We start from the raw sequence: 288358 nt of genomic DNA, 5'->3' as shown, positions 1-288358 counted from the left end.
CTGGCGAGAAAGGCAGAAAGCAAAGGGTAGTCAAAAATCAAGCTATTGGGAGGATCCATCTCCCAATAGCTTCCAATAGTTCAAGCACACATTTTCTCTCTCTTGTTGAGGATGAAAGAATGAAACAGTGCTCCAATGAAAAAATAATTAAACAATCCTCACTATTACAAACTATTTAAATTAAATACATTACAACTGCGAAGGCCAAGACCTGAGAGTACAGAGCAACTGAACAGTGAGCAGGCTCCTCTACAGACAGAGGGAAGCTTTGAAAGACTGCCCTCCTGTGTCAGACACACAAATACATGTTGCACAACAGACCGTTTCTCTCTCTGTCTTTTCACTTACTGAAGTCGGCCCCCTTTAAGAGACGTAGCTTTTGTGCTGGGAGACAGAGGCCAGTCATAACACAGAACACACCGTCGCTGAGGTTACTGGGTCTGGATGTATGTTGAAGTTAAACATTAGCGTATGAAAGGAGAACGTTTGGCTTAATTTGTGTACACTATGTAATTATACAATACCCGCATGTGTGTCAAGGAAGAAATCCTTTCTATTTACTGTATGGACATGAGAGAGCGAAAGAAACAAATGCTGAATTTTAACAGGTTGTCATCCTCCACTTTTTCTAAAAAGGGAGCCGGCTGCCAAATCCCTGAGCATGCTTAACAATTCCATTACCGCCGTGCAGAACACCCACACTACTCGTTTGAAGCCAGTGCATTTTAGAGGAGAAGAGTTTATTGACTTCAAATTGTTACCACTTGGGCCTTCTCCTCTCATTATTAAAAAAACAAAAAAACAAAAACAATAAACCTGCATGTCAGAGTGCTGCGTGTGTAGCTCTGAGGTGAATTTGAAGTGATGTTTGTTCAGATGAGGTCGGAGAGAAGGAGTGTAGAGTGACAGCTGCTCAGCGAGATGCCAGCATGCAAACGTTAGCCCGCACACTAATGCTGATTGCTCATCATTGGAAGGATTTTATTCGGCAGTGTGGTTCCTGTTAACATCCAATGACTTGTTTTACAAGAACGAGTGCATCTGTGGACCAAATGTGTCACACAGTGAGATGGGAAAGATTCAGTCTTTCTGCTTGTGCTAATAAAGTGTGACAGATGATTGGATTCGCGATCCGCCTTGTCCTTGCTTGCCATTTTCATAAGCCCATATATGTCATATATGTCAGATATACTGTGACATTTGCCATATGGTAAAACTGGACAACTTGCCACTCTATTTTGGGTTGTTCCCCCCCCCCCCCCCCACTGTCAAAGTCACACATATGCTGAAAATAATGTTTTGTTGTAACCCATGCAGTGTAACCTTTGAAGTTGTCAGTTGGTAAAGGCTACTGTGGGACACTTATAGCCTGTCAGCTGCTAGGACTTCAGTGTGTGGAAGACTGGGCTTACAGACACCTGTAGGCCTGGGGTCATGGCGGCACCTCACAACTTTCCCAGTCCTGTGGGATGGTCTCCGTGTGTGTGTGTTGTGTGTGTTGTGTGTGTGTGTGTGTCCTGTAACTCTAAACTAAACTGCAGGGAATAACCTACGTGTACGTAAAGAAAACTCTGAACTAAACTCCAGAATCTCTCTACAATAACATGGTTTTCATTTGAAACGTAATGGTCACTGTTACCATCTGGACTCTGTTGCCATACGAGCTTCTACTTAACTTAAGGTTACTGCGATGTAAAATGGAGTTTTACCATTCTACCATGTCCACCACAGTGTTCACACCATCACTCACCCCACATCACTGTGTTGGGATTTCAATAACTGATCTACAATAACTGGTTTGCTAGTGTTGTCCCCCTGTGCGATGTCGTCTAACAGCTCCGCTCCCAGTCAACTTTCCAGTGCCAGAGAGGAGGAAATGAAGTGACCATGGTTACCACCAGCTGACGTCTTTGTGGTACTAAAAAATAAATGGATTTCTGGTTTCTGGTTGCCTCCAACAACAATTCCTGATCGTCCAAAACCCGGCTGCTCTTTTACTGTCGTGTAGAGAGTCAAACCAAAGCCCAATTACAGTGATTTTTTTCATCATCATTCGTCTTGGTAAACAAGATATTTTGTCAATTGCAGCAACACATAAAAAAAACATAATAACAAAAAAAGTATTTGTCAGTGCGTCTGTGGCAGCATGTTTGTGGGATGGAAGAGACGGGGAAGAGTTTGTTTGCAAAATGCTCTAAGTCCATTTTGGAAAGAAGGATTACCTTTAGTTTATCATTCGGTATCTCTGGAATAAAGATGACTTAGAGTCTAATTATGTAGACATGTTTTTTCCTTTATTTTGGAAGCTTGAATGGAAAAAAATAAACTAAAAACAGAATCACATGCAGAGAAATCAAAGCAAATTGAAAAGAAAATGCATTTGTTCTTTGTTGCATGTACATGGCCATGTCTCACTCACACAAACACACACACACACACACACACACACACACACACACACACACACACGCACGCACATCTTGAGAGATGGATGTCTATGAAGCGGCATCAGTCATCACTCACATAGCAAAATACCGCTGCGCTTGTGGCCAGGCCGGCTGATCTGTCTCCTCACATTCCCAATCGGCTGCTGTCCAGCAGCTCAGTGCCGTACTGCCTAGCCTAGCTGCCTGGCTGGCTGCCTGCACTGGGAAACTCAGGACCTTCATCTACAGTATACAAACTGAAAAGCAGCAATCAGAGAAAAGGTGGAAAATCACACTTGTCTTTGTTCCATTATGCACTGATCATTAGATTGAGACCGGAGAGATGGGGAAGGGAGCAGGGGAGGCATGCAATATATGAATAAGTGTGCATGTGTGTGTACGTATGGAGGAGGGGGGGGGGTTCTCTGCCACTGGGTGAGCTTATCCAGGGGATCTGTTCTGCTTCAAGAGGAGAGAGAGGTCTGATAGGAACAGAGTGTGCCACACACTTGCACCGAGACACACACACACACACACACACACACACACACACACACACACACACACACACACACACACAAGCCAGGACTTTGTCAGCCTTACCTACCGCTGAGTGTACGAGCACTCCTATGTCCAAAATCAGAGCTCCAATAACAAACTCTGCTGACTCTTCTGATTGGTCGTGACAAATGCTCTCTGCTCACCAGACCCGGGTAATGTCTGCCACAAGGGGTTTGACGGCCTGTCACCGTTATTTCATGCGAGTCTGTGACTGTGTGTGATTATGTGTGTACATTAAGACCTTTATTGTTTTCATGTCATAGTGCGTGGACATGTGGATATGCATAAGGAAGTAACATTTGTTTGAAGCATGTAAACTGAATAAAAGTAACAGGAAGAGCATGAGGAAACTATACCAAAGTATGAAAAGTCAAAAGAATGAAACTTTCAGAATTTAAGGTCCATCTATTTACTCGAGCTGTTTTGCCTTAGCGTTAACTAAAATGGCTTTTATCAGAAAGTGGGCAGGGGGGGTGAGGTGGACTTGTTCTTTATTTTGTCCACCACTTTTTTCAGGGAGGAAAGCCAGTAGGTGCCAGCAAACAGCAAAACAGCAAAGTCTGCCAGGTCATTTATTTGAGTGCCAAAACGACGGGAGAGGAAAAGGCAGCAGAAAGCCGGTCATTAAAATTCCTACCACCTTGTTGACTGCATCTCCCCAACCAGCTTTCATTTACCTCTCAGGACACAAGGGATGGCGAGCAGCTTGGCTAAAGACAAGAGAGACGAACCTTAAAAAGGATGTCCTGGAAAACAGCTCTAGACACTGAAACTTATCTTAAGAGTAAAACAAGGCTGAGCTCAGATCTGTGGGAGTCTGTGAGTCAGAGGATGGACAAACCTACTGACGAGACAGACGAGTGTGTTACATCCTCATTTTTTTTTCAGTTTCTCCATTCACAGAAGAAAGATCCAGCCAAAAGTTCCTTATCTAAATTGCACCCGAGTCTCTGCTATAGATACAGGATAGATGACCGCCAGCAAAAAAGGCAAATCATCTCAGACAGAGATGTCAGCTCTCTTTACCGTTTCCTCCTTTGGAGGAGGACCACACAGAGAGCTGAGGGGAGATAGTCGTTGTGTATTAAGGGGCCAGTTGGCGCGGAAAGGGATTTGTGCAGTGGACCTTGGAGGCTCCCGGGGGTCTGGTGGTGGCCCTCCGTATTGGTGACAGTGTCTGGGCCACTAGCTACTGAGGAGAAAGGCCATGTGCCTCCATGGTTCACTAAGGTTTGGATTTACAGTAGACAGGGGTGTTGTGACATGGAATTTAAAGAAGATACATAATTGTATTAACCTATTAGCAACGATTTAATGACATGAAGGTAAAAACATGCTGAAAAGTTTCTTTTCAGTTATATATGACAGTTATTAAAAAATACTGACTTTATACCAATGTGTAGTTAGGACCCACTTCAAATTTAATGCATTGTATGCATGTATCATTGTTTAGTGGTGTATTGTCGATCAGTGTTTTACAATCAGTCAGACAATGCAAGACTCACTATTCAGACATAATTATTAGTAGTATTCTGATGTCACAAGAAACATCTACTATTTACAACTTTTTGTACAAATTTGTAAAAATTAAACAGAAAATCAAAGTGAAAACATTCTCACATTTTCAAAGTAACATAACAAAAAAATATATATAAATAATCAGAGTACTGATGGATAAACTTGAAAACACATATTAAACAAGAGAGGTGGCCCAGACACACAAAAGTTTGTACGCGTGTATGTGTGTGTGTGTGTGTGTGTGTGTGTGTGTGTGTGTGTGTGTGTGTGTGTGTGTGTGTGTGGGTGTGTAGACCCCCTCTGGTCTAAATTACCTGCTGACGGACAGGCCGACGGCTGTCAGTGAGGATGTGCTGATGGGCAACCAGTCCAGCACTTCTCCCCCTGTTGCCACCAATCCCATCTCATCCGTCGCTATGTCCTCCTCCTCCTCCTCCTCCTCCTTGCTTCAGCCTTCCTCTGTGCCCCGTGATGCGCTGCGGTAGGTCAGGTAGGTATAGACTGTGAGCAAAAAAAGAGAGCAGAGAGAGGCACACGGGGTGAAAGGGGAGACTTTTATTATCACGATTGTTTCAAGCTCACTGATCCCCCCCCCCCCCCCCCCCCACCCACCCATCGCTGACTGCTCAAATGTCCTGTCTTTTCAACACACCTGAGCTCTCCCTCACCCCTCCGTCCCCACCCCTACCCTCCTCTTTCTCTCTCTCTCTCTCTAGAGAGACTCAGTCTTGCAAGTCCCTCCTCACCCCCACACAACTCCTCTGCTCCCCATTTGCTCCTCTCCTGTTTCTACCTTCCCTCTCAATGGGTTCACACTGCATTTGGAGAAAGGGAGAGAAAAAGAGGGGGAGAGGAGGTAGAGAAGAGAGAGAGAGAGAGAGAGAGAGAGAGAGAGAGAGAGAGAGAGAGAGAGAGAGAGAAGGAGGGAGAGCAGCAGGCCTCTGGCTGTAAGGGAGAGTGCACCTGGATGGGCAGGCTTCCTGGACACGCTGTGAGGGGCTATTGTCCTGCATGTCAGCAGCCCCTCTCTTTTAATGGGGCCCGTATATCATCGTTCTGATTATGGCAGATGACTGGGACTCGGGGGAGGAGGGGTGGAGATGGTAGATCTGGGAAAGACATAAATGTGTGTGTGAAAGAGCGAAAGACACAGAGTGTGTATTGGGGAGGGAGGTGGGATGAAGGCGAGGTTTGGGGACAGAGGCTTAGAAACGCAGGGACCCCCAAATCCCCCATCGACTGAAATCCTAGCACTTAACCCCAGCTATGGCATTGTGTGCTGCCGTGGGGATTTTTTTCCTCTCTTTTTTTTTGTGGCCGTCATTCTTTTTAATGGACTCTCCCGCTCCATCTACCCCTCCCTCTCTCCATTCACCCGGTGGATTCTTTTGCTGAGAAAGTTTTTTTTTTTCTTTTGGTTTATGATTTGTTTTCTTTTCAGAGGTAGGAGGAAGGGAGGTGAAGGCCGGTCACCTGTCCTCTCCGACCCGAACACCCTCTCTGACCAGAAACAGATTCTACAAAGGAAAAACACATGGAGACCACTGCAAGGAACCATCATGTTCAACTCTATTATATTTTTTTGTCACTAGGTTTATGATGGTATACCAATATCACGATATACCACGGTATTAAAATTGATGGTTACCATACTGTGTACATTTATTTATCGACGGTATCAAAAAAAACTGGCGTAAGCGAGTCTGTGTGTGAGTTAAACATACAGAGAGGAGCAGTCTGGCTACTCTGTTACACCTACAGTATATGTTAATTGTTTATAATGGAAGGACATATTTTTCATAACTCACAGCTAATATTTTAAAATTTAGTAGTTAATCTAACATGCTTCAGTTATATAACATGGTAATGTTTTTCATCAGGTTTATAGTTCTGTTTATTATTATAATTCCATTTTCATTCATTGTAACTAATAATAATAATAATTCTAATTATTATAACACTGTATACCATGGTATAATGGACAGATACGTGGAAAATTCATACCATTACAACCCCATTCACAACCATGTAAATGTCAGAGTGACATGTATCAGGAGTCACATTTACCTTTTATATTATCATGTACGGAGCACAGTTTGTACAACTAAGCCATTCAAATAACATGTACACTCTTTTCCCACTGCACTGCACTGCCATCTGACTGTTGAGTGTTTCAGTACTTCACTGGTGGAAGATTTGATCTAACTCAACAGCAGATCAAAGACTTAAGTGTTCATGTTTTGGGTGACTGAGGAGAGAGCGAGTCATTCATTTCAAGGGGACAAATGGCAGCTAATTGAGTAGGTGTTGCAAGAGCTTGTCTGGATACCTTTCAAATGAGTAAAGGGTCATTTCCCCCATAATTACCTTCGTAAGTTGGATTTTGTGCGGGCCGGTGTGAGTCTGTGTGAGTAGCGGGATGTTAAGGTTGTTTATATTCGGAAACATAATGTGTGTGAAACACAAGTTTAATTTAAAAAAAATTATTTTCTATCTTTGACAGCAATACTCCTCCAGCAAATGCAGATAAATGTTAACAGCTTCATCTTTTAATCTTTTTCATTTTATGAAACAGATATGACAACGGAACATTTCTGATAATTTTTACTGACCACAGATTTAAATAAACTATCTAACATGTTTGTTTATTGAGCCATTACAACAACTAGTTTGTGTCTCTAAATGCGTTCCTGTGCATGTGAGCTCATTTCCCAGAGCTGATTAGGTGACAGCGGCCATACATCACACTGTGACCTGTGGTGCTGAATCTGGACAAATATTTACACAATTACAACTCGCAGACTAAAGAAACAACCCCCTTGCTTTCATCATTTTAAAAAATCTATTTCATTCTTGCATCTGAGTATTAAACTATTAGAAAGCCAATTGATTATTATTTTAGATGTTTTGAGAGCATGACAATATTATACTGAGAGCTGGGAAAAGTTATGCGCTTCTTTGAAGATGCAAACAGTATGAAATTTCAGGAGGTATGTTTTGTTTAAGAAGAATTTGAGGTTCATTACTTTTTTGCAGAAATACTCAATTTCTGTACATACAATTAAAAAAAACACCCGATGGAGACCTATAGTAGATTATATATTCCTTTTTATTTAAAAAAAAAAAAAAACATGACGTAGAGGATTTACAGAGTGTGAGTGCATGTCAGAGTACTTCCTATTTGGATGGAGGCAGCATGTAGAGGGCAGAAAGAATCCTATAATCCCTCTATGAGGCTTGAATGGAGTCATTCTGAAAACAGGGAGTCAGTGTCCGCTCGTTGCTTGGTGCGTCAGATGAGAAGCAGTTAATGTGTCAGTAATTGGACAAGCAGTATTTTTTGGGGAAAGCCCTTTATAAAAATATCCACCCACAGACTCAGGGAGTGTGTGTGTGTGTGTGTGTGTGTGTGTGTGTGTGTGTGTGTGTGTGTGTGTGTGTGTGTGTATGTGTGGTGCACAGGCAGCAGTCTTTTACAGCCTGAAAAATAAACAAACAAACAAAAACAGAGATGGGGAGCAGTGAAGAAAGGAGGTAGAAATAGCAGCTGTATTCTTCTGGTGTGTCTGGCTGGCAGCTCTCGGGGGAAGATTGGCGGGATTAAGTGAGTGCTGCGGATGACATCACGGGTAAGGACGGCCGCTTGACTCGTAAAGTGCCCTTCGGTTTGTGCATCTACAGGCCGGGTGCCAGAGCCAGGGTGTGGGCGAGGGGGGTGAGGGGGATCATTAGTGAGGTTTTATTGGAGCGCTGGGGAGGAACCGCTGGTACATGGGTGCAGACGCACAGGAAAACAGGATTCAAACAGGCTATGTAGTGCAGTTATTTGATTGCTCCCAGACCCTCACTGCAGTGTGTGTGTGTGTGTGTGTGTGTGTGTGTGTGCGTTTACGTGTGTATAAGAGGGAGAGAGACAGAGAGAGAAAGGATTGTGTGTTTATTGTGAGATTGATACACATTTAGTGGAAGTTAATGTGTGAGTGTGAGTTTTTACTTGTACTTGTGTTTGAGGCTGATATATACATATTAGCAAACCTGTGTGTGTGTGTGTGTGTGTGTGTGTGTGTGTGTGTGTGTGTGTGTGTGTGTTTGTGTGTGTGTGTGTGTGTGTGCTTGCGTGCGTTTGCAAGGATTTGATCGTACAATAATTGTCTTTTTATGCATGCTCATGCACGCGCCCTTCCTCGTGATGGAAACCAGAGATATCCAATAGCCGTGGGGGCCTGATCTGCAAGTGGGTTGTCCAATGACGTTTGCTCCGAGCTCTCATAAAATGCGCCGGGCTAAAGCCAGAATTCCTTTTCAGAGCAACACCGCCCCCCTTTTGCACTCCCTCCTCCTTTGCCTCTTTGTCCTCAAGAACGTATAAAAGACGACAGCGAGGATATCCAGTGCTGGCTGATACAAATCCCACTCAGTCACCTCCAGATGGGATGGCTGCCTTTTACATTGAGAGCTCAGCAGTAGCCTGTCCTGACTCATTGTTACACTCCATATAAAATTAAATCAACCACATCTTCTAACGGGGTGGCTAAATACGAGCTACCTTTTCCAGTTACACTGGAGCAGATCCCTTTGAGTGATGTGCAACTGTGTCTTCTGCGTTCTGTCGCACAGAAACGGTCCATAATGACCCATGTGGTGTTCAGTACATGAAGCAGGGCTAGCAGACAGTGGATTGACACACTCTTTAAGATTTGCGCCGTCTGTGTGTCTCGTCACTGACAGCCTGGAGGAAAGGCTAGAGGAACTGTATCCTCTCCATCGTGCCACGGCTAGGAAATGAGCCATTCATTCTGACCGCTGCTGTCGAGCCGTCTGACCTCTCAGGGCTGAAAGGCCCACTGTGGTCTCATAAAAAATGCCAGTCATAAAACAGCCGTGGGGGTAAGTCACTCTTGAGCTATTAGCTGGTGATACTGGATGAGATTTCAGTAGGTGTCGGGGTGTAAGATTGGATGAGGCTAGGTGGTAGGCTTGTGTCTCAGAAATGCTGATCATGGTGAAAACGTCAGATCATGCAGATGTAATCTGAAGTTATTAACTCGATCATTATAGTGCCTTTGATTTACAATATCAGTGGCACAGCCCATTTAACACAAAAATGGTGGCAACTTCTGTCCAAAAAGAACAAAGTTTGCCTTAAAATTAACCCTAATAGTACCATTTGTTAACTTTCTCAAAGTTTGCAGTGAAGCTAATCACTACTCACACACGGTCTCAAAGCCTTTAATACACTTGTTATCAATTGGGGGAAAGGCATTATTACCTATTAGCTGTTTTAATGGTGCAAACAGGGGCACACAAAGTAAATGTTGAGGTTTATGACTTCCCCTACTCGAGAACAGCATATGTTTGATTGTGGCTGCTAATGTTAAACTAATTAGGGGGTTCTGTGCTGGAAATACAGTGCAGAACATTCATTTTCACTCATTTGTGACTAAACACCGGTTAACTGTGCGCATCCATGCTTAACAATGGCCTAAAAATAACACAAAATCATAAGATTTTGTATTCATTCGTTATGGTTAAATGCAATTAATCAGCCATTATGAGGAGGTAGGTTTTTAGTTGTTTTTTTAAATATTGTTTTCTGTATTGTGGATAAATGTGTTTTGCAAAGAAAGTTACTTAAAGAAGTATCTAAAGTACGATATCTGAGGGACGATTCCAGCCACTCATTTTCCTATAGAGATAAAGAAATAACATTACATTTATTAAGCCATTAGTTGCCACCTGTTTTTTGAGCATTACCTCTTCTGCATAGCAACAAAAAAACATTGATACTACTGACATTTTATTCTATTTGTAAAAATCATACAAAATAGTGTCAGAAGACAAGGAAATTTAAACAGTGACAGTACATTTAAAATCTCATAAAATGATGATATATTATGTTTTATTTTTTTAATAACTAAGTGATAAACCAAGACAATCATCATATACAGCTAATACAGTGTGGTAACAAAATAAGTATGGACTCGAGTCTGATAATCATGAGGCAAATTCATACAACTTTCACAAATAATGTTTAGTACTTGCATAAGGGCAATGACTTGACTAAAAAAATAAAAATATAAATTTTATATTCAACTAAAGTTGTCTATGTTAGTGATGAAAGGTTTATATTTTGTGTGGATGAAAATACTGATGTACAGTTTAGGTGTTTTCACACCCCTTTTGACTGTAAATCATGTATTTTTGCTCATAAAAGGACTGCCGAGAATGTTTCCATATACAGATACAGTATTCTAACATAAACAAGTGCTCATACTTGGGTCTCATGTTATCAAATATGGAAACATTCTTTTCTAACATGGCAATGCTCTTAGGTCAGGTTGAAAAACTGGCGTTATCTTGAAACGCTGTGGAGAGTCAATTCCTCAACTGGGCTGGAGTGTCTCAAGGAGAGTGTATGCTGATGAAAGAGACAGAGCAGTGACGTCAGATATAGGACTAGTGATGCTCATCAAATAAAATCCATCCTTCTATTTTATATTGGTCTCTGACAATGACATATTCCCCATGCATCTCTGCAATGACACCACATGGGAAAAGCAGGACTTTACTGGGGACTGAGAGTGTGTGTGTGTGTGTGTGTGTGTGTGTGTGTGTGTGTGTGTGTGTGTGTGTGTGTCTATACGGTGTTTAGTATTAGCCTAGCGCCCTGGAGGAGCGATAGAGAAACAGTGCTGGCATTTATTCATAGACTAGTTTCCTCCAACAAGGAAAGAAAATGAGAAAAAAAGACTCAACACCATTTTCAAAGCACTCAGCAGAAAAACTGCCTCTGTAGTATATTAGCTGACCCCATCAAACTCTAGCACACACACATACACACACACACACACACACACACACACACACACACACACACACACACACACACATCTAATTCATTCTTGACCCCCCACCATCCTCTTAATCCTGTAAATGTTTTTACAACTCGGTCCGTCAATGAGAGCGCTGGACACTGAGGTGTTTACATTAGGCTAGCCATGCTAGCTAGCGGCACTGAACGCTGCGTGGTCGTCTATCAAAATGAAAGTGCTCTCATAAACATACTAATTAGGCTGTGCTTTATTGTTATTTAGTCCACAGATCGTTAAGTTAGTGTAAACCAACATATTAAAGTCTGATTAGCTTGGCTGTGCTAATACTGTGCTATCACTGCATCCCATTTATCAGAGCACTGGACATTTATCAAGGTCAGTCACCTGTAGCAGTAATGAACTGTTCATCAACATTGTTATTATCCCAAATATTACACTTTGGATGCATTATGGTGGAATAGCAGCTCAAAACGTTAGGTTTATTATTTCTTAAACCTTCGGATGAAGCTCATAATGTAAAAACAGGAATGCTTTTTTAAGCATGTATACATAAACATATGTCAGTTACATGAATCCACTTGTGACTTGCCTTTCATACATCTGTCTTTAGGAGCCACCAAACTGCAATGTTGTCAAACACACCTTAAACAGTATGTATAATACACATAGACAGGACACTGAGTGAGGAAAGAGACGTAGAGACTAGACAATATTAAAAGAATGGAAATGAATGACAGGCCATGAGTTGGACAACAAGCTTGTGGTAATGTTTAGAATCCTTCTTTAAAACAGGAGACATGACAACATTACTGAATCCTGTGAGCTGACAACATACATGTAGGTTTATGGGGAACTACTAAATCATTAATGTATTCGAGGCAAGATCAGTTATCTCTCTAAATGCTGAAGGTATGACTTTTTACTTTACTTGTTCCAGGGAAGGCAATTGAAAAAAACAAAACAGTAAAATCAAAGAAATGTATGTATTTTAGCTTTGAAGACACCAAACTTGTTTACATGATACGGAACATAGAAAATGCATTTTAATGTAATCCTCATAACAAATCAGATGATACATGATGGTAAGATTTTAACAAACAAAAGGAAAAACAGTATCTGTCTGAGTTGGGGATTGTTTTAAGGGGAAAATATGCTGTTTGGGACCTAGCCCTGAAATGAAAGCTTGTGTGAACATAGAAGTCTGGATCTAATATATCAAAGACTTTTGAAAGTTAGATTTCCACGGCAAGAAGTGAAACTGAGTGAGAAATCAAACATAGTGCTACCATTACTGTTATTTTGCATTTAGGAGACTTTAATCGGGAAATCAAACCTTTTTTTTGTGGAAAAGAATCTGTTTTGTCCTCAATTTGCTCACAATTTATGCAGACAATATGGAGCTTAGAAGTCAACTCAGTGCTAATGACATTTTATTGATAAGGGGAGAGCAGTCTGCTGTTTAGCATCAAGCAACAGGAAAACTTAGTCTGTAAATTGCAAATATTAAGGAGTAAAATGTGTTGGCTGCCTTTCATTCAATTTCTGGAAACATCATCACGCAGATGTTCATCATCTGTTGCTGCCAAAGGCCAATAGATGATCTGGTTCTATGAAAGGCCTTTTGAAGAACATCACTTCATTGTCACAGCAAGTCCTCTGTTGCCCTCTTTCGCTTTCTGCCTCAAACATACACATCACAAAATACAGGGACACAAACCACAAATGTAAGCTTTGTAATAGTATTCATTAATGGGTTGTGTTTGATTCATTTGGTGCTCAGAGTTAAATACCCGAAAAATCTGCACATAAAGTTACTTTTGGCTACTTTGGAATAATGTGTACGAGAGGGCCTTCCATACATTATTCTAATTGCCCTAATTGCCCAGACTGTTAAAATGTTCTCTTGAACATGTTAACTGCACCATCAAATGTGACACGGCTACAGTAGTTACTTCCACTGCTGCAACCACAGCCATGTGCATTTGTTGTTATGAGTCATTTCAAGCTTTTTTTGCATTGGTGGCTTCATTTGCATATAGAAGAAATGCCGCTACTAACCTAGCCTCTGGACTTCAATCAGAAAGCCATAAAAAATACGGACAATTTATGACATTTATTTGATATTTTTTGTAGATTCAAATGCTTTGCACAACACATTTCACTAGTCCAAATATTATATAATGAAGTGTTTGGAGCAAATGTAGTATTAACGCAGTGCCTGGATGGATCAGCACATTGTCTACTTTGTGGGAAACAGCCTCCCCTCAGTGTTGCTAAGCACTTTGGCTACAGGCCAGTGGAGTCCTCATGCATGTTTCATCATTTATCTCATCTAATTAAAAAAATCTAACACATTGTGGTGTGTTCACATGCTATTTTATGAGCTCACACATTTGAGACTCGAGACCTTTTTAATAGTTACCACATTCACATTATCCTTTTACAACATCTACCTTTGCTTACGGTTTGTCTTTAATTTCTGTCTGCTATGCAGCGCAGCGCAGCACAACGCAACACCAACGCTACATACATACAGAACATGGTGTATACTTTTGGTCTTTTGTTTTCCACCCTGACTCAGACCGTATGCGTGACTACTCAGACTTGGCTCCCAGATTCTGAATTGATCCCAACTTGGCTCGGGGATCATCATGCCCACAGTGTATGCAGAGGGCATCACCACTTTAAACACTTTATTTTGCTTTGTACACATGTGCTTAGTGAACTAAACCAAAATTAGTGACTTTGCTGTCCAGATCGTAATTTGTGAGTCAGGAGGTGTAGCAGAGCAGAGAAGGTGCTGATCAAACACGGGCACACATAGATGCTAAAACTAAACAAGACAGCCCTGATAAACATTTGAGAACACCAGGTTTATATGCATAGTATTGTTGCATCAAATGTGGCAATCTTTTCTTGTGTAAATGTTCCCCTGCTCCGCTCTCGCCTTCAGCAAAACCTTCATCAAGCCTCGTCGTGATTCCACGTACTCGTCTGGTTCCTTCTACTGGTCATGTCTGCGAGCAAGTGTCAGTGTGCTATGCTTCCAACATTGTTAGTGTTGTTTGGCTACCTGCGCCGCTACTGATTCTGAACTGAATCGGTTAGCCTGATTAATGTCTGACCGACTGGCTAGAGGTTACAGTGCCAGTTATTAAACAGCCAAACTATATTTACAGTAAAAGTGAGAGATAAAGGAATGCTTAAAACTGATAGCATTAAGTATGCATCCAATTCTTAAATGCAAATGGTGCCAGCGGACCACAAAATAATTACTAGTCTTAACGAGGAGGGTTCTGGCACAAACTAAACCCTGATGCCATCTCTGTGCCATCCTCAAGTCTACAAGGGTTTTAGTCGGGGTCAATGTCTGCTTGATGACTTCCAGGGTCTGAACAGTCACAACATAAACAGAAGGCAATTTTCTTGACTCTGTGATTATGTGCACAATGCTGGATAAAATTGCATTTCAATCGAGTTCTCATGGTTTACGTGGGCCATTATCAAGTTCACGTCTTCCTTCCTCTAAACAATAAAATCCCAAAATATATAGACAGATTATGCTTAATCCAGAGGACGGTTTGGTGATTACAGTAACGACTTGAAAAAGCACATAATGACAGACGCTGTGGAACAACATGCAGCAGGAAAAAGGCTTGAGGGAAGAAACCTTTTCGGGGGACAATTATTGCTGACATCACACCACTAATGCTTTTTATGGACATCTTCATTATCCGTCACTGGCATTAATTTATAGAGGGATCAGTGGGGAATAATCCCGGTGGGTGAAAGGCCTTCAATTTCATCTTTGACTGCGGTTTATGATTTTATCAGATTTTAATGATATGTGCAGGCAGGTGTGCATGCTTACGTGAGGATGTACATGCACAGGTACACAGGATCAGGGCATATACTTCTCTTCTTATATGACAATCAAAAAACTTAGTTAGGAAAGAAGGTTTGTGGTACAGCTAGGGAGTTTAATGTAATGGAGGAAAGAGGAAGGCATTCTTCTGTCTGTAGCCTTCATATAGATTTAGATTGAGTCATCGCTCTATTCTCTAAAATACTGTAGCTCAGTGTAAATGTGTGTGTGTGTGTGTGTGTGTGTGTGTGTGTGTGTGTGTGTGTGTGTGTGTGTGTGCATGAGGAGGCAGACTCTGAGGCTGAGTGGATCTTTGCGTGAGTGTCTATAATTGGCGACAGAGGGAGAATCTGTGAGCTGACATCTGCAGTTGATTTTTTGGTGATAATAAATCAGGTTTCTTTCTCCGCTGGTGTGCTTCCCCACAGCTCTCACTCCCGCCTGTGTTTCTCTATGCATCTCACACACACACACACACACACACTCTTTCTCTCTTCCTCTTCTCCTTCTCATTTCCTCAAGCCGGTGGAAACCCAAGGACTAGCTGAACAGAGTTCCTGCAAAACTTTGGACTCAGCCTCACTTTTTGGGTGGCCACACAAGTTGAGTTGTGAAAGCTCCTTCCTGGCCAAAGCTGTCATGGGAGAAAAGAGAAGGAGCGTTTAAAAAGGAGAGACCTGCTGAGCGAGTGGAGGTGGATGGAGACAACGAGGTGCGAACAGGCCCGACTGAGGGGAGCAGTCTGGTAAAACTTCAACTGCTTGTGTGGAGCCTAATTTTTGCTGACTGCACCTATCTCTACCATACATGACGGAGTTAATAGTAAAGGTTTGCCACTGAGCCATTTCTCTCCACATCAATTCCCTGTCCAGCCACAGCCTCGACACCAGATTCAGGGCTGAATGACGGATGTTACGTTAAACGTGATCCAAAGTCAGACTGAGTGAAAAAATGAGGGAAAATCCTTTTGGAGCACAGTCGGTTGGTTAAGATTTATTTCGATACATATTCCACTGACTATTGCAGAATTCATGCTTCGAAACATAAACTGTATTCAAAAACATTACCGAGTTAAATATTGTAAACGTTTTTGATTACTGTGTTTTTCTAAATAAAACAATTCAAGGTTATGTTTACTTAACATGCTTGTCATATTCAACTGCATTTTGTGCAGATGTGGCAAAACGTATCATGTTTGTTTTGGGGGAAAAAGCCCATGTGATCCTGAATATCCCTCTGCTTTAATCGATGTGGAACAGCATGCCTCATTCAATGGCTAAATAAAAGTTGTATCACAGTTTGTTTTTGTGTGTGTTTTTTTTGGGTTGTTATACAAATGGCATTGCAGATATCTTGACAAAGGTTTTGACATATAGAACAGCACACAGACAGTGGCTCCATGACAGTATACATTAAGTTATCATTTGTTTATATTTACACATGAAGGAAAGACAGAAGTGGTGAATACTTCATGCTAGGGGTGCAACGGATCACAAAACTCACGGTTCGGATCGTATCAGGTTTTTTGAGTCACGGATCGGATCATTTTTTAGATCAGCAAAGAAAAGGAGAGGAGACAATTATAACTTTGCTTTGCATTTATTAATTAAAGAACTTCAAGAACACAAGAACTTATGGTTGTAGTCTTACATGAAAACCACAATATTTAAGACAATTTCTTTTTCAAAAAGATCTACATTGTCTGGGGAAAGGGTAGTGGGCGCTGCAACTCTGCATAGAAATTTAGAGACGTATTACCTGAAAACTTAATTTCACACTATGATGATTAAACTGTAAAAAAAAAAAAATTAAATCCGCAGTTCACATGTGTGCCGAACCGTGAGGGGTGATCCGTTACACCACTACTTCATGCTGACTATTTCTCACTTCCTCCCTGGTTTATCTGTGACATTGGGGAAGATCTAATGCTCATCATCTCTATAGAATAATTACTGTAGGAATGAGTATGAATGTAGATATCTGTGTAACATCTGTGGATGTGTGTTTGCATATATTCAGTGTGCGTGTGTGAATATAAAAACAGTGCAGAACCTCGGGGATGGACAGACAGGGCTTGAGTAAATTTCTCAAGCATGGCAATGTTGGAAAACAGGAATTGATCAATAATGCAGCATTCCTGCAGCACACTGAGGGTGCTCTCACACCTCTAGTTCGGTTCATTTGGTTCCAGACTAAGGGAAGAAATTATACATTGTTGCTTGCATCTAGTCCAGTTTCTGTTCACACTGCCTTTATACAAAGGAGGAGATTCCAGCCTCGTTCTCTATGTCACTCACTACTTAATGATTTAAAGAAGCGTTATTCATGTGTTCGTACTGGGAAGTGGATTTACCTAAAAAAAATAATGATCCACTGAGTTACAAACATCTCATTCCCAGTGTAAGTCTATGGGAAAAAGTATTTGTGTGCATCACGTGACGGACGCGGAATATGAAATTCCACCATTAGTACATTAAATCAAATTTGCTTCAAAGCCCAGCGCTCTTCCTGGAGGCTTGAGTTATACAGACTGTCAGGGAACTCATTGATTGGGCAATTTTGATGATTGTCATCCTGCATCATCAGCGCATCACCACAACACACATGGGGAGCGCACAGACACGGGCACGAGGCGTATCACACATTTAAAAATGTTTTAATATATGTAAGAATTTTACTAGAAAGTGCAATAAGAGGTACATTACCTGATTGAAGATCACTAATCAACTGAACACTAACTAATAGAGAGTAGATTAAGTCCCCAATCAGTGTCTATGCAATGTGCCTAATTGATTTCCTCAATTGAGGGTCTATCGGGTTATTGTTGTTTTTGTTCATCCAATCATCTTTTCTTCGCAACCAAAAAGCAGCAAAACCCTCAGGCAACCGTAAACATCGGGCCTCAGCCTGTCGACGCCGTTGTGTGTTTAGACATCTGCTTCAACCGCAACATCGCACTGATCGTCAGTATCATGTGGCTGTAGCCTGCAGTTACTTCCGCACTCCCAAATACTGTACATGTTGTCTATTACCACATTTGGATCTAATTCCAAGGAGTGTTTAGCGGTTGCAGTGGTGAAAGACCTATCCTCTCTTGTTGTTATGAAATTTGTAAGAGATTGTTAGCATCCGAGCATGTATGTGGTGCAGTGTTACTGAATTAGTCATGTGTGCTCTCAGGGGTATAAATTGAACTAACAATACACATAATTCATCAACTATACACTGCAGTCGTAAATGGTCTGTCAGTAATGTTATGTTATGTTGAACACACATTTAGCACTGACAAAATTACAAGAAGTTGCTGTGAATTCCAGTGGAGAAGATTCCTTTTTAAAAAGTGATGTGTACGTATTTAGTTAAAAAAATTATTTCCAATAAATTTTACAATCCAATTTAATCCAAATTGTAAAAGTGGGTTTAAAGGCTTTAAGGCCGTTTTCAGAAAATATCGCAGTGTCATTTATCAATAAAGGACATAATTTCAGTACTTCAGGGAACAGAGCAATGACACAACCTCAGCATGTAAATGACCACAAACAGAAAAATGCTTCCTCTTTCCTCCATTACTGGGGTTGGTACTCATTAACATACATACGATACATCAAACACAGTAGCTGTGCCACAAATCTCATCCCCTACCTTAGCTTTTTGAATCTCACATAAGAAGAGAAATATATGACCTGGTCCAGTGTACCATTAAAGTATATGGAGCATTACCCATACTGCACATAGGGGCCATGCCACAGTTTTATTGCAGGTTTACTGCTTGCTGGTGGAATAACAGCGGCTTGTTTCCTTAGGTGGAAGATGGGAAAATAGAGAGGAGTGGAGCACACGTGTGTCTGTGTGTGTGTGTGTGTGTGTGTGCCTATTAGGACCAGGTGTATTGTTTGGGGCTCAACAGAATACCAGGTAGCTACAAGTAGCACTCTATCATCCATCATTTGTCAAGATGATGTAGAAATGTCACAAAGGACTCTGTATGTGCGCAGTGTCAAGTGTGCTATATTTGCTAATGTTCTTGCAAACTTCCACAAATCCAAAACAGTATATTCTTGCTTAATACATAGCATGAGGCACCCTACTTTGTTGAGGCAGATGTTTGTCAACTATCTATGGACAAAAAAGACATTTGAAGACTTCATCTTGATCTTTGGGAAACACTGGTTGACATTTTTCACCATTTTCTGACATTTTATAGACGAAACAACTAATCGATTAATCAAGAAATGAATCAACAGATTAATCGACAATGACATGAATTGTTCTGCGTGTGTGAAACAGTTCATTTAACACCAGAATAAATACCAACTGATGTTCTCACTAATAGTAGGAAGGGAAGTCATTTTCATGCACACTGGCAAAGATTAGCAACTTTTTAAAAGAGTGTGACAACTGATAAATTAAGTAAACACTAACTACAACTGTTAAGTAGACTTGGTATGTTCATCCTGTTATTGTATTTGAGCATTGTTAAAGGATGCATTGTTGTGCGGATGTGTAAATAAGATCAACCAGTTACCACAATAATGGAAAACGCCAGACGGACAGATTCTAGGGTCAGACATGTGAAAATGGACCCTGTGTATTGCTCAAGAGTGAATTTCACTGGTCATACAGAATGCAATCACATCAATCTTTCTAATGGCGATAGATCTCAAATAACCTGAGTGACTTGGAAAACAATACCTGTTAAAAGCCTTTTTATATCTATCCAATGCGGGACTTGCAGCTTAATCGCATGATTGAGGCTGATAATCTATATAGAACTAAATCAATACTGGTGGGTAGTGTGGGGGATCAATTCCCTGAGAGGGAGGTTTGCCATTGAACACGACACCAAGGGACGAGCGTGCCTAATCCATGTTTGAACTTTAAGTGAGCGTGGGCCTCACTCTTCTAAACATGACCACTCCATTCCAACCGACCCCTCCAAAGCTGGCTAGAAGACATGGTTACTCAACGATCAAGAGTCAGTGCCCATGTGTGGACCGGGACCAGCCACGATATCCAGTTCAATATCCACCCGTTCGCCTAAACGACCACCAGCTCCCTGAGAAAAGCAAAAATGTCCTCGCGCTCCCATAGTTCCAGGTGTTTTGGTCATTAGGGCCTCCGGCTATTAGAAGTGCTGCGGTGCTTGCTTAACGGTTATAAGGCCAGCCGTCGTGCTCGGATCACACCTCCACAGCTGTAAAGCGCGGCGGGGAGGGGTGGCAGCCGGGGAGGCATGCGCAAGGGTGGACCGAGCCAAAACGCCTGCTTTGTTCTCCAGGGGCTCGGGTTACCCCCTGCTCTCCCCACAGTCTGCGTGACATTCAATACTGCAACTGTAAATTTTACATTAAGCGTGTGAAATCACAGATGCACATGTCACAGCAGTGTCATAAAGTGAATTTACTTAGCTCGCCTTCAGCACGCACCTTAACTCCTTAAGTCTCTGTAGGGGGCGGTTGGGGGTGGGGATGGTGGACAAAATTACAGCAATTAATTCTCAAAAATGGCTCCCCAAAAAGTGCACTAAATATGTTGCTGTGTTCAGGGTGCACACCTGGTCCCATTCACCTTATTAACAATAGCCCGCCACTTTATATTTTCTTTGGTACTGCATATTAAGGAATAATTGATATTCAGGCTTGGCTTACAGCTTGTTAAAGGTTTAATTGTCTGTGAATAATAACTATGGGTGAAAACTAAGAGAGTGAGAATGACCTTTGCAGTGCACACAAATAGCACAGTAGGAGTGCAATGTGTAAACACGCAAACAGAGTACAATCCAGGAACTGGATACAAGACTGAAATATGTAATAGACCGCCGAAGTTTATGTGCGGCAGTCAAAAATGTCGGACTATCAAATCCCAACACTTTATTTCAGTCTAATAGCATTTTAAACATTCACAGACAACTGAGCTGCAAATCTGTGTGCTTACTGGTGACAGAGCCCTGAGTCCACCTGTTCACTCTCAGATCATCCCTCCACTAAAAATACAAAGAGAGGAATCCAGACAAGTCTCAGTCGTAAACAGCGACCAAGGGAGAGCCATACATAATGTGCCTCTATACTGCGTTAAGCAGCCATGACTTTGCAACTGCCAGAACTATGCTTTGATTATGTCCCCCGTTTACAGAATTTGGTCACTTTTATCTAAAATGTTCATGAATACAGTTTTAAGTCAGCAGCATCCAACATGTGGTCCGCTACATTGTGTGTGACTCTACACAGAGACTCGAGATGAAAAAAAACACAAAAAAACGTATGAGGGTCAATCACTCAACTCTTCCACTTCCTATGCATAAAATGCTGAATATGACTAATTCAAGTATTACCTTAACCTCCCCGGTTCATTTGGCAATGACTCAATAAATTCACAAAAGTAACCCATGCTGCCTGCCCTGTAAGAGTATTCCCCTGCTCAAAGGGTAAGGGAACATTAAGACTGGTGGCTTGTAAAGTGAGCTGGGAAGTTTAATTGATCTAAAAGAATTTAATGTGGCGTAGTGAATTGGGGCAGACAGCATGGATTTATATCGCAACCCTGCAGGAACGAACATAATATTGCCAGGGTTTTACAGCAGAAGGGGGATTTTTTTTAATTGTGGCCACAAAAATGATTTACTTTGTGTTGAGTAAAACTGCAGTTCAATAGAAATAATAATAGACCTAAATACCCATTTTAATTCCCACTCTTGCATAGAAAGTTGAGCTAAGTGTAAGACAATGTGATTTACTCCAGACCTAAACAATTTAGTTTTAGAAAGTTAGATATGAGGAGTATTCATTCAAAAAATATATTTGTCACATACAAATACAAGTATGTAAAATAAAAATAGATTGAAGCCATCCCACTTATAGAAGACTATTTTTTGGCCCTGACCCATTTCACACATCACAAAGCAATATTCACGCCTGAGCTGTATCATTTCAAACTAAGCTCTCGCTCTCTCAAGTGTTAAGTCCATCCTGCATGGACGCTTATGAAAGCACAGATAACTCTGCAATGTGTTAGAGATTTTGAATGTAAAACCAAGATTACCACACAGCCACAGGGAAAGTGATTCAGCACAATCCCCACAGGATGTGTAGCGGCCAAGTCCAACAAGAGCGCAGATATTTACCAATATGTTCTGGAGCCCGAGGACACGCGGATATAAAGATGCACACAACAAAAAACAGATGGATGTTAAATAATGTTATTCATTTTGTTCCTACTATAAATATGCAGTATGTCCTGTAATGCATGGGGTCTTAGTTTAATCCACAGTGCCTCTCAGAGTAATGAATGTATACATTTTAGATTTTCCATGCTCTACTCAGTAAGCCGTATAGAACCATGAAATGTAGCAGAACATCAGGTGAACAGGTGAGCATGACTTTCACTGGTTGGATCTACACTGCCGTTGTGCATCAACAAGATGGGTATAAAACCTACAGTATGTGTACAGAACACAGAGGATGAGTAGACTTAAGTTACTGCTTCATTAACTACTTTTTAAATTATTTGACTAACTTGTCCACAAGTACTGATCTTTTTTTGTGTTGGTTAGACAGTAAGTGATCAAGAATCAACTACTGAAAAACAAATAAAGAAATCATCCAAAAAGAAAGAAGGATCACTTGTGAAGAAGCTGTAAGAGAGACAAAAGTAAAGAACAGTGCTACTAAGGTTCCACAAGCAACTGGGGATCAAGATCTACAACAAACAAATGACAAGATATATGTGGACTAAAGAGCTCTATGACATTCATTGCAGGAGTGATTAACAGTTCAGCAGAAGTGAATTTAAAAAATGATGAAAACCAGCTGGTTGTCAAAGGGTTAGGTCTCACTGGTAAATGATTTTAAGATAGTTTTGACAATGAAGTATAAAAGCATTGATCTCAACTGCACTGCTTTGTGTTTTCATTAACCTCATCAAACTCAAGTGCTTTCTTTAAGATTCCACCTGACTCAATAGGTGGTAAGTGGATTGATACTGGAATTGAAATTCATCTATTATCTATTTTTCCTATTTCTTTTGCTTCATGGTATTCATTAAAAGCATGCTAACAAAACGACATTTATTTGTTGATTTGTACTGGACTTCACAAAGACTTCTACAGGCTACAGAGGAACAAATTCCTATGCTATTCAAATGTTTGTAGTTTGAAACGTAATCGATTTAGACTATTTTCTTATAGTACTGAGAACTTTTGTTTTTGTTTACATAATGATGATTACTTTTGTTTTTTGTTTACATAATGATGATCATTATGACGACTTCCTTAGTTGGTGAAGTCATTTTAACGCAGACTTGTACTGACTGGACCTAGTTTAAAGCCCAAAATGAATAGGACTAAAAAGTGGCTGATGTGTGAAATTTTCGCATGTAACTAAGCATAATCTGATGCTTGACTAATACTCTTGTTGATTTTGCTTAGCCATCCTATCGGGGAGGGGGAAAAAACAGAAAGACCACAGCTCAGCAAAACGTATTTACATTATGGTGGGGAGCACCGGATGAGAAAGATTGAGTCAGGGAAAATGTACTTTGTATCATAAAAAATGTGATTCATCTCCAAGGAAAAAAAAATGTTCCACTGTGACTTCCCGTTGGAATGATTTTCAGACAGACACAAGCTCAAGGGAGGAAACCAAGCACTCGTTAAACCTACCAGACCTGGCTCAGACCACACCTAGACCTGGCCATCCATCAGACCGACTGGACAGAATTTACAGTGTGACCTGATCGGTCATCATTTATTACTTTTACTGGTCCTAAGTGGAGGCAATCACCGGCTGGTGTTTGTGTAAGAGGAGACCTCCACCTGCCAGGGTCTCCCATTAACACAAACCTAACTTGGGGGGAGATATGTCATCTGTCGGCGTTAGCTTGGACTGGGCTCTGACAGGATTTTTTTTTCTCCCTAAATGAGTCGCCGTGTATCTTTAATCAAAAACGATGATTGACTAATCTGGTTATGTACTACTGCCCTCAAACAGCTCCTCAGAATCATGACTTTTCTCGTGCAGGAACTGCTTTTAAACCAGTCATCTGGAACACTATTAAAGATGTGCAACCTAATTACCATATCTTAGCATTCAAACAGCACACAAAGAATAAAAAGGCAGGAACTGCAGAACAGAAAATCACACGTGTGCAAGACACTAGCTCTCAACCAGATCTTGCTACAGTCTTATCTTCTATAATCAGTTAAAGATCTAAGGGAGAGGTCGACCTGAAAAACCACAGACTGGATGATAGTGGAACAACTGAAGCCAGTAGCACAGCTACCCTGAAGCTACCGTCACCACAGGAGGTGTAGGTAGCCTGTAGCTTTGAAGTGCCGCTGACTTTGGCTTCTGTTCAACCTCATGACATGTCCTTTGGACGCTCCGTTGAACTTGATCAGTCCCTCAGCAAATAAATGTACAACCAAAGTGAGGGACAAAGGAGGAAGCAACCGTGAAACAACAATACATGGGTGGCACGCACCATGAAAAAGTTCACAGAAGGCCATGACCTGCTGCGTGCCTCCACAGAGTTCATGTTGAACACAGCTCACGAGTGGGTCAGGGAGCTAATGTTCCAAATAGGGGAAAGAAAGGAAGAGAGACCCAGTGCCAGGGCATCTGCACCACATCCCAGTTTTGGATGCTCATCAATTAGCCAAATGTGATCAGATGCCACAGGGGAAGAGTTCCAGTGTGTGCACACCGTCGACTTCACAACGTGGGGATTATTCTGCATAATGGGCCTCGAGGGGATGTGTGAGGGGCCATAGCGGGTTAACCAATCAGGGCCGGAGGGAAAGGGAGTAATACAAAAAGAGAATAACAGACAGAGTCCACCTGAGGCTCACCTTCACTTCCCTGTCTAATCACTAACACATGCTGATGAGAGGCACATGGGAAGTCCCTTCCAAAAAATACATTCTTTCTCATTCACCTCACTTCCAAGGTTTTGAAGGGTTTGGGATTTCCTAAAAATATTTTTATTTCATTAAGTTACTTGGTGTATGCGTATAAAATCGGAGTTGTAGCTGCAGTTGTGGCTAACGTCTCATTTCAAAAGCTAATAATAACCAAATCATTTAATACATGAGAGAATTCAGAACTGGGAATTGTAATGTCGACATGGTATTGCTAATGACTGAATGGGAAGTAAATTCCTTTGACTACATGGTTTCCCGTGTAGGTTAAAACCACTCAAAAGGGAAGAAAAGTATCTCTTCCTGGCTGAGGCATTTAAAAAAGCCTCACCAAAGGCAACCGTAACTGTCCAAGGGAAGGTGTGGAACCCCAAACCACAGCCTGACATTACATAGCTGACAAATAAATAGCACGCCCTCCCTCAACTCTCATCTAATTACAGGTATGGTTTACCAGCTACGGCTTATTAGTGTTTCCTCAGCAAACTATAAAAACTAATGACACCATTTTGTTGCTTTGGTTTTCTTGCACGAATGTTCTTGGACAGCGCAGATTATTTTTAGCTCTAGCCGGTGAGAGTTAAACACACGCAGCCAAAGCTAACGTCTGTTTTCTTCCTGGGTCAGCATTCAACATCCTGTATGAGTATCGCTTTGAGTTTTAAGACACTGCGGCTGCTTTGACTGAAAACTACACAGAGCATATTTGTAATAAAATAATACCTGTGCGTCTGCTATGGCAGTGTCTTGTACATTTATGGACAAGGATTACATGGATAGTGAAATGATGATACAGTTAGAACTGATTTTACACATATATATTTAAATGAATTCACCACAGTTACCTCTCACCACAAGCAGTCTTCTGTACTGAGAACTTCTAATAGACTTGCTCCCCCTAGTGCCAGGGGCTTTAACTTCAGTCAGAGCTGTTTTTAATCTGCAATGCTGTTACAGCACGTTTCTTTTTGACACAAGCCTGATTCTGTAAAACGGGCGTGCAGGTCATTGTTTACGATTATATATGTCAATACAGATTTTAGGCAAAGCACCCCACTTTTTTTAGACATTTGGCAGGCCATCCTACTTCCTAAATTTGGACTTTAGAACACTGAGCCACAACTGTAGAGTGCCAAATGTATTTAAAATACTGAGGTACTTCGGCCAAACATGAAGCCAAGGACACCATGTGAGTGATCCGAGAGCAGAGGCTTGTACTCAGTTTCAGTGCCACAGGTCATACTTGAGCTGTGTGTGAGTATCAGGGTGTCCGGACACTAAAACAGGCTTGAATGATTTTAGTGCTGTCCTCGGGGCAGCCGGAGTGCTTTGACCTTCCTGAACACGTCACAGACAGTGCTGCTGAATGCTCTGCGGGCATGTTCATTAAAGTTCCGTTGTGCTTGGTTAGGGATGGACACAACACAATGGTAGAAAATAAGACTAAAGGTCATCATAAATTGGAGTTAAACTCGAAGTATAAATAGTAAGTAAGTAAAACTTTGTCTATGTGGCACCTTTTTAACACAATTTTTTTTTTTTTATATAGTTTTATACTAACATCAGGAGAGGAAACACAAATACCAAGCCCAAAGCACATTCAAGACATAATCAAAACTACATACAAAAAGTTATACATATTAGAAATAATGTGTTTTAGCATCATTTGTGTATGCCTTGAAAAGAAGGAAACACATAAATTTCTCATGCAATGTTCACAGATGAGCAAGCCTTCCTGTGTGAGCACTGAAAAACGGGTTCAAAAACACATTAATATCAGTGAAACATCACTAAAAAACACAGGCCAGCAAAACTGTCACAGTCCTTTTGTCTAGAAAAGCGTGTGCAGGTAGTCTTGAATCCATTGTCAAACATTCACCACCATCCATTAAAACATCTTGTTTGCTTGTTTGTTTACTTGTCTTTCTGGAAGCCAACGGGTTGTCACCAACTCGTGTACATTCCAGCCATTCAGTGGTGTTTCAATATTCACAATGATGTAAAACATGCCCATCTAATATATTATTTAGTCATATTCCCCGGTAATAAAACACATTTTTGATTCTCTCTGGCGTGATCCCGACATTGTATTTCCATTATTTTCTCTTTAAACATTAACCACGGCGTTGTTGGGGATGCATTCCATCTCTTCTTCTGCTTAAAGATTCAAACGGCATGCTGCTCAGGACAGGCGGGCCATAATGTTTAAACAGAGTTGACAGAGGAAGCAGAAGAAGTAATGTTTCGCCTAAAATCTGCTGAAAATTCACTTTTTCCAGGTCTCTTTCTCCCTCCCATTACAGCACAGTGCTACGACTGCAGTTTGAGGCTTGCTAGGTGCTGAGTGGAGACTTCTTCTCCTTTCAGGCTGATAATAACCTCACATAACACACACACACACACACACACACACACACACACACACACACACACACACACGCACACAGAATATATTGTATGTTTATTGATCTTTATTGGAAATGAGCATCTAACGTGGTTTAAAAGTAGAAGTATGTTCATTATATTTGATGTTAATGTATTCATATATAACATTGAGAAGTAAAAAATAGCATACTGTACAATATGGAGACAATTAGTAAACGTGGTTGCCAAACAGACATTTTAACCATGCAAGCTTGTAATTGACCAGTGAGATGTATTAAAAAAAACATTACAGCCATTGCTCTTTCTAAAGTATTGCTTTTTTGCAGAAGCCTGGATATTACATATTTCTAAAAATTATATGTATTAATATAATATATATAAGTCTGACCATTTAAAGCCACATACTACTGATCGCTTACGTTACAGTAAAACAATTGAATAATTATGAATGTGACTGCCTTCATGAATTGTGTGTTTTTTTTTCCAAAATTTCAACAGTAGTGGAAAAACTGACAACGTGAAACAGATAACTGTTACGTTAATAACAATGTTGATGATGGTTTATTCTCCCCTGCATGGCATACATGCTCATAAGTCAAATGGTTCTTTTAACTTTAGAAATTGAATTGTATAGAGTAGTATTGTCATACTGTTGAATCCGTACTCAAGTCATTAAACATCTTTTAATTTAGTTTGGATATTTGAAAGAAAATCGAAAGTCATTTCAAAAGATGTGTTTTTTTTAATTGCTACACTTAATCTACAGGGACATCACATCAACATGGATGAATGAGACTACAATTGCTTTATATTTATTTATATTAAACATATTTGGGAGGCAAATTAGTGGTTAACTGTGACTAACTGGCATATTTTGGTAAACGGTATTGATACTGTACGAGCAAAGGGTGATTTCAAGATATTTTTATGGTATAACACCTTGTGGCGTCACCAAATTCAGAATTTTACAGTCAAAAATATTCCATGCACTGTAAAACTATGTTATTTCCTGAATCACTTGACTGAGGGAGACCTTGAAAGTGTCAAGACCACACTGCAGGTGGAAGAAAAGAGCCTTGTTATCCACAAAAGTTCCCATTCGGTTTCAGTGATTATAGAAGCCATGGGTCTCCTCCAGAAGTGCTGGATGTCCCCTCTTCCTGCTAGTTGGCTGATTGGCAAGCTGCTCAAAGCCTTTCTCACATAGTGTCCAGACCGAATCTGAATCAGACTCTGATTAGATCAAATTGCAGAGAGAAACCTGTGTACCCCTGTGTGCCCACCTTTGTGTCGCCTCAGTGCCAGCAGTTAAATTGGACTTCTGGAGACCAGGTAGTCTGTGATTCTGTGATCATACGTCGACATATAGGATATCGAAATCTACGGGGTTTTTGCATCTGCCTGTCATGAAAAGAGGAGCTTAGATTTTAGGTGTCAAAGCTTGTTTCCTGCTGGCTCGCCACCAATTTATTCCCAGCTGGCAACAGAGAACAGTGCAGAAAGATAAAATGCAGCCACAAAAAACTGGAAACTGAAAATGTTACACAATGTCTTGTTAGTCTTTCTCTAGGCCTCAACCTTTGCTTAATGACAAATCAGTGGCCGCACACAAGACAGGAGGCTAATTAATGACACAAGTAGACGTCCTCTCATAGCTGATGAAGCAGAGACAGAGAGCAGATTACAATTCTTCTGGGTCTTCAATTGTATTCCAACCACAATGTACTGCAAAACTGCAAGTACAAAGCAGTTGTATCGTCAACTAATACAACTGTTGGTCATCTGTGTGCATATTTGCATGTTGTGCGGGTGTATCAAAATGTGTGTGTGCCTGTGAAGGCAAAAAAAAAAAATGAGCCACAGGGAAAAACTGAAAAAAAAAACAGACAGGAGTGGAGGAAAAAAGATGATGATCATTAGCTTGTGATGGATTTAATGACCGGGTGGATTTATGTAAAGCGGACCTGGATAATGGGAAAGAGGCGAGAGGAAAGAGAAAATCATTTGGATGAAGAGAGGAGGAGGGGGGGAGTATATCAATGGCATGCTGAGGGGCTAACGACAACAAGCTGAGAGGCATCATGAGCAAAGATATAGATCAATAACTCCTCCATTATGTTATGAAGAACAGGGAGATGAGAAGAGGAGGGGTGGCGACGGAGGAACAATTTGCTTGATAAACACACAAGGGAGCAGAGTGTGTATATGTAGCGGGGTACTGACAGGGTCACATAAACAAGTGGCAGCATCTCTCCCCAGAGGACCGGCAGTGATGATGAGGAGAGGAGGCGCCGCCACGGTCTAGAGGGGTGAACGGCGGGACGCGCTCCAGCAGCATCTCTCTCTTGGCAGGTAAAAATAAAAGTCAACGGGAAAGGGCTGGCGCGCGGGTGCTGCCGTGATAGCCGCCATCCGTTACGGGTAAATTGAACTGTCAACCCCTCGGTGTCATTTCCTTGGCTGGATGAGAGGCAGAGGCAGAGGCAGAGAGAATTATGGGGGTATTCACTAGGTGATCACAGTGTGCAGCGGGAATGTTCCGGCAAATTAACTCCCGACAAAGAGGGGGGGGATGATGTTAGGGCTGTCAGAGAGATAGAAGGATGGAAGGATAAACAGGCAGAGAGGAGGGGTGAAAAAATTGTGCGGCATTGTGTTTTGAAAAGGGAGCTACACTGTTTTCTTTCCTCTAGTTACGATGTTAAAACACATTTTGTCAGTGGATGCATTTGGTTCATGTTAGCACCCTGCATGAAGCACAAAAGCTGGCCGTTGTTTATATTATACTACTATGAACGCCAAAGCTGGGCTTGCCGTGTTTACAGAAAGCGTTGTACCTCCAAAGTTGATTGCCTGCGATTTGGTATACACTACGTGCAAACGTAAAAACATTTAATCAGTTTCAGTTAAAGTTGGCCATGTGCTGTCACTTTTGACACGCACATGTGCACATCTATTATGGATTAGCCTTCACGGGCCCATACACACAGACATACTCTTATGGGCGCAAAAACACATTCAAAAGTTATTAGCATAAAGCAGACTATACAAAAATGTGGACCTACTTCTGCCTTGTTTTTTTTCACCGTCAATCTGCATGAGTGTGCATATGCACCAGTGTTACTTTGTGCACTCACTAGCATGCGCAGCTCCTCTGACTTTTTGCCCCCACCTCTCTCACTTAAATATTTATAAAGATTTCTATTATTGTATTAACTATTTATTGATTTATAATTTAAAAGATTTATACTGGACCCCTAGAACTGCAGGGGAGTGTTTGCTTTCCCGATAAGAGGTAGACACCCAGAACCGTTTTTTGTCTTTTAATGCTAAACCTGTGCATGTCTGCCTCTTGGCATTCAGAAACAGAAACAAATACACTCACAGAGAGACGGACACAAAGGGAGAAAGACAGAGGCCGAGAAAATGAACAGGAAGGACAATCCAGCTCAATGGTGGTCCTGGTTAGATGTTGGGGAGCAGGTCACACGCTGGCAGTCCAGACAGAGCCTCAACAATGAAAATGTATGGCCTCTCTCCATGTCTTATTGGTTCTCTTCGGATGTAAAATGCTTTTCTATGGTGCTTTACCTCTGGTGTCAGTGGACAGGAATATAGACCGAGGGCAAAGAGTACCAGCAACCTACTGGCATTTGGGGGGAAATTGATCTAAAGATCAGGGGGGAAAAGCATGAGGATAAAAGGCGTATTAAATGACAGCAGTCACACCGAATCATCATCATTTGACAGGATGATTCTGTCAAATTTGACTCCAAGAATGAATAAGTGTTTCAGCTCTGATTTACCACCCCTATTGTTTTGAATTTGTGGCTTTCAAATTCAAATTCTCGTTAAATGTTTTCTCGTCAAATGTTTTCTTGTTAGGGGAGGAGCGGGAGAACTTCCTCAACCAGACAAGGGGCAGACTCATCATAATTCAATTGCTCAATCAAAAGACAAGGGATGAGGGGGGGAGGGAATAAATGAAGAGGAAGGATGCTTGGGTCTAGGAGTGGTGGGCTAGGGTAGGAGGGATGGTGCAGAGAAAGAAAGGTGTTGGGAGTGAAAAGCAGAGCGTGCTTTTATGCAATGCCCGGTGAGTGACAAGGAAACCATTAACGGAGCAGCACTGGCCAAAGGGATTAAGTCCACACATGCATGGCTATTATTCAAGCTAATTAAGGGCTTTTTCGGGGAGGCCAGGTTTACCACTACAACAAAGCCAGCAGAGAAAGAAGCAGGAAACAGCTCAGGCGATTTGAGCCGGCATTTATTCTTAGCCAGCAAATCTTTAGCATACGTTGATCTAGTGGGGACAATGATTTGAACAACTTGGAGGACCGCGTCTGTACTATTGTAGAAATCGAATAAATGACTAGCAGTTTTAAAAGGGCCGCTACAAAGAGCTGATCGTTTTCTCTTTCATTCAATCTATTCTCATACAATATGCTCAGAACGCTGAGGTTTTCTTACCTCACTCCATCAAAGGGTATGTAATCAACTGTAACATCTCTCTTGCTCTGCTGGACGATTTAAAGTGAATTAAAAAAAATAAGTAACTGGTTTTGCGCAAAACAGCATAGTGATGTGATGACCAAAGGTCTGCGAATTAATTAATATATTTCAATTAATATATTATACAGCACAGTTCATAAACATATTGCAAGAAGCATACAATACCCTACATGTCTTGGTCACAACAAATTTAAGGAATCCGTATCAAAAATGTGTGGTGGGTTTATGTAAAGAACAACAATTAAAGGAAGATATTACCAATATATTTTAATGGCAATTTTTTCAACACTCAAACGTCAATATTGTTACCAGCTTAAAAAAATCCAAGCACAGGTCAGGCTCCAGTTTTTACTATGAGGCATTCGTTCGAGCTTAAGTTGAGTACTACCTGAACAGGTTGAATGGCAGGGCCTATAGTCTCCCATGAGACTCTATAACAGGACCCATGGTCTTGCTCATACGTTGGTTGGTTGCTGGCATCGGCACAAGGAGCTGGAGGCAGCATGCTACAGGTGCAGCTAATTGAGTTAATAAAGAGCATGTTAATGAGTAACTGGCCTTTTGTATGCTTGAGGAAGAAGTAGTTTTAGGCTTAGGTTTTAGGTTTGATTGGATAGTGTGATCCAGGAAAGGCTTTCCCCCTTGCATTTTAAACTGATGGGAAAATAGAGGGAAGCAGGACAATAGATATATATGGGGCTGGGATATGAACGGAGAGCAGCCAAGTGTAACACAGAAGGTATGATAAATAAAGAATGAGCAGATTCCCATTGTATATTAAAGTGAAATTGTGTTGAGAGACCGATATTAAGAACAGCAACGATAGTGCTATTAATGAGAAGTAGCATTATTAAAGAGGCATTCCATTGATTTTACATGTTTATTTACTTATCAGGGGTTCTACTCTGAGTTCTACTACTTTTTTATCTGTCTGTCAAGTCTACAAACTTTATAGAAGTGCAATACTAAACTTGATTAAGTCTATAAAAGAGGCTTTGGTGTCTTTTAAAAAAATCTATTTATCTTAACTATTTTTGTCTGGATCATTTTATTTATAAAATATTGTGAATGTATTGTATTGTACAGTGCAATCAGTATCATATAACGTATTGGGTTTTGATGGTATGAGACAGTGGTGGTACAACAGTGTGATCAGGAGAGGTTCTGTCCCTGGTGGCTTTAAATGGCTGCCAAGTATCTTTGCTGGGAGGATTTCACCCTAACAGCTCCTTGGAGACCGCTGAGGGCCTGCTGGCCTCTCAACAAGCAGGAGCTTTACTGATGCAGACAGCTCCGGGTACAGAGGAGGGATGCGGGAGAGAGGGAGGAGGCGAGCGAGCGAGCGGGGGACATCACTTTTCTGGTTTTACACCCACACACACGCCACGGCGGATCAGTCAGTCGGGATTGCACCTGACACTTGACATGCAGCCAACAATGCAGACAAGCATGGAGGGATGACAGAGAGAGAGAGCAGGAGAAGGGCAAAGACAGAGAGAGAGAGAGGATGTTAGAGTGCCGTGAATGACAAACAGCAAGCTGATGGGAAGAGGCGGGTGTAATGGGGTGTGAAGTGGAAGACTTCGGGAGACAACGAGAGAGACCGTCTGCCTGTCAGCACAGACTCTCGTCTTCCCCTCAGTCTCTCTCCATCTTCTACTGTCTTCATCACACAGTCAGAGAGAGAGAGCAAGAGAGAGAGAGAGAGAGACATACACATGCGCGCACACACACACACATCTAAAGGTCAAGAGAGATAAATCAACAGGAGAATCCCTGTTCATCTCCTTAACTAGCGAACACTTGTTGGAAATAGGCTGCCAGTCACTATATTGAAACAACTGAGCAGTAGCAAGATGCAAGATGAGTGATAGGAGTACTAGTTCTGACTTGATTTAAGGAAATTACAAGAGAAATTCTTACGCCACGTTATCCATAAAACAAATTATCAACTTGTCGGGCTTCCAGCATTACATTATGTGCACAGCTGGTCAGTCTTTCCTCATCTTGGCATATACGTTCTTTCGGTATTCCATGGACTAATTGTAATGATAATTGATGCTGTAATTAATTGGTTCGCATCACTGCATCACATAAGGCACTGTAGAATACAGGCCTTTCCCACTAGCTGCTAGAAATGTCACATTTATCCGTGCTCAATTTTAGATTTCAGGAATCAATTAATTGTCTATTTTAGAGTGGATGAACCTATAGTGTTAAAGGTTTGAAGACTGGCATTTGTGCTCATCAAATAGTGCCGATGTATTTGTAGCAATATCTGTAAAGAGTAAGGTGTTTTGGATAGTTATGGAGGTCAGCTTCAAAGGAATCAATTTCTTAAACTCCCTGTTGTCTTGACAATGTAAATAAATGGTAAATGGACTGTACTTGTATAGCGCTTTTCTAGTCTTTCCGACCACTCAAAGCGCTTTCACAGTACTTGTCATCATTCACCCCATTCATACACTGATGATAGGGGCTACCATGGTGCCACCTGCCCATCAGGATCTACCTATGTAACATTCTCCTACCATAGGCACATCTACGGGAGCAATTCTGGGGTTAAGTGTCTTACCCAAGGACACATCAACATGCAACTAGCGGAGCCGGGAATCAAACCACCGATCTTCCTTCTGCTCTCCTGAGCCACAGTCGCCCGCAAATACAGTACATAGGTAACTAACCCATGTAAACAAATGACTCATGCTGACACAAAAACACATTTTTCCATCCTATAGAGAACGGTTGAATGTTGTTTTTTGGTAAAGATCATTTTGTAATTTGCAAACTGTAATTTATGTAACCAAGTCATTTTTTTCAACTATGAATTTTGTTTTATCGATAGAAATAAGCCACAAGAAAATAAGCAATCTACAGGTTTACTGGAGAATTACCAACTGTATGGCTTACAAAAGGGCATTCTCTGCTATGTATTGTACTATATGTAAGGCATACAAGTGGTTACATGTAAAACAAAAATGATTCAGAGTTTAATAAATGGTTCTCTTCAATTAACACACATCAGCAGGTGAGTATGTAAATATGATATGACATATGCGATTGCGATGACTTTTCCTGAAAACAAGTTCCATGTGCCAAAAAATACAGTATCATTACTGATTGCTATATTCTATTTATGCTGTATAGTAATACAATATGTTATTAAAACATAAAAAGTGGCGCATAAAATGAAATGGTACAACAATTATTATCTGATCTAATATCACAATATGCATTTGACTGAAACATCATCATAAATACTGTCCTAATGACAAATAAATAAACATTAAGTTATGTCCTGGAGACAACATTTCTTGTTGGTGTAAGAACAGTTGTTTACTGCTGAGCCTGATGCCCACATATAGAGGGGAGTCATGCAATAGTTCCCTCATCTGACCTGTTCAACCATCCGTCCATCCATGCCTTCTTCTGAGGAGTCTGTTTTTGTTGCCTAATTACCTCTCCCTACCTTCTGTTTGGTCTCTTCATCTGTCTATCGGCTGACTCTCTCTGTCTCTCTGGCCGTGATAAAAAACAGTAACACGGGAGGGGAACCAAACTGCTTCTTAATTTTCCCTGACAGCCTCCCTTAAACACACGGGCCCAAATCCACACTCTAATTGAAAGCACATTCCTATTCCAAACAAATTAAGCACAATTAAGGCCCCTGAGTTATGAGTATCTATCACTGTGCAATGTTTTTGTAAAAATCACTGCGCTCTAGATCAAAGTCTCTCGACCCCTCAACTTAATTGCCTCATTAAGAGCTCCCTTCTTTGTGCTACGGGCTTCATAAATACAGGGTCTGCTCGTTTCATTTGGGAATTACACTAAAAGACGCCCCTTAAACTAATCGCTTCCACGTTTTCAATAAAAGTTCATCTGTTTTTAGGTACAGAACAGAATGGGATTTTCTTTCATTTATAGAGCATAATTTGCAAGGCCCTTTTAGCTCAGAGTGTGATATATCATTTAATTGTGTCAGTGACAAGGCACAAACCTGTATCCATGTTTAGCTACTTTATAACACGTGTTAAAAAAGGCTTCCATAACATTTCAAGAGTATGGTTAAACTACAAAAAAAACAAAAAAAATGCAAAAGCTCATAACCCTGGATAGATTAGCTTTAGGGTCTTAGGTGTGGCATTTGACACATCATAGCAGGTGACAGGAAGAAGGTGTCACCACCAGGAACCAGCAAATCACATGACAGGAAGATGATTGTGTGCAGCTGAAACAGTTCTCCCACTCCCATAACCTCCCTCCTTCTCCTCATCATCGCAAAATGCCATCCGAGCATGGCTGGCTTTTAATTTAATCTTATAAATGAGGTGCGCACTCCTAGACAACATGCTGTTCCAATTTGAAATGGCTGCTTTATTGGGGGACAGCGACACAGGGGAGAGAGAGGGGGAAAGCGAGAGATAGAGCGAGATGGGGGAATTAGAGAGAGAAAAAAAAAAAAAAAGCCAGGGGAAAGACGGTGGTATGGAACATTTGTTAGTAATCCAATTCCACATACCATATGGCTTCATTACCATTATGCGGGAGAGAAGACTTCAGTCAGTCTGAAAATAAAGACCTACTTAGCTCCCATCCAAACTGACCCCAAATGAGACATGTTTGTCTCCGTGTGACAGTGTTAGTGTTATTGCCCTGCTCTTGCATTCTTTGTGGTCGGTTTAGATTGAGCCTGCAGCTGTGCATGGTTTCAATACGTGTGTATGTGAGTGCACACATGTCCGCCTGGGTCTGGGTGTATGTAAGATAGGGATCGGGCGGTTTCCCAGTGACTGATTATTTCGGGAAGAGAGTCCTTAGTCATTACCGCAGAAAGAGAGATAGAGAGAGAGAGAGAGAGAGAGAGAGAGAGAGAGAGAGAGAGAGAGAGAGAGAGAGAGAGAGAGAGAGAGAGAGAGAGAAAAAAAAAGAAGGTCCATAAGCTAGCTCCATTCAGATGTGAAGATGACTGATAATGCAGGAGCAGCAGGACCCCTCGCTGGGTTCATTGGCCCCTAAGTGCTCCTTTGCTGAATGTGTCCCTTATCTTGCCCTGACAGCAGTAATAGAATATGCATAGCTCTATTAGCATACAGGGTAATGGCACCCTTGAGGGAGGGCACTGACATAAAACTTTAAGTAGAAATCAAAACATTGGTGAAGGCAGAGGCAGAATAAAAGGGGTTATTGTCACCCAGTGCAAACACTGCCCGAGGCCTTGACTGTGGCTGATCGCAAGGTATGCTCCTTTTACGCTTCCATGCACATCTGTCAGTACACACACACACACACACACACACACACTCCCTCACACACGGATACACAGAGCATTTAATAAGATTGGTATACCCATTCATACGAATGTGTGTCATTTGATCATACACAAAAAACACATTACATATTATGTACGTATGTTGCGCATAGGCATGCATAAACACATTTTGAATCATCCTCCTCCGGGGCATGTAAGCACATTAAAGGAAATGGGGTGCAAAAAATGGCACCGTCCCATCTTGCCTCAAAGTCCTCAAATAAAGGGGAATAACATAAGAAAAACATTTGCTGTTTTCATTAACATTCACACAGCATTACAGACATAAACCTCAAAATCTCTGCTGAAGTGAAAAAAAGGCATTTAGAAGAAATAAAACAGCCCTCGAAGAAGTCCGCAGAGAAATTTGGCTGACACGAGAGGCTGACAAGAGGTCAGGTGGGGAGGTGATGGGTATGGTAAGGTGATGAGAGGGTTTGCACACACATTATCTGACTGTAGTTTCCACCAAACCCCAGCCAACAGCTATGACATTTTGAATCAAAGCAGGTCAGACAAACAACACAAGGCCGTCTGCACAACGAACATTCGGCATAAGAAAGCAATTTGCTGCTCCTCACACGTCACCCAAAAAAATTATACAGAGAGGGACCGGGTCCAGCGAGAAGTCTAATTTAGTCTGGTGGGGCAGGCCAGGCAAGTGTTAGCTTTTCCACATATTAGCTTTTATTAAAGATATTAACCTTGAGGAAGAGGCCAAGGAAGCTGTGTCAGTGGAGGTTATGAATTAACACCACCAGGGCAAGCAGTTAGAGAAGTATTACACACACAATCTCTTCCTTTTCTCTTTCCTTTGTTCAGCTTTGGTAAGTGTGCAAAACAAAATCAACACTAATGTGGCAATAATATCAGTAATTGCATCCTCAATTGTAATTATGGTGATTATGCAGTCTTCTTTGATACGCAGTTCTGCTCCAATGTCGATATGAGCCATATGTGAACATGGGACAATTATGCTAATCATTCCACATCCAAGCATGTAATTCTAAAGTGAAAAAAAAGAAGAAAAGTTCACCACCTTGAGAAGGAAAGCCCAGTGAGCAATGCCTCCCTATGTTGAAGCTTGGACCATTAAGAAATAAAAATTGGGGTATGGTCAGTCCTCAGCGTAGGTCTTTGAAGGAGGAAATTCAAGTGTGACTGAGCAGTTATTGACTGTTTAATGTTAATTACCATAAAGACGTGGGCGAAATATCAACTTTAGAGCAATGTTGACGCATTCCAAAATATTTAGTATGATAAGACTAGCACATAATTAGACTTGGCCCAATTTTTATGGGCCATTTTGGCCCCTGCTAATGGCTCTGTGCTCGGACCCAAACAGGCCAATAAAGCATAGTCTAGTGTTGTAGACTGGGCATTATTAAAAAGAGGCAGACACTATTAACAGCCATCAAATCCATCTCAAAACTGGGCAGCACAATTTCTTTGCTAAAACAAAAAGACAGCTTTTTCTAATCTGTGGTTTATTTAATGTGTTTATTACATGGGTGGCCAGTTTAATGAGCGGTCTCCGGGCTACATCTCTTCAAGAATATAATAGACATCCGCCTACTGAGCAAATACAGCACAACAACTGCGTAATGTTAAAAATATTTTGTCTCCATAGTAACCCCACAGCAATTCATATCTGCAGTTAATGTTTGCTGAAAGTGGCTCTTTCATTGTTGGGGATTTCAACATTCAGTTGAGGCTGTGGGGTCCCGCTGGTTGGTCGGTTTAGTTAAAGATGGATGAAAGTAATGAAAGTAGAGCAAATACTGGTCTGACTTCCCCCTCTGGTCTATACAGATGGTTTGGCAGGGTGACAAGGCAAACTGGGACTGGCATCAAAGCCTAACCTCTATTTCATGGAGGCTTAGCACTTTCCCTCTCACCAGATTACACTTGCTGTGTTACTTACGAGGGTCCAGCCCCGCAGACTGATTTACCAATCCAATGACCAATCCATTTTGCCAGGTATTATTGTGGAGAGCTCGCGAAAGGGGGAGCAATTCAGAACGGATCGTAGACGCCACAGTCCCAAGTCAATCCACAGCTTTCTTTATTCGACGCAACTGCGATTCATTTTGAAGGTGTGGCGTTAATGTCTGGAATGATCTGTTGATTAGATCCTCAACTGCTACATGAGTGAGAGCTCGACTCAGAGAGCGTAAGCTGTGTAATGTGATACACGCTGCGCAAATGACTTGTTTGAGCATGAGCTTCTCTCTACATGGACTTTCCTCCAGGCCCAGGCTAAAAGGCCACTCACACATAAGGTGCACAGTACACGCTAGACATGCAGAAAACACATCTTTTCAAGAACTGGGACCAGAGCCTAGGATTTCCTGGATTTCTCTGCGGGCCTCTTTCTCCACCGCACATACACATGCATGAGCGGCCGCACAAACCACATGCGAACACACACGCGCACATAGACAGATTCAATCAGGAGGGACAGGAATGAGGTCATACTGGTCTATTAACTGTAGTGGGAGAAATGTGACGGTGCCGCAGTTTCACACTGACCACAAACTAACCGTGGAGGTCAAAAATGAGACACTGGCATTTTTAAGCACCGTACTTGAGAGCATGGGAGTGACAACCTCTCTACATGTGTCTGCTGAGATGCCAATGAACACTTCATTTTATTAAAGAAACTTTATTGCTGTCATGCTACAGAGGGACAGAGGACAATTTCTTCGTTAGGTCCAGCACTTGAGCTGTCCTCGACCAAAGAAAGTTTGAGTCGACTAACACTCAAATAATTTTGCCAGCTGTGTAAAACTGAGTTTCTCACAAAAGTTTCACACAAAAGCACAACTTTAAATCTTGTGTTTGCCAGAGATGTGTTCATATGTTTCTTGGAAATAAGTCATTCAGCAGTAAAAAAAAAAAAAGAGACTAAAAATGACTAAACGAAGAAATAAATCTTAGTCGATCCAAGACCAAAATGACAGATCAGTCATCTAGTCGACTAAGAGGGGACAGCCCTATCCAGCACAATTTCTTTATAGGGACATGTGAGCCACTGAAGGATTAGGCCTGGTTGCCATTTTTGGCTACAGTTGAATGACATCAATACTGGACAGTGGTCAATTGATGTGTCATCACAATGTAATTTTTTTTGCCAGACTAGTTCTCCTCAAATCAAATGGCTCTTTACTAAAAGCAGAAGCTGCATATTTAGTTACACTGGAAAAATAAAGACTTCCCTAGTTGTAAAAGAGAATAAACAAGAAGTTTCATCGACAAAACAAGAGAGAGAAATAGGACAACTGGAGAAACACAAGCACTGACCTTTAAATCATCTTAGTAAAATCTTCGACAACTCTGTGATTTACACTCTCAGAGTGCCTACAGTACATTACATATATTGTGCAATGTCTGTTTTGATGAGCAGATATGAGCATTAGTGTTTAATAACAATATCTCAGATAATCCATTTTATATACTCGAGGTGACCGTGGTTAAGTGGAAAGCAGGGCCGCCTTACAATCAGAAGGTCGGTGGTTCGATCTCCTGCTCTCATGTCAATGTGTCCTTGAGCAAGACACTTAACCCCAAAATTGCTCCCGTAGCTGCGTCTACGGTGTGTAGATAGATACTGATTTGTAAGTTGCTTTGGATAAAAGCAGTAATGTAATAAACTGCCATAACAGAAGTTTGATCTTGGATCCTTGCGATGGCAACCAAACAGAGGATCATCTGCACTTCGTCAATTGTATGGCATAGTGTTGGGGCCAAAGTCTGTATTTTCCGTTGAAATTTTTGTGAGTTTCTGTGTTTTTGAGCACATTTTGTCATTACATAAAGTGCCTAATCATGTGGTGGATGAATAAAATTTTAACACTTCATAAGAAAATATTCAATGAGTACCAATGAATTTCATGTCATGAATTTGAAACACAACATTTCACTATTTATTTGTATCAAATAAAGTGATTCAATATAGTTATAAAAAGAAACAGTCCATCTTTTTGTAAAATCGAGGAGTTTTAAATGTAGCCGTTAGTCATCTAAAAAACGGAGGAAAATGGACGCTAACAGGTGACCCTTCCCCTCAAGTTTCCTCTTTAACACGTGTCCTGCGCTCTCATTGGCTGCAGCCCCCGTACAGGTCAGATACTTAGCCTGCTAGGTGATGTATGTTTGAAGAGCAAGCGCCAACGTCAATTTGGCAAGTAGAAAATCAGGGTTAAAGTTGTGTGGTGTGGACTACGCTAGTCATCTCAGAGGGCCTCTTGGATATGAGAGTGTGAGTGTGTGTGTGTGTGTGTGTGTGTGTGTGTGTGTGTGTGTGTGTGTGTGTGTGTGTGTGTGTGTGTGTGCGTGCATGCGTGCGTGCGTGCGTGTGTGTGCAGGAGCTGAGCCTCGCCCGGGACAAGAGCAGAGGAGAAAAGCAGCATGCCCGTAAAAAGAAACCACAACATAATGGCATTTTTTTTTCTGTTCATGTGGCTGCAGTTGCTATTGACGGTAGCTTGGCTATTTCAGGGTTTGTACAGGATGTCCCAGTTAGTTAAGATTTTCACTGACCAATCAGTGGTCTGGAGTGTTTTGACTCCACCTTCTAGTGCCGGCTCTGCTACACTTTGTAACCTTGACCCAAAGAGGTATCATAAAAAGTATCGGGTACTACCCACAACTTTTTGCGAATGGAAAACCAAAAAAAGGCCGTATCATGCGGTGGAAATGTGGCGTACGATAAAACGAGCAAGGTACCAACCATCGACGCCTCTTTAACTTTTGTCTGCCCCTCTCATAATCTCTCTACCGCTTTTCTAATGTATTCATCAAAACCACCAGGTGTCCAAAGGGGATTCTACCCGCGCACAGCTATGGCTCACTTAACCATGAGATTGAGTGGAGCATGAATACACACAGAAGGTACCATTTTGATTACTTATTACTTAACCTGTAATGAATTCTGCCCCCTTTTGTCTGCATGTCCTGCCCCCCCCCCCCCCCCCCCCCCCTAAATAAATGGAAAAATATTCACTGCCCTGGGCTACTGCTGAACTTCTCACTCTCTGCATCCAATTTGGAGCTGCTGTGATGTCACCGGAGCGTCCAAACAGAGAGAAAGAGGAGAGGGGAGGATGCAAGGAGGGAGGGAAGGAGAGAGGAGAGCTGGCAACCTTCAGACCTCCAAGGTCACACTTCTTAACCCCACTGCTAAAAATCCAATAACACTTTATGAATGTTTTAGTTAGAAGTCGTTAATGCAGCCGAGCATCTGTTTCGAAAAGAATACAAATGAGGTGCTGTCTTACTCTGCACTTTCCCAGCTTCCCTCACACTCACACTCACACACACACACACACACACACACACACACACACACACACACAAACGCTGTGTGCCTCTGGGCACAACATCCTGATGTTCAGGGAAAAAGTGGCCCCTAGGACCTGGACTCCACAGTGCTAAGCCAGAACCATCTCTTTGGATTTGACTGGCCGCATATTTAAAATCACTAGTCAGGTTAAACATCTGGCCCTTCAAATTCAAAGTTATGCAGCAACTCTGTTACAAACCAACTTGCTGGCTCGCATTACCTCTTACTGAAGTTGTGGTTCAAGAACAAAAGGGCCTGCCATGTATTGACTGTTTAAACAGCAAATGTTAAAATGACACAGGTTCAGACTTTGCCATTCGTACCGAGCGCGAGCCAGGTAGCAGAGAGTGAAAGAAACTTGGCCTCAATGTCAAGATCAGCTGAAATATTCGTTGGTGAAATCGTCCCAGAGGTTTACGTGGCACAGGCTTTCAGCAGAGGTCTGACTGCTGCAGACCTCAGGGTGGATTAAGTGGTAGACCTATATTTCCAGATAGAACAGTCTCTCAAGCATGACTCAATACCAAACACTCCCCGACACACTTGGCAAGCTACATGCTCAATTCAATTGGCAAAAATAAATTCAATACAACACTATAAGAAAGCCCGCATTATTGGAGGGAGTTGGTGTTTGTCCGTCTGTGTGTGTATTGTGCACATGAGTGTCTCTGCAGCACTGAAGTGAGCAAGAGAGCTCAGCAGTTTAAATAAGCCAACAGGGTTGTGCAGCCTCCTATTTACCTGCGTGGGAGCTTGTGGTCACAGGAGAAAAGGCCATGGGGAAGGAGGGAATAGAGGTGTCGCAGTGGCCATGATGATGATGGAGTGTCTACAAATATGACTCCAAACAGGGTCATTTTGATTTGGCGGCAATACGTAAAGGCTGGCCCGTTAACTCCTGACCTTTTGAGTGTGACCTGTGGGGGAGGGGTCCATCCACCAGGAGAGGACAGAAAGAAAGGGAGAGAGAGAGCGAGAGCAAGAGCGAAAGAGAGAGAGAGAGAGAGAGAGAGAGAGAGAGGGGCTGTGCAGTGTCAGGCCCATTATGACCCGCTAAAAACTCGGGCCGCTCTCCAGCGAGGAGCCATCCATCATCCGGGCCTCTCTAATCAGCATGTTTGTCACTGTAACTAAACAGTGGGCTGAGCCACATCGCCACGCTATTGGCCCTGACAGGGAGAAATAAATCTGCTGCCGGCCAATGGGCTGCAGGCAGCCGAGCGTGACAGGAAAGGTGACAGACTCCTGAGGTCTCAACTAGTGCGAGATTAAGGGGAACTAGCCCAGACTCTGGGGCGGAGGAAACATTTGAACAGTTTTACTGGTCTTTAGGCAGCAGTCGGGGCTGGGGCAGCGCTGGCGTGGGTGTTGAAAGTGAGAATGCCTTTGTCCCCCTCGCCGTGAGACAGGTCCATTTGTTCAGTTAGAGGGAACTCTGGTTCTCTTTGTAAAAGGTAACAGATAGGTGTTCTGTTCGCTTTCCCAACAACAACTCAGTAGTGAAAATCTTTTTCTGTGGGGGTCACACAGGATTAAAGCTGGCATATTCTTCAGGGAAAAAAGTGCTTCTCTGAACAGCAAGGTGGGTTATAGTACAGTGCATATGACAGTACCACAAATTTATAATCATCAAATCTTTACTTCCATAACATTTGAGACTACTGTAAGCCTGTGGAAATACAGACCATATATATTCAACAGATAATAGGAGGGGGGCATCCCATCTTTCTTTTTTAACAACAACAAAGGGCCCTCTGGTAATATCACTTTTGGAACCAAAAATTGCCTTTACTCGGCCTCAGCAAAGGCAATCCAGTCCGTTGAGCCTGCTTACTGTTGTTTTGTTTGGGTTTCTCTGGCCCCTTGCTTACATCGCAGCGGGCGGGCTGTACACAGAAGCTGAAAAAGCTGCAGTTATTTGATCAGCTTTTTTCCACTCACAACAGCATACAGCCCAAAAGAAGGGGGGAAAACAAAATTTTCCTGACGATGCAATGCAGTTTACCTCCAGCAGTTTTAAAAAAAAAAAATCATGGGAAATCTCAGGAAATCACAACTGGCACTGTTATTTTGAAGGTTTGATGGCTTACATCATAACATTGTACTTCTTGCCTTCTCCTCAGGACTTCAGCAAACTTGGCTGGTGGCTGTACTGTACTCTACGGGTCCTGGATTCCTCCCAAACACATTTTACTTACAGCTTTCTGCTTACAGGCTGAGAACACTAATGCACATCACTCCGTTCACAGTCTGTCACAGCCTTGTAGTTGCAGCTTTTCTACTGCAAAAATACTGCATGGAGAAGGCTAACCGTTTCTGAAACATAAGTTTGGCAATAGCTGCACAGCTTATGTGCTGTGAATTCATAGTGTAGTAAATATGAATTTGAAAGGACGGACTTAAATAAAATAAAACCTGAGCCCTAGGTCTTAATGACGTCAGACAAAAAAAACCTCTACATGTAGAGAACAGAACACAGACACCGTCTAAAAAACAGTGGGATTTATGTGCGAAGATTTATGTTTGAAGGAAAAAAAGAACAAATGACTAATTTATCTAATCGTATTCTCTTTGATATTTTTTTATTAATCACCATAGACCTGAATATTAAAAACTCCAAGGGTAAAAAACCCCAAGGGTAATATGCCCCTTTATGCAGTCTTTGAAAGACATAATGTATAATACATAAGACACAATTCTCAGAGTGAAAAAAATATCCATGATTTTCTATTGGTAGAAGATAATCGTTTAATAAGATGTGTGTTCTTTGTTAACAACACTGGTAATAACCTGGATCATATTTCACACTCCGTGGGTTACAGTGGTGGCGGTGGCGGGTTGCAGAAAGGGGGAGAACACGCATATATCTACTCATTTCTGCAAAGTAAAATGACACTATATCAAATCAAGCATTTCCATATGTGGACTGTTGCTGCTGTTGCGGGTCTGGCAGCGTAGGGGGCAGGGCAACACACCAATAGATGGGCTGTGCTCTTCGTTTTACATGAGCGCGACAGGCGCATTCTGTGATCTCTAGAGCCTCCTACTGAGCAAAAATAGGTACTGCCTCTCACCACAACACTGAGCTGTCCCAAAACTAATGTGTGTCAGGTTTAAAGCAACCATCCATCTCAGGTCCTCTAGTCTACAGGCTGAAGACTTGAGGAATATTGACTAATATAGAAACACTCTTGATGGATCACAAAACATCAGCGACAGAATACAGTTATGAAATAACTTTCGGCCCAAATCCCCTGCCCCGTAGAGCCGCTATAGCCATTGCTAATCAGGCAGTTAGGCTAAGCGTGTGCAGACACAAAAAACGAAGGGGAACATGGGTGCATGGGTATGAGAGACAGGCTTACTTTGAAAAGTTAATAACTTCTACTTTACCATTAGATGTGGGAATTTGGGCCATAAATCTCAAGGGCACTCCAGACTTGTCTGGAGGCCAGCTAAGATAATTGGACAGTGTTCTGCAGCATTGGCCTTTCTACTATAAGAGGATGTGTTTTCTGTATAAGGGAGCAACATGTTGTCAGCCGTTGCAGATCCGCGGCAAAGGTCAGCATGACCCTCTTGATCACTCTCATCACAAGTTGTCTGCAAAGGAAAAAAAAACACATCCAGGAGAACATCTGTGTAGCCCCAAATTTTCCAAGATGGCAGATTTTTTTCTTTTCTTTTCGTGGTAATAGAGACATTACCGCTTCCTCCTCCCATCTAAAAGAAATTAAATTAGCCACTTTGCCCCAGTGTAGGTCAGTGGCTTAGGCAGTGGCCTTTTACTGGAAGCTCCCTTTTGCCAAGCTTGTCTTTACAGATATAAATTAGGCCAGGAGTGCTTGGCTAAAACATGTCAGGGGCTAAACAAAGATTGAGTGATGAGGTCGAACAGGGGAGACTGAGGACCAGGAGGACTGGCGGAATGGAGAAACTCTTGTCCTTCACCCCCCCATCCTTCTCAACCACCAAAATAAAAGGAGGTTGGAGGGAACCTCCAGTTCCTCAGTGCATGAGTTGGCACAAGTTAGAGCTCAGGAAGTCCAGGAGACGCCTCTGCCTGCCCTGAGAGTGAAACCTAAAACCAGTGACATAGCCAATGCATGTCATATTCTTTCAGTCAAGAATGGTTTATTTTTCAAGGAATTTCAACCTAAAACCTGTTCTTCATAATTATCGTGATTTGTTTGAAAAACCAAGGTGGATAGGTCTGGCCCAATTGCCAACAAGAGCCCACTGTTATGTTTGGTTTTTTAAAAAAATATATACCTTTCAACAAGACATTATTTTTTTTTACCTTTTCCAAAAATAATGACAAAAGGTCTTGTTCTGCAGTGGAAGCAGTAAATATCTTCTCAGCTGTTGTCTTTACCGAGTTTAGCAAATCTGTTCAAAAAGACTGAATACTGAGGAATCAACATGGATGTAGCAAAGGCAGCCAGAGTCACATACATTCAGTCCGAGTGCCTTCGGGTGCTTGGAGCAACTCCAGGTGCTATTCTCCATCTAAATAACCCAAGTCATTGAAAAAAGCCAGGGAGAGTCCGATCCAACTGCTCCCTGCTTTTGGCGGAATCTCGCTACAGGACTCAAGGAGACGTTTTTATGTAAAGGAACAACAAGAATTACTGGATATTCTCCCAGAGCTGTGTTGAAACAGATTGTAGGAAACACATTTAAACGTGTGCAACTTAAGGGTTTAAATTGTCTATAAAATCTGATTCTTCTCATTTACAATAACAAACACACCGAACTTCATCTACCAATGAACTGCTGCTTTGTCATGCTACAAATATGTACTTCCTATGGTTTAATTGAAATGTATAAGCACAGTAATGTCAAAATGCAATTCCTCTGACCAGCTTGCCTCAAACGTTATGGATGGACGTACAATCAGTATGGCTTAGTAGAAACTTTGCATACTTTTTCCATTTTAATTTTTATCAGCAATAAACTGGCAGGGTGTAATTATACTATCAAATAATTACAAAGCATACCTATATGACAGCAAGACAGGAGATAATCTTATCATACATTCTGTATATTATGTTATTCGGTGTCTAGTTAAGGTTCAAGAGAGCGTACAGTGTCTCCATCCATTTTTTAACTAAGTAATTGTGTTTCATCATTTCAACCACCATAAGGTAAAGGGAAATTTAACTTGTCCAGCAGGGCAAGTTAAACAGGAGATGAGACAACATCTCCAGTTTTATCATTATCCAAACAACATATTTGGGAAGGAAAACCAAAGTGAATGTAATAATATTCCTCAAACTTACTTTTGTGAACGTATATTTTGTTATAGTTGTTATTGAACTGTTTTGTGCTTCTACATTATGGAACTTTTGTTTTCATTTTGTTTTGTTTTTTGTTTGTCCATTCTGGGCTACTGTAGAAACATGGGGGCGAATAATGGCAGACTCCATGAAAAGGACATAACGATTCTTAGTTTCAGTTGATTATACACTAATGAAAACATAGTTATGAATACTGTATTCCATTTCTGTCAATAATTACCTCCAATATCCTATACACTGGTCCTTAAAGAGCTACAAAATAATTGATAATGGATATAAATGTGAAAATATGATTTTTTTTTTTAAAAATATAAAAAAAAATACAAAAAAATACAAAATAAAATACAAAATACGTTTCACATGTTTTACAAGCTCAAACATCAGGATCTAAACTTTTATTCAAAGAATCTAAATTAACATGAATAATGTAAAAAGCTAAATAAAACGAGTATTAAAATGGCATTGTTTAAAATCTGTGAAAAAAATGACGCCTGTGCCTTTAAAAGTTCTCCTTCCACTATTAACACCAAGTTGGTGAGGCTTGGCGTGGAATGGGTGGGGGCTGGAGGGGCTCCGCTCTTCTGTTTAAAAACCCTGAGGTATTAGGGTGGACTAATCTTTAAAAGGTTAATTTATTCATAGAGATTTTGACAGAGATGTATGGCCGTACCAACATCTCAGGCACCTCTTCCCAGAGGGAGACGACTTGTGCAAAGAACAGAGAGGGAGAAAGGGAGAGGAGGGAGGAGGAGGTGGGGGAGTTAGTCAGAAAGATGGAGTGCAGAGGAGAGACAGAGTGGGAAGTCAACATGCTATAAACACAAACACATAATTACTTTATAGGGACTGACAATGACTCTGGCCTTTAACCCAGTACACAGTTTGTCCTTTTAGCTCAGGAAGAGAAATGTAAACTCAGCGTAATCTATACTCTGCACATGATGATTAAATAATAAAAACAGACCACATGTTTGGAGGGTGTCACAAATTGGTTCTTCGCGGAATTTTACAATGATTATGTACAATGATTCAAGTATGCCTTTGTGTGCGCAAAGATTTTTTTATTTTTCTCAAAGCAAGACAGACACTTTTAAACTGATAAATGAATGTTTCCCCACTTTTCTACATGCACCTAATGAAACACAAAAGAGACCCATTCATCCCTGTTCTCAACTGCAGTGTCACACAACAAAGACAAAATTGACAAGATAAAAGAAAACATGCCGAAATACTGTGATTTTTACAGCGTCCTTCCATTAACAGAAACCAAGGGCTTAAAAGGCAGGGACACTGCAGGAAAATGCTCATTGACCAATCAATCCTGAAATCAAAATTAGGTGAGTCCGACAGGAGCCAGAGACCCCGTCACAACAACACTGGACTACCTAAAATTTCTCCGAGAGGTCAGGGGAGGCCAGGAAACCCCTTAATTATCAAAGTAGAATTTTGATCTTAATAGACTAAAATTATCTATCGATAGTTGTATTTTAAAATGTGCTCCTTTCTGGACTTCTTGCACTACTCTATTACACCACAACTATACACTGTAAATCTTGTTATCATTAAATCAAATTAAAATACAAAAAAGGACTCTGGTGGCCAGCTCCGGTTCTGAAAAGTGAAGCCAATGCAAAAGTGCCTTAGGTTGTATTTTTTCTAATGACCATCAGCAGGCAATTCCTCTGGTTGCAAAAATAAGCCCTATGGTATAGAATTCTATGAGAAAATGACCCTACGTCCCTAGTTTATTGTCTCAATCGTTAGTCTCAAGTCTTCTTCAATACAGCATGACGTTCATTTAGTAAATTATGGTCCATTTAGAGTGAAATAGAGGATAAAGAAGGGTATGCTTTAGGGCGGGGCTACCTTGTTATTGACAGGTCACGACCACAGCATTGTCCTAACTGGGAGTTGTTTTCGTCGTTAATCCTTTTACAGTCTGTTTCAGTTCATGCAAGTTATGTGTAACATGTTGGTCTCCTAAACATCTCTTATTCTGCGTCCAATTGTACTTAGCCCCACCCTGTCGTGTCACTTCTGGTTGTGAAAAAAACAAGATGACGATGTCCAAAGAGGAAGATAGCGACGGCCAAAATGACTCAATGCTTAAAAAACATAGTATTACTTATGATAAGCTGCTGTGTTTTTGTAAACTACTTAGCTAAAAGGGATGGAGAAGTGAAAATCTGGAGTTTTTGGTGAAAGCCAACTGCATAAATTCACCATTGCAACAGCAAGTGAATGAGAAACAATGATATGACATGGTTATGAAAAAGAATGAGCTTCTTGAAATGATTCAAAAACATACACACACCATCTCTTTCTCATTTTACTCACCTTGTGGCTTAACTTTTGATAAAATAACCTGCAATGCCTGTAGGTATAAATATTGCAATTGCTGATGTGGCTATATTGCTTAATTGTCTGGCTATATTTAGCCATTTGAGTTTTCTTATACAAAGGTGCTGTGCCATTAGGTGCTGTCTGTACATGTGAGCACCATGGAAAGGGCCCACCAACGCTTGAAATACATTTTACATTTGTTGGTAGTCATAGTCATGTACTTGGTCTAGTTTGAGTAATGACTGTCAGAATGTCTGGTTACTTAATAGATTATTTTCATTATTGCTTGGTGTTTGGACCCAGCTGTAGAATGAGAAATTAGCTTTAATAAGTAACATGCTGAAGACTACTGTGTTTTGAATGCAAGGTATAAGGTAGGGTGTGCGTTTTTAGAAAAGACCCGACAGACTTTAGCATGTATTGTTCTGTGAAAAATGAGAGAGGGAATTTTAGAAATGAGAGAGTTGCTCAAATTTAAGGGTGCAGCCTTAGATTTAAGGTAAAGTCATCCAAGTATCCAAGTAAAAGCAAAAACACTCAGCTCAATAAATAACACAAAAGAAATGCAGCTGTCACCAACATCTTCTAAAGCAGTGACTTTTATTTAATATTGGTGGTTAAATATCCAAGCCTCTTAATGTAGCAACACTTTGTCAGGCCTAGTGAGAGTTTATGGCCTTTGGAAAATGATATACAAATGCCCCATAGGAGTCAGCTATTTAAAGTAGACTGGAGCAGACTGCAGGAGTGAAAGTACATGCATATAAACCCATTCAGTTTGAGTTAAATGATGCTGAAAGCATAACATAAAGATTTTGGACTGTCAGTCTTTTACGGTGAAGGGTTTTCTCTAAAACATTTAGGGACTGTGAAAATAAACAGCAAATTCTAAACAATCAGGGCTTCTGGATGGCTGCGCCGACTAAAACCTAAACACAGGAGAGGCTGATGTGGCATTTCATACAAAAAGGCCAGCACTCTGGATCAGCAAGACGGGGAATGAAGTGATGCCTTGTAAGACTCCATGTACAACATCTGTGGGGGGGGTTCAAACTCATCAGCTAAATTTAGAGTGCTTATAATAAGTGATTTCAAATGAATTTCTGCTGATGTACATCATTACAGTTGCAACATTCAGCTATGTAATTATATTTGCAAAGTCTGAAAGAACATTTCAGCAGGGGGTACCTAGTTCAATAAAACCTAAGAAAATCGAAACCAAAAGCGATCACCCTCGTTAGATAAAAACACCTGCGAGTCACTCACCATTCAATGAGACATCATTTATATGGTGAGAACTGTTTCCACATCACAGCTCGTGGTCACATTTTCAGCTTTCCTGTTCTCTGCTAAAATTATCTTGTGTTGTGAACCGCCGAAACGTTCCAACTGCCTTAAATATATAACGTTTCAGATGGTTATAAAGACTCATTTCTTTCACATTTTCCTGTATGACCTTTTTAATTTGATCTTCTCCGTTTGGTAATACACAGTGAAACTAACTAAATACATAAAAAGGCCTGTGTTCTGTTTGTAAAAGAGTCAGCAGGGGAATTGGGCAAACCACAGACAGAAAAGAAATGTACTTTTGTACCGTTGACAACCCATCAATACTGATGTGTGACAGCTATGATGCTGAGAGGGCCGGCTCATGGTCATCAGGCAGACATATTATGGCTGCAGGACACACTGAAGTTAATCCCTCCGTGTGTGTGCAGTGGGCAGCAGGCCCGTGGGTTTTCATATGCACGAGTGTCATGGCTTAAGAGTTACATCTGTGCTGCTTTAGGTGTTCTCACTGGAAGGGATGCACTCAAGACTGGCATTGCAAACCTGGTGCAGTGTGAATGTGGCATCTCTGATTGGGGCTGATGACACTGTGACACATACAAAGGGCATTGAAAGCCGTTGCAATTTAGCGTGACAGTTGCTCTGGTTTGAAGCTTTTAGCGCGCCACCCTTTCTGATCACGCCCTTAATCTACTACCCCTTGATGAACGCAGGTAAATAAATAAAAAGAAGGAAGTAGTGATGCTATCATTATGTGTCAGCCCTTATGACATGGATAGGCTGTAGTGCGACACACAGACACGACAGGGACAGCCCAAACTTTGGCGCTGACATGCAGGAAGAGGACGACCCTAACTTCTCTTTCACCTTTTCCTCCCTCCTTAGAACAGACGTTTTTTTGGCCACGCTGGTCTCTCACCCTCCCTGTCTCCTCAGTACCCTTGCTCTGGGCGCATCTAATTGAAAGCGATCTCTGGGCTGAGAGAGTTCCGTTTCTTCTCTAATCCCTCCACTGGGGGAGGCTCACATGGTCTCAATTACCCCCACCCCACCCCAGAACACTGGGTCCCCTCTCTCTATCCGTCTCACCGGCCTGCTCCTCTGCCAACGCACCGGCCCAGTCCCTTTTTCAGCAGTTTATGTTATTAAGCACACACTGCAGAGTTCCTGTCCTTCACAGGGGCCTGGAGATGTTATCTCCCCCGCCTCTGTATACGGTTACCTCCAAAATATTCCATAAATTAAATTGGGATTGGCAATTCAGAATATAGAGGTTGGAGGCTGAGGTGGTCAGGGATTGGCTGGGTATGGGAGGGTGTGGGAGCGGTGGCGGGGGTGAGGATCAGGGAAGTGCGGTCTAAGTAATAGCGTAGGAGGATCTCCTTGTGTTTATATTGGATGGAGAACCACTGGGAGGTATGTCACATGTCAAAGTGAAGGTGAACAGAAGAGAAGTGGAGGGTGCTTAAGGGCTTTGGGATAAGGAGGAGAAGAGACCCAAATCCAGTTCATATTTGGATAAAGATTCTTTTGGAGGTGGGGTTGATGAACATCTAGTCTGAAACAGGTTAGACTGGGCATTTATTGGGCTTGGAAGGGTTGTGAGCAGTGATACGCATGCATCCCCCTCCTCTAATTAAACAAGGCTGTATTTGGACAACTGACTTTTCAGGCCATGAACAGCTCTTTGAGTCCCCAGAGCATGGAGACAGGTCCAGAGCCAGGACATCCATGGCCAATTAGATTAGGAGGAACCTGTGAGGTCTCCAAACAATGGGCTCTCAGAGGATCTGCAATAACACAAACATGGCCCTTGACACACAGCTCCAGCACTTCAAAAGAAACCATTACCAGTCTTAGCTGAAGCAGTTAAAGACACAGATTAACAATCACAAATCCATTACACTGGCCCAGTAACTGCAACAGTTTAAGGTCGTTTTGACTCCAAAAATAATTTATAGTCTACTTAAGAGCTTGTCTTACAGACAATAGCTGAATTCATTATTATTGGTTGGTTATTAACCATTAAACTGCAAACACAGTTGTGGAAGTATATCTGTCTTTCGGTTACTACCCACCTCATGGCCTTCATCTAACACAAATGAGACACTGACACAGCAACCCGGCCCAATGAGAAAAGACAAAGAAAAACTAACAGGGAGAGAGACAGAGCAACAAAATGAGACACTGCTTGGTCCTTGCTTGGGTATAAGTGTGCAAGCATTCAGCAAAGCCAAGTAAAGAAGGTATGAGGGACATGGGGGCACTGGGTTTGGGTCAAGGGTTCAGTCTTAACCTTGGGGGTTGACTGATCCAAATTCTGTTACCGGCTTGTCTCCATGCATGGCTAATGTGGTACACTGTCCCTTTAATTAGGGCTGACCTCCTAGGGAGGCAGCAGTAGTTTAAAGCATTTCAAGATAGAGCGCCTAATGATCTGAGAAGGGTGGGAAATCAATTGAAAATGAACTCCTACCTACTAGTTAATTACCACGGTGCATATTCGGTAAGAGCTCTGTGAGGGAATTGTAAAATATTGGACTGGGAGAAGAATGGAAACGCCACTGAACAACAGAAGTGAATCAGCAGCTCAAGCCTGCACACATCAGTTTTATGAAGGAAAACACCACAGCTGACAAGTTTTCCAATAATTTAAGCAGCCACCATTAAGCAAACCCAGTAGCGCTGCTAACAGTCATCCACTTAGGTCATTGAGAGAATAAAATAAAACTCTAAAGATGCAAAGAGGCTATGGAAAAACATTTTGGAAGGGTTGTTTTTTATTAAATGTAATTATACTCACTGCCAATATATATAAATCTAAGCACACAGTACACACTGTATAAACTGTCATATCCATCTACCTTATACAGCAACCAGTTACATTAATCATCCCATTTTTATTCCAGCACTTTTACTTTTACTGTTATATATATTTATATCTGTACATAGTAGTCAAATGTTTATGTTTACCTTGTTCAAATTTGTTGGCCTTGTTTTAAGCTGTATGTCTATTTCTCGTACGTAACATTAAAAGCAACAACAAAAAAACAGGCCAATAAAGCTGATTCTGATTTCGCCTTGACTATGTTTTGCTTTTTCCCCCCTTTGCTTGGAACTACCATCAACAACTTTACTAAGAGGACTGATTTAACATAATAACTATCTACCTGCTCACTTGATCTTGTTCCAGCCACAATATGCAATTTCTAGAAAAGTCTGTATCGTGCAGTCTTGCATGAAAAGAGCTATATATTTCAATTTGATTTGCAATGAACCTTCTGACTTAAAGTGGTGTTAAGGTTAATCCTTAAATATTAAATTCACTTAAGGAGAGTTGATATGGCATGATGTAAATTTAAATGTTTTTGCCCACATATGCTAATATTTTTCCTCATAGTGGCTCAACAATGGTGCAGATGCAGTTGTTCGATGGATGATTGGCAGATATTTTTGGCATGTTCTGTAAGTGTCTGTGAGCCTCAAGCTATTGGCAAGGAGACGTAGTTTAACATCTACATGTGCAACTGTATACTGGTTGATAATCAGATGTCATTTATTTCTTTAAACATATGATAAAGAAATGGAAAAAATTAATTTAAAAAGTAAAAAAATCAGCAGCAAATTACATGTTCGGTTGTACTTAAAATGTGACAAACCAAAAATGTTCCTTTGTTCTTTTTCCTCAAACACCTATCTGCATCATCCAACAGATTTTTTTTTTTTGCCAGGGACAATCTGTTCTTGATTTGAGTTTCCTGTAACGTATAAAATGCACAGCGTTGAACGAGGGTGTTGCATTGGAGTCAAAAAGGAGCCCCTCAGCCCCTGATGATAGGGCACCAACTCCTGATGTGGAGCTGCAGAGGCTGCCTGTGTTTGTCCGTCCTCCACTCTGGAACATGTGGTTTTACTTACAGAATGTTTTACTGCTCAACAATGTTTCTGCCTTGGAGCTCGGCACACTGCATAAAGACTACTTTGTCCCCTGATGCCCACACGGGAAGAGAGTGTCTCATTGTACACACACGCACACACACACACACACACACACACACACACACACACACACACACACACACACACACACACACACACACACACACACACACACACACACACAGGGTGATGATGACATCAGCGAGGCCACTGAGCCCATGTCGATAAAGGTACTATTTTCCCCCTAGACGGCAACACTTTAGTATTGCATTGCCCCACTGTGCTCTTGTTAAACAGCACAACTAAAAGTCAAAACTAATATTTTCAATACTGTCTATTTCCACTGCACCGATATTAAATTTTGATTCTCTGCCTGTGTGTCTGCAATCCGCTGCGGCACCAGTGCATACTACAACAGTACATGGCTCTACCAAATCCCAGGCCTGTGACAGACGGATCTTTGAATAAAAGCAAAAACAGACCAAGCCATGTGTGCAGTGCTGAAACTAATAAAGATCAGACGAACAGAGTAGTGTATTTAATAATAATAATAACAATGGAACAAAAACTCCATTACACATGAGCACATGAAAGCAAATAAAACTTACAATATTGAACAATAAATTACTGAATTGCAACAACGGGACCTAATCAGCCAATAATCTTGTTTGGAAAAGTCAAGGAGGTGACAAGAGAACACATTTAATGTCACTAACACAGCATCACACCTGCAGCTCTTTTCATTCACAGTAGTCTCTTACAACAAGAAAATGTGGCTGTGATCTCATGGCCCCATTTGAAGCCGATTAGCACACCCAGGAGTGCGAAGTGAAAGGCTATGGGCGAGTTGGAGGACGTCTGGCATGAGGTCACTGCGGTTGTCACTTGGCACACTTAAAATTGTGTTCTTCACAACCAAACTGGTGCTAAACCTGGTCACATGCATCGACAGGGCTGGTGCAGCGGGGACATTTAACAGCTTCGGCCCTGTGCTATATTTAAACTCCACTTCCCAGCAGCAAACCCAGCCCGGCCAACGAGCCCTGACTAATACTGGGTTGAGAAGCACTTAATACATGAGACTGTGTTGTTTTTTGTTCTTTTCTTTTATAAAGTGCTGAACTTAGACTCCTGTCACTTTATATAGAAACAGTTATTCAACCAGGAACTGATCATTCAAATATGCAAGTAATTTTTGAAAGTGCAGCCTGCGCAAGCTGGCTCAGATAGATTGAATATGCAGTTTGTTCAACTGTGCTTGAACTTGAAAAGGTCCACACATTGTCCAAATGTCTTCCCTCAGTGCTCATCACAGCGTCCATCTCACACCCCAAACATCTTGCCCACAACCCTGAGGCCGAGAGTATGCGTAGCCTTTATAGCCTCCTGACCCTGGACATGGGAACAGATGGGCGAGGGTCAGAGCGGAGTTAGAGAGAGCCATCCAGGAATTTTACAGAGTGCCAGAAACATCTCATCACAGCACATGAGAGGCAGAAAGGTTACATTTGTTCAACATTACTGCTGTTGGGTTCAGCGCATGGACTGGAAACCTCACACCTGCTGGTGTCCGAGGCTCAGGCAGACACGGGCTGATTCATGTCAGAGTAAATCTGTTTAACAATGCATACGTAAAATATAGCTATTTTCTGATAAATCTATTTACATGTACCCACTGACGGCATCAAATGCCCACACACACTGCCTCTGATTGAGGTAAATCAGAAATGAATGTCATGAAAAAGGAGTTGTGTAGCTGTTTCTGTGACCCTTTGTAGATATCCAACAATATAGATATAAGAGTATACCACAGTGACAGCAAATACTGTGGGAAATGTTACAGTAGGTCACCTGTACAACCAGTGACATGGATTCATTTTTTTTGTTTTTTTTATCAAAGCCTTGTTAACAAATACGAAAGACATCACAGCTGATTGACTGACTTTAGCTAAAACGAAAAGAAAGTAACTCCAGTTCTAACATAAAAAACAAAAAAATACCAATCAGGGGCATTTTACATAATACTACTCAAAATGATTCAACATCATAATAGAGACAATTTGGTTATAGAATAAATATTCTCCACCATCCACCTGCTCCATAGCTTAAGACCTACTGTAACATACAATATGTGTGGTTTATTGTCTGTGTTTTAGCTTTACCCCACAGTCACAGTGACTCGTTAAGTGATCTTCATTAACGAGTCGGGTTTCTTCATCAATAATATGATTGTCGTGGGTTAATATATTGCATTTAAAATTGTTTTAATCTAAATATAAGTATTATAATTTTAAGTGATGCGTAGTGGTCAACAATATGCAGTCTGAAATATTAATTCATGTGTTATGCATCATTCTGTTAAGTCTAACACAAATGGATGAAGTACCTCTTATTAAGTCAACACAATAGTGAAGTAGCCTTTCCTCTGTGTGAAACGGCTTCTAAACAGTAAGCTGTCGCCATCTTGTGGCAAAAGAAAACATTTTTAGACACAGTTCGACTTACCACTGAACTCCTGCATTTTGTCAGTAAACGGACTCATTTCAGGTGCCACGGTGTCATTATTGATTTTCGTCATGTTATGGAACGAGACATGCAAATATTGACTGAGGAATAGCCTATGTAGAATAAATTATATAGAATTTATCCTCAGTGAAATGTTAAAAACAAGTGAATCAAAGTTGTATCTGCATGTCTTGCAACCATGTCAACAACCAAAGTGAAATCTTGTGATCTCAAGTAAAACTACGAAGAAAGCCGTCTGAAAATATTGGAGGAGAAATTAAAGATAAGGTATATGACTTGTTTTCCTGTGTTGCTAATGATAATTAACATGCAAATGAGCCCTGGGAGCTAAATAGAGGTTAATAATTACTGTGGAACATCATGGTTATAAATGAGATCTGTCCATGTAGAAGACAGGACAGTAATTGGGGTTGTGACTAAAGAACCTGTAACACAGAAAGTGGGTATAATAATGGTTTTGCTTCATTTTTTGTGCGTCAGTTCCCAGTAGTGGGTATATAAAATGATCATGATTACAAATAAGTTTTGTTCTGAAGTAGTACCCTTCTACTCATCCCTGGCCTGCATTTTAAAAAAAAAAACTTGTCCTCCTTGACTTGTTTTTAGTCACCAGTATTCACTCTGCTCTTCTATTTTAAAAACAAATGCAGACAAATAGATTTTAGGAGGTTTATCCAACACTAATGAGCATGATGGTGCTATTAATAAAACAAGTGCATATGCTAAATCATCTTCAGAATATGAGCTTTAAACTCATTTTTTATTTAAAATAGGGAACCTTTAAAGAACAAAAACTTGCTAAAGGTGAGCCTTGGGATTTTGTACCACACTTACATTATTTATTTTTTTGCTGAACACCTAAAACACAACCTTCCATTGTATCCTCTTTCTTATTTCTGTGATGACATCATGCAAACAAGCAGTATCTGCATATGGCCTGTAGCTGGTTGATCGTCACTTCTTAGGTATAAATACAGTACAGATTATCGGAGGTAATCCATTCTAATAGGCTTTTTTTTACTTACCAAATGAAATGTGTTTTTGGACCTCATCTTGTCTGGATGCTGCAGCGGGAGATCACTGGCTCTGCAGGTAAATGGAGCAGACACAAATTGAAAGAAGAAAATACCTCTAATGTTAGCTTGCCTACACAACCGTGCAATTCAGACATGTAACTTACAAATCACCGTTGTTTTAACGGTATGTCAATGACTATTTCAACTATAAGCATGTCTTCCTTGACACACATTGGACAAATCTAATAAGAGAAATGCCAATATAGTGTTTTTGAGGGAACTGCCGAGATGCCGCGTAAATTGTACTTCCAGCTGGGCTTGTTTACTTCCGCCTAACGTCACTTTTCAAGATTCATGTGGTACCATTAGGCTTTAAGAGAAGTTTGTCTTTCTGACAGAAATCTCCTTAAATTGAGGCAACAAACCTATTTCCTTAGTTAGGTGAAGGGAAAGATCGTAGTTTGGGTTCAAATAAATCCTTTCTGGCAGAAAGCCCTGAAGGCACCATTTAGCATATTACAAAATTACTGAAAGCTTAAAAAACAAATGCACCATAATTTTGAAAATTAAATCTATAAATGCAACTGTTTTAAAAGTCATGAAAGACAACGTCCCTGTCGGCTCCCTAAATAGATAGCACCCTTCCCAAGCTAACGCTAGCTAACTAGAACTGTCACTGTGTTAGCATTCAAAGTTACAACTTTTAATATCAAGCTTTCCGGGTAGCAATTCAAAATAATATTTATTACAAACAGTAGGTGATGATGAGGTCATTAACGGACGAACAATAAATAAACGAACCTACCGGAAGTGAGGTAAACTTCTCCACGATACTTGTGAGATGTGTCTGGAGGACATGTGTGTACAACAACACACTTTACTCTTAAAGAGCGCAGTTGATTTCCATCCAACCAATGCGTAATCCAATATGGTGACCTGGTTTCCTCGCACACCGCAGAACTACGTTCGGAACAATGATAGGCTCCGCAGCGATGTTGACACAGTGGACATTATCGAAATTGCAAGTCGTTTATCTCCACAAACACTTTTACACAAACACAGAGCGCAAAACTAAAGGAAAACCAAAACAGACCACACATTCACAGATTAGACTTTGAGTTAACACCACTTGAGTGAATGAATGAATGGAGCGTCATAGTCTCTATTCTCGGCTGTGGGCTACATCTACGATCTGCAGAATTTCACCTTTTGACTTTTAAAACTCTTCTATTTATTTAAGGCTACTTGAATATTCCAAAATAAAGGAATACATCATTTCAAGGTGGCCTTATACAGTACATTTGAGGACTATGATGTTTTTTTAAAGTCTGCATTCTTAAATTGGATTTTTATTTTTAAGACACAACAATAGCGGAGTTATGTTCTGGCTTTGTAAAGGTGGGTTGCTGGATGAATTGGAATTATGACTTCTGTACTTTTCAAATCCTATTGTGGCCTCATGGTGAAAGTTAGATCACATGTAAATAAAAATATTTAGAGGTCCCTCACAAAAAAAACACAAGCGGGACAAACTACCTTATGGAGGCTGTATCATTGGCCATTATCGTATTAACACTCCTATGAAATGCATCTTATTTACATTACTTGGCTGGATTGGAGTTAATATCTACTTATGTCAACCTATTTGGCTGAAACAATTCCCATATTAGGTTTGCTGAGAAGTACAATGGGTTTCTGGTCAAAATGTTCCTGACTATGACCAAAAACAATTTGAAGTCGTTTCACTGCATTACTGTACAGGGAAAGACAGCTTAAATGACACTGAAAAACATTAAAAAATGTCCTTATTTTGAATCTCTCATAAATAAATAAAAAATATGTTTTTGCCTTCAGAGGTTTGCTGAAATTCTCTATGCAATCTTGTTCAGGATGACCCTATGACCATGTAAAGGTTTACATATTGTACTGATTTTTTTTAAATTATAAAGAAACATAAGCTCAATTTACATTATATCACATTAACAATTTCCCCGTATTTGTCATATTTTCTTTCCTTCAGAGGTTTGCTGAAATTGTCAGTGGAGTCCTCTTCAGAATGACTCCGCCCATGTAAAATTAAAGATTTTTTTTTTTGGAAAATTTTCGTCATGTTTAAACTCTTATAACATGTTTTCCTTCCTATCTCACTCCAAAGTAAAGTAAAAACTTGTCAGCCCTGATTTAGAAAGGTGGCTAACGCTCTTGTTTTACCATCCAAACTCTGTGATATTACAGCCTCGCCTTCTACAGCGACATCTGGTGGACACATGTGGGCAAGGCAATCCCAGTTGTGTTAAATGCAAAATTTATGCATTGTAATTTGTTTTGTTTGCTTGTTTTTGTTAATACATGGATAAGCACATATGGCACTATGTCAATATACAGGCCAATAGCGTGTAAAACATGTACCACTCCATCATAGAGGTAGGACAGGAATGGGGATTTCTGAGTACACATTATGATAAAGGGAGTAAACTGTATCTTTAAAAACAACTTTACAAGATAGTAATAATAGTTTAACTATTACTTTATAGTCAGTATTAATTTGGCAGGCTTTCACAAACAGCAGATGGCGGTATGTGCATTTAAAGTTAGTTGCTGTCCTTCCGTAAACTCAATGAGGGAAAAAAGGGCAGAAGTAGACGAAGAACACGAAAGTTGCGCACGCAGATCTGGGGCACTAAACAGAAACAATTTACCAGTTTCTTTGGATAATCCACAGTGCTACATTGGACATTATATCTGGGAAGTTGAGTACCTTTTTATTTTGTGTGTCATTTTTCAATTATGTTAGCACAACAAATGAAATTCACTGCACTCCCATTATGCAGAGGTGGAGGCAGAAATCCCAAAAGCAGGTATCTTTGAACACATGAAATCAAATTTGTCTGTCTTGCTATTCCTGGCTGATACTATGAGAGGTATGTGAGGAAATAGCGGTTTTATTTTGTCATTTGGTTGAACTGTGCTCTTGACATAATTATTTCCAGAATCTACACATTAAATAGCATTTAGAATGGTCCAATGTATGCTGGGAAAAAGACTATTTATTTGCCACATTCCCCCTATGGTGCAATACACACAGATATTGTTCAGTATATGTTATCATAATGCCCACCTCTACATTTTTGTATTCCTGATCTTTGTTGCCATGCTAGGTTTATTAAAAACAGCAGTGCTTTCTGACTGTGACAGCTCAAATTTTGTACGAGGCTCTGCTTTCACTCACAATCACATTTATACATTTTTGGGTCGGGGAGCCTTATCAATTACCAAAGTGAGAACTTTTGCATAACAGGCCTTTGATGATTATGACTAAACATATGACTAGCTGAAAATCATCCAAAATGTCGGGTTAGTGTAGGCTTACAGTTGTTGAACAAACACATCAATACCATTTTGAAGACACTGCATCATTTATTTAATGAAGTGCAACAACCAACAACATCTTAGTTCTTGGTCATCACCTGGAAGAAAAAGAAAGCATAAAGAGAATATTTTAAAATGCTCCACTAGATGGCAGTAGAGCACCTGTGAGTAGCTACTGAGTAACTTGAGTTCAACTTGAGATAATTACTATATTTTGTAATATATATATATATATATATATATATATATATATACAGAAATTAAAAATGCACAAATAGGTTTTTGCTCCTTTTAAATAAAACAATTTTCCAGATGTTTTGTCAAATATTAAAAGCCATGTAATAAGCAGAAACAAAGGTTTGTCCATTAGTAGTTCTTTCTGCTTTTTGATTTTATCATAAAGCCAGTAAAAATAAAAACAAATGTATCTAGTGTATCGTGAGCTCTTTTGCACAAGTATTCCACTATCCAATGCATTTTCACTCACGTTGTTGATCCAGGGGATGTAGGCGCTGACCCGAGTGAAGACGGAGGGCTTCTTGGCGTAGTTGCAGCCCATGCTGGAGCCGAAGCTCACCACGCCGTGGACGTCCCAGGAGCCATCAGGGTTCTGACAGTTCAGGGGACCGCCGGAGTCTCCCTGAAGGGGAACAGAGACGAAAAAGCACAGAAGATGGAAAACGCTTTCTTTTGTAGAATTAAATGTAGAGATACGTTTGAGTGTAAGGCTGGGATTTAGTTTTACAGCGACTGTTAATAAACATGACATGAGCTTGTAAAATAAAGGGAATAGGACTCACGTTGCAGCTGGCCAGCTGTCCGTCTCCTCCAGCACAGACCATGTTGCTGGTGACCAGGCTGCCCCACCAGTCAGACCTGGTGCAGGTGGAGTGGCCGACCACAGGGAGGAGGGCCTGCTGCAGGATGTCGGCAATAGGACCTCCAGCTTTGGGGGAGAACGGAGCATTCAGATTCAGGGCTGCAGTCAAGACCAAGTCTATTCCAAATCTAGGTTCACTAGGTCCAGTTTCCACTCAAAAGTGGGTGAAAACCAAGTTTCTTAAAGATCCGAAAGTTTTCTAGGATTTGGATCATCTTGTATAAAATGTTTCTCACTAATTTCATTAATGACTTCTTCAATGGCGAATTTGTAAGAATGAGGTGTAATTCCTCAAAATCTCTGTGTTACCAGATGTTACATTTATTTATTTTTTGATTAGTGGAATAAAAAACAGGACTCAACCACCACAGCCCTGTTCAAATTCAAGCCCAGTGTTACTCAAATGTATCTTAAAACTGAGAGGAAAAGGTTAAATAAGTTGCCATGACAACTTTGACAAGGACGTTGATATAACGTGAAAGATATAAGAGGACATTAATGCTGCCAGCCTTTGGTGACAATTTCTTTCTTTTGTATAAGTTGATAGGACTTACTCCAGAGACGACCCCAGCCAGTGACGTAGCAGGGAGCCTCGTGGGGCAGGATTTCACCAGAGTTGGGAAGACAGGCAGCCATGACGGCGTTAGAGAAAGTGACAGGAGTTGCCAGCTTGATAAGGGCGATGTCGTTACTAAAGCATGAATGCAAACACACCACATTTAAAAGAAAAGGTATGCGCATTAATAGCAGAACACTTAGGAGCACAGAATAGTCACGGCGGCATAATATATAGAGTAAAAGGTGGAGAGAGATGACGGAACCCACCGGATTCTGTAAGAGTCCCAGTTCTCGTGGACGACGATCTTGGCGGGGCTGATGGCGATGGAACCAGCCTCATTGTTGGTCTTCAGGTTGTGTTTTCCCAGGAAGACTCTGTAGGTGCGACTGCTGCTTGGTCAGAACAAAAACACAGAAACAAGGGTCAGCGTTGCTTCGATCTGGGATCTACTCAAGAACAATTTATTAGAACACCAAACTAACTTACACATACCAACACAATTACCTCTACTGTCAATATAGTACTATGTTAATTTAACTCAAAGTGTTTAAATTAATACTTTTACCAGTGCTAACAAAAGTGGAATTACAGATTAATAATGATCGGATTTCTATAAAATGTATTTTTCTTAAATTATTTCATGTATCAGTGACCAAAGCTCATCAAGGCCTTCTTCTATTTAAATACTGAACTACATCGTTACACCTACTGTGTATCTTACATATCAGACTACTAGAGTAAAGTATACAAACTTATTTTTACTTCTGTTCTGCCTCTGTGGCCCTGTCTACCATGGGCCTGTATCTCTGTGTCTCGTACACCTTATACTTTTTAAACACACCCGATGCAGTGAGCAGCAGTGAGGACCCACTGGTTGGAGATCAGGGTGCCACCACATGTGTGGTAGAAGCTGCTTCCACTCTTGTACTGCAGAGACACCTGAGGAGAAGAAAATGGTGACGGTGTTTTATGTCTTGGACAGAAATGGACAGAAGACACAGAATTTAGAGAAGTCTTAAATTGGCGAACCTGCCAGGGCCAGCTGTTCTCACGGACATCATCTCCACCAACCACCCTGGTGATGGTGGGCTGGTAGGTGGGCAGGCCACACCCGTAGGCTAAGAAACAACAGTACAGAGTATGGTGATTTATGATGGTGTCTTAACATCAGCAGTAACATAAAATGTTATTCTTTAAAAATGTTTCAAATAAGAATTTTAGCATAAGTATAAAACGTAAATCTGTTAAACACATTGCTTCTTATCAAACGTATCTGGACCACTTCATGTAAAAAAGAATGTGGACAGTTGTATAAAGCAACACATTCAATTGCCTGGTCAGAAGAGTATCAGAGCTTACCACCAGCGACAAACAAAGCCAAGATCACAAACTTCATTATGACTGTTCAGTTGAAGCTAAGGGAGACATGCTCCTCCTTATATAGCGTGTGAACAGACCTGTTGCTTAACATTTGCCTTTAGAGCAGCCAGGAAAAGTTAGTGGGGAAAAATAAATCAACCTTGGAGATAAGTAATCACAGATATCCCCAAATACACCTTATCTCCTCACCTCAACATCTGTGTGAACCTCACAGGTGTTTCACTGTGACATGAGTTGGTCACATCTTTTAACTTTGAATAAGAGGTGATGTTCACGCTCTATGAAAATGGTAAGTCTGTCTGTATTGGTTTATCAAAGACATTAAAAGTGCTGCCCTATTTTCATACATGAATGTACACAGTGTCTGAAATTAAAATGTAAGTTGCCAGGCTCAGAGGTCAGTTTATGGTATATATAATAATATTAACAATCTCAAAAACTGCAATAAAACGGACATGTGAGTTTTTCAATGTGATTATAAAAGGTTAGGACACATAAAACACTTCAGCTGCAAATAATAAAACATGATTGTTTTGGAGATGACATTACTAAAATTAAGTATAAATCATCTGGTGTATGATGAAGTTGCATTTTACCGTAATATGTTGTAAACATTACAAGCAGATATTGCAATCAAACCATATACATATATCCTTTTTATAGATGTATGCAAGTTTTACACATACTAATAAATACCAGTATGGCCACTGTAAACATTCAGTCCTTTTATGAGCAAGAAAAACTTCAGCTACAAGAGGAGATCAGAGGGAGGGCTACATTTCATATGGAGTAAGGCTTTTTGCATCAACTACAGCTCTAAGATGATAAAAGCTAAAAAATATTCATTCCACAGTCTTTTTCAACAACCAAGTTCAAAATTATACATAATTCCAGAACACTTTGGTCTAGTAATCCTGTCAATTCTGGCTCTTTTGATGTCCACTTAGCTCCACCCCAGTATTAAAATCTGTCAGGAACATTTCCAGGAATTTGATCCAGTTTCGTAGGTTGCATAACATCATGGAAGGTATAAATATGTCAAATGTCTCTCTGCAAATAGTGGCGATATAGACATGATGAAGTTTGTTGTTTTTGCTCTCTTTGTTGTTGGTGGTAAGGCTCTTTCACACACAATACTGTTACAGCCATCTGTCTTCAGCCATTTTCTCTCATGCAGCTTTCTTTACAACCTGAATGCAGATTAACAGTTGTGTTTGAAAAGTGTCCGTTTGCCGTTTCAGCCTACGGGTGCGGCCTGCCCACCTTCCCCCCTGTGGTGACCAGGGTGGTTGGAGGAGAGGATGTCAGGGCTCACAGCTGGCCCTGGCAGGTAAAACTAGCACATCAACTGTTTGAAAAAGACTTATTCTAGAATGCAGACAGCATGAGGGAGAGGTAAAGTATAGGCTGATAGTTATACAGTTCAGAATGTGACAAGGAGACTAAAACTCTTTTAATGTCAAACAATGTTGAATTTTGAACGAGGCAAGGTAAGCTTATTTATAGCATCTTTCAAACACAGAGGCAATTTAAAGTGCTTTACACAGGGCCGGGAAATGCATTAGAACAATGACAATAAAAAGGAATCTAAATAAATTCAAATTTAATAAATGAAATTAATAAAATATAATTAGACAAATGGAAATAAAATTAAAAAGTGGCTAAAGTCAGGATGGATTCAATATTGAAAAAAACAAACAGCTGCATGTGTGCCTGTAAACAGTAAGTCTTAAAATAAAATTGTAACAGTTGATTGTGTTCATATGTATGTTTTAGATTTCCCTGCAGTACAACAGGCAGGGCGAATGGAGACACACCTGTGGAGGTACTCTGATCTCTAACCAGTGGGTCCTCACTGCTGCTCACTGTATCAGGTATGAAATAGTGGAGCCCAAAACAATTCATGTCGATAGGTTATCATGATTTAATGCAGCACTGATGTCTATATTAGCAATCAGTGACATAGATCATGCTGTATGAAATCATAACATATGTCAACTGTGATGTGATTTAATCTGCTTTCAAGACATGTTTACTTAAATCAAGAAACTCCGATAATCATATTCATTATTCTTCTCTCTGTCGACTTGCAGCAGTGGCAGGGAGTACAGAGTGGCCATGGGAAAGCACAACCTGATTGAGACAGAGGGAGGTGTTGCGTTCATGGGCACCGCTAACATTGTCGTGCATGAGAAGTGGAACCCCTTGTTCATCCGGTAAAAAAAAATGACTTGTCACTAAGGCTATGAATTGTGAGACTGAAAATCCAAAAGATTATGTCAGTGAACTTTTGCAGGTCTTTAGATGAATCTAATCGTGTGTTTCCTCTCCAGTAATGACATTGCCCTGATCAAGCTGGAGTCCCCTGTCACCTTCTCCGACAGCATCATGGCTGCTTGTCTCCCTTCTGCTGGCTTCCTCCTCCCCCATAACGAGCCCTGCTACGTCACTGGATGGGGCCGCATCTACAGTGAGTACACCCCCGCCCCCCCCACAAAAAAAAAAAATATTTTGTTTTTTTTCAATTTGATATAAAGAACAATATATTTAATTGTGCTTTCTTTGTTAGCTAGGTTAGTGACGACATAGGTCAGCACACCGATTCTATTAAGACGTGCACTTGTGTAGGCTATTCACTCTTGCAAGTCTGTAACAGATAGGCCCATTTTACTCTATAGTAATTCTACTGTAGCCTATACTAATATTTGTTCTCTGTTTGAGCTGTTATTTTTTTCTGTTTGAATACATTTCCCTCAAAAGAAGAGCTCACCTCACGTGTTTCCGTTACGGTACTGCTCGTTAAGGTTGTGTTGCTCACCAGTAGTCTTTCACCTGACCTGAAGTTGAGCCAGTACGCATCTCTCCTCCACACAGCTGGAGGTCCCATTGCTGACATCCTGCAGCAGGCCCTCCTGCCCGTGGTGGACCACGCCACTTGCACTAAGCGTGACTGGTGGGGTACTCAGGTGAAGGATACCATGGTCTGTGCCGGTGGAGACGGAGTTGTGTCTGGCTGCAACGTGAGTCTAAAATGACACAAAACGACACATTGCATTGCAGCACCAATTGTTTCTGAGATCGGTAAACTGGAGACTCATGTTTCCTCAACCTGTTTGTTTTATCTTTTTTGTATATTCCTTAAATATTTACTGATTCCAGCCTCTTAAATGTGATTTTATTTTGTCTTCTATGATATTCAAAAGACAACATATTTAGTTTAATGTGTCGTCTTTGCAACAAATTATGGTCCAAACAATTAATTGATTAACAGAGGAAATCTACAGACTGATCAATAATGACAATAACTGTTACAAACAGTAAGTGTTCTGTCCCTTTACGTTTCAGTCTTTTAAATGAGATTATTCCACTGATACTGTATGTTACTACCCCCAAAACTATCTCTACTAAAATGCCTTTTTGTGAATAACATTCAGTATTTCAGAGGAAGGGTGTCAGTTAAAAAGGTCTTCAAAATATAAAGAGATGCTATTCTCACATGACTCAGGGTGACTCTGGCGGCCCTCTGAACTGCCAGAAGACTGATGGTGCCTGGGAGGTTCACGGCATCGTCAGCTTTGGCTCCGGGCTCAGCTGCAATTTCCCCAAGAAGCCCACTGTCTTCACCCAAGTCAGCTCCTACATCGACTGGATCAGCTCTGTAAGCTCCTGAACCTCTTATTACATCACTGCTGATTTATTTGGGCTTATTTCCTTCAGATTTAACAGTCAAAAATCCGTAACAATAAGAATAAATATCCCGTGTGTTACTGCTGAAAACATGATGTTGCACTAAATATAACTAGTTTCTATCATCTCTTCCACAGAAAATGGTGGCCTATTGAGTGATCAGGCTCATGGGATCAATGCACATATAAAATAAATAAAATGTGGAACTGCAAATGAAAAATAAAAATTCAAGTTTTGTGTTTTATTTTGATAAATATATCATTTATTTAGTTTGGTTAATGATACTTGACTAGCAGAAAAGGATCAAAAGTATTGATGGGAAAATCCTGTCCCCAACCACATGCTGTGTTCTCAGTTTGACTTTCCAAATGTGCAGCCAGCTTTTCCAGGACAGTCCATGCACTGGTTAACAGTAGCAGTATAAATACGAGCCTGTTGCTAACACAAGGTTTAGACTCGCACTACATACTCTACAGTCATGAGAACGCTAGTGGTTCTTGCTTTTCTGGTAGCTAGCGGTAAGACAGTTTAAATCTTCTCACATAACTTACTTAATGCTCATTAGTGTAGTCCAGGTGAATAGTCACTTATTTTGTCTTACAAAGAGTATTAATTATCACATTATATTTGAAAAATCATTAATTGTTCAAGGTTCACTGAACTTTTTTGTTTAGTCTGGTGCAAAAATCACAATATACATTACTAACTAACCTTATCCCAGCCTACGGATGTGGCCTTCCCACCTTCCCTCCCGTGCTGAGCAGGGTGGTGGCAGGAGAGGACGTCCGGCCTCACAGCTGGCCCTGGCAGGTGAGGTCTGGTCTAAATGTGTAAAAACATGTTCCCTCTGACGACCACAGATCAGATTGAACACTACATTTTTATTTTGCCACGATAGACAGAAAAAATGGCACCTACTTTAATTAACACATTTACTCTCTGAATCGTCTATATTTTGGTGATGTTGAATTTCTGATGATGGATTCATAGAGGGATGACAGTTGAAATTGATTAGAGAGGAATTTTAAGGTGCAGTAATGCACTCTGTCCTCTCTCAGGTCTCGCTCCAGTCGGACAGCAGTGGGCGCTGGAGGCACGTCTGTGGAGGCACCCTCATTTCTTCTGACTGGGTCCTCACTGCTGCACACTGCATCAAGTATGTTAAAGTCATTATATTCACAACCACAACGCAGCATATTCTATTTGTAAAGGCTCAACAACCTGGGGGGGGTTCCTTATGTATCATGAAGGGATACGTTGATCCATGACAGAGTTATGTAACTAAGAACTTTTGCGAGTCTTGTTTATCAACTTGCACTCAGTAGTGATTCAAAATGCCCAGCTCATGAAAGTATATGTATTTACTATGCCAAACCGAAGGTCTTTGCCAGGAAATACTTCTCTACCCAACAGGAAATTATGTGCTTTGCTTTTTATGTGACTGTAAGACCCAATTTTAATCCAGCCCCTACACTCCCTCTCTTCCTACTCTCACTCAGTGTGCGCGTTCACGTGGATGGATATTTAGTGTCATCTCAAACCAATTAGCGGGGAGGGGAACAGCAAGTCTGCATCAACGCCGACTTAACCAGCTGCCCTTACTGACCACGTGCAATTTTGTCTTTGTCATGGAAGTTGCTACGGACAAATGTAAGCTGCATACAACTACAGGTAGAAACATTTACTCATAAACTGCTCAAACTAAGATAGACATTCAATATTGTCATAGAGACGTTACACACGTTAAGGTTACATTGTATTCAGGATCAAATATACCCATATGTAGTCTATAAAATGGAACACATGTTCATTTTGGTTGTAAAGTTTAGTATGTCAACACAGACGGTTTCAAAAACCAAGTAGCTCATAAACATCAGGAGTTAAAAACAAGTTCTGACAGTTCCTGTTCCTGCCAGCGGAAGGGGAGTTTGTCCCAAAGCTTGAAGCTGTGTTCTCACAATACACCTCAGCCACGTTCACACCACACAACTTGCTGTCTTGTAATCAGAAGTTTTGAGGTCAACGTGGTTTTCACACTACATGACTGACCGGAAAGATCCTTCACACCTCAACGCGTCTTTATTAACTCCCTTATGTAGATCAGTCACTTTGTTATGTGTTGCGTTTATTCATGCAAAAATCCAACACTCTAGGTGTGAGAAAAATCAGGACTAAAGTCGTGAACTACACTCCGTCATGGAGTGGGAGGGTGTTGGGGCCGGACTGGAATTGGGCTTAAGAGTTGTTGGTTTTGGAAATGAACAGGGTTGTTCCTCAAGAATTAGCCGCAATGGTCGTCATGCCTGAACAGGGAAAGAAAAGTGTGACATGTAGAGAAGTTGAAGAAGTTTTTCTTCCCGGTAAAAACATTTTGTAATCAGAAAATAAATTGCTTAAAAAAAAATAGATCTCAAATGTTACCACTAAAAGCAGCTTGGTCTCCTAAGCTAACATGCATTACCTCAACAGGAGCATCTGCAATGTCCTCCATCAGCTTGATCACAGTTTTGTACACACAGGCAGAAAAGTCAATACTACTGTCTGAACCCCGGCTCATCTGACATCCCACAGCGACCGCTACAACTACAGAGTGGAGCTGGGTAAACACAGCCTGGAGACGAGCGAGGAGGGCTCGACAGCCCGTATGGCAGCCACAATCATCCCTCATGAGGACTACAACATCATTCTGAGCCGGTAACAGCCGCTAAGCGAAGAGCATAATCAGCAGGCCGCCATAAAGCAGCCATCGATCAGTTAGCTGGTAGTAGTTTTTAAATGGAGGAAGTTGATGCAGCAAAACATTAATCCAGCATAAACCCTATTTAGTTTGTCATTACTTTTTAAATGTGGGTGTATTGTTTCGTCTTTTGCAGTAACGACATCGCCCTGATCAAGCTGTCCTTCCCGGTCACCTTCTCTGACACACTCAGGCCTGCCTGCGTACCAGACCGGGGAGTCGTCCTGCCCCACGGGGCTCCCTGCTACGTCACCGGCTGGGGTCGACTCTCCAGTGAGTGAGCACCTCTCAGCACAATGCATCCCTGTGAATCACCCTGGACTTAGTGAATGATCACTTAGCCGTGTCTAGTTCAGTGTCTGTGCACCTGTTCTTACTTGACTGAGGTGTTTTGACCTTCACAACCAGGATAAATTCTATTTTTTTTTTTTATTTAAAAAAGAAACGAACCATGCTGTTTTTATTAGGTTTAATATTACGCTGAAACTGACTTGACTTACTGTCATGTAGTAAGATCTGATAGAAAGCACGGTTTGCAGCACTCTCATCAGTCCATCATATAGACATATGAGACGTGTGGGCTTCCTGTATATTACTAGAATATGAGGGCATAACCACTCTTGCACTTTTGGACTGTGTTTAAGCTCAGTTTGAAGTTGCAACAGAAAGGAGAGTTTGATAAAGCGACCTGTGAAGTTGTGCTATACAGTACACAACTATAAATGGTAGAAATGAGTATAATCCGGCATAATCAAGGTAGCACTCTTGCAGCTAAATGGCTCAAGAGGCATCCCATCTACAGCACCTGGGACGCCATTAGTTTCCAAGTCTCTAAACCTGGACAAACATGATCTCCTTACAGCACTGCACCTGTACCTTGAGTGAACCTCCCTCAACACATAATGTTGTTTCCTACCCAAGTTAAGCCCATTTCTTCCCTGCAGCCAGCGGCCCTCTGGCTAACATCTTGCAGCAGGCTCTCCTGCCGGTGGTTGACCACGATACCTGCTCAGAGCCCGACTGGTGGAGTGTCCTGGCAACAGACAAGATGGTCTGTGCCGGAGGTGACGGCATCACTGCAGGCTGTAATGTGAGTTCATACAAGGAAGGGTACAGTAATTTAGTGGTCAATTAAAGCAGTTATGTAATCTGTAGACTTTCCATCCAGCATAAAAGACTCAAGGAAAGGGAGATTCAAGAATAGGACTTTTACTTTGAAACAGTCTAAAAGGAAAATTCAGCCTGACGAAGTGATCACCGGTAGTCATACCTCCTTAGTGTCTGAGTATAAGCTGCAAGCCCACAGTGTGTGTGTGCTGACCTGCAGGGAGACTCTGGTGGCCCCCTGAATTGCCAGAACCCCGATGGCTCCTGGGACGTCCACGGCGTGGTGAGCTTCGGTTCTGGTCAGGGCTGCAACGTCCTCCAGAAGCCCACCGTCTTCACACAAGTCAGCTCCTACATCGACTGGATCAACAACATGAGGAACCTTTTCATTTTGTGACTACCGTGCCAGCATAAACAATGGAACCTGAAGCTAAGAGCTAACTTCCTGCTTTCAAAAACAGGAAATGTATTCAAATTGTGTTTTTTATTGTTTACTCCGCAGGCCATGACCAACTACTGAAGAAGAAGCCGTTCAAGTGCTTCTGTCAGCAATAAGAAGAACTATGATTTATAATTGATATATATGATATATTCTTTCTTCCTTTTTTTTTTGAGCAAAGTAAAAGTAAATGCTGTTTACCAACGCAAACAAATGGAATGCATTGTCATTGGTGTTAACTTAAAGCTAAAGTACTGATCATGTCCAGGACACTTAAAAACAAGAAGCCCTTTTTAAACCATGCAGATCAACATGTAATTAATTCTGCACACAACTTTTCGGTAATCACAGCTCTTTAACACTGGGTTAGTTAACAAATACTTACTTTAATTTCTCAAAAATATTCATGAGATAAATTGGTTTTTACTTAAAATAACACATTTTCCACAAACAAATTAGAATGATCATAGAAAAGCAAAAATTTCACAGTACAAGAAATACAGACTTGAGTAATAAAAAAAGCAATAATAAATGAACAAACAGCATGTGTTTCGGACACTCCTCAAAGTAAAACAGAAAGCGACCGCTAAATCAATCATTTCATCAACGTAAAACATTTTGACTACAAATGTAATAAAATCAATCATGTAATTAACTGGTCCTTTGCAAATGAGGTACAATGACAATGTCTGCAGTACTGAACATGACAAAACATAAAGAATTAATACAATATAAAAACAAGACAGAGGAATGGAGACATTGAAACGTTGAATTTCAATGACAAACCTGAAGTGACTCAATGACCGTGTTGCCTTTCGCTGAGTAGCTTCATTTGCATTAACTGCAATGAGTTTTACCAAAACACAGTGTTGACATCACTCATGAAAAGTGCCACAAAACAAATGAGGGAAAATATTTTACTTATGCAACTTCATAAAATGTGTAACATTTAACAGAATGACCGGTAAATCCTTTCATTTGGCTTCAGCTGTTCACATGGAAACAAGTCTAACGTGAAGAAGACAAGCGAGTTTGCTGATGAAATAGTGCTAGAGCTCAAACCAGTTCCCTAAAACAGCTGTCTTTCTTCTTGGTTCTGCTCATTCTCCTCATACTCATTCTAAGTTAAAACCGGGCTGCAAGTCAAGCTGTGGTTGCAGGAATGGTGATGAGCAAGCGAGTGAGCAATAGTTGCCGTTGTTATGGCGCAGCTGCACCGTCAAAGAGTCTTTCTGTTGGTCATCTCGAGCCCGGAGAGAAACAGAGACAACACTGCACAGCTCAGTGTTCTTGGTGGCTTTCAACTATTCACAAGCTCCTTCCATTATGCTCTCGCGTACTTCATTCTTCGCTCGCAAGAGTGAAAGCAGCACTGCATCGGAGGAGCAACATTACAGCTCAGGCTCAGTCGTACAATGTCTTTTGAAGAGCAGCAGTGTTGTTATGAACGCGAAGGCACTTAACTGTACTTTAGCGTCTACAGCTGGAGGGCAAACTCAGTTTGCTGCAGTCAGTTAACATTAGCACTCTTTAAATATTCCATGAAATTAGACCTTCAACTTCCTAGAAAGTCATTTCTCTTAAATAAAAAAGGCAAAGTAAACAGGTCAATAGTGAGCTGAAGGAGCAGCTGAGTTTCTAAAAAGCAAGCAAAATTTGGACTTTCATTGACCAGTTAGCTGGAAACACGACTCCAATGGCATGCTAATCTTATTGTGCAGTTAAGACAGCTGTTTGCTAGCTCGTTATCCATGACAAATCGATAAGATAATGGCATCTCAGAACTGTGTCTCTGGGAGTTTGTTTTAGGGTCTTTGTGCCTTTATTAGGTCAAAGTTCCTCAATACAGCTATAAGGAAGTAATGATACCGTGTCATGGCGTATTCAATGAAACAACTGACACTAAATGCAGCCATTTAGGGATTTTGGAGCACGTCCTGCTCAGTAAAGAAATACCCACAATGCTGAAGTCCCACCCCATTTTCAAACTAGCCTCCAGTCCATTTCACCACTGTGTACTGTACAGGGTTTAGTCTTTCTCAGGAGAAACATAAAACTTGGGTTTTCTCTTAAATATACTTTACTATACTGGACAGTAACGTTTGAGTGCCTTGATATTCTAAGTAAACAAGTGATATTTTGTTAGCATTCAACAACTACAAGTCCCATTAGGTTTTGGTACAGTGCCTATGGCTAAGAGTCACGGGAGCTGTAGCTGATAAATGCTAACAAAGCTTTGTTTTATCTTGGTCATAAGTAGAACTCTGCTGTCCCATCTTAGAATATGTAAAGAAAACCCCAGAGTTTCAAAAAGACAGTGCATAAAACCTCAGCAGACTCTCTCCAACACCAGTCAACATATCAAAAGAACCGGGAGAGACAATATTGTCGACAGTGAGGAAGAGTTCCTGTGACATCAGCTCCTGCCAGCCGAGTACGTTCAATGCTCAGTCACTCACCGTGGAGCCTACGTTTAGCAAACCGCTGGCAGTAGTAACCCAAACCCTCCCAGGGTGAAACACTGTCCAAACAGCAGCCACTTCACTAAATGAGGGCCCTGCACATATCTATTTAAGTGCTCACACAAATCCTACCTATGACCGCTCTATGATGTCCTATGATCTCGTTCACCGTCACCTCTCCTGTACGGTCAGTGCACAGTGAAACGCATAAAGATGACGCATGAACAGAAAATGACTTCGACATAAAGGAGAACTGCTTTTAATCCAATCTGTCAGCTTTCAGTTCCAGCAACTACATCCATGACTATCTGTCTGTATCTGGTTTCAGAGATCCAAAATTGTGAAAACAATAATGATGTCTCTGTTCATTGCTTTGGAGTGATGCGGCATGAATTATGTATCAGAACAAATACTGTACTTCATTCTTTTAAAAATGTGCCACTGAGAATTTCCTGCAAGGAGTGCCATCTTCAAGTCTCAGTATAAAAAACACAGATCCAGATCCCACAAAAAAGTGATCATGGAAGAGTCCAGGAATTTTCAGTAGATTGTTTTGAACACGATCGGCTTGATCTTAAAGTGGAGGCACTTTGTCCTCATACTGCGGCGGTGGGGTCAGTGGTTCTATACTGAATCCAGTAGCTGGCAGAGAGTTGTCAATGTTTTTCATGTGCAGCTTCTCTGATTTAATCCTGCGGATCTTGATAGGGAGGAGCTTGCGGCTATTTTTCCCAGGTCTGCGATTTGATGTGGAAGCAGCAGCAGCAGCGGCGGTGACGGGGGGGGCAGTTGGAGCCGGAGCGGGCTGTGATTCGGTAGTTGTGACCTCCGACCCCTCGTATTCATATTGCACACCGTCAACTTGGACGAGGTCATCGTAGGACGGTAGCTGGGAGGTGCTGGGACGAAGGTTGCTCTGACGAACGGGGTACTGGCCGCTGCCCACTGCCTCTTCATAGCTGGGTACAGCGTAACGGTGGGCTTGTTCCTCAGCACTGCAGACATTTATTCGAAAAAATAGATATTACAGACATGATTGATGCACGTGAATCACTTTGTGTTCTTTGTCGAGTCCTGCTCTGGAGCTAAAATATGAATCAATTGCATTATTATTCTCAAATGTTGTAAAACGCAGAGTGTATCGCCTGTTTAACCACAAATCACGTGTGCTGCCATCCAACAGCACGGACTTGACTACTAGTACTGTCAGTAAATAAAAAAGTAAGCAAACGTGGATGTCACTAAATGGATAATGTGAATTTGTTAGCTCTTGAATTAAAAAGGCTGCTATTCAGCAGAACTTCAAAGAGGCATATGACCTCATGATGTGACTAAAAAGAAGAGAACCAGACATGGTTTTCAGTACCATGGATTATCCATCTAATCACCGACTTTCATAATACTCTGAAAACAATGTTTGGTTATTGTGTCCCACACGGTGAAAACTGTTATCTGTCAACAACATTTTACAAAACTGCTCACAGACATAACAACAACAAACAGTAGTCATATTGGAAAGCATACTATTCATTCCTACGGTCCAAATGTTGTTCAGCTAGAACGCTGTGATCGGACTTACGTTTGTCTCTCCTGCTGCTCTCTCGCTGCCACTCCTCCGCGGTTCTGGGCCTCCTGAAGCCTCTGCTGCTCCCGCTGTTTGTTCCTCATTCCCAGACACAAAGACAGCAGCAGCATGACCACCCCAGACCCCACCAGGACAAAGGCCACGGAAGACGCCTTGTGTTTCCTGCCACTTGTAACACCATCTCCTCCCGAACCGCTGCTGCTGCTGTTGTTGTTGTTGTTGTTGCCGGCCGCGTCTGCAGGTACCACACTCCACACAATCATCACGATACCGAGGGCAACAAGCCCCACCCCCAGGGCACATAGTGCATACTGGGAACCTGAGTTTCCACTGTTTTCATTGCTGGTGTTGTTATTGTTGTTGTTGTTGTTGCCAGTGCCTTCTCTGCCAATGGGGCTTACTGGAACATCCACACTGGAACGCATCTTGTCGCTCCCCAACCTTCAGTGAGACCAGCTCCAGTGAGGTCAGAAACTGTAGAGAGAAAGGCATGTGAGGTCAGACACAAACTGAGAAACTTTCACAGAATGAATAACAGAAACCAAAATCTAAATGTTTAACATAGTTCCTGGCCTGTCTGTGAAATAATACTCATACTTAACAGACACAATATATGGCCCAGCACTCTTATGAGCTGGTATCTGGGGTGGCCTCACAAGTCAGAGCTATCCCGTTAAAAAACTGAAAATGTTACTGTTAACATATTTGTTCTTTATGAAAGAACAAACACAGTTTTCCGTGAAAATGACAGGACACAAACGTCACTGAGGTAAAACTACCTTTGTAGAGGCTTCTAAGAATGGGTGTGTTGCGTGGTAAAGATTTACAGCAGACTTTCAATGTCACTAGTTACCCAACACAAACACATTACAAGGGTAGATAAGGACAGCTGTGGTCACTGCAAAAATATATCTTGGCTTTAATATGAATACAACAGTTTGCTATGTTACTCTCTTTTCCTATATTGGTATTTATTGTATTGATCATTATGTGCTTCCATCTAAATCCAAAACCAAACCTTCAAGGAAACATTATTAGTTTAGCATTAATCAAGCCGTTGCACAGAGTAACGTGGTTCTCTGAAATGCAACGAGTGTGACCATCATCTACCCCATACTTGTGAGATGCCATCAGTCACAAGGCCACCCTGCAGTGTAACTATTCTATATTTGCTAGATCAGATGAGGGCTGCTGGGAACTGTATTTATGTATTTAATTTTACCTTTATTTAACCAGATAAATCAATTGAGAACCAGTTCTCATTTAAAATGACGACTTGGGCAAAAATGCAGCGACAGGAGGCAAGTTGCTACAAACAAACAATCTTGTACAAGAATTACAATATCATAAGTACAATATTTAAAAAACAAACAGTGATCAGAGACTATTGTTTGTAATGAGTTACTGAAGGAGGGCAACAGAATGAGGGTGTGAAGTAAATAAACTCAGACAAAAAGTCCAAGGAATTAACTATCTGTATATTATATTACCTCTGAGACAATTTGATGCGCCCACAAATTATGTCAGCGTGTACTCTTGCAAACATGCTCAGACCTGCTGGGAGTGGGGGAGTGTGTGTGTGTTGGGGGGGTCTACCCCAAATTCAATTTGGGAATAGCCTCTCACTAAAGAATGTATGGCATGACACTAAAGTATGCTCATCATGGCAGCAGGACACAGAAACTGGCCCGTTAGCATCCATCCCTCCCTCCACACACACACACACACACACACACACACACACACACACACACACACACACACCACTAACAAGCTTGTGGTGTAATCCAGAGGAACATTTACGTGAAGATATATTACACATTATAGACATGTGTGTGGGACGTGTTACAGTCCAACTTTATAAAGTTATATTTCACCACATGACAGGTTTTACAGTAAAGTAAGTAATACATTGACATGCAAGCTCATAAAAACAGTCTTTAAAAAAAATAAGCCATTTCAGCCCGTAGTTAGTGTTGTGTGTGATCGTGTGCGTGTCTTCCACCAGTCGGAAATACGTGTCTGAGCAAAACTATTTACCTCTAAAATGACTCTTTTTACTCTGAGTTTATTCAACAGTGTAGCTTGCGTCAAATGTTACAACTCTACGCGATGATATTAGGACGTCCAGGTGTTACGGGTCGGTCGTGTTTGAGCATTACGTTTCCAAAATGAAACGTTGTCTCGCTAACAGACACCGTGCAGTCAGCGTCCGTTAACACTGGGCGGGTTGCTCACTACCGTCTATGGTTGTTAACGTTGACCAACGCGGGATCCGTAGCCTAAAGCCGCGCAACTAAAACTTTCCACAACCTTCTAAAACTTTTGGCTACTGAGTAACTTTTAGTAACATTTCAACGATACAAAATAAAAATAAAAACTCAGCGAACGAGTACACCGGCTTTACACTCACCCGTGCATCGTTTTGGCGATACTCTTCCTTTTCCTCTTCTTCTTCTTCTCAAAGCTGGGAGGTGTGGCGTTTATTTCCACGCTCTGCCGACACAGACACCAGTGTGCGTGTTTGTGGCGTAATTTGGGGACAAACAGCGTTTAAGAGTGAGGAACTTTCCCTGAGACGGATGGGCCCAGACGGAGAGGGAGAGCAAGAGGAAGGAGGGGGCTCACTGATGCACTTCCAGTTTCAAAGTTAACTCTTTCGCTCTCGGGCTGGGTGATGTATGGAAGAGAAAGTATATTTGGGAGGAGGAAATACGTTTGGATTTTGTGCAAAAATTGTCTTCAGTCTTCTGCATCTGCAGACGGAAACATAAGCTAGTATCAACCTTTGAACGCGCTAGATGATTTGCAGTTGAGTTTAACTTTCTTTTAAAAAAATAATATCCTAGGGACTTTCCTGTAAATAACTATGTAATTTGGCACTAATTGCATGCAAACTAGAGTTAGTATTCAGTACATTTCTAATTAAATGCTAAGCTAGTGTACCCTAGAGAGAGGCTTTATTCAGAGCAGTCAGCTGAACGTGCAGAAACAAAAATGTACCATTTGTCTGCTGCAGGGAGAAAACAAGTCAACATAGGAAGAAAAAGGGGTTTTAATAATAAATGAATAATAGATGAATATTAACTTTCAATGAAAATCAACAACTGCTTTTAAACTCCACATATTTAACAACAATGTCGACACGCACACCACCACCATAGTGCTTTTCACTGCAGACTTTTTGGCTCCTTGTTTTGCTGGCAGACAATGATGGAAGAAGTAGTCAGCTCTTTCATTTTAGTAAAATTAGCAATACTTTACAGTCTGGTACAAGTGAAAGTCCTGCATTCAAAATATTACTCATTTTAAAGCATCAATATATACTTAAAGTATAAAGTAAAAGTACTCATTATGCAGAATGGCCCATTTCAGAATAATATATATTATATTACTGGATCAGATTAATGTGTGTTTCACTTTAATATTGCAGTTGGTAAAGGTGGGCTTTATTTTAATCTCTTTATATACTTCTGGGTAACTTAACCTACAATAATTCATAAATTGTTAGTTGGTTTATATTTTGCATTAATAATCCAAATCTGCAAAGTATTAACTGCAGCTGAAATAAATTTAGTGGAGTAAAAAGTAGAGTGAAAAAGTAGGATGAGTTTCCTCATCCCAGTTGGACAGATTTGCATAAATCTCTTCAGAGTTGAATCTCACCACAAAATGGAGATAAAGATTTTTGATGTCCATTAAAATATGTGACATTCTGTCTCACACCATGAATGACAACATATAAAAGAGACTGAACACCACTGATTCACTGTGTAATCAATACTCCCCCTTGCCGTAAACACTGACAAGTCCACGAGTTTCATATCAGGCTTACGCTACATGACTAGATTTTTTACTTCCTCTTTGTAAATTTACAAGCTTACTCGCTGTCGCTCCTTTCATGCCCTTCGGAAAGAACCGACCGTGAGTAAGACCCATCACTCACTCACGCAGTACAGACCTCAGTGGTTTTCTACTTGTGTCTATCTAGTTTACATGTTGCCAGAGAGTTACACAAAACAGTAAAACTTGGCCCCACTTTCTTGTCCCGGTGTCCTCCTCTGTATCGGCCTGCTATAACTGGACTATTTCATAATAATGACAAAACCAGTCCCAACCCTGGCCACTCATTGTATTGCTTCTTCTGAGTAAGGTAATCCTGTTGTTCTGGACTCTGGGGAGGTCTTCTTCCTCCTAAGCTTTTGTCTGGATCCTCTGTTGAACCTCACACACAAACACTCACAGTGAACAAGCCTTGATTACATGGAAATGCTATCGCTGTCAGCCTTTAAACAAATTAAGTGATGTGTTGGTAGCTAGTATGTTACAGTAGGACATAGATAAGCTTGATTTAATGGCTTTATGACCTTGAGTGTAGCACATTTCTCAGGTGGAACTTTGCCTGGCGCACCTTTCCTCGTCATACCGCTCATATCTCAGAGTACGTAGATGGACATCACGTAATGAATTGCCAGATTTTTCCCAACCATGAGTGCATTGCAGACGGGAAGCTGAATACCTCGTTGCTGTGTCATCGTTAGCTTGCCACAATGTTGCGAGTCACTGTGAGAGGAGGAAGTTGCACCACGTTGTCTTGCCCGGAGGTCTAAACAGAGACTTTAGTTAACTCGTTCAACAGGGAGCAGAGAGAGAGAAGAGATTACCGGAGTGACTCACCAAAATACTGTGGAGAAATTAGTCAAGAGTCAGTATTAACACAAAAATGTAATTACTGAGTTTAGTGTGGGCCCCTCATTTACATTACATTGGCGGCAATGAAGCACACACTCTCTCATGCAAATTAGTTCAATAAGGAGGCTCGTTTCTCTCACATTTCTCTCACTCTTTAATTCTTCTAACAGCCATGCCCTGTTTTCCTCCTTTATTCATACATTTCCAGCATTTATATCATTTCCTCTGTATCACACAGTCAAAGGTCCTCTCATTCGTACATTTCATACACCACCACTCGTGTGGGGTTTTATGTCGTTGTTTTATGGCCACTAAGGGACAGAAAAAGTCCAAAACCGCCTGACAGACATACAAATCTTATAAATTATTGTTTCTGCGTGCTCCAGCATAGGCAGTGCACCATTCGTTTTTATGTGGTGTTGTGTTTCTGGCCGTCTGATGAGTTTAAGCCAATTTTTTACTCTCTTTCTAGCTCTTGTTTGGCCTCCATCAACTCTTGAGATTTTTTTTTTTTTTAAAGCTACTCTTTATGTGTGATTTTCTTTACCTGCTAGTTGCAAACTTTGTTGTTTGGTTCTGTACATGCAGCTTAGTGTACTGAAACTTTAAAAAAAAGGTTGTTGAGATCTGTAACACTGGCTAGTACAGTAAATATGTATCTATGTACACAGAGCTGTATAGTTCACTGATAACTCTCTGTAAGTTTGTAATTGTTAGAAACCCTCTTCACATTACATATTGTAATTTTTTTCATTGTTTTTGTGAACTTTCTGCTGAAGATGGATGCACAGGACTATACAATTTAAGATGTCATCTTTATTTCATTAAAAGGAACTTTATCAATTTTACATATGCATCCTCACATCTTTCAGCCCTGAGGCTTCTATGGACATACAGCTCTGCAGTCATCTTTTGTTGCCATTGTTCAAATATTTTTTCCACATTTACTTCACAGTATAAAACATCAGAAGAGGGTGCTACATCTGTTTAGACACGACTGTGTAAATGTGCAAGATGAAAAAATGGCTATCAAACATAAACTCCAGAATTTAAAATTCAATTCAAGTCTTTTTTTTTCCTCCACTGTCCTCAGCTACACTGACAAGGCATCACAAACAGCAGAACTGAATGAAACAAGAACAATTTACATTGATATTAAACTTTTTTTCATTTTGTACCCTGTATTATACAAAAAAAAATCTAATTTCCCTCAGAGAAACAGTCACTAGCAACCAGTCAACAAAATCAAATTGCCAAGTCAAATCCTGATTCACAAAGAACCATTTAGAAACAAAAAAATATAAAAATAATCATTTAACTTGCATCTCTTGATTCAGGCGAGAGAAATCCCTGCCCTCTGAAAACATCAAAATACCACCTGCACACAATGAAAACTTTCTTAAACCAGGAGACTTGACAAAAAGAATCCTGTCTTGTTTTAAAAAGTGCAATCTGTCGTGTAAGTTCTCATCTCTGGAGAAAATAACCATCTCATGTTCAAGTACACATGACAAACGTCCATGGTGTAGATTTAGCTGTGATGAAGTGGGCAACCGGTGTTTGGTTACACTGTGAGGACCTCAAACGTTGGTGACCTCGATGCTGGTGTAGCCGTGGATCGGGCTTCCCTCAGCTCTGGGCGGAGTCTGGTCTCGAACCTCCCGAGGCAGGGAGCCGTAGCTGCTATGACAACTCAGGTCTCGCCCATTGCGAGCTTTGGGGCTGAACCCTGTTGGAGGCTGAAACACACATTCTTTTTTTTTACCACAAATACACTCAGACAAGGCCCTGTTTACTTGGTGCTTCTGTTGAACTATTCTCAGTAATTAAAGCACCTTTTCCCACTCCATCAGCCTAGATGTAGTTTGTATTATGTATTCTTTCATGTATTCTTTCATGTATTCATTCATGTATTCCTGCTGCCACACAGATTGTCTTGTCTGCACCAATCTCATTAATGTTTTTACGCCTGCTGTGTCAAATCTCTTATTTCTTCAATCAAATGTCTTCTTATGTGTTAGAATTAAGCTCCATGTCTTAAGCAACCGAGCCTGATTGTCATTCTTCCTTAAAAACAACTATGAAAGGTTCAAGTATTCTCCCCCCCCCACACACACACACACACACACACACACACACACACACACACACACACACACACACACACACACACACACACACACCTTGACAGCCCTCCTCCTCAGCGAGCCTTCGTCATCTGTGTGTCGGCCGGTGGAGCTGGGCGGTCTGCCCAGGGAGTTCTGGCGAAGGAGGGTCGGTGGTGTTCCCAGGCCGAGGTGCTCGTAGTCCTGCTTGGCATCCGTCCTGAAAGGGAACATGGGTTGGGGCAGAGTGTTGGGGACAGCGGCCTCAAATAGCATTTAAAAGACACCAGAACAAGCAAATACGGCATCAGCGATTGTCCCCTTCAGGTTAAGCATCTCTTATCTAATCTTTTTATATTTATAGCCTTAGTGGGATCTGTCTTGGTGAATGTCTCCTCTCACCTGGCTGGGCCAATCAAGGTTTTCATCTCCTCAACAAGGTGTCGGCGAACCATGTGCTTGTTGCTTGGGATCCCCAATGCTGTTGCCATGGCGTCAGTGTTGAAAGTGGGGTCAAGCACCATGACAGCGCCATGAACTCCACTGCTGAGAAGACTTTCTGCAAACTCCTGGACAGGTGGAGGGAAAGAAGGCCAAAGAGTGACTGATTTTCATTTCTAAGATGGAATGTAAACTCTTCTGATGTAATAACGTGCACACTGCTGGCTAAAGGAGAAGGCATTGATATCAACAGGCTCACAAAAATGATGCCAAATTGGCTCCTAGACAAAGGACATATTGATTAATTTGTTAATGTCAGCATGAATTCACACTCCCTGAGGATATTAACAGGATGTCAGTCCAGACGGCCTTATCTTTACACACCCTGAATGTGGTGCTACCTCATAATGTTAACATGTTGCCCCATGTCAAGACAATGTTGACTTGGGATATCGATATTGTAACATCACCATAAAGGCGGTATTCTGAAAGGCTCTGTAAACAACTAGGAACAGCATAGAAATATATTAACAAAGACCTTCTATCACTCTGCGGAGATAGGGAGTGCTGAGTAAACACAAGAGCCTCAGTTACCCACAATACCATGTGAGAGTGTTCTTATAATACTCAATACATTACTATTCTTGGTTATTAGTATTTAATCAAAATATTTGCTTTGTTACAACCACTGTAGCTTCAATATAATAATAATATATGTTATATAGGAGTTGTTTATGAGTGTTTTACATGTGTTCAGTCTTAAAGGTGTATTCTCTCTCTCTCCTCACCTTCAGGTCAATTTCCTTGATCCATTTCATGACCCGGTGAGAAGTCCATACCAACGGGTCCACGTTCTGGTGCTCACACTGTATCCGACGAGCCTGCAGTGCCTGGAAACAATTTCAACAGACTCCTTCTACTCAACTGTTTTCACGTACCGCTAGAGCACAGCGGAGTACATTCACGGTTGTGAACACGGTGCAGAAACTCACTTACCTCCTTGTCGAAATTGAGTAAGTGCAGCAGTTCGATGCCCAGCAGCAAGCTGACCTGGTGGAACTTCTTGGTGATGTTGAGGTGGCGTTCAAGATCACGACGTGTCAGGGAGTTCAGCAGACGCCCGTCTACCAAGTGGTTGTGAAAGGCCTGGGAGTACTGAGGCAGGCCCACGTCGCTTAACCAGGCCTTGGCCACCCAGTGGTGGTCCATGTCTGCTGCCTTGGACAGCCTGCAGACAATTTATATAATAACGTTTGTGGAAGGGTCACTTCACCTAAATCACAAAGAAATCCATGAAGATGTACCAGTGGCTTTATTGTCTGTTGTTTGATCCATTACCTTGGTCCAGACTTAAATATCTCAACAGCTATTGGATGGCTGACATTAATGGTTCCCAGAGGAGTAATCATGCAGACTTTGGTGATGCCGTGACCTTTGTTCAAACACCACAATGAGACTGACATTTGTGGTTTTCAGTGGAATGTCTTGACATTTGGATGGATTCCCCCAAATCCTTTAGGGCTGATCAATTTAGAAAAATCTGATGGAAATTAAATTGGTATTGCAAATGCAATAGGATTTGCAATGTTAGAGGGAATGATACTTTTTATATTATCTCATTTTTCACAAGAGTTTTATGTTTTTTTTGTAGTCTTCTATAACAGTAAGATGAGTGTTAGACTGTTGGTCAAAGAAAACAAACTGTCTGAACATTTCAACCTGGGACTATCCAGAGTAACAGGGGCACTAATTTCTTTTTTTTTTATGCTATTGAGGCTGCATATCTCAAAAACCACACTAGCAGCAGCTGCATGGGGTACACACAAGCCAGTGAGAAAATGTTTTTATGTGTGTGTGAGATTAAGGTAAATTGACCCTTGAACCTGTTTAATATAGCTGATCATAAAGACAGGGAAAAGCTCTGGACAGATCACTATCTTAATGCTGCGCTAATGAACACACTCTTATGGAGAGTTTACAGTTTAACTGACCTGCATGTCATTAATCTGAATGTAAAAGGAGGAAACTTTCAAAACTGGCATTACAGTGAGACTGTTGCGTTTATTGGAGCTTTATGTTTAAATACTTATCTCTCTATTTAAAGTCAATATTGTAATTTGTAAATGGTGTGACTATAAATCACCAACAGATGGCCCTCTTACATTACCACGTCATGTACAAGTTTCTACAAGAATTCTCCGTGTCCCTTCCTCACCCTCTACCATTCTCAGCATCTCTGTAATCCTCAATGGCCAGGCGGAGTTTCCGGCGATGCATTAAACTGCTGACACCTAAACCCAGCTCCAGGTCTTCATCTGTTAGTCCAAGTAAAACCTGCAAAATGTGATACTGTTTAGCAACTAAAGCCACAAAGTGTCTTCTAAACAAGGTGGATTGAAAGATAACACGTTACATAACTGGTAATGTATGCATTTGGAACAGTGAACAATAATTTAAAAAAAATGCAAAGTGAGTCCACCTGGCTCATCTCAGTGGTTTCATCCTACCTTTCCACTCTTGACATTTTCTGAGCAGGTGCGGATGTACATCGGCATCGCCATGACAACCTCTAGCCAGGCCTGCACGGTGCCGGCCCTCCACTGGGACATGGGCGTCATCCTGGCCAGCTCCACCTGCTGGAGGCGGTCCAGCTGGTCCTCCGACCCGTCGGACAGGCTGAGGCTGTGGCGGGTGGGGCTGGAGAGGCAGTCTGAGTCTAAGTGGGAAGGTGGAGGGGGGGGTGGGGGTGATGTAGTTGAGGGTGTGAGTGAAGGCAGATGTGGTAGTGGGTATAGTGAGCAGTGAGAAAGCAAAAAGTTAATCCCAACACACAGCAGCGATTTTAAAATCAGTTTAACATAAAATCTGCTTGTGTGGGGGTGAAGGGAACTAGACATGAATAATTTCTTAAAAACAAACACACTTTAAACAACATCATAAGCTTTTGGCTGCATGACAACAAGCCAAACTGTTTGCAAGGGACGCTGTAAACAAAGTTGCAGCTTTTATAAACAAGCTCATCGCTTAAGTCCATTAAACAGGCAGCTGTTTGAGCTGTTGAATTAACACGACCGTCTAATCTGTCTAAATTAGCCTGCAGCAACAGCTCCATGAAAACAAAAAAGCCTACGATTTAGAAAACAAAGTTCCATTTTGCTGCATTATGAAATCTGACTCACAAATGAACTACAGGGTAAATTGTGCCTTGAAATTGTAATGTGTCCTTTAAACGCCCCTTAAATTATTCCCTATAGTCTTGGAATGCTTGACTGTTATGTTACAAAATCCAACCAAATGTTTCCTGTTTACTTTTTACTCAAGATTTCAATATTGGCCAACAACTCAGTTCAATTTGTTTAACTGAGAGACATTTCTCTGTCTTTACCAGCAGGTGGCATCCTAGTAGCAGTTTTGGGCTCAGCAGTTGCTATAACACAATGTATTACTTTTAATATTGGACATATAATCTTTTCTCTGACAGCTCATGACATGTGCATGTGTGGAGTACGCTCCTCCACTTGAGGTGTGAGGTGTTGTTTAGGGAGAAAGTAAAACTAGTTCTGCCTGTGCAGCGTCACTTAATAGTTTTCTATTTGATAACAAAAGGGAAATTCATAAAATGCACCTGTCTCAAACCTCTATATCAGCACAAACACTGGCCTGGTCTTGATGCAGTCCTCAGTGACTGCACACAGGGGCTTTAGCCACCAAGGCCTGAAACAAAAGCATCCACCTGAGATTTCAGTCATAAAGGACGGCCTCAGAATCTTGACCCGCCAAAACCTCCACTTTGTTTCAGTGGAAAAATAGAAATGTGAGATGGAATGACGCTTGCTATGTGACTCATTCAGTTTCAAGTGTTGCCTGGAGCCTTCAACCTTAAAACAGACCCCAACTAAAATGTTCTCTTTGTTTCCAAATAAAAAACCCTCCTCTATGGCAAGCTTTACAGCACCAATGTGTGCTAGTCCAAAAAGAGATTCACCGTTAAATGATGGCAGGTTTGTGTGAAACTCAACGTTAGTAATTCATCTCAAGCTGGATGCTTTTATGTTCCCTCTTAAGAGCTATATGTAAACTGAAGGTGCACTTCTAAGTGGCCTTCTGAGAGCAATTCATATTAAGCAGAATAAATCTGCTTTTTGGACAGAAAAGCACTTTTGTCCAGATAAAAGGTCTGTTTTTCAGTTCTTACCGAGGCACGTCACATAAAACAACCTCACTGTCTGACACGCAGTTGAAGGCCAAACTTTTGGAGACTGGACTGAGCTGAGAGTCGGTTCCTCCTGTGGGGCTGACCTTCTTATGCCTTTTTAAAAACAACAACACTGAAAGCGGAGATAATGGTCAAAAAGACATCCTACAGCGCTGTGGCTGCACTACTGTGAAGAGTTTTCATCCTTTATCTGAGGCCATGAGTGTTAGGTGCCTTTGTAAACAGTGATGGATCGCAAGGGCTTTTGTGTGGAGAGAACTGCAGTGTTTACACTTCACGTAAGATGCAGGAAATGGTTTTGTTCAAGCAATCAGTCCTCAAACGTGCCCTTCAATAGCTGGTGTAATGGATGTCATTGCTACAACACGGCAGCGTTTCTGATGTGATGTCACACTCGGGATGAGAAATGAAGGAGCAGGTAGTGTCGTGTACCAAAATGCATGTGATACATTTGTTGGATATTTGAAATTTTTCAGAGTTTGCTATGAAAAATGTTTTACAGTTGAAAGGACCAAGAGTCCAGATGGACATTTAAGATGAATTATTACATCCATGATGAGTAGAGAGCCTTAAATGAACACATCTATATGTTGGGAAATGTGCTTATCCGCTGTCTTTGGACTGCTGGCTGTAGCTGGAGTTTGAGTTTTCGGGAGAACACGTTCTCTTTCTTGCTGAGAGTTAGATGAGAAGATTGATACCAGGCAGTAAATATGAAGCTACAGCCAGCCTGTGTCAAATCTATGCTAAGCTAACCGGCTGCTGGCCTTAGCTTCATACCTTACAGACATGAATGTAGAATCAACTCTTCACAAGAAAGCAAAGAAGTGTCGGTGTTCAACTAATATTAGTATGTCATAGAGGAAGAGACTTCAATGCAAGAGGATGCTGTTCTGTTATCATCTGTTGCTCCCGACAGCACATCACATACGACAGCGCTCAACTGTTTTTGGATGGTTTGCATGCGAATTAGATTGAACTTGAAGAAGTGCTCAGTTCCAAGGTCATTCTGTGATGTTGTTTGAGAGTTAGCAGGCATCTGCAAACACAGCTTGCAACCCAACAGCACAGCTCATTTTCAAAGCAATTGGAACTTGTGTACCTTGGTCTTACTGAGTCTGATTGATTACTTCGTGGGTCGCTTCACTGTGTTGAGAGTCCGGTGGAGGTCAGGCAAGAAAGGGGGGGTCAGTGTTAAGAGGTCAGGGGTCAAATCAAAGCAGAACGTTATTGACACCATGTGCTGACACGTATGAGTCCTGTTCCAACAATCTCACATGGCTTCCTTTCCAATCTCCTCTGTTTTACGATCATTGATTTCAATATCGAAGAGGAAGAAGTAATGCTTTTCTTTTCTTTATAAGGAATTAGAATTGGGAAAGAGAGGAAAGGAGGCCATTTGGAAGCTTTTGGGGATGCAGTCCTCTCACAGACGGACTTGCAGGGCTGAGGGAGGCTAACGCACGTGTTAAAAATGGCAGCCCCTCCAGCATAAAGGGACGAATCAGGATTAGAAGAGGCACACCAAGACAAATGAACATGTGAACACACAGACGTTAACACAGGGAAAGAGAGGACAGCCACATGGAAGTTCAACGTTATTTATTTTATTTTAAAATAATCTTATTCTTATTTCTTTTAAGCGTAATTTTGTTGCCATGCCTTTAAAAGTTTGCTACTATATCCACTTCTAAACATCTCAGGACCTCACAATAGAAGTCCTCCAATGAGGCCTACATCTTTAACTTTAAATAAAAACTCTTTAATAATAATAATAATAATATTAATTTTATTTCTGTAATTTACAAAAAGTAAAATATTTGTGGAAAATAAAAAACAAACAAAGAGACCGTGGCTCAAAACATAAAAATCATACAATGTTTTTCATTTGATATGTTTTTTCCCCCCCTCAGCAGAGGTTAGTTAAAAAATAGCCTAGACTTCAATACATCTCATTAAATGCTTAATGAAATAAAGTAGTTGAGCTGTTGTTCTTATACATACAATTAAATACATGGTGACTTATCTATGAATTACCTTCGGGATTCACCTCTAAATCCAATATCTGCGAGCCCAAATGCAGCTTGAGCTAAATGATAATCTTTGACAAGCAGTGTGTGTGGAACACAGCTCCATTGTAATCTGTGACTCTATAGTGTTTCAGATGAGACTGACAAATACCCAGTGTTAGTTTAATATCAGGGAGAGAAAAGATTTCCTGGGGGTGGCAGTGCAGACTCCGGCTCCATCCAATGAAAGGAGGAAAATAATCCAACGTCTCTAGTCATTCTTGTGCTTGAAGAAACGCTATTAACCTTTGGCACAAAGTTAATTGCTTTTTTGATTTTTTCAGATGGTGGCTTGAACTCTGCATCAGAATTTAGGGATCGTGGGAGAAGGTATGCATTTGCTTCAGTTTGATTAGCCTGCTTAAATCTGATTTTTAAGCTCCTGGGTTGGCACTCGTTATTGTTATAACAGTTAATTTAATGTCTGCTCCACGCGCAGGCCTCTAAATTGAAGTTCAGATTTTCTGGTAAAGTGACCTAATTCCTGAGGTTCCTTGACCATCAGTATAATACCTACAATATCCTACTTATGCTATGATAATAGCATTCTTTCTTTAGACTAACTTTCCCCTGAACAATTTTACTCCTAACAGCCTTTTAAGCATTAATAAAACGATAACGTTACAAGCTACTGTAAGATCCTACAGTAAGAAAATGGTACAAAGCCTCATGAATAAGTGGAATAATTACTTAAGCATTCACAGTGTAGTGCTGGGTTTTCTTTGTGACTGTTGACTTTGCTGACCTTTAATATATTTTAAATGTAAGTTTGTATAAAGAGCCTTGTAGGTGCAGATTAAAACGTTCTATGTTTAGTTTGGGATGTTAAGCTCTTGATCAGAACGTTTTTCTGAATAACAAATCTAATAACATCATGAATAAACATGAAATTAGTAACTGACCTCTCTTTTTTTAAACCCGTCCTCGACAACATACCCAGAGAAAGACATCTCTGTTCAGCAGGGTTTTGTTCAACATGCATTTGGGGACTGGGACTATGTGCATGCATGTCACACATGTACCTTAGGCATGTACCTTCTATCTTGACAGATAGAAAACACATTTCTTACATTTCCTGTTTGGCTTCATGTTGATGTGGAACAAACTGTTCTGCATAGAAAGTTTATTCCTCGCTTAGCAGCGTCTTTGAAGTCTCATTTGAGCGAACATCAAGGAGTGCAGTTTTCTTGGCGGCTGAGGGATGTGTTGTACGACCGAATTAGAGGCGGATTTGAGGAGTCTGCATGTTTGCCGACAGGAAACTGTTCTCATCATGGCAGTGTGGAAGGAGGGGGATGGACCAAGCAGGACAATAAACAGGGAGGAGTTCAAGTTAAAAGGTAGTGAGGGGATGGGAGTACATGTCAAAAATAACCAAAAGGCATTCAGGACAAGGAGACATTTACACGCACAAAGTGCACATCAACTGTTGTTATTTACAAGTACAGCAGTCCTTCAAGTTTCCAGTTGAGTGAAAACAAAAAGTAAAAATGTAAAGAACAATTCAAAGATCCAGTAACACAGTCGTTTTGGAGGGGCAGATACAATAGAACATATCCACATGGTCGCTGTGTCACAATGTCCACTCTATTTACAGGACTGTACATACATACAGGTGCATTTTGCTTGTTAAGGTTTACACTTCAGCGAAGCAAGACACGACTCCGGCTCCTCATATGGCCTCTGATCATGGACGGCACACGCATGCAAACACTCTCACACACATGGAAGTATGGATGTGTGTGAGACTGCGCAGGCACACACACATTATTTTAGTTGTATACACTGATCGAACACACACCCATCCTCTCTCTCACACACACACACACACACACACACACACACACACACACAACACAATGCTGTCTTCTGATCACCGCCACAAAAGGCTCTCCAGCTAGTTCGCTCGGACATGTGTGCTTTACCAGTCTGCATCTTCCTCTATGTAATAATCAGGCGTTGAAGTACCATCAAACAAACCAGGGTCGAGGGACTTGCGCTGCTTCCCCCGGGCGAAGACACGCGACAGAGAGCCCAGCCCCATCTTCTCTTTCTTCTTCTTACGCTTCGCCTCCTCCAGATCTTCTAGGGACTGAAGGAAGAAAGAGAAAGAGACAGCAGAGGGAAGGAGAAGATGAAGACATGGGTAGAAGGAACAGAGAGTTACAAGAGAGGAGAAGGCCGGCAGAAGTGGTGCAGAGTGGGCGATAAAGACTGGGAAAGATAGAGATCACAACACAAAGGGGAAGTCCCTTGACATGCTGCCAGGCATGCACTTATGCAACAACCACAAACTGGTTTTCACATTAATTCAAGTCACGGCTGCAGAGTACACGACAACGCTGCGTGGGGCAAACATGAATTCAGCCAGAATGACGACGAAAGGAAACGACAGCGGCGAGGGAGCAGTACAGTCTGCAGTTACTACAGAGGAGGTGATTACTTGGGAGGGAGAGGTGGTGGGCAGCTCTTACATTGCAGAGGGAGTGAGTCCGATGGCGTGGTGAGTTGATGTCGCTTGGTGTGGATGACCGGTCTCCCTCCAACGCAGAGGCATCAGAGATGATGGAGGGCTGACGCGAGTGGCACGGGCTCACTCGCACAGCAGCCACTAAACAGATAAGAGGGAAAACAGATAAGACTTGTTTTCTTTTTGGGGATTGTTAGTGGGCACCAAAAGTAGTGAACAGGGCACATGAACAATGCCACTACATCCTAAAACAAAAATATAATAAAAAAGCCCCGGACCAATAGCCTGAAATTATTCGCAATTATCCGTAGTTGCTAAGCAACAGTGAAAACAGCTTCACGGAGGTTGAGCGAGTGTGTTTGTGTGTGTGTGTACCAGTGAAAATGATATACATATAGTACAACCAATTGCATAGCAATTTGGGGGTTCGCGACTGTTCACGTTTTCTCTCTTTAAGTGTCTTTGTCTGCTTCTTCCTCCAGATGTCCCCAACAAGCCGCTTGAGCCCGTTAGAACAATCTCCAGGACTGAGACGGACGTCTACTCTGGTGGAAGCAAGGCTAGTTTGTGTAGAACTTTCTTTTTAGGCTGAGATGGTGCCGGTTAGTCTTATATTTTTTTAAGTTTTGGTGTGGTTGGCCTTTGACGACACTTTACTATGAATTCTGAGGGGGAAGATTATTTAACCATAGCTTTTCAGAATAACAATTTAAAAATCTTAATTTACCACGTACTGACTCCCCTGTGCAGACGTTTGATGCTGAAAAGCCCTGTAAAACGCTTTTTTAAATTGCACTTGAACTTTGAAAACAGGCCCTGATTATATATCAGGATGGGTCACGATTAGCTAGCTGCACTGCAACAAAGAAAACAAAAGGACATGGTTCTATTTGCCAGCCACAAGGAGTGACGAAAGTCATCAAAGTGAGTGGCTGAGCTAGGCAAGGGAAAGCTGCCTATTAACTGTGTTTTGAATTTCAAATGAGAGTCGATGACTATTCATTTGGTTTGCAGTTTGCGATGCACTTTAGCTGCAAATGTGTGCCTGTAGGGTGAGCCATGGTTCACTAAAGGAGTGACAGATAATGTTTTTTCACAAGTCTGTCGCCACAAAATGGCGAAGCTGCAGGAGCAAGTGTTGTGAGGGGCCTGAAAAGTAGAAATAGGGGCCAAAAAAAGCTAAATATAAATTGAAGTTTTCCTTACAAGTTGGGTCAATTTATTGCAACATCTAAGACAAAACATATGAAGTCAATGTACTTCTAATTGTTGGTGAATATACATTTAACCAGACAGGAACAATACTTAACACCCAACTGATCCTCAGCTGCCACTATTTGTCAAATACAAGGAAATATTTGTGTGCGGCAAAGACAAATGGAAGCTGTAAAGCCAAAAATATGTTCACTGTAACTGTTACATAAAGCGCATGAAATGGAGCGACCAGAGCATCATCATCGGTGGCCATCGATCTGGTCGTACTGAGCAGGAGTCGGGAGTAAATGCGTGTGAAGCAGGTTCACGAGAGCATGCAGAGGCCAGAGGGCGGTAAAACCAGCAGGTCCCGTTTGTGCCTACCTTGTCTGTCAGTGGGATGGCCCGTGTGGACGTACAGGGTCTGCTGACTCTGTCTGATGGCAGCGGTCAGGGGAAGGTCAGCCTGCATCACCCACTCCTGGTTGTTGCCGTTGACAACCGTTTCCGTGGGCATGGCCAGAGAGTGACGTTTGGGCACATCCTTAGTCAGGGTTGCTAGTGACTGTTTGGCCTTGAGAAGGTAGACAGACGGATGCAATCAGTCAGAAAGAAGAGCAAGAAAAGGTTTCTGGGTTGTTTTGAGTGAATTGGTGTTTTTTCTCTCTCTCTGTTTTTGTTGTCTTTATTTATGTGTCATATGTGTGCACATGTACATGTCGAGTTATGTATTCAGAATCCTACGAAGTCTCTGAGTGCATGCAGGCAAGTGAGTTCTCCCCTGGGCTCCTCATGTGGTTGTTGCCTCATGAAAAATGCAGCTGTATTCATGTTCGTCTTTTGTTGTGTGAAATCTCTCCTTACCACTCCAGAAAGCCGGGGAGAAGAAAAATGCAGGAGAAAAATATCTGTAGGAGGTTTTTGCTGTTTGCTTCCTTTCGGGAACAAAGTCAGGGGATGGTGCGGTGTAAAAAAATGGAGAAACTGGAAATTATGAAGCTTTTCTTGAAGTTTAATGAAAACATTTTCTCAGCAGAGCCTCGACACAAAGTACAAATCACCATCTTTTAGCATGAACCACAGTGAGCTGCTGGAGCCTTGGGAGATGTGTTTTTGCAAGTGTATTTTGTGTCTGTCAAAAATTTGGTTTCTTTGTGAGTGTGTTTTCTGATTAGCCTCGACTTGTTGCCGTTTCACAAATGCTTCAATTGTTGTTATTGTGCAAACCTTATCATCATGCCAAGCAACAACAGGCTGCAAATCAACACTGAAGCGATCAGCTTCGTTGCAATCATCTCTACCTACCAGCGGTCTAACGATTATCAATCATAGCCCTTGACATGCAAAACAGAACACAATCACAAACCTCTAGACTAATCATTAGTTGTCAGAATATTTTCCCCCAAGCATTTCTTCGGTCAATTAAAACCACATTCAGATCAATCATAGCGGGAACCCGTGGGATCACTGATGTTAGGATCACTGGGATCGATCAGGGTCGGATGAGGGTTAGTCAAAAAAAACGTGCAGCTGAGGGGCTTTCCTAAACGACAATTAGGTCACAAGTAGGAGAGATTTCCAGGGAGCGGGAGGGTCAACAAAGGTACAATTTGAAAACTGGGGGACCATCTTACCGCCATGACCCTAGGAGAGTAGTCCCTGTCCGCAACCCGCTCAAACACCCGGATCTCCATTTTCTGATTGACACAGTTACTCATCTGGGGGTTGGAGACATGACGGATGGCTATGCTGTACATTTAAAGGCGTTCTTTGTTTGACTATATGCAGTATAGACAGACAGACGTACTACCTTTACAACAGTGATGAATCTTATCATTTGGGCTTTCTTATTTGTATCCTTATATATGGCTATTATTTGTTGTGAATATGATCTTTTCCCTGATCTTGTCAATAGTTTTAACTTGTGTTGAGCCTTGTTAACTGTACTGGTTGTGTTCAGTATGCATTAAGTGTACTTTATTCTTACCTATATTGTGGCTCTTTTTTTACACACATAAAAAATACAAAGTATAAACAAAAATACACTAAATCTGGAGAAAATCTAATTTAACAATGTCAAAGAAAGAGATAAATGTTTTTTAAAAGCATTAAAGGGAGTCTGTCTCTCCGCCTGCTTTTCTGTCAGTCTAGTTACACCCCCCCCCCCCCCCCCCCCCCGTCTGTCTGTCTGTCTGTCTGTCTCACCATGGCCAGTTCAGCCTCCAGCTCCTTGATGCGGTTCTCCTTGAGGTCGAGCTGGGAGCGCAGCATCCCCGTATGCTCCGTGGCTTCCTTGGTCTGCCGCCGCAGGTCCCACTTCTCTCGCTCCAGCAGGTCCTTCTCTTTGGCCAGTGCCTTCACCGCATCCTCGCTCTCCTAGTAGACACAGAGATCCTGATGGATTGTTTCACATACCAAGCATGCCCTCGAAAAATAAACATAATGAGTCAAACCTGGTAAATAATGGCATTGAACCAAAGTCAAGAAGACGACAAGGGTCTAAATTGCTAATTTCACTGCTTCCTGTGTTGTCTTGTCAGTGATTTTCAACCTAACCTGCTGTATTTGTTAAGTTACAGATACAGAAATGACAACATATAATGCACCAGCAATACACATATCTGAACATCTAACCCTAAAGCCAAAACAAACTAAATTTGTAGTCATGTAAACATCCTCACAGTCACTTAAGTTAAATATGCAGAGAGCTTAACAATTTGGTAATTTCTCTTTACACTTGACTAGAATGTGCACACATCCATAACATATTCCTATCCAGAGCATGCACACACATTTCTGAGGAACAACACATGTGTCGACTTATTTATAAAACCACTCGTTGTTGTTGCTTGGACAGGCCTTTTTTTGCGCCAATGTGCATCCAACCAACACAGCTACGCAAGAAGAGACAAGAAATGGGTGCCATACTTTTCTGTGCTGCTCATAGTTGCGTATGAAGTCGCGGAGCTGCTCCTCCCGGCTCTCCAGTGTGGCATAAAGCTGCTGCATCTGGTTCACCAGGTCTGCTTTCTCCACCTTCAGGCGCTTACGGTCCGACTTCATGGCTGTAAGGAAGATATGAGAGAGAGAGAGAGAGAGATTGGTGGTGAGTTAAATCACATAAATTGTCAGAAAAAAAATAGTTCCCTCATGTTTCGAGTTGTGTACACCGTGATTGGAAGAAAGAAAACATGTTGTAGATGTCTATTCCCACAGAGCAAATAAACAAACATAAATGCTGCCTTTCCAGATTACTGAGGAGTGATTTTAGTGAGCAAAATTATCTTTTAAAATTGGCTAGGCCTTTTAAAATGACAGTCTTTGTTTTGGTTTTGGTCAAAACAGTTGCACATTCAGACATATTAACTGCAGAAATGTGATTCATGTGCAACATTTCTTTTTTTTAACTCATGTCCAGATTGTAGCATATAGAGTGGCTTTCAGATATGAAGCGTTTTAGGTAAAAACATGAAATACCCATGCTGGTCTCATGTAGCGTGACTGCGTGTGTTGATAAAGGGGTGAATCACACATGAACCATCCTGTCAATCTCCTCTCTGCTGATGGATTCTTTAGAAGCTGAGTCTCTCTCTTCATCTATCTCTCTGCCACACTCTCTCTCTAATCCTCTGGCACCTCACCCATGCATCATGATAAAGAATATGGTTCAGTGTAGTTATTCACAGAAGCTCTAATTTCCTCAAAGACAACATATTCTTTTTTCTCTCCTCTGCATCTCCTGCTTTCTCTCGATTCTCCCTCTTCATGCAAGGCTGTTTTCCAGACATCTGCTTAAAGCCGACTTCCCCTCCGGCCATCTTCCCAAACTGACAACATAGGGTTTATTTACATTTTATGTATTCTCACTGTGTCTGTCCACCTTTGTCTTCTTCACTTTGACATCTATTTCCTCACAGCACAGCAGCGCTGACTCCTGGATGTTTCATAACAACACACGGTTCTCTGTTTCCCTCTTGATGCTCGTCATGTGTTCACCTTTCTTTTTCTTCCCTCTGTTATCCCCCTCCGAGCCAGCTGTGTGTCATTAATTAACTTATATCACAGCCTGGTTAATTGCATGACATTCACAAGTTGTTGTCTGGGGAGCACGCTCAGGCGAGTGCAATGGAAGTACACTTTTACAAGGACAGATTCACCCTCTCCTTTTCTTCTCCCCCATTTTCTCCTGCCCCCCCTTTCCTATCTCTCCCTGACACCCGTTGGTCAGAAGTGGAATTCCCGAGTGAAAGCAATATTCAAGCCAAACTAGCCGGCGAATGGAAACAAGAAACATCTCTCATTGGCCAAGAGAAACAGGAAACCTCCTAGCACCTGCCTCAGGAAGTGAAATCAAAGCCGTCTTTGAGATGAGCCAAAGACACTGTTGCTGCCTCACATCCTGCACCTGTGACCGTTTGGCAACATCGACCCTTCCTGGTGTCGGATACAAGAAAGCACTCACTGTGACTCGGTAAAAGGGTCCATTCACATTCACATCTCACGTTAGTACTGTTACTTACCATTTATAACCGACATATGAGAACTTTTATTGAACAAAGACGGTCCTGGGCTCATCGCAGTTACCTTACACTAAACTTAATATATTATAAAGCGATTACATAGGCTATTACACAGGAAAGCACTTTAAGCATTACCACTATGTGTGAATGAATACAAACATCACCGTAACCTTATAATGGTTCATTAAGGATATTATTGGAGTGGTATAGGCCTACTATAGAAGATGCAAAGCCCAAGGAAAATAAATATGACAATAACATCACAACTAATTATGACTGACACAGTAGAATAATAACATGCTTAAAGAAAGAATAAATAAATAGGAATAAGTAGAGAGATAGGCAGATACACTTTGGTTGGTTAGATTGTGTGTGCATAACAAAAAAAAGGATAATAATTGCAGCTTTTGCAATAGCGTTCAGCCCGACTAGTTATTAACTTGTATTAAACAGTCCCGCTCAGAGGCCGATTCATTTTATTCTCTCAGCCTGACTGAGAGGCAATTATGGGTCCTCAGCATATAAAAAAATATAAAGAGATGTTACAGTGATAAATAATGAACCCTTTTTTGGAGAAAAGCCCATTTTGGTGTTACTAGACATCTCTGAAGGGGTGTAGCGGACCCCAGGTAACTATGTTGTAGCAGAACAAAAATACATGGAATAGCCCTTTTCGCACATGACAGGAAAAGAAGGTGGGGAAAGAGAGGCTATAAATTAAACACACCTGTGAGCTGGGGGAAGGGGAAAACCAATCAACTAACCAAAGCTGCATGGAGGAGAACAAAGAGAGGAGTGAGAGTGGCTAATGAAGCTATTATTCAGTTTCTGGAACTGTTATGCAAACTAAGAAATAGTTGAAGTGGACTAAACTAAATCCGAGTAGCAAGTATCCATGAACCAGCTGGCTACACGGAGCTTTCTTGGAGGACAAGGCTTACTGGAGGTGTGCTAATCCCGGGAGCAGGTGGTGGAAAAGGAATCGTGTTCCGCTACAGCTTGGACCAGCTTGGGCCTCCTTAACTTCGGCCATTCATCAAGATAAGTCCTCTTTAAATGCAACTCTCCAGGCTTCTCCTTCTTTTCTCCCTAAAACACCTACACACCCTGAAATAAACTGAACGGGGCTGAAATGAACTGACTTCCTCCATACTACAACCAGTGAACTACCATATATTCCTTTAACTTTGGAACGGACCTACAACCCCCCCCCCCCCCCACACACACACACACACACACACACACACACACACACACACACACGCCACACGCACCTTATCATTTGCATATAAACAATTGACATTTCATTTTAGATCACCCAATGGACATTTGATTTGTATATCTGGACTCGGTCATGTGGTTTATTTGATTTAATGACCCTTTTTGAGTTTAATTCTGTATAAAAAAAGAAACTATTCGTTTTGATTGATTTATGATGTTTGCGTAAAATACAATTGACTTCAATGAAACACATTAATGGTTGGGGTTTTGCTTACGTTGTATTTTGTATTTTAGCAGGCTAGTTGGGTTAACTCCAACTGTTCGAAGTGAAATATTTTTAGTAAATTGACAGGGTACAATTTCTATTATTCTCCCGTCTGGAGCCCAACTGGTACTTTGAATAATTGTGAGCAAAACCTACGCTACAATGTAGCTATTCACAGTCTGCTGAAAAAAATATAATGTACAATGGCAGAAATGTGATCAGGTATTTAACTAAATTAAGAAACCCATGGACATTGATGGTGGGCCTCTGTCAGAGATGGAGGTGGATCACGGTGTGAGGAGCTTTGGCTCTGGTTGCTTCACGGCCGCTGCAGGGGCCGTTGTCTTCTCATAACCAAATATCACTGGTCCCTCCATTTATTTGTGTTCATGAACTGCCAGTTTTTTGATGTATTGTTGTATTGTTATTATTATATCATATTGTATGATATAACGTATCATAATGTATAATAATTAAGTGCATCATGTGCTATATTATATTACATTATGTTATATTATATTTCATTGTATTATATATCCTATCATATTATTATATCATATATTGTAAATAAATATCAATTGTTGATATAAACTAAAGTGCCGTGTGTGTGTGTGTGTGTGTGTGTGTGTGTGTGTGTGTGTGTGTGTGTGTGTGTGGGGGGGGGGGTGTTGTAGGTCCGTTCCAAAATTAAAGGAATATATGGTAGTTCACTGGTTGTAGTATGGAGGAAGTCAGTTCATTTCAGCCCCGTTCAGTTTATTTCAGGGTGTGTAGGTGTTTTAGGGAGAAAAGAAGGAGAAGCCTGGAAAGTTGCATTTAAAGGGGACTTATCTTGTGAAGTAGATCGGATGAACAGTTCCTTGCCTAACGGCATCAAATTTGTCATGGTCACTCACACATCATATCTACATCCAACAACTGTGGTGCAATAGCACAAAGCGGTCCGGAGGTGCCAGCTTTGGTAAAACTGTATTGAACAATCGTATTGACCAATAATAGGACAAAAAATGTGTGTTCTGTGTGACATTTAGTTACAATTGCTAAAACAATTGTAGGAGTAGTAGTACTTCTTTAAAACCAATCTGGCCCGAGCACCCCCACCGGCGGGGGCGACGCATGCATCCAAAAATGAATCCACTCATAACGTGCACTCATCAGTAACAAATATAATGATGCCTCATACCTGCTCAAACTGCAGCTCCTGCGCTACAAAGTCATCTCAGCTGTTTGTACACACTCCAAACACAACATATGACAAAGCTACGTATAATACCAAGTAACACAGTCGATATAGCGCCCCCTAGGCAGTCCCACTCGCCACATTTATGCCAATAAAGTTTTGAAAAATGAATTCAATGCTAACACCCCTTAGCTCCGGAGATCGCTAGCGACCAGACAGCCATTTTTTCACATTCCGCTACGACACAGCCTCGCAGTTTGACTTACAAAACAAAGCCATCATCATAATCCGCATAATCGATCACATCATAAACCAGCTCCTTACTTTGAGGTGTTCTGCAGCAAAAAAAATAAATTAATCCGTTGAAGTTTACTGTCCATCTGTTCAGCTCACCATCCTCTGTTTGAATTCAAAGCTGGCGCTGCCATCGTGTGCCTTGTGTGCCTGCTAGCGGAAAGGGGCAGAGATATACGTCTCAGCAAATCGGATTTGAGAAATTTGACACTCGGGTAGTTTTTATTTTCTGATTGGCAGATTCTGTCAATCAAAGTCACGTTAGGTTGTTTCAACAGAGCAGGCTGTGAAGCATCTATGGAACGTTCATTGGGTCAAATCGGCCCTTCACACAGGCTGAAAGGCCCTGGAGGATAAAAAAAACCTGGAATTCAGACGATAAAATCCCATGGATGACAAACATTAACAGTCTCAGAGAGGATCCAGGCTCTCAAAATGATGCCAAACTGCTGCATATGGATAGATTGAACACTATTAGTGATACAAGAAGTGAAATATATAATTATATAGTATATAAAATTACAATGAAACAGCTGGAACAAAATTACATTTTGGTTGACCTTGTTTGACCTCTCCGTACTAGATCAAGATGTACTAGATAAAGCTTCACTTTATCAAAGTAAAAAATAGAGACCCTCAACATATAGTTCTATGATCTGGGGGAGCTGGAAAGCTTGGACCTACATGATTTCTAATAAAGAAATATTCTGAAATTGCTTTTTTTTCATTCGAAAATTACAATTTTCAATTTGTGCTTTGTGCCATCTTAATCTACTCTTAACCAGTAACATATATACTGATATTTACACATATCAACACATCTCACAAGTGTTAAGGTTATTTTAATACCAAAAGTATTAAAATAGCTCTTACAGTTGCAACGCTACACTCATTATCGTATGGGTATGCTATTTTCGAGCTGAGGGCCTAAAAATCGGTCTAGGGTCCAAAAGGTATAACTTATTAAAGCTTATTTCTCTTTTAATTTTATCAATTGACAACACACACACACACACACACACACACACACACACACACACACACACACACACACACACACACACTTACTTCTATCTTCACTTCTGTAACAGGTTTTAATAGTAACCAAAGGTCAGAGGTCACCTGTCAAATTTGAAGGTGTAGCTAGAGGTGCTATGAAATGTGTAAGCTTTTGTGTGAGGGGAGGTGTGATTAGGGGGAAGTAGGAAAATATGGAAACAATATAAAAGTAGTAGGATTTGAGGTGCATAGTGGGTTTTCTGTATTCAAAGCTGTGATTGAAAAAGCTTGTTTTGCGTTTTTTCCAAACAAAGCTTGGACACAATTTAACACCAGTGCACTTCCAGTTTTGTATTAGTGCAGAATGCCAAAATGTGATGTAATATTGTGGAATTGGTGCGTAGTTGTTGGTAACCAGACATGTACAGCTAGAAACAAGCGCATCACTGTTAATTGTTAGTATGTTGCATTCAATCCGTTTCTCATCTGTTGTCTTCCCATAACCAAATGAGCATAGAATTTACAGCATTGATGGCACAGGCATTTGTTTCGTATTGTGTGAAAATAATTCAACATCAGTTTGGCCTGCAGGCGTGATGTTTATGCCAGCAAAACTTCAGAAGTTTGTGGTTTGAATGTCTCTAAGAATGTAGGTGAGAGAGGGAAGCTGTAGCATGTTTCCTCCTGCTGACAGTCATATTAATGACTAATATACTCTGTGGCTTGGTCCAAGCCTCCATGAATTATTACCAAATGAAACTAGAGGGGACCACCAGGGAACCATACAGAGCTGAAACTAAAGTGTGTGGAGCTGGAGGAGGAGGCAGACACGGAGAGGAATCATTTGGAGAGGCTTCAATTTAATAGTCTGTATATGGAGGAATGATATCCATGCCAGCACCTTTCTTCTGTCTTGTCATGCATTGCAAGAATATAGGTTGTGTGTTTGGGTACTTTTTCAATCATATCTGGTTTTGCTCTATTTCTAAAATGCACATCAATGGTTGTCTTTGTACAACATTGTGTGTGCCTGCATTCAAATCCAGATACTAAAAGCAGAAGATGAGCAGATCAGGACAATCACTGACCATCAAAAGTCTAAGCCACTTTTCCCACTGCTAAATGCTAAAAACAAACACACCTGCCTGTATCATGCGCCCCTGATATTCTATAAAAATCTGCATAAGTGTTTTTGAGCTCACCACATGAAGGGTCTCCAGCTAACCAAAGCCCTTGTGCTATAAAGTAGTTTAATGTGTGCATCTACTACTGCAGTGGGCTAAAAGCCTGCTGGGCTCTTCTATGACACTTTGCTACTGCAGGGCTTACATTACCTGCACCGAGTGGGCCGACTCACTGGCTACTACACAGGACACTTTGGTATTCAAAACAGCTTAAAGGATTAGTTCAACATTTTGGGAAATATGCTCATTGGTTTTCTTTCTGAGAGTTAGATGAGAAGATTGACGTCACTTTCATGTCCGATAAATTTGAATCTAAAACCAGCAGCTTGTTATTAGCATCTGGCAACTTCAGGGTGATGACACGCCTCAAGGAAGTTATTGCGGCCGGCCAAGAAACTCACATAACCCCATGAAACTAGTTTTCTAATGGATTAAACAAACATGTTCATTATTGAGCTTCACAGGTGCTACAGATGGAGCCGGGCTAGCCGTTTCCATCTGCCTCCACACTTTATGCTAAACTAAGCCAACAAGCGGCTGGCTCCAGATTCATATTTAGTGTACAGACAGGAGAGTTGTATCAATCTTCTGATCTAACTCCCAGCAAGAAAGCGAATAAGTGTATTTTGCAAAATGTCGAACTATTCCTTTAAATAAATAAATGTATAGATAAATACATAGGTTGAATAGAGAGAGACATACATGTATAGTGTATATAAAGTAGATATAGACAAACAATGACTGGATGTATGGTGGTCAGGATAGCAAAAGGCTACAAGGGAAGTTGAGGAGCTGCTTACTAATTGAGCAGTTGTACTCTCCATTAGTCATATTTGTGTTGAGTATTTGTTTTGTTTCTTTTATTTTAATTACATTTTTTGTTTGGTCGATGTTGAGACGGTATAATTTGCCGCTTTGCTTCCTCTTAGTGAAGTCACACTGCAGGAGGAGACATGTCTTGTATGTGTAAACATGTCACAACAGGAACTCCTTTTGTGAGTGACATGAATTGAAGCTGACCAGAGCTGCTGCTGGTGTTTGTGAAGAAGCAAACTACAAACTGTTTACAACCAGCTGCTTTTCAAGCCTACAGGGAGGCTCGGTGAACTATCGCTTCAAAACACATTACATGTTATAAGGCCTGATACTCTGTGGGTAATTCCTGAGATAATCAAATATCAAACATTATTCAGTGCCAGGAAAAAGACTTTCGGATGCTTGATTGTAAAGAAACAAAATCAAACTCAGCCATCTCGTTCATTGCGGCTCCTACCCATCACTGTGCTTTGTATTTCACACCCCGCTCACTGCTTCTCTATGGTTTAATAACAACCCTCATTATCTGGTGTGCCCCATCTATTATGGTGCAAATATAACAAGATCCCAGCCGTGATTTCCGCTGAATAACATTTCCTGCCTTTCTGTTTTCAACTTGCGCTAACAATCAAGTTTTCCTCTTTGGTCTCTGACTGAGGAAGATGGATAAATAAAGAACAAGAGTGTGTGCCAACAATGCAGGGGTCCGTAGCATATGCAATGTTTACGCATTTCAATTAACTAAATCTCGTGTTTTAGCAAAGGCCACTATCCAGGTTCAGTTCCCATACAACGACAGGGTCACAAAGGTAGACCCACTTATCACACTCCCCCAGAAAATTATGTTCTTCACATCAGTGAATGAAACCACTCCACACGGATGCTACTCCATATAACTTCAGCCCTAAAGAGAAGGGACAGGCTTTTAGTCAGCTCTTAACATAATTATTTGGAGGAGAGAACAAAAGAGACATCGGCTCATTGGAGGGAGTCCATGGTTCACGGTTTGGGATTTTAAATCTGCCAACTGAATAATGAAGTCAGAGCCTCAGTGCTCACCTCCTCACTTCCTCAGCAAAAACAAACTCATTGTTTGCATAAGGTTGATATCTGCAATGGTGCGATTTAACAGCCCTTACTGTAGAGAAGTATCGGACTTCTTTGCTGTTATGGCGATATAACAGGTTCATTAAAATGAATGTTTTAATCTACAAACCTCAGCGATGACATTTGACCTTCGTTATAAGTTTATGCACAAACTAGAAGGTAGCCATTAAAAAAAAGATCAGATGTGACACACCAATATGTGATCTGTGTGTGCACAAGCTATTTAAGCAGCAGAACTGACACATCAGGGAATCAAGGGGAAAAATCACACTTTGATCCTGTAACAGCACCACATTACTCACCTCTCTGTCTTCACTGGATTCCAAAACAACATTTACTGGCACTGCAATCTTTAAAAAGGGGCAGAGCCTAATTTTTCAGGTTCAAGCTATATGAGTAAGCTACGTCGTAGATTTTGATTCATCGGTGCTGGCACAATGTCCCTTTGTCTAACTGAGGTGCACTGGATTACCACTAGGGGGCCACTGCGACCCAAACCGTATTCCAGGTCCTTCCAATTTGAATAGATTGAGGTGCAAATTCAACAGCGAAACCATCCTCATTACCTGCTATCATGAAGCTGCTGCCAGCAATGAGAAATAATTCATGAAAGACTTGCAAAAACACAGTTCACTAAGCTGAGAATGATTTTTTTCTGACTTTCAAAATTAAAATGTAGTCTTTTTTCTCTTTTTAAATAAAAACTCTTAATTTGTTTAAAAATAAAAGACACCACTAAAACTGCCGCAATTACTTTAATGTCATTATGTAATGAAGCCTGATGAGATTTTGCTGCACTGAGTCTGTGTCTCTGTGTATTGGTGTTTCAATGCCTAGTGAAGGAAGAGGCCTTGAAGTCAAGGACAGAGCTGCTTTCTGAGTACGGTGTAGCGTGAAATGACACTAAACAGAGCAGGCAGACTGTGCTGTGATGATACCTTGCTGTCTGCTGCTTTTTATTTGAGCTATGGACTGAATGGGAGTCCCTCAGTGATAGTAATTAGCCAAAGCAGAAATAGCTAATTAAAAACAGCAGAGAGGGCCAGCTATACTTATAAAACTCATTGAACACAACTTTGATGAGAAAGTCCAAGTAAGAGTCGAGTAAACACTTTTCAGGAACAGTCCAACTGCATTAGCCTTCACTTTAGGCTTTCAAGATCACCAAGACAGTTTCAGTTCATCATCATTTGTGTACTTTAACGTTGGTGAAGATGAAATGACTTCAAGCGGCCGCTCTTGGGTTGGACCGAGTGCCCACAGGCATCGTAACAAAACCTGCAATTGAGAGAGGTTGGCAATTACCCACGATTACAATTATAGTGCTCACAGGCTCATGTCTGGCACACAATGGGAGTGAGCTCAGGCCTTAACATTAAAACGGTGTGGGCATCACACCAAACAAAGGCAGAGAGGGAGATGGCGAGGGACAAAATGAAGAATAAAAGACTGAATAGTAGTGTTCCTCTCTGCGTTCTTCATTTTGTATTCATAGGCACCAGAAAATCTGCACGTAATTTAACCGCAAACCGAGTGAACCATTCCCAAAGTAAACAGGTATTATCTCGAGAGGCAGAAAGTAGAGAAGGGGATGATGCTTTTCATTCACTCCAGCCTTTTGCTTTTTTCAGCCAAAGCAGAACCACAGGAAAATAAATACATGAAAACTAAATAAAACACCAAGCTAGTCTGCTTCACAATAATTGTTGGTAGCACTTCAATGAAAAACACCCAGGGCGCTTAAGTTCTGCAAACATTGCTCTGATTCTTTGAGGAAAACTCTTTGCCAGAGCATCTGGTGGGATGTTCACAATATGCCGGCCTTGTGAAAAATGGGGGATATCAAATAGAGTCGACATCTCGCCTCCAATCAATTGGCAGCACACGGAAATTGCTGCAGTTAATGAGGTATTCACAAGAACATTAGGCCTGTGTTTTTGTAGCCACTGTAAAACACAACTATTTCCAACTAATGAGTCTTTTTTTTTACTGTATTATTAAGAAATCAGCAGACAAAGACTGTTGAGCACTTCAGGATTATTAGAAATATACATAACCAGGTTCTGTTCCTCTGGAAGTGATCCAGTGTAAACAAGACTCTGACTTGGATACGTCGTGATTTATTGCAAAGACATACTGAATTTTACGTCTGAAGTATCTTAAGTAACACTGCAATAGTAATGAAATGTGCATTTAAATGTGTGCAATAAAACCAAAATGTGATTTCAAAAGTAAATGAGATACACTAAATGAGTCACGAAGTCCTTGTCGGACTGTTAACCAGCATCTGAAACACTTTCTGTGACTTTGCTGAACAGACAATATCAACCATCACAAACATTTTAATCAGCAATTAGCCAAGTGTGATAAGTGTACCAAGTAATGCAATGATTAAACTTTTCTTTCAAGCACTCTCTTATTATCAACACAACTGCTTCCATCAGTTGTGTACAACAACAGTCAACACCATGAAGCCTTTGAGGAGAGGGTGTGCTGTAATCCCTCTTTGTAAAATCCATTGCATCTCGTCTTTTGGTGTAATGGCGAGGTTTTCGCTCTGCCCTTGACTGGCCGGATGTGGATGACCTGTTTTTCAGGCACAGATGGGACTCTTTCTGTCCCAGAAACTTGCTAAAAACGGTCTCAAATGACTTTGTACAGCTTTTTTTTATCATGATACCTACTGTACGATAAACAAAGGAATTGCTAGTTTTTTGTTTCAGCACATTCACCATGAATGTCTTTAATTGCTGATTTTCTTTTCCTTTTACAAAATAATATCACTATTTTTTTCATTTTCTCCTCACTGTCTCAGTTTCCTTCTGCATGCTGTCAGTTATCACCAGTATTGTCGAGTACCATGGCCAGCTGTGAATGCATTTGGTGATAGAAGCTGGAAAAGCAGCAACAGACAAGAAAATGAGATGACAGAAATGTTTCTACTTTCTGCTTGGAAACAACTGTAAATGCTGTGGACAGAGGCAAAATTCACTGGCTGCTACCCACCACATGCAAACAAAAATGCAAAAAAAAAAAGAATCCTTGGAGTCTGAGTGAGCCCCAGTGTCAGTGTATGAAGATGGAGTGTGACAACCGTGGACTAACAAAACAGCTAGGAACCAGCTCCTGCTGCACAGACCAGGTTATGTGGAAAATAACAATGAAGAATATTAATAATTCAGAAATCCTGCTGCTTTCCCCACCAAATGCAAATGTATATTCTTTTTGATCTGGCCAACATCTCTACTTGAACATCAACTTCTGCACTGTTGCTTGTATAAAAAAAGCCGTAAGAGCGAAAACAACTAAAGGCATAGCAATAAGAATGCTTTCTCACTCAAGTTCAGAGTCAAGTTGCCTCTCTGGACCTACTCCAACAGAACCAAAGTTAAATATGACAACAGACAATTTCCTGTTGTCCTCCCACATACCCCATCCTAATTGCAGACCAGATCCACCCTGCTTAACATTTCTGGATCTCGTAAGCCAACCCAAGTCCTCCTTTATAAAGCTTTCATTAGCCACTGATTGCCGTCAGTGCCTGCTGGACTCTGTAGGCTTTGGCCTTCATTAACAGGCCTGAGTCATACAATTGACTGTATGCGCTTGTGTGCAGTCTGTTCACACAGTCAAACATCACAAGAAGAGATACGTATTTATTTGATGTGTTGCTCTTTTCTACTCTGCCCCAGTCTGTTTTGTTTTTGTTCAATTCTTTCGAAAAAAGCGTAGGCTGCAAGTGTCAAGTGAAATGTCGCAGCAACAAAATCCCCTGACAGCATTTTCTGCGTTTGTCTGATACCAAATGGCGGTTTTGTGCTCATTCCATGGGCGATTATTCTTTGAAAAGAATGATTCACTGCCACGCTGATGACATCTTTGCTTGATGCCCTGCAATCGACTGTGCACTGCTTAGCAGCACTTGTTCATTACTTTAGCCTGTGCAAATATGAAGGCACTATGTAAGTGTAGTCCCATTGTGCATACACTCATGCAATTAACAGACACAGAGCACTGCTGGTTGTTAGTCATTCACAGTGAGAAATCTGTACTAGGGGTGGGTCATCTGGCTAAAATCGTTTTTCCCAATATAGGTCATTTCATATCTCCATAACGATATAAATCACAATAATGTATGTTTTGTGGTGATTCAAAAAATAAATAGTCTATAAGAAATAACAACACGGCAAAGCCTATTTTTGTATATACAAATGAAAAGTAGTGAGTATTAACTTAAATGCAAAATGAGCATAACTGTTTTAAGTGAAATCATCAAGAAACATTTTTTCTCAGTGAACTGAGTGGTAATGTAAAGTGTGATGCATAAACTGAATTTAAATGTTCAAATGGTATTCCCTGAAAACATTTCACATTCAATTTTCAGAGAATTTTGAGTTAGTATGTGCTTGTTTTTATCAATTTAAATTGTGTATCGGGAAATCTCGATATGTGATTTCATCACAATATGATTTCTTGAATGACAATAAATTATCATATTGAATTATTGCCCAGCCTAATCTGTATTACACATTGGTACTTCATCAGATAAACCAGGGTGCTCTCTTTTCATAATTAAGTGTTTGTGTAACCTCAATCACTCATTTTCAACTTGAAATATAAAAATACATCACTAATTCACAGAGCTTGTTATTATTATGGGACAAGACAGTAGAAAGTCTTCATCAGAATATTACAAGAAATTGAAATTTCACAAGGTGCAATTCTGACATCTACCTGAGGACAACAGATGAAAATTTATTTTCTAAGCTCATTTTTTGATTTCCTTTTTTAAGAATTGTCCCAGACAAAATAATATAAACATTTACTACGTTAGATAACTTTAATAGACTAGATTTTATTTCAAAAGTAGTAAATGTTTCCACACCGTCTCAAGTTAAATTAAAGCAAATGGCTTCCACAGGTTGGTAAAATCATGTAAATATTCACAGAAATATTAAGGAGAAAGAGTATATTGGAAATTGGCTTTTTTTATTCACTATGGTTGAAATGCAACAAAATTCCCTAAACAGCCAGAATCAAATCAGGGACATTGCAGTAGCTAACCCTAACCCTTGAACGGTTTATCACTTCAAAAATACGGTAAGATTAATAAAATGAATTATCAATTATTTTACCATTCAGGTACCACTGAAAACTGATAACATTATCCATTAATACTCTTGGTCTTCAATCTCTTGCAGCGTCATTATCCATATTTAATAATAATAAAACTGTTAACACACTCAGCTTCTTGTTCACTAGGGAGGACCTTACCTTGCAGAGCCTCCTTGGCTCGGTCCAGCTCCTGCTCCTTCTGGGCCAGCTGCACGCGGAGCTCGGTGGCAGAGAGCACGTCGGCCGAGCAGCCTCCCTGGGTCTCCTCCAGGTCCTTACTCAACATGTCCTTCATCTGCCGCAGCAGGTGCACCTCCTCCTGGAGCTGGGCCACCTCCTCACGCAGCAGGACTGCAACACACAGAGACAAAACAGAGCTTTAGTAAGCTGACATCAAAACATGGCCCCAATATATTTGTAGTGTAAGTTGATTTTGCCAGACAACCTTAGCAGACAAATCAGTTTTCAAGCCAAAGTAACAATTTAATTCCAGTTGCTAGAGAAGGCTCATATGCAGAATCCAATCTCAATCTTACAGAGGTGCGTTAGCTTTGGATAGCTACACCACCGCAGAGATCATTATGTGTGAAAATCGATTTAACATCTCCATAGGAGGTCATGGTTTCATTTGTAATTGAGATAACTACATCACATTGCCAAATTACTGTGGGTAAGCATCACATGGGTAGAGTGGGGTCCAGTAGATGAGTAGAGACAAGTCTTTGATATAATAATTAAGTTTATCTTTGCTGCTGCCTGTTGATATGAAGTATAAATAAACAAAAGAGGCTCGTTTCACATTCAGTGACTGGTGCTTTAAAGAGCTCCTCCCCTGCATTGTCACAAAGACGCAAACGACAAAATTAAAACTGCAGCGGAGAGAAATAGATTTTTCCTCGCAATTTGACTTACTGGAAATGTTTCAAAGTGCTTTCAAAGAATCAGCATCAGAGAGAGGACTTCACTTGGGTTTAAAACAAGCCACAACAGACAAATGTCACACTTCAAGTTGTCAACCCTCAAAAAATAAATATTTAACTAAAAATATGACATTTTTGCTCATTGAATGTGCTTGTCTAGGTGGAGCATATGGGGAGTAATTCATATAAGGATGAGTGGAGCCATTCTACTCAATTTCATGCACCCTCAGGGCAGGGGGTTGGAGGGGCGGGGTGAGGGAAACTGCTCAGCCCCATCTCGCATGGCTCCACTATCAAGTGCCTCGCATAAATTACACTTCACACTCTCACATTCCAGGCGCAATATTACTGTTGGAAAAAATTAAATCCATCAGAGATGAAAGAGAGAACTGAGAATAGGAGACTAAATATGCCAAAGCACAGTAAGAGGAACAGACAAATTCAAAACAGAATACAGACTGCACTTTAGCTTTTTAGTAAAGTTAGTCAATTCATCTGCTTTGCATTCTGTGGCGCATCAGTGGATATAATCCTATAAATTTGCCCTTATTGCCCAGTTAATACTGCGTGGTGTCTTTCAATATTGTTACACTATCAGTGAAATTAAGAAATCTGTAAATGACCTTTTAGAAAAGTTTAAGCAGCTTACATTAACATCAAACAATGCCTGGCTATTACAGTCCAATGTTCTTAAAATGAACTATAATTGAGACACATTTTGTAAAGTTTTGTTATTTCATATCCCAGAGAGGACAGTAAACTAAGAGTGTCTTAGAATGTATAGTGCAGCTAATTATTTGTGTATATGACCATTCAGGTTTGAATCTTGAATCTTTTAAATGCAGACTGGAGTACGTACAGTAGTAGTGTCACAACATTGGACGGGTCACACTAGAAACAATCTGTACAGTAACTCTGAACAGTAAAACAAAAAAGCTGAGGAGCGCATTGCATTTGCCCACAGCAAGGATTTCTGATTTGTGGTCATGTTTTAAGTGTAAGTGTGTCCGAACCACAGATGGATTATTATTTATAAAAGAAAAGGCTTTTGTCTGTCATCTACAGGGAGTGTTTCTCTATCACAAACAAGGACTTAAAATATTGCACCTGAAGTAAAAAAGATCAGCTTCACAAAGGCAGGACTTCTGTTTTTCTGTGTATTCCCTGAATGCGTCAACTTTGACACATTTATTGTTTTTGAATGTCATTGACTGTCACCTATGGGAGTGAAACATGTATCTTTAATCCTGAGTTTCGGCCATGACACTAACAGTTCATTCCTCACTCCTCTAACAGCAGACCTGCTGTTACACTCCCATCTTTCCCTCCTGCACACCACATGGATCACCTTAGCTCTCGCCTTTCCTAAACTAAAACTAACCCCAGTTCCCTGCTTGTACGATGTTCACCTGCCTACCAGGGCTTTTGAGTCCTTTAATTTATGTTCACTGACTAAATGTAAGTGGCTGAGGATAAGAGCTGCCCGCTAAATAACGAAAATGAAATGTAAAAAGGGTTATTAGGAGAGGGGTCGAGAGAAAAACGTCTGCGAGTGGAGTGTCATTACACAGAGGTATACTTAATGGACCCGGTAATAGAACCACATTTTACGGAGCAACTCAAGCAGCAACACCCTTATTGGCAAAACCAAGAGCTGGCCCTTTCTGAAAACCACCAACCACAAGGTACAGTTCATTGGTGTTTAAAAATCCTATAATGGTCACAGACTTTAATTGATTACTTATTCGTTTAGTTTGCATGTATTGATTGTGCAATGGCAGCAAAACAGGGAGTCATAAATAAAGAGCAAGGACACTGAAAATGTGTGTTTAATCTTCTATAGTAAGCCATAAATACTGGCTAACATTTATGGTTTATATGACACTCACTCCCTTATAGAAAGAAGTTGCTTCTTTGATAAATAGGGCTACATGTTTACAAAAAATTGCAAATAAAGTCACCAGTACAAATTGAATGTAAAGTATAAAGACGTTGATTTTAAACTTCCCTTCCTTCTGCTTATCACAGTGGGGCATCAAAGAAGTGTAAATAAATACCATTTCAACAAAGTCACAGACAAGGAACATGGTAAAATAACCGTTCAAGGTCCAAACTAAACAAAGAAAAATAGCATGTTGCTATCATGCAACTGTCTTCTTTAAGCCCCCCTCGCGAAAAGCCCAGTCTGCTCTGAATGGCGTTCGAGAAAAATATGGTGCACCTTTGCCTAGACAGGGCTTGATAAACTGACTGGGTTGTCTTATTTCACAGTTTGCAGGTTAGTAAGCACTCCAAATACCCAAATGTATGTGCACAAGCACTGAAAAAGTCTGTTTTTATTTTCCCCTCAAAGCTTTCATCATCATCCATCTTTCACTTCCACCTGAACTACCTTCTATTTGAATGTGTTATGGCATTGTATTTAGTACTTTGAATTGCGTGTATTAAATAGCATGTTATAAATCAATACACCCACCTTACTGAATTTTATGCCTGTCAATGGCCAATTGACTTTTCTATTACATTAGTTTGTCAGACGTTTGTCCAAAGCGATCGCATTCAACCTCTACGGGAGAGCATAAGAAGGTGTCCTCATATTATATGTTCATCCCTATGAACAAACAACTAAGAGCATGATCAATCCTACGGCACTTATAGGACTAGACTGAGGTGTCGACGTGTACGTAATACAATGACATATATGTTAACCCAGGAAGTGTAATAACACCACAAAACTATCAGGAAAAACATATTATTTATACTATTTTACATACAAACTGTGCATACTGTACAGGGTGTGAGAGGTAGAGAATACGCTGCAGACAAATATACCAATTCTCACCGTTTCCCAAAAGATTCACAAGGAGACAGATGCTTCATGATAAAAAATAAACCAATGGAAAATATGGAGAAGAATTTAATTTAACATCCTCACACTGATTTCAATGAAACACTGAGTGATTCACTTCGTGAAGACAACCAGGTGGTCTACAGGGAAAACAGTTTGCAGCCTGACGGTTAAATTTGTTCACTTTGCCAGCAAGAGGATCCGCAACATCTATGATAGGAAATGCAAGATGAACTGTCATTAGTTGGGAGGGTGAAGGGGGAACAGATATGTTATTGTCTCCTCCAGCTTTGTGCAGGCGAGGACAGTGCTGGAGCTCTCTCGATAAGACAGTCTGAGGGGTGGGGGGGAGGGCGGGGTGGAGGGGGCTGAAGACAGCCACCTATTTTTCAACGTCCGCATCGACTCCAGGTTAGTGAGAAGCATACATAGCAGCTCCGCATTACAAATGACAGTCAGAGTGGGAGCCTCCTGATAAGTGCAATCTCCCCTGCAGGAGCTCATTCCCACAGAGAGTCCTCCCTGCAACGTCTGCCATCGTTTGTGAGCATGCTTATGTACTGTATATGCAAATTAACAGAATAATCGTATTACTTGTCTAAGGTAGTACATTTTGTCTCATGCACACACACACGCACGCACACACACTGTATATAGTGTAAATAAACACATGTTCTTGCTAATTGTCTCTAGTAGGGGCTGCTAGAGTTTTATTGTTTTGGACGTTGTGTTTCGTCAACAACTGAACTACCTGTACACACACTGCTGCCACATCCAGACGGCAACCTCCGGTTCTGATGAGTGAAGCCAATGCGGAAGTGTCTTAAACGTGCATTATCTCTGCTGGCCAGCAGGGGGCGACTCCTCTGGTTGCAAAAAGAAGTATGAATGTATGGAAGTAAATGAGAAAATAAACCTAATTCTCACTTGATTTATCACCTCAGTAAACATTGTAAATATGAGTTTATGGTCTCAACCGTTAGTTTCAAGTCTACCTAAATACAGCATAATGTTTATTTAGTACATTATGTCCGCTTCTTGTATACAGTCAATGGTTACATCACCACCACAATACAACGACTTCTAGCCAACTGCCTGCATACATAGCTGATTGTTTTTGAGTTTGAATGAAGTGTGTTTTATTAAGCCTTACAGCCCGTTAGTGTCTACAACAAGGGTTAACCAATTGTAGGTTGTATTCATTCCATCACACAATCCAGCAGTGGTCGTTTTAGACACACCTTTCTAGGTGTTTATGATACTGGACATCCATCAAGTGTTTTTCCTTCGGTTTTAAGTCCATAAAACGAAGTGTGTAACACATCCGGTGGAGAGATTTCCATTGGAAAACTTCTCAAAGCACATGTAATGAAAATCATATGTTTTCAACTATTAACACAACCCTTCTGACTGTAACAACTTCTCTTTCAAAACAGAAAAAAAGACAAATATAAAAAGAGATGTTTCTGTCAGTGTGTAGGACACACAACATTTGACAACACAGGGTTGTATTTTAGTTTTCAGTGGTGTGACTCTGTTGCCATCACAACCTCTGTACTGGCAGGTATGAGAGGATGCATCAGGGTTGGATGTTTGCCGACTCTCTGCTGTAAGCTCAGCCTTCAACACCACCTGTTCCCCACTGGTTGACAGCACGTTTTCTGCTCCCAAATGACAGCTTCGCATATGTCTGACAGCATACAGTTTAAGATTGAATTTATAGGCCACATCCAGTATTACAGTTTGAGCTATATTTTTGTAGCCCTCTTTTTGGGGAATTTCTTGCCATAATGTCTATCGATTATAATAAGGTTATATATAGTCACCGAAGTGATTGCTGAGATCTGGGAACACGGTAAAAACTAAAACAAAGTCACACAGGACAAAGCAGTCAAACGGTCATACAGGCTAAGCAAGCCAAGAGTTTAACTGATGATCTAAATCGGTTCATCTGGAGAAGAGCCCCTTATTGCACACTAACACTTTGAGGACAAACTACTACAGTAAAGGAGGTTGAAGTTGAATCAGGATGTCACGCTGTAACCTGTAATGAGTGTTTAAAACTGCAATTTCACTACAAGTTGTGAAGTTATCACCACCTTTGAAGTTGATATTGCAAACTTTAGCAAACAGTTGCTTATTTACACATCAAACAGTTATGGGGCAACATAATCATACTTTTGAAGTTGTGTTTTTGGGCATCTGGCATTTGCAGGCCCAATATTCACTCTCTTTTAGCTCTGTTTTGGTCCCAACCAACTCCTGAGGGAAAAACCTGGCTCTACGGATGTTTACCAGTTAGCTACTAACCATGTCTTTCTGTCATTTTGTGCTGAGCGGGTAGAGTACAGTGAGGTTTTTTGAGTTTTTTTGCTGAAAATAGCTGCCTCCTGTCACCGAAGACGACAGTATGAGAGCAGCGAGCCAAAACAGTAGTTACCGGCAGCTAAACAGTTAGCTAAAACTCACTGTAAAGCTCTGTGTAGCCGAAGGGAGCTGCAGAGTCAGGTGAAAGGTTCATCACAACGAGCAAAATAAAGCTGTTTACAATAAAATGAAGCAAATACACCATGATGAGATAAAGAGACAATCAATAAAGAGAAGAAATACATCAAAAAAGCATTCACTGAAATAAAACTGGTGTTCGCATTTTCTGTTCCTAACATCCAGAAATACACAAAATTGTGAACAGGGACCTTTTCTTTAAATAGTACAGGCTTAATGTGTTTCTCCAACTGAAGTCTTATGCAACTGTGAAGTGCCACAGGGACTAAACTGAGGCTAATGACGACTGATCTTTGTCTCTGACTCGATTGGCAAAAAGATATGTGCATTCATTGACTCTCCCTCCATTTCTGCCTCCGTTCCGTTCTAATTCCCTAAATGGGATCGCCAGTTATTATGATTCATCGAAACAGTAAATAAAATCTCCATCCCCAGCCACTGATGTAAATGACAGCTTAAATGTGTGCATTTGCATAATAGCGGCCATGCATCAGCTGACATGCAGTTGGTACAATGAAATATGAATCTGATCAGTGTCATTTCCTATTTGTATGATTTAAGCAAAATGGCTGAACTGTCTTCCTAAATAATCCTGCAGCCTTTGTGTAACTGCTTCGGTATGTTAGAGACCAGTCATAAAAACGTTCCAAAATATCAGCACTATTCTGGTTACCCCAAATCTGTCATCTCCTGGACTTAATGGTGGAAAAAACTGATTAAACATTTGAGGAGAAAACGTGCCTGTTTCTCAAATTTGGACTTCTTGCTACTGTGTGTGAACTTATTGACTCTACAAATCTACTATTTCTCTTCAAATGTGCTATTATCCTATTATTCAGACATTGTAATCTGTATATCTCTTACCACAGTAACACTTCATGGGCTCTCTCTGTCTGTCTTTGTCTATATGTCACTCTCAGCAGACGCACAATAACAAATGTGAATTATTTCCATTTCCATTAACTGTTTTGGAGTAAATAAACTCGGCTACAGCATAGTTTGGTCAGAAGTGGGCGCTATAGGCTTGATGGCTCCTCCAGTAAACAGAGTAGAAGAAGTAGAGGTAGTGAACGGGAAACAAAACAACTCATTCTACCTCATCTACATGAAAAACATGGAGAGAGGTCTTCAGCAATTTGTTTCAATTAGGCAGGGTTTAATCAGGTCGGGCTTTAATCAGGCTTTCATTTCAGCTATTTTTGGCATCGCTTCATGCTGTCCCGAGACAAAGACAAGCATTCACACGTCTTTGGAATATCCAAGAAGATGCTGACAACAGAAACAGCCTTCCCTCATGCGAGTTAATTGTTCGCTACATCAGAGTATATTCCACAAAGGCGTTTCCTTAATCCATTAAGCACATCAACAAAGGCAAAATGCACCTCAAGTTAGAGTAAAAACCTTTTTTCCCCCGTAATTGCAAAAGTCTTTATGCATTTTACAGGTTTTTATAATGCCATACTTCAAAATTTGCATAGAAATATGTGAATGGAAACATGGCTAATGTCTCCCTAAAACTTGTCCTGTACAGTTCTTCCCTCTTCCAGCTCCTCCTTTCTCACTTCTACAGCGACAGCAGGGCTCAGAAACCAAAGTTTCAAAAGGTCTAGCAATGTGTCTGAGAGTCCAGTGGCCACGCGGCAGCTGAAATTGGACTTGGCTGAATCGGGATTGGAGCTTGAAATTTGTTAGGGAATGACAGTAAGTGTCTAGAGGGGGGACATTTTTAGATTGGTTCTCCATCTTCAGAGTGAGTGGGAGGGAAAGACGGGGTAGGGTTAAATTTTTGCCTGTTACTGGAGACAAAATCAATTAATGGGCCTATTGTTCCCACACAATTCTTATTCAGCCAGCTTGCAGAGGGAGAACATACATAGAGAGGCCACAGTATAGAGCAGATAATGGCTGCTACTATATGATGGGTGCATATACTGTATGCAGGCTTCTTAACAATGTATAAATAATAGAGCAGACACACATTATGTGTTGTTATACTGCTTCAAACTACAATATAATAAACCGTCTGACAAAATCAACACATCATGACACAGAAGACAAAGTCCAGCTACAGTGCAACACAATCAATTCCTTCACATTCCTTCAATCCTCATGAAGAATGTTGTTTTTAATGACAGGGCAATGCTGTAAAGAAGTGCAGCACTAGTTGGTTTACACATTATTTGTTGAAAGAGTCTATGTGCAGAAAAACCTTAAACACATGTTGGATGCAGAGCATTTTGTACCACGGATGTTCAGGACAAAGGAGCAACCCAAATCAGGAATGTGTTAAATAAAAAAGGGAATGAAAGAGCAGTCGGGGTCAAGAATTTGAGCAGCAAGTGCTTTCATGACGGGAGGATACAGCCCACATCCTCTTGTTTGTTTTGGACTTGGCAACTAAGCCATGGCCCTGTGTGAATAATTACATTCAAACTGATTCTCTTTTAAACCCACTGGAGATGCCACATTGTGTTAAAAGCTTAACCTTTGCCGGCACTCCTTTTTAATATATTTACGAATAAATACATCTTTTGATTTGAGAACGCTCCAGTACAGAAGCCCTCAGATGCAAGTGAGAAAAACATTTCTAGTGATCCATTTTCTAAATCTAATCTAAAATGGTTGTTCTCTCCAGTGTTTATGACTTAAGAACAGGTGAAAAAAAAGTTTTGCCTGGATAATCTTCTCTAAGTTACCTCTTGTTCTCATCTTTGAAACGGGTGGAGGAAAAAAAAAAAAAAAAAGAGTATGGCCAGGTGTTTGTTGTTGTAATATCCATTTCAGTCACAAGAGGCTAAAGTGCACCACTACCCCATGTTCTGAATAAGACTAAAAGCATTCATGTTTTACAGCTGAGTTTTGCACTCCAACCACAAGGCATATTGTGTGTTAGCAAGTTATGTAAATTTAAACTCACCTGGATGAAAACGTGATTGCTTTTAGTCCTATTTAGAACACAGGGTAGTGGTGCACATTCAGCCACTTGTGGCCAAAATTAGTATTACAACAACAACCACTAACTTTAACCACTAAAAATGATCCTTACATCAACAAAACAATGACAACACTTTTGTCATCTGTTTTCATGGATGAAAGAGAAAGAAAGTCAGTAACTAAGAAAATCATCCTGGAAAAACTATTATTTTCCTCAGTTTCACCAAATGAAAACAAATTACATAGAAAAATGACACATTAAACCCAGGAGAGAAAACAATTCAGATCAGAAAATGGATCACATTATAACATTATTTGTTCTATCTTAATAGCCTATCAGGGCTTCTCATGCTAATGTGATTATGATTTTTCCGCAGTTTTATGGAAACATTCCTTTGTCACCAAATAATGTCAACAAAGGCAAACAGATGAGGATAGTGATGAGACAAAGTATGCACTCAGAGGGCAGCAGTGGAGCTCACTGAACCCTTTTAATAACTCAATTCAAAACCTGTACAATGTTACCTATTTACAAGTGCTTCATTACAGTGGTGAAATAAATAAAAAAAGCACTGTAATATTGTACTGAATAATTATATCAATTTTATTTATCTGTAAAAGAATATTCTCTTTTCGCTACCTGCATGCACATGCTTATCTACGACACATCTCAAGCCGGGGTCTTCAAGTTCAGTCAGCATTTTGACTCTCTATTCTTTCTGTTGCCTCTGCTATGTGTGACAGAGCAAAGTGCAACAGAGCCAGCACTACCAGCTAGACTCCTATAAAATGACAATCCATAAGAATCAGCTGTGTTACTCAATAGGAAACTACATGCAAGACAGCCTCCAGGCTAATGCACCCGCTCCGACACGGTTCTATTTCCATGTAATGATTAAATCCCAGGAAGCACATGAATTTCATGGATTTATCCACAATCTTTAATGTTAGAAAACTGACCCAGAGAGGTATTCGAAATGGTATGCACTGGTGTTGTGGGCTTTTACAGACGTACGTTATATTTCAAGAGCATTACCTTTCAATCTTGAGACTTATTCAATTTTCTTTCTTATTTAAACTCAGCAGACATATTTTTTCATTCATGTGAAACATTCTGCAATACACACACACACACACACACACACACACACACACACACACACACACACACACACACACACATATATATACACACACACACACACACACACACACACACACACACACACACACATATATATACACACACACACACACACACACACACACACACACACACACACACGGATAGGTATGTGCACACCCCCACACATTACTGAATGCATGATGGGATACTGATTAATGTTTGCCCTTTGCAGACATGTATGCAAACAGCAGCCATTATCTGACCTTTATATTCCTAAGGGAATCTGTTTGTGTCCTGAGGACAAACAAAAAAAAACTCACTGGACAAACTGAATTGCAAATGATGATGCACTTTTCAACTTCTCTGCTTTGGCTGTAACTTGAACTGTCTGGAGACCACACCAGTGATTTGAACACATTATGTATACTTTACAACATACTTTTCAACATTACTTATGATTGTCACCATCATTTAGCAAATGATGGTGCTGTGTTTGACTGCATCTTTTTAGTTTCACTGATTTCCATAACAGCAAATATGTTTGTCAAGTTATTTCAGGTAATGCACAGAAAGGTAATGCAGTGTCAACATTTCCAAATCAATCAGCACTTAGACTGCATTACCACACAACTGGGGGTGACCGCTAAGTGGAGAGCAGGGCCGCCTTTCAATCAGAGGTTTGGTGGTTCGATCCCCGGCTCCTGCTCTGCTAGTCTCATGTCAATTGTGTCCTTGAGCAAGATGCTTAACCCCAAAATTGCTCCCGTAGCTGCGTCTACGGTATAGATACTGAAATGTAAGTCGCTTTGGATAAAAGCGTCTGCTAAATTACTGTAATCTAACTGTAACACTTGCAAAGATAAATGCAGACAGATGAATTACACAACTCAAGCTAGTTTCAAGGAATCTGCTTATTGATTTTTATACAGTACAGAAATGTATGGAAACCAAGGCTTCCCTGGATTGGTGTTCCCCAAAAAACTCTCTAGAATGCATTTGAAAATGGTCGGCATAAAGAAATATACATGATGAGTAGATGACATGCAAACACACTGATGTGGTTCTTTTAATTGGGTTGCAACTGGCTGCCTCTGATTTGAGCTGTTTAATATTATTCTAGTGTTAAACACAGAGTGGGAGTGATCGACGACAAGGGTACAAATGAGGTGTTAAACAAAATCAGCCAGAGGGGCAGCAATTGTGAAATGCATCTCTTTCATATGCAGATCCTTGCAAAAGTGAAAGCACGTGTGCCCACTTTCACATCAGATCCTGAACGCCTCATTCAGGGCAGATTGCCAAAACGTATTTCATAGAGTCTTTCATCTTGGATGAGATGCAGTAGTCATTAATAAAAGTCAGTGTGTCTGTCTCTGTCTCGCACACACGCGCACACTCATCTTTATGGACCATTGATAGCAAATTCATCAGTGGCTCATGACGGTAGTAACGCCTAAGCGCTGACTGATGAAGGCAGGCGGCAGTGTCTGCTCTGTCTGGGAGTGCTTTGCTCTGGATTAGCTAGTCAATTCTCATGAGCAGAACAATCTCCCTGTGTCGCCTGAGGAGATGACAGGGTCACGCCTGATGAAAACGGGGAAAAAAAGGAAAAAAACACACCTTGCCTTGGGGCACTCCATCACAGAAATCCCACTCTAATATTCTGTATTAACGGAGACAGTGATGAAGAGATATTGGTATTCAGGATAACACATACAGGGATGGATTGCTGATTTATTGATGAGCACACCAGTGTGAAGGCAAGCATGTCACTGAAGCTCTTAACATGCCAGCGAATGTTTGGGATGAAAATGTAAGAAAATTACCCTAGGAGCTTCCATGACTGAAAGCTCAAATTGTTTGTTTGGTCCGACATGGCATCCAAAACTAAATATTCAATTAACGATCATATAAAACAAATCGGGAACCTGGTACCAGCGAATCATTTTTTATACAAAATACAACTTGAATTCCACAGAACTTGAGGCCGTCGGCGTTAATTCAGATCAAAGACATTTAAATGACGATGTCACTCCCTGCATGACTCCCTCCCTTCCAGCCAGTCAGTGTCCATCAAGTAGTCGATGCTCTAACATCACAGAATCTGACATCCACATGCTGGCAATCCTATTTCATGCCTCAGGTCCTTGGAGTAATGGGGGCTGCACTTGTGCTAGAGTGGGGTTAGAACAGAGCTCGGCAGTGAGCGAAAGAACTTATCAGAGAGAAAGATAAGACTGTAAACTCAGATGCATTCACCACGATCTGTGTCCGTTGTCTTAAAACCCTCTAGTGTGTCTAAGGATAGTATCAGCCACACTGGCCGGAACCTACATTGCTGTTCACAGAATGACAAACCTGTAAACAGAGTTCCGGTATGTATAAGTATACTTGATTATAATAATTATAATAATATGATTGACAGTAATCCGTCAAAACAATGTGTTTGTTTTAAAGTCCTTTTCCCATCTATGACGTGAAAACCATAAATGGTGAGATTACTGTCGTTCTTAGGCTTCAGATGGACCGATACTCTGGACAGGATTTTGAATTTCTTTCACAGAGATTAGCAGTAGAGTTTCCATGAAACTGGAGGACGTGCTGTTCAGGTCATGAGGGACAGACGGTTGAATATAGGATAAGATAGCTGATACAATGATGGATGGATAAAGCCATTAAAACACAACTGCGGGAGTCAGAGACTGCAAATGAGCCAAAAATTGCAGCCCTTCTACAGAAGTGATAATGAGGCTGCAGGCTGGAAACTATTCTCCTTCGTGATCTTCTTATTAGGTCCATGCGATTTATCACCCTCCAGTATTTTGTATTAGCAGGCATTCAGGTGGCAAATAAAAGCTGCGAAAATACACACACAGCCAATTCTAGGATACTGTAATTGCAGAAATATACACCATTTGCCTATTTAGGGGGGAATAACTAATTATGTGTGCATTGCTCTCTGAGTTGGTACGCTAATAAATTGGTGCTTTACTTTGGTTCATCCTCCATATAGAAGGTACAAATTGTGCTTTTCTTCTGGACAGCTTTACACCAAACATGATGAGAATGTTAATTGGTTGCATCAGGCCAGGCAATAATTGCTGCTGGTTATGCTTGATGAGCTGTGCGGGTAAGAACATGTCATTCATTCAGCCATGATACGAAATAGCATCTTTGTGAATACACAAGCTGTCAACATTTAGCTTGTTTTGTAACATCTATTTTCCCCGGCATTTTCTTGTGCTTCCAGTTTATTGTTACACGTTGTTAACATCGTGCTATTATGTTTATCTCATTTCCCCCGGGTCTTGCTATTAAACATATTGCAAACAAATGAACACTTATTTTCATAGATTAGTCTTGTTGTGCATGAGTGGGAGTCAAGTAGACAACAAAGCAACAATATCTGATGCATTTGGAACAACAAACAAGTTCTGTTTTGGGGAGAGTTCTCTGCGAGAAGACCAGGGCTCTATGCCAATCGCTACACAGAAACCTTATTCAGATTAAACTGCATTATCTTATGGAGGAGGATGAACGGATTAGCTGAAACAGGTAGCTGAGAGGTGTTTGGATGTGTGTGTGCACGTGTGTGACAAAGCAGGCGTGTGTGTGTATCTGCGTTTGTGTGCATATAGTAGTTGAGAAATGAGCTTTGGTGCCGAAGGCTAACAGTGCTGTTATTTATAGTCTGGGCCAAATGGGAGGGCAGACACCGTGTCACCATGGATACTTCATCAAACCGTGGAGTCCCCACCTACAGAGTCTGTGTACCTGAATGAGGTGGCTCCTACCGCTGTGACTGAGACCCAGTACTCCGTCAAATCAACCAAACAAACCCATCAGCAAAACCTGCTCTACTGCCAAAAATAGATAAAACAACCCCGGTTGCCTCGTGAGATAGCTAATAAGATTCTGGGACTGAAATTTTGTAACTAATGGTTATGGAGTTACATTTGTTCCCAGTATTTTTCAGAAATGAGCGGGGATCTGTTGACAGCTTCAGTAAATAAAGCTGCAAGACTGAAAAGTCTGTCACTGCAAATGTGAGCTACCTTTTCAGAGCAAGTTCTGTCATCCACCCATGTGTATTGGATGAGCTGATGTGCAATGTGCAGTGTTTGAAAACAGCAGCCGACAGTGGGATGAATCTGATTTGTGATAGTGACAAAGCAACCAAATTAATCTTTAGAGTAAATGTGATAACCCGCCAGGGTGTTCAAACAGAGAGAGATAGATGGAACATAATAAAGACTCCAATCAGTCCATCCTTACTATAACACAAAATGACTCTACGCTCTTAGAAAGTATTCCCAAATCGTACTTAGCATGCCTCACGATTATTACAGTTGCTTCACCATTATCCCTGACTTGATTGTGACAGGCGGCTGATCTTCTTCAACTCGTTCCAAATTGTCTTCTGTGTCTGCCAGGACATGAAGAAACTAGCTAGCACCCGAGGGGAGCCGCTTGCTGCATTCACCTGCAGCACAGTCAGTGAAAGAAGGCAATCACCCAGCTCGGACCAAACTCATCTGCTCAAGCAATTATGTTGTCAAAAGCGATCCACATGCACATCGTGTATCCGTGCGTCGAACGACGTACATGCGCGGACGGACGTGAGCATGCATTTGGTTCACACCCACAGCCCTCACATGATACTGAGTGGGTGTCAGGTCAGTCTGACAGGTCAGTAACAAGCTGCCCAGTGGAAACCAACAACAGCTTCTGCTTTATAGTCTGGTTCACAGAAGGTGTTAATCCACAGTGTTAAACCCAGTCTGACATCATATCACTCATCTGGAAACACTACTCTCTCTCTGAGTGACAGCCATGAGACATAAAGGAGCAATGTAATGTGACATGATGTGGGGTGTCTGCTGGACAGCCAGGCCTGGCAGAGCAGAGGAACTGATGTTTGATGTGAATTTAACACAGAGAAGATCAGAACCACATTTCTCCGTTATTCTGCTTGGAGGACATTAACAGCAGGTATGATTACACATAATCTGCTGCTATGGTTACAAGCAATAATGGCTGCATGACTAATGTTTTACAATTTCAGTTTGCAAAGATGGACTGCAAATTACCTAAACGGTAATCACAGAGGCTGCCACAGAAATGTGAGATGGGAAGGTGAGTAACTGAGCACAATTGCAAATACATAACCACACCTGGGATAGTAAGGGTTAGGCAAAGACAGCCATCCATAGCCTCCAGGTGTTTGTTTCGCTTTGAAAGCACTAATTGTGTCACAACCACACCTCGGGGTTAAGCCTGATGGATTTATAGGACGTGCTTGAAAAACATACAACAGTTTAACCAGTTTTATGCCACATTTCTGGGTTGCTAGCGCATGACATTTCTGGAAAACGTAGCAGGTAGAAAACACAGGGTTTATCTGCCTAATGTGAACTTTTACCTCTGTATTTGGGCTATACTTAGTCCAAGGTTGAAGGTGAAGCACCAGTATATAGATAAAATGCAGGTATTTGGAAGCTAAACAGCAGAACAGTTGTTCTCAGAATTGCAACACTTCTCAGATGTTGTAATTCAATACTTTTCATTTAAAATAGTCTGAAAAACTGTAGTCAACAACCCCAGACCACAGTATTTACAATAGAAACAAAACACAATGCCTCTTTACATGGCCATGAAAACACTGTTGTTTGGAGAGAAACTTAACAAAAACCAAGACTGTGATCTAGTCATTGACGGTTGGCAAACCTCCCTCACAACCTCTGTACCTGAGAAAAGTGTGAATCACTGCAATATTTTCCAATCTTTGGATTTTATAGGTCAGAGGTCAGATACCCATATTAACAGGCACATGGCTCTGCATCTCTACCAGCTCATTCCTTGTATGTAAGTTGGGAAAAGAGTCTCAGCTCACATTAAAGACAACTGGCAGCAGAAAAGCCAGGTAATGGTGGAGTCTCTACTCAACAACTACTCTGAGGTCACTCAGTGCAGGTTAAAGTCTCCCAACGGCTCAGCACTGAAACAGGTGACTCCACTATCAGACATGACTCTCGCCAACACGTGAACATGTTACCCTTTATGCTAAATAGCAAAACATGTCTCCTCTTCTAGGATCTTTAGTCCAGATTGACACTGAATAAGCCACTTTTGCCATGTCACTATTTGAAAGTGCAGGACTGAAACTCACCTCATACTATCGTCTAATAAAGCATCTGCACTTGTCTTTTCCACTCACTCACTCACCAGACTTTCCCTGCTCCCCATCTGACTTCATCTCCTCCTCCGAGGGGAGTTTTCCAGAGGATTCCAGGATTCCAGGATCTGTCAGGTGTTTGCTAGAAACTTTCAGGACAGACATAAAGACTCCAAACTCCCCAAATCCTTTCTCAAGTGGTTTTCACTCAAAGCACATCCATTTCTTAAAACTATTTTCCCAACTAAAATCAAGCTGACACCAGGAAATACATCCAGGAGCTGCCGCTGTGTCTTTCCCTCAGTGTACCTGTTCAAGGCGACTCCCACGGCTTCAATGATACAGTACACTGGTCCCCTCCCCCTCAACTCAAATGGTTTACTAGGTAAGGAGGAGGAGCCCAGTGGGGCTGTCACAATGATTTTCCCACATTACTCAAACATACACACAGACATGCGCACACACACTGATGAAGGGAGGAGCCCAGCCTGGGTGCGGGCTTGCAGGCAGGTGAGCGTCAATGTGTGTGTAGTCTAACACCGGCAGGCAGCACAGCAACAGGTCTGCCAGCTGTTGACTTGCCTAAGGGTCTCAGTAACCTAATACCATAACAACACCTGTGGTATCATGAACAGTTTGAGCACCATTAAAATGACCACTGCAGCTCGAAACACTTGCCGAAGAAAGATACTGTGATGTTCGTTCTTATCTTGATCTGCATTTATGATCAGCCAGTGAAAAACGTTATCGTTTTTTTCTTGACGCATCGACCCAAATTCTTTGAGTAACTTGAACAAACTACAGTAAGGTGGAGTCATAAAGAGTAAAGTAAGCCAAAGCTCCACTATAATGGGTGGATTAAGAACTACAACCAGGGGATACACACAGGATATTGTCATTATTCAGTGGATTAAGATATAGCTCACATGTAAATTGTAATAAAGTGGATATGTTTACACTGCTTTTTAAAACGTATCTTTTAAAGCCTTCTTCATTTTAGTTTAATTAAATCTTTATATCTCTGAATGGCATGGAAAGTAAGCAAAAAGACCTTCACTATTAGTGCAGGCACAGGTGCTCTCAATTTCTGTATGCTTGCTTTATTCAACCAGCCCTGCAGTGATAGTAGATTGAGGCAGGCAGCTGAATGAGGGCTTGGTGATGTGTGAGTAGTCATACAGAAGAAGATCTGATTTTAAACAAAGGTGATAAGCCTACACGTTTATTCAACTTTATTAATCTGCCTGCAAGGACAAAGATAAAACCTCTTTAAATAAAAAGAATGATGAGTTAGACTATAAATCTTATCCCTACAAGTAAAGTGCATAAAAGGAATTAGTCATAAAAAGGGCAAAACAGTATTATAAAAGACTCATCAAACACAGATTGAATTGTATCTTGATTTTGTTTCACTTTCATGCTTTTAATAATTTTAGAATAAAGCATTGTTCTCTGCACAGCCTTTGTGTGCAAACAAATGTTCAGAAACAAATATTATCAGAGAATATTATTATAGATAATTCCTACTTTATCAGGTGAGGTCACATTCAAATGAAACAATTTATTATCTTTCACATTTCACACTTCCATATGTGAATTCCTCTATATTTACATTAAATACATTGGCCACACTACCGGTGTGCTGGTGGATAAAATACAATGAGTCCACCCACAGGGAATAACAGGAGCTTTCACTGGACGCCTGGTGGCTGAGTCCAAATTCTCTCAAGCTCTAATAATCAATGAGGCCACATTAGACTCAACCTAGTCTCAATATTCCTTTAGAACCTGCCTCCATAAAAGTGTGGCAAAACAATGCAGGATGGGGATGTACATTGAATTATGTATGTATTAATTCATCAACAATAATGAACTACGGAACTATGCTTAATTACATGGTTCATTGGAGCCACCATAACTCCCCACTGACCAGAAAAGCATGTTCCAGACTCAACAATGGCAAATATCACAAACTCGGCAACAAACTCAAATTGATCAAGTTGTTATTGTTGTAAATCTAGCTGATGTTGGTATCAAGAGGCCATGTGCACACTTCAGTACAATGCACCTACATCACAAAAGTGTCAATCAATTGCTCAGCCAAAAACCTTGATTGGGTTCTCTGCAGAGTTGATAATCATTCAATGTACCACCCCTCACTCTGAGACAATAAAGCAGCTAAGGAAAATAATCTATTGTCGCCATGCATAATGGACAACGTGAGGAAATTGAATACTGCCTATTCAAAGGAGTGTTTGTGGCCCATGCAGGCCTGAAGCTTAACTGATATGCAGCAGATTAAAAGCTGAAGGTACAGGCACAAGATGACAGGGAGAGGCTTAGTGTTGTGAACATGTGAGTGCATGTGGATATATGATGATTTCACATCATGATAACACCCAAAGGATGCCCAGCAGAAAGCAGGGAGAGAGCTGCTGAGCTATATTGTACTACACAAATGGAATCCAATCATTGATTTTGGTTGGACCTTATTTCCCTCTTACAGTCACAAGGCCTTTTCTTGAAATTGTTACAAATGCCCTTTAATGCCAGTGAAGAGGAAGGCTGCAGTAGTTATACTGCTAAAAATGAAAATCATGTGCCTCTGCCTAGTACCGCTTGGTTTAAGATTACAAATCCAAGAATGAGACTTGACTCAGCAATTTCTCCATTCTGGAGAACAGACACTCAGAAAGAGAATAGAAATATAATAGTGCCATTTATCCATGTGAAGCTGTGGGTTGTAAAGTTGTTTAAAGAATCGTGCTGGTCAAATTGTCTGCTGCAGTGCATGCTAAATGAATGCATGGCAGTTCCCTAAAAGCTAGATGCTCGGGAACGAGGACATTTTATGACAAAAGTGATTTACCATCTAAGACGAGGTCATGCTATAGTAGCAAGATGTCCATATGAACATTATTGTGGGCTACCATGCTCCCATCTGTGCAAAAGTTTTTATATTTGACATTTACAGTAACTCACAAGCAATGTACATGGGCCACTTTACCACACTATGCTTGCTTGCTCAGTAGATGGCAGACTACAGTATATTAATTGTGCTACTCTTGCTCCGGACCTGTTGGGACATGCTAGCTACAGTGTAAGGTAACTAGGAAGTGGCCCAGCTGCGGCTCAGGCTCAGACACTTATGAAGATGAAGTGCTAATCAGTGGGTCTGTTGGGTTTCCTAATTAAAAGAATGTACTTGGCACGCGCTGGCTATGTACACTACATTAAGACAGCATCAAATTACACTACAGGGACGCATGGCTTGGAAAGCACGATGAGGTTGTAAAAAAATAAATAATAATTAGGTTATTTAAGGTAAAAGGCAATTTTGCTGAAATTGCGGACACTCACCTTGTATGATGCAACATCACACACAAGTGCACACACACACACACACACACACACACACACACACACACACACGTTTCTAATTTCTGGGATGCCTGGCAGTGATGAGCTGAGAGCACTATCCCTTAAATGAAAATCAATGGAAGTAAGCAATCTCTCTCTCTCTCTGCACTCAGTTTACACAACACCTCAAAGGACAGAAGCACCACCGCACACTGCCAAGAAGACGTCAAGCTTTCACTGTTTATGTGAGAGAGGAGTGAGAGTAAAACAGAGACTATGAGAGAAACATTTTAAATGAATTGAATGCATGTTGCTCTTCTAGCCACAAGCCAATGTGTTCAGCCGTGAAAGGCAAGCACAGTTTTCTGCTCTATAAGATTCAGTGTGGATTTGCATTTGAACACAGATATCATCAACATTGTGTCTATTGTGGAATCAGGCCGCTAAGAACACAAATAGCACTGAGTACAAAAAACAACAACAAAGGAGTCACATTGGTGCAGATGTTTATGGACGCCGTTAGAGGCAAGGAAGAACTACAGAGTGCTACTTCAGTTTCGGTAGCTGTTGAGTGCAAGCTGCTCAAAAACGTCCTTATTTTTGTTACGTTTCCAACAGCGAAAATGGCATTCCAAAATATGTGCAGAGTATGTTATAAATAAGGAGTCTTTACAGTGTAGATTTGACAGTGTTTTGGCAGACTCTGATATTCAGCCGTCTTCTCCTGGAAAGAGGCCGCTCGAGGCTGAAGCTGCAGCAGGAAGGACGCGGCCGGCGGTGACCATCCAGATTCTGAGCTGCCGAGAGCAAACACCGACTGGTGGTGCCTTCGCTCAAATTGCCCTCCGATGCCAATAGAAACTGAATCATTCTGCTGTAATGAATGTCAGCGTGGGCAGTTTTTGTTGGCTGCCAGAGAGAGAGAGAGAGACGTGTGTTGCTTTACAATGTATGAAAAGTTTTCATCCTCACTCAGACACAGGTGTGCTGCAGACCTTCCTCAGAGACACACTTGAGGAAAACGGCATTTTAGGAAGACTTTTACTTGTAATGGATTCTTTTTTTTCTTGCTACTTTTACTCAAGTGAAAAATCTGAGTAGCCTACCTCTTCCACCTCTGGAGAAAATGTAATACAAATGAGGAAGCTATAGTTAGAGTCACACATTCATGAGTTTGGTGGCTTATCAGGTGTCAAACACTGCAGAGCAATTTATAATACTCTAGAAAGTAGTCAGACCATAAATCATGACATCCTCCCTCGACAGTTGCAAGGTTTCAAGGCATTCTACCGGGAATGTGTACTAGCACACAATTGTGCTGCTAGACAAAGTTGCATTAGGTTGCTGCAAAAGTAGACCCAAATTTCTGCTTATGACGAGTCAGTACATACATTACCTAAGTGGGTCACCTGTGGATAGCTGCAGTGGTAAAACAAGGAATGTTGGGGTCCTGGATATACTAAGACCTTCAAGAGGATGTCCCATAACCCCCCCCTGTTCACATACATGGGGGGGGTGTCAATGTTAAAATGTCAACTTGAAGTCTTTTGTTCTAAATGAGACCTAAGGGTGTGCAACCATATATTGTTGATCTACTGCAAGTCCTAAAAGTATCCTTTCTGCACTTCAACTTCTGCACTTAGACTCTTTTGCTTACTCGCCTGGATTTCCATACTTCTACTACTATACTTCTACGCTCATCACTGCTACTACTGTGCATCCTATATTCATACCTCAGACCGGCTCCTCCAAGCCTTCGTCTCTTCAGCCAGTTAGTTCATTTCCTCTCTATTCTCCCACCTTCCAACCTTCTTGTTCCTTAATCAGTGAAAAGGAACAGGCAGCCACCAGGTGCCACTCAGCTCCCTTCCTGATCTGGCAGCTCCGACAGCCAACGTCCCTCTCCACCATCGTCTCCGCTGCCAATTCAGTTCTGCCAGACGCCAGAACAGATTAGCTGCCCGTGGGCCTTTTAACAGCCATTTGAAGGGCAGGCAGACGGTATTACAACCAGTGACCGGTGGTACCAGTTGGCGGTTTGCCTCGTGTCAAGATTCCAAAGTGGAATTCACAAATACACCTCTAGTAGCACCTTGGCGCAGTGCTGCGCGTGGGTGTAAATTCAAAACCTAACGAGGTGTAAGTGAAAAGTTTGGAACAGTTTCTTAAACACAATACATAATGACATAATTCTGTTTCCTCCAGAGTGCTTTTAGCAAAGTGCATTACTGTAAAACATGGATTTGATAAGTTTGATTAAAAGGAACAGCAGCAAAGCAGCACTAGATCTATTCTGGATGTCTGATCTCCTCAGGGTGAGGACAGACACCATGTTAAGCTCATTTATTTCTGCTTGGATCCACAATCTTAACTTCTTGGTCACTTTCAGTTCATTATACTGATACTTTAACTTATCCACTGGTGCCCAACAATAAGTTCTTGGGGTTAGGTTGGGTTTTACGGATCAATAAGGGGCTTAAAATAAGAGGTTTAAATTTCAAGATAACATGAATGATACTTGAAGTCTATTTTAAACAGTGTTGTACTACTGTACCATGTATTTGAGTTTATACATCTTTTGAAAAACACATCTTAAAGACAGTACACTAGGTATAGCCAAAGTGGTATACTTTTATGCAATACTATTAAATGCATAAAATGTACACTCACAAGGTATTATATTTTAAGAAAGTACACATAAAGATATATATATATATATATATATATATATATATATATATATATATATATATATATATATATATATATAGTCATTTACTTTTGACAGCCCTTTCTCAAAACACAATTTTTAATGAATTGATATTACACATCACACACATTCAGCTTTGAAGTGGGCACATTGCTTAGCAACTTTCACTGCAATAAGATGAATCAAGACACGTAGTGTGCTGCGCTGACCTGTGCTTCAACTTCTATTCTTCTGCAGTCTTATGAAACTTAGTATATGAAAAAAGCCTTCATTGATTAATTGAACAGCACAGCTCCAGATCTAAATTTAGACCACGATGTAGTATGTGGCAAAGCTAAATGTGACACTTTGATGAAAATGTATTTATATATACCTCTGTGGTGCAACCTGCCTCCGAAAGGATTCCAAAAGAATAAGAGAGAAGAAGAAAACAGCAAGAACATTTAGAAAAAGGTTCGGGGGAGATAACTTGTCTGATGTTTTAGTGCAACTAAATGTTGCACACAGAGACACACTCACATGTGCTATACCCGCACACTTTCAAGGAACAAGTAATGTCTCATTTGATGACTGTTCAAATTAAATATTAAATCCACACTTCTTGAAATTCACTTTTTGACTTTTCGACCTTCACGTTCCGCTTGTCAGCAGCCTCCTTTAATGAAGCAGTTTGAGAGTGACAGACGGCAGATAATCAGACCGCTGCACTGCTCCCTTTGTCAATATCAACCTCTCAGTGGTCTTTAATGGAAAAGCCAGAAGACAGAGGCAAGCAAGCACACAGGGAACCCCTTTGTCTGTGAACATTGCCACACATTTAATGATTCAAATCTGATCTTTAAGACGACAACATAAACAATATCCAGTTCTTGCATAGTTAAATAATACGAGCCACATAAAAAAAGAGCCAAGTCTAACTAGCAACGAACAGCCGTCGTGTCTGAGCATTTCTGAGTGGCTATTTGTGAAGTGTGTAAATTACAGTGGAGAGGCCTGGATATCGTCGCTGGAGGCAGTTTGAGTGCCATTCTCCCCCTGGCTATAAGAGGACTTTGGTGGGGGCAGCGCATGAGAAAAATGGAAGTGCTCAGCGGAGACCACTTCACACATGCACCCGCACCCACACATACACCATCACATGCTCTCTTACCTAATTGTTCTTTTGTTAATTTCTGTCTCTTTGTCCTCCCCCCTTCACAATATGATTTTCTCTCATTAATCAAAATACATTCGCAGGCAAAAATATGTCCCTTCCTCCCCCTCACGGTGCTATTCACTCCCCCCCCCCCCCCTCCTTCTGTCTCTCTTTCCCTCCTAAGCCTATTTTTTCTGGGTGTCCAGTTTGACTTCTTTGCACTGACCCTCCTATTTGAACCAGCCCACATGCCAAGCTTCATCCAGCTAGTAATATCATTGGCAGTTAATGTGCAGAAGCAGCACCTGTCTCTATAATGATACAGTGCTCGCTGCTAACGTTTGTTTCCCCTCTCCTTCCCTGTCTCTCTCTTACTGCAGACCTGAGATGAATTTGCTGATAACACAACCGCTCAGTTCCCTGTTCTCATTTTGGATGAAACTTGTGGTGGTATCCAGTACGTGGCCTTGTCTACTGCAGGGGTTGTTGGTGTGTGTGCATGCGTTTTTCCTGAGTCTGCACATTTTCAGCGCCCAGGAAAAAAAATAACAGATCTAATGCAGCACCTGGTTCGGCTGATGGAGAGCGTGTGTGTGTGTGTGTGTGTGTGTGTGTGTGTGTGTGTGTGTGTGTGTGTCCATGTTCAGACATGTTCATTTTTAAAATTTGCATAAAACTAACCTCATCAAGTACAGCATCTGCCCTCTTGACTTCCTAATTACCCCCAAACACCAAAACTCTTTCAGCATGTTCTGTGATTTCATCAGCTGGATAGAAAAAAGCTGACTCAGCAGTGGTGGTAGTAGTACTGACATCTTGTACTTACGTAAAAGTAATAATACCACAATGAAACGAAAACACAAACCATTACAACTATTTGACAAGAAAATGTCAAGTAAAATGTACTTCAAATATAAAGAGCTCATTATGCAAATGGCCCCATTCACATTATTGGAATATTACCGATTCATTGACGTGTAATTATAACAACATTATACAGCGTTGGGTAATCTATTGGTTTGATCTATTACAACGCAAAATATATAAACTGATCATATGTTTTACATATAACATGTCAAACTGAAAAGTAAGTAGTAACTATTGCTGTAGAGTAAAGAGAGTACAATATTTCACACTGAAATGTAGTGTATAAATTAATGAAAATAATAAAAGAAAATACAACTACCTCAAATTGTACTTGAGTAGAGTACTTGAGTACTGACTTCAAACCTGTTATCATAGATATGCGGAAGATTACCGATCTGCAAAAAGTCTGCAACACTGTTCCCTCTTTTTCAAACGACTTGTGAGAACATTCAGTATCACCGCGACATCGACAGACGCTAACAGGAGAGAGGAGAGATCTGGCAGCCAAACAGATCCCTAAGCATGGCACTCTAATGAGGAAAGAGCCCCTGGGGCTCCTTGGGTGACACTAGAGATCCATACTGGAGCTGGCAGCCTTACAGGATCCGCAGTCCAAGAGATGTGTTTGTACTGGTGCCATCAATAGCTACTTTGATCCTCTCTACAAGACTCTAACTCCTTCAAAGTAGCTTTTGTCATGAAAAGGCTGGAACATGGAAACAGACTGGAGATGAACGACTGTAACTGTGTTTGTTTGGAGAGCTGATGACGCCTACGTGAGACCCGTCTGACCACCCAGTCAGACAGAGTCTGGCTTAAAAGTGAATAGGCTGCTTTCTGGGGATGGTTCATGTGAGTGAACATAAACAGCAGAATTGTTAACACTGATGACTGTGAAACTTGATAATATTCACTGTTGACGGAGACATATTGTTGCATCATTTCACAGGAGGACTGGAAGGCATGAATGCATTAAAAGAAAAAAAACAACAACAATTTAGATTGTCCTCATGAAAACCATGAGAATGTCTCCACTAGCTGCAAGCTAATAACTACACAGGTCAGCTCACTGAATTTAAGTATTTGTCCAATGTATGTCATGCAAAATGTGGGTGCAAATTGACCAGTCAAACAAATTTCAGAGTTATGAAACACACGGAGGGAACTTTTACTGGAAACTATGTTAGACAGCTTTGAATTGTGGTTGTTTCTTAGGTTAGGTTATCTGTTATATAAATGTGTATTCACTAATCATAGGATAAAGTTTAAACTTCTTAACTATCTTAATTGGTTAAAATTTCTGCCATGCTGGTCCATCCAAGCATGCAACAAGAGGCCAAAACCGCAAGAATACAAACTGCACAGAGACATAAACAAACAGTTGTCAGTGATTGCTGTGTCCTTGGTTTAAATGTGCAAACAGACTGAATAAAGAAGCAGCTTTGGTCTGATTAGTTGAAAAGCTGTTTGTGATATTTTTTAAACACGAAACTCGCTGGGTTCATTAGCAGCCATTTGCAACCTGGATCGCAGGCAGTCCTCATTAGCTAGAATAACACGTGTGCTGGAAGCCCATTGTAACAACAACAACAACAACAACAACAGGTACAAGCAGCAAATGCTGAGAAGGGAGAGGAATTGATGCAAAGGTGCTACTGCTAGCTCTTCTTGTGCTCATGTATTACGTCTTTGCATAAATTTAAACTACTCTAGTACAAGTAAAGGCCCTGAGTTCAAAATATTACTTAACTAAGTAAAAGTACAGTACAGTAGTAGTAGCAACATTTACTTAAAGTATCAAAAGTACTGTTTAAGCAGAATGGGTCATTTCACAATGTTCTATTATTATAGATTGTAGTGCATTTTAATGTTGTAGTCCATCAAAGTGGAGTAAATCAGATGTTTTGTACTACTAGGTAGATTAGTAGAATAGTACTGCATCATGTCATATCAGCATCACATATTTTAAGGTAAAAAGTGTCAAACTCAAATTTTGTGGAGTAAAACATGCTATATTTGCCTCTTAAATGTAGTGGATTAGAGTATAAAGTAGCATAAAATGGAAATACTAAAGCAAAGTACAACCAAGTCACAATTGTACTTAGTACAGTACTTGAGTACATTCCACCACTGGTATGTACTGTAAAATTGCATGGACATTCTTCAATGCATATATATAAATATATATATATATATATATATATATACAGTTGTGGTCAAAAGTTTACATACACTTGTAAAGAACATAATGTCATGGCTCTCTTGAGTTTCCAGTTATTTCTACAACTCTGATTTTTCTCTGATAGAGTGATTGGAACAGATACTTCTTTGTCACAAAAAACATTCATGAAGTTTGGTTCTTTCATGACTTTATTATGGGTTAACAGAAAAAGTGACAAAATCTGCTGGGTCAAAAATATACATACAGCAACATGAATTAGCAATTTTGGTGACTTAGAAAGTTGTGTCAATGAAATGAGCTTCATAGCATGGCCTCTTAACTTCTTGTGAGTGATTATGAGTGACTACAGCTGGTGACTTCTCTGAGGCCATTTAAATAGGGCTCATTGGATACAAATGCCCACAAACGCTACAATGGGAAAGTCAAAGGAGCTCAGCATGGATCTGAAAAAGCAAATCATTGACTTGAACAAGTCAGGAAAGTCACTTGGAGCCATTTCAAAGCAGCTGCAGGTCCCAAGAGCAACAGTGCAAACAATTGTTTGTAAGTATAAAGTGCATGGCACTGTTTTGTCACTGCCACGATCAGAAAGAAAACGCAAGCTATCACCTGCTGCTGAGAGAAAATTGGTCAGGAGGGTGAAGAGTCAACCGAGAACCACCAAAAAGCAGATCTGCCAAGAATTAGAAGCTGCTGGAACACAGGTGTCAGTCTCCACAGTCAAGCGTGTTTTGCATCTCCATGGACTGAGAGGCTGCCGTGCAAGAAGGAAGCCCTTGCTCCAAAAGCAGCACCTTAAGGCTCGACTGAAGTTTGCTGCTGATCACATGGACAAAGATAAGACCTTCTGGAGGAAAGTTCTGTGGTCAGACAAAACAAAAATCGAGCTGTTTGGCCACAATGCCCAGCAATATGTTTGGAGGAGAAAAGGTGAGGCCTTTAACCCCAAGAACACCATGCCTACCGTCAAGCACGGTGGTGGTAGTATTATGCTGTGGGGCTGTTTTGCTGCCAATGGAACTGGTGCTTTACAGAGAGTAAATGGGATAATGAAGAAGGAGGATTACCTTCAAATTCTTCAAGATAACCTAAAATCATCAGCCCAAAGGTTGGGTCTTGGGCGCAGTTGGGTGTTCCAACAGGACAATGACCCCAAACACACATCAAAAGTGGTAATGGAATGGCTAAATCAGGCTAGAATTAGGGTTTTAGAATGGCCTTCCCAAAGTCCTGACTTAAATCCCATTGAGAACATGTGGACAATGCTGAAGAAACAAGTCCATGTCAGAAAGCCATCAAATTTAACTGAACTGCACCAATTCTGTCAAGAGGAGTGGTCAAAGATTCAACGAGAAGCTTGCCAGAAGCTTGTGGATGGCTACCAAAAGCGCCTAATTGAAGTGAAAATGGCCAAGGGACATGTAACCAAATATTAGCACTGCTGTATGTATATTTTTGACCCAGCAGATTTGATCACTTTTTCTGTTAACCCATAATAAAGTCATGAAAGAACCAAACTTCATGAATGTTTTTTGTGACAAAGAAGTATCTGTTCCAATCACTCTATCAGAGAAAAATCAGAGTTGTAGAAATAACGGGGAAACTCAAGAGAGCCATGACATTATGTTCTTTATAAGTGTATGTAAACTTTTGACCACAACTGTATACTGTATATGCCCCAACATCCTCCCATAGTGACACTGCAGGAAAACACCTTAAAATGGACCAGCTCTGGTTCAACAGAACAGTCCAGGTCTTACCTTTGTCCAGCGAAGCGTCCGGAGAGTTGAAGTCCATTAGACTGCTGATTTCAGTTTTGTAGCAGAGGTCAGTGGCCGACGGCTTCTGCCTCGGGTGGGAAGAGGGATCTGTGAGAAAAACAAATGACAAACTAGGTTAACTTAACAGACAACATATGGAGGAATTTAGAAGGATAACCAAGAGTCCAAGCGTGTGTAGCAAGATCATGTGAAAATACTAAATCATTTCAATAAGTACAAAGACAAAGACATTCTTGAATATATCGCTCCCAGATAACCGTTGTTGGGATCTGGCAGGAGCGTGTTTGGTTATTAGCAAGTGTAAAGTCCCAATGCTGTTAATTTGTGTTTCTGTGTGTGGATTATGTTTGTTGACGCATGAAGAAGTGCAACTGGAGCTTTAAAATGTGTTTCTAACAATAATTGGAAATCACTATGGAGACAGCAATAGCAAAAAGGGAAAGAGCACAAAGCCCCATGTACATCAAACTGCATAATAAAGTCGTCATGAGAGTAAGTTTACCTCTCTGCACAGAATGCATTCAGAAACAAAATGATTAATGCAGCACAACATACATCCCTTTCAATACACACCCAGAATGAATTACTCCTCACTCCTTAACAAGCACTAACTCCACAGTGGCTGACCATTCATCGACACAGCTCCTGTCTCTGAGGAGAGTGTGAACAGCCCGCTGTAGCAAAAGCATACAAGCCGAAACACATGCGGGCGCACAAACACAGTCGCTACTTTAAGAGACTGATGCGTATAAATATTAGCATTTTTATGACCAAAGTGTGATTTGATTTCGGGTGAGGTTCAGTGGTTTCTAATGTGGTTCTGGCCAGCCTCACCAGTGGCCCGTAGCGAATGCATATTGAATGCATTGCTCCAGGTCAACTCACATAAAAAGTTTATGCTAAAATTATTTTGTCACTTCAACATTTGCACTCAGTTTCTGCCGTCCTGCCATCCCAGCCCTGCCCACAGATGCTTTTTTTCCCCAAAGTAAAATTCACAAAAGGTCACAAGTGTCACTTCTTGAATAAAAGTAGTCACTGGCTGGCAAAAAATAAATTTAAATTGCAATTCAAATATTGCTTTGCTCAAACAGTTAAATTCACATTCCAGCAAACTACATCTGTTCAACTTCACTTTTCAACCTCTGCTCCTCTCCTTCTCCTCATCCTCTTCCCGCTCATTCTGCCATCAGTGTACCACTCAAGAACTACTACGACGCTGTTACTGGGTGAATTATTTGCATTTATGGAGCTCAAAATGCGTCTGGGTGAAGAGCACTAAGGCCTCGGGGGGGGAATCATTATGGCGAGATTGATCTTCTTGTCGAGACAGACTTCATAGGGCTACTAATAACAGCCTGGCAGTCTGTCCACACCTAAAGTGATTTTAAGAGCGCATGAGGGCTGTTTTAAAAAATAAAATAAAAAAATGTACATAACATTTTGACACCCAACTGCAAATCTATAATTTTTCAAGCTTGCCCATGGTGCAGCCTTTGGCACCAGGAACACAGTTTTTGAATAATGTTGACATTCACAGTGCATACTTATCTGCTAGCTTCAAGCTGCCGCTGCCCAATAGCCTCATGAAAATGTTTTATCTTCCCTGTATCCTACCCTTGACAGGTCCTCAGCAACACTTAGAAACTTATTGAGGGAATAAGGGGGATGAGTGCGGTGGAATAAATGCAAAGGGAAAAGTAAGCCATGATGGTTGCTTTTTGGGGGTGGAGAGGTAAAACAGATATGGAGGCGAGCAGGGGAATATGCTGCAGAGTGAGCTCGGGTATGACTTGACATATTGTTTATCATATGATTAAGTAATGGTACTTTGTGTATGTGTGTAGTGTCATTGTATCAATGTGACAAAAAAAGGAATATTGCAACTGATACAGTAACTTTTTTGCAAGCAATCATTGCCCGATATGAAGAATGTGGATATATAATAATGTGGATACATTAAGGAAACATTTATGGAGTCACCATTATGGAGAGATGGATGTTAAATAATTTTTACACAGAAATCTTAAGACTGAGAATAAAAAGCAAGACATCATTATCACTTACAAGACTTACAGAGAGATGTTAGAGGTCAGGCTGCTGTTCTTTTTTATTGTTTCAGCTTCTACACCTTGTATTGTGCATTGATTCATATTCATTAGGGCACAGCAATTAAATGACTTTTTTTGTTTTGCTACATTGAGTTATCAAGCAGGTAATTGTTATGTTTTCTGGGTCGCTGTCCAAAGCCTCTGGATCAATGTCCTTTTCAACACACTGAATATTCAGGTCTGATAAGGTCCAATAGCCTCATATTGATTGCTTAGTCTTTATTTCTACTCACTCAAGTCAAAGAAACACTGCAGACAGTGACACACAGCATAGACAGACAGACAGTGGGTGGGATAAAATGACCGGATGAGATATCAGAGTCTGGTAATATAGAGGAATTGTAGAAACAATGAAAAACAATATCTTGTGTTGCGTTGGCTCTCTGCATTGACTACACTGCACCTTGAATGACAGTGAAGCTTTCTATAAACCCTGTCGTATAAATCATGTTTGGGGTGACTGATTAAGGATTTGAGATAAGAGCATCATTTCCTCTTTCTGCTTCCATCCTCTCTCGGTTCTTTTCTCTTTTCCACACATGCCGGCAGGAATATTATCTGACAAAGACACATGCTCACCTATCATCTCACTGCAAGTGTGGATGTCTGCCACACAATTTCAGTTTGGCATACAATTACAGGATAACCTAAAACGATGCATACATTATACATGGTAATTAAAACAAGAGATGGAAAGACCGTCTTTTTACTAATTTCATTCAAATTCCTGAAAACTGAAGATCAAATTCAAGCAATCTGAAAATCTCTTTTAAGCTGTAACAACAACAGAAGGCTTGTGCAGAATAATTTGATGTTCACATCTCTTCTATCAGCTCTGTCCTTACTGTTTTCTCGCATTAACTTGTATTTGGTATTTTGTTTAATATACACAAAAGCAGTGAAGGCATGGGTTGTAATAATCTTGCAAGATATATAGTGTTTTTTAAACACTGATGAGAATGTATCACATTTCATGGCTTGGTTCCATTTTCCTCACAATCAAACTTCTTCAAGTCACTTCATCAATAATAACTTGTTTAACCAGCCGAGCACACAACTGATGGAACAGGTATTTCTGCTGTGATGAAATAAATAATGATTTGGCCCAGAGACTAAAACAACTGTTTTACCGCATCTGGCTTTATAGTGATGTGATTATCTGGATCCCCACCAAACAAGGTCTACTTGCACTGGAATAAATCTGTAAGATAGTTGCTCAAGACTAAAAACAGCTTCTTTCCTTAGTGAGGACCACCAATGAGAGAGGAGGAGGGTATGATGGCAGTTTTTTTCGCCCCACCCTGGAGTGTGGCCATTCTGAGCCACTTTTGGCTTTAAATGTTGTCGGACAACACAACATATGACCTGTTTTGGCCTGAACTCGGAACCCATCGGACAAATTATTGGGGACCTTTATAGAACTTTATAACTGATGAACATAAAGCAAAAGATGAAAAAGAGAACTGGACATTAATCTCTTCGGGGATATGGTCCCCAATAATACTATAAGCTCACGAAGTTGGAGAGACATTTACTGGAAGAACTGTGTGAGGTTTTTCACACAACTTTTCTGGACTGATGTTCAAGCCCCCACATGGAGTATATTAGGATTGGATATTAAGTTCACTTCTCTCTCTCTCTCTGCTTAGAAAACATATCATAGGAACTGGATATCAGAGACAAATATTTACACAAAATCTAATGGTAGCAAGCAAGAAGCCAATGACAAGACGCCAGCTTCTTAGAGAGACTCAACCAATAGACATATACTGCATAATGCAGTATGGAACATATGATATTCACTTTAAGATTACAGAAAGAAAGGGGCGAAGAGAACTGGACTAAATGGGATACATACTTAAAAAAACGAAGAGTCTGGCAACTGAAACTATAGAAAATGCAATTGTGAAAACAACTCCTCATGTTTGTGTAAAATTAAAACAATCTCTTGTGTTGCCTTGCCTATGAGGCCCTTAGTCTGAGGAGTATGTCGGAAGCACATACAGAGATGATGTCAATCTTGGTTAGAGCTAGACCATCACATCAGACAATATTAGCATATTGCAAATATATGAGGATCTATGCAAGTGCATGGCAATAAGTTATTAGAACAAATCCTAAATTGCAGTAAAGAAATGCTAAACACATTTTTGAAGTGTTGAAATTAGTCTCTTTTTTTTCACTGTGGATTATTATGGTCGTCCGATGCTAACCTTTACAATGTTAAACTAAAAGTTACATGGAGGACTCAGCCTGTGTCAACAAGGGCCTCCTGTTGTTCCTCTTCTCAGCGTGGATGCAGCACGAGATGCATCTCCCAAAATAAACTACTCAAAATAGAGGGAGACAAGCTCACAGAGTCTAAAGGAAAGATTTAGCTCAAACTACAGACTTCATTGTGCATTTTTTGAACAACTCAGACACTTGCTTGAGGGGATCTATATATTCGGTTAAAAGGTAATCCGTGAAGCCGAGGGAAATATTCAGGCGCACAAGGCTTCACCACTCTTCCTCAGTTTGATTGTTATTGCTGTTACTGTGAAAAAATAGGCTCATTACCATTTCTGTTTCCATTCATCTACATAGGCTCATATGTCGGTCTCTACAGGATGAACTGACAGCAGTTTATATGTCAGTGTATAGCTCAGTAATTGGCCAATGAACACTGCAATGATCAGTGTTGTAGCCGTTATCAAAGCCAGCTAGCTGTTATGGTAGTTCGCTGTTGACACAAACGCATGCAAAACATTCCTCTTCTCTTTTTCTCTCTGAAAGGCTCCGACAAGACCAACCACTCAGGAAGACTTTACTATCGATTAACCAGGCACAAATAATAACAGACTTCACCTTATGGAGGCTTTGATTCCTTTGCATAGCAGAAAGAGGACCCCCTGCTCGATTAAGAGGTAGAATGATGAATAAAAACACCAATGTACATCAAGTTACTGCACTAGAACGCAGTACTAGTACTACAAGTTCACGAGTTAGTAGATATTATTGTAGGGGTAATTCATGCAGTCACAGCTGTAACGAGAGGAACTGTGTATGATTATGATATAACACTTCCCATATTGTACTGCTCTTTCTGGTTGAATGTTGCAGCAGTCCTAAATTTAAGATCCAGATGAATTACTAGTCTTCATGGTCGGACAGTTCCTTCCATCCCTGTCACCACCCCTCTCCCTTGAGTCCTCTCTTGTTCCTCTGTTGACTGACTCCACCACTCCAACGCCACCTCTCCTTTTCCCTCCTCATTTTCTATCCCTTCACTGTCGCCATTTAATGGGGTCCTCCAAGCTCCTCACTCTTCTGAGCCTGCCATATTTTATCTGCTGGCACAGTGCAGGAAAAGACGATGGCTGGAACAAAAGAAGGCCCTAATGAGTAGTGGAGGTGATTAAGGAATGAATAGGCGCCGTTGCTGGAACCTTCACCGAGCCGACCATGTTCCCCGACTCGGTCTGCAATCTGTAGATAGGCGCTGACTCTCTTTTCTTACAACTGCCACCCGCCTTTAATTGCACTGACATTCTCTGGTCCCGAGGCTGCTGGACTTGTGATAAAGCTTGGGTATTCATGCATTAATCACCAGCAGCCAGGACAGCCCCCCCCCCCCCCGCATCACCTGCCTCAAGACCCCAATTCAAGGTGCCCTATAAATACCCTGCAGATAAATGGAGCTAATGGAGCAGGGGTGTGATAGTGGGGAGCTAGCGCTTAACGTGTAGCCGCACATGCTGACCATCGCCGATCTCAAGACGACTCGTTGTCAATTCATATTGTAATGAAAGGCTGCCGAATGTACGCAGCAGGCCATTCAAAAGAAGTGTGTAAGCTGGGGATGTTATTAGTTGGTGTAAGGACAACTCGGGAGAAAATGAGCTGCAGCCCGAGAGACTAAACCGAGGAGAAACGGGCTTTTGTTAACGCGTGAATGTCATTTTCACAGCGGCCATCAGAGGAATGTGCACATCACCACTATATAAAGAGAAAAATGGCCCATTTGCTGTGCTCCATGACGGACCAGGGACAGGTGCCTGTTAGCACTACAGTTTTAAAATGGCCTGAGTAAGGCCACTTCAACACCATATTCATCCCTGGATTCAAAGCACTTTGGGAGACTGAGAGCTGTGTGACAGCTCCTATCAGGAAACTGAATGGTGATAAAACTTGTGTCCTCTGACAACATGCCGCATTTATATCTCATTTGATTGGCTTTAAATAATATGTGAATTGTTCCACCTCAAGTTTATTCTTATCTCTGCTGACACTCTTCAACAGCCTGCTGTAGCTGTGAGGATGTTGGCATTATGTATACAGAGATAATGAGGGATTATAAGTGGCTATGTTAATGACATGTAACGTTAACTGTCAGAAGCTTTGACAGCTGTTGTTATTTCACCTGCCAGCCTTCATGTGTGAAGATCCACTGTGCAGTAAGATGGTGTAAAGTCGTTGTGGGGATACATTAGAATGCATTTTGTCAATTTTATAGATCAAACATAATCACAAGATAGTTTATTGTTGGAAATGCTGAAGTCAAGTTTTTGGAACAAATTGTTGTGAAGGACTAATTCAACATTTTGGGAAATACACTTTTTAGCAGAGAGTTAGATGACAAGATCAATACCATTCTCATATCTGTTCGTTAATCCAATGAGCGTATTTCCCAAAAGTATTCCTTTAAATCTAGAATAGTCATTTTGACAAACCATAACACTGCATTAATATTCTGACAATATTAGCAAAAGGCACTCTGGGACTTGGCATTACACCACATTAAATAGAAAACAGAGGAACTGCGGATACTTAAACTAATTCAAAATGTGACTTGAGAATAAAGATATTTGAATAATTATCTCAATGCTATTGCCATATGCTAAAAACCTAGAAGGTAAAATTGAAAATAAATCCTCTACAGCACCACCCAGTTATCCAGAATCAATTTAATTAATTCAATCTATACCAAATGTGTTTTATGAGCAGCTTTTAACACCAATTATGACTCATAGGCTGAGCAAAATTATTCAAGTGTAGTATTCTCCAAAGGACCCTGGGCAGCTGTTTTTCTTTAATTTCCCCTTGCCTTGGCAAAGCACGCCAGTGTTATGTCCATTGTTTGCAGCTTATTCTATGTGCTGTTGAGTGTAATGTTTTATAATATGATAATCTACAAGCATTTCATAACATTTCCTTGTAAAAGCCACTTAACATGTTTGGCGTGAAAATGTAATATTCTACTTTTGTCACTTTAATGTGTTTCTAATTGAGCATCTTGCTTTGGGATACAGGTTTCAGAGCAAAGTTTAAGCCAAAGAGAACAAAGTAATTACTCAATATTCTTATGACTTATTGTGTGCTGAAGTTCATGATCAAGTCCAGATTAAATAGAAGGTGTTAATGAATACAAGACTGATTTCTGTCTGAAATCAGTCCTTTGTCATTATTTGACGTTATCATTTTGATTTCTTTATGCACGCATGTTGCAGTGAACATTAATATCAATGTAAATGTGTCAGGGTTTGTTCAGCAGCTAATGTCTACACTCTAAATTATTTCAGCGTAATTTAACGGTAACTTACTGGCAGCAGGGGCGCCAGTAATTTACAGGGTTTTTTTACGATGCCCTACCGTAATTTATTTTGACGGTATCTTACCATAAACTCGTTTGCATTTAATTCACAACAAATAAAACAACAATAGACATTCAATACATAATTGTTGCAGTTTATTACATGTTCTCAAATAATAAAGGGACATTTGTATTACATCACAAAACTCACAATGTACTGCATATTTAGAAGAAAACTAATAAACTTGTTAATGAACAGCTTCAACTAAACTCATTAGCATCAACAGTGTTACATTGAATTAAAATAGCATCAACAGTGTAACACTGAATTAAAGTAGTATTAAGAACAGTGTAATAGAACTGCATCACAGTCTAGCTTGTGTGAGGAATTTAAAGTTTAAAAGCATTCCTAGTATGCACCCCTAGTGGTGGATATTTTAAGTCAATGTTTTCTCAAGTTTTAAACCAAAGGTATAAATATTATATAATATGTCATAACATGTTTATTTGTAGAAGTGTTAAACCATAAAAGGATAATCATTGAATGTATTAAACTAAAAGTATAGTTTTGAGCCATAAGGGAGAGAGAGGGACCTTTGAGACAGGCTTTTCAGATTCGAAAACGACCATATGGTGATAACATGAGTTTGGAGAGAGGCAGCAACAGGAATGTGAGGAAGTGTGCCAGCGGTGGATGGAAGCCTGCTGGCCAAAGGAAGATGACCCACAGGACAAAGGGGTCAAAAGCCAGGAAAGGCTTATCGGATTTCGGCCAATCACTAAGCTGATACTGGACTTTCAAACAATAAGACATTGTTCCTGAGGAGAATCTTCAGACCTAATGTGACCTCTGGACAGCTAACTAGCTTGACTGGACTGTGTGGAGGGTTTCATTGGGTCTCTGAACCATGGATCATATTTCTATTGATAGTGTAATTTAGTTTGTAACTGTTTAGGCTTCTGTTAATTAATAAATACTTTTTGATCATAACTCGAACCAGTGGGTTATTTCGATTCTGCTCTGTTGACGAAAGACGGCACATGGGAACAAGTGGCCTTCCTTTGTCTGCGAGAGTTGAGACCCCTGACACTTGTTAACAAGTCTTTATAGTTAATTTGAAGTTCTTTATAGAACTGCATGGACTCACACATGAATGAAAACAATAAGGAGAGAGAACACCTTGAAAGAGGACTTGACTGCGGCTGGAATCCTCAATCTCTGATGAAGAGTGACTGTAAAACAAACAAAATAAAAAAATTAGAAACACAAGGTTCTGAACTTTGAAGTCTTTGCAAAAAGCTAATACAACAATACCATACATTTTAAATCAATAGACTTGTCTATGTGATGAGCTGATTACGTTAGGTGAAGTAATGAAGCTAAGACAATGGACTAATGTTTAACAATAAAATTTGTTTGATCTGGTGTTAATGTTGCTCCTGGGATAACACACACACGTAACGTTACTGTTAGCGTTACCTCAACTGTTCATCATCTTGAACACGTCGGTGATTTCTGGTCCTCTCCATTTTGATAATCGTCCCGTTTGCGGTCCTACAGTCGGTTGAATAATAGCACAAGAAAACACAAGTTAGGTTACTAATGTTACATCTTAACACTGTAATTGGTGATTAACTTTATTTATGTTAACTTAACTTGCTATGCTATTAGCTAGCTAACCTTTCTAAGGCTAATTGAGCTTGAAGTAGCTAACGTTACAGAGCTAATATTAGCAACCTAATGTAACGAAACAGACCAAGTGAAACATTATCTGAGATTTTAACAGTTCCAATAATCATGAAGACAAAACAATACTGGAGACTTTGAATTTCAGATGATAAGCGTAACGTTACCTCAGCTCCTCGGTTGATCTCCACATGGCTCAGAAGGATGAACTGAAGCTGTTGGGTCCAAAGTCACGTTCAGGAGCAGTATGTCACATTTTTGCACTCAAAAATGACTTTTAGGCAACGAACAATTTGAATAATAAAAATATTCTATCGTCATTACAGACACATTAACCTACAATAGACAGTATGATGTAGATGGATTGGGATTCACTGAACTTGTGTAGAGAAGCGTGTATCCACCTCTTCACAAAAAATACTGTATCATGCTGTTAAATTACGGTAGTCTGCTGTTATTGTTAATTGACGGCATTAACTGTTAAGTTACGGCATTAACTGTTAATTTACAAGCAAAGGGATGAACATTTAACTGTATGTTACAGTTATTATGAAATACTGTAAGATACCGTTGAAAATCCATCGTAAATTTACAGTAATTCGTTAAAACCCTAACATTACTGAATACGGACAAAACTGGTAAAAACATTGCTCACAATAAAGTAAATTTAAAAGGTGCACAGGTCTGTCCTTTTCCTGAATACGTGACAATGGGCGCAGACCCATAGTGTATCAATAAATTTAAGAATTCCCTTAGAATTTGATTTTGATCTGGACCAACTGACACTGGCACCTTGAGCTAAGATGCTAGCATGCTAAAAAGGTCTAGATGGTAACCCACAATTCACCAGAACTTGCTTAAACTTTTGCAAAACTCTCACAAGAGTATCGTAAATTTACGATACCATTTTCAAGACCTGTTAAAAACACTAAGATTAATTTTGCTAGTTGTCATTTATCACTGACTAAAACTCAAACAGTCCAATGTGTGTTGAGAGTGAGTGGAGCTAAACACTGGACTTTTACCAATCCAAGCTGAATGCTAATGTGCTAACGGCGGCATTTTACTATGCCATGTTAATATGCCTCCACTGTGTATGGTGACAGTATTTTAGCAAGTTAAAAGTTCTCATTTAGCATTCCATGCTAGCATTAATCTCAAAGTGAAGTAAAGATTGCAGGAATTCTGTCAGTTGTTTTTGTGGAATACTGAAGTTTTGGATGGTAAAACCTGCGTGTAGCAATCCAAATTTTGAGCATGTAACATTCAGTGTTTTGTATGGACTGCACTGTGTATGATTACAGAACATTTTACCGAGTTAGAATTCTAACGTTAGCATGCCATGCCCAAAGTACAGGAAAGATCACAGGGATATTGTCATTTGTTCTCGAAGTTTTGGCTAAGAAAACCTGGAGCTCTGAGAAAGCAGCGATGCAGAAGGAGATAAACAACCTGAAAGACCAGCTGAACCAAGCTCATGTTGAACACGTGGCTGATCGTAACCAGTGGGAGGAGAAGAAAGAATCTGTGCTGACGGCGAGAACAAAGTTCTTCATGGGTCAAATTAAAAATGAGAAGATGGAGAATGAAAAGCTCCACAAACTGAACGTAACCAGCAGCAGCAGTTGAGGACTGAACATTCTCAGTGGGAGCAGGAGAAAGCCTCCCTGCTGAAGGAAACCAGAGCTTCCTGTGTTGCTGAACTTGAAGAGCAGAAGATGGAGAACGAAAAGCTTCAGACTGCTCCGATGGCGATCGAGCTGAAGCTGAACACTGAACATGTTCAGTGGGAGGAGAACAAAGAATCTGTGCTGACAGCGAGAAGAAAGTTATTCATGGGTCAAATTAAAAAGGAGAAGATAGAGAATTAAAAGCTCCAGACAGCTCTGATGGCGACCCAGAAGCAGCTGAAGACTGAGCGTGACCAGTGGGAGCAGGAGAAAGCCTCTCTGCTGGTGTTGCTCAGAACCTTATGTGTGGCTCGGCTCAAGGAGCAGAAAGAGGAGGTTGACAACTTCGCGGCTGCAATGACGAAGGCCGAGCAGCATTTTGAGGGTTTTTGAGAGTGGCAGAACAAAAAGTCATCTCTCCTTCTGGCCGTGGAAGAGCTCAAGCAGACACTGAAGGAAAAGAGCAGGAGTCAGAGAGCAAGGAGGCCCTCCTACAGGACAACTACCTTCGAGCCGCATCGGATTCCAGTTCCAGCCGCGGGCTCCAGTTCCCCGTGTCCAGTCAGCGATTGAATTGAAATTGAAATTTTCAATTCCAAGGTATTTAAAGTGTTTAACAATGGGAATATCAGAAGGTAGGGATCTCTGTATCAAATGCTGATTAAATGGTAAAAAAGCTGATTTAGTCCAGTTTATTTTATAACCTGACAAGAAACTATAGTCTGTAAAGGTGCTTAAAATGTGAGGGATAGAGTTAGGGGCTTTCTCAACATATAATAAAATGTCGTCACCATATAAAGAAATTACATGACTTGTGTCATTGAAAGTTATTGGAAAAATAAATGGGTGTTCTCTTAGAGTTTGTGCCAGTGGTTCAAGTGACAAAGCAAACGCCATTAGTTGACACAGGAAATACCGTTTAACTCGTGCACCCAGTGAGTGATGGTCACAGAAATGCATGGCCGTATCAACCAGAGTCCTGCCAGTACCCTCGACATGCGTGAACGTGTGAGGGCCCGATCAATGCTGCTTGCAGCTTTAATAATATAATTATTTTTCATAAATACACAACATGTATTCTAAATATTTTGTCCCCAGTAGTTTATTATCTCATTGCATAGCTACTGTCTTCCTCAATTGAGCATTCTTCCAGCACAGCATGTTTTAAGTAGAGCTTTTATCCAATCAGATTTCGCCCCTATGCCATAAAAAAATCTGCCTGGAGGCCTTCAGAATTACAAGTGAATCCCTTTGCAGTTTAAGTAAATGGGAACGATATTGTCGATGGTCATAGTCACGTCTTTAGTTTGACATGTTGGGTGTTGGGCGTTTTCTTTGACATGCCAGAGCCTTCTAGCTGGCCTACAAGTACGTCAGCATTAACGTGCGGCTTGATTGGTCAGTGGGCTAGCGTGACTGTTGTGAAGCTAGCTAGCCAAACTTTTTAGTAGTAAGAGTTAAAGTTTAAAGATATGTAAGACGTTTTTACGTGACATTAGATTTTTAGCGCTTTGGCATGTTTGGTGGTGACAATCCTCATATCTACTGCCTCTGTCGAGCGGACTTTTTCAGCCCTCAAACGCATTAAAACGTATTCAACAAATACAACTGGGGAAGCTCGACTGGCATGAATGACTCATCACTGGCATGAATCGAGAAGGACCTCTTGCTGGAACTGAACCGCACCGATGTACTGTACAACCGTGTCATTAAACTCTTTGTAGTCAAAGTAAGGAGAATGGACTTTGTCTTTAAATAGTGAACAGCAGCTTTGGTAAGTGAACTGCTTTTGTTTTTTTACATCTGCAGTAGCCTTACTACTGTGTTCATTTTTATATTGTGTTGTTTTTATTATATGGTTAATATTGTTCCCTCTGATGTGAATAATTGAATGGCCCGTGCCCTGGAGTGTGTGGCGGAATGCGTGTTTTAGCGCCGCAATTTTGCTGGAATGTGCAGAGGCCTGTTGAATCGTGTTATTTTATAGTTTTGCGCGTATTTGTGTATCTGCACTCTGCAGTTAGTGTATTTGTAGCTCTCAGAGGTGTTGAGCTTCATGTAACATTTTATTTCACTTGTCAAATGTTGCAGTGTTATGTGAAAATGAGGTTTTTACACGAAAAGAACAATAACCCGTAGCTGTGTCATAATGAGGTTATTAGGAGGTGGTTCAAATGTAGTAAGACAGCAATGAAGGCCCAGGTAATACACGGCCCACCACAGTGATTGACAGTCAGCTCAATCCACCATCTTCCCAGCTAACTGACATATTTCCCTTGGCGCCCTTATCATATTTTGGCTGTTTGCTCTGAAAAGGAGCCACTAACAAAAAATAAATGCTGGAATAAAGATGATTATTATGATATTAGATTGGACTGCCTCCTCGTAGTCGGTTTGTTAACTAATCAGTCGTTTTGGTTTCCGTCATTTCAGTCCGTTTCTTATACTGTTTTCATGCTGAATTACTTATTTTAAAGGAATTTATGAACATATCTCTGGTAAGTATAAGTGGTAAAAAGTATAAAGCAACTATTTTGCTTTAGAAATAATTAACAACTACGAAAATGTTTTTCTTTGTCCACCATGGTTAGAGATTGTTGTAAATTTACCATTACTGATGACACCAAATAAATTTTCATGGGAACTTGTGAAGTATAATACAAAATGCTTAGTTAACAAAAGCCTAATATTCCACAAAGAAGACAAGGGTACAGAATAATCAATGTCCTCTCTGAATATATTGTCAAACTGGTGTTAAATGCTGGGGCAAAAAATAAATAATGAAGAAGATCTGAATAAAAATAAAAGCATGGGAACAATTCACAAAACTAAAACATGATTGAAACCTTATATTTTCAAGGTGTTCTTGCGCAAAATCTTAAACAAGAAAATGATGCATGCATGTATCTCCGTGCATATTAAAAACGTACTGGTTATCCCAAACAGCTGTACTGTAGACTGTCAGTGTCAGATGCTTCAACAAGTCTACACACTAATTTAATTGCCCCTGTTGTTTAGGTTTGCTTTCCTAAACTGATCAGAACAAGCAGAACATAGTAGTAATTTTGCTGCGTCAACACTCTAATCGCATTTAAAATCTTACAATATCTCTTATATGCGTATCTGTTCTTAAATAAGCTCTTATCAGTGCCACCCTGTCACAAAATGTGATCCTACGTCAGCCTCTCTCCTTCAGTTTGGTGAAGAGTGTGGCACGTGGAGAAGGGCAGCAGGAATCTGCTCTGGGGCTTAGAGTGCCAGCGAGAGGAAGGGGACAGTCAGAAGGAAGGGAACAAAAGGACGAGATTAAATGAGAGCAGATATGTCAAGTGAGACTGTGAGAGACGGGGAAAAGGAGCGAAGAAGGAGAAAAGGAAACACAGGGCGTAATGACCAAGTAGGGGGAATGTTAAGAGGGAGAGATGTCAGGAAATAAACACAGTATGATTAAGTTTCCATCCCCTCAATCAAGGAATAATATAATTACATAGTGGGTGGGAATGATGGAAATGGCTCAGCTGCTGAAATGGAAAGAAAATAAAGAAAAGACAGATCACAAAAAAAAGAGAAAAATAAAAACTCATATCTGAATATGCTGCAGGGGAAAGTGAGCGGGATTCCCTTTGAACATGTTTGTTCCGTAGATATTCACGTATCTATCTTGAATGCAGAGAAAACCAGACCTTTATTTGAAATAGGTATAATATTAGTAACATGCCTTTACTTCTTTATTTTAGAAAATGTTTCTTTTCCTAACAGAACTACTCTGTAATCTATATGCTATTTCAAATTGATTCTATATTACCGTTTCTTGTCTCTGTGTTGTGCTGTTGTCAATGAAACTCAATACTTCCTGCTGTTTCACATTCCAAGCCTTCCAGCAGCTCTAATAGCCTTATCCTTCCCCTTTTCTGACAGTTTTCTACCGTGAAAGGTGTGTAGGACGTGTTGGGTTCAGTAAGAAGCAGTACAGCTGATTGGAATTAATTAGTGAATAAGAAAAGTATTTATTTAAGAATTTACAGGATGTACACAGTATGCCTGAGTGTGCATGTATGTGAGAGCTGATACAAGGAAATATGTTTCCTCTAGCAGCAAAAATACGTATCCAGCAGCTCAATAGCTCTCAATTCAGCAGCTGGGGGGGAAAAAAAGGCACACACACGAGCCTCCCATTATGACAAAAAGCACCCACTCCTCCTCCACTCATTCCAGGCAGTAACAACTCTCCTATCCCTCTCTGATGAGAGGCTATCAGCTGAGGCTCTTCTCCGCTCCACTGTCTCTCTTCTCTCTGAAACTCACTAACACCTGACAAATACTCACCTCTGTTTCCTCACCATCTCTTTCATCCGCTGACTGACTCACCCCCTCCTGCTCTCCAAAGGATCTTCGCTCGGCTCGTTCCCTTACTCCTTGTCCGTCTCTTCCTCCTCTTTCAACCAATTTTTCTCGCCCTCATTCTCCCTCTGTCTGTTCGCTCACTTTTTAAAATGTGAGCTACCATAATGGGAAAAATTTGAGCAGATTGCAGGAGGCCATTCCCCTTTTGTTTTGTTTTTTCTGCCTCTGACACACAAACAGACACACACACAAAATGTGTTTCTGTCTGTTTATCTACAACATTTAACACTCCCTCTGTCTCAGGCAATTTTTAGGGAATGAGGCCAGCATCAAAAGCCAACATTGAGTGTTGACAGTTAACTACCATCCAGGCCCAATAACAACACAATATGTGAACAAGACAAGAGCAAGAAAGTTGGCAAATTGCTGGATTCTGGAACGTGAGTGCCTTTTGTTCATGATGTTCACAGTTAGCTGCAGAGGGATGGCACATTGTGGGAACTGTGAAACAATGCAGAACCGGGGAATCTTCTGTGGCTCTTGAGACTGTTGCTACTGACAACCACATCTGTGTTTCTGCTTGTGCCTCTCCAGCATGCAACACAGTGTCCATTAGTGGCCCTTATCTCTGAATTGACTGTGGCGCTTGGAGAAAACACATCAGAGGAAATGTAAGTGGCAGCAAAGTCGGTCTGAACATTGTTTTCAGGAATTGGCAAACTACAGTTCAACTTCAAAACCTGTCCATACCTTACTCTTGTTTGCATTGTTTTTTTCTAATCTAAATTACTAAAATCAATGTGAGGGCCCCAGGGCCTCTGCCGGGACTTGTGTGTGTTGTGTTGCTGTGTCTGTCTTTCAGTGTCCCTGGTTCCTGGTTGGTTGGAGTGTGAGGCCATCAAGCAAATTGGAGACAGCTGGCCACTGCCTTCAGCCTATAAGATCCGCCCCATCCTGGGGGAGTGGGGGACTTCTTCCCTCTGACACACCTGGCGCTACGCTGGATGTTTGGTTTAATATTACCTCGAACTGGCAGCATGTTTGCCTGCCAGCATTCTTTATTAGAATGCTCATTTTTGTTACATTTTGTTAAATAAAAGTTTTTGTTTAGTTAATTCCTTGCCTGATCTTCCATCATTTGCTGTGGTTTTAAAGCCAGACCATGACATCAAAAGGTCTGAAAATTAACTAACTTGCAAAACATCATGTCCGTGTGTTGACTTTGGTCGTGCCTGCTCAGAGCACTATATTTGGACTGTTGGTTTCAGAAATCAGGTTAACCCTCAATGAGGGAAACTCTGAGTTTTCAGTTTCAGAAAGAGAGGTAATATAAACTATGGCTCTGTTACCATGGTACTCGCTGGTAGGTTTTCTTAAGCAAACCCATTCGCTCAGACCGTTTCAAAGCGCGTATCGCAGCGCATTAATCAGCGGAGGTTTACTGTCTGTAGGATGTAAGTCCTCCTGGTCGGATATTAGTTTGTTACTCAGGAAAATCTGAATCGTGTTTTTTTTTTTTTCCTCACGTTCAAATATTACAGTTAAGTCACCCCGATGTCCTCATTTTTGCGAGTGGGAGTTTTCTTTTTTTTTTTAATAAATATATAATGATGTGACACACAGTTGTCAGCTGTCAGTGATGGAACATAATTCCTATAATACTGGAGATTATATGTTAATATTTCTGAGTGAGCAGGACTGTGGTGCAGCTGTAGAATGTGGTTTGAAAGTGAGTTTTATAGGCTGCGTATAGTTAACGTGTTTTTTTTTCCTCCAGGCAAAGCATGCAGTTTAAGTTTAAACCGATAGATCTAATGAGGAGTTTTAAATTGGGCTAAACACTGCATTTGTTTGAATGTTGGTTTACCATGTTTTTGTTTCTTTTCAATAGTATTTGTTTCATAATATTTGAGCAGTGCATGAAGATATTTAGCTTATTAGTAGTTCAGAGGTCACAGAGCAGTTTCACTGTAGTCAGTTGGGGTTTACTTGTTTTGTGAATTAAATCAGTTTGATAATTATATCTGCTTATGTTCCTGCAAAAAGAAAAGAGCCGAATTGAATGAAACTACAATAAAAAAAAATTAAGTATCAAACAGCTGGAACAAGAAAAAGACTTGGGCTCAGAATGAGAACTGATCAAGAGGGATTTGGGTGAATCCATTATTGCTGTGAGTAATGCATTTTGCCTCAACAAAAAACAGCGGTACGCACTCGTGAATTTTCTTCCCAATTAAGGCAGCAGAAGTCCACACAGGAAGAGTCTCCCGTTCAGGGATCATTATACCTGAGTGTCTGTGTTGATGTTTCTGGCACGCACATCGTTTGATAGATGTTCCACAGTGTTGCCCGGAAGCAGCTACAAATGGTCCCAATTATAAGACAATGTGAGAAAACTGACAAGCAGTGGATGAAAGGAAGAGAGAGATAGAGTGAGGATATAGGTAGCATAAGAAGTGTGTGTATTTATGTCATGTTACTGTATGTGAATCTCTATAGGCTTTACTTTGATTCAGTGTGTATTTTAGGTGTAATTTCTAAATATTTATACTATTCTGGTCACCAGAGAAACCACACTGTGCAACAGAGTGATGATGCTGTGTTTATACTGCATGTGGTATTGTAGTGAAGAGGGATGGGGCTTAATAGGAGGGATATGGCTGCATCAATTACAAACAGCTGGGCCAAGCTAACGCTATGTTTATGCATAAGAGCTGACGCCTAAAAATGCAACAGCACCATGTTCTCAGAACAGAGTTGATGTCAAGTCACAGAAACATCTCGGTCCTCTGCTACTCCATGCGCCTGTTGTTGAGAAAATATCAGACAACTCCAGATCCACTCGAGTTGGAAAACTTGCCAAAGATGTAAGCAATGTAAAGATCTACGGTCTACGGGTGACCGTGGCTAAGTGGAGAGCAGGGCCGCCTTTCAATCAGAGGGTCAGCGGTTTGATCGCCGCTAGTCTCATGTCAATGTGTCCTTGAGCAAGACACTTAACCCCAAATTTGCTCCCGTAGCTGCGTCTACGGTAGATAGATACTGAATTGTAAGTCGCTTTGGATAAAACCGTCTGCTAAATGACCGTAATGTAATCTATCACAAATGTTTGTCTCCACTCATTAACAACTCTGCATGGACTAAATCAATGAGTGAAACCATTTTGTATAAATACAGCAGCAAGGCATAATCACAACAATGGTCTACTTTAAGATGAAGTGGAATCGGCTGTGTTACTTTTTCCTATACATGTATCTGAGTTCACTTTCACCTCGTTCTTTTTTGTAACCAATAGCAGAAATATGGTGAAAGCAAAATCCAACGTTTTTCAGTAACGTTTCACACTGCAGAGCACCAAAGCATTCTGAATCTGAATCGTTTCTGCTTAAAAAGTGATCTGGGGAACATAAATGGATTCAATGTCAAGATGCACATCAAGTTGGTCTCAGAAGGAAGGACGCACACTCCTCCGGAGAGAACAGAGCCGTGAAGATACAACAAATCAAACATGTTACCAAAGTTCCACGCGTCTCGCGGAGCATGACAGCACCCAGTGCTACGCTACTTATTCAACGCCTCAGACTGCAAAACAAATTGCCAGTAAAGCATCGCTTACCCCCCCACTTCAAGGCCAACCAACTGTCAGACAGAAACTTCGGTGGGCTCTGAGGCATGTTACACATCAAGCAAAAATCGTTTCACAACTCAGCACTTCAGTCATTGACTGGGGAAAATCCTGCATCATGAATACCAAATGATGATCGTGGTATTCCCTCAGAGTTCTGGAGGACATAAGATATGGAAAGTAGAACAACCTATTCTAGTTTCCATCTCTCGCTAGTTATGTTGTACATTTTCATACAGTTTGTGTAAAAATAAGTGCAGCCGTAAACATTCAAAGTGGTTTATACTATTTGTTGTATAACTGCTTTGGTCTCTAAATGGTGAACCGAAAAGTTAACCACAACAAACTAGATGCTCGAAGAGACCATATTAATAAGCACAACATTCATTTGTGCACGAATTGCAGATGATGCCGATTAATTCATGAATAATAACTTGGAATTACATCTCACCATATGTGAAGTCTTTAAATGTTGTATAATCAAAGAAATACTGGCTGGTGATGACAATGTTTTTCATTGTCAATATGTATTAGTGTGAAAATCATTCTATATCTCCCACGTCACATTGCTAAACACGTCTCATTGAGTGTCTCTAACAAGAGACAGGTGCATAAGAGGAGCCCAGGTTGGGCTGGGAAATGCTCAAACACACTCCTACCTGAGTGTCTGTTTTTAATTTGAGCTTCTTTATTGACATAGCCGGGCCGGCCGTGCATGCTTTTAATGCATGTTAGTGCACGTGAGCGTGGCCCACTGGCTAGCTCACGGCCGCTGCTCTGCAGTGCTCCCATACAGCGGTTACGGCTGATAATGCAGTCCCTTTGGTTCCTCCTCAGATTAACACTTTTAGCTCAATCAACACTTTCGCCGTAGTTTGCACTGTTAGCACCGTTCGCTATGAGCTGCCGGCTCACTGTCGAGATGTTGAAAGCCATTGAGAGGCAAATTAAATGCTCTCAATCTCTGATCTTATGCCTTTTAAAGAGGTTTTTTAAAAAAACAACATAACATACAGTAACACGTCCCTTTGACCTCGCTCAGCTGTGTGATTCCATGCAGTGAGATGAAATATCCAGAAATATAGAAAAACTGCCGCCAGGCCCACATGGTGGCAGCTGAGACGAGGGCAGGTCAAGGGTTTCAGATCCCAGACCGGTTTGGGAAATGTGCACGAGGAAAGCAAACGAGTTCCTCCTCCATCAACAGCTACAGCTGATGTTGTGTTCAACAAGCCACTTAACCCCTCGCTGCTCCAGCGGAGTGGTTTAACATCCAAAAGCTGATAGCTGAGAAAGCATTAGACAACTCCCAGATGCTTGTAGGGGTGGGTAAAGCTGATTCTGATTCTAAGTGTGTGAGTGGGAAGCAGGGGGAGGCTAGGAAAGAACAAGAGTGCTTAACAACTTTATATGGATCAAATACATTTGAATAGAGACCTGCATAATAAATCAGGTCATGCAACTTTTATTTATCCATATCTAAAGTTAGTGTGAGGAACTTCTCACTGGTTATGAAACCATTTTAATTGAATACTGATGCCTCTATATGACATAAGTAAACGAGATTGGCTGTTTCTATATATAGTAATTCTAAATGCTCATCATTGGTGCCACCAGGTCGGATGCCACGCAAAACCAGATAAAATCATGCAGGTTCACCAGAAACTCCTTCAGCTCACACTCCAGCAGGGGCCTTTGGCAGCAACCAGCCTAGCGCAGGCCGACCCAGACCGGCTTCTGGGTCGGCCTGGGTCGCTGCCGCCTTTGACCTGCAGTTGGAGCTCTGGTGGGAGGTGGAGGGCTCCTCGACCGGCAGCAGCGCCTTCTCCTCCCGCCAGACCCAGGCCATATTGCTGGGCCCGCTGGAGGGAAGGGACGCACGGCAGAACCAGAACCAACATGAGGCACAGGCAGACTGTCAGACCCTGCTGAAGTAAAATGAGAGGTTTTCTATGTAAAGGGAATCTGACTCTCTGAAATACTATCGCTTTTGTCCCCAGCGACTGCCAAAATCAACAAATTAAAAATCCCTCCTAGCATGTAATTGATTTTATATAAATGTATTTATATATTTTAGTTGTCAATACAATTTTCCCATATTTTTGATTCATCTTATGGGGGTAAAGAACACATTAAACGCAAAAATAGTATTCCCACTGAATCCTTTTATTTCCATCAACAAGCCCCAAAGGCACGGACACAAAAAGATAATATGTCCCATAAGCCCTGTGTATGTTATCCATGTGGACTGAATTGACATAAAACATTTGAGAAAGATGAATATTATGAATGATTTTGTTGGAATCAAACAATGAGTAATTTGGCAGCCTAAATCTGCTTACACACACACACACACACACACACACACACACACACACACACACACACACACACACACACACACACACACAAAATGACTCCAGCCTGCTCAAAAGTTTGGCCATAACCACACAGCATCTCCAGATGCTCCTGTAACGGCTATTAGGTTCTATAAAGCCCAACAAACCCTCTTCATCATTCCACCAAAGCACTCAGCAGTAGCATTAAGGCGGCAACCATTCAGGTGTGCTTTAGAGCGTTATCGATTGGCTAATGGGGAAAGGAAAGGACTGGAGGGGGGACTCAGCAGGGGACAGCGGGCTGCGTTGAGCAACAGTCAGCACCAATCAGCAACTGAGGTTCAGAGCGTTCTTGTGCATGAGGGATCAATCTACAGTGTGCTGATGGAGTCAGATCAGTCTCAATATGAGTGTTTGCACACAGAAATACTCAAAAAAGTCTCATCTCATCTCATCTTCAACCGCTTATCCGGGATCGGGTCGCGGGGGCAACAGCTCCAGCAGGGGACCCCAAACTTCCCTTTCCCGGGCCACATCAGCCAGCTCTGACTGGTGGATCCCGAGGCGCTCCAAGGCCAGTTTGGAGATATTGTCCCTCCACCTGGTCCTGGGCCTCCCTCAGGGTCTCCTCCCAGCTGATCGTGCCTGGAACACCTCCCTAGGCGCCCAGGTGGCATCCTTACCAGATGCCCGAACCACCTCAACTGGCTCCTTTCCACGCAAAGGAGCAGCGACTCTACTCCAAGTCCCTCACGGATGACCGAACTTCTCACCCTATCTCTAAGGGAGATGCCAGCCACCCTCCTGAGGAAACCCATTTTGGCCGCTTGTACCCGCAATCTAATTCTTTCGGTCATGACCAAGTCCACATGACCATAGGTCAGGGTAGGAACGAAGATTGCCCGGTAGATAGAGAGCTTTGCCTTGCGGCTCAGCTCTCTTTTCGTCACAACGGTGCGGTAGAGCGACTGCAATACTGCCCCAGCTGCTCCGATTCTCCGGCCAATCTCACGTTCCATTGTTCCCTCACTCTCGAACAAGACCCCGAGGTACTTGAACTCCTTCACTTGGGGTAAGGACTCATTCTCTACCCGGAATGGGCAATCCACCGGTTTCCTGCTGAGAACCATGGCCTCAGATTTAGAGGTGCTGATCATCATCCCAACCGCTTCACACTCGGCTGGAACCGATCCAGTGAGTGCTGGAGGCAGGCACGTGCACAGACATTTTGGGGGGCAGGTGCTCAAACCAAAAAAAAGGGTACCCATCGCCAAAATTATTTATGAAATTAAAAATTATAATAATAAATAAATAAATAAAAAACACAGTAGGATATTTTCCAAAAGAAAACCAATGCTTTTGGAATGACCGCCCTTCAGCATTTTTGGGGAAAAAAAATTCTGGTTGACAGGGCCCTACACTGCAGCACATAGCAATGTAGCTCTCATTGCACCTGATGTGAAACATGGGACGGATCTGTAGGATATGGCATGGTGGCTATTTTTGAAATTGCATCCTCACTTTCATCAACAGCTCTTTCCTCCACATGCCCTTGCTGTGATGTAAAGGGAGCTGCTGTCACTTCACCCTCTTCTTGACTCATCTCCTCAGGCAACATTGTTTCTGTTGCTGCCCCTGAACATAACTCAGTCCTACACTCTGTCTGTCCTTCCTCATCTGTGATGGGCTCCTCTGGACCAGGTAGGGTTACTGATTCTCCCTCATTTGTTTTACTAGTTGATGGCCTGATCCAAGATAAAAGAGAGCTGCTACCCTGAGCTGTTTGCTGCAGTTCCCTGTCCTTCTGCTTTTGGAGTCTTTTCTTGGCATTATGCTGCAAATTTTGTAAATGAGATAAATCAATGTTGTGTATAATAATCAAGAGTGACTTACATAATCTCTATAAAGCTGACAACACAGTACACACATTTTTTACTGTTTTCTGACTAGACAGCTAGCTAGATTAGACAGCTAGCTTACATTTTCCTTATGAATAAAGATGATTGGCTACATACTACATACTGATCAACATACTTTCATACATAAGCGTGCGGCGGGGGCTTGTGAGCGCCGCGGAGCATGTCGGGGCGAAATTCTCACAAGAACTCAAATAAATGCCCCGTCATATATCAAAACACATTTGGGGGGAATTGATGACAGAAAGAGTAATTTTTATTCTTAAATACTGATGAATGAAGAAAAAATTGGGCTCCAGTAGAAGGGGCACTTTTCTCATTCAGGGCAAAAGGGCAGGTACTTGAGCACCACTAGGGGTCTATCTGTGCACGTGCCTGGCTGGAGGTCACAGCCCGATGAAGACATCAGGACCGCATCATCTGCAAACAGCAGCGATGCAATCCTCAGCCCACCGAACTGTAAACACTCCTCCCCACTACTACGCCTCGATATCCTGTCCTTGAATACCACAAACAGGATTGGTGACAAAGCGCAGCCCTGGCGGAGGCCAACCCTCACCGGAAACGAGTCCGACTTACTGCCGAGGACCCGGACACAGCTCTCGCTTTGGGCGTACAGGGATTGGATGGCCCCCAGAAGTGGCCCCCTCACCCCATACTCTCGCAGCACCTCCCACAGTATCTCCTGGGGGACCCGGTCATACGCCTTCTCCAGGTCCACAAAACACATGTAGACCGGATGGGCGTATTCCCAAGCCCCCTCCAGGATCCTTGCGAGAGTGAAGAGCTGGTCCGTTGTTCCACGGCCAGGACGGAATCCGCATTGTTCCTCTTCAATCTGAGGTTCGACTATCAGCCGAACCCTCCTTTCCAGCACCTTGGAGTAGACTTTACCAGGGAGGCTGAGTAGTGTGATACCGCTGTAATTGGCACACACCCTCTGGTTACCCTTTTTGAACAGGGGAACCACCACCCCGGTCTGCCACTCCCTAGGCACCATCCCAGACCTCCACACAATGTTAAAGAGACGTGTCATCCAAGACAGCCCCTCCACACCCAGTGCCTTCAGCATTTCTGGACGGATCTCATCAATCCCTGGGGCTTTGCCACTGTGGAGTTGTTTGACTACCTCAGTGACTTCCACCAGGGAAATTGATGATGCTCCCCCGTCAGCCTCCAGCTCTGCCTCTACAATAGAGGGCATATTAGTCGGATTCAGGATTTCCTCAAAGTGCTCCTTCCACCGCTCGATTACCCCCTCAGTTGAAGTCAACAGAGTCCCATCCTTACTGTATACAGCTTGGATGTTTCCCCGTTTCCCCCTCCTGAGGTTCCGGATGGTTTTCCAGAAACACCTTGGTGCCGACCAAAAGTCCTTCTCCATGGCTATTCCGAACTCCTCCCACACCCGCTGCTTTGCCTCCTTCACGGCAGCAGCTGTAGCCCTTCGGGTCTGTCGGTACCTTGCAACTGCCTCAGGAGTCCTCCGGGATAACATATCCCGGAAGGCCTCTTTCTTTAGTCGGACGGCTTCCCTGACCACCGGTGTCCTACCACGGTGTTTGAGGGTTACCGCCCCTTGAGGCACCTAAGACCTTGAGACCACAGCTCACCACCGTAGCTTTGGCAATAGAAGCTTTGAACATCGTCCATTCCTGTTCGATGCCCCCAACCTCCACAGGGATGCTAGAAAAGTGTGAGTTGAAGATCTCCCAGACAGGGGCCTCCTCCAGACGTTCCCAGTTTGCCCGCACTACCCGTTTGGGCTTACCAGGTCTGTCCAGAGTTTTCCCCCACTCTCTGACCCAACTCACAACCAGATGGTGATCAGTTGACAGCTTCGCCCCTCTCTTCACCCGAGTGTCCAAAACATACGGCCTCAGATCCGATGATACGATAACAAAATCGATCATCGACCTTCGGCCTAGGGCGCTCTGGTACCACGTACACTTATGAACATCCTTATGCTCGAACATGGTGTTCGTTATGGACAATCCATGACTAGCACAGAAGTCCAATAGCAAACGACCGCTCGGATTTAGATCAGGGAGGCCGTTCCTCCCAATCACGCCTCTCCAGGTATCCCCATCATTGCCCACGTGCTCGTTGAAATCCCCCAGCAGAACTATGGAGTCCCCCACTGGAGCCCCATACAGGACTCCAGTCAGGGTCTCTAAGAAGGCCGAATACTCTGAACTGTTGTTCGGTGCATATGCACAGACAACAGTCAGAGTTTCCCCCCCCATAACCCGCAGGCGTAGGGAGGCGACCCTCTCGTCTACCGGGGTAAACTCCGACGCAGCGGCACTCAGCCGGGGATTTGTGAGTATCCCCACACCCGCCTGGCGCCTCACACCCTGGGCAACTCCAGAGAAGAAAAGAGTCCAACCCCTATCCAGGAGTACGGTTCCAGAACCGATGCAGTGCGTAGAGGTAAGCCCCACCAGATCTAACTGGTAGCGCTCCACCTCCCGCACAAGCTCCAGCTCCTTCCCCCACAGAGAGGTGACTCAAAAAAGTATCAATTATAATAATTAATATATAATATATATAAATGATTCTCCATAAAAAAGTTTTTCAAAACAAACAAAAAATTTTTTTTGTTTCCAAAGGTAAAAATAATCCACATATGTCATGTCGCTCAAATCCCAAATTAATTCTTACAGGGAATTATCTGTAGCCAATCAGATGTCTCCTTCCTTTTTTGTCAATCACATGAGTGTGCTCTCACAAGGATATGATGCACAGGAAAGAAATCTCTCAGAAACGACTTGTGGATTTAACCTTCCACCCAGTTGCTGCATCCCTTTGTCGTTATTATTTATTACCTGCTCACATTTTTTTTTTTTGCTGGGGTCCACAAGTCAAATGTTGGACCTCTTCACCAAAGCTAGCTGCCTAACTTTCCAGGAGAATCTGTTCCAGCTCGTTCCTTACCCGAGTGTGGCGCATTAGTACACCCTCATGTGGAAATGTAGTGAAATGAAGGTGACGTCTGATCTGATCGGCTAGATAATTCCCTGTTGAAAAACAAAATGCATTGAATGGAGCGAGCTCAAGGGAGTCTCAAAAAACCCACACACAAATGCAGAAGGTCACACATGACAAGCAGATTGTAAATGCAGGTAGACCGATTATATATAAATGTAACAACGTTTTTAATTAAAATCGCAAAAACTGATTAAAAACATTCATTCGTGGATTTGTATTGCCTTATTTAAAACATGAAATGTTTGTGTGTGCATCAACAATATACTTGAGAATCTTATTTATCTGTGGATTTTTTCATTAAAATATGATAACTATTTTTGTTGGCATTGAAAACCATTTGTGGAGACAAAACACATTTGAGAATCCTTCTGTATGCATTCATTAATATTGAGACTGATCTGAAATATATCTGTATTATCTATTTATATTTGGAAACGATCAAATATAAATGTTTCTTTTCATACAACTAACTGCAAGGTTTTCATTGAAAGGTTTCTACTGTGAGACAGAAATAGATATTTCTGACTATTCATTTTTCCAGAAACTATTTTAAGTCTCTATCAAAACAAACACTTACTGTTTACCTCCATCAATTGCCACATTATTTATTTGTGTATGTGCAAAAGCAACCAAGAGGTCAGCGGGTGGTCACCTCAACTTGAGTTCTCACATCTAGAAAAGGCAGTTAGGAAAAAAAAAAAGAAAATCAGTTACTCTTTCAGCTTTAAAAGGGAACAGGCGCAGGCGTCTGGGTCACTGCAGGTCCATGGCTAACAAGCTCCTGAGAGACATATTGGTTGAGGGTTGGCACTGGAGCGGTCACATTAGTCAATGTGCCATGAGAGAACGGAGTGGAAAACTCAGTGGCTGTAAAACGTTTCCTTCCAGCAAGACGAATGTACAACAAGAGCGGGCATTAACCATAAACTCTGGAACATCCACCGTCCCCATATAACCTAAACAGCACTACGCTTATATCTTTGTACTAGCGTTGACAGAGCAATGGCATCCAGAGGGGATATACATTTATACAGTAGCCTTTTATGCATGCAACTATCCCGATTTATCTTTGTAGGAACTGACGATGGCTGTAGGACTCGGGCCTTTTGTTGAAGAGATCCCAACCTCAACAGGACAGAAATATCTGACATTTTCGACTCAAATCAAGCGAGCTTCTTATCTACATCTGTGGTTTTAAAAAGGCAAGCAGTGATTCATGCCACGACGCACAAAGCAGATTATCTTGTTCACGCAACATTTCAGAGGTGACATCACCACAACCAGTTTAAAAGGCGAATGTAGCAGTCTGAGGGAGACTGATGAAACAGTCTGAACCATGAAAAGGGGTTTGATCACAGTGCAAACACTTGACATTTACTGTCACAACAGTCAGCAGCTGTGCGATTAGTGCAAACATTTTAAGAATTGAAATCAACACAGAGTTGTAATAGATACTAGGGCTGGGGGATGATTGAATATTATCTCGTCAACAGTCAGTGGAATCATGTCGTTCTGATATATTCATATTATTGTTTTATATTCTGTCCAAATTAACTATTTGAAGCAAATTGTAATTACAGCCTCATATTAGCCTGCAAAGTTGTTCAGTTTTGTCTGATTTCTGTCAAAACAAGAAAATCATATGTGACTCTGTAATGTATATCTATAATCACGTGCAGGACCATATTGAGAGGAACTGCAAAAAGATTACATTAGCGTGTGTTCCTCTGCGCTAACACTGATACTAAACATGCCATACAACGTACTACAGTCCTCTACTGTAATGCAATAGCCACATAGATTCCAGATTGCAGATTTGATATCACCGCACCGGGATACAACCATGTATCATTGAATAGCTGTGCACCCTGTGTGCTTGATGTCTCTGTGTGTCTGCTACTTCGTGGGTATGCCTGTTAAACTGCCATACCTAATACAGTGAAATTGACATCATTCATGCCATCCGGGAGTCTTGGAAAATGGGGGAAAGAAAGCAGGTGGTTCATACTGCTATCTGAACCAGAACACTCTTATTTTGAAATTTTAGAAAGGGAATCATAATTATGGAAAATTAGATAATGACTGAGAATAAAATACATATTCACCGCTAAGTAAATATCACAATCCTTGTGTACATTTCATTGTGATAGGTGAATTTACAGTGAAAAGGAACAGATGTAGAGCCTTAAGAGGGATAATTAGGCTCCTTGTTGCCTCACTTATGAAATAAATGGCACATAGCTCCATTCCTATAATAAATACATGTCTCTAAAAAACACATGTTACCGATGGTCATGAAAGTTGTCATTTAAGAGAGACAAAGACTGTGAATGTATGACCGCTGCATGGAAGTGAATAAATCACAGCACTTATTGTATTCATATTAGTTTCTTGCACTTATTGTATTCGTATTAGTTTGTTTCTGCACCGTACTTTTGCTCTGGTTTATGCTCTTAGATGCTTGTTTAAAAAAGGAGATGCACTTCTGGTAACTAGTAGTTCTCTTGAATACCTATGTTGAATACACTTATTGTAAGTCGCTTTGGATAAAAGGTGTCTGCTAAATGACTAATGTAAATCAGATTGTTAAATGACTGGCATGAAGGCTCACATCACATAATGACATCATGCAGGTTGGCTTGGTGTATGTGTAGCCATTACACACACTAAAAGATAATTATACTACAGATATAACTTAACCATTCACTTACAATTCACGTCAGGGTTCCCGCTGACAAAAAAAATATCACAGAATGGTCTTAAGTGTTTTCAGCTTCTTGTCACTTTTTCTTATTCCACGCTTTGCCTTTTGACATTTACAGATAGGTGCTGAGAGGCTTGTAGCAGAGGAAGCGTGGTGATGTAAGCTGTCACTGCAATGTGTTGCTAGGCAAAAGAAGTGGGGAGAGTTTCTAAGTGTTGCGGATGCTGGGCGTTGACATTTCTGTCTGCCTGCCACCGGCGAGAAGTGCTGTGTGAGTAAACACTGCCAACAACAGCAGGAGATAGACCTGGCAGAGGCTGGTGCTCTTTGAACCTTGACACTGCCAGGCTTTTGACCCTGCCAAGTTGCTCTACTGCTATATTTGCCCCCACGCTATTCTGCAACTGTCCTTGTCAAGCTGCTGCCTTGTCCTGCCAATTATTTGTCTCATTTCCACCACGGCGGACATGTAACTGACAGAGAGGCTCGTGGCCGTCTCACTAGTAACCACCAGTGGCTTGTCTGTTTCACTCGGAATCTCCTGCTACTGATGAAGTATAACATGAGCTTTGAATGACAGTGGATTTGTACTGAATAGATTGGTCAGTAATAATATTTTTCACAATTTGACATTTTATTGACTACATAATCAATTCATTCATTCATTCAATCAATGATGGTTTGGATTAATTGACAATCGTTATAACCATTCAATAATTTTCTGATTGTTAAACATTGGTTGAAAATGTACAGTCAAGACGACAGGCCTTGCTTTTTGACTGATTGGTATAAAACCTCACATTTTATATTAGCTGGAACATTTGAGATTTTAAATATAGTTGTAGTTTGAAGTTTACTTTTGCTGAGTAAGCTGGGAACTAAGAAAAGAAAACCTCCAAATAACAACAACGGATCCATCCTTTGAAAATGAAATACACCATACTGTACTTACAATATATAACCCTCATTCATTTTGGGGATATTTTAAACAGAAACAGCAAACAACTGTCTGCAGAGTGAGAAGTACGACATAAGGGAATGGAAGCTGACTGAGTGGAGTTAATGGTGTCTCATATTCAGAATAGCACAGTGGAGCGGCCGATCCTGCAGTCCGGTCACAGGTCACCTACAGTAGCGTCTCAGCTAAATTAAGGGGTCCCGCTCAGTTAAAAACAGCTTCTTGTAATGGATACCACACTGCTGCATTGCCGAAGAGGCCGGTCTTACTTTCACAGACTACGTGGTGGACAGTGTGTTTGGTATTGTTATGAATGAAAAGGCCTCTTGTGTTGAGTACAGCATGCTCCAAGTTCTGACTAAGACGAAAGAGTTCACCCTCACTGCAACCTCGAGATGCTGACTAGGACATGTTTGGTCAAGGTGACACAACAGGCATATCACTTCCTCAGCACCAGCGAGCGCTGTGGTCCTCATTTCGTAACAAAAGTCTGTTTCTACCCGAGCTACAGGTGTGTCCTAGTTAGTGACCCTAAATATGTCCAGTGAATAAGGTAGAGCCGGTTTGCCTCAATAGCAACAGGAGACCCCATCATCTCTCTACAGTCCATCTCTCCTCTCCAACCTTCACATTGAACAGAAACAAAACGTCCCGTCTTTTCATCGCACGCTCACTGTATTTAACACTCCCTCAGCTCCGCCCCTGTAGTTGCATTTTGGGTACTGTAGTTGCAGGGTTTATTTCGTGCCCTGGCATGGCCTGAAAGGCACGGCATGGCAAAGGCAGGCCGCAAAAGTGGAAACAGCTGTGTGTCGCTTTGTAAAGAAGCCGAGGGTTTGACCTGGCATCATTACTCCCTCTGCAGTAGGTTTGCAGGTCCTGAGGCACTCCCTTTTTAGGTCTGTCATACTCTCCGTTGCTCTGTCACTTTGCCTCTCTTCCTCTTTAGATCTCGATCTCTTTCACCGTGCCTCTCGCTGTCTTGCTACCTTTCTCGCTTTAGATCTCCCATGTGAGTCGCTCTGTGTCACTCGGGGCTCTCCTTCACTTCAAGGATACTCATCCAACAAGTCAGCATTTTGCAGCAGACAAGGGTTCCTTGTCTGTTTTTTTCCTGTCAGTTTACCTTGCCAGTGGAGAAGTTGTCATTGTCTGTCCCTCTAACTTTCCTTGCATGTTCTCGGCACTTCAGTAGAGAAGGAGCAGACATTGATGGAGTTCAGATACATTTTCTTGACATTTATGTCTATTTATAGTGTCTACATAAGGTGTTCGTGAGCAGTTTTTCTTGTCGTATATTGTTGGAGAGAGACTAGGGTGGGAATAATAGGTGAGCTCTCCAACTTGCTATGCGTCTTGTACTTGATTGCTTTCTTGTCTTATGTTTTCTGTGTGATATACTGCTTAATTTTATCCTATGACTGATTGTAAATTAGTTTGATCTGGATACACTACTCTCTATTATATGTCAAGTCATTTCAGACACATTTGCGATGACCAGGTATTTAAATAAATTAACTGGAACTTATGCTGCAAACTATTACGCTGACAATGAACTTCCTCCATTTTCCACAATTGTAAATGGAGTAATGCTAATGTTCAATATGTGCCGCTCCTTAGAGGCAAGACGGCAGCGTTTACTTTAGAGTTGTGGATTAATGAAGGGCTTTCATACCAGTTCAATAGGTGATTCAGAGCAGGCGAAGCTCAGATGAGCTCATCACCTTCATACACCCTATCAGTAGAGCTATTGTGCTGCCTTCATGCTGAATTTTGCAGACCTGTACCTGACTGCATTAGCCTTTATCTTGCAGCAACAATACTAGTTAAAGCAACGGAAAAGAAAACAAGTGTGTCCAGGCAAACCATAGATGAACAACAATAAACACAAGCTGCAATGCATTCTGGACTAGTGAGGCTACTGTCAGGGGACATTTTGGTCTACTTCAGTGAATGTTTCACAAAGAGAAATTGCCAAATTAAAAATGATTACTAGATGTTTCACTGTTTTACGTAATTCCTTTCTTGACATGATGTCAACTCATGTAAGGCTGCAACTATTGATGATGTTCATAATCGATTAATCAGATGACTATTTGCTCAATAAATTGTTTAGTTTGTAAAACTTCAAAGAGTAACAATTTCAAAGAGACCAACAAATATTAAGTTTACTGTAATGTAGGACAAGGAAAAACAGCTAATTCTGACATGCTGGAACTACGAGGTTTACTGGATATTTCACCACTAATTTTCTGACGATGAACCAATCAACTAATTGTGAGGCTCTGATCTTGTGGGTGTATATTTGGCCTGAATATGTACAAATAAATGACAAAAATAACCCAGAAATGCAAAGCGCATCACCTACAGTGTGGCTGTTAAAGCCGTTTGGGATGTATTACATCTTCAAATAACTTCCTTTTGCAGCAATAATTTCATTCCTCTTGTCTGTCCGTCTGACTTCCATCTTGACTTCTCCTCATGTCTCTAATCCTTCCTCTGACTCTGTTTCAATTGATCGTCCCCTGTCCCTTCTGTCCACCAGTCTCCTATTACTGCTATGTCCTCACTCTCTAAACAAGAACAGGCTGTCCTCATCCGGTCTGTGCATGTTCGTGTCAGGCAGGTTACCATATAAATTAGAGAATGATAGCTTCTCCTCTCACTTCTTACCTAAAAAGCCGTGCAAAAACTGTAATTAGCTCAAATCAAATGAATGAATGCAGCCAAATGAAAAATATCGGCAGACCAGACTACTTCCACAGTAGCTGCCAAAGGATGACAGCGTGCATAACAACACTTAAATCACTGATCTACATCGACACAATCATGTGCCAGCTAATGATTATTCTACTAACTCTGTCAATAACATGAGCGCATCTGATCGGGGCGATATAAGTGCCCCGGCTTTGAATTCATGAGTGTGGGAGATTTACCGACAAAATTGACTTTTTAGATCCAAAGCATCACCATTTCATCGTTTAGACAAGTGTATGAAAGACTACTCCTTTTGTGAAGCTTTAAAGACTTAACATGAGAGCCTGACTGAGCCTGTCGAAAGTCAATCTGACGCCTTGTGAGTAGATTCTAATTACATTGGTGCCAGCTGACACCTTTTCAGAAAAAGAGGGAGACAGAGGGTGTATGGGGACAGATGATTTGATGAATGAAGCTCTATACACTGTGTATCGGCTTTAAAGTTGGTGTATCATAGGAGCAAATAAGGGCCTCTTATCTTTTAAGCCTCAAGATCCAACATCACAGGCCAAATGACGAATTTTGTCTCCAGCAATAAAATCTGAAAGGCAACAATGAAATCCCATTCTAGAAACAAGTGGTTACAAAAAGTCGTTCATCCTAAATTGGGGCCAAGCAGTTGCAAAAAAAAAAAAAGACTAATTCCAGCAAAAAGACCTCTGATCATTCTCTTTACAAAATAAAACTGTAAGAATTATGGCACTACAATTAAACCAGTTTATCTTGACACTGATCAGTTGTAGGATTTGGGATGGTAGAAATACAGAGTGCTGACTAGTACAAAGGAGGACACAAAGGCATGTCGTTCTGTGACAATAACAAGGACATAAGGGTGACGATTGTTCACGTGCATGCAAACAAGATTAAGAGTCTACAGCTACGACTACAGCTCTGTGAAACACAGCAGTGCTTTGTGCTAAATGCTAACGTCTGCATGCTAATATGGTCACAATGACAAAGCTAAAAGGCTGATGTTTAGCAGGTATCAGGGATGCAACCAATACCAATATGGGCCTTTCACTGTACTCATGTACTTGTAATCCTCCAATACAACCTCACCCAATACCACTGAATACATTGATGTGGTGGAGAAAGTGGCTACATCCAGGACAATTAATGAAGCTGCGAGTTTGTCAGCTGTGTGTCTGCCTGGCAGTGTAATGCAATCAGTAACGTTATAGCTGTGAACGTAGCAGTGCAGTGTGTGTACAGTTTATTCGTAAATGCTACAACTCCTCAAGACCCAAGTCAAGCTCCCGTGTCTGAAGCTAGTGACAACAACGGCCCAGGCTCACATAAGGTGGGCTGACCTTTAATGTAAACCAGCTATTCTCATTTTAGTGATGGGCCACTCCTCTGAGTTTTGCTCAGCTTTTTATTTTTAGTTTACTGATGGCATTAATAGGTCAATGTTGGTATTGTCAGTTATATGGTAAACATTAGCTCTGTAATAGTATTATTAAGTACTCATACCAGCACTCTGTATCCGCAAGTACCCACAGTCTGAGAAAAAGTGGTACCTACTAATATAGGTGATTATGTTTTACCATAACAAACACATTCCGCACTCTCTGTTCACAATCCAAGATTCAATCCAAGATTTTGCCATACCAAGCATCAGCAGGTAACCAGGATATGTGGAGTCTGTGAGTTTAGTGCCCAGCTTTGTTGTGACAGCCCGCCATTTTAGTCAATCACTTATCAGAGCGTGACTAAAGGCTAAGACTCTGAGGTGAAATCAAGCTGGCTTAGCCAAGCGAGTGTGCCGTTTTCTGGATAAGAAGCAAAGAGGCGTAGAGGTCAAAGCTCCATGGTTGACCTGGAACAATCCTGTCACCTCCTCAGCGGCCACAAATTGCAGAGTTGGGGGAGAGGGCAAGTCCGGGAGAAGCAGAGTAAGACTCACAGAGTGATAAAAAGAAACTGTGTCAACTAATGCTGCCACATTCTGAAGGAGAATGTCACAGGATCTTGTTAGATACACCAAAGCTCAACTAACATACTACTCAGAAGCATGTGTCTGAGATGAAAGAAAAATACATCCGTCCACCCACACTGACTAACCTTTAAACAAATCACAGAGAAAAAGGATTGAACAGAAAGGCCGTAAACAAGCTGAAGAGTGAGGAGTAACACAAACAGGATTGTTAATTAAAAGAATGCAGAAAACACAAAAGCATGAGCAGAAAAGAAACACCTGAAGTTGACATACAGAGAGAGGGAAGAAGAGAATTCAAACCACATCAGATTCAGACAACAATCCCTAAGGGAAAAGAGGGAGGATGAAGGAGAGAAGGAAAATGAAATGGAGAAGAGGACCAGAAAAGTCACTCCAAACCTTCCATTTTCTTTAAATAGGAAGTAAAGCTGAATCTTCCTCTATATATCTAGACACAGATTGACTACATAAAAGGTCCAGTATTCAATTTTAGCAGCACAATTTGGAACTGCGTAACATTTTTGAAAAACACAGAGGGCCAAGAAAAAAAAAAAACACACTGCAATGGCAAGGAAGGCTATAATGTCTGACTTTGCCAGAGATGTTTAAAATACAGGAAATTTCCATTGCACCGAAGTTAGACTGACTTACAAAGCCTGAGGATGCCACACTATTTCCCTTATTTGACAGAACATTGTTTTGCTGGTGTGTTGCTATTAATCACATTATGTAACTATGTTACGGAGCAAACATACGACTAACCAAAGCTTCATGTAACTACATATTTGATTTGTTGTATATCAGCGATCTGTTCGACACAGAGAGATCACATTCGGGTAATCAAACAGTAATTTGAAACATTACTCTGTTTGCATTTCATTTCAAAATTTATCGGACAGCAAATATGTTCAACAAATTGCTTTTGGCAACATCAACAAAGATTGTCACTGTGGATCACACCTCCTAGACTGATAGACAGAGAAGAAACACACTTTCCGTCTTATATTACCTGCAGAACAGTTTGTATGTTGGCACTGGTTTGAGCATCAGTACCAAGGTTTACTCAAGACTGCCTTTGTTTGCTGCAATTTGCTTGTTTAGAGAATGTCACCGCAGACAGTGGTCATGGCAGCTATAATCATATTATACATGCATGGTGTTGGAATCTGACCATGTGGCCTCGCCATGTGCCTTGAGACAAAGAGATCTGCCGGTTCTGCCTTGTTTCCATAAAACAGTTTCTCCCTCTCTGCTCCTTGCTTATCCCCGACCTCGGTCGTAAAGGAAGCACATGCAACGTCCTTAACAGAAAATGCTAGGTTAAACAGTTTTATATTCGCTGGACGAAGCTACTGGACTGTTTATTTGTTTGTTTTTGTTCGCATCCTGGACGAGGAAGCGAACACTTTTCCTGCAGAAATGAAGAAACGGACTTCTTCAGAGAGAGAGAAACACATTTCTCCTCTCCACCCAAGTCGACTTTGTTCCAGCCGTAAGGACGGAAATTCCCATACTAATCCGAAGAAATTCTCTGCTGAATTTATTTGCGCTGCACGGAGCCGTGCTGCCGGAGTCCCACCGACAACTCAGAAGAAACGCATCAATCGCCATGATTGCGACTGACAGTAAGGCGAATAGAGTCTGGGCAGAGATTTAGTCTATTGTGTTTATTATTTTATTTTGTGTTGCTTAAATTACTGTCATTTTTATAATGTGGTGTATGCTCAACAATCGCCGAGATTGTTAATTCTGTGTATTTCAATACTGCCGCAATTCGTGTTAAGATGGTTCACCGCTCACGGAGGCAGAAGTTGTTTCTCATCAGTTCAGAGGTCAGAACCGCGGCTGTGACAAAGAGTTGCCGGCTGTATTTCTGTAGCTGAGAGAGCAATCTGCCGTACTCCACCGTGGCTGAAGCCCCCCTAAAATGTTCTTCAGCCCCCCCAAATAATTTTGGCATTATTGGCTGTAAAAAAATATATATTTTGGTCATGCCATTAAATTAAACTATTGTTTCTCACATGGACAAGTTATTTATAACTTTAACATGCTACATATGTGCGTGCATTCTGGTTTATATGTTTTCTCTTCAAAGTACAATTCAACAGCCTATCATCAATCATCATACTGAACTATTAATCCCAGGCACTAGGACCTTGGGGAGGCTGCTGCGCTGGCTTTCTCACTCTGCCAAGTAACGTCTCTTGTCAATGACAGCCAGGATTATAGCCAAAGAGTTTAGCTCAAAGTAAATGATGCACGGAGTGAAATTGTAATGATTGTTACCTGCTTACATTTAGGTTTACTTGAGGCAAATGAAAGGAAATATTGTAGTGGGCTATGTTAACACTAAGCTAGCTAGCTAGCTAGCTAGCTATTTTGTTAGAAACTGTCTCCAGTGAGCAAGAGTGAACGAGCAAATTCAAAATACAAGAAATAACTATCGACATCTCTCTATTCTTTGCATTAATATATCGCTCTAGTATTTCGAAATCAGTTAATGGCATATTTGACACTGAACTAGTTCATCTTTATCTTAGTGATAGTGTCCAAATGAGCATAAAATATCACTGTATGTAAAAACTACACGGACCACAAAATAGATGTAAATGTTGATCAAAATCTTATTCCCTTCTGCTCATAATAAAACAAGTAAACAACTCAAAAGTTGACACTGTCAGGTCCATTCTCCATCCATTGTGTGCGGTCCCTTTAAGAATTCGGATTTGGGAGTGACGCAGATATGAAAGCTAGTTTATCCGTCTTTCCTTTACAAGCAGGAAAATTATTTCTCTCTCTTTATTTGAGAAAAGTTCATATTTGTGTTGTCAAATTTCACTATGACCCTGAAATTCTGTCTCTTGTGTTATCATATACTGAATGCAAGCAAAACTACAGAGCAAAATCACTCTTTCTGATTTCGCTCTGAAACAATGGATATCCGCGGCCCCAAAAAAAATTGCCGCACGCTGTGCGCGCAAACATGCCCCTCTCCTTGGGGCTAAGCCCCCCCTTTCTTTGAATCCTAAAAACGCCCCTGCCACACACACATATAGCTTTAAGCTAATGTAGCTCCGGGGTGCGCTAACGGCTGCAGACATGTGTAGATAACAAGGGCTCTATTGTCTACCGCCATCTTGTGGTCTGGTGAGAGACGACACCATATTTCAGATTGCGTCATACATTGTCTGGGCGGTTCTCTCGCCCCTCACACACACACACACACACACACACACATGCAGAGAATTACATGCGTCAACTTCAGGGGTCTGGAGAGCTTAGCATCCGTTTTGCAATGATGATCAATATCAAAACAGTCACCAAGGCTACGCATGGTATGGTGTATATGACAGTGAACTTGTGGCTTTTTGGCTCAATGTGCTACCAATGCAGTGTCTTGGTTCCCTCTGCACTAAATATTAGAGGCTGTGTTGACTGCTGAGAGAATAAGAGAGTTGCAATGCTTTATGGGATACATTATGCACTTACACAGAAATGAAACAAACGGAACATGCTCGCTCCCAATCACAAAAGGTAATAAATACGGTTTAGAGGCCAAAAGTGAAATTACTGTTCAACAGGACAAGTGTGAGTAGCTAAAAACTGCAAGTTGGCTACGAAACAAGAACTGTCAACAGTGTTTGTATTGTACTGTATGTCAAATAATTTAACGTTCGGACAACCTCAGATATTTCTTTGTCTTATGGATAATGTCTACTACACTCACATATGAATCTATGTGATCAAGAGATGAAGAAGAAAGAGAGGAAGAAGATGATGACTGATGATGGCCCTGATCAAAACAGGTCAAACTGCTAAACTTTAGATGATGGATCATCATCAAATGGTAATTGACAGCTAATGCTATTATATATCTACCATGTGTCCATGTCAGATTTTGATGCATGGCTTTCTCCTCTCATGTGCACCTTACAGCTGTTAATGTGAACCATCATTTATTTCAATAAGGCAGCCGGGATCTCCTGTGGTGTGCGAGATAATGTTTGTAGAGAAGACCCAGCTGCAGGCCAAATCAGAGCCATTGATTTGGCCCTCAGCTTTACGGGACAGTTTGGCTCCCACAGGAGACGGCATGAGGGCAACGGCAGGCCTCAGCTGGCCTCCTGGCCCCCTGCATTAGTAATTATTCCAATTAGAAATAAAGTGTCCAGATGCTCATCTGGTTACATAATGTCTCTTCCCTACATTTAACTTGACTGACAAGCACCTGGATTTTCAGATGCTGCATATTTTGAAGACACCATTCAGGGTGGTCTCCCTCTAATGGTCCGTCTATATTCCTATTTCTTTTTTTTTGTCCATTTGGACTCCACATGTATTAATTAATTCAGCACCTCCATCTGACAGTTTACTTAAAGATAAATAATTGTATTACTTGCTGCCTCCAACTTGTTTCACATTGTGGGAGGGAGCATACAAACACAAATCGCACAAAATCAGGTTTAACTCATACATGTCTAAATTTGTAAATTTGAATTAGTTAAAAGCCTTAAAAACAAAGTAAAGGTACTGTAACTTATATCAATTGGAATAGGTACTGTATGTTGTAGTACTAGAATAAATACTTATTCAGTGTAGTACACTTATCTGTATAGAGTACTTGATAATGTACTTTAGATGTCATCTTGACTGAGTATAAACTACTCAGAATTACTATTCCACAAAGGAAATCAAGTGCATAAACTAGATCTACCTACATAACAAGTACAGCTAGATCTTAGAGAATGTGAAATAGGGATGTTTATGACTGTGCCTGCAGAGGGTAAGGTCCCTTTCTGACTTCAGACGCATTTTTTGCAGTAGGATTCTTCTTGTGTTGTGAGGCCTGTTCAGTATCCAGCAGAGATGGTGACAGTGTATTTTACATTTTCCATATATCTATCTCTGTGCTTTCTTCTCACAGGACATCACATCAAAAGCACTTCACAGCCAAAACAACTGCTTTCAGGTTTCAGAAGAGCAGAAAAAATGTCTGATATTATAGTGCTACCGAGTACCAGAACAACAGCAGGATTACGGATCTGTCTGGCAGCATGTTAAATTAGTGAATTGTACGCAAGAACATCTGTGTTTCAGGCCTGTTTTTTCATTACTTTCCATGCATGTCTCAGCTTAATATTGGTGCTACTGGTACTGGTACTGGTGGAGTGAAAGCCAGAGATCATTGTGTACAGGACAAAGTGTAATCTTCAATCATCTGCTCACTGTTGTGCTCCCTACTTATACATCCTCCTAAGAACACCTCCATGCTGTTCACAGTAGCTCCAGCTCTTAGTAGCCTCCACAAGACAAAGGAGATAAATACACCATGATCCATCTGCACATACTTTCACTCAGGAGGAAACTCTTTGCCTAAATTCACAATGTGCTTAAAAATTGTAGGCCTGACAGATAACTTAAAATTTCAAGAGAGGCTATTATTAGTGTTGAAAATAATTAGTTCATCATCAAACTTCAGAATCAGAAACTAGTTATTGCCAAGTATGTTACACATACAAGGAATTTGGCTATGTGAATGGTGCATGACAATAAACAGTGCAATAGTACAAGACATAGTAAAATAATAGAAAGTATGAAAATTTACAAGAAAATAAGGTAAACAAACAAATAAGAGTACGTTAAAACAGGTATGTTATTAAAGTGTCAAGTGTATATTCGATCGCTTTGCTGCTTTTCTGTTATTGGAAATTGAATATTTTAGAATTTCGAAATGTTGGTCAGAAAGCAATTCATCAATTAAACAGACATATATATGTTATTTCCTGCCCTATTATGTGGAAAACACAAATTATAGTATGAATATGTAAAAGTGGTTCAACATGTTAAGTAGCCCTCTGCAGCTTGTGTCTGCGTGTCTGAACCAGTTTCAGCGGCTCCCCGTTATGGCACTTTGGTTAATATGATTTGGGTTTTGATACCGATGAATGTGCGGCTGAATTTCTCCAGCCTGATCCCAGCATTAGCCTTGCAATCGTCTGATGTCTGCAGCCTTTTCAATGTAAGCTCTGATTAAGCCATTCGTTACGCTCGGGCCACAATTTGCACAGCACTTCCCTCAAGTGCAATTTGCACCTACTTTTAAACACTGAAACATGATGGATAGATCAAAAACAGCACACTTGTTTAGTGAAGGGAAAGATGCAGCCAGAAATATCTGTGTACATCTTTGATGTGAGGTGTTTTTTCCTTTTCCCAATAAAAACATGGAAACTGCACTTCAGGCCAAGTTAATGCTTTATAAATTCCGGTCTCTGTATTTTCACTTCAAAACCGAAGAGTGATGAAAGGCCCATTTTCATTAGCGGCAGCTGATTCTCTGTCGGCCTATCGGATGATGTTTGTTATCTTGTAGAAGACAGCTGGAGGATCAGATCGGCTGTCTGTCAACTGATATGCAGATTGTCTTATTTGGCTCATCCGACTGATGTCATTAAGTCTCTGCCTGACTACCAAGATAATGATATTTTCCCCCACTAAACTAATCATACATATCAAAAGTTTTGAAAGCTAAAAAGCAATGTGATGGCTCCACTTTGGGTTCTGCTCTTAAAAAGGGTCCGCGCAGTTTGCCCGGGGGATTCACCTCAGTGAGTGAGGGACGGCCACTTGGTATCAGAGGATTCCCTTGTTGGACCTCTCCCTCCCTGCCTCCCTCAGCTCTAGGCTGGCTTGGACAGGCCTGGGGTGAAAGTGGCTCGTAGGTACGGCTGTGAGCTTAACAGCACCCCTCACCTGGACCTCACCGTTGCCCCGGGCCCGTTCCATCACCATTCATATCTATACAACTAATGTGTTTATGATTAAGTTGTTTACAAGAGCACAAAGCTCTTCATAGATCTAGCTTCTCAAAAAAAAACGACAGCTCAGATTAAAGAGTTTCAAGTCGACTGAGGGGTCACCTACGGATGATTTGACTCATCGACTATCAGGAGGCCGCCCTAGATTGGATTGACTCCACACTTCCAGAGCTTTGAAAAAAAATCCCTTCAGCTCAAAACCAACATCAAGGCGAGTAAAAAAATGTACCGTTTGTTTGAAAACACCATCAAACGCAAGGAATTGTTTCCACACTGCTTTCCAGAGAAGCAGCAAAAAAAAGGCCTATTCAGATATATTTGGCTTCATAATCATCTCACCACCTCTCATCCTTCATATGTGGCAGCAATTCATGTGAAGCGTCTTTTGACAGCTTGTGCATGAAACCCAAGCATTTGGCTGTATGCTAAGCATTATGAAAAACAGCCTCTTTTCAGCGTTTAACTTATTTTCGTGGAAATTACCACAGGGACCCAAAAAGAGTTAAGACCGACAGCACCAGTGGCACATCTCTGGTGAATGGCATCATTAACGCTTGGCTGGCAGATTGGCAGCTGGGTATTGATGGTCCATTTCAGCATGTAACTGGGGACTTGGGGTGAAGGGACAGGGAGGTGGGGGGGGGGCTGTGCTAATGTGATTCAAACACGCCCTTTGTATAATAGGGCTTGTCCCTGTGCCAGGGGAAGCGGGTGGCATAAACTAGTGGGTGATTACGTTAAACAAATGACTGCCTCATTAGTTAGAACCCCCAGAGTGTCTCGTGCATATATACAAACACAAACACACACACACACACACACACACACACACACACACACACACACACACACACACACACTCGCACTGTCCTATGATTTCTCTCCTTCTCACACACGTACACACACACATTCAGACATTCACACTGACATAAGCATTAGGTTGGCTTTGTACACAGAAAAGGGCAGCGCACAAAGGCAATACTCAGGAGGGTACAAGCTCCATCCAATAGACTAATTAACATCTCCCAATTACACCAGCCAGCACTCTATGGTGCTCCAGTTAGCTTTGGATGATACTACACAATACAACAGAATGTGTCTCTACCAACGTGTCCATGTCCAAACACCTGAGCCGCTCCCCCCAAAAGCCACGCTAATGACTGCAATTAGCATCATTAAATTCCACACTGGGCCTCAGCTGGTGTAAAGTTGGACAGACATTTCATGTTTTTTCCGAGAGATGCACAAATACAGATACTGTAACAGATACTGTAACGAACATCTGTCTGAAAAAGTCGGATCGGTGCATCTCTTGTTTTTGCCACATACTGTAGCTCTATGTATGAAATGTAGGAACATATTATTTAGCTTGTTTATACAACACAACAGCATAATGAGAAAAGCTAGATTGATATCTCAGGTCCGTAATTACTTGACCTGATTTGTCCTGAACCATTTAGCGTTACCTGTTATTGCCTCAGTGGTGTAATCGCAGCACAGTTGAAAAACGTAATCATTTCAACACAAAACACTTGACTCTGTACATGTAATGCACAGTTTCACATCACCTTCATCTTTGTGAATACACAGGGGGTTGAGATGGGTCCATCATTGGAAAGAGACATGTCAATATTAACAGCAGTAAAAATCAACTGTATGCTTTGACCTGCCATTAATTATACCTATATAAAGTAATGTTTTAATATGGAGCCAAAATGATGTTGAGCACACAGCTGGCTTTATCTTGGAATGGAAAGTGTGAATCTCTGAACTGCTTTGGCGTCCTGCTGCTACTCGTCTGATTTGTTTTTTTGATCATGTAAATGTGGTGGGTATTTCTGCACTGAGCGTGGATGTTAGCCCTTAAAGCTGTGGGTGGCTGCAAGCTTTCAAACATAAGCCCCTGGGATGCCACATTAACTACTGGGAGGATACCCAGAAACACCACAGTGAGCTCACTGACCGGCGGAGGGGAACATCACTGATGTTATTCGGGGGGGGCTTCGTCCACTGGGACGTCTCAGCGCAAACACTCCAGCATCTGCCACCTGACCATTAGCTCAATAATGCATGGAGTTTGTGGGAAGCCTGTCACAACCAGCCTCATACTCATTACTGCTGCTGAGTGGTGTTAAAAGTCAAGTCAAGAAAACGTGCCGGAGGAGGACCGACACGGCAATGCATGCAAACATGCACAAAACCACACAAACACACATGCAAAGTGTGGCTTCCCAGAGCTCTCTACCAAAAAATGTGACCAAAGTTTAGGGCGTGAGCAGTTCCTCGGTCAATCTTCACAGCAGGGACAAGATTAAACAGCATGTGTATGAAAATAAGAAAGTGAGTGGATGTTTGCGTGCGGATTTATCTTTGTTCGTTTGAGTCTCACAGCTAAAGCAGGCGTTTGTACATTAAACAGCAGGATAGACTTGCAGTATATCCGCATCTCTGCTGGCCCAAAAGTCACTCTTTCCGTTCAGGAGCATTTCCCATCAGAAGTCCGACACCGCAAAGGCCATTTTACTCCCAGAATAGCAAATCTGGGGAAATGTAATCTTGGAAGCCTCAGCTAAAATAGCCCGACAAAGTCATTTTCGGGCAGAGCAACAGAAAGAAAGCTTCGACACTGGAGCTAACTTTCAAACATTATTTGTTCTTGGTCTGACATTACGGTTATATTGGTTGACCTAAAGCCTATTGCTTGTTGAGTACATGGAAGTCTCAAATTTCCAAGTCATGAGAGCAGTTGCTTTGGTAAGCACAGATGCCGGGCAAGTTTTTCTATTGATTATTTTTGCCATTAATGGATTCATAGTTTAATCTTTAAAATGGCAAAAATGTGAAAATGCTTTTGACCTGCAAACAGTCCAAAACCCATTTGATTTATATTGATAAAAGCAGAATACACACATTTGTAAAGCTGGTACGAGCTGCACATACCCACAACTGTTTAAAGCAGCACTCTATACCGCAATACTCGATCAAAGCGCCCCTATCCCCCTGCCGCTCTCATATTGCCAATTGCTTTCATCAGCTCCCTCATGCTTTGGATAATTAACAATCACGTACGGCCTAATCATATGGACATGGGAATTGATTTGATGTAACCTTGGTTTAACTGGAAAAACCTTCCGAGACACTGGCAGGAGGTGCACACATCGGACATGAATGGTAAACAGACTGACAGAAAAGCAGTGGGAATTTGATAAGCACCATCAGCTGCTCCCCCAATCTGGTGAAGCGACTGCACGGAACAACACGACTGCTGCCGCCACAGGAAGAGGACGCAGGGTTGTCTGGTGTTACTACATAGACACATGTACACTTATACATGCGTACACACACTAGAGGACACGTGTATTAAGTGAACAGGTATGGATGGTCATTGGTCCCCAACAAATTCAGCTTCATTTGATCTGCACCACATTAACAAAACCATCTGTTCAGGACTTTTGAGTTTGTCCATATGTTGTGGTCCTCTTTTGCATAATATCCATATCCATAATTTACACAAATGTAAATTCTAGGCAGCTCTTCAGTCAGAACAGAAAAAGACCATCCAACTAGTTTACATAACACTGTACTTTAGAGGAACAGTGCACAGGTTGTGAATGTCAAAGGCTCTTCCTTTAAACAAGATGAAAGAATGCTACTACTCTTTGGCTGAACCTACATGACAAGATAACAAAGGGAGAAATGAGATTTCAGTGAGTTTCAGGAGGATGCAGACCGGCTTTGCTAATATATAAATAATGAATAACTAAACCTTGAACTAAACTATAAACTACAAATAGCTCACAGCAGACTACAACTGACCCACTAAACCCATTGAGCCAGTGTGCTGCAATAGCAGTAGTCAAAAGACTGGATGACAACATAACACCAGCAGCTACCAACAACAAAACATTTCAAAACACAGTTCAAAAGGTTGCACAGACTTCCCAAGCGTCTCCTAATAGACTGTGTATATGCACTGTGTCTTCATACTCCAGGAGGAGCAGTTGACAAGGCCTTTTCTGAAACCAAAACAACTGTTTTTGGACATCAATTTTTTTTAGACATGAAAGTGAACAACTGCAGAGAGAACCAGACCAAACAAAACCCTTTACATGTCAAAAGTTAAGTAAGGAGAAGTGAACATGATATCTCTAGACGTTCAAGTCGATATTCTTTTAGAGGCATCTGATCTTTTGAGCAGATATTTCTTTTGGCCTGTGCAGTTTTTGCACGGCATGTTCAGCGACAACAAGTCCGCCCTAGAAATGTCAATGTGCCAAAATGAGACGGTGGGATCACAGTTAATTTTTCACTTGGTAATTCGTAAAGCCTGTGGCGACACTAAAAGAAGGTTTCAGTGTGAGTAAATTGAGTTGGGCAAACAAAATGGGTCGAGAGGATGACAACCTCTGAAAGCCTCGAGACAACAGTGAATTTTAAGTGTCACGATTCAATTTGCAACCTAAATTGCACTGAGCCTTACCTATCAGTTTAGACTTGTCTGTGTGGTTAGATGATAGATAGGTCACTGTGTTTTTGAATAAAGGGTTTCCGAAACAAGCAGCCCTCCCTAGAAGTCAGAAATGCACATCTTTCCTTGCAAGTGCTTTGTTTTCTCCAGCAAAAGAACAAAACAAATTGGTGGTGGCATCAAGGCTTAGAGGTCAGCCGTCTCAACAAGCTTTTAAGGACTAACTGGACAGTGCGGAGAAAGTGGAGAGAGAAAGACGAAGGACAAATCAAAGCCATCTTTGATAGCACTTCTTCATTTCAGAGAGATGGATGAGGGTGAAGATCAAAGCCTGGGAGTTGTACATCATCCGACTCGAGGGCCTAGCCATAGAGGATTTTGTTTGCTGTACAGATTGTGAAGCACCCTGAGGAACATTTTCGGTGTTATATAGCGACATATACGGTAAATCAAATTGATTTGACCTTGTTGAACTTTCTTATTATTGTTTGGCGGTGTGTTTATTAGTATTTAATAAAATACGTTCTCTACACTGGCTACCTGTAAGAGCTCGCATCCAGTTTAAGACTCTGGTGCTAGCTTACAGGGCAGTGAAAGGAACAGCTCCTTCCTATCTCCAGGCCATGGTCAAGCCTTACACCCCCACCCGACCACTTCGCTCTGCTGCCTCGGGGCGATTGGTTGCCCCGTCGCTCAGAGGTCCTGGCGGCCGATCGACCCGGTCATGGCTGTTTTCTGTCCTGGCCCCACAGTGGTGGAATGAACTTCCCACTGACGTCAGGACAGCGGAGTCGCTGCCCATCTTTCGGCGCAGGCTGAAAACCCATCTCTTCAGGAAGTGCTACCCTGAGCCTTCCACTTAGCACTTATTGTTTTCATACTAGCTTGTTGCACTTGTTGTATTCGTATTAATTATAGCACTAACTGTTTTTCTTGTTTCTGCACTGTACTTTGGCTCTGAGTTATGCTCTGCTTCATGCTCTTAGATGCTTGTTTGGAAAAGGAAATGTACTTATGACTTCTGGTGACTAGTAGTTCTTTTGATTACCTATGTTGAATGCACTTATTGTAAGTCATTTGGATAAAAGCGTCTGCTAAATGACTGTAATGTAATGTAATGTAATGTAATGTAATGTAATATTTGAGATCATTGAGAGAAACAAAAAACAGAGTGAAATTCCTTGTGGGTTTACGAGCTCAGCCAATAAAGCTGCTTCTGATAGAACACAAAGTTGTAGCCATGACGGTAGACAATGATTCAAATATGGATTTTGCTGAAAAGACAATACAAATTGTAAAATGTTGATGCTTCACACATATCTTCAACCTGGCAGCACAGAAGATCCATACAATCGCCACAGTTTCAAAGTGGGCACCTACGAAGAGTGCCACCAATTCAGTATCCGACCAAATGTGAAATATGGTAACAATCTCCTCTTCTGGTTCCTGAGTCACCGTATGGCATTGAATAATGGCCAATATGTCGTCACAGTGAAGTTGACCCTTGACTTTTTGGATATAAAATATCATCACTTCATCCTAGTAGATATTGTGATCAGTTCATCCTTGAGTCCAAATGGACGTTTGTCCAAAATTTGAAGAAATTCCCCCAAGGCGTTTCTGAGTTATTGTGTTCACAAGAATGAGATGGATGAACAACTCAAAAACATAATACAAATAATTCCTTCAATATTCAATAATTCAAGATTCACACTCTTGCATTCAGGCATTTACAAACCCAGAGTCTAAACCCACAACTGCAAAAAAGTTGGCATCAAGCAGCAACCAAGCCAATTAGGTTAACTGTTTTCCCCATTCATCTGGAAAAAGTAGAAGAGGATTAATGTGGCAGATCACTGTTATCTATCCTAATGGCACCGGTTTCAATGGTTCATAACTGACTATCAGAATCAGGCCATCTGGCCTCATAATGTACTGTACAACAAGGGTGCATGCCCCGACATAATACCTCTGCTTCTGCTTCATCTAAAACATGACTCACTTCACCGCTGTGCCACAAAAGGAGCCCTGCAAATCATTTCGAACAGGCGTTCTTGTGTAAAAAATGTGTAGGATTATCTTTGATTAAGAACAAAATCTTCCTGATCATTCTTCTCATTTTAAAGACACTTAACTTCTATAGCATCACTTGTTTTATTCTAAGTTCAATTGCTGTCAGCCTCTGAAGAGGAAAAATAAAAAAGATTGATTGACATTGAATAGACCAGCAAAGTCACTATGAAAAAAAGATATTTCACAGGCGTCCCAACAATGTATTTCTTTGAGGGCACAGTGAGCTAGTTTGGCCCCACTATTCCCATTGCAGTTTGCCCCAGCAAATACTAAACAATACACATTGGCAGCTAAGTATAGTTTATGTGTGTCTGCTAGCCATTACCTCCACTGGTACCCATTCTTCCAGGTTCAGGGCTGATGCATATCCAACGTGGCAGCCGGTCGCCAACACTGCGCCGGGATGAATAGTTCGTCATCCCCGTTTCCCTCTCTCCCTCTCCACTCTGCTCTCTGCCTCTTGCCAGTGCTGTTTGCTCAGCTGTTCCCCTCACTGACCGCATTTATCCCAGATGAGCGGCACAGCTTACCCTGCTAATCCGTGTGTGAGTGAGTCTGTGCCCTGAGAGTGTGTGTGTATATGTGCGTCTCCATTCCAGGCATCCTCTCATTGGCCCCCTGATGAACATCTGAAGACACGCCCTGATCAAGGGACACACACACACACACACACACACACACACACACACACACACGTGAGACAAACGCAGCACTCACAGGGACAGGCATTGTGCTTTAAGTGGAGGTCAGTTGGAGCATATGTGGAGATGTCACAACACACAAAAGTTCTAATGAATCCTCAAGTCAGTGATGTTGACTCCACCCCTACCCCACATGTAGAGTAGGGGTGTATGTATGTATGTGTGTGTGTGTGTGTGTGTGTGTGTGTGTGTGTGTGTGTGTGTGTGTGTGTGTGTGTGTGTGCGTGCGTGCGTGCGTGCGTGCGTGCGTGCGTGCGTGCGTGCGTGCGTGCGTGTGTGTATGTGTGTTGGTGCTTGATTAAAAGGTTGACAACCACCTGAGATTGGCGTAATGGTAGCATCATAATGTACTTCCTAACCTTTGCCATTTAACAATCATTCATTCGAAACACTCACTCTTCAAATTATTGTATGTTTACATAGTGACCGGAGGAGGAATGGGGCTGGCTGACAACAAAGAAAGTGACAAAATGGCTTAGTGCAATGTCAAGAAATGTGTTATATATATATATATATATATATATATATATATATATATATATATATATATATATATATATATGAGCAGCAAGTAAACGTTGTCAATTAGCTCCAAAACGGGGATTCTGGGCAGAGTGAAATATATTCATTCAAATAAGTTAGGATAACAGCACATTTTTAAATGTTTTTTTGTTTTTGCTGTTTTTTCAGCTTCTGTTGATACACTTTTACCTCAATTCCTGCCCACAAATCTATATCTGTTCACCTCCTTTTGCACGTTTTCATTTACTTTGCATGTATGCTGTATCTTCACACAGTGTTTAATGCAGCTGAAAAGCAGCATCCAAAAGAGTCTCTGCTGAAATTGGGCTGCATGCCCACTTCAAGATGTTAGTCAAACCAAGTTTAGACATTTTTCCAGTATCTGGAGGGAGGGAGCTCATTGTGACCTTATGTCCCATGGGGAACAAAGAGGATTAAGAGAGACGTAAGCATCATAATGACAACATTTTAAATTTAGATTTTTTTTTTTTTAGTGTTATTTAAATAAGGATATGTTTATAAAACAAGCTAAATGTATTTTGTACTAGGCTTTGCATGTCACATCAACATCTATAAGGCAAACTATAGAAAACACAAAACATTACATTTAGCCATATTCTTGTTTTCAATCAAACTTAAATAACTATATCATTTGTGTGTCGTACCTTGAGCTGAATGCACCCCTAGTACTACATCCATTCACAACTAATTGCAACATACACCATTCACATCCCCTCATGCCCATTTTGAGTAATGTACAAGAACTTTTTCTGTGTGTCTGGTATAAACACAGCATGTGCTTTCAGACTCTGCCAATAAAGTGTGTCTTCTGTGTCAATCCACAGACTGCATGGTTGGCTGCTGGCTAACATGGCAGTAGCCAGACATGAGCAGCTGTTGTTGTGGTTAAACCAATCCCCAGCTCCCTATTTTTCTGCCAATGTGAGTGTGTGTGTGTGTGTGTGTGTGTGTGTGTGTGTGTGTGTGTGTGTGTGTGTGTGTGTGTGTGACACAGTGAGTGAGCGAGTGACTGAGAGTGAGAGAAAGAGTCAGAGAGAGAGAGAGTCAGTGAGAGAGAGTGAGAGAGAAAGAGAGTGAGTGAGTGAGTGAGTGAGTGAGTGAGTGAGTGAGAAAGACAGAAAGTGAGTGAGTGACAGAGTGAGTGAGAGAGAGCGAGAGAAATTCATGCATCTGATTGGAGGTATCCTACCAAAAGTTTTGCACATGCTCACACAACTCTACTATTGTACAGGACAGAATAATCATTCTACAGGCTATATACATTATATGTGTGTTTAACTGTAAAGAAAAGTACACCCACACATCATCTAAGTAGGCATACACACTCATGAAACCTGCCAGTTTAACAAAATTCAAATTATGGCACAAAAAAAATCCCACATCACCATCCATATCTGTTCATCCTTTGTTCTGTCCTAGCTTTTTCATCAGGCTCTAAAACCTTCACTAAAGACAAGGTGAAATCTCCACCACCCACCCACAACGGACTCCCCATAAAGTGAAACAAATAACCTTTCTCATCCCTCTTTTAGAGGAAGCACTCTGTATGCCTTGACTGAGATTTATGTCACGGACGGCAGAAAAGAACAGTGGGCAGCTCGGAGCTTAAATGCTGGCTTTGTTTTTCTCGACACTGGCTTTTTTGTGATCCATCATGTTTGCGAGGGAGAAAAACTCCACGGCCTACTCTTCCTGCTCAGTCAGAAGTGAGAAAGGTGCTGCTGTGAGCCGTACAATTTCATGAAATGTAATTATTTGACACATATACACAAAAAAAAGTACGGAAATAATATAACACCTACATTTAAATATTTTCCGGATGAGAGGAAAATTGATAATGAAACCAACAAAGGAAATGAAACAGAAATGAAGTGTATTCACCAATATCACCCTGTAACCTAAAAGCTAATAGAACATAAGATATTGATTATTTCCCTAAAAATAGCTCTAAACAGGTCGAGATATTCTCAAGAAAATGTAAATGGTCATCTACTTTTATACCTGGAGTTATGGGTCTAGAGAGGCATACAATGATGTGCTGTACGTAGCTGTAGTAGAAAACCTAATGCTATTAAGATATTAATAGTGACGTCATAAGATATTCATTCCCAATACTACCTTTATACAGCCCTTGTATACATGGGTTAAAATATATATTTTACACATGTTACATCTCCTTACATTTTAGCCTTCCAAAGCAATCCAAATTAATCAAAAGTGATTCAAGACAGCAATAAACCATTATGGTCATGATCAGATTGTTTCAACTATTAGCTCTACTGAAATCATATGTCCATACCCCTATATAGAGACGCAACAAGCCGCTGTCGAATTCTTCCAATAAGGAATAAGAAAACATGACACAATCAAAATGCTGTCAAAAAGACTGCAGCAGAATCTAAATGGAGCACTGGATAAACCAGTGGTTCACAGACTTCTCTCAAATATGGCACTCCTTCATAGGGATCGTTTTTCTCTCACAGCACCCGTCCACCACACAGTGGTGTTTTGTCTCAACATGTCTCTTGAGCTTACTCTGGACCATTGCCGCATTTAATAGCTTTTCCCAGCAGAAAGATCATTCACAGACAATCTCCTTCAAATTGTACCATATACTCTACAGCATTGCGCAATTTCGCTGGTTTGTGGTATACTTTGACATTATGGCTTCAGCTCCTGAGTGCAACAACAATGGAATTCACACAAAAGTGTGGAGCCTGGGGAAATGGCGAAAAGAGGAAAAAAAAAAAAAAAGGCGGTCAAATAGAAAGGCATTCATCATCTTCGCCGTCTACGGTGAAAGATACAATGGAAAGAAGACAACCGTGTATGACAAACTGAGATGCATTAGTGGGATGTTGTTCAGGCTGCATATGTAAGTCACGGGGGACATTATTATTTTGTTTCATCAGAAAAGTCCTTTCTGAAAACAGTTTGGGAGGTAAAAAAGAAGTGTGACTGTGGTGAAAGTGAGTGATTTGGGAGGTTGTATCTTGCATCCTGAGAGTCTTATTTCGCGTGTGTAAATTATAAATGCTGTGACGCAAAATAGTGTGCCACTGAGAGATCCTGGTGATTTAGAGAGTTAGATAATATATGAGATAAATAAATGTGAGTGCCTGAAGTTTTGACTCAAATACCCATTTGTCATTAAAATCAGATATGCAGGTTTTGTAAACGCTGGAAAACCTGCTAAAAAATAGGCAATATTCTCTTTTCCCATTGCCAGTTGACGAGAATGCGTTTCTGTTTTTTGTGTGTCACTGTCGGTTTCATGAACGCGCCAGAGAGCAGGGTTAATAAACGGGAGAAAGAAGCAGCCAGTTGTGGTAGATACTTGTTTTGTTTTTTTATATCCGTTGTAATGGTTGTAATGTGAAGCTGTCAGAAAGTTAAAATCTATAAGGTCAACTATTATAGATAAAATATAAAAGTTGTGCAGAGTTTTTGGTCCTTACAATAAACAAATTATATAGATGTCCTACTAATTATGGCGACATACCGCAAAATCAACAAGTTTGTCCTGGAATCTGATGACTGTAGGGGCAGCAGTATTTAGAAAGTCTGGAATTGAAACATTACTTCATGGCTAACAAAAACACACACAGAACAAAAGAGATAGCATTACAATACATTCTACTTATTCAGTTTCTCTTTCAAACTCTCAAACCAGAATTGTTTCTGTCGAGTTTGAATGAAGTGTGATTTTTCTCAGCGAGGTAAAATTGTGGTTTCTGTCAATGGAGTATGTGTCTTTAAGGAGACCATATTAATGGTATGTTTTGTAAGTTAATAAATTATAATAATTGTCCAAATGCCTGTTGATTTTGTTGATTATATGTACACAGTTCAGCAATGCACCGGAAAAGAGGCAAAAATTAGCGTGTCCACCCGGAAATCATATTTCCATCACTACCAATCAAAGCTGGATCCTATAAATAAATAGTCGTTTTTTCCAAAAATTAACGCCAATTGTAACCTTTCCACTAAAAAACAAAAGCCAGATGTTAGTGGGGGGTTTTTTTGGTCTCGTGGGAAAGGAGCTACAGTATAATCAGTTTATGGGAACTTAGAGTTCCAGTATCTCCAGCTGCCGTTTGTAAAGTTACAATCGACTCATCAGTACAATTAAACAGTCACATTAATCATGGTTGACGATCATTCAGAAAGTTTACAGTGGAGTAGCTGTTCATTTTCTCCATGACACTGAGGCTTCTTGTCTGGATTAGTATGCAGAGCGCTCCATCCTCCTGAGAAACCCCGCTGCTATGAATGCTATATTGAGATGCAATGGCCAGCTCTCAGTTTTAATGGTGACTGATGGAGGGCGCAGATGCATTATTGCTCGCCATTCATCAAGTTAACTTTGCACATTAGGAAGTTGAATGAGTTTCCAGGAGATTCTATCAGTGTTAATTACAGGATGAGCGAGGATTTAAAGTGTGTGTGGGGGGGGGATTTCGAGTGAGTTAACCCTTTATCCTGACTGGGGTGTCCATACCTGGCATGTTGTATGTGAAATCATATGGTCTGGACTGGCTTTTTAAACCACATAAATACATTTAATCCATCACCACTAAATGAGGCGTGCATTCCAAGTTCACCAGATTTCCAAGCAATCAATAAAAGGTGATCATGGAGGAGGATCAAAGCGCAATCACATATGACCAAATGGAGCTAATCAGAGGTCTGAGGACTTAACATGCTCTTCCTGTGTCTGTGTATGGTTTGTGTCACATATTTTCCCCCTGCTTCCTCCTCTCTGTGCATCCCTGCCTTCAATCTCCTCACTGAATGTTTGTCACTTTCTTTCTCAGCCCCTCTCTCAGCGTTCCATCTTCCCAATTTCTCTTTTCCAATTTCCGGTCGTCTCTCCTCTCCTGCCTTAGCTGCACTGCAGATTGCAGTAAACCCAGAAAATCCTCTTCATCACACAGTGCAAATACCATCTGTATTGGGTTTGCCCTCAGCCCCAATTAACGGCTAGAGATATGCCTTGTAGCATCTGGGACGGCAGCGGACACCCTGACGTGTGAGCTGCACAATTTAAACACAAACACGGCATCACAGGGCAGAATGTCAAATACCTACACGGATACAAGCCTGAAGGGCTGCATATGCTGCTAAACGCTGGAGTTACACAGCTTGTGAACAATTCTGTGAATGTAGATGTTCTGTCTCATCACACTCGTTTAAATTTGGTTATCAGGAAATGAGGAAAAATATTTTTTTGCCTGACCTTTAGAAAATGGATGTGCAAGTGATGTGTACCAATTTATCAGAATTTGGTACCTCATAATTATTATTTTTCTCTGACCATATAGTTTATGATGTCGGTAAAATGTTGATTGAGTAGGCTTGTGGATTTAGCTTTCCATTATTTCTCCAGAGATAGCGTCAACCCGACCAGCAGCAACCATGTTTGGTGATTTGCAGGTTTGAAGATATATAGGCATCTATTAAAAATTTATTAAAATGGGATGAATTTTGCTAAGATGTTTATCCGACATCTGTAATACATATTATCTTTGTTTAAACTTCAGCGGTCCATTTGTTGTTTAGCACAACATTTGCAGAGAGGGGGGTCATGGTTGATGGTGGGCATTCAGAACTGCAGGACTTAGACATTGAAGACCAGGCTTCGCATCCTGAGTCCTGCATGTGGTTATGTTACAGTGTTATTGTGCAGGTCTACAGGTGACAAGTAACGTGGCTTGGCCTTTTCTCTTTACTGTACACTGTAGTGGAAATACACTGGTTGCAACTAAGCTACAATGACATTTCCAACACAAAACTTTGCACACACACCAGTTCAAGACATGACCTAAAGTTTACACTGAGCTCACAGTGCAAGAGAGGCAGCCTCGATAATGAAATGTGACTAAACCACCCATCTGTGCTTTGTGTGTGGGCAGGTGCCTCTGAATGTAATTAGCCAAGTAGTAATGACTTTGCTATATTGTGACTCTGCAGCAGCAACTGTGGTAGCAAGAGAGTGAATGACTCAGAGCTCAAAGGCATAAATAAACGACATAGCAGCTTTGTTCCCTTGTCTAGAATTAAGAACATTAATAATTAAATTGAACAATAAATTAAGGTGGCCCAAGGGTGGGGGTTGGTGGGTAACGGAGAGGAGAGAACAGCAGGCTGCAGAAGGACAAAGAGGGCATTCAATAGCACAAAAAAACAACACAGTGCTCAAAAAAATATGACTAAATAGGAACCTCAAAGCTACATCCAACAAAGGAACACACAAACAAGTTCACATTAAATATGCTGGGCTGAGGCTGCATGGAGATATTATTGGAGAGCTAGTCATTTGTGCCTTGGATGTAAAAGAGGTTTATAGAAAAAGTGGAAAAGAAAACACATGGATGGCAAGTTAGAGGTCTGCACTGAAAAACCCAGTGAGTTGGGTGGTAAGTCACGGTGAGGGTGGTCCAGTGAGTCTAATGAAGGGGTACCAGATAAAAAAAATTAAAATTAAGACAAAAAGCAAGCTCCCACGATCATGTACTCAAAGACTGCGTATCTGTCTTTGTGGTCGCAGATGCTGAAACAGACCCAGAGGAGCAGTGACCTTGGCATTGTTTATTCTAGCAGAGGCCTTCAAAGACACCGGGCGCAGCCAGTGCCAGCAACTTTACCTCAGTCTCCATGGAGATGGTGTACTCTTGACTGGGAACTTTCCAGGATCATTCATTACCAGATGAGGTAGTGGGTTCTACCTCGCTGCCTCGCTCTATTTGCTTCCATTCCACTCATGGATCCGCAGAAGTACAAGAGAGAGAGAGAGAGAGAGACACAAACAGAACAAGAGAGGGGAGTGTAAAGAGGGTGAGACAAAAAAGAATGAAAAAAATAGCTTAAATGAAACTGCAAGTCACAGAAGGAGACCGGAGGAATGGACTGCAAATGAGAGAGAGAGAGAGAGAGAGAGAGAGAGAGAGAGAGAGAGAGAGAGAGAGAGAGAGAGAGGTGAGAATATAGAGGGAGGAAACCAGGGAGAGAGAAAGGTTAACCGACAAAAGGATGAAGATGAGGAATGACTAAAGGGGATGTTTCTTAAATGTCGTCCATCCACAGAGCTCCATGGCGGTAATGGTCTGTTTGGAGAGAAGGAGAGGACAGCAGAGGGATGGAGTGGGACGGTGAACTGAGGGTCAAGAAGCTATACTTATCTTATTTGGATTTTGGATGCCCAGCTCATACTAAAATCATTAAAACATAATGACAGAAAATTAATTTTGCTTTTGTGTTTCGAGTGTTCAAAGAATCCAGCTTATAACATCTGCTAATGACTTCTCATATCTTTCACACTTCTCTAAAATCAAACTCTTCACAAACACACCAGAAACTGAAATGCACACCAACTCTACAAAGAATACTGCACAGTCGAGATGTGCGGCTCACCAAATGAAAGGCTGAGGAGTGAGAGGCCTTGAAAAACAGAAGGGAAGACGATGAAGGCGAGAGGCCGGACAGAGACTTGGCCGCTGACACAGACCAACAGCATTAAGTGAGTCAGACTAATGGAGCAGAAAATAGAAGAATCATGAGCCTCTTATCTCTCCACTAATCACAGCAAAACTAAAAGGGAGATAACGGGGAGGAAAAGAGATGGAGTGAAAGAAAAGGGAGAGCATAGAAGAGCTTGAGGGTTTCTATAATCTTCATCCTTTCCCAATCACAACCAAGACCCCTTCTTACTGTTATCAGCATTCCTAAGTACTTCCCATCATTAGCAAGCTAGCTCCTTTTGCTATGCTATCATTCTCCTGGGCAACTCTCTATCTGCAATCTAGTCAGACAGCTCTGTTTAGCGTGTCCAGCCTTACAGGGCCAACATTCCTTCCCCTCCTCATGCCCACCAGTACCCTGGACTCCAGTTTGGTTTTGATCTATTTTTGGCCCCTCCGCTGCCTCTCCTCTCATCAGTTCTTCTCATCTCATCGTTGCTCGGCGGCCTCTGCAGAATCCTAATGAGCAGAGAAAACTTGTAATTCTTCTCTCAGTGCCCCCAGCAAGCATGCTCTCTTATCTTAAATCTACATCGCCACTGAGCTTCAGCATACGTGGAACCATCAGGCACACCTACAGCGAGCAGCTCTTCATTTTGTGGAGCTGTTAACATCTTAAAAAGGGCCGGCGCAGACTTGTGCTGGGGTGTGGGCATATCGTGATCATGTGGCTGTGATAACTGTGGGGCAGGATTGGAGGCAAATGCTTAGAAAATGACTTTAATCCTTAAAGCAAGGCTCTGATCTAGGGCAGCGAGGCAAAGCCCTCGCCAGCCTAGAAAGAGTGTAAAGCTTTGAGCAGAGAGTTTAGAGAGTCTACAAGGTTGTGCCATTATGGGGTTATTTCATGTGGTGATCTGTCTAGTAACATTATACTTACAATCAAAACATATCGTAGATAATCTATATCTAAATCTAATAGGAGGGGGTGGCTTCAAGAACCTACAGTAGGTTTCAGAAAAACATTTCATTGAACATTTATATATTCAAAAAATATTTAAACAACATAAACTATTAAACAATGATAAAGCTAACAGAATAAAAAAAAAATGAGCATCAGCAGCACTAAACTGTAGTTGTAAAACCATCCTCCAGTGTTATAACATGACATGAGAGAAGCAGCAGGAATAACAAACACAAAGGTTTATTTCTTGTCACAGCTTCGAGAAAGGAAAATTGGACATCTTGCCTGTGCTGTTTGCACTGCATGATCACCATTCAATTTTCTCTTTAATAGCCATGGGGCCATTTCTCATAACTACACCATATTTACCGTCCATCCAATGAACAGCTCCATATCTCTAAATTTACCAGCAGGGGCAACACTCAAAAGCATTGACATTTAAAGTGGACAATGCATTAGATTTATTCAAACTCTCTCATGTTTCATCTTTTCTTGAGGCAGACTTTTATTACAATGATGCTTCAATTTGTCAGAATTGTCAATATAGAAAAAGGATTGTATTGAGATAGCTCCATCTGAATCCTACACATTGAGTCACACTAGGAAGCCCAAATTTTGGTGAACATACCAAAACTATTTATCATTTAACAAAAAGTACTGAGGTTTGATACCAAGCCTCAGTGATGCACAACAAACTGAATTCACTCCAACCTAGAAACACTCGGACAAAACTTCAAAGATCATCTTGTGTCAGGTCAACATGTATCAAAACAATAAATGCAGGACAACCACATTTAAAATCGGTTCGTCACTTAACATGTGTGTAGTCTTTTTGTGTGAGCGGAACATTTTTCTGTTCTGACCAGGTCTAGAAATAGGAGAATCTATTGCCCAAGGGGGTAACTTAACATTGATTTATCCTGCAATACCCGCTTTTGAAATTGATTCTTGATGCAATAATTCAACTATCTATAAAAATACTTTGATTTAGAATTTTCTTCAGAAACTCCAAACCACATTGACAATGGCACTGTGTGTGCAGCAGATGTACTAAACAGCAAGAACTCTAAGAGGCAGACAATCAATGAATCAATGACACACTTTGGCATCACGGTGTGGGGCATAAGCCTGAGAATAGTTCTCTGACACCCTGAGAAGCAGAGCAATATCTGAGAGCTAAGCCTAATGTAAGTCAATTGTGTGTGTGGGGAGACAGACACTGCAAAGGCTCGCACATCACTCCTGACAAAGATCGATCGTCTGTGAGGCAATAGACTTTATTCCTCCTCACAAACCGTTTCACCCGTCACGGAGAGCCGCCTATCCATCCGTCCTCTCAGGTCGGATATGCAAAGGGGAAAACATTGATCGCATTACAAACTGCAGAATTATAGGATATTATAAAGTTGAGGGTTTTGGCGATCCATCAGTGGATTTTGGAGCATCCAAAGTTTGTGTCAATAGTCTGATTACGAATTGTGGAATGAGAGCCAAGATGTTGTTTGGTGATCTAAAAAGATTTAAACTCTAATATAAGCAGCTTAGTGTGTTGGATCCAGATAGGCGCAGACATCAATCTCTGGGATATTCTTGCAATAACAAGACATAATAGGAGGGAACATAGAGACAGGCACATACCTTCAACATGTTACTATGCAGTCTAAAGCTACTCTTTTATTATAACAACAGGACAATTTTTTACTGTGATTAAGAATGCAGTGGTAGTTTTGGGATGAAAACATCCCTCAAGGCATTAGGACTTCTCTACAGCAGTTAACTACTCATGAACTGATGGGTACATTTATGGTCTGACAGCTATGAACTCATCAACTCCTTTCAGTTTCAATTGGGAAGGTAAAGATAACTATCTCTAGGCATCTCCATCAGAACTAGATATGACAAGATTATCGTTCAACGTGGTAATGGTTGGCCAGGTTAATGGCCATACATGTACAACCCCTGTTTGTTAGCTTTCCAGTGGTCAGAAAGCCATACTGATATGTTTACTTTTGAGGGAGATAAATGTATCTTTAGGTGGGATGGTGTCCAATATGAGTCCAACTTTGAGGCCCCCTGTCTCCTGAATGTTTGTCATTCTGTTAATCAAGCCACTATCTATTATAGATACTCATGTAGGTTAAGATGTAGGGAAAGTTTCACTCAAATCAAAAGAGGTGAGGTCAGAAAGTGATGAATATTCCCCAGCTGTCAAACCAAACACTTCTCTTGCCAGAGGAGTAAGACCCAGAAGGTTAGGAGTAACTGACACAGGGGGAAGCATCTCGCTCTCCCTCTCAACTTCATTTTGAACTCTGGCTGAACTCTCCTTGTTTGGATGGGAAATACATACAAAGCCTCTTCGCTCGAGAGAGATGGAGTGCCATGAGTACTTCTAGACTGACAGCAGCTGGCGGTACCTGTCTCTTTGTTATGTCTCAGATAAGAAGCAACTTCTAAAATACAAATACGATTTGCCACAACATTTTAGAGGCTTCTTCCTGTAGTAAGAGACTTTTTCATGGCTTGATGTTTAAGCAAGTAATGTTCCGCTTTATGAATGTGTCTCTGCAACCAGGGAAATGCAACATTAGGTCAAGTATAGTCTCGCAAAGCAAGGTCTAGGCCATCTCCACAGTGCTGTGTCAGCGCTCAAGCAAGGTCTGGCTCCACGCATTGTAATTCTGGTATTACAGTGCAATTTCTCTCAGGGAGAGAAAAAAAAAAGCTCTGGCTTGTTTGTATTTCTTTAAACCAATTATAATCTTCTTAGGTGGCACAAAGCACAGGATGCAGCAAACGGTGCCCTTGCAAAATAGATGAGAATGCCACCTGAGATATGCCGCCAATGGAAGACAACAGGTGAGTCCAAAAACCTAGAAAAGTCAATTGTTATTATTCATTTTCATATAAATACAGGTACATACAGGATATTTGATATCTGCATTTAACCCATCCTAAGAATTTAGGAGCAGTGAGCGGCTGTAAAGAGTAGCAACTTGGGGTTCAGTGTCTTGCTAAAGGACACTCTGACATGCAAACAGTAGGAGCCGGGGATCAAACTGCCATGAAAAATAGAAGGTTCGGGGCTTCCTTTGAGTGACTGCTTACAAAAGAAACATTTGGTAGAGTGACTCTTCTGCTCCTTTTTCCCCTGCCCATTGATCAGGCATCTGCCTAGCTTCCTACTGATAAAGATTCAATGGGCCTTAAATCAGGCACGGTGACGCATCGAACACTTTCTAATGACTAGGACATCACATCCTCAGTTGGAGGTCATGTGGTCCACAGATAAGGGTCATGTGGGCTCAATAATGCATCGATCCTAAACCAACACCCTTGCTTGTTGAGTCTGGGAGGCCATTCACATTGCATGCATCACGATACGCTGCCTCGGACCAGCACTTCAGATAATCAATGGCAGTTGAATATAATTAACATTGCAAAGAGATGGCCGATTGCTTTCAAAATGTCATCTAATGTCTTTTTACTCACCGTTTAATGTTTTCATTACAGAATAAAATGACAGCAAACTACAGAGTCGGTGATTGCACTATTATCCCGATCAATAAAATGAAAGACGATGACATGACAGATCCTTAAGTGGGTAAAGGCAAATACAGTTCTCCATTTGTCGACATGACTACTAAGACCCAGCCTTTGTTTGACATGAAAAGGTTAGTCTTTGCAACTCAGGAGAAACATTTGTGTTAATTCCCACTTTTCTGAGGAGAAATCAACTGCGAGAAATCGGTAACTGCTTTACTTTAGTGTAAATGAGAAATTTAGCTTCAGTTCGCTAATGGAGGTCTGATGTAATGATGCAATATACTCATTGCACACCTGCAATTTAATTGGCTGTTAGCCACCTGTTTTTACTGGTATGATAAGTGAACTTTAATTCTTGATTGCCTGGTAATAACTGAGCCATAAGTGAGAGTCTCAGTTTTTTTTTTACAAGTAAAGTTCACATTTGAGAATCATCCGAGCAGGGTCTGAAATTAAGTTGTTTCCTCACCTGCCGGTGTGGCAGGTCACTGAACGTTTCAGCCATTCCATTTTCTTTGTTTGCCACTTCTGAAATCTATGTAGAATGCTTTAGAATTGTAAACAGTCGTACCAGACAGCAAAAATATGGAATGTATCGTGTAACCTTAATCCTTGACTATTTCTAACATAGGAATTGCTTTTTTTGATTTAAATATATATTTATATTATCTCCCATGCTGGCATTTGACCCAAAATTCTTTCCTGCTGCAGCCAACATTTACCCTGTATTTGTCAGGTGGCAGAACCCTCTGCTTCCGAAGAACCTTTCTTAGAAGAAATCTTACATAAAATAATAATAAAAAAAGGGAATTTACAAAAGAATAGAGTAGAAATACGTATTTTAGCTTTGACCCGCTTGCATGTCGGCATGAAATGAAAGTTTTCAGCATATACAATTTAATAACAGCATAACACTAATTATACTGCATCCAATTTAGGCAATTTGGTGTTTCCAATTTACTATGACAAGCATGTTTCTATAGTAATGTAGTAAAGATAACACTTCCACTACTTTCAGGCAACGCCGTTATTCTGATGGAAAAAACACTGCAGCTAACCTGACACTGCAAGAAATTCTGTGGGTACAAATGCATCAGCAGATAAAATATGACTTTCAAGTCATTCTTCCTACTAGGTAACAGGAGCAGAAAGGCGTGTCTGTGACATGTGAAAAAACTAATGAGGTGGAGGATGAAAAGTATCCCCAGACAGACACTGTGTACGTGAGAAAAAAGCACCCTCGGCAGTATTTTTTTTTGGCCTTGTTGTAAAAGGGCAGGTCTTCTCTCTCTCTCTCTACTCTCTCATAAACACATACAGAGATCACTTATTGTTCTGTGTATGTGTGTACCCGTCTGTTTACGTCCATTAGCATAAGTAATGCTTCCTCTCCTTCAGCATGTTGCCAGGATTGTGATGACACACACATCTGGTCTCCACCACCCTCACCCCTCCCGCTCTCTACCCACTCCGCCCACAGTGCCAGTCCTCTTCATATGTCAGCCTCTCACTGGCACTGGCCTCGCTATCCACCGGTGGCTTTATCCAATTTGTCAGGGTTGGCATACGCATGGCTCAAGATGCCTCCGTCTCTCTCCTCCATCACACGTCCCGTCCCCATCACGGGGCTCTGAGGCGGCCCCGTCTGTGCCAGTGGGCATTACAGTACCTGATCACGGGGCCCACCTGCCTCCACTGTGACACCCAGGCTTGCCCAATCTGCCTCTCCAACCCAGCAGGCACCAGCTGGCTGGACAGCCTGCATGCTGATAGATGGACCATTGTGGGCTGAATGATAACTCATACTCACAACCGCCAGGCCTGACTAACGGACTTGAACAAACGGCATTATGTTTGTGTATGTTGATTGTTGATGTGATAATTAGAAGGCAAAACGAGAGGTAAGACAACAAGGAATAGATAAGGAAGAAAAGCGGCTTTGTGAATCTCTGCCTTAGCCAATTTATGTTTTTTGTCAATATTTGGTATCTTCTAAACAAAGAACATATTGCATTATGGGTACACTCCTGGGATCTCAAAGTAGAAAATGTCCCAAACTTACCTAGACAGCTGTTAGACAAGATAATGAAACAGTGAAGGCACTCTCTTCTTAGTCATGCCACATCTCGTTTCAACAAAACTAAGTAAAGCAATCACTAACTTTCTCTAGGCATTTGTTATCGCCTTTGTTACTTTAACTCAGCTAGCTAAAGCAAATTGTATAGCCTGCTAGTGATCAAACCTTGTGTTGCATAGCAATAACAATGATGATGCAATGCGTCTGCACTCACTGACCTCTGGCTCTCTGTCAGTAACACCGACAGCAGTATGTTTGGTTTAAGTGCAGGTGTCCAATGTGATCACAGCCAAAGAAAAATCTACAAAAATCTGGCCTAAAGTATGAACAAGAAAGTGCTACCAGACAACTGCAATCCCAAAAGCTCTCTTGTAACAATGACAGGACTTCAAGCCAAAGCCACCCTAAAGCCAACCTGTCTAGTGCCTATATTAAAGGAAGTGCATCAACAGAGGACGGAACTGTTATTGCTATACCTCAATAGTGAACGTATTTAGACTCAACAACCATCAACAAGATTTCAGGGCTTCATTCCAAGCAGCATGTCAAGTACAAATTGTGGGAGGTTGAGGGGAGTGTTTACAACTTGAATAGCTATGTTAGTGTCTGCTGTACATCAGTACCTCTACACTCCCACTGATCCTTGTCTTTAAACATTGATCGTCATTGGTTTAGCCTAAGAACATAACAGCCTGTGCCCTTATCCAAGAGGGATGTAGCAATTTCAGGTCAATGTTCCTGAAATATTTTGAAAACACCCTAGCAGCTCCCTTGACTGGTCCTTGTGAGCTGGTGGAAGCCGTTTGACACATGAGTGAAGGCTATACAGAATCACTGATCCGAAGGCCCACTCTATTTGCTGGCTCCTAAACGGTTGCATTGGGATGTGCGCAAAGCGAAATCCGACCCAGGACCAGTACATATGTTTGAAAATTCTCCGAGGCGAGGCAATGCCTCTGCAGAGCTATGCAGTAATTCTATTCGGCTATACCTACACCCAAAATACCCAAATCATCTTGGGTTGCACACACCATGTACCCCCCGGCTAAGATCTAAAAATAACACTCTGTTGTAGAAGTAGAAGAAGATCAACATACTTTCCATGAAAATGAATAAACAGTTTAATTATTTAATGTACGGTACAGTGATGTACTGTGCTGTAAATGGAACATTTATATTTCATGCTTAGTATTGTTTCTTTTGATGTCCCACTGGGATAAGAGAATTATTAAGCCAAACAATCAAATAAAGTCCTTTTGTGAACACTCTACTGTGAGACCTGCAGAGAAATAAAGTGTAAGGATGACGTCAAGAGTTACACCATCTCCACAGAGTGCTGCAGCTCTTTGTAACGATCAAACACCACAGCATCGGCCTCACAGAGAACGGAACAGAGGACAGAAATAGGCAAAAACTCACAACATTTCAATCTACCACTTCCAGAAATGTGAGATGAACAGAGATAATGTCATGTCATGTCATCATTGCTACTGCCACAGCCGATCGTCTCACTGCACCTCATTGTGAATAATTGCCGACAAAATCATAGGAAGCCTCAAAGAGGACCCCCTCCTCCGCGGTCCCCGTCACATCAAATCATTCAAAAACCACTGGGGGGCTCCGAGCCTGACTTTCCTCATCTCCTATCTCGGGCTATTAGGAGGCATTCTCTGGGGCAACATAGCAGACCTATCAGCTTCCACTGTGCAGATGTAACTGCAGTACAGACATGCATAGATACAGCTGCTCTTATTTCTCATTACATTTCCTTTATATTCACTGGATCACTGGCAACGATACGGTTACGAATGATTCTCGCCCAACATTTTCTGGAGGAACAAGTTTGTTCTGATATGAGCTGGGCCCTGTGGCAAGACATGAGATGAAGGCCATCTGGAGACTAATGGGGGTCTTGGTGGATGCAGTATAAAAACAATGGTGCCCACCACCCACCATCACCCACTAATGAAGCTTTCCATCAAATAAATGAGAGTTTTAATCATTGTTAACAGTAGTCTATCCACGTGGTGCAGAATCCATTACACTGGACTATCACCTTCATGGAGCTACAGAATATAGCGGATCTCTCTGAAACGTCTGTCTGTTGGAAAAGTACAATTTATGGTGTGCTAAAGCACTTTGTCCACTCTCTCTCGCCCTCTACTTCCACAGTTTTGCATGAAACAGCTCAGCATTTGCACTTCATGCCATGTGAATATGTGCAATGTCACCGATTACCAAACACACTCGCCATCTGCCGCCGTGCGTGAGAGTGCTGTTAGCATCAGTTTTCAGGAAAAGCAGGCTGAAGGACAGAGGGCAACAGTGATTTACATACCCGAGAGCCACTCAAACTCATTAATGCAAACTGTGACTAACCCAAAACACCAAATATGCACTACAGACCTGACCTACCCAAATGCTATGAAGGGCATCAAATTGTCTATTCAGGTAGAGAATATATAATATGTGTGTGTGGTGGTAGGGGTGCAAGTATTAGAATTGAAGTGTCAAACAAACCCACTGCTAGTGTGTCAAGGCCTGTTGGTAGCTGACTGTCTGGAAAACACACTCCCCCTCTGCTCAATAACTTATGACAAGGCCAGCGAGAGGTGTGTGTGTGTGTGTGTGTGTGTGTGTGTGTGTGTGTGTGTGTGTGTGTGCGTGCGTGCCTGTGGCAGCACTGTGAATACACACCCAGGATATGGTGAACGCACACAAAAGAGGCAGCCCGTGACGTATTAACATTATGCTACGTGGTAATCACTCCAATTCACAAGTTTCTCACACTCACTTGATGACTACGTAAATGAATGACCTTTAAGCATATGGTTACAGACTAACATCACTCATCATTAACATGCTTTATAGGCAAGTAATTACTGCCTTCAACCACATGTTCAGGTTTCAGCCTTATTAATTATACCGACACGGGTCGTTCCATTTGATATACAACCTTATGTGGGTGGCAATTGCTTCTAAACTTGGGATTCATTAGGAAAGTTACTGCAGTCGATGCCAGCAGAGGAGCTAAAATGAAGTTTGCCAAAGGCAATTGTGGCATTCGCAATTTTTGTTGCACTTTTCAAGACTGCTTTGATGAGTAACCATCTGTTGGGTAACTTAGTCGAATAAATGTCCATAAAACGTGATGTCCATAAACAGGAAACCTGAAGAGGACTATCATTTTGCCTCATACAAATCATTAAGTCTCTCATTGCCATTGACAGAGAGGGACTCAAAAGCCATCTACAAAAAACACTAACGAGATTTGGTGCCTTTTTCACAGCTTGAGATAATTCATTGCAGCCTTTTATGACTGCATTAGCCCCGTTATATCTTTCCTGTCTTTTTGTTTCTTTGTTTTTCAGTCACCAGCTGGCATTTTACACCAAATGCCTCTGAGTGACAGCAGCTTTACACCTATCCCTCTTCATCAAATCAATGTGAGAGGGGAGTGTAAAAGGGTATGAAGGTAATGACATGTTTCAAAATATCAGGTTTTCCAGACGTTGTCTTAGCAGACAAAAGACAGCCAAAAATGCAATTCCTGGCAAAACCTGTAATCTATGTGAAGTCATTCTACACGTCAAAGACTCTGCTGGGATTTTGACAGGACAACAACTTAACCATAAAAAGAAGACAATGGTGGAAATGATAGTTTTGCCCTGGGACTTCATGCGGCAAAGGCAGTGATCAAATGTTCAGTGCTTTGGCATCTGGAGATGTGTTTAGAAATTTAAGCCAAAAATAAAAGCATGAAAATGAAACGCACAGCACAGCATGAATCCCCAAAATGTTGCCCTGTGTTTTCATGCATCAATTGTTTGAGGTAGCCATATAATATTATATTTCCAGGGCTATTGGTATGTATTCATAAACCCGAGTGCAGTATAATGTAAAATCACTCAAATGGTACTCTTAAGAGAGAGGTGACATTTGAAGCTAGACTGGAAAAATCCATACTAAAGACTGCTTTTTGCAGACATTATCCTAATTGAAGAGGGTAGAACATTATGTGAGAGCCTGTTGACATTTTCCAATAGCTGAAATATAAGTGTCTTTCCAAAGTCTTTATTTCATATATTTCAGTTAGGAATTAACGTAGAGTTTAAAACGGTTGTGCCTTTGAGAATCTGCATTTTTATTTATTTTATATTAACTTGGAAATTAAATGTTAAAAACAGTTTAGCAGATAGATAGTAGCACTGGGCTGACATACAGTAGGTGTTTAAATTGAATTGCAATCACAGAACGAAGCAATTCCACTGAAATGCCATTTTTATCTGAGGAGTAAATATCAAGGAAGCCGATGCTTGGAACAGGCAGTGTTTGCGTTTTTGTTCTGCAGCAAGTAAAGCAGAGGGTCACTGGACATTTCTGTAACAGTTTCCAACTGTCTGGTACTGCAGAGAGGAGGCAGATATTTGCTGCTCCTCTCCTGTTCTAAGATGCAAATGGGTTCTGACACAGCTGGTGGAGAATAATATAGCCTCTCACTTTCACTTTCAAAGCCCTGTATTGATGAATGGCCGGCCATCACAATACTGCATTGACCTGGAGACTGCCGGTGGGGCCAGTATGAGAGAGGTGTGGGCTGTCCTACCTTAAGGAGCTTGTGGAATAGAGGTTAAACCAAATTATAACACCCAATACGTCATGCTGTGCAGATGCTCGTCTAGAGAACTGGCACCTTTTTCAATCCAGTTCAAGCTTTGGTTATTAGTATTAAAAGCATGAGTAGTCTTGTCATGTCTACTTTGTTCTTCTCTTCACCTCTAATGGAGCTACTTTTTAAGCAAATAGCCTCCCGATATTCTTAATCCTTTTTAATATCTAGTGTCAATGACCAAGGAGGCTTTTCGGGAACAGAATAACAGAGCAACACACAACTGTAGTCTCAGTAGCATTTTAACACGCAGAGCTTGTCTGTTCATTAATGATGCATAGAAACAGCAAATCCTCCATGCTAAATGATATAATAGGCCTAACTCATTCTTGATTTCCTGGATAACCCCTCCTTGAAGATTAATATATTTCTGTACTTTTAATTATCACAAGGATAAAATCTGTCTTTAACTCAAATGATTACCCAGACATCGTGGAAAACTTTTTGATGAGGTTCAGATAGAAATGTATGCCCTTTATGCTGAGGCAGTAATATAGTGGCAGTCAATAAGCCTGTGAATGCTTGACCAGCCACGCTTAGCTCAAATACTCTCACTCTACAAGAATGGATGAGTTATTAAATGCAATAGAACTGACCTTCTCTCATAACCTTTGAATGCTGAATAAATAAACAGTATCAGCCCTCAAGAGAGGTGGTAAGAATACAATCAGCTGCAGAAATTTTTTTAATGCTTTATCCAAAAACTTACACTAACAGTATCAGCATATTTTCACATTCAGACCCAAAGTAAGCTCTGGAGAAGTCAGTGACATTCTGCAAAGTATGGAAAAGCGGAAGTGCTAAGTAAACAAAGTTGCTAACCCTGAGAGAATTATATCAAGTAGAACAATTTACACTGCCCGCTTCCACTCGTCACTGTTTTTCTGGGGAAATAGCAAGATAATAATAATGCTATATAATATTTCCTTCTATAATTTTTTTGTCTGTATCAGGGCATCTTATTAGGCAAGAAGGCGATAAAGATGATTTATTGAAGCTAACAGGTTATGTATGCTAAGTAGTTAACATTTATAAGCTAGCACGCTAAATTACCAAACTTTTTAGCTCCTGCTAGTCTTGTTCTCACCATGAGTCAGTTTACCCCAATTTTTCCAGTTGATTCGGCATTAAACTAAACATTTGTCATGATGATGTGCAGAAATACAGGGTGGAATTTTAACAGTAGTTAACACAGTAGCTATTGTAGCTAGTAGGCAAATGACACCAACAGCATGATAAACTCAAATTTAATTGAAACGAATGAGAACATAACATTTGATTTGTATCTAGTTACTTGTATTTTCATGTATACCGAGCAATGCTTCAAAGCAGTGACTAAACAGCTGGATCACGTCATGACAACTGAGCCATCTCCATGACAACAGAGTACATTTAGACTGCTGATAAATACTGTGAGAAGCAGCAAAAAGCTCTGGAAAACTTCTAAGTGCAGCTGGTCAAACGGCTGAGAACTGTGTTTTAGATTTGTCAAAGTGCGTCTGTCTAAAACTGACACTGTGTGGTAACATTCAGTGTAAAATAAAGTAAGTTTTGGTTCAGTGTAGCCACAGGCCTACCTATATTGCATGTATTCTGGGGAGGTCACCATCTCCTACACCACAAAAACTGTATAGAATACGAAGAAAAAAACCAACAGCCCAGAAGTTTGCTCTGTGTTGTTTGTGCCATATTTAATGGGTGGATAGCGTGTGTAATTGAGGTTTGACTATGAGAGTCACACGCAAACTGGAGACTGCAGATAGAAGACTTTTTCCACATATATGCAGCTCTATGAAATCAGCTGTTGGGAACATTTCATTCTAAATCTGCAATTTGAATAAAAAGCTTTATGTCCACTACAATCATTACTGAAAACTTGAAACTCAAATGATATATGGCAGCACTAGAATGGGCTCCTCATTCATTCTTTCAAATTTCAGAAAGGAGCTGGACGTGACATTCTCTCCCATACACAAAGAGAAAATGAAAATGGCACGCGCATAAGTTTTGAGCCAGTTTTATGGCTGCTCAGCATTTCTCTATAAAAGCAGCCCCAATAGTGCCACAGCAAAGCTAAATGTAGTCCATTAAATTCCAGGGCCAAGCTCATGAACTACCACATGAGGATAGTAGTGAGCTCAGAGGACAGACAAGGTGTAAAATGTTTGACAGAGAAAGAGATGTGGAGGCTGGATATTGTGTGTGTTTTAAAAACAACTGTGCGCATATTCCTCTCCATGGACCACCAGTGAAAGATAATACATGAAGCACTGTCATTTATTTATTATAATGTTTGCACTCGCTGGGACAAATGTAACATGCAAATGAAAACCCCCAGGCAATAGAAATGCAATTAAGGTAAGCTAGCCTGCTAGCAAGGTTAGTGCCGCTGGTAGTGAAGTGCCAGGTAGCACCCCCAGCACAGCTTCCCTCAGGACTCCCACTCTGCCGGCTGTGCGAGAAACCAGCGACCCTTAGCACACACCTCCCTTCCCAACACAGCCACTGGTAATAAATTACCTAATCCCCCTATCCCCAGCTGTTTCTATTATACACCCCGGGCTTGTAAAGAACAGCTAGGAGGAGAGAAAGGGGGTTGAAACAGACAGTGAGTGGTGGGCGTGAAGCGAAGAACAAAAAAAAAAAAGACTTATTGACATAGATACAATGACAGTGGGAAGATATATAGGCCAAACAAAGGCAGGAACCAGCAACCATTACCTTCAGTATGAATAGGACGTGTGTGTGTAACACTTTTGATGTTTGAAAAAAAAAAAGTACTGGAGCACTGTATTTCTGGACAACTATGTCTGACAAATTCCATCTCCAGAGAGATCTACAGACAAGTGTCAGCTTCTTAATGTGTATCACCTCAGAAACATTTTAAGAAAATGGACCAGCTACAATTTATTTTTTCTGCAGTCTCTGTGGTGTGAATGTGGTATTTTTGTGAGTTTTATGAATCTTCCCTAGAGATGAACATGATTCCACCACTGAACATGCACATCTCAGGCATCATTTCAGCGGAGCAGAGAAGCAGCTACAAGGGACAATGACATCAGTGCTCAAACCCTCCCAGAGGAATGCTTGTCGTCACTCACACTGGCACACACACTGCTATGGAAACAGCATGGGAGTGAGCGGCATTGGGGTTAAAGGGATACCGCAAGGCACACGCACACACACGCACACACACACACACACACACACACACACACACACACACACACAAAGAAATAACTGAAAAACAAAGCGACAAGGGCAGTCCATTGAAAACAATGCTGACACATGACCAAACTCTTCTTGACTAGCTGTGTAAGGCAGCCTGTGTTCACATTTTTCTCTTTAAAAAAAACAAACACTACAGAGGTCAAATGAGGACTAAATGACTCTCTGTCATGTGAAGGGAGAGTTAGCTAACACGTTTTTCCTTGTGAATGTGAGAGAGGAAATAGAGCAGACCTTTTACTGAGCTTGATCTCAGAAGTATCTGACAGATATGTGGTTTCAAAGCAGAGTGCTGCCAAAGCCAAGATGGAACGTATCCTATCAGACAGCCCACTGTACCAGCTGACTGCTATGGAAACAGCAAGCGTGTGAGAGTATGTGTGTGCCAGAAGCTGAAAGGACATGACAGTATGGGCACACACAACCACACGGGCTAATGCAGCCACCCGTGCTTATGCATGTACACAAACACACAAAAAACACACATCTGTTACCTATCTACACGTCAAACTCAGTTTACAAAAAGTTGGAAAAGGGCAAACAGAGCAGCTGCAACGCATAGACACACACACACACACACACACACACACAGCGAGGACAGCATTCTACGGACTGGGCAGCCATTCAAACAGCGCTCAGTAACAGTAACCCACGGCAACCCTAAAACCAGCCCCCTTTTCCTTTCCTTCTCAAGAGACACAGATCCATTGCCCAGTTAAAGGAGAACCGAATGAACCGGCAGACAGAGTGCCCGAGAGTGAAAAGAGGTTGTAACTTTACCCACTCTGCCCTTACTGAAGAGCAGCACTACCCCCCCCCCCCCCCTCTTCAAGGTTCAGGAGGTTAATTATTCAACATGAGAGAGGATTTGTTGGAGAACTGAGTGGACACAAGCCACCAGAAAACCCCTCACCTCTTTTGTTCAACTCACCCACTCACTTGCCAACTTTCAAACACGCACTTACTCCCATGGATAGAGGCAACTCACTCTTTCATCCGTTACGCGCCTAAACACACGTGCACACATAGCAAGACAAGACACAGCTGCATCAGAGCGCACACATCCTTCTCCACATGTCCGCGGCTTCCCAAGCACACAGTCTCGATCTACTCTCCGAGCGACTCTTCCTACCGTTATGGTTTTGCTGCAGGGTCTCAAGCATGCTGGCAGAGTCAGTTGCCCCCAGCTCGGCCAGTCTGCGGCTGGTTGCGCTCAGCTCTGACCGCAGGTTGGTCACCTCCTGGCTGGCGGACTGGATGGCCCCATCGATGCGTTGAGCCAACTGCTTGTTGTCATCCATCATTTTCAGGATTTTTGCCTGAGGAGGAGAGGGGAATCCAGACAAGGTGTCATGCTGACAAGTTCTACATCTCCTGTGAAGGAAGCTGTCCTCAAATTAATCCTTCCTCTTTCTCCTTTTTCTGTCTGTACTCGCTCCCTTTTTATAGGAAAGCCAAGTTAAATCCTCAAAGCAGTTTGTCCTTTCCCTTAAAGAGAGGCGTCCACCTCAGGGGAAATGTGTGTCTTTGGAGGCGGTGTATGTGTGGTGTGATTGTGTCAGTGTGAGAGCATGCCTGGGTGTGTGTGTCTGAGAGTTCGGTAACAGCATGAGAATGTGTGTACATGTGTGTGTGTGTGTGTGTGTGTGTGTGTGTGTGTTAGAGAGCCAGCACTGCCCCTGTGAAATGTGCTCCCTGCAGCTGACTGTTGAAAGGACACAGAGCATTGAGAGATGACAAGCACCTTTTTAAATGGACTGTACCATTTGCAGAGAAAGCCGGGGGGAGGGGAGGAGTGAGCTAAACCATAAAAGCACATGGAAGTCAGAGGTCCTCAGCACAGCTGTCTTCGGGAGATAATGCTGTGAGGTTCAGGGATTGTGTGTTTGACTGAACAGACACACAAGACATTTGGCTAAGCCTGTGAACACTGACTTCAGTAAAACACTGCAGCCTTTCCTCTTTTTTTGTCTGTTTGCACTGAATGCACATCCCTCCATGAACTCATTGACAACGGGAAGGAAGTCATTAGTTTGACAAAGAAGCAGTTGTGGAAAAACAACAATAATAGTTATGTAAACAAAGCTGTCTTCACAGTATCACAGCGAGGCATTTTCTCCTGCAAACCAATGACATTTTCTATGCCTTAAAAATTCCATTAAAACGTTACATTTTGATTTCCATTGTAACCACAAGAATGTTAAGGGATTAGTTAGTTGATCAGTCCCAAAAAACAAACCAAAGACAAACATCTGCTTGATCCTGCTTCTCAAAAGGGAGGATTTGCTGCCTTTATGGGTTTTATATAATTGGTAATTAAATATCTTTGGGTATTTTTAGATTTAAATAGGCTCTGAGAAATTGTGTTATGGACTAAATGACTATCAAAAAAATGCATCATGAGATTACTAAATAATGAAAATAATGGTTAGTTGCAGCCCAGATTATATTGATCAAAACCAAAAGGAGGCTCATTATACTAAGAATGTTTGGGGTAGTTCTGTAGATTTATTTTATTTTTTAACCGTAGAGGGGGATTTGAGAGCACATGGAGAACAGAATCTATGCACACTCAAGAGCACACTCAACCACATTTGAGTGCAGAGATTTAAGAATAAAAAAATTATAATTTATAATAGTTTTTAATTATTATTTTCACACCATTATCCATAGAGCTGGTAGAGATTAACTGTCTGGTTAACTTAAAGGACACTGAAGCCACATTTCCACTGAACATGGCACGGCTTTACTCAACTCAACATGCTTGAGAGTTTTCCATGAACAAAAGTTGTAGATAGTACCTGGTCCTTTTTTTTGGTACTACGTCAGTTGAGGTTCCAAGCGAGCTGAACCGACACGTTGGAGTTAAAACACTGCAGCTGACTGGTGAGAGAATCATCACTAGCGCGACATCGGACATCCTTTACAAACCCGGCATTTTCAAATAGCTACAGTAACATCAATTGTTTTATTCACTTGACCCAGATTTTTACAAATGGCAGTCGGTGGAATTTTTTTTGAAATGTACTGTACCAAAAATACAAATTACCAAGAGTTGTGTCGAGTCAAACAACTTAGTGGAAATGAGGCGTTAGGCGGGGCTGGCGGCTTGAACCCAGGACTCCTAGTTGTCAAACTGGATACACAATACTGCTGCGTCACTGAATGCTAGAGGGGGGGAAAGTCTGTTTTCCTGCTCTCAGTATCCAATCTCACAGCCCAGGAAAGACGTTTTGACAGTAGGCTCTTAATTGTTGGTTGCAAAAATAAGCACTTATAATTAACTACTCTGAATGGTTGTCTTTGAGCACCGGGGCTGAGGAAAGTGCCCCAGTTCCCACCCAACACCCCAACTCAGCCTGCATTTCTCAGCTATGATCTGACATTTGGCTGTCAAAGCATGCCCACTCATTCGGCAGTACAGCTGTGTTGTTATTGTTTCCAAGGATTATGTGAAGTGAGACCCCGACCCATCCTGCATGTGGTAAACACAGATCGGCCACCACGCTGCACAGAGCAGGGAGCAACTGCTGCGTAATGTTGCCGCTGCCTCAGGCACTCCGAGTGTGTGTGTGATCTTAATATTGAAGCCCACACTGTGGTCTCAACTAAAACCTAACTGACCGTCCGCTACAGTCCGCTACAGTTCCCCATCTAAGGATGGGGAACAATACACACACACACACACACACACACACACAAACACACTCACTCCCTCCCACACGTTCAGCCATCTGCCCAGACACAAGTCACCCCTCCCGCTCAGTAAATGAACATCATGTTGTTATTTATAGACGACCCTGCTACTGCATATGATACATTAGTCACAGGGGAGGGCAGGGAAAGACACACGCATACTGTACACTCATTCACACTCACACACACACACACACACACACACACACACACACACACACTAGGGGACTAATAATCCCAAAGTCACTTGATGTTCATTAATGGGATTCATCTCTTGCCAGGTGTCGTAAAAGTCTATTGGTCCCTTCTGGGTAATTAAGATGCTGTGGTATCTCAGCGTGTAAGTGGATTTGTTTTTATCCATCGATATATCTTATCTCCTAGCCTTTCAGTCTTTTCTCATGAGTATGTATCCTGACAGTAAACCTGCACACTGTATGTTGGTATACACATTCACCTAAGGCTGCCCCCAAAACATTTATTTTTTTTGGGGTTGCGTCATTGAATAAAGAGCAATGCTGGGGCAACAGCATGGCAGGCTGTAAACTTAAACTTCTCAAAACTAACTGACGGAGAAAGACAGGAATAATGTAAACAGACAGCAGCATGAGGGGTGAGACAGCGTGGGGCCAGGAAGCGTGGTTCGAGTCTGTTGGCGACTCTGATGCTCTCAGCTCCAGTGATGAGTGGCAGTGAAGTCAGCTAAACTACTTTTGAACCAGCCAACGGTAGAACCTTCTCCGCTGCTGTCCAGTGTGATCGACTCTTCGGCTGACAGCGCCGTCAGCAGCCTGGCAGGAGAGACACTCCGTGGTGCACTTGGATTTTTTATAAAGCGAACTAAGACGAGGACCAAATCTGATGTTTTTTGCATCACAGATGATGAACAAAGGCTTTGTGGTAAAACATGAGACTAATGTCAGGAGTTTTTTTTTTCGTAAAATACCTATAAGAGCAGAATGCCAGAGGGAACAACAGCTAAACAATGCAAAAACATAATCATAGAAATGTTTTGGAGTTGTTCATTCATCGGTTACTGGTTTATTGCGAGTTAAGCTCCAAACATGTGGACATGAGTTGTAAATGTGACGTCTGTCTATACATCACATAAATTATGTCTCTGGGGGTCTTGAATGTGTCTGCTGGTCAGTGGAGTGAACTGGGACTCACTGGCATACTGAGGATCAGTCATTAGTGAGTGTGCTGGGGGTTCGGATTAGCATAAGAATGTAGACATAACAGTGGGGATTGGGATCAGTGGCAGGCCTTTTGCAGCCACGTCACCGCATTCAACTTAAGCCATGCAAAAAGTTGCAGCGCTGAGGTTTGTATACAGTAGTTTTTAAGCCTCGGTTATTTAATGTTCTACTTACTGGGGTGCAATTTTGTTGCCAAACAATAACAGTCGAGACTTGAGTATTCACTGGGATGGTATGTGTTGCCCGGCAACAATAGAAACAGAATCCAGCTGTGGTGGGGAACAAAACAGTACAGAAAATCTATACATACTTCACTGTTACAAACTACTTATCTAAAGCATTTTTTGTGTTGTCATCTAAAAGCATTATGTACAAAAAACTATCACACCATGAAAATAGTGTCTCTCAAAAAAAGAGTAATTGTGTTATCTTACTGCAGTTACGGTATAATTTAGTTACAGTAGTTTCTCAGTGTAAATGATGACCAAACTAGAACATTAATATGTCAGGTTATCTGCAGAAAAGAAGTTTTACTCAAGCTCACATTGTCCCGTGTCTGCATAAGTTTACTTCTGTGCCGTCTAATAAAATTGCTAAAAGATTCTGACAGACAGTCGTGGACTAGGAGATGTAATTTTGTTTTTTCCCTTAAGATAAGCTTCATTAATTAATCATTGCATGGTCCCACAGGAAACTTTTACGTGAGGAGCATGCAGAAATATGAATCTGTATGTGTGTGTGTGTGTGTGTGTGTGTGTGTGTGTGTGTGTGTGTGTGCGCTCATCATCAACTTATCTTCAAGAATACATTTAACAAGCATCACTCATATGTGGAAGAAACATTTAGAAAAAAACAATTATTTCAATAATAAAAAGCTGGGGTTTTTCCCTTTAGAAAGGACAATGGATTGTATTTATAGTCGTTTCTGCTTACAGCAGTCAGGGTAGCTGTGCAGAAAATCTCATTACAATGTAAAGATACCTACACCACAATCTGTATTTAGTGATTCACAGGATGCCTCTGCAATGCAGAACTTTTTGGCTGCACCAAAATCACCTGCTCATTGATAGCATCTGGAAAGGCCAGCCAATGAGGTGGAAAAGGTGCTGTAATGCAGGAGCCATGCTCATGTGCATTCTTGGGTTGCTTGTTTTTCTACTTTTTCCGAGCAAAAGGGAAATGGTTTTATGTCCCCAGAGGAGTAAGGAAATTGTTTTTTGTAGCTGAATGCTATCTAGATCTCTTATCAAGATCTTATCTTATCTTAGGAGAGAATGGGGCTCAGCAAAAAACTGTCTTTCTCTGCAGAGTCTGAACACAGTGCACACAAATAAACACACACAGTGATGGCGGCGGAGAACTATCGGGGGACATTGAGGAAAAGAGACATAGAAAGAGCTACTGATAGAGATGTTCCCATAACGTATCAGGTCGGTGTCACTTGTGCCCACTGTTGTGCAGAAAGTCTAACATCTTGTCACTTGTGGGTAGCACCAAAAAGAAAAGAAACCATGCCCTCAGGCTCCTTCCACAAATAGAGAGCTCTCATTTGGGCAACAGATCCTGCGTGACAGAATCAGAATAATCCGAAACTATTGTGTTCTTCCTTGTATGAGTCACTACTATAACCAAACAACCCAGTATTTCCAGGAAAACGTTTACCAAAGCTTTTATATTTGCTCTCGCTGGGTTATGATGTTGTGGATCTGCTTTAATTGTTTGTAGTTTACAAAACGGCTTTACTGGATTTCACGTCAATATACGTCTACGGTTCATTGTATACATTGTATAAAGTTCTAATAATGAACAAAGTTTGTTTTGGGGTTAAAAAAAGGTAACGGGGGGGTCAAATTAAGTGAACAACACTTCAGCTAGTCTGGTAATGAAGAGGAGACCAACTTTGATAAGGAGTTTGTATCCACTGGCTTTACTCATAGACAAGACAGACAACCCAGATAACGCACTCTCTTGCGTCAGTTTCTTAAAAGCAGTTTTCCATAAAAACACTATCTCAATTATGCATAAAGGATAATTTCTGCAAAAAGGGAGCAAACTGTCAATCCAAGACAAAGGAGACACAAATCTTGTAAAAACACAGAATTATGCTCACTGAACTATCGTGTTTATTCTCAACCCTCCCCTTCCTTCCCTGTTTGAACTATCTGAAAATGAATACTACTGAGCAGCTGGAGAATAAGAGAGAGACGGCTCTGTGCTGCGGCAACTGTCTGCCTAACCTCAAGGGACTATACAGACAGTTGTGTAAGTAACAGGTCACCATTTTGACACAAACCGAACCCTGATGAATACTCCAAGTGTCAGTGAAGGACATACTTCAGTTCCTTATCTCTGAAGATAAACAAAGTTAGGCAATAGTTGGTGAACATGGTGGAGCGTTCCCCAGCTTAAGAGTCAGATTGTTTTAAACAGGAGTGTGAGACAACCACCAAGCTAAAAGGAGAGTGAATATTGGACAACTCCAAATGAATGCTATTGTGGACCTGCTGGATGTTTAAATATGCAACTGTTGGCCCATTACCTTATAAGATAATACATTGTGTTTAATTAATATTTTATGGGTCATCTTTGACTTAATATCTCAGTTAATACTGCTTCATTATTCGTTGCCATTATTAAACAAAGAGAAATCTACCATCTACTGGTTTTCTAAACACAAAAGATCTCATTTCTCTGGCAGGACGTAGCTTTAAACAACAAGCAAAACTTTTTTGTTTTTACTCCATCGTGTTTCTATTTTTTTCCATATTTTCCTTTCCCCGATCCATCATTATTTTTCTATCCCAAAGTCTATAATTATAATCACCTCACTGAGATGAGCAACTCATGTCGGGCAGCAAACATGCTCCCAGTGAATACATTATCGATGCCTCTGCTGTCCTTGCCGTCGTCAGCACTGCGTGGCTAAGAAACAAAATACACAGATGCAACCCGGTAAACAGTTTGTTGACACACACTGATAAGTTTTCCATTCCGTCTGACAAGGGTGTGGAGTTTAGGGGTGGCGAGTGTGTTATTGGAATAGCCTGTCCTGTATCCTTATCCCAACTCTCCCAATTTCTCTAATCTCTTGTTCCATTCACACTAAGCTCCTGCTCACATCCTCCTGCTTTCACATTGCCCCTGTCAGCGTGAGGCAGATCCAGACAGCGAAGGCAAACAGACATTTTTTTGGCACTCCATACTGCCAAATGAACCCTGGCTCTGTAGTAAAGGCTAAAGGCTAATCTCAGAAACGTAACAGGTTTGCGGGCTTTGATGGGAATTAAGATACACATCCCTTTTGAGTGAGACAAGCAAGGAACAAAGATCTCACACAAGTTCATAGGCAAAATAGAAAAAATGCTCTGATGTCTGAATCTGGTTGAGCGATATCATCGATCTCCTTCCACTGAAGGCGGTGAAGGTTATGATTGTGTTACAAATGGAAGTGGATTTTGTAAACAAGCGTAACCTTAAAAACACATATCACTACCAAAAGAGCTTCCAATTAAATACACAACATAAAGCGTATTCATAAAAGCTACATGTAGCAGGGGCACCCCGGTAGCTTACCTGGTAAAGCAAGAACCCCATGTTTTAAAGCTGAATATTTAAAGCAGCGGCGCGGGTTAGAATACAACAAGCTACAGAAACATGAAAGTTTTACTTCATCCGAAGAAGATCAATACATTAGAGGAGTAAGATAATTATAAAATTGTTCAATGAGTCCGATTCATATTTAAGTAAATATAAGTATCGGATCAAACTCCAATATTAAAATGAATACCCAATATTAAAATGACTCTGGTTGAGAAAGGGAACCAAAAAGACTTACTTAATATACGTATAAGTAGAGGACTATCTATGAAATATTCTTTCAGAGTAAGCAATCTGGTGACATCAGAAAATTCAATCAACTCAATATTCAACCTCATAAAATACAGCATCAGAATAAAATCTCATTAGCCTGATGAGTATGCTTCTACCTCCTTTGTAAATATTTTCAAAGATGACTGTAGTTGAGCTTACACAGTAGCTGAGAAATTAGTGAGGCTTAGTTCTACTACAGCGGCTCTTTTCATATCCACACACAGATGTTTGCAAAACACAAACAAAAAAAAAGGCTTTTCAAAGACCAAATGCTAGAGACGGCTGAACAAAGATTTAAAATGCAGTTCACGACTGCTGTTAAAATGAGTCCTAAACAATGTCATTGGCTGGTGGCCTGAAGAGCTCACAGATGGTCCATTTTTCCTGCTGAAAGGGAGTGTGTGGTTGCACATCTGATGCCGTTAGTGTTGTAGGAGCTAAAATCCCTACGTAGGTGTGTGCGGTTTCACTTAGAGTAGTTAATTGTGTGTGTGTGTGTATGCATGTATCTCTGTCTTTGTGTGCGAGATAGAGAGAGAGAAATTGTGCGTCTCAGGTTGAGGGGCAGCTCCCGTCTCCTCTGCTCAGTATTCAGCAGCCGTCATCTCTGTGACGAGGATTGAGAGAAGCTCTGTTTAGGTGCTGTAGGGGGGTTGATACTGGCCAGCTTGATGCATCATTTTAAAAACCACTTTCCTTCAAAAAGGCACAGCACATGGATGACAACACTTCAACAACAAAAATGGAATTGAAAAAATACCAAAAATAGATTTACTTACTTTTATTTGTAACAACAAGAGAGGAAGAGGTGTTATACTACAGAAAATGTATTTTTAATATGCCGTTTAGAGCCACTCAAATATACAGCAGCACATTTCAAAGTTCATTGTTGATAAGAACGTAATTATCCTTTGCATATATTTTTCTGGAGTGACAGCGCCCCCTACATTATTTTTCTCCTAAGGTCATGCCTTTTTACTACTTCTGACGATATCGGTACTGTAATTTCAGTGCAATATCTGTACGGGTGAGGAATAAAGACAGTTTGTTATCACTTCCCTTCCAGCAGTCTCAAAGGCTGTTAATCAGCTGATGGGCCTCAGACGTGACCCAGTGTTTTATACCATCTGTGGTGTCAGCTCTGCATGTATTACTGTTACTCCATGAGATGACTGGTGACACGGTGTAACATACAGAGCGCTGAGGTCAAAGACTTTGCTTTGTTAGGAGTTTTTTACAATCTGGTAATTTGCCATCACGCAATCCTGGAACCCATCGGCCTGTTGATGGATAAGCCTCTGGGGGGAAAGGGGCTATATTTCTGGGGTTCCTATGTAGCCAGCAGATATCCAGGCCAAGACTTCCTTTTCCTTGCGCTGCTCATTGTTAACAGTCCAATGAGCAAATGGAAATGCGTGACTGAAGTTGGATTTGAGAAACAACATATAGGCTACAACCGGATTGATTCACAAGTAGACAGTTTAAGCAAATTGTAAACCAAAAAAATAGCTAAATCCTCATCAGACGAGAGGCCATGGATGGACCTTGGACCCTCTGGGTGCTCTACCTGATGAAAACACTTGTACTTTACTTGAGTATTTTCATTTTCAGTAACTTAGTCCATCTCAGAAGGAAATATTGTACATTTGACTTCCCTACATTTATTTGACAATATTATAGTTAAGCTACTTTGCAGATTCAGATTCTAAATATAAATCAACTAATAAACTATGATGTATTAGTGAGCAGTATATGTCCTAATTATTAAGTATAAAAAGTATTTTTATAGCTCCTTTACCAGCTGCAGCATTAAAGTGAAAAACACAATAATGCATCAATAAATATAATCCAATGATACAAGCCTATCGTAAATATATTACATGAAATAGGCCATTCTACATGATGACCATACTCTCCTTTTGGTACTTTAAGTATATTTTTGTACTCTGACTTCAGTAACATTTTGAATGCATGACTTTTCCTTATAACAGAGTATTTTTACACTGTACAATGGTAAACTATTTAATCATGAACAAATTGGTTGTATAAATATGAATGGCAAAACATTCACACTCAAATTCACAAAGCATGGTACACCAGATGGGGTCCGTGTTTCAAGACGGGACAGGTGGGTTGCCGAATTCGCTGCAGAGCAAACTAGAGCCGGTTGCTGCGCACCCGGAGAGAGCTAGCCAGTCCACCAGTGAAGAAGTGTTCAATAATTCTGGTTCATTATGAAACTGTGGTGGGACAAAATAAGACTTTGGCGGGCCGCCACAGTCTGGGTAATTAATGAGATACACTGGTATTCATATCTGGATTCAGCTCAGTGCCAATGAGTTGATCTAGTGGAGCATACCAAACTTCATTTTGGAAATGAATGCAAATCATATCAATACCAAATGATGTTTATACTTGATTAATTTGCAGCAGAATTAAGTAGACTCCCATTGTCATGATGGTTATGGAGAAGAAACAAGAATCAATTTTAGGAATGAGGAGAGCAGCCTCTAGAACACCATGGGGAATCAGCTTTTCCATTCATTGTACTTCAAAATATGCAGATCTTTGCAAATTAACTCATTACCTCCAGTATTAAATTAGCATTGAGTGCTTACCGAGAGCCTAATTGCTGATTATGGGAACAATGGGATGTGGAAACCTATGGGTGCTTTGTGATTACAGCCAGAACCGAGAAGGATAAGCCAAAATCAGCACCTGTGTTGTAGGAGGTGAAGTGTTTATGCATTGTTGTATGGGGGAGTTGGTGTTCCTAAAGTTTCTGCTCCATAGTGTAGACACCAACATTGGTATGACTGTACACTTGGTTGTACACACATGTATATTTAAAGCCAACTCTTCATTATACTGGTAACTGAACATGACTGATCTATATGACACAATAATAGCTATAGGCCGTATGACTCCACAGACTGAAATATTCGGTGTGTAAATGCTGCACTGAACTTGAAAGACTGCATTGAGCAAAGGGTGGCAAACAGACTAATGTATGTTTTGCCAGCTCTCCCTATAAAAAAAGGTTACTTACAAATGTATCCTGTTCAAATCTAAAAGTAATTACTCCCGTCTATGCGTTGCCAGATGAAAAGGTCATCGCTGTTTAGCCCCGAGCGGTTGGAGCAGCACATGGCCCAACATCCTCCAGCACTCTACAGCTGGGTTTGGACAGCAAATGAAGGTAGTGAAAGATAAAGTCAAAAGTGTGATAAAAAATGTTTTCTCGCAGAGACTAATCTGAGTTTTGCCAATAGGGAGATGAAGCACTAGTGTTTGGACTGGACTAGTAACAGCTGCAAGTCATCCTCAGAGTTCTGCATGGTTGGGATTAGCTTGCTAGCTGTGTATTCAAATATGATTGAACTCAGTGAGCACGGCGAGCACCGCTGTGAAGTCAATTATAATGGGAAAAGTGGAGTCTTAAAGAAGTAAAGTAAGTAGAGGCGTGAGGTGAGGTAAATATTAACATGTCAGTCATTCAGCTAGCCTGCTGTGTGTATGTGAGTGTTTGTGTCTGCATGTGGCTCTCCTTCAATGTCACAAGAGTCAAAAGATATATTAAAAAATAAATAACAAAGGCTGAGGACCTTGGTGACACCCGAAAACTGCAGCATCTGAGGATCATGTCATGGAAGTTAATCTGTGGTGATATTTTATTGATTTCTTTTTGCTTGCTTCCTCATCCATCGGGCTTCTGTGTCTGACAATAAGGACACTTCGGTTCAGAGTATCCTCCCCTCTCCTTGCAGATTAAAACAACCTCCAGCCCAAGCTCATACCTAGAAAAAGTATTTTTTACAAAGTATTCATATTAATATGCCTTATGTGCTTTAGATTGAGTTTATGATAACAGTCGAGCCTTCACTGTCTGGCGTATGCCACCAGACTTTTTTTTTTTTTATTACTGATTAATACACTGATAGATACAAAGTAATCATAAATTGACAAATTATATATGCATTTAAATTATGCATAGAAAAAAAATGAAATTTGACAGTCAGTAATTATATTTCCTTAATCCTTAAATGATAACGCAATATGTTTTTTATGTTAAATGCAATCTCACGACTAGTTTTAAAAAAGTGTTATGCAATGCCTCAACACATCCTCCATTGCACTTGAATACACACGGTTCCTACAATTCTACTGAATTCATATCAGTGGGACAAGACTCACAGGTGGAGCTCAAAGGCATAGGAGTGATTAATCTGCATGAGAGGTCTGGAGGAAGAATTAACATGAGTTATGGCCTCTCTCACTGTTATTTACAACTTGTGTCAAAAGCAAATAGAAGGTAACTCGTGGGAGCATCCCAATGAGGAAAGACGAAATCAAGGATAGCTACAGTGTAATTAACTGAGGGGAGAGAGAGAAAGAATAAAAGGAACAGTACTGAAATCCTATCCGTGTCAATAGGAGTGTGTCCACGGGCAAACACACAGGTTCAATAAACAGAGTTAGACAGTACATGGTAGAGAAACACAAACAATTATTTCCTAAATTTTGAATACGGAAGAAGCAATTATGTCTATGACACATTTCAGCTTTTTCCAAAAAGACTGGGAAGTGTACTCTACATGGCTCAGTCAAGTTAGTGAATGATCAATATTCAACAACACTCACAGCCCAGATCAATGGGTGTGCTGCTGAAATATTCAAGCTATTCTTATTCTAAAGTGAATGCACACCCTCGGCAAACATAATGAATATTTCATGACAGTGACACACATTCTGACATCAGAGCGGTTTGTCGTTCTCTTTCTTTTCTGTCAAAACTTGGAGAAAAAGTGTGGGCATCATTTACAGTGCTGAGGCAGAATCTCATAGTTCAGAGTGAATGATAAGGGAAACGCAGAATTAATAAATAATGTTTATGTCAAGAGTATAACTGTCAGTCAAGACACTTAACCATCTCCTTTGTCAGTATTGATCCTAATATATTTCGATCTATGTTATGACAAATCGCATCATCTATCAATCTGATGACTTTTTACTTTTGCTATGCTTCGCTGTATGAGAAATCTTAGCATGCTTTATTTAAATGAGTATTGGGAGTTTGTTTATGCTCAACAATATGTAGGAAAATGCCTTTGTTGGGATTAAAAACAATAAGTCAGCAAAGCAGCGAGGGTAAATTAATGCCAAACAAAGTTTTATACTTTCTGAACAGTAACGACCACATAACACACTGCTGTGTGGTGCATCAAAGAGATGCAGCCTCTTTTATTATAACACCGTTGTTTACATACTGTGATCAGCTGACCTTTTCAAACAGAGCCACCGCACTGCAAACACTGAGGGATTCAGACGCAGAAAGTCTGACCTTCTTTTAATTTGACAGGAGCTCAGTCTGATAGTGAAGTTATCAGACCTTTCCATCAGAATTAATGTGAATTGACATCAATCAAAAAATGACTGCATTCTTTCACTCTCCTGCTTGTAGCTGGGTAATCGACCCCAGCAGACCCGTGCATAGATCATGCTAATGCTACCTTAGCTCGGGTCATTTCCATTCCCTTCAGTTAATTAATGCACAAAACATATTAAATTCATCTGGCTGTATTAATTGAAAAATGTCAATCATTTTCCTGCACAATTCACCAGCTCATGGTTTGCATCTGACAAATTCCTCATATAGTGTCTGGAACTGAAATATTGCAAGCCATTAATATCCATATGCAAACCACAGCAGACCACGAGCTCACCTTTATTTGATAATAGACGGCGACGTCTTCACAGAGAAGTCACGCCGCAGCGAAATGTCTGAGGAAAGATTCTGCAATGCTGCGAAACATTAGCAATTCTCTCCAGGTGAGCACTCTCACTGTGGACTTTTCCTGCTACAAAATTATACTCTAGAAAAATATTTCATTATATTCATTTTGAAATTGAGGGAATTGGAGTCGAATTTGAAACTGCATTGCAGATGTGCCAACGAGAGACTGTCTTCTCTAGAAAAAATGAGAGCATTGGTCATTCTTTTCAAACAGCTTATAACAACCCATGTTTATGTTCAATACCAAAACAGCACAAATCCTCCAAACTAAACAAGGACTCATTTAGTTTGGTTGTCAATTCCATCCAAAATGACCTGTTTGAGTGTTTCATCATGTGGCACCTAATGACATTGGTGATGGCAGTGTGGAACCGGACGTTTTGTGGTGTTCTCATATCACAGTGAATCATCGATTTGGTTTTACGTTCAGCCTCCTATTTACAGTCAACACTGGTTTCCTTTAATCCTTCCCCTAATTCTAACAAATGCTATTTTTCCTTTATGGATGCTTTTAGTCACAAAAGCATGCAGTATAATGAATGCGTGCCGTTTCCTTTTCTTTTGGTTTCTCATGGCCGGCCCTAGCACAACATCAAATCCCAGATCAAAGCATGCGTTTCATTATTGTAAGCCTAACGTCAGTCATCTACACATGACTTGTTCAAGTAAGACCGTGAGTTTAAAGAGAACTCTCTACAGTGAGGGGAAAATACATGCTCTGTCAGAGAAATTCATATCAGTGAGCTCCATGTGTCATTCTGTGCCTTTTCTCTCAGCTATAATTCCACAGACACAATGTGTAAGCAGTAGCATGACAGCCACATCCACCCAAACTGTCCTCAAACCAGTCAGGCACGCCCCTGCTTCCAAACAGGGGCGTGCATACTGTACTGCATATCAGTTGGGGTTCAGTCACACTGCACATTATTTAACCTAGGGACTGATTACTACAACAGTAGTGTGTGTGTATTCAGTATATATACACACGCATACAAACTGTACATTTGATTGTATACATAGTTTAAGACAGAGTATCATCAATATATAATAGACAAAACGGAAAAGAAAGAAACAGACCAATACCATGCCAGATAAATAAATAGGCTGGAAGACGGATAAGTGAATCAATATTCTAAAAGGTTGATAAAGCAGTGATAAAGCAAACTGCATACTTGCTTCCGGATATTGCCCTCACTGCTCCAAACTGAGGTTTTGCTGCTGCTACACAGATAAATATGAGCCATCTGCAGCAGCTTTCTGCACGGCAGCATGTCCCTATCACACAAACCATCTAATAACTTGTGCCAGATAGTCAGATGCTACACAATATTACCTTCATCCAAAAGTGTTCCCCCGGGAGCGACACCCAATCAAACTCACTTGTCTTTTGCCATCCAAATCATGTTATACTAATAATGTTACACACTCAAACAGGCTTACAGGATTACAACCTTCTCTGGAACCTAGAATCAGTGCTAAAAACAAACATGAAAAGGATTTGCAAGAAGATTATTTCTGTATATATGTAGGAGACACTTATGTAGAAGAAGTAAAAGCACGACAGCAAAGCACATCTATCTTTAATTTAAAAAGCCCATCTGAAATCCTATCCTTCACATTATTGTGGGAAATTCACAAATGCAGATTCAGAGGAAGAAATGGGGTGCATTTAGCAATTTCTGACTCCCCCTGTGAATATACAGAGCGGATCTGAATAATGTCCAGTTATCCAGGGGAGGCAGCTGGAGGGTTCCTATCGATAATGCAAAGGGCGTTCATCCAGCAGGTCGAATGCGTTGGCGTGTGCTTTGTTTTTTCTATTCCTAATTACAGATAGCAGCAGTGCTTGTTTAGCTGTTGCTTAAGGCCTCAGGGGAAGAGGACACGATTGCCTGCTGAGAAAGTGGGAGTAATTTGTTCTAATTTAATATTTATCTACTGGAGGAGGCCAAGTTATCAGAAGGAGCTAAATTGAAAGACACCCAAGCGTGCCCAGACAGAGTCAGCAAAAATATACAGAAAACAGCCAGCTCTGATGACCCTAACACAGAAAGTGAAGAAAAAGTACAGGAGAACAGAGACACTTGTGTGCATGTGTGCATGTGAGCGATTGTGAACAAGATATTTGCACATATGAACATGACAGTGATGCTCATGCACAGTTGCATATCCATAGCAATAAACACTCTTATAGGTGTTGGATGTCGCTTTGACAAGGTCTGAAACCACAGACGGAGCCTGCTTAAACTCAGTGGTGGCTAACGTATCCAACATGTCACGTCAAGAGATACATCGATTGTACAAAAAACATTTGTTGGTTGATGATATTCAAGAACTTTCTCCACTGTAAACCCCCCTCCCAAAAGAAAAACATTGCAAAACAATGAAGGAGTTATTTTAGAAGGATTCTGGCTCTGGCAGAGGAAGATGATGTTTACATTTTGAATGAATTAAACACAGCTATGTTTTCTGATTTTGCATGGGCCATTGTATTTTTTGCTGTCAGTGTGTCCAATTTATTAAATGCTGGATATTGTACTTTAGCATGACACTAGGTCTTAGGTTACACTCAAAGCTCACTGAAGTGAAATATATAGTCAGGCCTGTGCTAATAGAAGCACCTGGCATCAGTCCTCACTAAACTCCTTCAATAAATTGTGAATTCATTGTTCTGCCCAGGGTTTCAGAAATCAATTTAAGCCATGGCACGTGTACTTTTATACAAATCCAGTCTACTGTTCAGGTAAGACCTCTGGACATGCCTCAATGAAATTAGAATGAGTTAGACAAGCACATTTCAGTGGCACTATGAGGACAGGAAAAATGCTCTTATCTATTACTCGGGCAGCGCTGTGTTCATCCTTAATGTGTGAGCTTTGTAGGAAGGCTCAGTCGACCTCATGGGAAACCAAAACCTAATCCCATTTACTCTGGTATTTAACCACGAGGAGATCTAGCCTGTCTACTTTTACAGTCTATAATCACTGCCCAAGATCAAAGACAGGACTGGTATCACTCCACATTAGGCATAATGCTGACAGAATCTTTCCTAAGCAAAGTAAAAGAGGAGCTTGGAACACAGGTCCTCAGCTTTTTGTTGCTGCCTTGAGTGTTAGCGTTTGTGTTATATAAGGGAGGGAGAGTCTTGACAGAGAATATGGCCGAGGGAGGAGGCACACAAACTAAATGTTTCTGACTGACGATTAGAATTATGCATCACAAATGTGTTATGGCAACCTAACAGTTGAAATGAGTTATTAGTAGCATCTGTTTTTGCACTCTACTAGAGTCCATTCCACCAGTTGTTTCATTTCATTTTCTTTTTCGGATGGATGGTTCATTTGCCACGAGGATAATACCACCATTTAGCATATACCACCCTTGACCTTAGAAGGATCTGTATTAGAGACATGAGCCGCACAGCGTTTTAGTTCTGTGTATGATTGGATGAGCAGAGTAAGTAGCACATAGGGTAATTCAATTAGATTCCTCCAGCTTCTTTGAAGGTATGCTCTGTTTTTTTGTGTGGATGTAATGAGAGAAATGGAATTATAACTCAAGTTTTTTCTTTATGGTTGAAGACTATAAAACCTGCCAACTGATTATTTGTTACATTATTAGTTACATTACATTACAGTCATTTAGCAGACGCTTTTATCCAAAGCGACTTACAATAAGTGTATTCAACATAGGTATTCAAGAGAACTACTTGTCCCCAGAAGTCATAAGTACATCTCCTTTTTCAAACAAGCATCTAAGAGCATGAAGCAGAGCATAACTCAGAGCCAAAGTACAGTACAGAAACAAACAAAAACAGTTAGTGCAAAAAAATAAAATGATACGAATACAATAAGTGCAACAAGTTAGTATGAATACAATAAGTGCTAAGTGGAAGGCTCAGGGTAGCACTTCCTGAGTGAGGTGGGTTTTCAGCCTGCGCCAAAAGATGGGCAGCGACTCCGCTGTCCTGACGTCAGTGGGAAGTTCATTCCACCATTGTGGGGCCAGGACAGAAAACAGCCGTGACCGGGTCGATCGGCCGCCGGGACCTCTGAGCGACGGGGCAACCAATCACCCCGAGGCAGCAGAGCGAAGTGGTCGGGCGGGGGTGTAGGGCTTGACCGTGGCCTGGAGATAGGAAGGAGCTGTTCCTTTCACTACCCTGTAGGCTAGCACCAGAGTCGTAAACTGGATGCAAACTCTTACAGGTAGCCAGTGTAGAGAACGGAGAAAGGAAGTTGTGTGGGAGAACTTGGGGCGACTGAACACCAGGCGAAATGCGGCTTTCTGGACAAGCTCCAGAGGTCTGATGGCCGACGCTGGGGCTCCGGCAAGTAGAGAGTTGCAGTAGTCCAGGCGGGAGATGACAAGAGCCTGGATGAGAACCTGCGCTGTCTCATCAGTGAGTAAGGGGCGAATCCTCCGGATGTTGTAGAGCAGGAATCTGCAGGAGCGTGTAACTGTCACAACTTCAGCCAGGCTTTAGTTTTTTCATTTGTCTGTCTCCTGTTTTGCCACACTAACTCTCATGTCATTTCAGAATCTGCCACTCCCCCCCGCTCTGCACTAATTGCTGATTTCATTTCACCTGGCCTGCCCCACCTCCATACTCACCTGCTCCTCATCAGCAATCAGCCCCTCAGTGTATATGTACCGGCCCATTTCCCTCAGTTCTCTGCCAGATTGTCTAGTGTGTTTCCCTTGCTATCCAGCAACCTGTCATTCCGATTCTGATCCTGATTATCCGTGTATTGACCTGCCTTTTTGGACTTTGGACCTTCTCTTTTGCCTGCTCCCACTGGATTTGTTTGCCACGCGGGTTACTACCTGGTTTGACATCTGCTGGTTATTAAACCCGGTTTCTACACCTGAACTGTTTTCTGTGTCGTGCTATTGGGTTCTTGTCTGTCGTTTTGTGATACCTGACAGTACAATCTGGCCAAAAATGAACCCAGCCGACATGGAGAAAATAAGGCAGGAAATGGCAGCACAAGCTGCTGCCCTACACCATCATGAGAAGCAATTCACCGCTATGGCAACGGCTCTCCAGGAGACTTCTGCACGCCACAACCAACATTTGGAGGCTCTGCGCAATCAGCTTCAGCAGCTCATACAGCCCAGACAAACGCCAGCGGTTTCACCACCCACCAGTCCTTCTGTTCCCACTGTTCTGGGTCCAGAACCCCGCTTAAGTGCTCTGGAGCGCTTTTCTGGAGCTCCAGGTACCTGCCGCTCTTTTCTGACTTTGTGCAAATTGACTTTTGAACTTCAGCCTCTCACATATCCCACTGAGAGGTCAAGAGTGGCTTTCATGATCACCCAGCTTACTGGGCGGGCTCGGGACTGGGGCACCGCTGAGTGGGAGAAGCAGTCGGCTTTCTGTTCTTCTGTGACTGCCTTCTCTGAGGGTCTTCGGAAGGTGTTCGATCACGCTACCCCTGGTCGAGAGGCTGCTCGTGGACTGTTAAACCTGGTTCAGGGGAACCGGAGAGTGACTGATTATTCCATTGAGTTCCGGACACTTGCTGCGGAGAGTGACTGGAACGCTTCCTCCCTGACTGACGCTTTCTACAACGGCCTTTCTGATGGCATCAAGGATGAGCTGGCGGCTCGGGATCCTCCGACTGATTTGGACACGCTCGTCGCCACGGCCATCCGCATTGACGGGCGTCTCCAAGAAAGGAGACGAGAGAGAGCGCTGATCAGTACTCCCCGGAGCCTTCCACGTCCTCCATCGTCGCCTCCCACTTCAATGTTTTCTCCTCCCACCGGTGCCTCTGGAGACCCGGTTGAACCCATGCAACTTGGCCGGACCAGGCTGTCAGCAGCTGAACGACAGCGGCGCCAAAGGGAGAACTGCTGCATGTACTGTGGGCAGGGAGGTCATTATGTGTCTTCCTGTCCAGTAAAAGACAGGGCTCACCAGGAATCCAGAGGGCGCTGGTGAGCCATATCATGAACTCTGAAATGCCCTCTCGTCCACTACTTCACGCCCAGCTCAACTGTAATGGACAATCACACGCTGTCTCTGTCCTCATTGACTCCGGGGCCGATGCCAACCTTCTGGATCGTGGTCTTGCCATGCAACTGGGTATTAACCAGGAACCCTTGGTCGAGCCTATCAAGGCGACTGCTCTGGATGGGCGCCTCCTCTGCACAGTAACCCACCGCACTGTTCCTCTTCATCTGGGCATATCTGGTAACCACACTGAATCACTTACCTTTCACCTGATAAATACTCCTCAGCACCCAATCATCCTGGGGTTTCCTTGGTTAATAAAACATAATCCACATATTGATTGGGGGACTGGTTCCATTCTACAATGGAGTGAACATTGTCATGCGGTCTGTCTGAAATCTGCTTTGCTACCTGCCTTCAACACCTCTTCCTCTAATGAGCTCCCAGATCTCTCAGGTGTCCCATCCGAGTACTATGACTTAAGGGAGGTGTTCAACAAAGTACGGGCCACATCGCTTCCCCCACACCGCCCGTACGATTGTGCCATTGACCTCCTCCCTGGCTCATCACCGCCAAGGGGGAGACTCTTTTCTCTGTCAGCCCCTGAAACCAAGGCCATGGACGACTACATTAACAACTCACTGGCAGCAGGCATCATCCGTCCCTCTTCATCCCCTGCTGGAGCCGGATTTTTCTTTGTGGATAAGAAGGACAAATCCCTCCGACCCTGCATCGATTACCGCGGTCTGAATGATGTCACCATTAAAAACCGGTACCCCCTCCCACTCATCTCTTCTGCATTTGAACTGTTACAAGGGTCTTCTGTGTTTACCAAGCTTGATCTCAGGAATGCCTATCACCTTGTTCGCATCCGGGAGGGGGATGAGTGGAAGACGGCGTTCAACACCCCTAGAGGCCACTATGAGTACCTGGTTATGCCTTTCGGACTCACTAATGCTCCTGCAATATTCCAAGCCTTAGTGAACGATGTGCTCCGGGATTTTCTCAATGTGTTTGTGTTTGTATATCTTGACGATATCCTCATCTTTTCAAAGACTGAACGGGAACATGTGCAGCATGTCCGCAGTGTTCTCCAGAGACTCCTAGAGAACCAGCTGTTTGTGAAAGTGGAGAAGTCTGAGTTCCATGCCACTGAGGTGTCGTTCCTGGGATACATCATTTCAGTTGGACGTATTCATATGGATCCCACCAAGGTTAAAGCGGTGGCGGATTGGCCGGTTCCCACCACTCGGAAGAAGCTTCAACAGTTCCTTGGGTTTGCCAATTTCTATCGTAGGTTTATCCGCAACTATAGTTCTGTGGCAGCTCCCCTGACAGCCCTCACCTCCCAGAAGATAGCCTTCCAATGGTCCCCTGCTGCAGAAAGGAGGTTCAAGGAGTTAAAATCACGGTTCTCTTCTGCTCCCATTCTCATCTTTCCAGATCCTGAACACCAGTTTGTTGTGGAAGTGGATGCGTCAGACTCCGGGGTGGGGGCAGTCCTGTCTCAGCGGTCAGCTGAGGACCAAAAGTTACACCCATGTGCTTTTTTCTCCCGCAAGTTGTCCCCAGCAGAAAGGAATTACGACGTCGGAAACCGGGAGTTACTGGCTGTCAAACTGGCTCTCGAGGAGTGGAGGCACTGGTTGGAGGGGGCAAAGCATCCGTTTGTGGTGTGGACAGACCACAAAAACCTGGAGTACATCCGGTCAGCCAAACGGTTGAACTCCCGTCAGGCCAGATGGGCATTATTCTTTAATCGTTTTGATTTTACCCTGTCTTATCGCCCAGGTACAAGGAACGTCAAACCAGATGCCCTGTCCCGTCAGTTCCAGTCAGACAACTGTCCCACACAGCCTGAGAGTATCCTCCCCACTAAGGTGGTCATCGGCGCAGTTACCTGGGACATTGTGGACAAGGTAAAACAGTCCCAGGCCGACCACCCGGCTCCCAGTGCCTGCCCTGATGATCGTCTGTATGTGCCTGTGAGTCTCCGCTCTCAGGTCCTCCAGTGGGGACATTCTTCTCGCCTTGCCTGTCACCCAGGGGTTAGGCGCACCCCAGCTCTGCTAAAACAACGTTTCTGGTGGGCTTCCATTGAAGAGGACACCAAGGAGTTTATCGCCGCTTGCCAGATTTGTGCTCAGCACAAGACTGCTCGCCATGCCCCTTCTGGTCTTCTTCAGCCACTGCCTATTCCTCATCGTCCATGGTCCCATGTCTCACTTGACTTTGTCACCGGACTGCCTCCCTCAGAGGGTAACACCACCATTCTGACTATCGTGGACAGATTTTCTAAGTCTGCTCAGTTTGTTCCGTTGCCAAAATTACCATCTGCCAAAGAAACGGCTGAACTTATGTTACATCATGTTTTCCGTCTGCACGGCCTCCCCTGTGATATTGTCTCAGACCGGGGGCCACAGTTCACTTCTCGTTTCTGGACAGAGTTTTGCCAGCTGTTGGGGGCCACGGTCAGCCTATCCTCTGGGTTCCATCCTCAATCCAACGGACAGACGGAACGGATGAACCAGGAAATGGAGACTGCCTTGCGTTGCATTGCATCCCAGACACCGACCTCCTGGTCCAAACAGCTTCTGTGGGTGGAGTATGCTCACAATACGCTTCCAAGCTCAGCAACAGGGCTTTCTCCTTTCCAGTGCTCTCGGGGATATCAACCTCCACTGTTCCCGGAGCAGGAGCGAGAGGCCAGGGTCCCATCTGTCCAGGCGTTCATCCAGCGCTGTCGGCGCACCTGGTGGCGGGCCCGTTCTGCTCTCCTGCGTTCGTCCAACCGGTACCAGAGAAATGCCAACCGCCGTCGGATCCCTGCACCCTGCTACACTCCTGGTCAGAAGGTTTGGCTGTCCACACATGACCTCCCACTCCGGGTAGAGTCTAGGAAGTTGGCCCCAAGGTTTGTGGGCCCGTTCTCCATCACTAAGGTCATCAACCCTGCTGCAGTCCGTCTCCGCCTTCCTCGCTCCATGAGAATTCATCCCACCTTTCATGTCTCCAAGATCAAACCCGTAAAGGAGAGCCAGCTCCAGCCCTCCTCCAGACCCCCGCCACCCCCCCGGCTCATTGACGGGGGTCCTGCTTACTCTGTCCATCGTCTCATCAAGTCACGACCGCGGGGAAGGGGTTTTCAATACCTGGTCGATTGGGAGGGTTATGGCCCTGAGGAGCGCTCATGGGTTCCAGCTCGTAACATCTTGGACCCTGACCTCATCTCAGCTTTCCATAGGGACCATCCTGACCAGCCCGGTGGGACGTCAGGAGCCGTCCCTAGAAGGGGAGGTTCTGTCACAACTTCAGCCAGGCTTTAGTTTTTCATTTGTCTGTCTCCTGTTTTGCCACACTAACTCTCATGTCATTTCAGAATCTGCCACTCCCCCCCCGCTCTGCACTAATTGCTGATTTCATTTCACCTGGCCTGCCCCACCTCCATACTCACCTGCTCCTCATCAGCAATCAGCCCCTCAGTGTATATGTACCGGCCCATTTCCCTCAGTTCTCTGCCAGATTGTCTAGTGTGTTTCCCTTGCTATCCAGCAACCTGTCATTCCGATTCTGATCCTGATTATTCGTGTATTGACCTGCCTTTTTGGACTTTGGACCTTCTCTTTTGCCTGCTCCCACTGGATTTGTTTGCCACGCGGGTTACTACCTGGTTTGACATCTGCTGGTTATTAAACCCGGTTTCTACACCTGAACTGTTTTCTGTGTCGTGCTATTGGGTTCTTGTCTGTCGTTTTGTGATACCTGACAGTAACGGATGAAATGTTTGCTGAGAATGACAGTTGGTCATCCAGGGTCACACCCAGGTTCCTCGCAGTCCGAGTTGGCGTCACCATGGTATCATCAATGGTGATGGACAGGTCCCGGTGCGGGCAACCCTTCCCCGGGAGGAACAGTAGCTCAGTTTTGTCTACGTTGAGCTTGAGGTGGTGCGTTGTCATCCGCTTCGAGATGTCAGCCAAGCACGCAGCGATGCATGTCTCCACTTGGGTGTCAATGACAAGACCAGCTGGGTGTCATCGGCATAACAATGGTAGGAGAAGTCATGCAAGCGAATAACAGAACCCAGAGATGTTGTGTAGAGCGAGAAGAGAAGGGGGCCCAGGACTGAACCTTGCGGAACCCCCGTAGTCAGCATGCGTGGTTCCGACACGGCCCCTCTCCAGGTCACCTGGTAGGATCGACCTGTCAGGTAGGATGCAAACAGGGAGAGTGCAGAGCCTGAGACGCCCATCCCCTCGAGGGTGGAGAGGAGGATCTGATGGTTCACAGTGTCAAATGAGCTTACTCACCCTTAGTAGAAAACAAGAGAGGGCTGTAAAATATGTGTAATATAATAAGAGTTTTACTCTCTTACAGTTTTACATTTGAGCAGTGGTGGGCTGTCAGGGCCAGCTAAGACTTCTCTGCTGGCCTAAACAGAATCACAATTTAATAATTTTTCACAAATACACTACAAGTATTATTTTTTTCCCATTAGCTTATTTTCTCATTGCACAGCTCCTGTCTTCCTCAGTTGCTCTGCTTCCAGCCTGCAGCGCTGCTTCCAGTGCAGCTTGTTTTAAGTAGAGCTCTTATCCAATCAGATTCAGCCTCTATGTCTCTATGTAAGGAGAGAGGCCCGAGGTCCTCTAGGTAGACCTTGCAGATTAAAGTATATGGGGACGATATTGTTGATTGTCATCGTCTTCAACCAATCAGATCTTTAGTTTGACATCATGGGCGTATTCTTTGACGTGCCAGAGCTGCCCAGGTAGCCTGCTAAGTACGTCAGCATTAAAGTGCGCCGTGATTGGTCAGTAGGCCAGCGTGACTTTTGTCAAACAGAAAGCTAGCTAGCAGATCTAGTGTTTAGTAAGAGTTAAAGTTGAAACATATATAAGAAGTTATGACATTGACATGACATTTTTAGCGTTTTTAAATGGATTTCTGGAGAAGGACATTTCCAGAAAAGCTGGACATCGTATCAAAGGGTCGGTCAAGCCCACAGCTAGCAGCCCTGACCCAGCATGGAAATGGATTTGTACGAACGGTATTTCTGATTGACAGCGGCGGAGAAGCCATTTTATGGCTAAGAATGTTTTTTATTTGCAACTGAGCTCTTGGTGTTTGGAGCTGTTTGGAGCTATGCTACGCTAACCAAGGGAGCTATACGACGGGACACGCACAAGCTACGTGCTTTTGAAAACTTTTGGAGAGACCTGAGTGGACCTTTTAAGTGAAGAGCAGCTGTGGTAAGTTAACTGATTTTGAGTCTTTACATCTGCAGTAGCGTTTCTACAGTGTTCATTTGTCTATCGTGTCGTTTTTATGAATAATATGAATGGCTCGTGCTCTAGCGCCGCAGTGTTGCTGGATTGATTTGTTGCTTTGTTGTCATATAAATATATGTGATTGGTTCTTGTGAGTTTTTCTTGTCATTGTGTTAATTAAATTGATTTGGACTATATGCATTGTCCGTTAATTACGAAGCATCCCGTCATACGTTATTGTCCGGACAGTTGAATCCATTCGGGCTTTTGTTTCCCCGCTAAGCTAGTTAGCTTAGCCCCCCTGAAGACACGTGCGGCGCCGCAGCCTTAGCTGTTTTTTGTTATTGTTCCGGGTTCAGAGGTCACAAAGCCTGTTGTCTGTTACGTGAGCGCAGTCCACCGAAAACATTATATTTCCCATAATTTAAGCTTCTGCATTTTCCAAATGCACTAGTATTATTCAAACGTATTTTTCGGTTCTTAAGCCTCGTACCGAACGGTTTCATACGAATACGTGTATTACACCCCGAGAAACAAATAACCATAGCTGTGGCATCATAATGAGCTTAATAGGACATGGCTCAAGTCTAGTAGGGCAGCACAGAAGGCCCATGTATAAAATGCACAGTCCGCCACTGCATTTGAGAGTAGTCCTTCCTTTATTATTGTGGTATAAAAGACTTGTGTGCTATTGAGTGCCTTCAACACAGGCTCACTGTGTTTCCAAACAAAGACAGGTTGCACTGGAGAATAAATCAATCCACCCAATAATGGGGAAAAAATAATCTAAATTAATTGAAGCCAATTATAACCCAAAGTCCAAGTGTTGGACTGGGTGTTCTTATCTCAGGGCTTCCACGAGATCCAATAATCTTATCCCACAGCTGCACTAAATGGATACATTCGTCAAAACTGTTGAAATGGAGAGGGCTGGCCTCAATTCATGCTTGAGCACAACAGGTTAATGATTCCAAAGATGACACAACCCTTAATTATTTTTTCATTATTATCCTCTGAAAAGGTGATTATTACAAAACAAAACACTGCTGAGCCGTGCATTGTTAAGCCCGCTCTCTATTCATTGATTCCTTTAAACCTCATTCGAGAGAGAATCATCCAAAGTGATGAGAGGGCTTTGATGACGGCATCAGTGCTTTTCAAATCATGGATCAGGCCACAATGAATTGCTCACCTGCCTAGCCGTGTTTGCTGAAGTGATATGTGTCTGCAACGTCACTTTCACCACATATTTCAAAAACCTTTTTTATCATCTTTCAATCAGCACCGTCCAAAGCAGGGCTCCCACTCTGTTATTGTTCTTTTCATCAAGACCCGCATGAAATGAGCAGCTTCAGGCGAAACAATTTCAGTTTAAAAGAAAGAGCAGAAACATCCGACAAGAAGGGAAATCTATTTGACAATGAATCCAACATTACAAGGCCAACAACAGTGACAGGTTTGGCAGAAGGAAAGAAAGCTCAGTTCATCATAAGCTTATTGATTCTCTTCTGGCTGAGAAGAAATGTGATCACATACTTTTTCAGCAGCCACTAGCTTTGAATGTGATAATGAAAAGTGTGTTCGTCTGTGTATGTTAGCCTGACAGACTGGTGGCCTGTCACCAAGACCTCTTCAACCTCTCACCCAATGCCTGCTGGGATAGGTTTCAAGGCCCACTGCACTGTTACCAACTCCTTTTTAGGAGAAAACAGCTAAGGCCTGCTCGCAAATCACAAAATACAATTTAATATACATGTTGGTGTAAAGACATCCCTTAAAGTGATACAAAGTCACCAACAAGTTTCTACATTTGTCACTGGGCCCAGAGGGAAACAATTAAAATATCCCTGGTGCCTGATTGCTGTAAGGTCACAATGTGTACTCCTCCTCAGAGTCCTTTCTCTGTCAAATCTGTATACACAGACATTATACACATACTTCTAGATTCAATATGACTGTGTTCAAATTAAACTTTGAGGATATCGTGGTCTCTGATGTACATTGTGAATAAACATCCATAAATCAGCTTATAAAGCATAGACAGTACTTATAACTCCAGTACTTGCCTTAGAATCATACATTCAATGGGGCCAATTTGTCGTAAACAAATGTAGACCAAAACGACTACAAGGCAACAATACACTTCCAAAACTTAAAGCATGATTACTCCCCAAATCAAAGTGAGACAAATAATAATAACAATAATAATAACAATAGGAGTTACAAAGGGGATGGGCACGGTGTTATTTAGGGTGTGTCATAACTTCAGCCAGGCTTTAGTTTTTCATTTGTCTGTCTCCTGTTTTGCCACACTAACTCTCATGTCATTTCAGAATCTGCCACTCCCCCCCGCTCTGCACTAATTGCTGATTTCATTTCACCTGGCCTGCCCCACCTCCATACTCACCTGCTCCTCATCAGCAATCAGCCCCTCAGTGTATATGTACCGGTCCATTTCCCTCAGTTCTCTGCCAGATTGTCTAGTGTGTTTCCCTTGCTATCCAGCAACCTGTCATTCCGATTCTGATCCTGATTATTCGTGTATTGACCTGCCTTTTTGGACTTTGGACCTTCCCTTTTGCCTGCTCCCACTGGATTTGTTTGCCACGCGGGTTACTACCTGGTTTGACATCTGCTGGTTATTAAACCCGGTTTCTACACCTGAACTGTTTTCTGTGTCGTGCTATTGGGTTCTTGTCTGTCGTTTTGTGATACCTGACAGGGTGTGCAGTTGTCTCACTTTTGTCTGAGGGACTGTGTAAAACCTTAGCAATATAACAATATTATGATCATGTTTTAATCAGAGGGTTTGTCATCTTCAAAAAGTCTTCACCCAAAAGCATGTAATCTAAAAGGGAGGGGTTGTCTTGTAATAAGCGTCATCTAATATTCAGGTCAATAAAAAAAGAGCATGACTCCCACTGTGCAGGCAAGCGAAAAGAGCAGAGAGCTATTATAATGAGCTGACTCTCTCATAATGCAGATTTCAAACTTTACAATCACACCTACACTAAACCTTCATTAGTTTGATTTACTTTAGTCTTGTAACCTCGATACGACCAGCAGTTTACCGGGGATACTGCGCTGCACTTGCCAGATAAAGCCAAAATGAATTATGTGGTGCAGTTCACTTGTTACAGGTTACAAAATCCACAAGAGACAGTGGTGACTTCACATGCATTGTTCGCACATATATGGGACAAAAGCTTTCAAGCATTTTCAACTAAAGTCACATCTCAGGATCATAACTTAACCTCCACAAAACAGTGTAGCTATGAAGAGAGCAAGCATCAACGTCAGAGGCAGCACCAAATAGATATTGAGGGCAAAGCCTTTGATCTTGGGAGATAGCAGGTTCTGCAAGGTAATATGAAGAATACAACAGACGGAGGAAACGGGGAGCAAAAACACAGAGCAAGAGGTACAAACAAATAAACAAGCTTTGGCTAGTACCTCTTCTACAAATCCCATTTATACAATCAAAATACTCCTACGATGGCCTGTTTCCATAGTAACGTACTGTGTCATGTGCACACACACACAAACACACACCTGAGGCAGCAGTCCCATCATCTGTGGTTTCCACTTAGACTGCATCAATAGATGAGCAAGTTAGATTAGGAGAGTGTTGTATCTGATGTGGGCCGGCCTCATTGAGACTGAAACTATTCTTCACATGAAAAGGGAGAGCCGTTAACCGACAGGCTACTAACCAAACCGTCCTGTAGTTTGCAGATTCTCTTTGTTTGTGATCCTCTGAGTTTAACCATGACACACTGTAAGTGGCTTCACGTGGGAAAAAATCTTTCAAAAACACAAATATAGTCAAAATGCATGCAGTGCCAGAGCATCCACATTCACTTGAGATAACAATTTACTTCTACCACGACAAGCCAAGAAAAACAAAAACAAAACGGATTTAGCCATGATCATGCCTGTCAGACAAGCCAGGTGGCCTAGCAACCTAGGTTTGACTTGGCCAATTATGCAAATATTTATATTTAATACCCAAAAGTATAACTTATTCAGTTGATTCCTGTAAGTTCTGGATGCATAGCCACAACAATAAATGCATTGTGAGACAGTCTGTTGAGTCTCGAGGTCCAATAGCATATATAGTAATACTCTTACTAAATGCCTTAAGAGCCTTAAATAAATTCCAAGCATGTGTCTGATAATGATGATTCTAAAAACATTAAACGGTAAAGGTCCTCGACAGCATTTTGCCTGTAAATAATGTCATCTAGACATTTAGTATACAGCAATGTAGTGGATAAACTGAATATGGTTATTAGCTTTGTTGTTATTATAATCCCCTTTTATTACAGCCTAACAAAAGGTCCCGTATCTCTTTGCAGACAATCCCACACGGGGTTCACAACCACTCGTTACAGTAAGATCAAGCTGAAGCGGCCTTCTCACTCACTCAATGCCAAAATCCAACCCAAATGATTCGGGAAACCAATACAGCCATTTCCCTGAGGAGGATGAGTCCAACGTTTCAAGCCCAATCGACAATCTGAAAACATTTTGTTCTGGGTTAAATGTCTGTACTTAGCCGTTTGCTCGACTCTGACCTCGAGCTTGCGTTTCACCTTGAAGGATACACATTTATCTTTCCCTATCCCGGGAGACCGGAGAGGACAGTTAGTCATTGCTCCAGCTGTGTTCGGAGACCAGCTCGGAGGGCTGCGAATCGCACAATCTCTGAGGCATTGCGGTCTGGATCAATGCAGACTATTAACCATGTTGTGGTGCTATTCCCGAAGCACTTGCAGTCTTTGTGAGAGCCACACCTTGGACTCTGATTGAAAGGGTTAAAGCTGGTTGAGAGAAGAGCTTGGAAACTGTGCAGTGTGTTAAAGGCTTGCACAATCATCAGCTCTCTCCTTGGCTCCGTTAAGCGCACCTCCCAAATCAATAGACTAGTCATTTTCAGTTTTCATTGCAGAGAGCTCGCTTCAAACATGCCATTATTTATTCCATGTAATGGGTCTTTAGATGTAAGTTGAGTGAAAAGATGCTCTGCGTCCCCACTGACTTCCTGCAGAGGGAAAGCATTTACTGATATTAGGTTTTCAAGGGAGTTAGCAAAACATGTGCAAACACCCAAAACATGATTAATACAGTATACAGCTAGCTCAAATTAATATACAGAATGTTGCAATACAATCATTCTGAATACTAAAATGCTCTTTTTGAACTTCAGAAACGGCATAAAATACACTCATTAAAATTCATGTAGAGTGGTGCATATAGCATAAAATAAATGTTTTGATATAGTATATATAGAATATGGTTATATAGAAATTATGACCCAGATATGTACTATGCAGAACATTTTACAGTAGAGAAATGCATTTTCTGGTTGAAACCTTTCATGTTACTCACATGTGCTTGTACGGTTATATCAGCCATAAACAAAAATTAGGGGCCACTATACTATAAGCCCTCAGGCTCTAACTGTGCATCTCTCAGCATTTCCAACTGTTCTCTAATTGTTGTCTGTTGACATAGTTAATGGCAGCTCAGTCACTCAGTGCTGCTTCTGGGCTTTTGTAGGATGCAAATTGCAAAGAGTAATTGGTCACAAGTTGAGAGGACTAATTACCATACATGTCAGGTAACAGAAAATAGTGGGGCAGTCTCGTAGGATCATTAGAAGTCTTTCATGTGAGCCAAAAGCCTGTTTTTCCCACAAGTTTAACTCGCTAAACTGCTTCCCAGTTATTTTTTATTATGAACATACAATTTAATTTTAATATTGCACAAAAGAAAAGTAAAAAAAAATGTTTGTGTAGGCCTATGCCATTATAGTTCTCAGATAGAAAGAAATTGGCAGGTCAGACTTTTAAAAAAAAATCTGAATCTGGCAAGAAAATTGCAATCGGTGCATTTTCTTACATCAAACTATTTTCTAATGACTCTTTTGCTATGACAGATAGCTCTTTTCTCTGCAGGCAACATTCAGCACTGTATTCCTAGAATGAAATGGTTTTCAATTTATTCCTTACAAGATATGCCGTCAGTCTCAATCTGTTCAACATACAAATCCACCAGCTAGAGGAGTAATATCATCCATCTTGCACCGACAATAACATTTCCGTTGGGCCCCCAAAAAATATTAGCAATATTACAAATAGCAGATAAAGAGTGAAAGATAAAATTTTACATTTTCCTTCCGGATACTATCAACTTAATGAATGAGATACCCATGGGCATTTCATTGAGCGCAATACTCTTGGCCGCAGCAGCATTAGTAGCGACCTTGTCTGTATAAGTACCATCACTGGGAATAACATTCACAGAGATCCGGCAATTATGACTTTGAGAAAAGGCAAACAGAAATAGGAATAAACTAATTGAAAATGCAACCATCACAGAGACTTCTAAATAAATCACCTCAAGTTCAAGCTTCCTGCCTTTGATATGAAAGAATCATTTTCAAATTCAAACGACACTGAAGCCGTGAACTCGGGTGATTCTAGTATTTTGAGCTTCTCGATGTGGAGCTCAGGAAAACACTCCGGCTGTTTCTAACAGTAGATGAAGACAAAACTCTCTTTGAACCAAATTACCCTATTTCCATTTTCATTTGTCACACTCTGGGATTGAGCTGGGCCACAATAAGCCATAGCCATAGTAGCACATGGCTGTCCCTCATTGGAGCAGGGCCTATTAGACAGGCCTGGTGGAGTCAGAGGACGGGTTGAGGGGGCAGATGGGACCATGGTGATGTATTATGCATGGGTAAGAACCATGCTCTGGAGGGCCAGCTGAGGCTCCAGTTGGAGAGAGGGACAGACTGACCAAGCCAGACCCATCACACACTGGCTCCCTCTCTAGCAGCCCCCACCAGTCCTCTGAGACTGTGGACTGTGGGCAGTCTGCGCTCCTCCATGACCCAGGGCACAGATCCAGCACTATTGGCTAATATATGTGGAAGTCAGTCCTTTGTTGCGTCATATGAAGAGCACATCCCAATAAATATTTCAACACAGACTTAGGTATCCAGACTACACTAGTAGATAGGGGGATTACCACCTTAGCATACGCTGTCATGTAGGCAGCATTAATTGTCTTTTGGTACAAGCAGTAAGCACATCATTGACATTTTATCAATTTAAAAAGTTGATGCATGTTATATACATGTATGGCATGAACAATATTAGAAAACAGATGCCTATTTACACATCCAGCAGACATGGAGCAACATTAGCTTTGGAAATGAGTTTTATGAGAGCACTGAGACTGAACCAAAACAGTAAAGCAATGAAAACAATGAGCATAAAGATACTAAAAAGCTAAATAGTGCAGAGGGTAACGGAGCTGGGTGACGAGTGGCCTGTGGGTTCGTCAGTAACACCGACACCCATGTCACTGAGTTCAGGGAGAGAAGACTTTGTAAATCTACAACACTTACCAGCGAAGCTAAGTTTGTACACTTTACAGCCACAGAATATTGATCCTCTCAGAATAGCCAGCAACGGCAGCAATATTGATTTGCACTGTGTTTGAAATTACAAAAGGGCTCACAATTACTGCCTCTTTGCGAAAATTTCATTACATGAAATATTGATTCGATGTGTTCCTGTATTCATTGTTTTTAGTTCAAGAATTGTTTGTGCAAGTTTGTTCCTGCAAAAAAAAAAAAAAAGACAAATGAATCTGCTCTTTCTGTACGAGTGACAGACGTGTCTGCAGCTCTCCACTGATGATTAGAGCAGAGTGGAGGTCAGAGGGGGTCAGAGAGATCTTATTTATCAGTGTCTCCACTCAGTCACTGTCAAAGTCACCTTTAATGCCTCCGATGTGCGTCCACATCCCCCCCTGCGCTCAAACTCTCCATTTCCCCCCCCCGTTCCCCTCCACTGATGACTGACAGCACAGCTAATGTAGTCACAGCCGGGTACAGCACGGAAAGGGGAGATAGAGAAAGGGTCGGAGGCAAAAGCTCAGCAGCCAATCTCCTCCCAGCTTGACTGCAGGATACACACCAGATGGGCCTTTGGAGGAAAAGAAAGATCCTCACCGAGCCGCTCTGCAGTGAGCTGTCTGTTGCGGGAAAATAGCAGTGGTTTGTTGAAATTGCCACGTTCTAATAATATGTCATGAGAAAGTTGAGAAAGGTGAAGGAAGATTTGAGAACCGGAAGTTTTTTTTCAGAGATTTATGGTCAACTGCTTCATTTAGTCAGTGTGTTTCTCAGGTGGTGTTGTGCACAACTCTCAGTCACTGCAGAACTGCCGGGGATCCGTCACGGTGGAAGTAAAACCAAACAAAGTGGCAAACAACTTCATTCGATCACAGCAAGAAAACACAATAAAGAAAAACTAATTTTACAAGAGGAAAACTATAAATCACATAAAAGTATCAAAATCATCCATTTGTCGTCCGTTGATCGTTTTTCCCAGTGATCCATGTCAAGTCTAGGATACAGAAGATATGATGGTATTCTTTCAATTTAAACTTTAAATGATTCATAATCATTTTAGCTAAATTTATAAAACTGTTGAAAACTATTTTCAGTTTTCTGTAGCCTTAGCTACAATAATTCATTTTCAATTTTGATACCAAGGTTAGCAACCTATATATGTTTTTCTGTTGTTATGAAACGTAAAATGTAATTTTACTTTGTCAGGTATTGTGTTTTCTAGAAGGATTTGGTTATCACCTGGGGATTTGGCATGGCATTGAACTGTCAAACAATTAGGTCAAAATGTCCATGAAAATGTATAAATAAACTGTACTGATAGTCATTGATAAGTTTTCAAGGTTTTCCCTGACCACAAAAACCCTCCTGTAATATTTATTATGAATGTTTTCTGTTCTGTCATCACCATCTTTTGCTGAACAAACTACAGGTTTATATATTCTCGATATTGACACATCAGCCTCTTTATACTGCATGAAGCTTCCTGTTCTGAGGAAACAGAAAAGGACAGCAATCTTTACTGATAGACACCCGCTTTGTGACTCCTTTTCCTTGTGCTACGACTAAAACCAAAAGAACAACGTTCAAAAGAATGCTGACAGAATGAGAGGTGCCTGGACTGTGAGTAAATTAACAAGACAGTCTGCCGTGTTCTTGAAAGAAAGATGGCTACCTGTCTTTTAGAGGGAGAATGAGGGATAAAGTGAAAAAAGAAGGAGAAGTCAGCAGTCACTCAGCAGTCCCCACGTCTCCTGTCCTGGTTAGCAAATGCATTTTTTTTAGCTTTAACAAGGTTTTTAGCCTCACAGAGAAACAGACGGGAGAATCACAGAGACAGCAATGCGAAGTTGGTACCTTGTTTGGATCTGTGTGGGAACCCATTTTTGTTTTGTATAAATGCATACACGCATACAAATGTCCAACCAGCAAGCACTTAAAGCCTTGCAACCTTGTTGTGGATTAGAGTTCATGAGCATTTCGATTCAGCAACAGCTGTTACGTTGTAGCTCATACGGTGCATTTTTCAGCACAAATTAATTTGTATTAGTGTGAGGAAAACAGAAAACGACACTGGAGCAAACGAACACAACTAGCATATGTGCAATCAACTGCAAACAGCTCAATCACACTCTTGACACCGCCACTTCAGCTGGCAGCATCCTCCCTCCCCTAATTGGAGCTTGTAGGAATCCAGCCTCTCATCTCCTCCTCTTCCATCACAAAGGTGATGTGAAATGATCCACAAGAACATGAGCAAAACAAGAGGAAACTGAGGGAAAGAGATGTAGGAGAGAGGCTGCCAGTAATGTCACGTCCCTGTCGTCTCTACCTGAAGCAAAAAAAGTGGTTCAGAAAATTCATTTATTAACAAAAAAAAAAGGTGCCACACTAGCAGGACAACAACATCAATCCTCCAACATTCTCACAGCTGCTTACTCGGATGATTGACGCCCCAGAGTAGTATTTTTAAAAAGGACACTGTGGTCAACTCTGAATAAGAGGACATGGAGGAAGATTCAGTCAAAGAGAGACAGGGTGAGGAGAAAAAACAAATTAACTAGTGGAAGACTGTCGAACACTGTGTTCCGTTCAGTGTATCGGTCATTGCACTGAGGGAATTTAAGTGGCAATTGACTCTGATCGAGGAAATGTAACCTTGTTGTTGAACCCCTATTACACAAAGTCAATATTTTCATTTCATCTGAGGCCCTTTGCCGGAGCAGCTCAGAAATAGCATTCTGTGTCTTCACAAACAATTTGCACCGGTGCAAAATGAAGCATGAAGTCTACTCCGACACTACCAGTCTGCCAAGTACCGACACAAAGTACGATGTTCTCTGTTGTGATTTCATGAATTCAAGAGCACATATTCCAGCAATTTATGAGCTAGATTACATGTGTCTTCACTGCACAACTAATGATTATTTTCAAACTGATAAGCCCTCAATTATATTTTTAGATTTATCAAGCAATAAATAATTTAGTCTATAAAAAAAAGCTTTTGTTTTGACAGAAGTCTGAGAAGCTGGAATTGGCTTGAGAGTGGGGCCACTACCGACTACAATCGATTTATCTATCATCTATATTACCGAGTAGTTGATCAATCTAAATGATTAAACTACTTCCATTGTATTTTGCCATTGCATAATGCAGCAGAAAATAAAATATGCTACCCTTGAAATCCCTTGAAATATTAAAGATATTGTAATGGAGTATCAAAATATGCTCCCCATATTCTTACAGTAGTCTACACTTACCTGTTTAGAATCAAAATAAAAACACACCGTCTGTGTGACGCTGCAGCACGGCACTGTGCAGTAGTCTCCATGAAGATGAATGGCACCTGGACTCCCACCATGCCACAGCACACAGAGCCCCCCCCCCATGTTTTTTCCGGTGTGTTTGCCGCAATATAAGTTTGGACTTTTGCAAGGTGACCGCTGGCAAACGCTCTTTTTTTAACACCATAAATGTAAGTGCCATGATTGCGCCATGAAAGTGGCACAGCAAGAATTCCCTCAAATATGTGGCGACACTGTGACTTTTGAAAGTCAGATTGCAACTGGTCAACAGCGCACATTTGTTCATCAAAGGTGAACTCTTCACAAAAGCACTGTACTAATATTCTTCACCACCATCCCCGATTGCAACGGTTTCACTGATAGTCATTAGTTTTGGTGGAAATTTCTAGGACCCTGAAAAAGTTGATTCAGGGACAGACTTTTTACTTTTAGAAATGCTAGTGTGAGCAACCAGGACAACCAGCCACCTTTCAACTCCCAGGTGAATCCCCCCAACCAGCATCCAACAACTATTTTTGTCAAGTAATGAGTCATCCTCTAGTCCCACCTGCCTTTTCAAGAGCAAATTAATCTATTGACTCTTGTACCTGTGCATCCACAAGAAGGTGCCTCATCAGCGTCATGGACTTCTGCAGCGGCTCCTTCTCAGGAGGAGGAAAGACGGGCTGCTCCTGCTCCAGCGGCTTGGGTCCAGTCACCATGATGCTCGCAATCTGGTCGTTCAAGCTGTTCAGAGATTGCACAGCTACAGGAAGACAAACACAACAATAACAGTCAGTTAACATAGACCAGTTGTTCTATTTGGATTGGTTGTTAATCTGGTGGCATTACAAAAGACAATTCAAAATTATAGCTTTTTTTATGGCCTACCTATCATGAGTGCAGACAGGCTTAAGTGTGTATAAAATGCTTTCAATACCAGAACGCCATTACAAACAGACACATTTCTCCATCCTTTGTTGATGTATTGCTAGGCTCTTTCTGAGCAGGAACAACAGAGATAACAGTGGAAGAAAACGGTTTCCTACTGTCACACCGTCACCGACTTTCTCCGTCAACGCCTCTCTGGTTCAGAATGTTCCATGTCGGCCTGAGAGCCATCCTGTTTTGTTTCCCCGTTCTTGCCCTTGCGTGTCCCTGGCAAACCTCTCCTTTCAGGTTTCCTCTCCAGCTAAGCTTCCACATTAAGAAATAGCCAGCCCTACTATATTTCCTTCTCTCACACACACACATATACACACACACACAAACACTTCCTCAACCCGCTTCCATTTACTGGTAATCCCCCTTAGTCTTTGAAAGGTCATCACAACTATTTCAGAGGCCACCCACATGGCGGAAATGTTGGATAAATGAAAGTGTGTGAGAAAAAGCGATTTCCATATTTTTGTTTCTTTTTTCATGAGCTCCTACACTAACCCCTTATGTGTCATTATCTACCTTTCCAGCATTTAAACTTTGCTAAAACCTCAAACTTGCAGCTTTGTCGGTTATAAAGGGAGACAAAGTGGTCAAGGATTGACTGTCTGTCCAGAGGTCGTCTGATACGGACTCAGGACCATTAAACCTTGTGTTGCTGGAATCGGCCAAATTAAGAAATCCAACCTGCTAAATCCATAAAGAGAAGGATAATTTTAGGCCAAGAATCTGGATAGGGTCTTTTCAGGATGCAAATATAAAGCCTTTTTCACACACAAAAGCCCACGCAAAAAAAAAGAGAGAGCACAGATTAATGCGTTACATAATCCAAAAAAAATAAAAAAATTCTTTCACCGTGGCTGACATTTCCTAGCAAACAAGCTTTGAGTAGGAAATTTGACAAGTCTGCACTGAAGGCAGAGATAAGACAGGAAAGAGGGGGCGGAAGAGGAAGACCGTGTCCCCTCGCAGTGAGAGTTGAGCAGACATCAGATGCTTGAATACGTGAGTGGGCTGGTTATCGCCCGAGTTCACAGACACTCCAACCAGTTCTCTAAACACAGTCCGAACACATAATGGATTACAGTGAGCCAGTGACTCTTCTTACACATTTCTTTTCAGTTTAGATCCAATTGTGGTTGTTTTAAAAAAGGCAAAAGGCCACATTTTCTCTTCATTTTTTTAAAAAACAACACAAACGCAAATTAGCAATTAGGTATGAAGCCTCTTCTCTCCTCCAGTGGACCTTTGGCAGATGTGTTTTCAGCTGCTTACTCATAGTGCCCTCAACTGGCCAAATAATGAACATGCAGGCACAAAAACTGTAATATTAATTTTCTTGTTCATATCATGAGAACTCTTTTTTTGCGAGCCAGCATAGTTTCGATGCAAGAGAAATCATTTTATGTCAAACACAAAGAATGCAACGTCATGCAACGTGTAATGCAGGGCAAGCGGCCAAGATCAGTGGAGCACTGTTGTGTGCTGTGGATGTTTTTTTAAGTTAGTTAGGCTTTGACATTTGAAGAAAGAAAAAGTGTCCCATTAGGTACACCTGTAAAATCTAATGCAATCCAATACAGCTCAGCCATGAATTCTACCTTTTATAAATATGAATAATGTTCAAAAGTAAAAAAAAATATTAATACAATACATGTTATTGTTGAGATTATATTGCATTCGTTTTTTGTTTGTTTTAGACTCTCATTGTCTGTTATTTTGGGTTGTAAAAATGTCGTCATAATCTATTATTACCCATCATTGAATCGGAAGGTCAGACCTTTAAAAGCAATCGGTCAAGAAAATCTGTTTACTGCATGGGAAATCAAAAGGCTTCACTGTAGTGTGAATGATGAACACATTTTAAAACTAACAACAGATTCAACAAATTGCCACTGTTGGGTAAACATTATTGATAAACTTAAAATTCATAGCCATTGATCATGAAAGCTACGCTACGCACTGAAATCAATACAGATATTTTACGGTAACCTTTACCCTGTATATTCAACATCAAATATTGATCGTCCAGTCGCCAATGCTGCGATCATTAGACCTTTAAAGCAACAAGGAGCAACCAAATGGTTTGGAAGCATCACACATCATTTCACAGATAAACTAAAGCCAGCACACAATCGATTCTTTTCTTAAAAAAAAAAAGAGTTTGCTCTATGCGTCTCAACAATCTTCATCTGCAAACTGAAATAGATTTCCCCTACAGCTCGCCTTCAGCACATCAGAAAGCTGACGAGAGCGAGGCAGATATGGAGGTTGGAAGGAAAAAAGAGAGCTCAGATCGCAGTAGTTAGCGTAAAATGGATGCAAAGAATATCAAATTGTCATTACAGCTCAGCTCTTGCGCTTTTCCTGTCTCCTTTCTTCTGTCGGTGTCTTGCCAGCATAGGGAAATATTAAAGTGCCTTACAAGCCCTCCTATAGAGCAGGAACAGCACAACAAGTGAGGAGGAGGGATGGCACCCCGTCAGGCCTTTATCTGCTCGGAAGGGAACTCTGGGTGAGATCACTAGCGATGACAACTGTTTGAGAGAATGTATGCAGCAAACCTAATAGGATAAGGTGCATCAGTCAGGCTAAAGTTGAGATAAAGGGGGCTGACTTCATGGGAATTGTTCACAGCACACATGACATCTTGGAGAAATGTTGAGAAATATGGAGCGTGATGAGCCAAAAATCCATGTCTGGGGTCTCTGCTGTCAGACTAAGATTTGCTGCTATGCACCGAGCTGTGCACGGTCAAACTCATCCAAGTTCTTCATTTTGGTGTGAAGTGTCAAAAAAGTTTGTTCGCAGTATGTGATATAGTCTACGCTTGTAAATATAAATTGTTAATTGTGTTCATTATCTAAAATACATTGAACTAAAAATAACCCTCTGCCTTCTGTACTCTCTGCTACTAAGAGAAGGAGAGGAGGAACAGCAGGTTAACAGTGGATTGGGACGGCATTAATTAGTTTACTCTAAGTAAGCTTTTCCTCTTTCGAGATATTATTTTTTATTCTCAAGAAAAGGTATCAAATACACATTAAGTTAGTTCCTTCAGCAGTCTTCAATGATAACCAGTGTGAAATAAAAATAATAACTTTTATCCATCAGATAGAGTGCATGGATTAAGTTTCGATTTTTCATACAAAGATTACATTTTATACTGTTTTCAGGCATAATGACATCTAACAAAAAGCAGCGGAATAGTTTAATTTGGCTTGTTGCTTTTTCTTAAATGACATCCTCTCCAGACAGGTTTGCATCAAAGTATCCAATAACCACATAATGGGAGACAATTCCAGCCAGGGAGCAATCCTTTTGTGTTCATAATGGTGAAACTAATTCCTCTGGTGCTTAAATGGAAGCCTGGCATGTGGTTTAGTGTGTGCATAATTAAGCACAGTTTGCACCTCTTAAACATCTGGCAAACGGGAAAGATGGGCTATAAGGGCTATTAGTTCAAACTAATAAAATTCTATATTCAAGTATGTGTGAGATCATAAATGGCATCATTAACATAAAAACACAACATAATAATAGCTATTTTAGGCAATGATCAACTCTTATGGGCTGTGAAACTCTGAAACAAACGCACTTTAAAGATATGCTTGTGGGGGCTTTATTGGTTTAAACATTTAAAAAGTTACTATTTTCATGTAGAAAATGGAAGTCTGACACTGCATTTGACAGTACAGATAAAGAGACAAGACGGGTGAACAACAATCAAGACCACGACTCTGAAGCTGCTGCTGACGAGTGACTGAAGCATTAAGGCGGGAAACAACATGCAAGAACTCAAATGGTGAACAGAGGTGATCTAAGTGGAGTGGTTTGTAATAATCACAAAATCTTCTACCATACATTTTAGTTTAAGTGATGCAGCGTCCAAAACCATTTCTAAAAGAGTAGATGATGTGCCTCGGCAGTAGTGCTGTACAACACTGCCCCCTAATGACAACAATAAAACACTGCAGTATTGGCCTTTTACTAATCTGAATGCCTGTAAACTGAAATTGATTCAAGTGCTGTAAACAACAATAGACAAACTGTGAAATGAAGGAAAAACAATCAAATCACCGAGGCCAGAAACATTCCCAGGCCTAACAAATTCATAATAAAAGACAAAGAGAACACGACAATCTTTAAATTTATATCACGTTTAAGTCTGTTTAGAGACCGATTGTGATCAGATGATGTTTGAAGTGTTTTTCAGAAGTTCTCCGAGTGTTTCAAGTGTGGAGGCTGGTGGGGAATATGAAAGTGGGACATCGATTGGAACAAAATACCTTCATTAAAAACTAGGCACAATAAGCATCGACATTAGTGGTGTATCGGACCGTAGTGGATCTGTACAGAGCTGCTGTAATAAAGTTGACTTGACCACCTGGCAGAAAAGTCACTGTCACCTGGTAAAGGATGCGTTATAGTCCGATCCATTAAGGACACAGACAAACATGCTCATACGCTACATTGTGCTGAAATTAAGTTGCTGACTCGATTAATCCATCAACAACAACTTTTGAATCGTTTAAGTCTCAGAAAACGTGAAATATTTCCTGATTCCAGTGTCTCAAGTGTGAGCATTTACTGCTTTACAGCATCGAATATCTTTTGCTTTTTGAATCTAATGTCTAATGAAATAATTATTTAAAGACCTATTGCTGCATTCTTCCATGCACACACAAAAACGCAGCACGCCACAGAATTCAACACCCTAGAATAGCTCACACCATAAACAGGTTGCCCCCTATGTGCAAACATTTTGCATGTTTACAGGCATGCACACCAATGCATATAATGCCGTTATAAATTACCACCTACAGTCGCAGTGTAAGATTCACATGCTGCCGATAAACAGACAGAGATGGTGCAAAGTGAGGCATCGTTCGCTCGGCGTAGCTGAACCCCGGAGGTTCTGTAGCCGTAAAGCGGAGAGCAGCGAGCAGAACTCTCATCTCTGCAGAGCTCATTAAACTCCACTAATCGTATCCGTTACCCCTGTAATGGGCAAAATAAAGGGAGAGGAGCACAAATGGGATGTGGTATCCTGGAGGTGGATAGTTGTGCACTTAAAATGGTTTGTGTATGTGGGTGTATTTAAGCGCGTGTGTGTGTGTGTTACTGTGAAAGAAAAACCCAGCGCTGGCTCAACATATCTGTCTATTTCTCCCTCCAGCAGAGAATGCATCCCCCTCCATTTTTTCCGCTTCTGTTTCTGCTGAGCTTTACATGACTGAAGCTCTCTTCTTCTCTCTGCCCTCATTCTTGTGTTTTTCTGCTGCAGTTGTAACAACATCCTCAATTGTTGAATGGATTACAGAGCAGCTTGAGCTTGTTCTTTATTTCAGCAAAAGAAAAAACAAAAGAAAAAAAAAAAGTATCTGATGTCTGGACACAAAGGGACAGCTGCGGCAACATAATTGGACTAATGCCGTTTGTGCATCAACTTCATCTTCTAATAATGTAGCCTCATAAACAGTCGGCTCACGAACAGATTCAAGGCTCTTAAGTTAAAAGGAAAAGCCACTCATCTAATGCTTTGTTGTCTCTGGTAAATTTTGATTTTGGTCGCAGCCAACACAAAGCTCTGCACAAACAGGAAGGATTCAATACACCCCAGCGCCAAAGTCTGGATGAGATTAGACTGTTTTGTCGACCAAAAGCAGTCTGGCTTTTTATGCCTTGAGAACATTTGTGGAGTCTTTTCATAAATACTGGGTGGTCTGACAGTTTGCTGTTCGCAGCGCTTCTCTGAACTATAACAACTGTCTTTGTAGATACTGTCAAATTTTGGATCTGGGCCAAGTATCTAGAGGATGATGAATCTTTGCCTGTGCTTGCTGTAAAAAAAACAGAATGTTTATTGTATTTGCCCGACTATGATTAAAATGTGGATCCCAGGAAAAAACACATCCGAACTGAAGTTCAAAGTTTAACTTCTGAGCACTCTACGAACATCTCACATTTTTTTCTCTACAATGCTGTGGGAATTTTAAAAGACAAAAATGCTCTCACTGTGAAATGATTTCAAACATTCTTTAACAGGATTATGCACTTTCTCTGAGCTCACGGATGAACAGTTAATGTGGTTCATGCTGAGTGCATTACCAAAAACATTACGGCAAAGAAAGTTGAGTATGACTACAAAAAAAAGAATGGCCTGAATATTCTTATCGATTGAGATAAAACAACCTCTTGATGTTTGAAATTTGAGTGTAGTGTTTTCAGTGGCTAAGGTCAGTGGTAATTGTGCTGTGAATATATTATAGCAGTCTGTAATGTGACTCTACATATCTGCCATACCACAGCTTCTAGGGTTGGGCCATCGTTTCTATTTTCATATCGTCCAATCACAGTCACTTGAGCTCGCCAATAGGGGATCCGATCATCAGGGGGCGGAAGCGAGGCTCAGCGTCTAGCCGAGGTTTGAAATAAAATATCAAAACATCAATATCTCCTTGACAAGTAACGTCTCTATTCAAACAACGGCTGTGTGTGTTTGGTGCGGCCACATCACAGCATTGAGTATCGCTTAACATTAAGCTATTTGCTTATTTTTAATAACAATCCAAATCATATCCTTAACTAGGCCTGTACGTAATAGTTTGAAGCTTCATTTATATTGTATTGACATTCAAATTATTATTTATTATCATCAATATTTTACAGAAACATTGGGTGCAGTAGTCCACCCACTCTGTCACTCTCCCACTCAGACACACCGCGAACAACGCGGAGCTCTATATCTATATATATCTATATCTATATCTATATATATATATCAATATATATATATATAGATATATATATATCTATATATATCTATATATATATATATATAGATATCTATATATATCTATATATATATATAGATATATATAGATATATATATATCTATATATATATATAGATATATATATATATAGATATATATCTATATATATATATATATATCTATATATATATATATCTATATATATATATATATATATGAGAGGGATGAGGAAAAATGACTTTTGCTACAGCCCTATCCGTAGGTTTGGGTGAGCAGGCAGGCATGCAGAACGATGTGAGGTTATTAGATCCATGGAAAAAAGACGGCAAACTGGTTTGTAATCAAAGATTTGAAATTCACTCATCACTCGTCCTAACGGGGCTCAGCGGGCGGACATGCCGCTCCACCAGAAACATCTCTAAATGCATAGTAGGGCGCAGATTATAGAGATTATTTTTATAACATTTTAGTACTGATAGTAGTAATAAAGCGCCTTAATATTGGCAAAAGGAAAACCGATCCAAACACTTATCAGCACAAGCCTCTCAAACCACACTTGAGGAGTCTGTATACTGGCACCAGGAGGGGGGGGGGGCGTGAATCATACCTGACAAGACCATTTCCTTTCATTGTCATCCCTGCTGATTTGGCTGTGGGGGATGGAAGCTGCTGCCAAAACATAAACAAGAGGGATAGCATGTGTGATGACAGTCTTCTGTCTGGGTTCAGTGCTTAAGTTCACACTGAAAGTTGCGTTTCTTCAGGAAACTTCCATTTAATGAAATGGCTTCAGTGGACCTGTGACTCATTAGATGAGACTTAAATGGTTGACAAGTACCAACAACTGAAGGAAATGCTCATTCAAATTGTTGTGTTATGTTGCTGTTTCTTGCAGAGTTACCAACAAGACATGATGCCATAACAGCTCTGGCTGTTGACCACTCATTTAAGTCCAGCCAGCTACTTTATTAATAAATAATATATTAAGTTTGAATTCTAAAAAAAAAATTTTGATTAACAATTTGCAATTCGCTATGAGTGTACATTTTACAACCACTAGTCCCTGCTTCAAAATAATGCAAGCATGAAGATTGAGAAATGTGCCTGTTTGTCTGCAACGCCTCCACATGCTCTACGATGGTCATTATACTGAGTCAGTGCCAAATAGCCACGGAGTTAATGAATAAAGAAAATAGAAAAAGTTGTTTAAGTACTATGCCTGTGTTATAAATGTTAATATTCGGAACACTGTACTGAACTGTAAATCCATAACATGCGGGTTTAGGCTACACACTACTGTCACCGTGTTCAGTTTATTGGTCCAGAGCAATGGAAAATAAATCAACAACACAACAGTAGCAGGATGTTAATGACACAAAATGACCATCTGGATTATGTGCATTTGTACCATGCTTTTAACCGGCTCAAGCAAACATTTTGTACATGCAACATATTTTAAGAGTTCATGTATTCATAATTTAGAAATGGAACCAATCCGAGCAGATAATGGTACCAATCCAATTATGCAATGATGGTGGAGAATGTCCCTCCAGCTGTCTCACAGCTGCAAAGAAGCTAGTTAGCTGTGATAGCATCTTTAGCACAGAGTGGCTGCTCTAAGGCTGGAACAGGAGATGAATATGATAAACAACACATTACAATCGTTTGTATTTTCACAAACACAGCTGTCCTGCCATTTGTTTTATCACAGTGACAGTCTTTCTGCTTGTTAAACAGGCGGTGAGAGTCTCTCGCTGTGCTCTCAATAAAGATGAATTCAAACGCTCAACTAAAGTGCGAGTGTATTAACTGCAACGGCCTGCCGTTTGTTTGTCATAGTCAGTGACCGTTATTTGGCTTTTTAAACAGACGATGAGAGTCACTCGCGGTGTTCTAAATAAACTACTCGACATTTAGGAAACATCTAGCAGGTATTAATAATTTAGCTCGTCGTCTATGTACTACTATTCCAGCTGATTTCTAACTCTGCATGTTGAGCATAGCAACTTCTCACCACAACAACAAACCACAAACGGACATCTGGCCTTGACTTTCATTGCTTGATCAAAATGAATTAGGAGAATAAATGCAGATTTAAGAAGCAGCCATGCCCATTGTGGTTTTTAACTTATTTGAATGCGTCTTTTAGATGGTGTCGATATTTATTCTGTTAGCAGCGGAAACACTGGTGACTTCATTTTGAAAGTGTGATAACCGATTCCATCACTCAGTCACTGACAAACTTGAGCGTTTAAAGGGCTGGCTCCGGCTTTGCTGCGGTCCAGCCAAAAGCTCTTTTCTTCATCTTTTGACAGTTTTGGCGTGGCCTTTCCCGGTTCACTATACTGATTAGCATACAGCACCACCACATCGGCATAATGCCGCAGTCGCTACAAACTACAGAAATCCACCAAGTGCAATGCAGACACTGTCCAAAGTTTTGTCGATAGCTGGAGGCGGGATGAAATGTGACGGAAGCAAAAATAAAACCCATCAGTGCTCTACGGTGGACAAGTTGTGCAATGATGACAATGTTTCTAAATTGCCTGATACTGTACCTTTGGTATTTCTCTAATGCAATGTCTTTAGATCTGTGGCAATTAGTCCATTAGTTGATTAGTATTTTCTAATTTTTCAAATACAAATGCCAATAAAGTAGTTCTGGTTCAACTTCTTCAATGTGAATTATTTCATGGTATTTTCTTAAATTTGAATTCACCGAATATGTAAACTATGGGTTTCATGGGACATTTTTTGCAATTTTTTTATATTCTATAGATCATACAATGAATTTATTAATCCAGAAAATAATTGGGAGCTGCATCCCTATATTACTTTGCAGCTGACATACACATATATTGGAGACATTGTTTTTGGAAATATATGGTGCTGGGGATTTTATTTCATGTAATTCATCAATGCAATGAATACGAGTAAATTAATTCCATTTATCTAGATAGTATTGAGAGGATCATATCTCCAAACCTGGACAAATTACACTAAAAGTAAGTGCATGATAACATGTGAGGAAAATGGTTTTATAATTTGTAATTTGGGTTAAATGCCCTTTAAAAAGAAAAGAAAAATACATTTTGGGAACTATGCACCATTTTCTGTACAGATTAAACGTGTTAATTGTTTACAACTGCTGAAATGTTGAACTTTTTCTTTCTTTTAAATTGATTATATTTCATGTTAAAATAATTCATTTTACACATTCCTATTAGAGGAATAACATGTAAAACATGTTAAGTTTGGCTTCTTTGCAGTTGAGTCAACAGCACTCAACGGCTCCGGCCTGACTGATCTCGAGGTCAGCTCAGTCTAACAGCTCTGCTCTGTGGTTTTGTAGCCCGCTGTGCTGAGCCGTCCTAACACCTCAGCCGGAGTGAGATTACTCCCTCAGGCAGCGGGGCCTCTGATAATTACAGTGGAAGGTGAAACGTTAAGCCTCTTCACACATCCAGAGAATGAAACACATTCCTAACCTTGTTAGATGATGATAGAGTATATCATTTATTATCTGTCCAATAACCTGCAACCAGCACATGATTTGAAAAAAAACAACATAATTGAATAGTCTGCTTTTAATAAATGTTTAACATTTGATGAGCATCATTTCTCCATCCATAATGCAGTTCTCCTTGATTAATGAGCACTGGACTTCTAGCTTCTTTTCTCTCACTATTTTAATCAAGCTATAAGTATAAGGAACTTCAAGTAGATGTTTGACATTGAGGACACTTTCTGCACAACCAAAATATTGTATGTTATGCTTATTGAATGCACAGTAGGAGGTGGAAGCATTTCAGCCCCTTTCCTTCCTCAGAGTTTCATCATTTATTGAGTTGCATAACGATTTGTCTACCATGGTGAATTCAATATTTTTACATCATTTTTGAGTTAGCTGTTCAATTTTCCTATGTGACTTAACTTGAATTCACCATGCACTGCACTACATTTGGAGAGTTCTCAGTATTCTTTGTTTTACTGGCTGAAATAGTAGCAAAAGCATCCGAGAGGTAAAGTTATGAATGGAGGACAGAACCTGCCAAAATCTCAAATAAATCAATAAGTAAATGATTTGATAAGCAGACTGCGTTAGTTAGCATGAATAGTCAAACTTTGCACTCTGGATTAACCAATAAGCAAAAAGTTGACCCCATGACATATGACTTTCTTTTGCATAATGAAGTAGAAATGCAAAAAGAAATGGTAAAAGAAAAGAACACAGCAATAAATATGTTTTGGGGGGAAAAAGTGGTAAAAATGCAAAGGAAAACTAATGCGCAAATAAATAAATGCATGAATACATATATCTAATAATTCATTAAAAAACATTTAAAATATATTTCAAAATGTAATGCAAAAATAAATAAATGAATGTCAAAGTTGATGAAAATAAATAAATGGGAAAAATGAAATAGTAAAGAGTTAAATTAATACAAAGGTAAATATTATGTAACATTATATCAATTACTTAATGCCTTCAGAGTCATGTATTTATTCATTTTGGCAGGTTCTGTCCTATATGAAATGACTAAGAAAAGAGACTTTTCTGTTAGTGGTTATTATATAAATTCATTCGACAGCTATTCAGTGTGGTTGGATATTTACTTGGATAATTATTACCACAAGTGACCCAAAAAAAAGTTCCCCTCGTGTTCTCAAAGTCACAGCGGGCGCTATTGCTTTACTTCAAATGTGCAACACTTGTCCTATAATCCTGTATGTGTTAGGGCTTAAAGTCTAAGCTTTTATCACTCATCAATGATCTCTCGTCTCACAGAGGAAGCTTGCCGGAGATGGATTGTCTAGATGGGAGAGCACAGACGCCTGAAGTGAGGATTTAGAAGCAGAAAAGTGAAGGATTAGAGACTTGGGTTGACGTGATTGGCAGAAAGATCACATGCTGCTGCTGACGCATCATCCACATGCCGCCACAGATAAATGCAGCCAGCAGGAGAAGAAAAACAACACAGGAGAGGAAACACGTGTCATCTGAACACCACAGAATACAAACCCGCTGCAAAACAATCACAACTGCAAACACAATCAATTCGGACTGATTAGTGAGGATTACAGTTGCCTTGCAGATCAGCCAGAAGATAAATCATTTGTCCCTAAAACATGGCAACAATCACCAGAGTCTAAACAGACACTTTGTAAAGGTGTAATCTGAAACCCATAATTCTATTCTAATTCTATTCTAATTGTTAGAGGGATGGGAACATCTGACGCAACACTCCCCAGTGAACTCTATGCCTTTAGGCTTCACACTCATACAGTCTGGAAAAACTGCACCAGTCTGTCAAATGTGACACCACCTGAGAGCAGAAATAATTTTTTTACTTCAGAAGCAGAACTATAGACTAGTTCCTTACTTATATAGTACATCTGCCACCACGGGAGGGACATTTGAGAAACACAAATCTGTAAAATTAGACAAGAAATCCTTTTAAGGAGCCGAAATTTGCCATGTCATAACCTGCACTGTAAGGAAACGAAACAACGACACAAACGGTATTTTTATTTATCCCGGCCAAAACCAAACGCATCCGCCATGGCTGGTGATGGCTTCTAGCTGAAACATATTCAGGTTTGCCTACATTAAATAAGAAGACCCTTTATCTGAGAGTGCCGGTGATTTGTTTCTTTGATCCTTACCACTACCTTCCACCCGATTTGGGGCTGTGCACGCTGCTGCTCTCCATAGTCTGTGCTTTAACAAGTCAAAATTACTCCCATGAAAGAGATTCATAGCTACTTTTTTGTGGTTTGTAAGGGTCAGTGAAAATACACCATAACAGTTAGTTTGTTGAAATTTTTAAGTAAAACAAAAAAAGCATAGATTCAGGTACCCATCATAGTCTGTGAAAATGTTTTAAAAGTAAGACAAAAAAAACTGGAATCCAAACATAATGAATGGGTCCTAGTCAGTCCATGGCTGAGGGGGAAGGGTAGCCTGGCTGTTGAGGCTGCTGCACGTCTATTGGCCAACATCTGGCCCTGCCGGTTTGTGGCAGGCCTGTGGTGCTGCTGTGCATCACTGCCTGCTGTTAGAATAATCACAGCACCACTGAGAGCTGACTGGTAGTTTGTATACCAGTTGGCCAACAGAAATTGAGTAATTACACTGCAGGGAGTTTCAGAGTGGACTGTTTATGTTGTATGATTCTGTTTGTGGCGGTTGTGGCGCTTGTATTATCGGCAAAATGTGACACGGATGTACTGCAGCAACAGCACCTTCAGTTTCTCATTCCAAAGACAACATTTTTAAAGATCCTCCAACACTGGACAAAATGATGACTTGCCAGAGGCCACCGCTTAAATCACATTTATTTAAATATAATCCATAAACTTTCAGAGAACACACTGGTTTTCACTCAGCTCCTTTTAACAGATATGCGTGTCTTTGATATCAGTCTAATTTAAAGTAGACCGTGGTTTCTTAATAATATTACTTCATCTATTTCTTAATAAGTTGTATGCTCAATTAAAAGTAATTATGTAAAACTAAGTCAGAGTGCCTGCTCACATTAAACATCCTGTCTACCCTTGAAACATAAAAACTAACTAAATAACTAAAAGTGCTTCATCATACAATAGTATTGGATTGGAATCATTCATTTGATCCAGCAATTTTGACTTGTGATAAGTCTATTTTCACACACATCTATATAACACACACACACACACACACACACACACACACACACACACACACACACACACAAGCTTCTCTACTCCTCCCTTATTCTATGCAGGTTTCATCTCTAGAAGATTCCCATCGACCACTACACACAGTGGAGACCTCCTAGCTGCACCCATGAAGTATGAAAAACATGCTGTTTGCCAATATTAATAAAGAAAACATGGATTTCTGCCGTCTAGTACAAAAAATAAGGGCTGCATTTTATATGTAGGCTAAGCTTACCTCATCAGCACCTTCATGCATCAATCAGTGAAGTTAAAAGCAGCTGCACAGGGCTGTGTACATCTGTGAATCATTCACCACACACCTGTTGGTGACTGATAAATCATGAGATAATATTGTCATTTCCAGATACATTCAGTCTGCCTCCACTATTGGAGCCGAATGACTCCGACACTCTTACCAAGTAACACAACTTTAATAACTGCGTTCCACAAACTGCTGCACTGTGGATTAAACAATAATCATTATCGAGCATAGACACGTTTTTCTTACCTTAAAGCAGGTGTTTGTTCTTTGCTTTCCTCTGTTATATCACAACAATAAATCACAGGCCTCTGTGCACAGCTGTTGTTACCAACTCCCATACAGACCAGACTCATGTTGACATTATTAACGTTAGTTTAGAACAAACATCCCAACCTGGAACGTGGGCTCCTCTGGAACACTGGACACAGATGCTAACCGTGCTAGCCGGGCTTCATCAAAGTTGCAGTCATTCTCTCGCCCCCTCGCTATATCCTGAAAAATATCCGCTTAGACCATCGTGTTATTATTGTAATTACCTATTTATTCGCTTGCTACTTCTTTCTATTACTTAGCCCCTTTCCACCAATTTGGGTTTGATTAGCCCGACATTTGAAATTATTTAAATAACCACAACTGAAACACCCGCGTCTCTCAGCCCATTAATCTGTGTGTGTAACAGAGCCACCGTGTGGTGGCAGGTATGGGCTCACAAAAAACGCAAAATACAAAAGTTAAAATAAATACAAAGAAAGAAGAAATACAATCAACTAGATAATTACTTTTTACCTTTTAAATAATTCTGTATCATCTTTTTCCAGAGACTGGTATGCATGGAAATAAACAGGAAACGCGTTCCCTATTTTTTGTAGGGACTATTTCTTTGGGAAAAAGTAGTTCCAAGTAGGTCATTTGTTTCGGGTGAACTGACCATTAATATGTCTCTCAATAAAGACAAGAATATAACACACACGTTTCACTTTTTGTTTTTGCCAATATTTGTTTTGTTAATTACAACTTTTCAGATGGTCTCAAGATACAAAAAGTGGACATTGTTTTTTAGTCCCTACAAAAAATAGTGAACGCGTTTCCTGTGTATTTCCATGCATACCAGTCTCTGGAAAAAGATGATACATTACAATGGGCCTACAGTTTATTCACATTTGTCATGCAGCAATCTAGTTTCTTGGCCTGTATTTTAAATTGTACTATGTTAGTTAAAAACATTTCACATTGTTCAAGAGCTGTAACCTCCAAAATGTAATTGGCTTCAGCTGTAGTGAATGTAGCGCATTCATGCCTTTTAATTTGCTGTTAGAAATGTATGGACACATCAAAATAAATAGTAGCCTGTGAGTGGAACAGCAAGCAGAGCATTTTCATGACGTGTGTGTGAAGCTCTAAAACCAAGATACCCTCTACCGTGATGTCCTTGAGGTGTGCTATGGTTTTACATGGCTCAAGTATCAAACATGTTATCTTTTTTATGGGTTTTATTGCACTGTAGATAAAATCAGTAGGCTGAAGTGTTTTTCTCGCCTGGCTTTCTTGTTCAATATCTCCTGTAAATGCTCCACAGAAGACAACAATTTGAATCACACGTAATCTGACACACGTGTGACAGGATGTGCTAACACACAAAGTTCATATTAGAAAGGTTGTTCACTTGAGGATAGAGGAGAAGACAAGTATATGCAGAGACAGCGCCCGCTGACCCCCAGTCTGTTTTCAATCATGCTCTTCTGGCAGCATGCTCATTCATCTGAAGGTTAATGGAAGTTGGAGATGTCCAATTCTAAGCACAGGAACGGGAAAGTGGTGCATTGTAAATTTTGTGTGCCAGGTGTCCCATGGTCTGCCGCCTGAATTCAAATGATTGCCTTGACAGCAGTTTTCTTCGTGAGGAGCTTTGAATAATAAACTTTGAAGGCTATTAAAGCGATTCCCAGAACAACTTGACCCAATGTTTTTTTACTAGCACTAAGAAAACATCACCTACAAGCATGCAATTCAAAAAAATAATTAGTATAGTCTTGGCTGGTTTGTCCAACACTATAGCAAGCTCTATAGTTCACATGTGATTCTGACGTGATTTAGCGTCACAGATGGCAATACTATGGTTTCTAACTCATGTGAGGAAGCGTAGGTCCACTGGTGCAGAAGAATGACCCGCATTCATCTGTGATTGACTTGTCAATAACAGGTCTAGACATAAAGTACATCAGGGCGTGTTACATGATTATAATCTCTTTCTTTCTGTCTGGTTGGGTCATAAATTCACTGTTAATCCTAACCACACATCCACTGAGTTGTAAATGCATTCCCAAAACAAATCAAAACTACAGTCACAATAGTATTATACGTGCAATAAGCCAAAAATACTGCAGAGAAGCCATTGAGAAAACACCATATTCCTTCTAACTTTCTGTTTGGGAGCACCAGGCACAACATTATTCATGCTCTTTGTAGATTGTGCACTTGATATAAACACTGTTTTAAAAGAGTTTAAATATTAAAAAAGATACGTACTACTGAATATAATATAGAGATTAGTAAGTATGAAATATTTCTAAGATTTGTCCAAACCTCTAGACTGTGCAGGTGAAATGAGTGAGAGCACAAATTTGTTTACTGCTAAGTTCTAATCACCACAACATGCAGCAATATGCACAATTCAATGTATCCTTTAAATTCTACAACATGCACAACAATCTTTCCCATAGAACTAAAAACACATTTTACCTCAACATACCGAAAACTGTGGTAAGCCTGAAAGTACGCAGAAATGTGTACCTAAAAGTACTGCACAGCGTGTTTTTGACATTAATTAGGAGTCATGATTATGGTCTCTGTCAGTCCCTATATTATTCTCTAGTATGGTGTGAAACAATTTCTTCACATACTGAGACTGTGTGAGATCATTTTGAATCTGGCTGAGTGATAATGTTTCTCCCGTGGCTTTATTTCTTCAATAAAGTACCATTAATTTGTTTTTATGCAAATCCAAATGATGAGGTCTTGTCAGAAATAGAATGTCAATTCATTCTCAACCATCTGGGTTTTTTTTTGGATCAAGCGCAAACTAAACAAATCAATAAAGGCCCAAATGAGTGACTCGCCATGTGATACCTGGCCGGGTGCACACACTTACTGTACAGGCAAACCTCTTGCAACGTGACTCCTTCTACATGATTAGCAACACCAGGAGCATGAAACTAATCTCTTACTGCAGGAAAGCCCACCGGGTAAGGAGGTGTGAGGAATCTGCGAGTGTGCTGGAACCATAACACAAGTGAAAGCAGGAGAGGAATTAATCACTTCAAAGAAGACCAAAATATGTTCTACACCTGCAGTGGTCACATATTAAAACTTCAAATCACGTTCACCTCTCCTGAGTAGGGATTCACCAATGGTTTATTGAGGTATTAAGGGGACATTCAAGGGTAAAGTGATGGTAAGAAAGGAAGCGGTCTCCTACTTTGACTGCTAAACTGAAAATAGTTACTCTCATCGCCAACAACAAGTAATCATCAACCTCTATCAGTGACAATCAGTTCATTACAGCTTCAGGGCAGTCAGATCCTTTCTTCACACATTTGTCAGACGCTCTGCTGACTCGGGTTCTCACATTATATCGGAAAACTACAGGAAGCAATTCACTTTCACGTAATTGCAGCTTTAAACAACAAAATGCACAACAGAGGAAAGCAATAATAGTCCAAATTAATGTTGGACATTAATCATTTTACATGATGATTTATTTTCAGATCGACAGCGGTTGATATTTGGGTCAAGAGACAACAGCAGACGTGAGAAAACAGGAAGCTTGTGAGGTTATGAGAGACAGAAATCTCAGGTCATGGTGAGGTGACACTATTGATCCACAATCCTTTCGACAGATATGTTTCCAATAAGTTTGTGCTATTTAATGGTGAGCTTTTATGATTTCAGTTACAGGGACAGTGCATTTGATAGCACAATCACACACACACACACACACACAAGGCGAAATGATGCTCGACCTAAAATGGACCAACCTTGAAAATTCATAGACATGAACTTTTCCAGAACACTTCAACTTTTTAAAAAGAACTAAGTTGTCACGCTCCCCCAACAAACAGGAACATTGGCTACTGAGGGACTCTTGACAGCACATCACAACACTGAACACAGAATCAATCAAACCACCAGTGGGGAGTCAGAGAATTGTTGCAGGATTATGCACCTGGCACTGCCACGTGAATGCGATTCATGAGGCAAAAAATAAATAAAAAATGTGTCAAGTGTTATTCTGCCGGGGAACCACCAGAAGGTTGTTAATATTCAAGTCTTTGGGCATGAGCAACACTCATGTAATGGGTTTTTTTCTCTGCAATTCAGGAAGGCCTTTGCATATAGCTGAGGGACTTCTGATCCAATGATGGGTGACAGCCAAAGATAACAAAAAAATCCCCCTATAATTACTGTTCAGATATTGCGAGCCAGCACTACTGTGGATTAGTCTTCCCGCAGCTGTGTAACAGTATGTAAGGTTGTTGCTAAAAATAGAAGAAAAAAAAACACCCATCTCTTATTCACACAATTTGCAGCTTGCTCACTTTCTTGCTCCCATCCTCTATCTCTTCTCTCGCTCTTCTCTCCCTCTTCTCTCCTTCCATCTCCCCCTTCCCTTCCCTTGCCTTCCTTTCCCTCTTTGCACATCTGAAATCACAGACATGCAGCACAAGCTTCAAAGAGCATAGATAACTTGGGGAGTGCGAGACTGACTGTAATTCAGCACAACACATGCACCGATAGTGTCATTTTCTCAACCAGGGAGTGACATTTGGGTTTAAATTCGCACCGCGCTCTCACCTATATGCTGTGACTGATCAGCAGGCCCTCAGAGGAGAGTCACTGTGAACGAGCACCGCAGTTTGACTTCAAGTTGTCTTTACGTTTGAGTGGGACAAAGCAGCAGAAAAGGAAGAGAATGATCCCCCTTGGGCATATGTAAAGCAAAAATGCAACAAAAGGCTGAATATGCAGTGTCAGTGTAATTTTTGTATGTGAAAGTCCAAAAATAAAATTCACAAAGAAAGCTTGACGTGCCTCCAAACATTTAAGCAGTCATGTCTTCTCCGTTGATTATCCACGGTGTTACACTGCCTGCTGCAGTCTCCACTCTGCCTCGATGTAAAGTTATCGTTTCAATCGTTCAAATCAGGAAACCAATTCAATCTAATTCTAAAGACTCCAAAACTCACAGAGAAACGGTTCTGTGAAAGAAGCCATTCAAACATGTTACTGTTTCCAAACCAAGAGCAAGACCAGGGAAAGGCCATTGCTTTCCTATTGCAAGACGGCAGCAGAAAAGTAAACCATTTGTTACAGACAAATGAGAAGTTAAATCACACAAGGTACGGCTCAACTCAAGACTCAAAAGAAAAAGCTCAAGGTCCTCCTCTTGTGGTAATTGAGTTGAAAAAATAAAAAATCAATTTTTTTACCACAGTGGATGAACATGTCAGCAGATACAATACAGGCATGTGCATACAATCATCTAACTCACAATGCTTCTCATCAGGTCAGCCATGACCAAACAGTGCTATTTTCTGTTTCAGGAATTATGTGACGCCTTATAACAGAACACCCCAAGGCAGATTGTGTCATGCTGGGGGGTTTGATCCTGAAAAGAAAAAGCAACAAGACCTCGAAGCTCAAGCAATACAATTCACACTGACATCGCTGGTATAAATCATGCATATTTGCGCCCATGAGCAGAGTTTGAATGGTACAGCTGTGGGTGTCTGGCACCCGTACCGCAGAGAACCCCTTCAAACATTGATAATCAGTTTAAAGAAATCCCATTAATTACATAAGCAAAATTTGTATTTCATTTCTAATTCACTCACAGACATGAGGACATGAAATCTACAAAACTGTATTTGTAATTTGTAGCGTTTGGTGCAGCATTTAATGCAGAAGCATTTGTTTAACTCAGTGTGAATTAGTGAATAAAATATGCAAAATCTCACTTTACTGGGAATCAACACTTCATTCTGACCAAGTGGACAAACAATATGCACTTCTCTATTATCAGTCTCAACAAAAAGCAAACATAGGGAACTTCACAAAGTCATTTATTGCAAGACTGTATTATATTCTACAGTTGTTCACGCTGTTGTGCAAAATGGTTGACTGTAATTTTAGTCTGCTACTCAACGTCTTTCTTGTCGTTTTCTTTTTAGACCTGTGGCATGTTCGGTCGGACAGAGATCAAAGGATTGTACCCAGACGCATGCGAGGGAAGGGTCTGCTCCTGCAAACCAACACGAGACAGAGCGGACACGTTTTCACATCTCTCTGTGTGCATCACAGTCTGTCTTCATTAACACATCGCTGTGTCAAACTGGATCACGATGATTCAATATTGATGTAAACATCACAATGTGTTATGTAATTCTTCCTCGGAAAAAAAAAGTAAAACCCCATACATTTTAGAAAGCCATGCTGCATGAAGTCTTGTGAAATACACATTCTGTCTTTTTCCCACAACAGAGAAGAAGCCTATACAACACCCCATATAAAGAGAAAAGGGTAACAGGATTAAAAGTGTTGAGATAACTGAATAATACATTGAGCGTAATATTCATTTTTCCTTTATTTTTCTTATGTTTTTTCGGTGAAACTGGGACACACTTCTTCAACTGTTGCCTCCCAAAACATATTAATTCTGCACAGCAATATTGCTGTAATTAAATGTCTGTTATCAGAACAGTCAACTTTAAAACAATCTGTAGTTAACATGAAATACTAAAACGGATGCACTCATTATCGGATCACTACATGCAATCAAGTCCAACTCAAATCAGGATCTAAGCAAGGTAAATACAACTTTGATCATTTTTGCAGACTGTAGGTGGCCGTTAACACTCACTGGCTTGCATGAGCTGACCCTGACGCCCAAACACCTGGGAGAAAGGGCTGCGGCTGCAGGTGAGCATCTCCTCCATGGCTGAACTCCACCGGGAGGGGAAGAGGTCCTTCGTCTTCAGAAAGAGAGCGCGCGCTGCTGTGGGTCAGCCTCCGAATGTGTATAGGGGACGGGGACGGTCTGCTGTCTCTCCTCTCAACTGCTAATTTGCCTTTGAAGCCACCTTGCGACCTCTCTCCTAACGCCTTTCCCTACCGTCTCTCCGCTGACTACAGATCAGTCCTGTGTGTCCGTTGCCTCGGATGCCGTCAGAGTTGCTGCTACTCCTGAGCTGACGGGAGATCTGTGTTGGGTTGCTCTCAGCCTGCTCATTAGCGCTCCGGAGTGGCACTGCTTCAGACGGAGAGCACAGCAAACACATGAACAAAGCAAGCAAGATAGAGAGGGAGAGAGGGAGGGAGGGAGAGGGAGGGAGGGCGAGCGATGAGAAGGAGAAGCCTGCTGCAGAGAGGAGACGGACTCTCTCCCCTGATGAAAGTGAGAACAGAGATAACTGTGTGTAAGTGTGTGTATAGCCAATTTTAACATTATACTGTGGCTGCTGCTGATTGTAGTTTCTGGCTGTGTTTGCCCCCTCTCTCTTTTGTCTCCCCTCCAATTTTTTTAATCCAATCTGACTTCTCTACCAAGAGAAAGTGACAAGATGCACTGCAGATAAGCACCACAACATCTGACTTGGGCAGTAAAACAAATGTGGTAAGGTCATAGACCCTGCAAGTAAAAGCAGACTCTCAGAGTGACTCCTGAGGTCTGTTCGTTCATCCTTATTCGATGGGAGCTTGGAAGTCACCGAGAAGGGGGGAAACAGGACTCGCAAGTCCTCAAACACAAAAGCTAAACATAGACACAAACTGAGAATTATTAACTGAACAACCATCATGACTTTGTTGTTCAGCTTGCCAGCAAGCACACGCTGTGTAACTCAAAGCCAAATGCAGGGCTCTGGATTTAGATTGTTTTTGTACACCGCCACCCTTACTTGTTTCTCCTCTTCTCTGTGATCTACTGTGTGCGTTTTATGCCTGCTTCTCAACCAAATTTCCTTCAGGATAATAAAGTTTGAGTTATTTCTCCCCATGCATACTTCACGACTTTGGGTATTATCTTCCATATATAGACAGAGAAGCATCCTGCATCTCGCTGTACCTCTCACTCACAGGTGAACAGCAGCATTTTGCTTGTGCAGGCAAAAAATAAATAAATAGTACATCCGCGAGTCCCGCTCAAAGCAAAACAGCAAAAACAGATTCTGAGTAGAAAACTCAAAAACAGACGAGAAAATCAGTTTGAAACTAAAGGGGCCAGTGGATCATTAAATATGGATCCACATCCTTTATTAATGCCCTCATTACCATGTCTGTTCCGCTGCTGAACAGCATCCAGAGAGGGAAGAAGAGACTGGTACTAAAGTACTTCATCCCAGCATTCTGTTTGCATTATTTGCTCTCACCAGTGCTGCTTTGACAGGTTGGTTACCTTTATAACGCCAGAGACCAGTTCCTCTTTCCTTTGAACTCTCTGTCTTATATAAGTCAAGGGCGGCAGCTAAAGGAGATCTGCAAGCCTACATATGTTAAAATTGTGAATTTTCAAGGGTAATCTGGCCAAAATTGTGCTAAAAAAAACACGAGAAGAAGAAGAAACATAAGAAGAAACATGCAAGAAGAAGTTTAACGTTCGGTAAAGAGTTCATTAAACACAGTGACGTTGTGACGTTAAAGAATGAAAATCCCATCACTGTCACGCCAGCCTGAACAAGCAATGCCAGAGATGGTGTGACTCAGCGCTTTTATCTGTCTTCACCTGGAACATTGTGATCCTGACAGGTCCCTGTCATCATTTCATGCACTGATCAGCTATATGTGCAAACTAGTCATGACCTTTATTCAAACTCTACTTGTTTTTGTTTTTTTTGCATTTCAACAAACCAAAATCAGGACAGACCTCAAACCCACCTACAGCACGAAGGGAAAAAATACAAGTTGTCTCTCACTATTTTACTGGATTCAGTTCAGAATTGATATTACCAAACGTTCAATAAAACTGACGAAATCAGCGATAAGGAGCTCAAAGGTTTCTCCTCAGACTTCTGGGATGAATGTTTTTGTTTTCGATCCTCTCTGATCATGTGTCCTCGCTCCTCTTTAGAACTTCCTGTGAGAATTCAACATGGCCCCGGGCTAAGAGCCGCAGCCGTGTTGAGCATACAAATGCAGCCTTGCAGTTTGAGGTTACTGCTGAGCTTGTGAGCGCTGGGAGAAGCTGAACCTCAGGGCTGTGGTGTGTCGCTCTAGGTACACTGGCACAACTTGTAAGTATGTAAAAATCATCTGCCAGGCACTGCTGCTGAAAAAGCACACGAAGGCTGGTCCCTAGCTCCCAGAGACTTGACTTTTAGAGTCATTAAAAAGGGACGCCAGGTGTATTAAATGCCTTTTTATTCATATGTGCAATGAATCTTAAGAGCATCAAGTCAACTGCAAACTTTACAACATTTGTAAACAATTTTACGTGTTCAATTTCATATACATAGACATATATATATACATATAAATGTAACTGCTGGAGCTGTGAACTTATCTGAGAGAAACAAAAGATATCCAAAGAATCCAAACTACCAGTGTTGATTTGTGAAGAGTGGAAATAAAAGCTTCACCAGGGGAAGAACAAACCTACACACCTTAACGTAGGAGCACTCAGCAGACTGTACCAGCTCGCTTCACCTGCTGCTGCTGGAATGTGTGCATCTGCTTTTTATTACAGTGTTGGCTATAACCATGACACAAGGGGATCAGGGGAATTGCTTTGATAGCTCAATGTCACAGACTGGAAATCAGCACAGCTACTGTTTCCAATCCATTCTTTCCTTTGGATCCTTATATTATCTGCCTGTAGCAAATAAAAGATTCTGTGTAGCTGCCAAAATTACAATTCAAGTCCTTCCCATTGCACTAAATGTTGACAAACAATTACATTTAGGCAGAGATTACTTTTCATCTATTAATGTTTGCTTGAGAAAGCGTGCCAACACTTGGACCTGGTCTCTACAGACAGTATTAGTTGGTAATTTAGCGTCACTAAATTAAAGTCAACATCCATGTTAAATTAAAAAAGGGATAAAGTGGTCTCTCAAGGCTTCTGCCATGCAAAGATGTCTTATCTCAGTAAAAATAGCCGATGCTGTATACGAGTAGACCTACTATAGCAGTATTCAAGGCCAAAACTTAAATGTACTCTGCAGAGTTTGACTGTCAGTAGCGCTATGGAGCGCTGTTTTAACGCCCGTTTTGTTTATTCTTATGAATACACACAAGGACGCGAGTGACCCGGACACATTCTGTTCAGCGGTTTCACACTGTTCCACTGATCTACAGGTTTCAATAAGGCACCAAGAAACGCAGGGGAGAAGAAGACTGCTGGCAGGCTGGCAAGTAAACATGGACGTAAACAACGCCGGTTTCAAAATGTTCCAATAAATCACCTTTGCAAATATGTTATGATGGAAGGACATTTTTTAAACACGCTTGTTAGGCCTCAAGTACACACACACAATGTGTTTTTGTCAGTAACCTTGAATATGAAGCTAAGTTTGTTTACAACAACTCTCCACATGGCCCCCTTGAGCAACACTTCATGGGAACATTTTGTAATGTGCAAATAAGTCAGCTTTAGACATCACTAGGCGTGTTTTTTCACTTTACGCTAAGCTAAGCTAATGACAGCTCCCTCTAATCCTTGGGTGTTTCCTAAAAGCTGGTATCTTGAGTTTGCTTGATTGGACTATTTTGGGGGTCCTGCAGAATATCGTCTGCGGGGCATCACAGCAGCACTTTTTAATTTACAGCCTCACAGCAAATCGGTGCCTCTTTCATTTTTACCGACAAACTCTGCTTCCCTACTTTCGGTGTTCACTCACGTTATTTGCTGCTCTTCTCCACCCTTTCTACTTTCTCAGCTACTCCACCACCCACAGCTAACTTTGCTAATTAGACTTTTCCCATAAAAAATGGTGCTTGTGCAGAGCAGTTTTCCTGAGAGGCACGGTGCGTCACTGTTTGGAGACGGTTCTTAGTGTGATCTCCTGCCAAAGTAAATGCACATACATTTTGATGCACGTACTTTGATATTTCTAGTTCTGTCGTGTATTTATCTCTTCACTTGACTCATTATTTTTTTATGTAACGTCATTTGCAGTATTTGTTGTGCAACCTTTTGTTGTAGATATTAAATATGAAAGGTAAAAATGGGTCAAATACAGTTGATAGCTACTCCACAAAAAGATCCACCTCTTTCCCAGAAAACAGGTCACAGGCTGGATGTCTTTGCATCTTAATACCAAATTTGATCATACTGGTGGTGGAAAAAATGCTTTAAAATAGAGCAAAAACATCCCTGAATGTGGATTATTTAACAGAAAGAGCAGAAGAGGTGCAGTGGTATTACAGAATCTGCTCTCTATTGAATCCACTGCTCCAGAGGTTAAAATAAGGAAAGTGTGCCACCACCTGGACACTTCTGTATTTTCTAGTAAGGCTCATAATGCAGGAACTATGCAAATCTGGAGTCGAATTATGTTAATACTTTAAAAAAATGTTTTTTTAAATGACAGAATTTGGGATAATTTCCCAGCATGAAATCCGCAGACTTCTACATGAACGACTAAACAACAATAATGTGATTAATTGTATTTCTGTACCGAAGAAAGTTTCACACAAACGTCACTTAATCTTAACATTCTCCATTTATTTTAAACACACGCTTTAAGAAAAACTTTAGTGCAAATCATACAGAGGAACTGTTCAGATATTGATTACATGATTTTAAATTATTAATAAATATACACGACTCAATTTACACTTTGAAATGCTACAAGCACTTTTCACAGTTAAATAACAGTCTCCCAAACCATCCTGTACATCCAACACATTGCAGTCCGTCCGTCTGCATGAAGCAGACTTCACCAGTGAGGGTTGGAAAGGCAAAATGTAAAATAGAGGTACCATTATTGTTACAGGCCATTGTCAAGTTTTAGTTTGCCAAAATTAACATAATGATAATCATAATGAAATAAGTACCCTGTATAGCACTAGCTCTTCAAACTAGTAGCTTATAAAAATGTAATCAAACAGATACAATTCATCACACTCACTCTTTGAGATTAGTGACAACTTGCCACAAACGTTTCCGTACGTCATTACAGGGTTCCAGCGTTACGTTTCCATTTTGTGATTTATACTGTACATGTGGAATTTATTATACACACTTCACACAATAAACTGTTGCCAACAGATCATAAGCAATGACGAAACGCTTGAGCGCTACGGATGACAGAGACCCAAACAGACTGAATTTCTAATTTGACAATATATATTTTTTGAAGGGGAAAAAAACAAAAAACACAAAATTATATTTTGTGACAAGAGTTTTGTGAAACAGGTGCAAAATAAAGCCTATAAGCGAACTAGGCTACAGTAAATATTTCAGGATTTCAGAGGAAATGCAGTGAGGCCAAGCAGGAGTTCTAACGCTGTTCAGAATTAAACTCTAAATATTGTAAAAGTGGCAATGATGCATCCAAGCTGTTCAGATTACGCAGTACTTCTGTTTGCAATTGCTGCTCAAATACATCAAACTGTTTCCCAAAAGTTGAGAATGTATTTGTGGTGGCCTATAAACTCAACTCCAACATATGGGATTAGGCTACAGAGGGAAGCCCTTTAATAACCTGTGATAGCACATCAATGCATTGTTTATGAGTAGCCTGCAGTTCAACACACAGAGACAAAAGTACCACCAAAATATATTCCATGTGAGGGAAACACCAAACTAGTTTATTGGTCATCCCCTTTATGCCACATTTAATCATACTATATACATTTGATGGCACATAGAGAGAAGTATTCTCAAAACATTCATACTAATACATTAGCAACTGAGACAACCAGATTATATACAAATTTGATTTGCAAAGGCTGACGCATTAAATCTACCAATGTTACATTCACGCCGATCGTGAAAACACAGACTTTTCTAATAGTAATCAGGGGCGGTGATATCCTGTGTCATCTAGAGTTACACGCTATTATAGAGCAGTGATTCTCGTGGGTCACGAACCCCCCCCGTTGGGATTGCTCTGGTGCGGGCAATCGTTGCTTTAGTGAGAACAGCTTGCAACTAATCATTGTCCACTGTGCTCCAGGCACTGTGGCTTTTTCATGCTTTCCGTGACTTTTCTCTCCACTTGACTGCTCAGCAATCCTCCAGTCAGACCCACTCTCAAAAATACACTCAATAAAATTCCGAGGCAAAATATATATTGCTGGTACAGGCAATATAATGTAAAAAAAACAAAAAAACATTCTCCAGTCTAATATATGTTATTTTATTATTATTTTACTTTACTCAATTTGTTTCCTCCAGGTTGAGAACCACTGCTATGCGGTGTGTTACTTTTCTATGATCCTGTAGTTCTGCATTTAGAAGTAATCTAGACGTATCTTCCACGTATTCACGCCACTTATTGTCAATTAGACCAACGCCGGAGTTTAAGGCCTATTTGCATCAACATAACCAATTAAATGTAGCACGAGCATGCAGGAAGAGTTTAAACCAAAAGGACACAGACAACAGTGAATAAAAAGTGCAAATACATGCTGAGAATGATTGCCACCTGCTATCCTCTCTGAAAATAAAACTCAAAGTAGGAAATGAGAGCAGCCTTCGAGCTCAAGTCCTCCCACTTCCTTCCCAATTTGTGACATGTAGCAGTCAGCTAAACTTCAAAGTGCAAATCCAAGCTGTTGACAGAAATGTTATGAAATGAAGGAGAAATATAAAAAAAACTCCCAAGCTACTACAAAAAGCATTCAAATACTCAGTTGAATGCCTCCACTCACTGCAGTATCCTTGGTCATCCGTCTTCATTTATTGTACAGCATGATGCAAACCGGGTCCATGGGGTCTCCAGTGTGATTAACAGTTTAGTATATGAGGAGGTGTATGAGGAGCTCCACACAGCACGGTCCTAAAAACATCAAAACATATTTAGCAAAAGATATAGAAATTAAGTTTCTTACAATTATCTGGTTGTTGCATTTCTTGCTAGTAATTTATGTTTTCATTATTTACTTCTATACATAACATGAGCTATTTAAAAACACGGCAGTGCTGAGATCTTATTGGCGGTCTGTCCAAAATGGTAATTTCCCAATTATACTGTCTATCATCTTAAGAGGCTTGCTTATTGTAGAAGCTGCTGGTGTTTTACTTACTTATGCTGTTGTACCCATCTAATCCGGAAACATTTGGAATGACTGTGTACTGTAGCTCTTTTTCAATGATTTATTTACACACATCCCTAGATTATCATTGTCATTATGAACTCAAATGTGCTTTACCTACCTGATGATCGCCGGTGGGCTGCTGGGAAGTCTTCAGACGGTGGGACTGTGCTCCGAGCTGCTGGTGGCGGCTATGCTTGCCGGCTCTCGGCTCTGGGCGGGAAGCAGCTCGTCCTTCTGTGGTGCGGCCTGCTGCGGTTTCACTACGGAGATCTTAATGGGGATTCCTTTGACGCTGTGCTGCACTCTGCCATACTGCCGCATAGAGGGGTTGAAAGTGCGAACAATGGGGAGTTCGTTCAGTGTGGGCGTCTCTTGTTTTGGCTGCGTGCTCTCTTTTATGATTATTTTACTTCTTTTGCTTGAGAAGACGGTCTGCACTGGGAGGATGGCGGGCCTTTTAGCAGGCCCAGAACTCTGGAGTCTTGTTTTGTGCTGAGGCGAGGCTTGCTGTTTCTCTTCCGCCCTTCTGTGCAGGTGTCCATCGTTTTCCTTCGTCACAGAGATGCCTCCGTCTTTCCTTTTCTTCACCTCTTTAGGCTTCTTGGGGCAGACGGCCATGTGTTTGGTTCTGCTGCGACGCATCGTGAACTCCCTGCTACAGTGCGGGCAGACAAAGATCTCTTGCTGCTCATCCACGTGTGCGCGTGACATTTTATTTGATGACGGGGCCGATTTGTTCCTCTGCGGCATGACCCTCTGGACCAACTTCTTCTTCTTTTTGTTCAGCACCTTGAACTTCACGTTCACCGGTGATTCCTGGCTAGGTTTGGACCGGTTGGACTGACTGGGTCTGTTCGAAGCGTTCAGTCCGTTTGTCGTATTAGTGGTAGACAGAACTCCATTTTGAGTTTTTGCAAAGTGGCGCAGCGGGATGGGATTTCTTTTGGGCGTGTATCTCCTTTTATCGCTGGCATTGGCACAAGCCAGGATATGCTTGTGTAACTCAGGCATGTTATCAAAGCTCTTTCCACACTTGGTGCAGCGGATGGCCGTCGTAAAGGTTTGAGGGATGTTGTGGGTGGTGAAGTTTGTGGCTGAAGCCACTGAGCCGGCGGGTGATCTGTTATGGTACGGAAACGGAGGGGGCTTAAAGCTGGGATAGTGCTGGTTAATGCCAAGACGGACATCGGGCCCCTTGACTTTGGCTCCATCTGAGGCCATGACTTTTATCGTTGTAAACAGTTCCTCGGCAGCCACATCAACTTCATTGTCTTCCTTTTTCACCGGTTTCTTGGGCTCCTCTGCAGCATCGGGCACCGGTGGCTCCGTGGTGACTTTAATCGAGTTATTGTAGTTCTGAGGTCTTAGTTTACCCTTTTCCTCTTCTGTGTAGGTACACTGCTGACCAGGATGCAACTCGTCCTGATGCTGTTTCAGATTACAAAGATAGACAAACTCTTTTGTGCATGCGCTGCAGACATAATTCTTCCCGACACCGTGGAGACTTGATCGATGATCGAGCAGCGCGGAGGGTTTGCTGAAGAGCAGCACGCAGAACTCACATTTGTACGGCCATTCATCAGCATGGTCACCCACGTGATGGCCCAGCTCTTTCATTGAATGGAAGAGCCTGTCACACACATTGCACACAAAGTTCTTGGTGAACGTCTGCTGTTGGGCATCGCTTGGTGCGCCGTCCTGTGGAGCTTTCTCAGAAGAAGGCGAGGTTTCCGATGAGATTTCGGGTATGGAAACAGTGCTGTCAGCAGCTTCTTCCTCTTTTATGGTTGCTGGCTCTGCACTGACAACAAGCTCCGGGTCAGGACTTGATTCACCCACAGCAGGACAATCAGACATCGCTGAGGTGGTGGTGGATAGAGTTACTGATTCTGCAATGGAGGACATAAGAATGGTGGGGTCCACAGTTTGAGGGTTGGGCACTGAAACGATCTGTTGCTGTTCTATGTGATTAACAACCATGTGTGTAGGTGCTGGAGGCTCAGCAGTGGTTTCCTGTAAGCTAACTGCAGCAGGGACTAAACTCCCTGGGGCTTCAAGAGCTATTGTGCACTCTATCAACACTGTGTTGCTGGTAATGTTGTAAGAGTTGATGAGGGAATCGTTTAAAGTTACAGTGGGCGCGAATGGCACTTCTGACATAGGAATGGACTCAACTAGAGGCTGAGTGAGAGCTATTTGATCAGAGAGAAACACATGGCCGGGCAGATTTAGAGCCGGGTCAAAGGATTGGGAGAGAGTGTTTGCAGAATCTGTAACAGCAAATGCAGCCGTTAAATCGCACTCCGAAAAATTCAATGCGTTTTCTGTGCAGAGTACCAGGGGCTCAGGAGATATGTTTGGGGCGAGTAACTGGATTGGTTGCCTTGGAGGGTTAGAAATGTTTGGTGGCGCCACAACTGTTATTAATGAAGAAGAGGTAGGGAGCGTTGTGTGTGAGGCTGGGGAAGCAAACGCTATGGTGCACGGCGAAGCTGGGGTAAGGGATGCGGGGGATGGAGTCAGAGAACTGGAGGGAAGCGCAAGCCCGTAAACAAGTCCCTCTACCATGGGCTCCATCCCATCTGGACCTGTGAGTATTGTGAAGTCTGTGACTAAAGGGATCTCAGGGTTCCCTATTCTTACATTATGCTCCCCGATATTTATCAAGGCCGTCTCCGCCATGCATGTATTTGATTTACCTGCTTTCAAAACTGCCTGTGAAACTAGCTCCAATGTCAGTTCAGATTTACCTAGGGTCTTCTTTTGAAAGCTCAAATCCAGCGCTGCATTAGTTAAAGCTAAATCTTCATTTCTTTTGACCGTATTAGAGAGATCCAATGGTTGCTGGTTACAGGAGTTACCGCCGGCCGTGGGTACAGGTTTCACTGCCGGCTCCTCCACAGGTGGAGTCGCGTCATCCTTCGCATTTGCCGTTTGGTGCGCGGGTGAACTATTTTGGGTCACTATCAGCCCTGTACTCACAACTTCACAATCTCCGCTATCTGCCGTTTCATCTTTAGATGTTGGGTTTTGCTGTGGAGAGCTCGGTGGAGAGCCCGTCCTTCTTTTAAACCTACCTGTTCCAGCAGCCAGGGTGGAGAGAGAGACGGGGGAACAGGGCATCTGGGCATCTGCGATGAGGGCAAGTGTAGGTTTAAGGCCGTCCTGCTTCTCGAGCAGCAGCTTCAGCTTCGGAGACAGAAACACAGTTCTTTCCTTCTGCACAGCTGTGGACTCTGCATTCTGAGGAAGTAGATTCTCTATTAAAGAAGATACAAGTGAGGATGACGACACAACCACCTCAGACTCCAGTTCAGTTTTAATTTGTGGTAAAAGAGGTGGCGTTGCAGTTCTTCTTCTGACCTGTGGTTGACCAGGTATCTCTTTGCCTGCGACTGAATCTGTATTTAAAACCTGGCTGATTTGGCCGGGATCTAGGATCAGGGCATCCAGTCCAACTAAAGTCGAAGAACCAGAATGACTCTCGGGCGCTTCACAGCTACTGACTGTACTTGTCGACACTATCTTTCCATCAATATAAAAGCTGAGATTCTCTGAAATATTGCTAGAGACATCGAGCATGTATTGTTCTGCGCATCCCACGTCATTTTCCAGAACCGCTGCAGGTGCTGTATCGTCACTGATCTCCGTTTCCCGTTGAGAAGGTTCACCGAGCATCCTCTGGAGATTTTCCTCTTGGGCCAGCTGGGTTTTTTCCACACGTGGGACTTGCAGGTGCTGCTCGTGGATCCTGCGCTCATGTCGTCGCTTGTTGGTATGCGTAGTGAACACCTTTTCACAGTACTTGCAAGCATGGCGCTCCTCTAATGCTCCCGGTTTGTCCGGCTGAGCGCTGCGGTCGCCGGCTGTCAAAATGGAAGTGTTAGAGCTAGCGGGGGATGAAGCGTGAAGCTGCATGACTGAGCCTACCGAGTCCAGAGGCTTCATCTTCTCATGCTGCGACTGACCCGCGTTTGAACCACAAGACATGTTGCTCTGACGGCTTTTGGATGCGTGTGCCTCGTTGTTCTCCGAAGCATGACTGTGCATGTGTCGCTCTAAGCCTTGTTTGCTGGTGAAATGTCTCTCACAGTGCAGGCAGGGAAAAGAGTTCCAGTCGCTCTCAGTATCCTGGTTGGGATGTAAATGAAGATCAGGATACAGTGCCTTCATGCCCGGCTGCATGTTAGTTTTCTCTTGATAAATGTCATCGTCATTCTCCTCCTCCTCCCCGTCTTCATTGTCGCCAATTTCAGAGATGTACAAGTGAGGAGAGTCCTCCATCTTTTGTGGAGGTTGTATCCAGCTCTCTGAAGGAAGTCTGTCACACCTGTTGAATAGATAAAGAAGCTGTTGTCATTTAGCAAACCCACTCATAATATAGCTGTAGGGCCGTTTAAGGACCGCATTAATTAACTTAAACATGAATCATAAACACTTCAACAGTCTAATCATTCACCCTACACTGCAATGCAAATCAATACATCAAACTTTTATCTTCTGCTTTATCAAATTATCGTGTAAAGCACTTAGTACTACGAATAGCAGTACTGACAGTATTTGTATTCATTAATGACAAACATCATATTGCCACCTAATACAACTCAACAGACATTCTGAAATGTATTACAATTATATTGGAATAGTATTACACTGTACACATGTTCATGATACAAACTAAACTAAATACTATACATCATAACTGGCGACAGTCTGTGTATGTACTGTATGTATGCACTAGGTTATTTTTTAACAGCAGTTACTGTATGTGTCCGAGACAAATTTCCTTCAGAACAATAAAGTCTATCTCATCTTATAACACAATGTTGTTATTTTCATTATCAGTCTATTTTCTATTTGTTCAGACATAATGCATCAGCCCTCGATATTATTGTGTGTGTGTGTGTGCGCGTATATATATATATATATATATATATATATATATATATATATATATATATATATATATATATATTTATTTATATTATGATACTTCCATTACCTCAGCATTTAAAGCATAAACTAGTAAGTCAACATTGAAATAATATATAGAATTGTTATCATACCATCTTACCATTTTAATGATCAAAGCAGAGTAGAAGGCGTGCTGGTTTGACGGATGAACACAGGCTTTTCTTTCAGTTTGAAGAAGAAAGACAACATGCATTACAAAAGACGAAGCCCATTCCATTCACACTTACACTTATGACACTTAAACTCCGACTACAAACTGATCCAAGTGAACAGTTGTAGTGTGGGATTAGCTGAGCACAGTGTACTCTATCTCCTCAGTCATTTAGCTGCTGAATAAACCGTAGGTCCTAATTTGTTTGCTAATGCACCAACAAACACCGCATAAACTAATGCACCCACACTTAGTAACAAAGTGTTAAATACAGAAAGTGTTTTCTTTTTATCCATTAGTTGACAACAGTGAGTACAGACCTAAAATAAAGCTAATCTGTCCCCAGATTACCTAATTTAACATGGCGTGGTTGCCTTGTACAACCTGCTACTAAACACAGTCATTAGCATGTTATAAATAGCTACCTTTCACTTATTTGAAAACTTTTCAAAATATAAAGCTGTAAAAACACAGAGGTGCATTTTGATCTTCATGTACTGCTTAGTAGGACAAAATGGCAGGAGGCCCATCATGAGTACTAGACTCTTCCACCTGCTCCTCCTCGCGACCACACGAGCTCTTGAAGGATCACAAATCTATTTTACTAAATCGTTTTAATTATTATTTTCTTTAGCTGTTAGCTCGTTTTGCATCGGATATTTTATTTATCCTTTTATAATTATTCAATTTCTAGCAGTTTTCAGGCAACTGTAGACACGAGAGGAAACGTAAACAAAGACCTTATAGTTCGTGTTAATGCATATTATCCTACAATTATTTAAGACCATCATGTAGTGAGTTCCAGTTGCACAAATACAACAGAATCAGTCACGACACAGCAGAATCGAAAAATTGTTCCCACAAGGGCCTACATACTGATTTATTTTGAGCCAGTTTCGTAATATGAACTTCTATTTCCATCCATCTGCGCTATAATATCACTACTTATTTGACTTTATCTGCCGGACATAGAACAGATGTATAACGAAAGGACGTATCTGTTTCATTTGATCTTTTATTTTAACTCGTTAACATGCATCTGTTTCACCTGCTGTGATGACGCTCCCCCCGTCCCTGCACCATTGCTAGCTGGCCACACATCACGTCGTCACATTACTGTTTTTGCTACAGAGGCTGCTAGCTCGTCCACTGAAAAGGTCAACTGGCTTTTCTAAAATAGTGCTACTCTGTCGTCCCGATACGAGAAAGCCGCTAAACCAAAAGCAGAACCCTGTAACCGTCAAGGTCTTGGGACAAGGCTTCACTTAGGTGAAATAAATCAGCTGTTATCGCCATTAGAGCATTGACAATGCACTGCTAGCTGCGATGCTAGCTCGCAAGCCCTGGCTACATTTAGAGTAGAATGTTCCACTCGACCGTTACGAACACTGGCCGTTGACACAAATCTGCACGTTACAGGTTTTTGTACATACTTGTTCCCAAAACAAACTGCCGTAGAACGGTTTGAAATATTCCTCTCCTGCAGGTTGTGTACAGTTGAGTTATTCTTTTTCCCTTCCCCAATGTACCAACAAGATAATGGCGTTTTGATTGGTTAGCGAATGAGGATGTCAAATTTGGACCAATCAGCATCAGGTTTGTTAAGGCTCGAAGAAAAAAAGAAAACATGTTAAAAGGCAGCTGTCATCTCGGACTAAAAAGAGAACATTAGCGCATCGTTGCCAGCCTTTACTAGTTGTTTCATAAAAAAAATTGCATATCTAATGCAATGCAAGGCAAGATATTACAGATATTCATCTAAGATTATGCAAGATATGCACGCTGTCTCCAGCTAGTTGTTATACATACCAAGTTTTTGTATTAATCTAGAATTGTGAGGGGGAAAAAAACAAACTCCAAATTGTAAAACTAAACTCAGAGCCAGACCTGGGCTAGGCCTACATGTTGACACTTTTGGTTTGGAGTTATTGATTTTGCTAATCTACAAGATTATCAAAGATGCATTTTCATTTTCACTATCTAAATAAGTTAGTTATAAAGTAAAGTGGTTTGAGAAAAACGCATACGATTTCTAAATTTATTTCTGAACAAACTGTGTCATTGTAGTGTATTAAAAGGGCCGGTAGAGGGCGCAATGTAATAACTTCAGTACACTTCAATGTAGTGTAACTTTGGTCATATACGTCTGTGTTTATTGCATGGTATGAACAGTTTAAAATGTGTATAGTAATGAGTTCATTGTTTTTCAATTGTAATAAATACAGTAGTATTATTTCGATTTTTTTTAATGTAACAAATTACTGTGAGCTTGTCTACAAAAAAGGTTTATTGAAAAATAATACGGTTTCATTTGAATCTACACAATTTAAAGTGGATACACTTCTTACTTGATTTAGTTTTTTTATCTTGCAAAATGATGTGGTTGATGGTTGTGGAGTTGACTGCCAATATAAATTCTGATGTTCACGTTCAAGTTATTTATTATCGTTTGCACAACAATTAATTAATCTAAAATCATAGCTCTAAGGTTCCCTCCAACAATGGTCATTAAGAATATCACACAAGTAACAAAAAAAGTGAATCAAAGTAATAAAATAGTACGAAGTTACAAAATACATTTGTGGTACACAATGATTGCTACATTAATAAATTGTAATGTAAACAGTGGTATAATAGAAATTAATGAATAAATATTGCACATACAGAGACGAAAACAGGTTATATATATATATATAGCCAGGCCATATCTCAGTATCTTGAAGCCACATTAACATTTCTGTTCCACAGCTGTTGAGAAAACAGAGGCAAAATCAACCTGACAAGTTGAGGATTTATAATGTGCAGTAGCATTTGTTCTCTTCCCCTGACCAGCTCTTTGTTTTCCCCAACAATTGTCAATTGAATCACAAAGCACTGATTAATATAAAGCTTACCTACACATATATAAAGCTACCCTCTGGTTTCACATGCCATTATTTGAACCTCCAGAATCAACATAAATGGAATTCTTAAAGAGGATCTGTAGGAGTTCACCAGACCCCACATGTACATTTGTGACATTGTGCAGCACATGGGTGGTGTTCTCATGCCACATGCATGGTATGTCTCTTGTAGCAATGTTGTATGTGGGCTGAGTGGTGTTCCACTTTCAAACTACATGCCCGACTTCTGTGAGCCATAATGAAAGATCATAAACAACGGGCTTCTCTCTACTCAGGTTTTTCTCCTTCTCTGTATTTTAGATGCAGCCTCCCAAACTTTGCTGTGAAGTTGCTGACACAGTGTGATGTGTTAAATCTACCTAAAACTTGAGGAACAAACTATTAAACAGTATAAGATTCTTGCACATAGTTGATCTAATTTCAAGTTGACCATGATCGTGTATATTTATAGCTTGTCATAGCACGTCACTCCGGACATACTCAAGGCTCCAGAATGTCTTTTGCAGTTGATGGCAATTGCAGCTGTAGAATTATGATGAGCAGTTCACGATGGGTCCACTGGTCAGACACATACGTCAAATCATCATACAAGCAGGTGCTGCCCGCCTGGAAGCCATTTCACACGTATGGCAAGTAGTCAAAGTCTGTCATAGAGTAAGTATGAGTTTTGCTAGATCTGAAAGCAAGTCATTACATATGTGGCTTCATCAGAGAACAAATTGTACTTTCATGCATCATGGTTGCATAGCTAGAAAATCATTGCAAAAGCTGTGCACCTCAGACTCCCTAACTCTAAAATAGTAAGCTGAGCTACAGGAAGGCTACGCTGCTACCACATATCAAGCATAATGCATCCTCTTCTATGTAACTCAAATAGGCAGCTTGCTTCACTGCCAAAACTTAAGGTCAACATGCGATGCTTCACCTAGTTTGACTGTATAAATAACCCTGGTACTGTATGTTTGAATTTAAAAACAGCATTTTAAGGAATTGAGAGGACATTTATAAAGGTATAAAAGCTCAATGAGACATTTGAGGACATAATAAACCTGAAGCATTGAGTATTGAGACAGTACTTTCATAAATACCTACTGCGTTGTGTATGTATGTATACGTATAGGTATGTATGAACATCATAATGTTCACTTGTGTTTCTGAAGATAAAAGCACAATAAAAATTAAATTCATATGAACAAAAAAACAATATATATATATATATGTAAAAAAAAAAAAAAAAAAGAATCTGAATCTGTAATTTATCCACACCACAAGGTCTAAAATAGGTTTAAAGGGCAACTTTAAAAGCAAACAGGAAACTGAGTGATTGTGAGAGAAACTGAGACAAAGTGTCCCAGATTACATGCATGGCAGCATATCCTGTGGCAGTGGGCGCCGGTTCGTGCCGATGACTCTGTTCACAATGAAACATTCACCATCAACATGAACATATAGCACAAGAGAGACAAAGAGGGAAAGAGGGAGAGGTGGTGCACAGCGTGTCTGTGTATCAGGCAGATCAGTAAGTGTGAAACAATAAGGGTCCCTTATAGAAGATATGTGCCACATGAGGCAGACAAAGCATTGTCTGTAATCCCACAACATGTTATGTCACAGGGATGAAATACAATTTAACTGCTTCATGTCATGGGACACCAGATGTGCAGGGAGGAGAATGTAAATGTGAGCATGTCGGAACACAAATACAAATTGTACAGTGCAAAAACACGTGATACTGTATATGTCCGCACAACTGTAGCCCACTGTACTGTATATTTATGTACTGACAGCACACACACACACACACACACACACACACACACACACACACCACACCCTTGCAAATAATCCCCCAAAGTCCAATAAACCCACTGCCCCCTGTCACTTCTGCACACACACACACGCACACACAATAAGAGATGCACTCTGACCCCCATGAAGTAGCATGCCATATGTACAAGGATATTGTGCACACACACACACACTTGCATACCACACACACCCCATCAATCCATCTCCCCTTTCACTGTCTCCGACCCTCTGCTGCCACACAGTCACACAAGCAAATTCAGCTATTTACTTGCATCATCCATACTGTATCTGACCACAAACACAATGTGCCTCTCACCCAACTTTATTCCCCTCCCTCACCCCTCACCCCTCCACCCCCTCCGCCCTGCCCTCTCCATCGACCCAGCTGTCTGCGGCACTCAAAGCCCCACGGGCCTACGGGCTGACATTTATCTCATGACGTCACAAACCTGCTGCACTCTCCAGGCTTGACATGTGGCGCTCCTGGCACACACGCAGACCTACACTCTGCTACTCCAATCACAGTAGGCATTCATGTCAACTCCATGAGATGAGCACTGCAGAGTGCAGACATAAACTAATGTCACACATGGAGGAAACTGCTTCTTGTTTACACTAGTGTCAAGTCATGTATAAAATACGCATACTTTGTATGTATCTGTAACTTCCTGGAGATTTTAACAAAGCGTCCACTTAAAGCCACAAATGCATTTTGTCCACTACTTTTAAAACATCACATGCCAGATATTGGTTTTATAAAGGCACTGGATTAAGTGCATTTGATGCTCTCAAACTGTTTCTGATATGGCCAACTGTAGGCTGCATGACTAACACTAACATGATCGTAGTATGAAGGTCCCTGGCCAGCTGAGGACTGCATGCTTTGTATGTACATGCTCCTGCATCTTCACACAGGTATTCTGGTATCTGGTATTACATAATATTCTAGTGAGATGATTGACATTTTCATCAACCAAACACACTGAATACTGGAAACAATACAGACATTTGTAAGAATCCACAGTCAGTTTAGAGAATTAGCCTCATGCCTGCAGTTATGAAAAGCTCATTCCTCTGTTGTTATGCAATCTGTGCTTTCTTTAACTGTTAGGATTATAATTTGCTGAATAGGCACCAACAGCTTTCCTACAAATAAAAACGACGACCAGTTCAGACCACAGGTTCTATGTGGAGTGTAGCACAAACTCAGTCAGCAATAAGTGCCCTGGTATTTCTGGTTGCCACTGTACAGAGAAACATACACACATTCTTAAATACACCGGTGTGGTTCCATTCAGCGAGAAAGACATTTCCTCATCCATCTGTCTGCTAGAGCTGAGACATTTCTTCCTTCCTCCCAGACATTTTCACAGTCACCACAGGAAAGGGGAGGGGATCTTTGTGTCGTGGCTAAATTCTGATGAACCCATTATATATATTTTATATTTATTTATGTACAAATATAGGCTCATGTATGTATTTACGGTAAGTACACAACATGTTCAACCCACGCACACGGTGGACCACACAAACACATGTGAATGTGCAGAGCTTCCGCACACTCAGCTCATATTTATGCCTGCACACCACATAAGCAGGCGGTTTTAAGTCTGATAATTAAATATGAGACATAGACCTGTGTGCGTTTGTCATGAATCCGACTGGGACTCTCTCAGTGAATCACACACTTTTATGGTGTGTCCTAATAGCTGCTTCTGCTGGGACATTTTTGTTGGAACTTTATGATAGGTTTAACATGTGTTCATAGCACAGAGGGCACATAGTCAGTGATTTAGATCTCTATTAGTGTATTTATAAGTGTGTGTGTGTGTGTGTGTGTGTGTGTGTATGTGTGTTTGTGTGTGTGAATTCACATGATCAATGCTGGGCCCACCCAGGAAGTGACTCCACCCTGTAGCGATGCACAGAATTCCCCCCTTGCTGAAGGGGAGAGAGGGAGCTGCTGGCAAGCAGCTTCACAGACCGGCCCATAGCCGCTCCATCTGCCCCTCTCAAAAGACTCCATTGTTCCCAGCAGTCTGAGGCGAGAAAGTGAGCTAAAGAGAGTTATGAGGCTCGCCGTTGGGGCAGAGGCTGGGGCGGTGGGCGTTGGGCCACTGCCTAAAACCACACGGAGGAGAGAGGGAGCCAGACACAGAGCATCTCTGTGCGAATCGCAGCCTTCTGTTGGAGCCTCGC

General features: G+C 41.3%; 5 protein-coding genes and 1 long non-coding RNA gene across 11 annotated transcripts; 2 read left to right on the top strand and 4 right to left on the bottom strand.

Moving 5' to 3' along the window:
- Nucleotides 1–56146: 56146 nt before the first annotated feature.
- On the bottom strand, nt 56147–60151 carry LOC137889643 (uncharacterized). The gene is made up of 3 exons (XR_011105232.1): nt 59891–60151; nt 59095–59155; nt 56147–56935 (listed from the first exon to the last, which is right to left on the bottom strand). It is a non-coding gene; the product is annotated as an uncharacterized lncRNA (long non-coding RNA).
- A 2331-nt stretch (nt 60152–62482) lies between these two features.
- Nucleotides 62483–65362, bottom strand: LOC137889378 (chymotrypsin-like elastase family member 2A). Its single transcript, XM_068733216.1, has 8 exons — nt 65253–65362; nt 64923–65011; nt 64735–64832; nt 64160–64282; nt 63889–64025; nt 63255–63400; nt 62942–63094; nt 62483–62552 (listed from the first exon to the last, which is right to left on the bottom strand). The coding sequence occupies exons 1-8, from the start codon at nt 65287–65289 to the stop codon at nt 62535–62537; spliced, it is 801 nt and encodes a 266-aa protein (XP_068589317.1). The 5' UTR covers nt 65290–65362; the 3' UTR covers nt 62483–62534.
- Nucleotides 65363–66292: 930 nt separating this feature from the next.
- LOC137888992 (chymotrypsin-C-like) lies at nt 66293–69204 on the top strand. Its single transcript, XM_068732539.1, has 8 exons — nt 66293–66386; nt 66515–66603; nt 67050–67147; nt 67367–67489; nt 67607–67743; nt 68148–68293; nt 68779–68931; nt 69098–69204. Exons 1-8 carry the CDS (start codon nt 66347–66349, stop codon nt 69113–69115), a joined length of 804 nt encoding a protein of 267 aa, XP_068588640.1. The 5' UTR covers nt 66293–66346; the 3' UTR covers nt 69116–69204.
- A 189-nt stretch (nt 69205–69393) lies between these two features.
- LOC137888991 (chymotrypsin-like elastase family member 2A) lies at nt 69394–73438 on the top strand. The gene is made up of 7 exons (XM_068732538.1): nt 69394–69478; nt 69682–69770; nt 70019–70116; nt 71532–71654; nt 71834–71970; nt 72642–72787; nt 73025–73438. The coding sequence occupies exons 1-7, from the start codon at nt 69439–69441 to the stop codon at nt 73199–73201; spliced, it is 810 nt and encodes a 269-aa protein (XP_068588639.1). The 5' UTR covers nt 69394–69438; the 3' UTR covers nt 73202–73438.
- A 164-nt stretch (nt 73439–73602) lies between these two features.
- Nucleotides 73603–79879, bottom strand: tmem51a (transmembrane protein 51a). The gene is made up of 3 exons (XM_068732537.1): nt 79704–79879; nt 77285–77764; nt 73603–76700 (listed from the first exon to the last, which is right to left on the bottom strand). The coding sequence occupies exons 2-3, from the start codon at nt 77713–77715 to the stop codon at nt 76280–76282; spliced, it is 852 nt and encodes a 283-aa protein (XP_068588638.1). The 5' UTR covers nt 77716–77764; nt 79704–79879; the 3' UTR covers nt 73603–76279.
- Nucleotides 79880–82783: 2904 nt separating this feature from the next.
- Nucleotides 82784–282969, bottom strand: LOC137889014 (kazrin-like). Of its 6 annotated transcripts, XM_068732572.1 has the most exons (18): nt 282881–282963; nt 247994–248151; nt 212014–212200; nt 139701–139808; nt 111338–111529; nt 97406–97542; nt 96683–96853; nt 96112–96195; nt 94862–95051; nt 93288–93424; nt 92782–92905; nt 87036–87244; nt 86744–86862; nt 85525–85756; nt 85317–85418; nt 84490–84656; nt 84166–84307; nt 82784–83721 (listed from the first exon to the last, which is right to left on the bottom strand). In XM_068732572.1, exons 2-18 carry the CDS (start codon nt 248105–248107, stop codon nt 83563–83565), a joined length of 2574 nt encoding a protein of 857 aa, XP_068588673.1. In that variant the 5' UTR covers nt 248108–248151; nt 282881–282963; the 3' UTR covers nt 82784–83562. The 6 variants fall into 6 exon arrangements, with proteins under 6 accessions (XP_068588673.1, XP_068588674.1, XP_068588672.1 ...); XM_068732573.1 differs by lacking the exons at nt 212014–212200; nt 247994–248151; nt 282881–282963 and adding an exon at nt 188019–188802; XM_068732571.1 differs by lacking the exons at nt 82784–83721; nt 84166–84307; nt 84490–84656; ... (12 more) ...; nt 212014–212200; nt 247994–248151 and adding exons at nt 273762–276063; nt 276441–278211; nt 279400–280652; nt 281397–281457 and having other exon boundaries at nt 282881–282969.
- Nucleotides 282970–288358: the final 5389 nt, after the last annotated feature.

The sequence above is a fragment of the Cebidichthys violaceus genome, unplaced genomic scaffold (genome assembly GCF_023349555.1).
Source record: "Cebidichthys violaceus isolate CVI_PGR_0920_01 unplaced genomic scaffold, fCebVio1.0.p SCAF_6, whole genome shotgun sequence".
NCBI lineage: Eukaryota > Metazoa > Chordata > Actinopteri > Perciformes > Stichaeidae > Cebidichthys > Cebidichthys violaceus.
The sequence above is the reverse complement of the archived record's forward strand: the minus strand, read 5'-3'. Positions and strand labels throughout refer to the sequence as shown.

Coding starts and splice junctions, on each gene's coding strand:
- LOC137888991 (XM_068732538.1), top strand. CDS start 69,439: ATGAGAACGCTAGTGGTTCTTGCTTTTCTGGTAGCTAGCG. Junction 69,479..69,681: donor TGCTTTTCTGGTAGCTAGCG/GTAAGACAGTTT, acceptor ACCTTATCCCAG/CCTACGGATGTGGCCTTCCC. Junction 71,655..71,833: donor TACAACATCATTCTGAGCCG/GTAACAGCCGCT, acceptor CGTCTTTTGCAG/TAACGACATCGCCCTGATCA.
- LOC137889014 (XM_068732567.1), bottom strand. CDS start 280,606: ATGGAGGACTCTCCTCACTTGTACATCTCTGAAATTGGCGACAATGAA.
- LOC137888992 (XM_068732539.1), top strand. CDS start 66,347: ATGATGAAGTTTGTTGTTTTTGCTCTCTTTGTTGTTGGTG. Junction 67,490..67,606: donor TGGAACCCCTTGTTCATCCG/GTAAAAAAAAAT, acceptor TTTCCTCTCCAG/TAATGACATTGCCCTGATCA. Junction 68,294..68,778: donor GAGTTGTGTCTGGCTGCAAC/GTGAGTCTAAAA, acceptor CACATGACTCAG/GGTGACTCTGGCGGCCCTCT.
- tmem51a (XM_068732537.1), bottom strand. CDS start 77,715: ATGCGTTCCAGTGTGGATGTTCCAGTAAGCCCCATTGGCAGAGAAGGC. Junction 76,701..77,284: donor GAGCAGCAGGAGAGACAAAC/GTAAGTCCGATC, acceptor AAATGTCTGCAG/TGCTGAGGAACAAGCCCACC.
- LOC137889378 (XM_068733216.1), bottom strand. CDS start 65,289: ATGAAGTTTGTGATCTTGGCTTTGTTTGTCGCTGGTG. Junction 64,026..64,159: donor TGGGACTCTTACAGAATCCG/GTGGGTTCCGTC, acceptor TTCATGCTTTAG/TAACGACATCGCCCTTATCA. Junction 63,095..63,254: donor GACAGCTGGCCAGCTGCAAC/GTGAGTCCTATT, acceptor GTTCCCCTTCAG/GGAGACTCCGGCGGTCCCCT.